This window comes from Cervus elaphus, chromosome 8, assembly GCF_910594005.1.
Source record: "Cervus elaphus chromosome 8, mCerEla1.1, whole genome shotgun sequence".
Lineage (NCBI taxonomy): Eukaryota > Metazoa > Chordata > Mammalia > Artiodactyla > Cervidae > Cervus > Cervus elaphus.
This window is the reverse complement of record NC_057822.1, coordinates 10,918,502-11,157,444: the sequence shown is the minus strand read 5'-3', so window position 1 is coordinate 11,157,444 and position 238,943 is coordinate 10,918,502. Positions and strand designations below refer to the sequence as shown.

The window sequence follows — 238,943 nt, the reverse complement described above, 5'->3', positions numbered from 1 at the left end:
TTTACAAATAAAATACAGGAGGCTAAGAGAAATTAATGAACCCCTCAAGGTCACCAAACTTGTAAGTAGTATAACCAGGATGCAAACTCAGGCCCTTCTTTCTGCAGAGAGTATAGTTATAAGCACTTAGATGGTTGCTACCTTTATTAAGAATGAATGAGGTGGTGGTATGCAGGCACTTTTTTGAGTGGGGGAGAGAGAGTTGCTTCCCCATCTTGCCTGCTCTTATGACTCACATCTCTGTCCTCTGTCCCCTCTGTCGTGAGGAAGTAACAGGAAGTTTTACAGCCTCTTGATTCAAGAACAGGTGAGGCAGCCCAGGAGTCAAACAATAGAAAAGGATTTGGGGGCCAGACAACCTGGATTCTATGCTTGGTTATCAAAGCTCATCACTGCATTGGTGACTGCAGCCATGAAATTAAAAGACGCTTACTCCTTGGAAGAGAAGTTATGACCAATCTAGACAGCATATTAAAAAGCAGAGACATTACCTTGCCAAAAACAGTCCATCCAGTCAAGACTATGGTTTTTCCAGTAGTCATGTATGGATGTGAGAGTTGGACTTATAAAGAAAGCTGGGCGCCAAAGAATTGATGCTTTTGAACTGTGGTGGAGAAGACTCTTGAGAGTCCCTTGGACAGCAAGGAGATTCAACCAGTCCATCCTAAAGGAAATCAGTCCTGAATATTCACTGGAAGGACTGATGCTGAAGCTGAAACTCCAATACTTTGGCCACCTGATGTGAAGAACTGACTCATTTGAGAAGACCCTGATGCTGGGAAAGATTGAAGGCAGGAGGAGACGGGGATGACAGAGGATGAGATGACAGGACGGCATCACTGACTCAAGGGACAGGAGTTTGAGTAAACTCCGGGAGTTGGTGATGGACAGGAAGGCCTGGCGTGCTGCAGTCCATGGAGTCACAAAAGAGTCGGACACGCGTGAGCGACTGAACTGAACTGATCAAAGCTCAGGGATCTTGGCCAAGTCACATCTCCTTTATGCCTTGATTTCCTCATCTGTAAAACTGAGATAGTTTTCTCACTGTGTCCATCTCTCAGGGCTGTTTTCAGGATCAAATGAGGAGGTTTAGTATCCACCTTCATATCCATTCTTATGATCAAGAATTTACACATTAGCAGATGATTCTGAGTATAATAGGGACTGGTCATGACTGGACTCTTGACCTTTGTAAACTATTTCATAGTGATACCATCTATATATTTTTTTCATCTATATCTTTTGATTATGCATCGTGCACTCATGGAACATTTACCAAAACCCTGTCCCTGTCTTCCAGAAGCTCTCGGTCTACCTTCTTCAGGGACAGAATTGTAAACATGCAAGGCGTACGGTGTGATAGGTGTTATGGTAGAGATAGAAACAAAGCACTGAAAAGGTGCAAAGGACTCTCCCTGCAGGATTCCTGAAAGGCTTCACAGATGAGGGGGCAATTGCACCTGGTCTTAAAGGATGACAAGTTCATCCTTTAAGGGAAAACTGGGGCAGAGCATTCCAAAAAGAACAAGTGGGTGTGAAGAGGGAGGCTCGGAACCAGATGGTCCTCATAAAGAGTGAAGAGGTATTCTACAAGGAGTGGGGACCCACTGGAGGTTTAAGTCCTCTCTGGCTGTACTGCTAACACCCAGTCCCAGCCCGCAGGACTTACCTGGACCACTGAAGTAATTCCTAGTACTCAGCAACCCTGTCCACCCACCTTCTAAATGACATCTACCCTAGGGACCTAGAGGGAGTAATCTTTTAAAGAAACAAAGTAGGTGATTTCTCTGTTTAAAAACCCTTCAGTAGCTTCGCATTGCACTTAGACTAAAACCTAGACCCCTTGCTAGGACCACCACGTGTGATCTTCCTGCTCTCCTCTGACCTCACTCCCTATGCTCCAGACAACCTATGTGTGCCTGGAACCCCCGCTCAGGCCCTTGTCGTGGCTCTTCCGTCTCCCTGGGCAGCTCTTCCCTCAGGTTTTCAGGGTTCACTCATCTTTCATTCCTCACAGGCCTTCCCTGGCTCCCAACCTTAAAGCGGGGTCCCCAGCCACATTCTGCTCTATCACTGTTGCTCCCCTTTCCATCAGGGCGCTGGTCAGTATCATTTGGAGGACTCTTCACGGCACCACATTTGAGAGAACTCCTATATCCATGTCCTAGTTATTGTCTCCCAACCTCCAGCTAATTTTCATAGCAGTCTCCACAATGTGAAATCCTCCAGATTATTTCTTGACCTATTTTGTGTCAGTCTATGAAGTATGGTGCGTGGCAAATGTTTTTTGATTGAATGACTGAATAATCAGAAAAAAATGCTAAGATATGGACTGGAGAGGAGAAAGACCAGGACAAGGAAACTTATGTGAGGGAGACTAGGATCATCTTACTAGGATCCTCCCCTCAAGAGAGAAAGATAGGCTTCATGCAGGGCAGAGTTCATGGCTCTGGACACAGTTCCAATCGAAACAACAAGTCTTAGTGACCAAGTGAATGTGATGAATGAGAGAAAGGGACGAGGATATTCCCCAAGTAAAAGAATGAAGCAGGAAGAGTTGGGATTGAGAGAAAGTGGAAATGATGAGTCCACTTGAGCTTCTTCAGTCTGTGATATTTGAGGGGCATCTAAATGAAAGCCTCCAGGAGGAAGTTGGATTGACTTGTCCTCGGGCAGAATCCAGGGCTAGATTTGAGGACTTGTCAGTTAGATGGACCATAGAGGCCAAGAGTGAATGGGTCATCCAGGGAGAGCGTGCAGGGAAGGAGGGAGGAACCTAGAAGCCCAAACCTGGGGAACAGTAAGCCCTGAGGAAACTAAAGGAACCAACTGAAAGTGGTCAGAGTGATTAGCTCCCTGGACAGAGGAGAGCGAAGCCCAGAGAGCAGGCAGGGAGCTTCCAGAAGAAGGGGATGGCACCAGCCATGCCAGATATTGCAGAGAGCTCAGGCAAGGGAAAAAAAGATCACTGGATGTGGCAACTAAGAGGTCATTGCTGATCCTTCAAGGATGGGGTCACCTCTGAGGTTAGGAAGGAGGCCAGATTCTAGTGGCTCAAATGGGAAATGGGAGGAGAATTAACAGAAACAGTGAGTAGAGACAATATTTTTTGACCAAAAAATATTTTTTTGACTCATGTTGTTTTTTTTTACTGTAGTAAGAACACTTAACTTAAGATCTACTCTCCTAACAGGTTTTTAGGTGTGCAGTACAATATTGTTATCTGTAGGCACAATATTGTATGGCATATCTCTAGCATTTATTCATCTTTTTTTCATCTGTTCTATATGTATACTTTTTTCTTTATTATTTTTTATTGGAGTATGATTGGTTTATAATGTAGTGTTTGTTTCTGCTGTACAACAACAACAACAAAATTTTTTAACAAAAAGGAGAAGCTAAAATATAGAGCACCAAGATGATTATTTTAGGAGAAGGACTTCCCTGGTGGTCCAGTGGTTAGGATTCTGCACTTCCACTGCAGGGGGCCCAGGTTCCACCTCTGGTCAAGGAACTAAGATCCTGCAAGTCTCTGCAGGGCCAAGATATAAAATTAATAATAATGACAAATTAACAGGAGAAAAAGTCATGCGAAGGTCTTCCTTCTTTATTTTTTCACTTATTTTTCCTGGAATCCCTTTTCACTGCAGAAAATTGTAAAATACATAAAAGGATAGAGAGGGACTTCCCTGGTGGTTCAGTGGTTAAGAATTCGCCTACTAGGTTTGATCCCTGATCTGGAAAGATTCCCATATGCCTTGGGGCAACTAAGCCCAAGCACCACAACTACTGAGCCCACACACCTAGACTACTGAAGCCTGTGTACTCTGGAGCCAGTGCTCTGCAAGAAGAGAAGCCACTGCAATGAGAAGCCCAAGCTCTGAAACTAAAGAGTAGCCCCCACTTGCTGCAACTAGAGAAAGGCTGAGCTCAGCAAAAAAAGACCCAGTATGATCAAAATAAATAAAGAAATAAAAATAAAAGGATGGAGAAGCAAGGGAAAAAAACTGCTTATTTAACATGGAATATATTTCCTTCCCATCTTTTTTCTATGCATTTTTTCCTTATCTTGAAGAACTGTCTTGAACATGCAATCCATGTTATACTTCTTTTTCCCTTAAACACTGTTTCCTAAACATTGAAGAGAATAATTTTTCTTCTCCTCCACCCCTCCCCCTCCACTCCATCTCCTTTCCTTCCTTTCTTCTTTAAAATATGAGACATACTTGAATGACCCGTTTGGCTCTATCCTTCCCTATAGCATTCTCGGGTCTCTCTGATTTCTAAGCAGACAATTTTGTTTGGGAGGTAATTCTGTTCATTTTGATTGAATAAAAAAGCCAAACATTGGAAGGGCCAAACATAACTTTGGGGGAAGCTGGCAAGGTGAGGAGAGGACCCCATCTGGGATGTTCAAGGCACTTAGGCCCCCCTGGTTAGATTGTGGGTGTGAGCTAGACATAGGCCCACCATGGCTGCATGGTTTGAAAACAAAAGGGAACCTGAGGGGTAGTGGTAGCAGACCTGCTGAGAGCTTGCTCTAACTATGTTAGATCTATATCGCCTCCAAGGTCCTGTTATTAACCCAGTGTAATGTGAGAGGTTAAGAACTTTCCCACATTCAGGGAATTCTCTGATGGTCCAATCATTAGGACTCTTAAGTTTTCACTGCCGAGGGCCCAGGTTCAATCCCTAGTTCAAACTAAGATTCTATGCAAGCTACACAGCAAAAAAAAGGAGGAAAAAAAAAAACTTTCTCACATTCATACATCTATTTGTTGGCTGGCTTGTATTTGAACTTAGGTGGTTGACTCCAGGGCCCATGCTCCTATTTATCCACCTTTGTGGAACTTCTATCCCTGGTCGCACATAAAATCACTCAGGGTGGTCTTATAAAATACCCATACCAGAGCCCCATCCCAGATGAATTCGACTGGAATCTGTGAGGGTGGAGTCTAGCCATGAATATTTTCTAAAATGGCCTTCAATGACTCTAGGGGACAGCCAGGGGGAAAAACCACAGCTCTGCTGGCTCTTGACTATGTCTATTCCAAGCCCAGTAACAACAGCAGCAGCATGAATAACAACAGCTAAAGTTTACTAAGTACCAGCCCATTTTAAACACTTGGTATTAATGTACTTGGAAGGTACTAGTAGTGTCCCCGTTTTATAGATAGGAAAACCAAGGTCACATAGTTGGTATGCAGTAGAACCAGAATCTGGGCTCTTGACTTCAGTCTATGCTATGGCCTAACCAAGATGATTTCCTGAGACTAGCTGCTGACAGGATTGAAGGGAAAAGAAATTAACATTTATTGAACCCTTCCTCTGTGTCTGCAGTGTACTAGAAGTTTTTCCATAGATAAAATTCCAGGCAGAGAATTTCCTTTCCAGGTAGGGAGTGATATCCCCTTTTCTCAGAAGAGGCAAAACAGGATCAGTGAAATTAAGGGGCACAACCTCAGGTTACAAGTCCAAGAACTTGCAGAGCTGCCACTCCCAGTGGGTCTGTCCAAAGTCCAAACTCTATTCACTTATTTGGAGTAACCAAAATCATCAAATTCATAGAGACAGAAAATAGAATAGTGGTTGCCAGGGACTGGGGTAAAGGGAGTATTTGAGAAGCTAGTGTATATAATGGGTACAGAATTTCAGTTGAGGATGGTGCAAAAGTTCTAGGAATGGTTGTTGCTGATGATAAACAATGATATGAATGTACTTAATGCCTCTGAACTGTACACTTAAACATGGCAAATTTTATGTTAAGTATATTTTTATAATAATTTTAAAAATGAAAATGAATAAATAAAATTAAATAATTAAATAAAAGACAGTGAAGAGCAAGGTTTGGGGCATGCCTATGATGTCCCTGGCCCTAGGCAGGAAGCTGGTTGCCAGCTGAGGGAATTTAGACTCTACTAGGCATAACAGTGCATATGCCAAGTGCCTGGTAGAGAGCACATGCTCATAAGTGTAGCTCCTGGGACTTACCTGGTGGCCCAGTGGTTAAGACTCCAAGCTTCTATTGCAGGAGGCACAGGTTCAATCCCTGGTTGGGGAACTAAGATCCTGCATGCCACACAGCATAGCCCAAAATAATAATAATAAGTGTAGCTACAGATGGGGAGACTTAGGTGCAGAGAGGGTCTTAACTACAGCTATTCATTGGAAGGACTGATGCTGAAGCTGAAGCTCCAATGCTTTGGCCACCTGATTCAAAGAGCCAACTCATTGGAAAAGACCCTGATGCTGGGAAAGATTGAAGGCAGGAGGAGAAGGGGATGACAGAGGATGAGATGGTTGGATGGCATCACCAACTCGATGGACAGGAGTTTGAGCAAGCTCCAGGAGATGGTGAAGGGCAGGGAAGCCTGGTGTGCTGCAGTCCATGGGATCACAAAGAGTCAGATACGACTGAACAACTGCTGGACAACGACTGGGCTGTGTTCTGAAAGGCAGGTGGGTGGTGCCAGTTGGAGTATTAAAAATAATACCAGCTGGCACTTCTTGAGTGCTTATTACATTCCAGACATGATTCCCAGTCCCTCTGTGAGTGTGGATTACCTCATGTACTCTTCACAACCCCCGCTGTGAGGAGGGTACCATTATTGTGTTCCTTTTACAGATGAGGAGACCGAGGCTGAGACAGAGATTGATTCAAGGTCACAGAGCCAGCAGGACTTGAATCTTGTCTTCTCTGACTCCAAAACCATCAAGTTAGCCTTTTGCTTGTGTGGCCATGGTGGACATTAGGGGTGGGTGGGGCTGGTGTGGGGGAGGAGGTGATTCACTTGACTGTATCTGGATTCATCACAGAGTTGTTTTTTTTTCTTTTGCACCCACGGGAAGAACTTCCTCTTTTTCTGATTCAGTCCCCGTATCAGCTTCTAAGAATGTGATGCAGAGGGTGGAGTGAGCTGCAAGGGGTGGGGAGTTAGAAGCAAAAGTACAGGCAGTCTTTAGTAAACAAAGATTTTTTGAGTGCTCTCTATGTAGCAGGCAATGGTCCAGGGGCTAGGAGTCCTGCAGTGAATAAAATAGATTTTGTCTTTGTTCTCATAGAGATTCTATTGTGTAGTGCATATGTTGGGGGTAGGTGGGTAGAAAGATAGGGGCCATGGGGGAGAAGGGAGGGAAGTGGATATAGACAAAGGGCAGGATATGCCAGGTATGGTAGGGCTATGAAGGAGATGTGCCAGAGAGAGATTGAGCGAGAATATGACTGAGGAGGGGACCTAAGTAGACATAGTTAAGTGAACAGGGAAGGCTGGCTCAGGAGCTAAGGCCTGGAGGATGAGAAGATCCCAGCTAAAGATCCGGAAGTAGAGTGTTTCAGGATTCTGTGGGGAAACAGCAGAGGCAAAGGCCATGAAATCCTCCCATGTTGGAGGAACTTGGAGAAGGCCAGTCAAGCTGCAGCAGAGTAACAGAAATCAAGAGAAGATCCCAGTGCCAACGCATGTAGGGTCTTGTAGACCCCAATAAGGAGTTAAAGGTTAATTCTAAGGGACAGGAAGCCCATTGGAGGAGTTAAGAATGAAGACTAGAAGTTAGTATGACAGGAAGTCAAAAGACCACTTAGGAGGTTCTGGTTGTAATAGAACAGGTGATGATGGTGGTTCAGACCAAGTGGGGATTCAGAGAGGAGGTGGTCTTAGAGGGGTCTCTGGGAAGTGACTCAGTGATGGAGGTGCCATTCGCAGAGGTGGAAGAGACAAGAGAAGAAGCAGGCTTGATGGGGGGATGGGAATCTAAGGGGAAGTGGGGATAGAAATTATGAAATAATTGCAGAGTTAGTAGCTGTCCATGCAGCTGGAGACAGTGTTCTGGGCTGGAAATAGACACCAGAGGGGAGGGACCAGAGGCTATCCTTCTAGGGACCTACCTAGGTCATACCTCTTCACAGATGGATAACATAGGGTCCAGAGGATATCTGAAGTTTTTCTTTTAAATTGTTTATCAACATTTACAAATCCAGAGATATCAAATAAAAGGTTTTCTGCCTCCTTTTCCAAATTGGTTGCTCTGGTCACACTGGGCCCTACCCCATGTACTAGGAAGGCCATAGCAGGCTGGTAGGGGAGCCCACTGCTCCTCCAGATTGAACATAAACTCTTCAACTAATCCCACCACTGCAGGCCTGCTGCAGATTCCACTCAAAGTCTGGTCCTGGCAGTCCTAGAGTTTTAATTTCTGGTATGGGCAGGAGGTGGCACCATAGAAGAGGAAAAAGTTGGTCTGGGACACAGTATATATTTTCTCCCATTCTGTAGTGGTTATTGATAGTGGTTGTGTGTGTGTTAGTCACTCAGTTGTATCCAACTCTACAACCCCATGGACTGTAGCCCACCAGGCTCCTCTGTTCCATGGAATTCTTCAGGCAAGAATACAGGAGTGGGTAGCCATTCCTTTCTCCAGGGGATCGTCTTGATCCAGGGATCTAAGCCCACTCTCCTGCAGTTCAGGCAGATTTTTTACCGGGTGAACCACCAGGAAAGCCCATCGATAGCGATTATTGATGCACAAAGGTTGTAAATTCTAATGAAGTCCAATTTACTTATGCTTTCTTGTGTCGCCTGTACTTTTGATGTCATATTTAAGAAATCGGTTACCAAACCCAATATCATAAAACTTTACTATTTTCTTTTAAGCACTTTTTAGTTTTAGCTCTTAAATTTAGATCTTTGATCTATTTTTTGTATGTGGTTTAAGGTAAGAGTTCAGTTTCATTCTTTTGCATGTGGCTATCCAGTTTTCCCAACGCTACTTGCTGAAAAGATCGTCATTTCACTATTGAATGGTCTTGGCATTCTTATCAAAAATCATTTGAGGCCATGATTTATTTCTGCACTCTCTATTCTATTCCATTGGCCTACATGTGTGCTTTTACACCAGTACCACAATATTTTTAACTTACTTTGCTTTGTAGTAAGTTTTGAAATCAGGAAGTGTAGTCCTCCAACTTTGTTCTTTTTCTTTTTTTTTTTTCACTCATCCACAAAACTTTATTAGAGATGACTCTCTGTGTGAATCCAAATGTGATGGTTCCCACATCCCTGAAGAGGGCTCTGCCCCTTGTCCTAGGGAGTGACTCCTAGGGGTGGCTCAAGGAGTACATACACAAGCATTTTCAAAACTGGCTTTAAATACTCATCAGAGTGCCATGCAAAGGGATTGGGGTGAGAGCATGTTACATATATGAGTGGGGGTTGGGGTGCCCTGAGAGAAAAGGGACCCATCCATCAGGGCAGCTGGGGTGCCCCACCGCCAACCTGGGATAAGAGAACAGATAGAGACCCTCTTAAGGGTCCCATAGGCCAACTGGGAGCCAGCCCTCCCTTCGAGGTAGATCATCGGGGAGGGGACCGAGGAGGAGCTCCCACAGTGGCGGTGACAGGCGGTCACTTCCTCAGTGGTGCTGCTGATAGCTGGGGTGGCCTGGGCCCGGGGTCCCCTCCTTAGGGGGCAGCTGGCCAGGGTCCTCCAGGAACGGGGGTGCATTGCGGAACTGCTGGGCAGTATAGCGAGTGAGAAGGATGCCAACACCCTCGATGAGGGCCAACAGGATGCCCCCCATCATTGCCGAGCCCACCATGGCCAATGGGCCACTGCGGGCAGCCAGCACAGCCCCGGTCAGTGCGCCACTGGTGATGGAGTTCCAGGGATCTTCCTTGCCCCAAAGCCGCACCAGACCACAGTCGATGGTGGAAAACAGGCCCCCCCACGCAGCGAAGCTACCTCCAATCTGGGGGGCTCTGATCCTTACAGCGTTGACACTGCCTCTCAATCGGTGCCGAATTCCGACAGGGGCATTGCAGAAGCCCTTAATGGCCTGGAAGACTCCACCGCAGATAACACCCATAGTGAAGGCTCCACCGCAATCATCCACAATTCGCCATGGGCAAGGTTCCCGAGCATACTCCTCCATGGCACCCAACTTTGTTCCTTTTCAAGAATGTTTTTGGTAGAGTCCTTTGAGATTCCAAACGAATTTTAGGAAGGGTTTTTCTATTTCTGCAAAAAATGTCATTAGGATTTTTACAGGATTTTTTGCATTGAATCCACAGATTACTTTGGATAGTATTGGCATCTTAATAAGATAGTGAACATGACGACCTTTCCATTTGTTTCTGCCTTCTTGAATTTCTTTCAACAATGTTTTGTAGTTTTCATGTACAAGTTACACTCCTCCTTGGTTAAGTTTCTCCTCCTTGGTTAAATTTCCTAAGTAGCATATAAACATTCCTAAGTATTTTTTTCTTTTTAATATTCTTATAAATGGAATTATTTCTTAATTTTCTTTTCAGTTAGTGTATAGAATACAATTTTTGTGTGACCTTCATTTCTTATCAGTGGTCACTGATTGCAACATTGGAGATATAGACCAATAGAGGAGCTCGGGAATCAGATTTGGTTGGTTTCAAGAGAGAAGCCATGCTGGCATTCGCCTACCTGAAGAATGGAAACTTCCTCCTCTCTTCTGACAAACTACTTCCCTGGTGACTCAGATGGTAAAGAATCTGCCTGCAATGTTGGAGACTTGGGTTCTATCCCTGGTGTGGGAAGATCCCCTGGAACAGGGAAAGGCTACCCACTCCAGTATTCTGGCCTGGAGAATTCCATGGACTGTATGGGGTCGCACAAAGAGTCAGACATGACTGTGCAACTTTCACTTTCACTTCTCTGACAAACTGACACCCTCTTCCCCTCCATCCTTCAAAATACCAAAGCTTCATAGCCTCTCAAAATCCATCTCCCTGAACCACCTCCCCTCCCATCACCCACCTGCAGTAAACTGCTGTGAGTCTATGATATGATTAGAAGTAAGTCTATTGGGGGTGGGTCAAGGAGGGCCTCCCTGAGGAAGTGACATTTGGACTGACACAAAGAATGAGGAGGAATTAGTCACTTTGGGAAAATGCGAGAGGAAGACAGGCTGCTGAAAAAGAGAAAATTTACAGTTTTATTAAAATACAATTTACATATCATAAAACTTATCCATTTAAGTGTACAATTTAATGATTTTAGGAAACTCATAGAGTTATGCAACTTAATTTACTTGTAGAACATTTCCTTCACCGCAGAAAGATACCTCATGCCCATTTGTAGACAACCCCCGCTCTCAACTCCAGTCCCAGGCAATCACTAACCTACTTTCTGTCTCTATAGCTTTGCTTCTTCTGGACATCTTGTGTAAAAGGAATCATATAATATATGGTCTTTACTGACTGGCTTCTTTGTGAGTCTGATTTTATTTTTCATCATTTGTATTCCAGTGACTGTGCATCCTCATCATTTCTCTAATCTTTTCATCTACCCCATATTTTCTTAGAACTAACTGGAAAATATAGAGAAATAAAAGAAAAAAAGCTTCACTGTCCCAGTAAATCTTCCTTCTGTAATAGATTCCATTCTGGTTGACATTTTTCTTGGATATTACTCTGTGCAGTCACAGCAAGTTTCCTTTCAGAAAATCTGGACTCATCTCCTGACTTGCTACTTTCTAGGTCTGTGTTGGGGGCCTTTCAGAGCTTCTGTTTTCTCATTAAGTGAGCAAAATAATACAACCAGCCCTCTGTATCCCTGGGTTTTGCATCCACATATTCAACCAACCACCGATTAAAAAAACAGAAGAAACCCAAAAAGTTCCGAAAGGCGAAATTTGATTTTGCTGCCTGCCTGCAGCTATTTTACAAGCATTTACCTTGTTCTAGATATTATAAGTAATCTAGGCTGATTCATGTCAATGTATGACAAAACCCACTGAAATGTTGTGAAGTAATTAGCCTCCAACTAATAAAGAAATATATATATATATAAATGAAAAAAAAAAAAAGTAATCTAGAAGTGATTTTAAATATACCTGGAGGATGTGCAGAGGTTATATGCAAGTAGGGTAAAGAATCAGCCTGCCAAGGCAGGAGACACAGATTCCATCCCTGGCTGGGGAAGATCCCCTGGAGGAGAAAATAGCAATCCACTCCAGTCTTCTTGCCTGGAGAATTCCATGGATAGGAGAGCCTGGGGGACTACAGTGCGTGAGGTTGCAAAGAGTTGGAGACGACTGAGCACGCAGGCACACACACTATGCCATTTTATATAAGGTACTTGAACATCTGTGGATTTTTTGTATCCAAGGGGGGATCCTGGATCCAACTATCCCACTCCCCGACCTGTGTGCTGATTTGGAGTGCGCTACAGTGTGCTTAGCGGCTCGTATCCGACTCTTTGAGACCCCATGAACTGAAGCCCACCAGGCTCCTGTGTCCATGGGGATTCTCCAGGCAAGAATACTGGAGTGGGTTGCCATGCCCTCCTCCAGGAGATCTTCCCAACTCGGGGGTCGAACCCAGGTCTCCGGCATTGTAGGCAGATTCTTTACCGTCTGGGCCTCCAGGGGTTTGGAGGGACCATCCTATACTGCAAAACACTTACACATTTGTTGTTAGAATGAAGGGGATGAATCCTTGTAGCAAAATCTCTTTTTTTTTTTTTGTCGCACAAGGCAGCATACAGGATCCTAGTTCCTGGACCACCTGCGCCCCCTGCAGCGGCAGCTCTGCTAATAAAAGACGCCAGGGAATTCTCTAAATTTCCTCTTAAACATAATTTTACATATGAGATAAAATTTTTTTGAAGGTTTTAGACTTTTGTTTCTCTTAATGAGCTGCTCTCCGAAAACGTTGTTAACAACAGTAAGAGTGCTACTTACCTGGTGTTTTAAAGTAGTGACTGTTTTTACAAGACAGAAGTTACAGGAAGAATAGCAACACAAATTTAGAAACTGATAATGTATACATGCTTGGTTCCCTGGTAGCTCAGGGGCTTCAGTTTCCAATGCGGGAGACCTGGTTTGATCCCTGGGTTGGGAAGAGCCCCTGGAGAAGGAAATGTCAACCCACTCCAGTATTCTTGCCTGGAGAATCCTATGGACGGAGGAGCGTGGTAGACCCCAGACTATGGTGTCGCAAAGAGTCGGACACGACTGATCGACTTCAGTATCTATCACTAATGTATACGTGTAAGAAAAGGATTGTTTACATAAAGCAAACCACCAGATTAAAGCATGGACATGTCTTCTGGCTGCGTGGCCGAGGGACAAAATACGCTACTTCTCCTAACTCACGAAAGGGTTAAAAAAAAAAAATCATAACTTGGGTCCTAAGAACAAACTACTTCACTCTACGAAAAACATTAACACAAGCAAAAATAAAAGCAAAGCCGCGCTACGGCAATATAACACAACGACTACTTCAAATTCTGCTCTAAGAACATCATTAGTGGGGGCGCCAGGACCAACGATCACCAGCTGCCCCATTAGCAAAAATTATGCTTCCGAAATCTCTTGATGTCGATTCCGCACGTAGAGCAAACGAGCTGCCCTACGTGTGCCACTCACGACAGAAGCCCTTTTTGCTTCGCCGGTTACCAAAGCAGGGTGGCAGTGTCGGCAAATCCCTGTTTTGATAAAGGTGAAAATTAACGTCTATGCAATTTTCCACGCAGAGTTCCCAAAGTTGACGATGTAACGGCAGACCCTTCTGAAAAGGAGAGAAGTCTTCATAAGGAGACTCTTATCATCTGTCTTTGGATTTTTATTTAAAATAAAAGCGGAGACTTGAGTTGTATGCAAATATGCGCGGTGCTTGCTGGGAAGGTGCCTGCCGGTGCTTAGGGAGGCGTAGGGGAGGGGACTGTAGGAAGGAGCGTGATTCTCTACTGCGTGCGAGCTGCGCTGCGAGATCGACTTTCCGGTAGATTTAGGTACCTATCGGGGGAAGACTCAAATCTCACCCTATTAAAATTGAAAACGCACAACTTGTGCTACTCCTAGGCGTCCACCCCGAAGCGGCCACACGAGCACTGGAGGCGTCGGATCACTGTAAGATCAAAACACTGGGAGCAATTTAACCTTCACCTGCACAGCAACGGAAGAGCAGAATGTGGTGGGTTCATAAAGTGGAATGCCATCTGCTGCAGTTCCAAGGAGTGAATTGGACATCAAAATACAGAGATTGATAAAAGCAGTAGAATAAGGTACAGCGTGATACCATTAACGTAAGCAAACAAAAAATACTGTGCTTTATCAACAAATATTTAAAAATTAAGTGAAAAATGTGTTGAATAGGGTACCGCATATCATTGACGTAATAAAAAGCACACGTGTGCATACAAAACCCAGTGCTTTATTTTTTATGGCTACATATTTGTATTAATATATATAAATGATTAACGCTGGAAAGGAGGGAAGGAGTCTGGGCACAGACACACGAAACTTTAGACTTATTTTGTTAAAAACCATAACGACTATTTTATTATGTATTTTGTTACTTGTGCAATTAAGACTATTTTAAAAATATAGTCCTTGCTTTCTGTAATTTCTCTGACATTTCTTAAAGTCAAGTTTGCGTGCTAAGTTGCTTCAGTCTTTCTGACTCTGCGACCCCATAAACTGCAGCCCGGCAGGCTCCTCTGTCCGTGGGATTCTCCAGGCAAGGATACTGAAGTGGGTTGCCGTGCAGTCCTCCAGGGTATCTTCCCCACCCAGGGATCGAACCCGGGTCTTCTGTGTCTCCTGTGTCTCCTGCACTGCAGGCATATTCTTTACCCCTGAGCCACAGAGGGGGAGCCCTAGGATTGGGTTCATTGAGGTATAATTTATATACAGTAATTTCACCTTTTTTTAATCATACAGTTCTATGCGTTTTAACAAACTCATATAGACATGAATCTGTAATCACAATCAGTATTTCTATCACCCCAAAAAGTTCCTTTGTCCCTTTTTCTAGTCAGCCCCTCCTCCCATCCCCAATCCTGGCAACCTCTTTTCTGGCCCTGTAGTTTTGTGTTTTCCAGAAAGGCATAAAATTGGAATCATTCATGTATATTTCATTTTTAATATAAAAAAAGAAATTGGAAAGAAATTGACATAGTACCAACAAGTGAGAATTGATACTGTACGGAAATGTGAGAATGGTTTTCCCAAACTACTATTAACAGTTTTGTGTTTATCTTGCCTCCTACCCGGAGTGGTGCAGTCACTGTGGAAAACAGTATAGAGGTTTCTCAAAAAACTAAAAATAGAACTATCATAAAACCCAGCAATTCCATTCCTGGGTATGTATCCGAAAAAAACAAGAATAATTTGAAAAGATACATGCACCAAGATGTTCATAGCAGCATTATTTGCAATAGCCAAGATATGGAAGCAACTTAAGTGTCCATTAACAGATTAATGGATAATATATATATAATATATATATGTAGTATATATATGTAATATATATATATATACTACCCATTCATTAAAAAAAGAATGAAATTTTGCCATTTGCAGCAACTTGGATGAACTTGGAGGGCATTATGCTAAGTGAAATAAGTCAGAGAAAGACAAATATTGTATGATTTCACTTATATGGGGAATCTAAAAGATACAACAAACTAATGAATATAACAAAAAAGAAGCAGGTTCATAGATTTAGAGAACAAACTAGTGGTTACCAATGGGGAGAGGGGAGGGTCGGTATAGGGGTGAGGAAGTGGGAAGTACAAACTACTAGGTGTAAGAGGCTACGAGAATGTATTGCACAACATGGGGGATATATAGCCAATATTTTATAATAACTAAATGGAGTGTAACCTTTAAAACTGTTTAAAAAATAAAATTAAAAAGAATAATTAAGACCCACAAAAAAAGGAAACTGGGTCTTAAAAGGACACAGTGCAAAAACAAAATGGAATGCCAGAGCCTTAGGAGAATGAAGAGAGCAGTCGCAGAGAAATTAGACTAGTACCATAGCTTGGAGCCTAATGCTGAAGCAGCCTGAAATCTGTGAATCTAGATCTGTGGCAGGGTTACCGGTGCATTGGGAATTTGGTGGGATGAGGATGGCAACATATAAAGACAGGGAGAGCAAGTTGCTGTACCATTCCTGGTGGGAGGCAGCTTTTCCTGCTGACAGTACTGCTGCTCACTAAGCTATCACAGCGCTTTGTACGCTACTTTTTGTCTGTGGATTCTCGTCCATCTTAGTTTGGGGACCTGGGCTCTAGGAGGGACTCGGGCTGGAAGGCACTCAGGCTGGAATAAGGTCTTCTTTACAACTCTAGCATCTAGCAGGAATTCAGCAGTTCTCACCAAGCATTTGACATTTGATGAAGTAACCGAAAGCATCAGTTCTAATGGTTAGACAGTTGAGGCTTAAAAGTGAGAATTCTGAGTTCCAGTTGTGCCTCTGCACTTATTAGTTAGAATTTGGTTAATCTCTCACAGGTTTCCTTTACTTTCTTCTGGATGCATTCCGCTGCACGCGAGATCTTACTTCCCCTACCAGGGATAGTACCCGCGCCCCCTGCAGTGGGAGCGCGGAGTCTTACCCACTGGACCACAAGGTAAGTCCCTCTCACAGGTTTCTTTAAATCGTTAAATGACTTAGCGACAGTAAGGTGTTTATAAAAAGTTCCTGGTGGATAGTAAGCGCTCAGTTGTTATTAACTGCCAAACCACAGCCATAAACCGTTCTTTCTTGTCCCCAAGTTTCTCAGGTTGACGTCCAATAATTAGGTATCTATGGAGTGTTGGTCCCAGGAGATATTACTGTCCTCAGTTCAGTTTCAGTTCAGTCGCTCAGTCGTGTCCGACTCTTTGCGACTCCATGGACTGCAGCACGCCAGGCCTCCCTGTCCATCACCAACTCCCGGAGTTTACTCAAACTCCAGTCCATTGAGTCGGTGATGCAACCATCTCATCCTCTGTCGTCCCCTTCTCCTCCCGCCTTCATTTACTGTCCTCACAGCACGACAAAGACACCAACCAAAAATGCCGACTTCTAAGCCATCCAACGGCGTCAATTACCGGTCTTGCTAGTAGTATATACAACAAGCTATTTGGGGGAGAAACAACCAGGTCAGGGTTAGTAACGCCGGGATAGAAGGCGCAGAGCTCGCTCACACTACCAGTCAGTCACAAGCAGGAAAAACCCCAACCGCCACAGCCGAGCTAACCGGCAAGATCACCACCACGTGTCTGAAGGCAGTCCGCGCCTGCGCAACCACGCGCGCGCCCGCCGGCCGGAAGAGCCGCGCGTTTCCGGGTTGGAGGCGGGGAGCGGTGCCGGAAGTACTCGGGGAGGGCCGAGCAGTCGGACAGGCTGCTGAGACGAACGCTTCACTGGGGCAGTCTCCGCATATCATGGGGAGATAGACGCTGCTGCCTGTGAGTCTTGGGCCCTGGCAGTTGAGGAAGAAGAGCGGGAGGAAGGAGTCAGGACCCAGACCCACAGTGGTCAGTATTTGAAGAGCCAGGTTGTGGAGGAGACGGGGCTGTGTGAGGAATCAGGCTCTTGGGACGGGACTGAGGGGCTCGGGGCTCGAAGATACGGCTGTGGGGACCTGGGCTCCAGACGGGACATAAGGAAAGGGGACGGATGTGAGTTATCCGGCATCCTAGGGAAAGCGGGCTGAGAGGGCCAGACAGGATTGTGAGGACCCACGCTCCTAAGAGGAGAGGGTTGGAAGAGAACGGGGCGTGAAGACACGGTCTCCTAAGAGGTAAAAGCCGAGCTGTAAGGACTTGGGCTGCTAAACGATAGAAGCAGGACAGTGAAGACCCATGCTTCTAAGGAAGGATTCAGAAAGGGAGCAGCGAAGACTTCGGTTCCTGAGAGGCAGGAGTAGTAAGAGGACACGGGTTTGGGAAGAACAGGAGCGGGCAATGAAGACGGACTTCTGTGGGGACGGGATCGGGGCTTGGAGACTCCGAAGTATCTGAGGGAACAGGGCTGTAAGGACCCGAACTCCTAAAAGCAAAGAGGATTAGGGGCCATGGGTGTGAGGAAATGAGCCTCTTAGTAAAAGGGAGAGAGTTCGGAAAAGATACAGGGATCCACTTTTTCTCCTCGTAGTCTCTGAACCGAGGGTGGTAAATGATGTATTCAGGGGAAGACAACGACTCCTTCGCGCTGCCTGCTTGACCTTTTGGCAGGCTTATCTTGTGTCGGATGCAATCTAGGAAGCCCACTTGCAAGCATCTTCTTTTTCAGCTTCGTTCTGGTAAAGCACCTGGTGTAAAGTTGAAGCAGTTATATACTTAGTAAGTGCTTCAAATCCCATTCTACTCAACCGAGCGTAGATCTCTGCATCTCAAAAAATGAGGATGGTGGAGATGAAAGGACCAGGAAAGATAATCTTTTTTAAACTCATATTTTACATGTAAGGAAGCTAAAATCCAAAGAAGATTAAGATTACAGTGAGGCCATGACTGATTAGATCATGATTTTGATACAGTACCCTGCTCTGCATAGCAGGTAGGAGATGCTTGGTTAATAGTCCTTGAAAATATATTCCTAGAATCTTTGCTCTAACTTCAAACTCAAGAGAGAAGTTTTTACAGATTCTCGTATTTTATTTTGAGTCTTCTTACTGTATTGACATTGATAAAATGAGTGTCACAAGTTAGGAAACCTTTACATGAAGCCCCTCCCCCCTCAAAAATATAGTAAGTCATTTAGAAAGTCAGGGATAAGTAAATTGTGTCCTTTATTTTTAACATAAATATTTAGTGAAGATGGCTACTTTTAGATAAGGATGGTGGGGATACTAGAACCAGTTACTTTCATTCTTCAGTAATACCTTTTGCTGAAACTTAGAGTAAGTTTACAGTCCCACAAGTTAAATATTGTTAATTCCATTGTACAGATGTATGAAATCAGTGCAGGGAAGTGAAGTTCCTCGCCTGAAATCACTTGCTACTAAGTGACCCAGCCCCAGTCAAATCCAGTTATGTGTTTGACTAAAATTTTTTTCTGTTTTTCTGAGTGGATTCTTCACCATGTCTCAGTTTGCTCTTCAGCAAAATAGAGGGAATAGTTATACAAAGCCTAGCACTGAATAAAAGCTCTCCCTTCTCCTCCTCCAGACTCCTCTTAATATTAAGTACTGTAACTTATTAGGGTATTTAAGCAGTGTGCTTTTGAGGGGAACTAAATTCATGTGTTTTAAAGAAGCACAGATATTCAAGATAGAAAAATGGGACTTGAATAGAACTTTCCTCACAGTGGAGTAAGACATATTAATTTTAAATTTAGGAGGCTAAGAAAGACCAATGTGAAGAACAAGGACTTAAATTGGAGTAACTTTACAGTTATTGTAATACGAATTAGATGATTAGGGAAACCGGAATAACTTAGTTCCCAGTGGGATTGCCTATACTGTTTTCAAATGCGTATACTGAATGCAAGTGATCAAAACTTACACCAAATTATTAGGTAAAGCATGACCATACTGCCATTTCAAAATACCTGATGATTTAATTCATGGTAGTTTACTCCTGAGTTATCATTCTCATCAGTTCGCAAATTGTATTACTTATTTCACTCATTTGTGGCTCTAGCATTGACTGAGTTATTAGAATAGGATTTCTAAGTAAGTCTCTGATCAGAAAATCATTGTGTTAGAGCAGATATGAACATAGAACATATTACTTTTGACCCAAAGTACTTGAGAGGCAACATATTGGCAGTGTTTACAGCCTGCTCTGTGAAACAAGTGTGTTGAAGACAAACTTTTAAATCTATACATATGGACTTAATTTTAAATCTTATACTAATTGTTAGAACTGGAGGGGACTTTAGATTTTGCCTGGTCCTTTTCTAATTATAGGAGTAGAAGCTCTGGGCAAAGACAGCTCACATAACTCAGTGACAGAACTATGGTGGCACCTAGCCCAACTGATTTGCATCTTCCCTGTGTCACAGTACCTTTCATCAGCCTCCTGCTGACCATTTGCCGCAACTTTTTTTTTTAAATCCACTTTTCTTTTTTAAATGTCTGTAGTAATAAGAATAATTATAGGATGCTGCTAATACATAACAGGATGAGTGAAACATTTTAGGCTTAATATACTGACTTTTATAATTAAAATTGAAAAGAGGAGAGCATATATAAAACACTAGCAAACATTTTTAATTGTACTTACCAGTGCCACACATTCTTCTAAGTGCTTTAGAGTACATAAACTAAGTGAATGGTCACATCAATCCCATGGGGTATATACCTTATGATTAACTCCATTTTCTAGATGAGGAAATTGAGACATAAAGAGATTAGGTAACTTGCTCAAGGACATAAAGCTAATAAGTGGCAGAATAGGTGCTTGAACCCAGCAACTGCCACCAGAGCCCATCCCTTGACTGCTGTACTGTACTGCTTTTCTGCTAATTCAAAATTGCCTAAAAAAAAAATGCCTGAACAGGATCAAACCTGGCAAAAAACGAGTTGAAAAAAACCCCACATTTCTGTTGCTCTCAGATCTCACAGGCTGCAGTAAAATGGATTCTTTGTGGTTTATTTAGGCTGGAAACCATGAGCTTGTTTAGATGCATTTAGAAACCAGTGAGAAGAGAAACAGCCAGGTAGAAAACCCAAAGCATTAAGTCATGTACCACAGTGATAAGGCTTTTATGCCATCAGGCTGGTAGTCCCCTTTCAGTTTGGGGTTTTTCGTTTGTTTGGATCTTCGTTCTCTGACCAGGGATTAAACCTGTGTTCCCTGCAATGGAAGCATGGAGTTCTAATCACTGGACTGCCAAGGAATTTCCTACTTAGTATTTGTTTAAATAATAAATTCCTAAACATTTCAGAGGTGAAAGGGTTTTAAAGCCAATCCAGGCACAGGATTTCCACATAGTAGGGGCTAGTAAAGAGTTTGCTATTATAATTGTTCTCTCAAACTATCCTACAGTTAATACCTCTGTTTTTAATCCATAGTACATTCCTACCTCTTGGCATGCTAAGAAAATGAGTTGGAGATTTGAGTAACCCAAAAGCAACCATAGTACCTTACATAATGGAATTCAGGTTATTTACGGTCACTTCATTCCATTGTGCTTGACCAGCGTCATCTACAATTGAGCTAATGAAAGTTGTTAGTAAACAGATAATTTGGACCATTTTTATCACATCGTGATTTTTTGAAATTTTAAAATTTACACATAGTAAAACTCACTTTTCAGGTTATAGTTCTGTGAGTTGAAACAAGTGTGTACTGTCATGTAAGCACTATAACACTCAAGTTACATAACAGGTCCAGCCCCCTCCAGATTTCCTTCATGTTGCTCTTCTGTAGTCAGACTTTCCCCAGTGTCAAACCCCTGGCAATCACTGATCTGTTCTCCATCCATGTGTAGCTTTGCCTTTTCCAGACCCTTACAGGAAGTAGCCTGGAATCTTGCTTGGAATCTTGCTTCTTTCATTTAGCTTAGTGCCCTGGAGATTATCCATGTTCCTTGTATTAGTTCTTCCTTTCTGTTGCTAAATTGTATTCCATTGTATGGATATACATAGTTCATTTATCCATTCTCCAGTTGAAAGATTGTTTTCAGTTTTTGGCAATTATGGATAATGTTGCTGTAAACATTCACATACTGATTTTTGTGTGACTAAGTTTTCATTTGTCTAGGGTAGATAGCTAGCAGTGGATTGCTGGGTCATATAGTAAGTATCTAATTTTATAATAAACTGCCAAACCATTTACTAAAGAGACACTACCATTTTACAGTCACGCCATAAATGTATGAGGGTTTCAGTTGCTCCAAATCCTCTCTAGCACTTGTCTATTTTTAATTTTAATTATTTTAGTAGGTGCTTGCTACTGCTGCTGCTGCTAAGTCACTTTAGTTATGTCTGACTCTGTGCGACCCCATAGATGACAGCCCACCAGCCTCCTCTGTCCCTGGGATTCTCCAGACAAGAATACTGGAGTGGGTTGCCATTTCCTTCTCCAAATAGGTGTTTTCTGGCATCTCATAGTGGCTTTGGAGCTTCCCAGGTGGCGCAGGTGCAAAGAATCCGCCTGCCAATACAGGAGACACAAAAAACACAGGTTCGATCCCTGGGTTGAGAAGATCCCCTAGAGTAAGAAATCGCTACCCACTCCAGTATTCTTACCTGGAAAGTTCCACGGACAGAGGAGCCTGGTGGCCTATATAGTCCATGGGGTCACAATGAGTTGGACATAACTGAGCACATAGTGGCTTTATTTTGCATTTCCCTAATGAGTAATGATACTGAGTATTTTTTCATGTGTTTATTTGCCATCTGCTTGTCTTTGGTGAAGGATCTGTTCAGATCTTTTGCCCATTTTTTAATTGAGTTGTTTTCTTATTGAATCTTGAGAGTCCTTTGTATATCCTGGATACAAATTATTTGCAGATACATGATTTGTAAATATTTTCTGTTAGTCTGAAACTTGTCTTTATTTTCATTTGCAGAGCAGAGATTTTACATTGTGATTAAGCCCACTTTATCAATTTTTTCCTTTGTGGATTGTGCTTTTGGTGTTTTATCTAAGAACTCTGCTTGACCCAAAGTTAGGGAGATTTTCTCCTATGTTTTCTAGAAGTTTTATAGTTTTACATTTTTACTTTTAACTCTATGACCACTTTTAAATGTATTTTGTATAAGGTATGAGATAGAGGTCAAGATTTATTTTTGTTGCTACTGCTGTATTTTTTGTTAGGTTTTAAAAACAGGGGTCAATATTACCTATTTCTTCTGAGGAAACAAACCAAACGGTAGTTTATTTTTTTATAGGTTATGTATGCACATATTACAGAATTTAGGATATATAATGAGAGATAAGTCTCACATCTTGGTTCCATGGCTATCCAGATATTACTATTCCCCTATCCTCCTGAAGACAGCCATCACTATCAGTTTCTTATGTATCTTTCCAGGAATAATTTATACATTTATAATTAGGTGTCTTTTAAAACAAGTGATAACAAATTATCCTCACTGTTCTGTACCTTGCATTTTCAATGTACAGTGTATCTTGCAGGTCATTTCATGAACTTCCTTGCTTTTTAGAAACAAGTTTATTGAGACAGTCACATATTATACAATTCACCAATTTAAAGTATACAATTCAGGGACTTCCCTGGTGGTCCAGTGGCTAAGACTCCATGTTCCCAGTTCAGGGGGCGGGAGTTCAACACCTGGTTGGGAAACTAAGATTCCACATACCATGAGGCACAGCCAAAAAAAGAAAAAGTATACAATTCAGTGTTTTGGTTTCTTTGTTTATTTGGTTGTACTGGGTCTTAGTTGTAGCACCTGGATCTTTGATCTTCATTGTGGCATTCAAGATCTTTAGTTGAGGTAGGGGGGATTTTTTTTTTTTTTTAAGTTGTGGCATGTGGAATCTAATTTCCTGAGCAGGGATTGAACCTGAGCCCTGGAGTCTCAGCCACTGGAGCACCAGGGAAGTCCCTAGTCCAGTGTTCTATGGTACATAGAGGGCTGTGCAACCATCACCACAATCTGCTCTAGATTATTTTTGTCACTCCTAAAAGAAACTGCATAAACATTAGAAGTCAGTCCCTGTCCGTCTCCCCACTCCTCAGCTATAGCAACCACTACAGTATAGATTGATCTATTCTGGACATTTCATATAAATGGAATCATACAATATATAATCTTTTGTGACTGGTTTCTTTCACTTAGATAATATTTTCATGTCTCATTTTTTTTCAGTGTATTCCATTATATAGTTATATTCTAGTATGTTTAACTATCATTTTGATAGACATTTAGGTTGTAATTGCTTGTATGTATAGTATTTTAGTCACATACAAGTTCAGCTGTAATATAAATTGCTAAAAATAGAAACATGGGATCAAAACAATATATACTTCTCTTATTTTGATAGATATGGCCAAGTAGCTCTTTATAGAGACCTCTAACTAATTTTCATTCCCGCCTCTCCAGCAACTTATGAAATGATTATTTCTCCATTAAAATTTTCAAACACAGTATATATACTAAAATTTTATCATCATTGCCAAATGGCAAATAAATAGTACCTTGTAGTTTTAATTTGTATTTTTATTATAAATGAGAATAAGGCTCATTTCATTGTTTTAGAAACCATTTGAATTTCTCTTGTACTGTCATGTTTCTTCATAGTATTTATCTTGGGTAGTTAGTTCTTACTGATTTGCAGTTATTTTTTATATATAAAAGAAATTAGTTCTTTGATGCATCTTGCATATATTTTTGCTAGTTTGTCTTTTGTCCTTTAACTTCATTTGTTACATTTGTTGCCATGCAGACATATTTATTTTTGTGTAATTGAACATATTAGTCTCTTTTATGGCTCCTGAGCTATAGCTCCTGAGCTTTCATTTCTTTAAAAGGATATTATTTACTCTTGAAAATATTGTTTTTCCAATTTTTAAAAATTGAGATAACTTAGATTTGTATAACATTATAAAAGATAATACAGAGCACCCTTTGCACCACTAGTTTTCTCTACCGATAACGTTTTGCAAAACTGTTGAGTAATATGACAATCAGGATGTCAACATGGATACAACCAAGCAATCTTATTCAGATTTCCCCAGTTTTACCTGCACTTGTTTGCTTATATGTATATATGTACTAGGTGCTACACAATTTCATCACTTTTTATAGGTTAATTTATCCATCATCACTATCAAGATATTGAACAGTTCCATCACAAGGGCTCTTCATTGCCCCTTTATAACCACATTTCCCTCCCTCCCACCCAGTCCCTGACAACCTCACTAATCTGTCCTCTGTTTGTAAAATTTTGTTATTTCAAAGATGTTATATAAATGAAATTATACAATGTGTACTCTTTGAATTGGCTTTTGCTCAGCATAATTCTCTGGAAGTTCATCCAAGTTGTGCATATCTGTAGTTAATTCCTTTTTCTCGCTGAGTAGTATTCTTTGGTGTGAATATACTACAGTTTGTTTAATGATTCCCCTATTAAAGGACATCTGAATTGGCTGCAGTTTTTGATTATTGCATGTAAGTCTACTATGAGCATTCATGTACAGGTTTTGGTGTAAACATAAGTTTTCATTTCTCTAGGATAAATGCCTAGGATTGCAGTTGCTGGGTCATATAGTAGTTGTGTGGTTTTTTGTTTTTGTTTCTTCAGATTCACTTTATTGAGGTATAATTTTTATTCAATAAAATGTATACCTTGTAAGCATATAGTTCTGTGAGTTTTGATAAATGTAGCAGCTGTGTAATCATTCCCCCCACTTCAGATATAGAACGTTTGCATCACCTCGAAAATTTCCACCCTGCCCTGCTGCAGTCTCTGCCTCATCTATCATTAGAGACTTGTGTTTACATAATTAGATATTAAAATTTCACATAAATGGGATCATAGTATGTATTATTTTGAGACTGGCTTTTTTTTCCACCAAAATATTTTGATTCATTCCTGTTGTTTTCTGTATTAGTGATTTTTTTCTTTTTCCATTTTTTAATAAACTCTTAGAGCAGTTTTATTTATTTATCTAGGAGGTCCTACCCGGATAGCAATTTTAGATTTATAGAAAAATGGAGGAGATAATACAGACCTCCCATATACCCTGCACCCAGTTACTATAATAATGCACTTCATTATTAACATCTTACATTAGTATAGTATATTCATTACAACTAATCAACCAATTTTGATACATCATTATTAGCTGAAGTCCATGGTTTATTCAGTTCTTAGTTTTTACATTCAATCTTCATTTTTTTTAGGCTCCTCTGTGACAGTATATATTTAGATTTTTAAGAAATTGTTTTACAGAATGGCTATACCATTTATATTCCCACTAGCTATATGTGAGTGATCCAGTTTCTCTGCATCCTCATTAGCACTTGGTGTCACTATTTTTTATTTTAGTTATTCTGATAATTGTGTAGTTATGTCTCATTATAGTTTTAATTTGCCTTTCTTTAATGACTAATGTTGATTGGATGACTTTCAATTTGCTTATTTGCTCTCTGCTTATCCTCCTTGGTGAAATGTCTGGTGTGACTTTTGTCCATTTTCAAATTGAATTACTTTTTTTTTAAACTATTGAGTTTTGAGAGTTTATTTAATGCATTCTAGATACTAGTCTTTTGTTGGTTCTATAGTTTGTAAATATTTTCTCCTAGTCTGTAGTTTGTCTTTCCGTCTTTTCTACATGGGCTTTCACCGAGGAAACTTTTAGTATTTGATGAGGGCCAATTTACCAGTTTTCCCTTTTATTGATCATGCTTTTGGTGTCATGTCTGAGAATGCTTTGCCTAGCTAGAACCCTGCAATTTTCTTTTTTTTTTTTTTAATTTTGTAGGTATGCATCTTACATATATGTGATCCACTTTGAGTTAATTTCTGTATAAAGTGTAAAGTTTAGGTTTCAGAATATTCTTTAAAGATATTCTGTATTTTATCTGTGATTTGATATTTAAAATTTAAATATGTCATCCATCTGGAATGGAAGAATGTATGAAAGGGAAAATGTATAACACCCCCCAGTGCAAATTGATCAACTATTTAAATTTTAAATATGAAACTAGATGTTTTCCAGATATATTCAGTCATACACCACATTTATTCAATAATCTGTCTTTTCTCTATTGATACATGCTATGAACATTAGTATATAGTTTGTGTGAGAACATAAGTTTTCAGTTTTCTGAGATAAATGCCTAGGAGTGTAATCTTTTACCTGTTTGGGCGGGGGGGGGGGGGGCGGGGGGAGGTTGGTTTATTGTCCCTAATTGTGGCATAATTTAAAATGCACAAATCTTAAATATTCAGTGTGATGAGCTTGACAGGTGTATAAGCCCATATAATCATCAGCCACCCAAGTATGTTCTGGTGCTTTAAATTCAACCAAATAAAGGAACGGTCTCGGAAACTTAGAGCAGTGCCAGTCTGGAAATGGGTGTCTGGTTATCATCTGCTTTGTTTGTTTTGTTTTAATGGAAGAAGTAGCTCACTGACCCAGAATTTTTGAAAAGTTAGAAGTATCTTTTGTTTCTCAACAGAATCAGTGGGAACGGTAAATTTCAGTCCTGTTTTAGAAACTTTGATTTTTCTTATGTTATACAGGTTCCACTTATTTCATTAAGGCAGTTTATTTTATTAGTAGCCATCAGAGCTATTCCTTAAGATTAATTCCTGTATGATTATTCATATTAGGTACTATGTAGATAGCTATTTTTTTTTTAATCTACAGGTTCTTTTTTTTTTTAATATTTATTTGGCTGCACCAGTTCTTAATTGTGGCATGTACAATCTCATTTCCCAGCCAGGGTTCAAACCCGTGCCCCTTGCATTGGAGCATGGAATCTTAGCCACTGGACCACCAGGGAAGTCCCTATCTCCAAGTTCTTAATAGGGAAATTCCCATTATTCAGAAATACAAAAAAGTTCTTCCACTTACTTTGAGCAATACTCAGTGTTATTTGAGAAGTAAATCTGTCGAATGTTGTGGGAATATTATTTGAGGACAGAGTATGTTCATACTGATAATCTTCAGTAAAGCTTTATCATAGAACTTGCTCTGGGAAAATTGTTTTTTATAACATTAGAACAGTTATTACCGTTTAACGACCTTTTCTTTTTCTGATTCTTTGGTAACATTTGTGAGTAAGGGAGAAGGAAGCATGGACTATGTGTTTTTTTAAAAAAAGTAATCTGAATGTTATGCTACCCCCCTCAGCCAACTCTTGGCCAACAAAGTTTCTCTTGACCATTTAACTAGTTGCTTTTATTAAGAGTAAACCAGCAGAAGATGATTTCTCCCATTAGAGAGTTAGACAATTTGTTGGAGAGGAACTCAGCAATAGGAGCAAGAGTAGAATAGATGAAGATACTCATTTAGGTTGCTAAGCTTTATCAAGTTCTGAAAACTTTGCCATGATTCTTGCAGGTTCAAATTCTGTACTTTTGGCCAATAAAGTGTTTCATATGCTGCTAGTTTATCCCTAACAGTAGAGGATTCATTTTTTTGGAAGAGAGTCTTAGTGTTACTATTGTTGTCATTAATTAGTTTTAAAAGTTATATATGAAAGAGATGGAGATGTTTTTCTTGGTGCACAGTAGGAATAAGGAAATGTTTCTCTGCATGCAATTTGCCTGCATCCTGGTCTTTGAAGACATGCAGGCCATGCAGCTGAAATGGTTCTGTGACAAGGGTGGTGCTTGACGCCAGTTATTCATTTACAGGTAGCTTTTGAAAATGGCTGCCTCTCATTTCACCGGGCTCACAGCTGTTGCTGATGTAATTAAAGATCTAGACACTCAGATAGCTGTAAGTAAGCTCCTTGAGGTCACTGTGGACAGAACTTCTTGAATGTGCTTCTGATCTTGATGACACCAAAGCTGAGGTCCACCGAGTCAATTTCATGGCTCTAAAACTTAGAAGTCTTGGCTATTCCAGGCTAGGGACTCTGCATGTATTTAAAGATTGCTAACACTCAGAGAAAATTTGCCCTTGATGACAGAGAAGAGCTTACTTTTAACAGTTGCTAAATTTATTGTGTTTATCAGGCCCTGGCATAGATTTAAGCATGTTTGAAATGCTGAAATGAACTAATCTGTTTTTTGAAGTTTTGTGACTAGGTTTCAAGTATGTGATTGTGCCATGATTTGTTTGAATTTAGCGTTATTTGATGTTCAAAAATAATGCATGTACTACTTAACCAAGTATTCTGTTTTTACAAAATCTTCAAAAATGTCTTGCTCATTCTAGTTTATTTATGTACATAAGATTCCTCATTTCTTTTAATTTCTTATTTCACTTGTGTGGACTATTTAGCTTTTTGGAAAGAGATGGTTTCTAAATATCAGGTGAGAGCAGTGAACATTCTTCATTCCATTTTGAATGTGCAAGTGTCAAATGAAGACCCTTCAAAGTCCGACAGACCTCATAGAATTTTACTTTTAAAACTCATCCTTTATTACATGTCTTTCCTGAATTAATTCTTTTGTTTTTCTTCTACAGTTGATTGGCCTTGGTCCTCATAGCTCCAAAAAGAAACAAGATCTCGATAAGCTCTATGAGCTGAAGTCCAAAGCAAGACAGATTATGAACCAGTTTGGTCCCTCAGCCCTAATCAACCTGTCCAATTTCTCATCAATAAAACCGGAACCAGCTAGCACCCCTCCACAAGGCTCCATGGCCAATAGCACTGCAGTGGTAAAGATCCCAGGCACTCCTGGGACAGGAGGGCGTCTCAGCCCTGAAAACAATCAGGTATCATCCTCTTTTTGTTCTCTGTGAGCACTTCTTATCTTTTTTTTAAATCACTGATACTTTGAGAGATGTCCATATCAGATGCTGCCTCTTCCTCTCTTCTCAAGTTCTTTATCGGTATATCATGTACATTTATCAATTTTTACTTTGTAGAATATATGTGTGTATACATATATATGTGTATATGTGTATATATATACACATACATGCATTAATACAATACCTTGCCTATGACAGGTTTTTATATATTTATATATAAATATATGCTATATAATTGTTAAGCAAAATAAAATAGGTAAATAATTAATGGATTCATTATTCATTATTCCTATAATAAAAGTACTCTTGCGTCCAGTCTTTTTTCCTTCTAGTTCATCTAGCTGCTACCATTATTCATTTTCTGCAATGATTCTATAATCTGACCTTCTCTTTTTACCCATGATCCTGATTCTGTCCTCCAGAGCCATAAAAAATAAGTATAATATCTGATTTGGGCCTTGTAGGCTGAGTAGAACAGGATGAGGAGACAATAGTTCAAGAGAATGGGGGGGGGAAAAAAAAAGAGAGAGAATAGGGGAGGGACTAGCAATGGTGAATGGGAAGGGTTAGGCAGATAGTCAGGAGATTGATTACCATGCTGAGTGTGGAGTTGGAGGAGAGCAGGAATTAAAGTTGTATAGGTGGGATTATGGCAGAACATACTGAGCCTATGTTAGTTTACATTGGAACTTTTAGTCAATAAACAATCTTTGCAAATATTCAATGAGGCATTAAAATAACATAATAAAGTATCTTAGGAGGATTAACTTGATAGTAAGGGGACAAGAAAGCTAAGAAAGGGGGCAGACTGAGAGGAAGACCAAGTCTGAGACTCTTGCAGTAAGTCACGATATGTGGTAAAGACTTGAATTAAGCAATAATGGTAGAATGGATAGATCTGAAACATTATTAACAAATATTTATTTTTAAAATTATATTCTTTTTTTCTATTTCCAATGTTAGACAGGCTTTTCATGAAATTTTAGAAAAAGAGAGAGAGTAAATAGTCCGTAATTCTACTACCACCCCAAAGTAACTGTGGTTAACATTTTAGTGTGTGTCTTTTGATTCTTCTTTAGTGGCGTATACATGTGATATAATTTTCCCTTTATGAAAGAGGAGATCATAGTTGTACATACTTATACAAATATTCAGTTAAACAGAGAGGAACACATGTTCCCAGCTATCGAGGAGCTTTTAGGCTATTAAGTCAGAAAACAAGGAAAGAAACCCAATGATGGAAGGGTACACAGGGCACAACAGAGGCCAAAGGAGGAGGTGGTTGCTTTTACCTGGGTAGCCTAGGAAAGCACAGAAAGGAGGCTCTGTGAGCTGAGCAGGTGGGAAGAAGCGTAGAAGAGCTTGTCCACAGGCAGCAGAGGAGTTACACGACTTGTGGTCAGAAAATTGCAAATTAATACAGAGTTTCCTAAAACTGTTTGACAGACGTTGGCCTCTCCTCCATGCTGCTCTTTCTGCCTTTTCCTAGGTTATTCTTCTCTCTAGAATATAGTCTTCCAGTAATAGCTCCAGGTAGGCCAGACTGATACTTCTTTGGAAAGTAGAAATCAAACCCAGTAAATTGGCTGAAAACTGTTCTCCCAATTAACTTTAGGTATTGACCAAGAAGAAATTACAGGACTTAGTAAGAGAAGTGGATCCTAATGAGCAATTGGATGAAGATGTGGAGGAGGTAAGGTGGGACTGGGTACTCCAGAGACTGTGTCCCTGAAAAGTATAGAATAGCCATCAACAGCACAGACTTTAGATGCAGACATGTCTGAATTTGAGACTTGGTGCTGTGGGTGTGTTAGTGAAGCTTTCTGAAACTCAGCTTCCTTCTGTGTTAGTGAGGTATGACATTATTTATCTACAGGGTTATTCAGGGTTTTTGTGAGGTTCCGGTAGAATAACTTACACAAATCACCTCAGAGAATGCTTAGTACTTATTCCTAACAACACTGCTATTTTTGCCTGTCAAAAAGGGTGTAGTCTACTGCTCATAGGCAGCCACTTTCAACAATTTAAATTGTTTCCTCTGTGTTTCTTTTCTAATTAATTTTTTTTTTTGGCCACACTGTTGGTGCCTGTGGGATTTTAGTTCCCCGACCAGGGATTGAATCCATGCCCCCTGCACTGGAAGTGCCGAGCCTTAACCACTGGACCATCAGGGAAGTCCCCATTCCACCGAATTTCTGAGTAATATACTTAAACAGATATTCTTTGATTCATTAATTTTATAATAGTTGTAAACTTACTGTTATGGTAGATGAGAATTTGTTAAACCATTCACATACATGCCATACATGCTTTTCTTTCTCTCATTTTTTCAGTATCATTTTGTCACAATTTTTGCATAGCTCAGAAATCAATATTTACATTATTCTGGCTATTTAATTATTTACTCTTCACCAGTGAGCCAAGTCATGCCTATGATTACCTTTCCTTTTTGGTATAACTTATCTTCTTGAAGTAGATAATTGACCCTTTTTAGTTACTTAGTTTTCTTTGTACCTTTTTTATTCAGCTTCCACTCTTAGCTATCTTATACCCCATCAACATTATTTTCCAAATGGAAAAATACTTGATTTGGGTATTCCCCCTCCTGGAGATTAGACTCTCAGAAACCTCCATCCTCTTCTGGTTTGATTTATTTTAATCCACTTAGACAGACCCCTCCCTTTCCTTTTGCTCTTTTTCTGTTTGGATGTCTTGTCTCCTAAATCCCACATCCCCTTACTTCACTCCCTCATTTTGTTAGACTAGATTTTTTTTTGTTACTTCCTACGAAAGGCTAGATAGTAGGTAAAATGTTTGAAAATATCTGCAGTCTAACCTCACACTTAATTTTTAGTTTGGCTGAGTTTAGAATTCTATTTGGAAATCATTTTTTTTCCTGTTAGTGATGAAGGCATTGCTTCATTGTCTTCTGAAATCTAAGAAACCTTAGGCTATTCTGGTCCCAGCTCTTCTGGGGTCTAAATTTTTTCCTGTTCTGAATTTTCATATGAGCCTTATATGTATCTTTTTTCTTTTATTGTGCTAAGCTTTCAGAGGCTTCTGTTAGACACTTGTGCGCCTTGGTTCAAAGATGATATTTTTTTTTTTTCCTTTTCTGAGGAATATGTAATAATAGAGAAAGAAATGCAGGTTGCAAAAACAGTATAATTCCACTGTTATGTTTTTTTTTTTTAATCTGAAGGGAAAATATTTGTCCTCACTATGTGAGTTTGGTTTTTTAGATAGCAGCTTTATTGAAATAAAATTCATGTAACACACAATTCATGCCTTTGAAATATACACAGTTCATTAGTTTTTAGTATATTCACAGAATTGTACAGCTATCAACATAATCTTAGAACATTTCCATCACCCCTAAAAGGATCGCATACCCCTTAGCAGTCACTTCATTTTCCCCCAACCTCCACAACCCTTGGCAACCACTAACCTACTTTCTGTCTCTGTAGATTTGTTTATTTTGGACATTTCAAATAATTGGATTCATATAATAATTGGTCTTATATGATTAGTATCTTTCACTTAACATAATGTTTTTTAAATTCATCCTGTTGTAGCAGGTGTCAATACTTCATTTCTTTTTATGACTGAATAATAATAATAGTCCATTGTATGGGTATGCCACATTTTGTTTTTTCATTTATCAGTTGATGGACATTTGGATTATTTCCACTTTCTGGCTATTATCACTAATATTGCCATGAACATTCATGTACAGGTTTTTTGTTTTTTTCTTTCCTTTCTTTCTTTTTTTGAAATCATGTACAATTATTTCTGTGGGCATAGGTTTTCATTTCTTTTGGATATATACCTAAGATTGGAATTGATGAGTCATATGGTAACTGTGTTTTTCCTTTGAGGAATTTCCTGTTTTTATAAAGTGTTCCATCCTTTGACATTTCCACCAGCTGTTATGAGGGTTCCATTTTTTAATCTTAGTTTTTTGATAATTTCTTTTCTATTATTGTTCTTTCTTTCTGGAATGACAGTTGTCCATGTAACTTAGTAGTTCCATGGCTATGAACAAGTTAGTCTCCATGAATCTTAGCATCTTCCTCTATAAAATTAGGATAAAATCCATGCCCCATTTTTCTTTCCCACAGGATTATTATAACAGTAACAGTTGGAGGTTGGATCTTCTGCATTGATCCTCTTAGTTTTTTGGTTTTTTAATCTTTTCTATTGTTCATTTCTTTGCAATTCTAAGTTTTGCTTGCTGGAGAGATTTTCCTCAGTTTATCTTCTAAATTTTAACTTTTTTTTAAATAAAAATTTTAATTTCCATGAACTTTTTCTTGTTGACTGTTTTTTTTCCCTTTAAGCCATTCTGTTCTTATTTTATGATTGTTAGGGTCTTCTATTTTTCTCTCTGAAGATATTAATTATGTTGTTTGACATTTTCTTCTTTTCCTTGTATTGTCTGTTTCCTCTGGGTCCCCTTATCCCCCTTTGGTTTGTTTATTTTCTTTTTAGTGTTGGAGATTTTCTTCAGATATCTAGTAATCCTGGTATGTGTGGGGAAAAGTCGCTTGGCTGCTTTTGAAGATGAGGATTGGAACCTCATCTTCATCTTCTATATACATGTTGTATATAGACATGTAACAATTCTTCAGTTTTTAGTTCCATATCTCAGTCAAGTGTTCTGTGGTTAATGATAGCTCCAAATCCTGGATCTGGCAAATCAATTCTGTTCTCATTGGTGTCCCCTCTACAGGCATTTGTGTTATACCTTCTGTCTGCTAGGTCAGTTCCCACTCTTTCTTTGTTACCTCTTTTCCAAAAATTTGCTGTAAAAGTTTATTGGAATCTCTTGCCTGTGAAGGTTTTCTCTCCTTTTCTTGTTGTCTTTGTAGATTTATATGTCTTCCCCCCTCTCCTCACCTTTTTTCTTGTTGTTTTATTGGGTTAGGGAAGGAGAGGTCATTTTTGAAGTTGACTTGCCATATTTAATCATTTGAAATCTTTCTTTTAGATAGTTTGGTTCCATGGGAAAGATAGCAATGTATTAATGGTCTAGCAGAAAAAGGAATGTTTATTACTATGGTTGTAATTTTATTTAATTTTTTTCCAGAGGAAGACATGAGGAAGGTATTCACTAATCAAAATTTCAGTTTTTCTTAATTGTAGATTTTTCACTTCAGAATTCTAATTTTGCTCTTTACATAGTCTACGAATAATGGATAATGAAGTGGAAAGAATCCAGGATTTGGACTCAGAACCTGGAGCTCGAATCCTGCTTCCACTGCTTAGTAGATATATGGCTATGAACAAGTTAGTCTCCATGAATCTTAGCATCCTCCTCTATAGAATTAGGATAAAATCTATGCCCTATTTCCCCCCCCCCCCCACTGGATTGTTATAAGGACTCGGTGAGATAATGGAAATAAAAATGTTTAAGAGAAGATAAAGGATTTAATGAGAAAATGAGGATTTAATGATTCACTTTTATGTTCCTACCTAATTCAGAAGAATATATAGAGAGGGTATGGTTTGGGCTGGTTGACCGGTGCTAGGTAAAAAGTACAGAAAATGCATCCTCAGAAAGGTGTGAGTTTCTCTCAACCTGGTTAACAAGTTGGTATGTTTCTCTTGTCCTCACTCCTCCTCCTTACCTTCACTCAAATGCTGATTCCAGGCCTTGTAATAGAAAGCCTGACTAGATAGGTGATTCAAGCAAATACAGGTGTCTCAGCAACAGGAGCCTACCCTGCCATGTCATGGTTATTCTCCCTCACTGTTTTTGCCCCAGATGCTGCTGCAGATTGCTGATGATTTTATTGAGAGTGTGGTGACGGCTGCCTGCCAGCTTGCTCGGCATCGCAAGTCCAGCACCCTGGAGGTGAAAGATGTCCAGCTACATCTAGGTATGTGCTCTCTTTTCTCCTGAGGTAACCACACTATTGCTCCTTCAGGAACCTTCCTGCCAGAATCAGACTTTAGGGCTCTGGAATTTATATATTCATTCAATAGTAACATTAAACAGGAAAGAGAAATCCATCCATGGTAGGGGGCATGAGCCCTTCTTTGGGTTTGCCACTTTCTAACTGTACCACCTTATCCTTTCCACTTACTTTCTCTTAAAGTTGATTTCCTCATTTGTAAAGTGGGGATCATAATATCCTCCTTACAGGGTCATTGTGAGGATTATAGATAATGTTTGTAAAGTGACTGGCACAAAATAATGATCTTAGTAAATGTAGCTATTATATGTCCACCATTCATATAATGGTATTTTCCTTCCAGTTTTTAGTTTATTGATGTATTTTTCCCAAGAACATTATATCCCTAATGCACATATAATTTTGTATTCTGCTTTTCTACTTAATAGACACTAAATTTGAGCTTGGATTTTTCTGGGAGATACTCATCTAGCATTGATAATCATAATCACTTGGAAATGAATAAGCCACCCCCACCCCCATCCCCTACTGCGTTGGTTGCAGTATGATCAAAAGGAAGGGAACAGTCTGTGACACAAAGTCAGGCCACAAGAATGAGGCACAGTTATTAAGGGATTCAGTGCAGATCAGCCCATGACTGAGAGGCTTCCTTCTTGGTATTAGGGAGCTACTGCTCAGAAGGTACTGGTACTGGGGGTGGAATAAATGACACACTTCTGGTTAACATTGCTGGTATTATTAGCAGAAGACTTTGCATCATACTTTCGCATCATACTTTGGCCACCTGATGCAAAGAACTGACTCATTGGAAAAGACCCTGATGCTGGGAAAGATTGAAGGCGGGAAGAGTAGGGGATGACAGAGGATGAGGTGGTTGGATGACATCACCAACTTGATGGACATGAGTTTGAGCAAGCTCCAGGAGTTGGTGATGGACAGGGAAGACTGGCATGCTGCAGTGCATGGGGTCACAAAGAGTCAGACACGACTAACTGAACTGAATAGCAGAAGACAGATATTTCAGTTACCTATTATAGTATAACAAATGTGGCCGAAACAGCATGGCTTTTGTTAACTAGTCTCTGAAGACACACTGCATTGCATGTGCATGTGCTAAGTCGCTTCAGTTGTGTCCAATTCTTTGTGACCCCATGGACTATAACCTGCCAGGCTCCTCTGTCCATGGGATTCTCCAGACATGAATACTGGAGTGGGTTGCCATTTCCTTTTCCAGGTGATCTTCCCGACCCAGGGATCAAACCAGCATCTCGTACATCTCCTGCATTAGCAGGCAGGTTCTTTACCACTAGTGCCACCTGGGAAGCTGAATTCTCTTCTATGAGGCGATCACAAAGACCTGTCCAGGTTCAAGGGGAGGGATCACAAACTCCAGTTCTTGATAGAAGACATACTTTAAAACCACCACAACACAAATGCATAGAGACCAAAGGCTAGGTGGTTACCAGAGGCTAGGAGGCTAGAGCAATGGAAGTTACTGTTTAATGTGTACAGAGTTTTGGTTTGGATGGATGAAAAAGTTTTAGAGGTGGAGAGTGGTAATGGTTGTGTGAATGAGCTTACTGCCACTGAGCCGTACACTTAAAAATGGTTAATTTTATGTATATTTTATCATACCGTCCCCAAAACAATCCCACACAGTTTCTGTTACTTTCAGAGTTTAACATTCCTGTTTGTAAAAGTATTTTATATTTTGATTGTTGAAAATAAAATTGGAATGTCAGTTTCTTCATTAAGGGTAAGAAATAATTATCACAGATGTGAATACTTGAAATTCTGTATGACCAGAATAGCTTCTTGTCAGGGGGCCTAATGGAACCTGAATTATAAGGAAGATTGCTGGGAGGCATGGGATCAGAGCATGGGAAGTTAGGGAACCTGGTGTTAACCATCTAGGTCAGCTGCACACACCCTCCCTCCTCCTAGCCCTAGCAAGGATAAGTTTGCCAGTGGAGCTGTAAACCTTGATGGCTTTCTTTTGGACAGGCTGAGATGGATACTGCCAGTGTTTGCTTCTCACTCAGCTGTTTCCTATACTTGAATAGTTAAATAACCTCACCTTCTGATTGACATGGTCTTCATTTCTTTTTTTTTGCATTAAATAGATTTATTTGTAGAGTATACATTCATACTAATTCATTATCTTTAGATTTAAATGAATGTAAATATTCCAGGTTACTAAACTCCTTAACTTAGGTATCTTCTAACAAGTTGTACTTGAATATATGTTAAATATGTACTCCTTTTGAGTAGAGATTTATTTCCTAAATAATCTTATATGTGTGATTTTTTTACATTTGATGTACTTAAAGTGCAGTACACTTTTATTTGTGGATTGAAGGGTCCATGCCAGTTTCTGACAAAGCAGAATAACCAAATGTCTGCCCTCTGGTAACTTGGAGTGGCAGTCTTACATGTAGGATCATCCGGTGGCACAAGGAAATGGAGCTGTGGCGTGGACATAGCTGTGTCAGTATCTGTATTTCTGTGTGTTTATCTCAGGCTCTGGGATTGCATTATGCCACTGAGGGCTCTCAACCACCCTATCAGGTGTTATTTCTGTTGTTGTTGTTCAGTCGCCAAGTCGTGTCCAACTCTTTGCTTCCCTATGGATTGCAGCACACGAGGCTTCCCTGTCCTCCACCATCTCCTGGAGTCTGCCTAATTTCATGTCCATTGAATCAGTAATGTCAACCAACCATCTCATCTTCTGTCGCCCTCTTCTCTTTCTGCCTTCAGTCTTTCCCAGCATCAGGGTCTTTTCCGATGAGTAGGCTCTTCGCCTCAGGTGGCCAAAGTATTGGAGCTTCAGCTTCAGCATCAGTCCTTCCAATGAGTATTTCTGTTGTTATAACCTTATAAAAGGTCAAGAAACCAAGACCCAACATTATATTGCTCCACAGTGAAGCAACAGAGCTAGGACCTTGCTCTTCACTCCAGATTGCTAAGAGTGCCTTTTGTATTCCTACTCCTTTAGGTTTGAGAGCGGTTGCCTTGAGCATAAGGGTAAGATGGTTGAAGAAACAAATAACTTTCCTGAAAAGCTACATAGAAAACCTTAGGGCTTCACACTCAAAAATTTGACTCATTTACCTCCTTCTTCCTTGCAAGAAGGTCAAACTTTCCTCTAAAACCTTGAAGGCACCATATGCAGTTACCTTTTTGGGTCCCATAGAGCCACTCTTCAGAGTTGCTGTTTATTAGTACAGTGGATTGCCCAGGTTAGTCCTCCCTGACCCTTGTCTGAGAGTCACACTGCACCCGGACACTCTTTTCCTCGTCCCCTTATCTCTGTTTGGGCTTCTTCTTTACAGAACGCCAGTGGAACATGTGGATCCCAGGGTTTGGCTCTGAAGAAATCCGACCCTACAAAAAAGCTTGCACCACAGAAGCTCACAAACAGGTGAGAAGCCTTCAGAGCCCCAAGACTGCCACAGCTGATTCCTTGAGTTGTGTCTCAGAGAGAAGGCACACAGCTACCATCTGTAGCTGGGAAATGACTGCAGTGCCATTTTCCCCAAATGTCAGAGAGGGCAGGAGGCAGCAAGGCTCCATGGCACATCAGCCAGGTTTTTCCTTGGTACTTTGCTGTTCTCACGTGGGGTCTGTTTTTTCTGTCAACCCTGATGAGAGAAAAAACTGAGTGTCTGTGGGTGTTGCTTAAAGTTGTTGATTCTAGGTTCTTTTAACATGGATGGAACTCACTCCTACCACATCTCTTTAATGAAATCTTTCATTGTTGCTGATTTGAACATCATCTAGGACCCTCTGACTAAATGGCAGTTTAAGGAAAGAAGTATGCTATACTTGTGCCAGGAGGTAGCACCCAGGCTGTTCTGCCAGGCATTCTGGCCTCTGCCCCAGCTTAACCTTTGTTCTCTGTCCCTCTTACTGCAGAACTGAGGGGCCAGTAAGAGAATCTGTCTCCACTTCTGCTGGAGAACAAGCTGTCCCTGTCATTAGTCTCATAGCAATGTTGGCCTCCGTTTGACAAGTCTTAATTTAACTGGCTACTCTGATTTGAAAGTGTGCTTTTTGCAAGCTTTAGCTGGCCACAGTTGGACAGTTCTGACTGACTGTACCTTGCTTTTCCATAACTTAGGATCGCTGGATGGGTGTGTTTACAAAGCTCACAAAGGAAGCTCTATAAGAAGACTGCCAGTAGCCTAAGTGCAGTGTTGTTCGGAAGGGAGTCCCTCAAGGCAATGGACAGTCAATTTGGTTCTGCTACCAAATTGTCCACTTTTAGCCCTATTTATTTATCAGCCAGCAAATATAATGTTAAAGCAATCTCTTAGTCAAAAAGAGTGAGCAAAGCAAGTTGTTAATTTGGCCAGTGGCTGGTAATAGGAAGATTTGAAACCCATGATCTGAATGTTGCCCTGATGGGTTATGGTGGAAATTATTAGAGTCAGTTTCCTCCATTGCAGGTCATCAAGTGACATCAAATGTCAGCTCCCTTTGTGTGTTGGCAACAGGCTCAAAACAGAGGCCTCGTCTCTATTTTCTCCATCATCAGGAAGAGATTGGTGAGGGGGAGTAAGGCTAGAAAACACATATTTTGATGGCCAGTCCCTTAAATCCCTGAAAGGCAAGAGATGTCAGCTTCTGCTTTAACCTTTTTTTTTTGCCATCCTGCTAGCATAGGGCTCTTTGAGTCTTTCAGTCAATGAAATGGGTCTACTGGCCCATGTAAACATCTCTTAGGGCCCCACAGACTGTAGTTAGAAGGAGTCTGCTGAGCTGCCCTGTGCCTGTAAGTTACTGAGGACTCCAGCCTCAGGAGTGGCGTAGACCATGCTGCCTGGTAACCACACATGGATTTCCTGGAAAGTTCCTCACTCTAACCTGTATAACCGCTTATTTTTCTCTCCTTTCAGAGAATGGCGTTGATCCGGAAAACAACCAAGAAATAACGCAGGGAAAGGTCAGGGGATGGACAGCAATGTATTCGGAGATACTTGAGCTGAGACCTCAGCCATCTCATCCTTGGATTTTTTTTTTTTTTTTAATGCTTTACAGAGAAGCATATATTTTTTATTAACAGTGCAGCAATATCTATAATGACTGAGAGGATCTGCCAAAAGAATAAAGCCTCCTACCCCAACTTCCAGTCCCTGTTCCCTGCCATCTCAAAGAAGAGCAGTGTATCTTCCAGAGAAGATTTTATTTGTGGTTTATTATATAAGTGATTGAACAGGGGACAAAGCATTATGGTCTTGTTTGGTGAGAGAGTATTAATATTAGCAGGATTTGTAGAGGTTTCTGTTCCCTTCTCCCTGCCCCTTCTCCCTGTACTTTGTAATGTCAGTGTTTATATGAATATGACTTTCATTTGCTTTTCCAGAATAAAGAAGTTATTAATCGAAAGAAACAGGGTACATGGCTTACAGCCTTTAAAAATGCCAGAGGAGGATAAGCAAGGCTGAATGTAGGCCTCTAGTCAGCAGATGGCAGCACTATATTCATTTCTATGATGGAGGAAAAAACCCAGGGATTTTTCCATTATTTTACTCCAAGGAAGACCATACCATCAGCAGGACTGTCAGTCCAGTCTCTCTGCCATAACAATCGAGCAGGGTGACCTTTTCTTATCAGCCCCAAACTGAAGAGGCATCCTGATTTGGGAAAATTGTTTTTGATCTGCTTTTCTGGAACTGCTGGAGTTCATCCTTGATGCCGAGAAAAGATGGCAACAGACTTGGGGGAAGGCCTTTCCATGCAGGCTTCCGTCTGTCTGTCGTTGTGGAGATCCTAGTATTTTCACCATCGTACAGAGGAAACCAGCTGCTTTGAAACCTCAGGGTCATGACCTTCAGTGGCACCTAGCATCATCCTGTCCTGTGCCTGGCAGAGACCTTTGTGGATCCTAAAGGTTCCAGGAGCTTCAGGGAGCGTGGCTGCCCACCCAGGGGCCACCAGCATGGACACATCCCCCTTGCCCCGCGTTGGGTCTCTGCCTCCTGAGACTTGGTCTGTGGTGGGACCCTGCTGTTCACTCCCTCCCACCCTGAGTTTGGCCCCATGACCCCTCTCTTCACAGCTCATAGATCTCCTGAGTGAGCAGCTTAAAGTCTGTGCTGGATGTCACCATTGCTTTTGGCTGAGGTCTCAACATAATAAGCACCCAAAGAGGCAGCCCGCTTCTCGCCTTCTCTCCGGCATCACCTGTCGCTCAGTCATCACTCTTGTGGCCTCCCACCAGGCAGAGGATGTTGAAGGGTTGTGCTTTCTCTAGAACCTCCTGATGCTGCTGGGGGACTCAAAGGATGTTCTGTTGGTGATTACCAAGCTGCAAAAAGCCTCCCACCGAGTTCCTGCAGTAGGAGCTAGTCATTGGCTTCGGCAGCCAAGAAGGAATCCAGAGTTAGTTTTGAATCTTCCATTGAGGACAGAAGGGGGCAGGGAATCTGGGCAGTTTAATGGCAAGAGCTGGGTTGAGTCAAAAGACCTCAGTTCTTGATCAGCTGCGTGACAGGTGAGTGCATTCCTCCAGCTGAGACATCTTGTCCTGTGTGCTCCCTGAGAGGCTTGTTCATCCAGCGAGTGTTTATAAGCTGTGCCCCTGCCCATGCCAGGCATGGCCAGCGATGATGAATGAACACAGGGAGCGTTCCTTCCACCGAGGGAAAGGGAACCTGCCTCCGTGACAAGAACTTCAAAGCAGAGACTCCCAGGGTCAGGGGAGAGCGTCTGAGCAGTTGAGCTGTAATTTAAGGGCTCCAAGGGAAGGCAGGGTCACTTTAAAGAAGAGAGAGCTGCATGTTTGCCAACTGCAGTGCAGTGTGGTGAAGTGAGACGGGCCAGGTCATGCAGTGTCTTGTAGGCCTCAGAAGAGTGGGCTTTACCCAGAAAGCAGGAACCATTGAAGGATTTTAGGCAGAAATGTGACATGGTTAGATTGGTGTTTTGAAAAGATCACTCTGGCCAGACAGTGGAGGGGATAAGAAAACATTTGGAGAAGCAGAGGTTCATAAGAAGGTTGTTGCCTGGACTGAGGTGGCCGTAACGAAGTGGAGAGAAGGGAGATTTGACAGCTGTTTAAGTGGTGCACGCGTGGGCCTTGGTGACTGGATGTGGGGGGAGAGGTGTCACCGAGTATCTATAAGGGATCTCCTAACTTGGTGTCTGGGGTAGCTTAGCCTGGGTGTAAGGCCTTCTGCCTCACCAGTTAAGTAACCGGGCCCATCTGATTCCCAGAGCCCCGCACACTGAGCACGCAGACGACCTAACACATGCTGAGCAGCCCAGGGAGTGGGGAGCAGGGCTGATGAGTTCGTGTGCTCCGGAGAGAACTTAATAGGTGCCACGTGCTGTGCCGAGCACCTTCTGTGAATAAGCTTGTTTCCCCAACAAGCCTGAAGCAAAAGTGTCAAGCACTTTGCAGTAATCTCATTTAACCCCATTTTTCAGTGAGGCAACTGAACTTTAGAGAGTTTAAGTAATCTACTCAGATCACACAGGTGGTAGTGATGGTGCTAAGGTTTCAACCAGGTCCCTCTGACTCCAGAACCTGCTCCCCTGGCTGTGCCCTAAACTCTCCCCAAGTCCTGGGGGGACAGAGAGGGGAGCGGCAGTGCATGCAAAGGCCTGGAGGTGTGAGGAAGTCACCTCACCAATGTGGCTGAAGCATAAGGTGCTACGTCAGGAGAGAATGGGCAGAGGTGAGCAAGGTAAGCCTGGGGGTGGACAGCCCTCAGGCCTAGTGGTGGGGTCTATTGCCCGTGTTTGGAGTCTGCCATGTGTGCGTCTTGCAGGGGGTTGGGAGGGTGTGGGGAGCCCAGCTGGCTGACCCTGGGCTTCCCACCCCTCTTCAGCCTGAGCATTACCCTTCTCAGCTCTGGAGCATTTTAGGGCTGTGGGAAAGATCCCATCTGACAAGATTCTGATGCTAGTGAAAGTCGCTCAGTCGTGTCCGATTCTTTGCGACCCCATGGACTGTGTCCATGGAATTCTCCAGGCCAGAATACTGGAGAATACCGTTCCCTTCTCCAGGGGATCTTCCCGACCCAGGGATTGAACCCAGGTCTCCCACATTACAGGCAGATTCTTCACCAGCTGAGCCATCAGGGAAGCCCTCTGATGCTAACAGCAGGCATGTAAACAAAAAGTTTGAATCAACCAAAAGGCAGCTGTAGGGGGTGGTCACAAAAACAGGGGTGAATTTTGAGGACCTAGAAGGCGCCATCTGGGATCAAGAAGCCATCCTGGAGGGGGTCCCTCCTGCATGGGGTAAAGCAGGGAGGAGGAGGGTCGCGCTGGACTGAGGTCTCATAGTTCCCTGTAGTTGGGAAGGTTTTCCACAGTCCCACAGTGTAGTCCTTTATTTTCCAGGTAAAGGCCCCTTCCCTTCCTCTTTGTTTAAAAAAATTTGGCTGTGCTGGGTCTTTGTTGAGGCACATGGGCTTCTCTAGATGCGCCACGCGGGCTTAGTTGCCCGTGGCCTGTGGGATCTTAGTTCCCTAGCCAGGGATCAAATCCTGCATTGGAAGGCAGATTCTTAATCACTGGACCACCAGGGGAGTCCCACTCCTTCCCTTTCTGATGGGTGGACTCTCCCTCAAGGGTGGGTGGTTTAGAAGGCTGGGCAGGGGCTGAGCCCAGGACCTCTCCTGGCCAGCTAGACCCCTAGGCTCTACCTCCACAAAACTCCCGAAGGCCACCTCTACTGCCCGGGTGACGCCCTCGGCAAAGATGCCCTCCCTGCAGGCCCCGTGTGCTGACCCCTTTCTTCCCTCTGCTGCCCTGAGTCCCAGAGCGCGGGCTATGCAGTGTGAAGCTTACCTCTCCCAACACTGGGACTCCTGCGGGACATGTCCCAGCCAGGGGTCCTAGAGAGATGCTCCCACATCTGTCACCCACTAGGGCCAGGATCTAAGAATAACTTTCATAAAGAAAAGGGAGAGGAAAACACAATGGGCCTGCTGCTATTTGTTGAAGCTGAGTTATGAGTACAAGAGGTTCTTCACAATCCTTTATACTCGTTTCTTTATTCTTGGTTATGTTTCAGATTTTCCCTAATGGTCTTAGAAAGCCCAGTGTTCCCCTGCCGGAGAGCCTCCTCAAGGGAATCGGCCCGATCTTAAAGAGCTGCCCTCTAGTGGGGCAAAAAGACACAGCAGAACCTGAAATCTGCAAAGAGGAGAGGCGTTCCAATAAACGCCCTGAAGGCTCAGGGAAAGAAATAGGTTAGGTTGGACTAAGCTTTGATGGGTGAACAGAGTTTTGACAGAGATGGAGGAGGGACATTCCAGGCAAGGGAGTCACACACAAAAGGCCCAGAGGAGGCTTGTTGGCAGAAGTAACCTAACATTTATTAAGTGTTAAGTAACCTAACACTTAATCCACATCATAATTAATCCTCTAACAAAACTGTGAGGTAGGAATCATTCTCATTTTACCATGAGGAAAGGCTTGGAGGCCAAGTAGTCTGTGGGGAGCCCAACCCATATCTCTGCAAGGGGTTAGGACCTTTAAGAACTTTGTTAGCATTTGGAATTCTTATTTCCCTAAAGTATATACTTTAGTAGCCTCTGTTCCCTAACAGTCATAAGAGCAAAACCCTCAGGGGAAGAAGTAGACATCCACCTTCTGAACTCCTAGAGCCTAGTGAGGAGTACTGCCTTTGATTTGTCATTTGATCCTTTCTAAAACTTGTGAGTTAGGAAGCATTATCCCCATCTTACAGATGAGTCCACTGAGGCTTAGATGAAATGAGTTCCCCAGGGTCCCACAATTGTATATAGCAGAGTTGAGATTCAAACCCAGGTTTAATCCTATTTTTGGCAGCTGGGATAATGCAGTGGTTAAGAGGAGGCCATATTATTCTGGGTGTTGCAGGCTGATCAGGTAACAGGGAGGGAGTAATGTGCTAGGGTCTTCCAGGCAAAGGGAACAGCGTGTGCAAAGCCCAGGGCTAGGTGGTTGGGAACCTGGGCGAAGCAGGCGGAGATGCCATAGGACCAGATCAGACTGGACTTGGGGGGAAAGGGTTTGGATTTTACCCTGCAGGCAATGGGGAGCCAGGGAGGGATTCTAGGAGTGGAGCAGCCAGGTCAAATCTGTATTTTAAAAAGATCCCCTGGAAAAAAAAAAAAAAAGATCCCCTGGGGCAATGTGGGTGCTAAATCACACCCAGCAGGCCTGAGACCCTCAAGATGGGTGATACAATCTACACTAAAGATTGGAGGCCAGGAGTGGGGGGCGGGGGTGCTGCACTGAGACAGCAATGGCAAACTGGTTGGCAAATGGTACCTAAGAAGTGCCCAATCAGAGCTGGACACCGTTCCTTCTGCCCAGATCTCTGCTCTTAGCTTGGTTCTTCCTCCTCATCTAGGTTCTCAAATCAAAGGCCATCTCCTGAGAGAGGCCCTCCTTGACCATCTGCTCTAAACGAGCCCCCATCACCCTCAGGCCCATCTCCCAGATCTGTGGCCTTTATAGCACTTACAGCTAAGACTCATTTAGTCCCACTTACTAGTTTTTTTCTCTTCCACTGGAATGTCAGCCCTAGGACTGCTTTTCTGTCCTGTTCACTGCTGTATTCCTGGAGCCCAGATCAGAACAGATGCTCATTTTAAGACATTTTTGATGAAGGAATGATAATAACTCTAAAGCAAATTATTTCCCTCTCTTGTCTACACTTTCTCATCAACGAAATGAAGACAGTCATGCCAACCTTGCAGGATGGTCAGAAGAATGAGTGATGTTTTGAAAAGAGAAGGCAGGGAGGAAGTCAAGCACACAGAGGTTGCTCCCGGCCCAGGTGCCAAGGTGAGGAAGCTAAAAATCACCTGAGTGAAACTTCCCAAGACCCCTAGGAAGGAGAGGTTTTCAGTGACAGCTTACTGAGGAGGAATCTGAGACTCAACCAGGTTGAGTAACTGGCCCCAGGTCACAAAGTGAGTAAAGGGGCTGTGCTATTTTTGCTATGGCAACTGCCCTGCCCTGCCCGTGCCCACTGGCACGATGAGACCGCCCAGATATCCCCTTGACACCTGCTGTGTTGCTGTTCAGTCATCAGGTCCAACTCACTGCGACCCCATGGACCGCAGCATGCCAGGCTTCCCGGTCCGTCAGTCTCCCGGAGCTTGCCCACATTCGTGTCCATTGAGTCAGTGATACCATCCAGCCATCTCACCCTCTGTCACCCTCTTCTGCCTTCAGTGAAGTGTAAAGATCCCTCTCTCCATAAAGCCTTCCTGCATTGCCACTGGATATTTTGTGCCTAGCAGTTTCTGTTGCAGGTTAAGTTCCCCAGCAGCCAGATTTTGAGAATAAAATCAGTGTGCAGACTTATTTTTTTAGTATTTACTTGTTTGACTGCACCGGGTCTTAGTTGCAGCAGGCAGGATCTTCAGTCGTCATTGTGGCATGTGAGATCTTTAGTTCCAACATGTGGGTAACTGTTCCCTGAGCAGGGATCGAACCCGGGGCCCCCTGCATTGGGCACTCAGAGTCTTAGCCCCTGGACCACGAAGGAAGTCCCCTAGACTTTTATATATAATTTTTTTTTTCCACGCCATGCAGACTGTGGGATCTCCAGTTCCCCAACCAGGGACTGAACCTGGGCTCTTGGCTTTGAGATCACAGAATGCTAACCACGGGACCGCCAGGGAATTCCAAGGGTGCAGACGTGTTTTCCCCCTTGTATTTTTGTGCAGACTTTTATTACGAAATTCTTTCTTAAAAAAAATATTTACTTGACTGCACCAAGTCTTAATTGTGGCACTTAGGATCTTCGATCTTTTTGGCAGCATATGGGATCTAGTTTCCTGAGCAGGGATCGAAACCAGGCCCCCTGCATCAGAAGCTCAGGCGCTTAGCCACTGAACCACCAGGGAAGTCCCTATTAGGAGATTCTTGACATCAATACCTGCTGGGTGGGGGAGGAAGGGACGAAAGCAGGATTGAGCAGGAGAATGTAGCTGTGATGCTGTCCTAATAGTGGCCTCAATGGACCCCATGGAGAGTGATGAAGATGGGTGTTTCTGTCAGAGTTGTCTAGAGTTGAGGCAAGAAGGCCAGGCCTTTGAACACTCCCCCTGCGCCCAACAGATCTGATATATTGATGCTGGACTGGGCTGCCCCAGATGAGCAGGCAGTTCCCAGAGAGCAACCTGGGCTCCACCACCACATAGCACTCCCAGCAGCTAGGCGCTCTGGTGGGGAGGGGGCCATGGGTTTTTCAGCCCTGGGGGCAGATTTTGGTGGCTAACCAACAGTGTCCACCATGCACCCAGCCAGAGAGCTATTCATATTCATCCCTGCCTCTCCGGCCCGTGGCCTTGGAGTAGGAGCACTGGGCAGCAATCCGGGTTTGAAGGCACACTTTCTCATCCAAGCCTGAAGACCTGGCTCAGCCTGAAAGCCCCTGCCCCCCTCCTCGCCTGTAGCAGCGTCCACACGCTGAGCGGCTCGGCGTCCGAGCCCAGGGACGCTGCCTGAAATGGCCACATCCTGGCCAAGAGAGGAAAGAGCAGCAGCGATGACAGTTCTTGCTATTCGATTCTCACTGTGTGGGAGGCTCTGGCTCTGGCTGAGCATAGCGCATCCATGATCTCAGTCATGCCCACAACCCCCCGTGAGTGGGGTCTGTTACGAGCTCCTCTGACCACAGAGGAGACAGGCTCCAGGCTGCACACCTGGCCTCTTAGACCTTTCTGGTGGAAAAGGGGCTGAGCTCCAAGACCCCAAAATCCAGGAGGCGTGACTGTGCCAGGATATGGTTTGTAATAACTGTCTGAATAGATTCTGCCATTTGGCCTCCAGAGAGATACTAACACTCCCCATCCCACCAGCACTGCTTTAACCCTTTCCCTCCTAGAGTCAACACCTGCATGGGCCTGGGTGCTGTATCCTGCTGGGCAGTCTGGAGATCTGGGTGTTCTGGATGAGACGCACACCCCCCCAGTCCTCCTCCAATTTGATGTCCCCCTGCCACAAGGCCTGCTGGATGGTGTTGGCAAGGGTGTCGAAGGCCAGGTCCACATTGCAGTTACTTTTGGTGGAGGTCTCCATAAAGCCCGTGCCCAAGGAGGCAGCGAGCTCCTCCGCCTCCTGGGTTGAGACACAACGGGCACTCTGCAGGTCACTCTTGTGGCCAATCAGCAGGAAGATCGCCTTGTCGGGGCCCTGAGTGGCCATGACCTCCTGATGCCAGTCTCGAATGTGCTCAAAGGACTTCCTGTTTGTCACATCAAAGACCAGCAGGACACCCACCACATTCCGGTAAAAGGACCTGGTGATGCACCTGATGGTGAAGGGAGTATGGTGAGAGAGGGTTACGCCTTCAACACGCCGGGGCCTGCGTCCCCCTCCATCCAGTGACTGCCTCACACCCCCATTTCAGCTCATTTCACACCACCCTCTGCTTCCCTTTTCCCCCGGTCTGTGTCTCTCCCAAGTTACTGTGTGTTCCTCAGTCAGGGAGCAGTTTGATTCCCATACTCTCCTGACCATTTCTGGAGAAAACCTGATGTTTTCCTGATCGCAGGTTTCCCAGTTCTCTCCCTGGCAAACTCCTACGCATCCTTCACAGCCAACACAAATATCTCTTCTTTCCACCTCTCCCTGACACCTCCCTCTCTGGGCTTCTGTGGGCCCTCTCAGCACCCAGGTCATTCATCCCTCTAGGTTTCAATGTCGAATATTCCACTGGGGCCCGCCGGGCCAGGTCTCAAGCATCAAGCTCAGGGGCTCAGCCCACCAGCTGTTATTTGTAGGATGAATGACTCAAGCGTGATGAACCCGGGCCCAGGGCAAGGACCCACCCAGATCTCTACTTAGGCCACTGAGGGCGGCGACTCTGAGGGATCCCCATGGTCACCCCGCCCCAACCAGAAACCCCTCACCCCAAACCCTTCTCGTCCCTCCCCGGCCCACCTCCCACCCACCGCGCACCTGAAGCGCTCCTGGCCCGCCGTGTCCCAGAGCTGCAGCTTGACGCGCGGCCCGGCCTGAAGCTGCACAGTGCGGGTATAGAACTCGACGCCCACCGTGGGCGCCGACTCGAGCTGTAGCTCGGGCTCGGAGATCCCGGGTGCACCCCTCATGTAGCACCGCAGCAGCGACGTCTTGCCCACGGCCGCGTCCCCCAGCAGCGCGATCCGAAACTGGTAGCGACAGCCCCCTGCCTCCATGGCCAGCGTCTCGCCTCCGGAGGCCAGACTGCCAACTGTGCGCCCCCGCCCCCGCCCCGCAGCCACGCCCACGCCCCGTCTCTGGGCCCCGCCCCCAGTCTCCGGGAGGCTCCAGAGACACCCACACCCGGGCCTGGAGAACCTGGGGCGTCTTCAGCAACGCCGAACCGTTCGCCGAGGAAGCCACCCAGCCCGGTGGAAACACCTGGACAGGTCACTTCCTCGCTCCGGGCCTCAGTTTTCTCCTCTGTAAAGTGGAGATAATCTCTACTTCAAAGAAGAAGAGATTAAACTAGATAATGTGGGGAGGAGGACTACAGAGGACCGATCACCACATCCAACGTGCCCTGGCCTGAGACTAACAGCCCCAGAGCGACCACTGCATTCATTCTTTGGGGCGGTTTCCCTCTGCAGCCCCAACTCTCTGTTAGTCCTCTTGTTCTGCCCCTGCTGCTGGACCTGGAGAAAGTTGATGGTTTATAGATGCACTTTTCTCACCCAGATGCCCCTCCTGGAGGCCTACTGGCCCTGGTCAGTGTTCAGTTTCAACAGTTCAGCAGGCCCCACTGCTTCCACCCTGCCTGCCTGCGCTGGGCCCCAGGGTGGAGAGAGAGACTTGGACACAGTCAGGTAGAGGGGGCAGGGTAGACAACTGCAATTCCAGAGAGTACAGTTGGCTTGTGGACTGGACAGCTAAGGTTTATGAGGTGAGATGGTCAGTTTCTTATGCTTTGGGACAGCAACCCTCTGAGAAGGCTGTCGTGTGCCCATTTTAGAGCTCAGGAGACTGAGGCTCAGATGTGTGGCTTCTCACACATCTGACATGTGTGGCTCACCCTTGATACCGCAGAAGGGGACTGGAAAGCAAGTTCCCAAAGGACAAGGACAAAGTGGGTCAAGGGCACGGTAAGGCAGATGCACCGGCATTCAAGATCTCCACTCTTTCCAGGCTGGTCTTCTGAACACCCAGAACATCAAGGCTCGAGGTTGGTCCCAAACAGCTTGTCTGCTGGTTTAATCTCACTAACCCACAGTGGGTAGATGCTGCAGTTTAATAGGTTGGCAGTGGGAAGCAGTTCTCACTAAGAAAAAACCATCATATCATCACATTTCCTCCGTACACAACCTTGTGAGTAGCTGTTAGTCTGCCCGGCTCTTTACAGATGAGAAAACTGAGGTTCACAGAAATTAAGTAACCAGCCCAAGATCACTCAGCACAGAAGACAGAGTGGTGGCCAAATTTGTTTCTGGCTGGACAGTTTGAGGACCTGGGAAGGCCCAGATTTCCTAAATAAATCAGTGAGAAGCCATTTTGTTAAGCCTTCTAGTAATTCTGCCCTTCGGTCACTGCACTAGCCTGAAGGGGCCCAAGTCTCGGCTCACCCCCACTCCAGGAGAGAAAGGAATATCAGGTAGGGTGTATGTGTTGAGGATCCTCCCTGCCAGTTCTGTCCAAACCAGGAGAGTCTGCCTCATTCCCACCTGCCCCTCTGAGGCTTCCATCAGGATGCTCTCATCACCTTGCTCTGTTCAGCTGGAAAAACAGTTTTTGCATCAGGCCTGTGCAGAACCGTTTCCCCTCATTCCACCCTCTCCCGTCTTTACCCACCACTGGTGCTCCAGCCGTGCTGAGCATCTTTCCTCTTATCAGCCCAATGCCAAGAACACTCCCCTTCTGCTCTTCAAAGGGTAACTAACCCCAATTTTAGGCCTCAGGTTAGATCTATGTCTTCAAGAAGCCCCTCACTGACTGGCTAGTGAGGTCACAGGCCCTTTTGTCCTTTGTGATGTCTGTCTCCCTTCTAGGCTCAGGCCCCTTGAGGCCAAGGACCAGTGGCTGTATCCTCAGTGCTTGGCTCAGTAAATATTTCTGGTTGAATGAATGAATAAAAGTGGATGTGCTATTCATTTATTCATTCACTCATTAATCATTCAAATACCACAACAGAGTTGCACTCAGGGAGCCACGGGGTTAGAAAAGACCTCTTGGAGAAGCTGAAGCTGAAGCTGGGTCTCCAAGGACAGTGGGAGCTGGGGAGGTGAGCGAGGAAGGGCACTCGGGCAGGGGCAGTGGGTGAAGGCAGAGAGGCATGAACAGCTTGAAAGGAGTTTGAACCCAGACATCCCAGAAGCCCTTGTGGTCAGCATGTGGGCAGAGTGCACTGTCAGCATCAGATTCCTTGAACTTCCTCTCCTAGATGTTCCTGCTGTGGGCTGGAGTCATGTGTCTGCCCCTGACTGCACCTGGCACTGGAATCCAGTTGTCAGCTGACTTTGTCATAGACTGCCTATGTGACTCCCCAAGGGGCGAGTCACTTCTCCTCCCCAGCCCTGCTCCCCTTCTGCGAAGTGAGACAGATCATGGCAGCCACCACACGGGGCAGTTCTGGGGTAACTGTGTGTCATAGAAGGTGCACGTTGGCATTAGACAGATCCTAGTTTTTTGTTTTTTTCCTTTATTTTGTAATGAATGAATTTTATTATTGGAATATAATTGCTTGACAATGTTGTGTTTCTGCTGGACAGCAAAGTGTATCAGCTCTATGTACACATCTCTCCCCTCCCGCCCCCATGTCACCCTCTAGGTCATCACAAAGCCACCAGCTGAGCTCCCTGTGCGACCCAGCAGCTTCCCACCGGCTACCAGATCTTAGTTCTATTTTACTTCTTAAATTTAATTGTTAAAATTTATTTATTTATTGGCTGCTCTGGGTCTTTGTTGCTGCTTGGGCTTTCTCTAGCTTCGGCGAGCAGTGGCTACTCTTCATTGCAGTGTGTGGGCTTCTCATTGCAGTGGCTTCTCTTGTTGCACCACATGGGTTCTGAGGCGTGTAGACTTCAGCGGTTGTGCCACGGGGGCCTAGCTGCTCTGCCGCATGTGGGATCCTCCTAGACCAGGGATCAGGTAATGAAAGCAAAGAGGAGGAGCTGCCAAATCATCTGTGGCTTCAGAGGCCATCGAGGGTACTGAGCTTTATTTCAAATGTCTTGAGAAGTCAGTGATTGTGGGGCAGGTGAATTACATGATCTGAATTTTCCCTTGCTTACTTTTTTGTTTTTAGCATTTTTATTAAAATGTAATTGATACATAGTAAACTGCACATATTAAAAATGTACAGTATGCATTTTGACATAAGTGTACACCCACAAAGCCACCACAGTTGAGATAATGAACATCTCTATTAGTCTCAAAAGTTTCTCCATGTCCTTCTTTTTTCCGTGTCCTTCTTTAATTCTTCATTCCTGACCTCCTCTCCCAGACAACCACCAATCTGCTTTCTGCCACTAAAGATTAGTTTGCATTTTCTAGAATATTTATCATATAGTATATAGTCTGGCTTCTTTCACGCAACATGATAGTATTTCACTGTGTTAATATACCACAATTTGTTTATCCAATCCCTGTTGAAGGACATTTGTGTCATATTCAGTCTTTGGCTATTACAAATACAACTGCTATGAACATTCATATTCAAGTCTTTGTGTGGAGGTATGCTTTTCATTTCTCTTGGAAAATACCTAGTACTGCAACAGCTGGGTTGGATAGTACGTGCATTTTTACTTATTTAAAAACCGCAAAATCATTTTCCAAAGTGGTTGCACCATTTTACAGTCCTGAATATTGTATGAAATTTCCACGTGCTCTACTTTTCCTTCGTTGTTCGATATTGTCAGTCTTTTTAACTTTTAGCCCTTCCACTGTGTTTGTAGTGTTATGATATTGAGCGTCATTCATCTGTTTATTTGCCATCTGTTTATCTTCTTTGGTGAGGTGTCTTTCAAATTTTGTCACCCCCCTTCTTTTCCCCCTTTTTAAAAATGGAGTGATTTTACTTTTTACTATTGAGTTTTAAGAGCCATTTATTTACTTATAGGTTTCTCGTTGCGGTGGCTTCTCTTGTTGCAGAGCACAGGTTCCAGCTCAGGCTTCAGTAGCTGCAGCACACGGGTTCCACAGTGCGGCTCACGCAGGTTTCAGAGCGCAGGCTCTGTAGTTGTGGCCCACAGGCCGAGCTGTTCAGCATCATGGGGGGGTCCTCGTGGACCAGGGATGGAATCCCTGTTCCCCGCACTGGCAGGCAGATTCCTAACCACTGCACCACCAGGGTAGTTCCTTAAGAGTTATGTTCTAAAACAAAAACAAAAACAAACAAAAAAAGAGTTCTTTATGTTCTAGATGCAAGGCCCCTATTCAGTGCATGTTTTCAACTATTCTCTCCCAATTTGTCTCATTAAAATATATAATGGAAATAAAAAAATTATTTATTTGGCTGCCTGAATCTTGGGCTTCTCAGGTGCCTCAGTGTTTTGTAAAGAACCCATTTGCCAATGCAGGAGATGCAGGAGACAGGGGTTCAACCCTGGAGGAGGAAATAACAACACACTCTAGTATTCTTGCCTGGAAAAGCCCATGGACAGAGGAGCCTGGGTCAGAGCTGGCTGAGCATGGACGCCTGGGTATTAGTTGCCACTGGTGGGATCTTTAGTTGCAGCATGTGGGATCTAGTTCCCTGACCAGGGATGGAACCTGGGGCCCCTGCATTGAGACCTCAGAGTCTCACTACTTTAAAAAAAAAAAAAATATATATATATATATATATATAGATGCTTATTCATTCTATGGATAAAGCTTGTACATGGCACAGTGATTATATGAGTGTGGCGTATGAGGTGAACTTCCGCATTTCAGGTCTTAACTCGCTATCTGTGTAAGCCATTTCTGTTTCCTTATCTGCAAAAGAGGCATAATTGTAATTCGCATACACAGGGTTATTTTGAAAACTAGCTGAGATAATCGAGCATAATGTACTTAGTAAGCACTCAGTAGTTTTTTTATCTATTAGCTGAAGAGATAAGCCCGAACAAAGAATGCATTCTTCTAATGAGTTCTGTAATCAGTCACCTCTTCCTTTTGGAAAGGAAGCCCGCCCCCAGATCCCTCCGCCGAAATCCTGCCCAGTCTTGCTCCTCGACGTGCTCTCAGGCGGTTTGAACCAAAATCCCTGGCTAAGCTCACTGGGTTAAAGGTTAACTTCCCGATTTTGAAAGTCGGTGATATTTATGAGCTCCGTCCTGGGTTACTGGACGTTCACTGAGTGCTAAATGATGGCGGAGTAATCTCTTCGGATCCTGAAGAAATCACTTACACAAGTTTCCTCCAACCGAGTGAAAAGGGTCCCACACGACACGCGATTGGGACTGCGAGTCAGACAGTCGGTTGTTCGCCAGAGGCGAACGAACTACAACTCCCATCATTCCGCGCAGTACGCTGCTCCAATCGTCAGGCACAGCTGCGAGGGGCGGGGCCTATATAAACCCCTTCCCGGCTGACAAACGTCCTTTTTCCCGGCACCCGCGCGTAGGTTGTCTTGTGTGTCTTGGGTTCTCTGTCTGCAGTGGTCCACGCCCATCCTCCGCCATTCCCGGTCTTATCCTGGTTGCCACGGGCGCCGCACCTGCCAGGGCTGCCTCTAGAGGCGGCGGGATGTTGAGCGCGGCACGGAGGATCCAGGCCTACTGGCCTAGTCGGACCGAGATCCGGAAGGCCACGTGGTTCTCAGGCGCAGTGGAAGAAGCCGGACGCTGTGTGGGCCACGCCCTGCTCCCGCCGCGGCCCTCGCGGCCCTGTGCTCCGGTGTGACGGGTGAGTAACATGGGCAGGCGGTCGGGTGTGCGGCGTTTTTGGGACTGAAGTGGCTTAAGTTAGGGGAGACCACGTGGTGGGGTCAGCCAGACCTTGAATACGCCTGTGACAGTTGCTCCGTGACCTTGGGCATGTTAACTTGCCTACCTTCTCCAAAATTATCTGGCTGCACGACACATGATAAGGAAGTCACCCTGGTGGGTATAAGGACAAGGTTTTCTGGAGGACGGGCTATAGACATTCAGATCCTATTTTGAATCCCAAGGTTGTCACTTTCTCCATTGATAGGGGACTTTGGCAAGTAACAAGTCTAAATCTGGTGTAAGACGGGGTTGATAAAACGATCCTGTGGCGATAAAATGAGACACACCACTGGCACATAGTAAAAGAAGGTGGTGATCAGAATTTATAGGATGTGTGTTTTCTTTTAGTTTCCAAAATGTCCCAGCAGATGAGTCCTGACATCTCACAGGATTTAGGTGAGTCTGAGGGCTGCAGTGTTGGGTCTGCACTGTGACCTAGATCCCCGTCCCCCCGTGGCCCTTATCGAAGCTGCAGCTGCTTCCATATAGCTGCTGTGGTCAAAAAGGAGCCCAAAGTGACAGTTTTCCTTGACGGTCGCCGTTCTGTTTGCTGTAACTGATCTGCAACATTTCAGGAAAAGACAGTTCCCATTGTACTTGCCATTTCTCAGGTACAACCAGAGACCTTTATTAGAACTGACAACGTTTTCAGAGGCCACCAGAAATGTTCCATTGGTGGGGTCTTACATGCAAGAATAAGGCTTTTGAGAAGTGGCTTGCAGAGGCCAAGAACCAGTATGGAGATGCACATATGGATGGGTTAGATACCTGGGCTGGGGAAATCAGGGGCAAGTGGTGCAGATTGTGGCCATGCTGTGGGTCTTTGCCCTGAAGAGCTTAAGGCGTCAGTCTAAAGGCGAGTCAAAAACCTTGATTCTGAAAACCAGATGAATGGAACGAGTAGGTCATTCAGGACAATGCTGTTCTCATTTTAGTTGTGCCAGAAGATTCCAGGATGACTGGAGTTGACCTTTCTGGTGAGTGAAGAGGACATGACAGTGATGGACACAAGCCTCAGGGCCTGGTAGGTTCTCTGAAGATGTAACTTGGGAGCCACCTCGTGGCTCAGTGTGGCATGTTTCCAAGGGCTGTGGCCTGTTGTGGCCATGGGATCTCCAACTGCATGCGAGAGCAACGTGGAGAGACTTTGACAGCACAGGTCAGCATAATACCTGCAGCTGCCACTCGCCTTTCCTATAATCTCTCAGGATTTGGGCTGGAAGTCTTCCACTTGAATCCGTTTCCATCAAAATCACATTCTGTGTAGATTAGGTTTTTTGTTAGCGCTTCCACACTCTTTTTTGCAGGTTGCCCTGTTGTTTAACTGGCAGCGCCTGATACTGAAGTAACTGCAAACACCAGCTTGTCGCTGGAGCCATGCTTTCAGAATAAGGTAACGTCGGGTACTGGAGACAGCCTGACCCTCCAGTTCCCTTTCCCATCGGATCTAAACCCTGGTCTCGGTGGTCGTAAGAGGAGGAATAGCAGTACTGACACTGTGCTCGTCGTGTGTGCTGTAGAGCATGCGGGCTAGTTTCAGACAAGGCTGAATTCTCTTGGAACTTGTTTTCTCTGCCCCTTACAATGGGATAATCTTAGGCTTAAAGGGAAACTATATATGAAACTGGCAGTTGGTACAGTAATTGCTGGCTGAGATTTTTGTATTTGGGAGGGATATACCAATAGTTTTCTTGCCTCCTGATTGATATTTTTCTCCCCCTAAGACCTGTTGCCAGTAAAGCTGCCTTCATCTGTGTGGATCTACAGAGTTGGGTGAGTTGAAGGTCTAGCTGAAGCTTTATCACAACTTCCATTTGTACTTAGCTTGTTAAGACTCAGTAGTGTAGCCAATAGATAAAGATACCCAGTGTGTAAAAGTCCTGTATTTACAGTGTATCACTTACATCTGGCTTTCCTTGGAAGCTGCATTTATTGGCTGTTCATAACCAGATGACAAAAACACGTTTACTTTGTGACGTGGTCTGCTAGGTTTTGCCTGCACTGAGGCCAAGAGCACACGCAGAGAGTGGAATGTAGCAGCTGTTCCGTCTTCACCTTGAGGACTGAGGGCCGACTGCTGCTCGCGCTCAGTGGCTTTGGGTAGCCATGGAGCCGCCCACCCCTCCTTTGAGAGTGGGAGACGACTGGGTAGAAACAGGTAGTTCTGTCTAGCTTGGTATTTTTCACGCTGTGACTGGTCTAGGATGAAACCTAATCTGAGTGGACATCTGTGGATGATAAATGCGGATATGGGACTGAGACCAGCTCTTGGGAAAACCTGGAGGGGCACGGATAAATTGGGGCGTTACTGACACACTGGCTTCTACTTCCTTTTCAGGAGAGAAACAAAAAGGCAAATGAAGAGACGGGGCGCTTTCAGGTGGAAACAGCTGTTTTGGTTTTGGTGATGTTGCTACCCGGCATATAAATGACCAATAAAAGGTTGTATGTTTGTCAGTTTCTTGATGTTTTCAATTTATTGCTTGCTTATTCTCCATAAGAGCCAGGATGAATTAAGAGTCTCAATCTCTGAAGATTTTTCTCAGAAAGTGATAAAATGGATCGCTTCTATAATTGCAATTACATTACTCTTGCTGAGTGAGAATTCAGGCTGAGCCCAAGACTGGTGCTTAATGATCTTTGAAGGGTACATACTCTGCCACTCCTCAGGTCTACACAAAACTAGGGAAGCAATCTTTGGCATAATTTCAGGAGGGCCCTGGTCAATGGGATTTCCTATTTGGAAAACAGCAGAGATGTGACAGTCATCAAGATGTGGTTTGGTGATGACTGATCTGAATTACCATTTCCTATGTTAATAAGACTCATGCATTTAGTTTAATATAATGTATGTACTTTAGTTTTAACATTTTCTTAAGAGGTGGGATTGGTACATACATGGCACCATCTTGTACCTCAAACAGTCTAGGCATTTTTGGTCTAAAATAAGCTGGTTCCAACACTTCTACCTTCCCAGGTGGCACAGTGGTAAGAGAATCTGCCTGCCAATACTGGAGGTGATTTGATGTCTGGGAGGGGGAAATACCCTGAAAGAGGAAATGGCAATCTGCTCCAGTACTGCCTGAAAAATTTCATGGCCAGAGAAGCCTGAACACTTGACCATTCAAATTGAAATTTTAAGTAGCTCTTGGACTGTAGCCTTCCAGGCCCCTCTGTCCATGGGACCTCCCAGGCTTGGGCTGCCATTTCCTTCTCCAGGGGATCTTCCTGACCCAGGAATCGAACCAGGGTCTCTGGCGTTGCAGACAGATGCTTTACCGTCTGAGTCACCATTCAACCATTCAATGGGCCCTGCAATTTCACTCCCAAGTTCAAATAATGAATTCCTAGCCACCAGATTTGAAGCAAATTTGTAGGGGGAAAGGAAACCTGAAAACAAGTAACTGCCCACCATTTGACACTATCCCAGCAGGTAATCACAACCTTAAATGTGAACTTTCCTAAGAAGTTGGCTTAGTAACTTATGACCCACCTTGGTTAATCATTATGTCCAGGAGTGTAGGTGACATCATCTGGATAAATGAGATTACTGTTCAAAGATAAACCTCATTCAACCCTCTTCCAACTGGTCCCTGGGTTTTCAAACTCAAATGAAGGCAGCAGTGTTAAGAGGAAAAATATAATTGCAGGAACGGTTGATTACTAAAATCTTTATGAAACATTTAAAAAAAAAGTCTTGCAGTAACTTTAAAAAAGGAGTCTCTTCTCTCCCTCACAAGTCCATTCTGGCTTGTCCTTTGTCCTGGCTATATCATGGCAGGGATCTCTGAAGACACTGTGTCTAGAGGCTGCCAGTGACAGTCCATCAGCGCATCATACAGCTCCTCGCTCTGCTCCATGAACTCCTTGTTGGCCTCTGTCACATCCAGCTGCGGCATGGGGTCTGGAAGAGAAGCAAGGGTGGGTTCAGGGGGTGCAGAGGGGAGCAGCACTCAGCAGCCACAGAAGACTCAGTTCCCTGCTCCCTCCTACCTCACCCGGGCTGCCAGCTCTGCTGCCTCTGTAGGGTTTGTGAGGAAGAGAACAGGGTGGTGAACAGTTCACCCTCAAACAGGACAGGATCCACTTGCATGTGGAGGTTTTCAAGAGTAAATGCTACAGTACTACACGATTCAACCCACGGCTGGCTGAATCCAAGAATGTGGAGGAATGGAGGAGGCTGACTACAGGTTACATGTGGATTTATGATTGAGGCTGGCAGGAGCCCCCCTAAGCCCTAGTTAATCAAGAAAAGAAAGTAGAAAGTGAAGTTGCTCAGTCGTGTCTGACTCTGTGACCCCATGGACTGTAGCCTGCCAGGCTCCTCCGTGGGATTCCCCAGGCAAGGACACTGGAGTGGGTTGCCATTTCCTTCTCCAGGGGATCTTCCTGACCCAGGGATTGAACCAGGGTCTCCCGCATTGCAGGCAGACTCTTTACTATGGGCTTACTTGGTAGCTCCGACGGTAAAGTTAATCAAGGGTCTAACTCTAATTTTACAGAATGTAACACGTAATTAGTACTCAAGTAGTTTTGGCTGTCATTCCATGTTTATTAAACACTACACACACCTGTAGCTGTCACATGTCTCAGATTTTCTGGTGTGGTCCTTTTTTGAAATTTGGGTTTGGAAAACCTGATCAACATTACTAAATCAAGAACAATGAATGTCTAATGAAAGTGCCAGAGTCAAATACACAAGCTGAAACACCAAATTCTGTATTTTTATATATTTTTTTTCTTGATTTCAATAGTGGTATTTGTTCACCAGAAACCATGACAAAATACCAAACAGCTTCCTTTTAAACCTCTAACAAGAAAACTATTCTTAGAAGGGAATATTACTGAGCACTAAAAATGAACCTCCGTTGCATCCAACTTGGACGAATCTCACAAATAAAATACTGAATGAAAGAAGCAAGACAGTATATACAGCACAGCATTTAAATTCAAAAACAGGCAAAACTAAACCCTGTTATTTAGGGGTGTATATCTGTGTGATACAACTATAAAGAGAAGGAAGTTCTGTCACTACAAAACTCAGTACAGTAGGGACTTCCCTGGTGGTCCAGTGGCTGAGACTCTGCATTCCCAAGCCTTTGACTGTGTGGATCACAACAAACTGTGGGAAATTCTTCAAGAGATGGGAACACCAGACCAGTATGCAGGTCAAGAAGCAACAGTTAGAACCGGACATGAAACAACAGATTGGTTCCAAATTGGTAAAGAAGTACGTCAAGGCTGTATACTGTCACCCTGCTTATTTAACTTATATGCAGAGTACATCATGCGAAATGCCGGGCTGGATGAAGCACAAGCTGGAATCAAGATTGCTGGGAGAAATATCAATAACCTCAGATACGCAGATGACACCACCCTTATGGCAGAAGGTGAAGAGGAACTGCCTCTTGATGAAAGTGAAAGAGTAGAGTGAAAAAGTTGGCTTAAAGCTCAACATTCAGAAAACTAAGATCATGGCATCTGGTCCCATCACTCCATGGCAAATAGATGGGGAAACAATGGAAACAGTGACAAACTTTCTTGGCTTGGGCTCCAAAATCACTGCAGATGGTGACTACAGCCATGAAATCAAAAGACGCTTGCTCCTTGGAAGAAAAGCTATGACCAACCTACACAGCCTATTAAAAAGCAAAGACATTACTTTGCCAACAAAGGCCTGTCTAGTCAAATGCATGGTTTTTCCAATAGTTACGAATGGATGTGAGAGTTGGACTGTGAAGAAAGCTGAGCACCAAAGATTTGATGCTTTTAAACTGTGGTGCTGGAGAAGACTCTTGAGAGTCCCTTGGACTTCAAGGAGATCCAACCAGTCAGTCCTAAAGGAAATCAGTCCTGAATACTCTTTGGAAGGACTGATGCTGGAGCTCCAATGCTTTAGCCACCCGATGCAAAGAACTGACTCATTGGAAAAGACCCTGATGCTGGGAAAGATTGAAGGCAGGAGGAGAAGGGGATGAGAGGATGAGACAGTTGGATGGCATCACCAACTCAATGGAAATGAGTCTGAGCAAGCTCTGGGAGTAGGTGATGGATAGGGAAGACTGGTGTGCTGCAGTCCATGGGGTCGCAGAGTTGGGCACAACTGAGCGACTGAACTCCCAATGCAGGGGACCCTGGTTCAATCCCTGGTCAGGGAACTAGATTCCATATGCCACAGCTAAACATCGTGCATGCTGCAACTGCCGCCAAGACCTGGTGCAGCCACATAAATAAGACCCCATGAACTGCAGCACCCTAGGCTTTCCTGGCCTTCACCATTTCCCTGAGTTTGCTCAAACTCACGTCCATTGAGTCAGTGATGCCAACCAACCATCTCATCCTCTGCTGCCCACTTCTGCTCTCAATATTTCCCAGCATCAGGGTCTTTTCCAATGTGTTGGCTCTTACCAGGTGGTTAAAGTATTGGAGCTTCAGCATCAGTCCTTCCAATGAGTATTCATGGTTGATTTCCTTTAGGACTGAGTGGTTTGCTTTCCTGGCTGTCTCAGGGACTCTCAAGAGTCTTGTCCAGCACCACAGTTTGAAAGTATCAATTCTTTGGCATTCTGCCTTCTTTATGGTCCAAGTCTCACATTCGTACATGACTACAGGAAAAACCATGGCTTTGACCATATAGACCTTTGTCAGCAAAGTGACATCTTTGCTTTTTTAACACACTGCCTAGGTTTGTCATAGCTTTCCTTCCAAGAAGCAATCTTCTAATTCCATGGCTGCAGTCACCATCCACAGTGATTTTAGAGCTCAAGAAGAGGAAATCTGTCACTGATTCCACATTTTCCCCTTCTATTTGCCATGAAGTGGCAATCTGACATCAAAGCTACTATGATAGCCAAAATGAAAAATAGTAACTGTTGGTGAGAATGTGGAGAAACGGAAATGCTCCAAGCCTTTTTGGACAGGTCTGGCCATTTCTCAAATGGTTAAACAGAGTTTACTGTATGATCCAGCAATACACTCCCAGGTATACACTGAAAAGTACTGAAAACTTTTCCCTGAAAACCTCTCTATGTCCACACAAAAACTTATACACGTATGTTCATAACAATATTATTTACAACAATGAAAATGGACACAATCCAAATGTCCATCAACTAAATGGATATCCACAGAATGGAATATTATTCAACCATAAAAAGAAAGGAATGACACATGCTATAACACAGAGAAATCAGAAGCTAAATCAGAGAGGCCATTCACAAAGGACCACATATCATACATGACTCCATTTATTTAGAATGTTTAGGACAGTAAATCCAAAGTAGGTGAGTGGTTGCCAGGGACAGGATATTGGAGTGACTGCTAGTGGTTTCACAGGATTCTTCACTGGAATTAAACAGTGGTAATGGCTGCACAACTTTGTGGCTATTTTTATAAACTACTGCACACTTTAAAAGGGTGAATTTTATGTTATGTGAGTTACACCCTCCAAATAAAAACCAAAGAACCTGAGTTCTTACTGTATATCCTATTATATTTCAGGACTTGTTTCATTGAGAACATTTCTCTACATCAATATTCTTAGAAAAAGACATAATTTATTATTTTTCTTTAAGAAAAAGACATAATTTAATAAAATTTTACCAGTATTTAATAAATCTCCTATTATTAGATATTTATCTGTATTGATATCATTGTGGGATAAAATCTTTCAGGTAAAATTAATTTCATGCATATGAACATTTTAAGAATTCTTTGTAGAAAGATAGTATATTTTAATTTGTATTTAAGTACTAGTATTAGCAGTGTGATGGTTACATTTTGTGTCAGCTTGGTCAGGGTAGTGGTGACCAGTTGTTTGGTGAAACACCAGTCTAGATAAAGATATTCTGTAGATGTGATTCACATCTACAATCAGCTGACTTTAAGTAAAGGTGATTATTCTCAATAATGTGGGTGGGCCTTAGCCAACCAATTAAAGGCCTTAAACTGAGGATTCCCAAGGTAGGAATTCTACCTCTAGGTGCTAATATAGAAATCCTGCCTGAGCCTCCAGCTTGCTGAAGCACAGCACAGATTATAAATACATATATCCTTTCGGCTCTATTTCTCTGGAGAATCTTGACTAACACAAATGGTGTATGCTTAAATTCTTTTCTCTTGTGGTTTATAGGCCATTTGCGCTTCTTTTGTAAGCTGTTTCCAACTTTCTCAGGCACTTGTAAGAATCAGTCAGTCAGTGCTGAAGCAACCAATCAGTGGTGAATCTTTTCACCCATTGCAGGTGCCCATTCCTGCAACCAGAGGAATCCCTTTTGTAATTCTAATCTAAATTATGAGTTGAAATTTTGAGCATGTACAGCGAGCAGCTCCATACGCGAACTCCAGGAAAGCAGAGCATGACCAGTCTGGCCACTCCACTCAGTGCTGGTAATGGCATATGGCAACAGATTAGCAAAAGCCTCCAGCAAGGGCAAGCATCTTTGCTGCTGCTGTGTCTCCTCTTGGGTGTTTCTGGCCGAGCCACGCAGCTCTAGGGGTCTCAGTTCCTTGACCAGGGAGTGAACCCAGGCCATGGTGGTGAAAGCACCCGGCACTGGACCGCCAGCAAATTCCCAAGGACACATGTTTGGGTGTGCAGACGTCTACGGACACACGGACAGTATAGCACCCTTCCTCACTTGGGTGACAGGGCCTGGAAGATGGCCTGCTGAACCCAAGGCACAGAAGAAGGACGACACACCCTCCTGGGCCCTGTTTCTGTGTGGCTATTAGGTTAAAATGGGAGGTGTTAGGGACTTCCCTGGTAGTCCAGTGGTTAGGGCTCCATGCTTTCACTGCCAAAGGTGTGGGCTCAATCCCCGATTGGGGAACTAAGATCCGGCCACCAAAAAAAAAAAAAAAAAAAAAGAGAGAGGCATTATAACTGTGGTAAAGAGCCTGAAGTCTGGGGCAAGACTGCAGGGTTCCAAGACAGTCTACCTCTTGCTACGATGTTGCAACTATGCTGACCTTGAACATGAAATCTAATTTGCTTTCTCTTCTGTAAAATCAAGATAATTAAGGTACTTACCTCAAAACCATTGTGAATGTCAAATGAGTTAATACCTGTAAAAGTGCTTAGAACAGTGCCCTGTACATAGTAAAACCTGTCAGTTATTAACTATTTAAGCTTCAGTTTTCTTTTCTGTAGAATGGGATTTATAAAGGAACCTATTCATCAAAGTGTTGATAGGTAGCAGTGCCTGCAAAACTACTGTAGTAGTGTTGGCTATAATAATGGATGATGAAGAAATAGAAAAACTCTAAGGAGTTACACACAAATATTGTTATAATCAGGATAATTTCTCTAAAAAGGAGGCAGTGCTTCCTGCAAGAAAAGGCAAGAGATTAAGGACAGAAAGATAGGGACTCCAGGCTGAACCTTGCTCCTAACTCACTGGGTGACCCTGAGAAGACCACGTGGCACTCCAGCTCACCATCCCTCTACTGGAGCTCCGGGTCTGCCCAGCCCACCCCTATGGTCGCTGCTGCCAGAATCAGATGACAACATGTTCAGTGAAGTGCTTTAAAATGCTATGATATTTGTTTTATGCCTACAGATGATGTTTCCTTTAAAGGATATTTTGCTTACAGATCACATTTTCCCTATGACCTTCTCTTGAAGAATAATTCTTAAAACAGACTTAAGATTTTAAACCTGGAGTCTTTTTGTACCTTAAAATAAAGGTTTATGCACTTAGAAATTGATGTCTGATTTTATTTTACTTCTTTAAACCTTAAACCTAACATTTTGTTCGGAAATACGTTGAAAAAAATCTAAAAAAAAAAAAATTTTTTTTAAAATAATTTCCTCAAACCTTAGACTCCTCTAAAAGTATGAATATCTCATTTGAAAAAATATTTGTCTCAAGGTCGGCAATTACTTTGGTTTTACTTTTTATTCTGTTAAATTCAGTAAAAAATCACAACAAACACTTTTAATTTTAAATAAGCAATAATGGCTATTACCATGTAGTGAAACTGGGGGGTGATTTTTAGTTTCTTCCTTATACTTTACTGTATTTTCCAAACTTTCAATCATAACTATTACTTGAAAGTGAGGAAAATATGTAATTTAAGATATATGGGGGGGAGTTCCTTGGTGGTCCAGTGGTTAAGAATCTGCCTTCCAATGTAGGGGTCTCCAGTTCAATCCCTGGTCAGGCAGCTAAGATTCCACATGCTGCAGGGGAGCTAAGCCCACATGACAACTAAAGAGTCCGCACGCTCTAGAGCCTGTGCTCTGCAACTACAGAAAGACTGCTGGGATAGGCAACAAGGACTCAGCATAGCTTAAAAAAAAGTGTGGAAAAAAATCAAAGCGTGAAATTAAAAAAATTATTTTACATGAATCTGACAAACTGTGAAACAAATATAAGGCAACGGAGTTTTTGGTTCAGACCTACATCCTAGGGTAGAACACCACGTGTCCAAGGAACCTTGGGCTCCCTCCTCTGTTGCTCCCCAGGGAGATCTGGGATCCGTACTTCCCACTCAGGTGACATTCACATCTCACACAGAGTGAAGGGAGTCCTTTCTTACCTTCCAATGCATCATCTCCGACTTCTTCATACGTCTGCCAAGAGACCAGAGAGGTGGGTGAGAAGCACGGTGAAAGCCTAGCCCATGACTAGGATGGCTTCTTTTTAATAAGAGGAATTAAGCTGCTTCATCTTTCCCTCTGTCTTTCTGAAGCGCAAGCTCCTGTCCTTAACCACCCCATCCTGGAGAATCACCCAGGTCTCTGGAGGATGCGGGGCCAGACCGGCCACATCACGGTTACCTGCATGGTGCTCTGGGTGTAGCCATACTGGGGGTAACTATAGCTGTAGCTGCCGGTGTTCTGGTCATAGCCCCACTGGGCGTAGTAGTTCTGGTACTGCTGGTAATACTGGTTGTAGCTGTAACTGTACATTTGACTATACTCCACTGGCTTCACACGGCTCCTTAAAGGAAGAAAGAAAAATAAACAAGCAAATGAGCAAACATTTCCATAATACGATATGACCGGGACTGTTCTGAGCGCTTTACACAGACTAACTTGTTTAATCCCCACAATGGTGCTATACAGTAAATATATAATTAATCCTATTTCACAGATGAGAAAACAGAGGTACAGAGAGATTACATCATTTGTCTGAAGTCACACAGTGAATAAGAGATTCAAACCCAGGCAGTCTGGTCCCAGAACCCAGCTTTAAAGATAAGAGCTTTTGGAACTTCCCAGGTGGTCCAATGGTTGGGACTCTGCACTTTAAGTTCCATGGGCCCAGGTTTAATCCCTGATCGGGGTACTGGGATCCTGTGGGCCAGACAGCGTGGCCAAATTAAAAAAAAAAAAAAGGCGCTTTCAGTGGTTAGGTTTGTCTCCCTTACAAACTCTATTAGTACTGACTTTTCCCCTTCTCAAGATCTTGGGGGGCTGTTTTTCTGCCAGCCACAAAGGCTCAGTCAGGTAAACATGGCCTGGATAATCTGGATATAGAATGATCCAAGGAGCATTTTCAAATTACAAAATATCTTATCACCTTTTCCCTGTAAATCATAAAGTAAGTGTTTCAGGAGCCTGGAACTGTAGTCAGAGATACCATTTGTGGAGTAGGTACTTGGGATTTGTGCCCATTCTTTTTCACATATGGTCTCCTACTTTAAGTCCGGCACAGCTCTACAACAAAGCTATTATTTATTATTCCCTTTGTAAATATGAGAACAGAGCTTCTGAACCGTTAAGTGATTTACCCAAGACTACACAGAGGACTGGAGCCAAATTTTAACTCCAAGGCTTGCACCCCTACCACAACACGGTTCATACAGCACCTGCCCTGCAGATTCAAGTCTCCCGTCCATCTCCCCTTCCCTGCATTCACCAATCAGGGCTGAGGCCCAAAGTCAACAGAAAGCCACCTTCTCTGATTCCACAGCTACCCCAGGCACTGCTAACCAAAGAAAATGTCAAGCCTGCAAAAGATCTACTGCTTTCGAAATCGTAAAAAACCACAGGTGATGAGCTCTTCCCAAGTTCCCCGTGTGCTCAATGTGGCTTGGTGAGCTCTCAGCCAGAGCAGTTAGGCTGCATGTGACTGCCTTAGCATCACCTCCTGATGGGGCGGCTCGATGAAGTCTGATGGCAGAGATCTCCTCTCCCTGCCCACTGCCAGGCTGAAAACTGCTAATGTTTGTCTCCATGGCCCTACCCCGCTGACCCATGTGTCCAAGGAGTCTACCACCCCCATGACAAGTTCAGATCACTGAAGGTACAGGGCCTGGGTCTACACATTTCTGTTTCTCCACACTCAGCTCTTACAAGTCTGACTCTCAAAGGAAACTCTTATCACTCAATTCTTAGTGCATGAAGGCACCTCCCCAGAGGCAGGCATCAAGTGCTGACAACAATGCTCAATGAAGAAACAGATGTAACAGAATATAACAGCTCTGCAGAAGGGACTTTGTTTTTCTTGTTTATAACTACAACTTCAAAGTCTAGGGTGGGGCTGCGGTTGCAGGGACTCAGTTATCATTGACTGAATAAATGATGACACAGCAGAAAACACCAAAATAGTAAACATCAGAGGAACTGCTAGACAGAATATGTGATCAAAAGAATATTCCACAGCTATTAAAAATGTTGTAATGATGACAACTATGCAACTCTATGGCAAAGTGAGTGTGTATACTGAGTAAACTGGGGAAGCAAAAGAGTGAGCATTGTTATTGTATTAAAAATGAATAAAGCAATGAATCTACCACATGTAAACTGACCCATATGCATGCAGTGTGTGTGTATCTACATCAATATCTACATTTATACAGAACAGAAGCTTATGGAAAAGCCTGAAAAGGAACCCAGAAATTATAAGCAGTCATTTAGAGTAATGAGGAACTTTCTTTCTTTTCAATGTTTTCTTTAACGTTTTTACATATACAGTAGAGTTTACAACAAATAACATTTGGAGGGGAGAACTGCTGCGGCTAAACTGCAGAGAGCCTCCAAATCTTTTGCTGTCTTAAAAAACATGGCCACCTGAAAGTTCTGCCCGAAGAGTATAACCACCTGTATACTTTAACATGAAGTTTCTCAGCCTTAGTAAAATTGACTTTTGGGGGGCAGAGGAGACCATTCTTTGCTCCGGGAGCTGACCTGTGCACTATAGGATGTTTAGTAGCATACCTGGCCTGTACTCATTAGATTCCAAAGGCTGCCCTCTCCCAGTATGGGATGTGACAATCAAATTTATCTTCAGGTGTTGCCAATGTCCTCAAGTTGAGAACCACTGTTTGGGCCAAAGGATGGAAGATTCTATGCAGAGAAATACTGTCTTAGATATATCTGAGTATAAAACATGCTTGGATATGCATGGGAAGAAGGGTTTTCTGCCCAGAGTGACAGGTACAATAGTGATGTATATAATATTCTATCCTGCTTGTATCATTATTTTTCTTTAGGCCACAAGGCGTGGCTTGTGGCAATTTCCTATATCATATTCCCTATATCATTAATTCTTAGCCACTCCCATAGCAAGGGGGACTCATACGAGGTTTGTATGTTTCAACAGCAGCTCTACTGGGCAAACAGCACACAAACTAAGTTTGCAGAGCCCAGCTGCTTTTCCAGCATTGCTGTGGCGATTCTGAATGTGCCTGCCTCCCCCAGTCAGAGCTCTCTCCTCAGCCGTAAGCTTCTGCAGGGGCACAGTGATGCTGGCTCATCTCCAGCACCCAGCCTGGCAAATACCAGGCACTCATTATTTGTGGCCTGCACTGAGTCTCCTGGCAGCCTCCCAATCAGCAAGCGGATGCCCTGATTATCAGCAACCGACAAGGCATGTCTCGGTTCCCACGCCAGCGCAGGACTCACGCTTTGGGGATGGCCACGCTCAGCCGCACTGGTTTAGACCCCAGTCCTATGGCTCCCTGGCACTCTGTCAGGGCTCGCTTCTGTTCCAGCTCATCTGTGAATTTCACAAAACCATAACCCCTGCGGGAAAAAGACACACACATACACACGCACGATTTAGATCACAAACGTGATGCAGGTAAAAGCAAAGAACGGAAAAGAAGCCGAGACGGGAGAGCGCGTCCATCAAACCACGTGGGCAGGCCTGAGCGCCCCATGAAACAGGGGTGTCACAGAGCAGCGTGAGACCCCAGCACTGGAGGATCCCACTTCCAGTTCACCCATCTCCTACATGCCATCCTGATGGGGCTTCTCCCCAGACAGGAGCTTCCCTCCCAATCTACTGTGAAGTATTATTATTATTACTGCAGTAGAAGCAGTAGTAATAACAGTCACAGAAGGCCAAGTATTTATAGAGCCTGCCCTGCATGCCAGGTGCGACCCAAGGCACTGGGACTCAGCAGTCACAAGCAGACAAGGTTCCTGATCTCCTGAACTCATATCCCACTTGAGGCTAAATGAATGACAGTTAACATTTAATGACCACTTTTTATTTCCCAGGCACTATGCTGAGTATTTTCCCAGAGTTATCTCAATAACTGTCCAACAACTTGATGAAGGGAGTATCTACATCTTATTGAAGGCAAAAAACCAAACTTCAAAGATGTTTAATGACTTGCCCAAAGTCATGCCAGAAACAGAATTCAAAGTCCAAGCTCTTAACTACTACTTAGATCAAAAAGGAATCTTTCCCGACATATATCATATGATCTCACTTATGCGTGGAATCTAAAATATGATATAAATGAACTTACTTACAAAACAGAAAGAGACTCACAGACACAGAAAACAAATTTATGGTTATCAAAGGTGCAAGAGGGTAGAAAAGGGATAAACTAGGAGGAGTTTGAGACTAGCCGATATAAACTACTACAGATAAACAAGGTCCTACTGTATAGCACAGGGGAACTATATATATTCAATATTCTGTAATAAAAAAAAAATTCTGTAATAAACCAGAATGGAGAAAAAATACATATATATATATAAACCCTTCTTGAGATGTTTCTACTTTTTTCTTTTTTTAAAAAATTTATTTATTTTTTTGATGTTTCTACTTTTAAAGTAACAATAATAAAAAAGGAAATACCTATAAAGCATTTTCTATTGATTTATTTACATTACATCATTTCATCCTTATACTAACCCCCATGAGATGCACATACTATTAATCAGTCCCATTTCACAGATGAGGAAACAGGGCCAGAGGTTCAGTAACTTTGTTGCATAATCCCTGGGCACTACTGAGGCTGGGATTTGCACCAGGCGGTTTGGCTCCAGCGCCTGAGCTCTTCACCACCATTCACCATGGCCTCCTTATCACACCTTCAGCTATGAGATACATGCTGCAACCAACAGGGTAGGCATCAATAAAAGTAAGGCCTTACTTAGACACGCCTGTCTGGTCCAAAACCACCTTGCCTCCCCGACAGGAGGGGTAGACTTTGACGAAGAACTCATACAGCATGCCATCATCCACATCTGGGGTCAGATCCCCCACAAAGAGGGAGTATTCAGGGCTGAGAAGAGAGAACGAGATTCAGACACAAAGAAGAAAACTTCTGCTCTTGTGAGCTCTCTTGGCCCATTCTAGATAAACCTCTTCTGTGCCATGTCAGAGAACAACACATCTGATGGGTTCTTAACCTAGTCCTAATTTGTTTCATTTGGCAGTCCTGGCAGAAGAGTTACGGAAGGAGTGTCCTGCCCCAAGTCCCTCACCCACTGAACAAAGCCTGTCTGGCTTCAGTGCAGACCAGGGGACAAGTCAGAGATGCTCAAAAGATAAAGCCAGAGATTCTGCATTCATTGCATACTTTTAATCCAAATGGTGAAAGTACAGGGAGCATGAGAACTGAACCTTCTCTCCTAGAGATGGGCTAACATGAAATCCCTCAGCTTTCAGGACAGGGTCAGCAAAATTTTCTGTGAAGGCCATACAGTAACTACTGTAGGCTCTCTGGGGGCACCTCTGATTTCTGTTGTCTTCTGTGTGTTGACACACACAATCCTTTAAAAATGAAAGGGGGGCCAGGGGGCCTTCCCTGGTGGCACAGTAGTTAAGTTACTTAAGTAGTTAAGGTGGTCCACTTTCATTGCAGGGGGCGTAGAATTGATTCCTGGTCAGGGAGCTAAGACCCCACAAGCAGAGCAGCACGGCCAAAAAAATAAATAAATAATTTAAAATATAGAGGGAATTTCCTGGTGGTCCAGTGGTTATGACTCTGTGCTCTCACTGCCGACGGCCCAGGTTTAATCCCTGGTTGGGTTAACTAGGATCCTGCAAACTGTGAGGCACCGCCAAAAAAAAAAAAAAAAGTAAAAACCATTTTTAGCTTTCAGGTAATAACAAAATTAGGCCACAGTTTGCCAACCCCTGTAATAGAACAATAAACTCATTATTATTTTATTTCAAGTACACCTTGTATAAGATCAGAATATATAAAAGGACAAAGAAAAAGAAAACACCACTAACCCAACTCAAAGGAAATCACCATGAACACCTTGATATGCATTTTTGTCGTTTTGCTTTAGCTTCTTCCTTTGAATTTATAAAAACTGGATACAACTCATTTGTTTCTAGCATTTTTTTCACTTACAGCATCTCACCAACATCTTGACATGTGAGTATTCTGCTACAACATGACACGTTAATGGATACACAATATTCCAAAAAATGAACATATTGTAACTTACACCATTTCCTATTATTAGATTACTTGGATTTTCCCCCAATTTTGCCCATTATATGTAGTAGCTCAATGAACATTTTCTGTTTTTTAAAAAAAACTTTTGCTGTAGTTGATATACAATGCTGTTCTAACTTTAGGTGTACAGCAAAGTGAATCTGTTTATACATATACACATATCCATTCTTTTTTTATATTCTTTTCCCATATAAGCCATTACAGGGTATCGAGTAGAGCTCCCTATGCTATACAGTAGGTCTAATTAGCTGCCTGTTTTATATACACTAGTGTGTACAAGTCAGTCCCAACCTCCCAATTTCTTCACTGCGTCCCCTTATCCTCCAGTAATCGTAAGTTTGTTTTTTACATCTGTGGCTCTGTTTCATAAGTAAGTTCTTTTTTAAGATTCCACATATAAGTGATATTACATGATATCAACGAACATTTTCAAGGCTAATCTTTACACACGTGTACTAAGTCACTTCAGTCATGTCCAACTCTTTGTGATTCTATGGACTGTGTAGCCCACCAGGCTTCTCTGTCCATGGGATTCTCCAGGCAAGAATACTGGAGTGGGTTGCCACACCCTCCTCCAGATCTTCCCAACCCAGGGATCAAACCTGCATCTCTTATGTCTCCTGCATTGGCAGGCGGGTTCCTTACCACTAGTGCCACCTAGGAATAATCTTTACACATATCCATGAATAAATTCTGAAAAGCAGAATTATGGGTTCAAAGGGTATAAATCTATCTAAAGCTTTTGATACAATGTTCTCCAGCTTTCAAACAGCAATCTGAAATGCTTGATACATTTATGTTGCTACAGCAATTCTTACTGAATAAAATGTCATTACCGTGGGCAGTCAAGGGACTAGAAGAGGGAGCAAATACAGAGAAGATAAGGGCCTTGACATAAGCAAACTGGGGTCAAACTCAGCTCCCCATCCTCCTCTCCGGAAGTGACTAGCGCAGTGAATACATCTTGTCTCTAGCTAGACATTTCCCAGGACTTGAAGCTACCTTGTGGCTACTTACCTGTTATCTGGCTGTTTCCCATAAGTGGCGTAATTCAGTTTAAAACGCTTTGCCTGAAAATTTAAAAACAAACAAACTAAAACAGAGAAAGGTGTTTCAAGAATCAACAATTTTTGGAAAAAAACTGAAATAAATTACCTTGGCCAAAACATCTCCCCCTCTCTAAGCCTCAGCCTTTTCTCCTGTTTAAAAGGAGGGGGATGCACGGATGACCGCTAAGGGCACTGCCAGCTCCATGGTTCTATGAGCCCAGGTGTGCCAGCGTGGTGCAGCTGTAAGCTAAGTAACTGTAGGAAGAGCAGAATGCAACTCTCTTGAAACGTGTCCTCACAGCTGCCAGCCTGTTCTACTTTGTCAATCAAGCAAGAGGTCTAGAGGTTCAAGTCTTCTGTGAAGGGAGGCAGCAGTGCGGAGTGGATAGGGCATGGGTTTTAGAGGCAACCAATCTTCCATCTGCATCCTGGCTCTGCCACTTACTACCTGTGTTGCCTTGGGCAAGTTATTCCATCTCCCTGAGCTTCAGTTTCCTGGTCTGTCAAAGATAACAATGCCTACTGTTTACAGTTGTTATAGGATTAAATAAAAGATATGGTAGGGATTCAATAAACGACAGTTATCCATGGTAACAAAAATGGCAACATTATCATTATCTAAGTGTCCTTACAGGTGTGGCTCCTGGAAGGGGCTTCCCATTGATTTTATGCAAACACTTCTCAGCTGTGGCCAAATCTGCGAATTCTACAAAGCAGTAGCCAGCCGGGATCCTGCATGCAGAGAAAACAGAAAAAGTGAACGGTTAAAGATCTGACACCCAGGGACTTTGATAGGGATTGTGTGGCTAAGGCTCCAAGCTCCCAATGCAGGGGGCCTGGGTTCCATCCCTGGTCAGAGAACTATGGCTGATTCAAGTTGTTGTATAGCAGAAACCAACAAAACACTGTAAAGCAATTTTCCTCCAATTTAAAAAAAAAGAGTAATTCAAGCTTTCACACACACACACACACACACACACACACACACACACACACACACACACACACACACACACACACACACACACACACACACACACACACACACACACACACACACACACACAAGATGTGATACCTAGATGAGAGACTAAGTCTGGGATAGAGGGCAGGAAAAAATGTTTTTCCCATGACAGCCCATATTATTTTTGTTCCATGCTGTACTCCAGTTCAGAATTTATAGACCTGAGTATATAAGTACTGCCAATCCAGTCCAGTACCAGATTTATGTAGTAAATCATTTATATGATTGTAAAATCATTCAATATTGTAATATTGAATATATAATATATTCATAGGTGTTTTATTTATATTTTGTATATTTATATATTGTAATACCTATGAATAACTCTTGTCAAAAATGTTTCCTGGGACTTCCCTAGTGGTCCACTGGCTAAACTCCAAGCTCTGAAGCCAGAGAGCATGGGTTCCATCCCTGGTCAGGGAACCAGATCCTGCTTGCTGCAACTAAGAGTTTGTATGCCACAACTAAAGATCCTGCACAACTGAAGACTGAAGATCTCGTGTGTCCTATAAGACCTGGCACAGCCGAAAAAAAAAATATTTTCTATGCAACCCAAGTAAACCTTCAGATCTAATGTCTAGGAACTATTAGGAACAGAACAAGTAAAACACTACAACAAGGAAACAAATAAATCCAGAATGGAGGACAAGAATCCAGAATGTAGAACCTAATGTAAGACAATCTTACCTCTTCAAAAAGTCATTATTCTGAGAAAAGAAAGAAGTGGGCATTTCTACATTAAAAAGAGACAAATGCAATATAGGATCTGATCTCTGACTGGATCCTAATTCATTAAAAAACAATACTCAAATATTTAGAAATGTCATGATGCCTATAATTTACTTTCTTGTGGTTTGGCAAAAATAAAACATCTACCTACCTAAATCTCTACAGACACGTAGATAAGGAGAATATAGCAACATATTAACAATTTTTGAAATGAGGTGGTGGTTATATGAGTGTACATTGCACTCTTTGTAAATTTAAATTTTTCATGATTTAAAAAGTTTTTTTGATCACCTACCACCATCCAGGCAGATACAGAGTTGAAGAACATGGTACCTGACCTTAAGAGACTTAAAATCTAGTTGAACAAAGTAAATCCACAGACCAGGCCTAATTGGGGGGATATCTGTAAGATTCCTGGTGGTCTATTTTTAAAGCATCACTAAGGGACATAAGTAGGTAGATGTGGCTAGATCCTCTGATATTCCTTCTTCCTAAGAGATTTATACTGAAAAGTTTTCCTTAACAGCATTCTTAAAATCTATCACCAGTGAAATAAATCAGACTTTTCTGGAACTAAGATACTCAGTTGAAATAACCTTATGGACACCAAGCCAAAAGGTATGGGCAAGGGAAGTACCGGAGCCCAGGGATCTAAGAACACAGTCTGCTGCTGCTGCTGCTAAGTCACTTCAGTCGTGTCCGACCCTGTGCGACCCCAGAGACAGCAGCCCACCGGGCTCCTCCGTCCCTGGGATTCTCCAGGCAAGAGCACTGGAGTGGGTTGCCACTGCCTTCTCCGAACACAGTCTATGAGCTTCATAAATGTCAATGCTTAGAAGAACGGTGGGGCAAACCTGTGTCTTCTATCTTGTGTGTGCTAGAATCTTAAGCCGAGGTAAAGACCACCACCAGTAAGAGCTGACTGTTACTGAGCACTCACCATAGGCCAAGCACTGTGCGCGCCACTTCACACACAGCATCTCATCTTAGCCTCACAGAACAACTCCATGAGGGAAGCAAACTACTGCTCCCATTTAGATGTGGAGACTGAGACTCAGGATTACATAATACGCCTTAAACCACACAGCTGGTACCTGCCAAAGGCTGGACTTGAGTTCAGGTTAATCTGACTATATTCTTTCTGCAGCAATTTATTAGGAAAATTCCAAACATAAAAATTGAAAGAGCTGCCAAACACTCATATATATATATATATATATATATATATATATATATATATATATATATATGTATATACCCACTTTTTTTTTTAATATTTACTTTACCAAGTGACAATCCATCCATCCACATCCTTACTTATTAATCACCCTTTATTTTCTTTTTTTTTGTTGATTTTTCTTTTTAAATAATGAAAGTATGACAACACATTTATAGGAGACTTGGAAAATACAGATATCATCCTCATTTTCTGACACATTTCAAAGTAAGTTGCAGATATTGGTACACTTTTCTCAATTATTTTAACATGCTTATTATTAACTAGAGTTCATTTATTGTGTACAGTTTTGTCCTTCTAAGTTACATACAATGAAATGCACAAATTCTTCTAGATGCTAAGTTATTTCCACCACAGATTAATTTTGTGTATTTTAGAACTGACTCAGTGAAAAAGATCCTGATGCTGGGAAAGACTGAAGACAAAAGGAAAAGAGGGTGTCAGAGGATAAGATGGCTAGATAGCATCACCAACTCAAAGGACATGAACTTAAGCAAACTCCAGAAATTGTATGTCATATACTGTATACGTATACCATACATATACATAAACTGTATGTGTACACCAGTCATATACTGTATGACTATACCAGTATTTATATATTTACCTATTCATGGATACCTGGACTGCAGTTTGGGGACATTGTCCAATGTGCTATGGGGCTTCCCAGGTGGCACAGTGGTAAAGAATCCGCCTGCCAATGCAGGAGATGCAAGAGATACAGGTTCAATCCTGGACCTGGAAGATCCCCTGGAGTAGGAAATGGCAACCCACTCCTGTATTCTTGTTGTGAAAATTCAGTAGGCAGAGAAGCCACCAAGAGTCGGACACAACTGAGCGACTGAGTTCACACGCATGCATGCACGCGCGCATGCACACACACACACAAAATGTGGTATACATATTCAAGTTCTTTTCATAGTAGTTACACGTTTTCATTTCTCTTGAGTAAACACCTAGGACTAGACTTGCTAAGGCAGATATATTGAAGATGTATGGACTTTCCTGGTGGTTCAGTGGTTAAGAATCCACCTACCGATGCAGGGGACATGGGTTCCATCCCTAGTCAGGGAAGATCCTACATGCCTCAGAGCAATTAAGCCGGTGTGCCACAACTACTGAAGACCACTTGAGTAGAGCCCCTGCTCTGCAATGAGAAGCCTACGCACTACAGAGTAGCCCCAACTCACAGCAACTAGAGAAAGCCCGTGCTCAGCAATGAACACTCAGTGCAGCCAAAAATTAAAGTTTTGTTTTTTTTTAAAAAAGGAAAAAAATTTAAAAAGATACTGCCAGATACTTGTCCCCAGGGTTGTAACATTTTCTAGTCCCACCAGTGATGGAAGAGATGTGGTTACTCCAATGTAACTGTATTCTTTTTTTTTTCTTTGCTGAATTTTAAAAATTGTCATTAAGGATATGGCAACTCACTCTACTATTCTCTGAAAATCCCATAGACAGAGGAGCCTGGTCTGGGCTACAGCCCATGGGGTTGCAGAGTCAGGCACAACTGAGCACACACACAATTACATAAAATGTTATCATTTTAACCACTTTGTAACTGTATAGCTCTGTGGTATTAAGCATTTTACAACCAATCACTATATTCTTAAGCAATATGCTTTATTGTGCATTACTTTTCCTTGGGTCTGATCTTTTCCCCATATTTTCTGTTCCTTGTTTTTAATTTACATTTATTTATTTTACAGTATTCTCACAAGGCACTTCAAAGTCTTTGTCATATGAGGCAGAGTGCACATGTAACATGTATGATGGTGCCACCATAAAAAACACCGAGGATTTAGTAATCAATGGTTGTTATTTCTTGTTTAGTCGATAAGTCATATCCTGCTCTTTTGCAACCCCATGGATTATAGCCGGCCAGGCTCCTCTGTTCATGGGATTTCCCAGGCAATAATACGGGAATTGGTTGCCATTTCCTATTCCAGGGGATATTCCTGACCCAGGGATTGAACCTAAGTCTCCTGCATTGGCAGGAAGATTCTTTACCACTCAGTCACTAGGGAAGTCCAATGGCAGGAAAGGATGAGTCCAATTCTTAATAAAGATTAAAATGTGAGAACCTATGTCAGTGTTTTGGAAAGTATTACAGAATGTATCTTCATGCCAGTAGCTGATTTATCAGGGTTTTCTGTCTGTAAGAACAATAAGAAAGTACCTGTTTACCAAACAGCCAAAGTCTAGGCAGCACTTCATATCTCCCATCATTTTTCAACTAACTGATGCTTTAGCAAGCTGCTTTAGTACTCGGCACAGAGTAGATACTCACTGAACAGTCTTTTTTTTTTTGGCTATGTGAAAGTATTCTTCACATTTTTGTTTTGTGTAGGTATTAACTGTCTCATTCCCCTATTAGAATGTAGTAAACTCCACGAGAGGAGGGACTGTTTCTGGCTTATTTCAGTCATGTGTCCAGGAAATCTAGAACAGTAGCACATAGGTAGTGTTTCACGTGAGAGTTAAGGGTACATGAACTTCGAGAACACAGCTGAATTAGTGTCCTGGCTTCTCATTTAAAAGCTGTGTAAATTTAAGACCGCTATTAAGCTTCTCTAATAACAGTACTTAGCTCAGAGGTTTTTGTGATTTTAAAGTGCTTATTACCTAGCAGATCATAATCTATTTATATTTACCAAGCATATACCATATGCCAGACATTGTGGTAAACCTTGACCGTGAATTAATGGCACTTAATCCTCACCAGGACTCTATGAGGTAGGCGCTTTCATTATGTCTATTTTTACAGTCAAGAGGGAGAATTTAAGTCACTTGCTCAAAGTCACACACAGCAGACAAGAGCTTTCAAATCCAGACTGGCTCAAGTCAGCTGTACGCCCCCAAATGTTAACATCATTATGACAACTATTACTAGGGGTCAGAAACCCTGACCCTCCGCGATGTTACCCTTCTCCTGAATGACACGCAGAGCGATCTATAAAGTAGAACCGAGAAGACTGAAATAAGAGGACAAACCCAGTGAGGCGGTTTCGGATAATTTTGACGCTCATCACTGTCTCCCCCATGGTAGCAAAGGCTCTGGAGATGAAGTTCTCGTCCATGTAGGGCTCCAGCTGCGTAAACACAAGAGCAGAGCGGGTTGGGCCAGCAACCAGACTCCTCGTTTCCCGGATCCGGAGCCCTTCCCCCTCAGCCCGGGGTGGGCTGCACGCTGCTGGCGGGCGGGAGTGGGGTTGGGGGGTAGGGGGGAAGAGGTTTCCTTGCGCAGAATGATCTGAACCCCTGCGTTCCCGGTCCCTCGCTTTCTTTCCCTTTAAATGTGCTCCTTTGTAGAAGCCGCCCCCGCACTGGGATGGAATCCATCCCTCCAGTCCAGAACCAGGGGCGCTCTTCCACCTTTAGGATTCCTCCCATTCTATCCGCCCCCCTCCAACCCTCCTTTTCGCTTCCGTGAACCCAGGCGGGGCCCCTAAGACCCCTCCCCCTCCGAGTCAGCCCCCTTCCCCTACACGCTGGGACTCACTTGGGCGTCACCTAAGAGAACTGCCCTTCTCCAAGCACTTCCACCTTTTGAGGATCCGAGGAGGACCCTTCCCTTCAGTCTCGGCCCCCACCACCCCTACCCTGGCACCTAAATACTGGGACTCGCGCCGGCGTCGCCTAGAAGAACTCCCCTCCCCATTCACGTCCACCCTTTTAGGGATTCGAGGACCCTCCCCCCTCGGCCCCTTTCTTCCTCGCGACGCTAAGATCCCTGCACCACAGACCCGGGAGGCCGCCCTCACTCACGTCGCCCATCCACAGGCTGGCCGCCATGCCCGCGGCCCCGCCGGGACTCTGTGGGGCCCCCGGGCTGGCGCAGACGCGGGGGCCGCCGGGCCGGGACCTCCACGGAGCATGCGCCTCGGCCGCCTTCTGCGCATGCTCCGCAGGTCGGCGCCCAGGACCGCGCCCGCGCGCCGCTCCGGGTCTTTCCGGCTCCCGGCGAGCGGGTCCCAAGACTGGAGCCCGCGGGAGGCGGCGGGGCAGAGCCCGCCCAGCGCCGGGCTGTGGGTAGAGCGGGTGACTGGCTTTCTCGGGTTTCTATTTAAACACACACATACAGATAAAATTACAGAATTTTACGCTCCTTGTAAAAAAAAATTGCAAATGTAAGCACTTTTTTTTCCCCCCCAGGTTTAAGATGTCCTTTGGGAGTCTGGACGATTCAGTTCCACTCACTTAGGCAAATTACTGACTGGCCCGCTCCAGCCACCCCTTCACACTGCATTTCCCAGTTTGCAAATTGGGGCAACTGTGTCATCTCAAACGAATCAGTCCCCAAGTCTTGTCACTTTCTGGCGTCCCACATCTACACTAATCCAAAGCGCCAGTTCTAACCTGTCCCAAAACAGTGACCTGCCACAGAAGGCACTCAGTAAACTCGGTTTCTAGAGAATCCTGACAATTTGACTTCTAATATGGGAGAGTCCCAAGCCTTCACCTCAGTTTACTACCCATTTCCCAAAATGTGAAACTTCTATGAGAATTGTCATCTCCAACAGTGAAAGTCATTCCAAGTGCTTGAGGATCCATTTCTGAGGCTCCTTCTGGGCTGATGGCCACTTCAGCCCTTCCTTGACAGTATATACATCCCAAACTTGGGGTGTTTGGCCCAAAAGTCAAGCACACTGGTGGATCCAGTCTTAGATCCAACCACAAGCTGCCAAATTTCCAGTTTTATTCTATTCACTTCCGCAGTAGTGTAGTGTTTAGGTGCTTTGACTATAGATTTGAACAAATTGAGCCCTCCTCACTATTTTGGGTAATAGTAACACTTGGTTTCCTGACTGGCTCGTTGGCAGATGGTAAAGAATCCATCTGCCAACTCAGGAGACACAGGTTCCATCCCCATACGGAGATAATCCCCTGGAGAAGGAAACGGCAACCCTCTCCGGTGATCTTGCCTGGGAAGGAGGAACCTGGCAGGCTACAGTCCACAGGGTTGAAGAGTCGAACTCAAGTTAGCAACTAACCAACAAATAGCAGTGTTTACCTCATGCCATGTTTTGTTTGGCCAAGCAGTGTGACATGTGGGATATCAATTTCCAGACCAGGGATCAAACCCATGCCCCCTGCACTGGAATTGTCTTCACCACTTGCCCTCCAGCAAAGTCCCAAACCATGTTTGTTGTGAGGACAAAATGAGAAGTTGGAAAAACATTTGGCCTAATGCCTGGCATCTAATAAGCGCTCCAAAGTGGCAGTTGGAGGCCTTTGAATTATAACTGATAAATATTTACCACTATCTGCCAACCCCTCTGCTTTTTGCATACTATTTTTAAATTTTATTTTACATGTGGAAGATTTTTACATACTTAACTTAGAATGTAAGTTTTATCAGATAGGATTCCTTGTTTGCTGTTTCTAATCAAATTCCCACAAGAATGTCAGGGATGTGTTAGACATTTTTGTCAGCAAAGTAATGTCTTTGCTTTTTAATATGCTGTCTAGATTGGTCATGGCTTTTCTTCCAAGGAGCAAGTGTCTTTAATTTCACTGACAAAGGTCTGTATAGTCAAAGCTCTGGTTTTTCCAGTAGTCATGTATGGATGTGAGAGTTGGGCCATAAAGAAGGCTGAGTGCCAAAGAATCGATGTTTTTGAACTGTGTTGAACAGGACTCTCCTCAGTCCTTTGGACTGCAAGATCAAACCAGGCAGTCCTAAAGGAAATCAGTCCTGAATATTCATTGCAAGGACTCATGCACCTGATGTGAAGAACTGACTCATTGGAAAAGACCCTGATGCTAGGAAAAGTTGAAGGCGGAAGGGGACGACAGAGAACGAGATGGTTGGATGGCATCACCGACCCGATGGAGATGAATTTGAGCAAGCTCCAGAGGTTGGTAATAGACAAGGAAGCCTGGTGTGCTGCAGTCCATGGGGTTGCAGAGTCAGACACAACTGAGAGACTGAACCAAGACACTGGAAAAAAAAACTGATTTTATGTCAAACAATAAACAGCTGTCCCTTACCCCACCTATTCCTTATCCCAACTCCCAGCTCCTTGAGGCAACCACTTCCAAACCTTTTCCCTAAAATATGCATATTTCTAAATAATATACTTTAAAAGATAGTTTTATTTAATTTTTGACTGTCCTGGGTCTTTGTCGCCGTGCTGGCTTTTCTCTAGTGGGGAGTGGAGGTGGCTACGCTCTCGTTGTAGCGCACAGGCTCCTCACTGCGGTAGCTCCTCTTGCTGTGGAGCGCAGGCCCTAGGTCACGAGGGCTTCAGGAGTTGGGGCCACAGGACTCCAGAGCACAGGCTCCATAGTTGTGGTGGGGGCTTAGTTGCTCTGCAGTATGTGGGATCTTCCAGAATCAGGGATCAAACTGGTGTCTCCTGCATTGGCAGGCAGGTTCTTTACCACTGAGCCACCAGGGAAGCCCTCAATAATATAATTTCTATTCATTTGTAGTTTCAGATATTTTAGGGATGTCCCCTCAGACATACACACCTTTCCGTCTTCTGATTATAATTTGTTAAACCATTGAACAGCGACATTATAATGACTGTAAACAGTAGTTACAGCTGAGCCATACGTGGTGATTACATTTGTTTTGGGGTAACCAATCCAGGTTGGAGGAGGATAGGGAAAAGGTAAAACTTAAGAGTACTTGACACTTTTGAACGTAAAAAAGTAGATTTATACTTCCGATAGACTCTGACACTGAATTACTGCACAATACTTATACCAAAAAAGTAAGCATGGGAAAAACAAGGCAATTATGAACCACAGGGAATTCTGAAATGTGCAACGGTTGTAATAGCAAAGGCTTGTGGAGCCTCTACTTTGTACCTGATACCTTTCTAATATACGTAATTACCTACAGAGAGCGATATAACTGTTACATATAGTACATATCAGCGCTTCCCTGATGGCTCAGTTGGTAAAGAATCCGCCTGCAATGCAGGAGACCCCAGCTCGATTCCTGGGTTGGGAAGATGCACTGGAGAAGGGACAGGCTACCCACTCCAGTATTCTTGGGCTTCCCTCGTGGCTCAGCTGGTAAAGAATCCGCCTGCAATGTGGGAGACCTGGGTTCGATCCCTGGGTTGGGAAGATACCCTGGAGAAGGGAAAGGCCACCCACTCCAGTATTCTGGCCTGGCGAATTCCATAGACTGTATAGCCTATGGGGTCCCAAAGAATTGGACACGACTGAGTGACTTTCACTACAATACAAGGAAAAGAAAGGCAGCTTGATCTCAAGTTAGTCACTTGAACTCCCAGGGACATTTTCCTGAGGGACAGCAATTCCAACTTCACAAGGTTGATGTGAGGATGAAATGAGCTATTATTGTATGCAAAGTGCTCAGTACAGTGCCTGGCCCATTTAAATCCCAATTCACAAGAGTTGTTTTTAAGGAGAGGGTACTTTCAATCAGCTGGATGTCAAAAGGGAAAGCTTCAATAAATCTAATCCAAATGAACTTTTTTTGGGGGGCGGGGAGGGAAGAGCAGACACACAGTGCCTCTTTTACAATGAAAATATTAAAGTCGAAAGTTGTGATTTTTTCCCTTCTAACAAGTCAATTTCTAACCAGGACAGGACCTGCATTGAAACTAAAAGTTCAAGGAAAAAAACAATCACAGAATACATTTTAAGTTATTTTACATCATATTCATTTTTCCAAGAGTAGCTGACATCAAGAATCCTCCTGGTGCTAATAAAACTTCCCTGCTGTACATATATAGATCCCCCATATTAGCACTGTCCACTGTAACTTTCTGCAATTATAAAAAAGTTCTATAAATTTCTGAATTTGCATAGCCCCCAAGCCATAGGCACTAGCTGCTTTTGACTACTGAGGACTTGCAATGTGGCTAGTAAAATTGAGGAAGTTCATTTTACATTTTTACAAATTTAAATTAAATCTAAATAGCCACAAGTAGCTACTGACCACCATACTGGACAGGTCAGCTCTATGTGATTTGGTTGCTCAAATGCCTGTGAAAATCTACATCATTATGCGCAAGTTGTTATTGTGCAGTTAATCATGTTTAATCAGTTACACTAGCTTTTGAAATGATACATCGTTAAACTTAGTGTAAGTATCTCTAGAGCTGTATTGTACTCAAAAATCTTGGTTTCAAATTAGGATATTAAAAGATCCATCCCATGTCTCACATACTGTACAATATAATTTTTTAAAAATCCAGTGATTCTTGAAACATAAATACCTAACAAAAACCAATCAACTCTTTTTGATTTGTCTAGAACAGCCACTGTTCCATACAAAAAACAAAAACAAAACAACAAAAAATGAACAGCTGGCACATACCAGGACTTCTTGACATCACTGAAGTCCTAGTCTTCCCCAGGTCTACAGGCATGGGGTCATTTTGCCCTTCCCAACACAGCAGGTGCTCCCTTTTAAAAAAGCAGGGAGTGCGTAGAAAATAAGTGGCCTGTTTTATAAAACTCTAAATTTATTCAAAGTGTTAAAAGACTTCACTCTCCCCTCCAAAATACTTTACATTTAAAAAAAAGAAAATCAAAACCCTTTCCTGTTTTTTCAGCCACTGTACAAGCTGCTGTTGTCCTTTCTGGGGACCAGCCTCCACCCCTCCAACCCTCTTCCCCTTCCCTCCCTTCACTCTCAATATTGCTGTAGGTTTGTTTATAAAGCCCTCCTTCCCCTCTCCCCGCAAGTCTTGCCCTGTGGGCACAGCTACCTTTCCAGATTTCAGGCCCTTGGCTGCAGGTGAGGCAGCTGGATGGGGGAGACTGCAGACAAGGCCTAAAGGACAGAATGCTTTGTGCTTCTGGGAGAAAGGCTAATTGGCTTTTTTCTTGATCAAGCGGAGGAGCCCTGTTTTTGTTTTTGCCCCATGGGCACCTGTTCAGGGCCAAATATTTGGCTTGGGGTTGCCCGTGGCTGGGTAGCCCTGCCCCTTCTCCAGTTTCCCCCAGGCATAGGTCCATGACAGCTGGGTCTGACTGTACATTGTGTCCGCCTGTGGGTCGGGAAGGACGGGAAGAGTGGCAGAGGACTAGAGCAGGGCTCAATGGAGCCCGACTTCTCAGCGTATATGGGCACCCAACACGCAGGGGAGGAAGTTTTGGTTTTGGAGAAGCAAACCCAGGGTCAGCCAGGACCATGGGAAGATCTTTTAAGACCATGGGATGAGGGGGAAGGTCTGACCGCATGGCTGTGGGGTGAGCAATGTTCCTTCTGATAAAAACCCCTCTCCTCTCTTCCATCTATCCCACCCTCATCCTGTAGGTCCCAGGATGATTCCAGAAAAGAGGGGGGCACAAAGGGGAGAAGGGTTCTGTTCTGCTGATGAGGAAAAGGCAGGAGGTGACAGAGTACTTGGGGCTGGGAGAGGCCTGCTGGAGCACGCAGTCGTCACGGCTTCCCTGTTCCAAGAGGGAGGTTGTGGGGGCCGGGAACCAGGCCCTCAGAGGCTTCACCAGCTCTGCTCCTTGTCCTTGACTAGTAAGACTGTGTGCTGGCCCCCGCTGGACACAGTTAAGACCACACGGTTCTCCAGCTGTTTGCCTGTCATCTCCACGGGGCTCCAGGCATCTTCATCCTGTCCCGTGCCCAGCTGGTAGTTGGTGCCCATGCCCCAGGCAAAAACACGACCTACAGGGGAGAGAAACAGGGGCAGCTGTCTCGAGGATCCCCAGCCCCAGCTTTCTGCAGGGTGAGAAGCCTGGGACATGAGGGTGCCTTCTGGGGTTGGTCTGAGGCAGCCTGGCAATGTCCCAGCCTCAGAGAAGCTGGGAGGAGGCAAGGAGACGATGGACAAAAAAGAGCTTTGTCAACCAGAGACCACAGCTGTTATGCATCGACAGAGACTTCTCCCTGCTCCCAGGCAGAGGGTTCAAGGCCTCACAATGACTGGTCATTCCCCAAACCCTTACATCACCTCCATTCCCTGAACCACCTGCCTTTGAGACTATTCTAGACGTTCTCCTTTTCTCACCATTAAGGACTAAACCTTCAAGGTGCAGGAAAAGCCCCACTTCCTCAGGAACTCTTTCCAGATAGTCCCAGATCAAGCACCTCTGCCAGCCTGCTTTCTCAAGACCTCCAAGTCTGTTCCCCCAGGCTTTGGTGACCACTTGTCCACACCCTCCTCTGCTGTGCTTGCCAGGACCCCAACTACTAAGCTTTCTTTCTCCTAATGATATTGTAAGTACAACTCCCTGGGAAGCTGGCAGTTACTAGGTTGTATATAAAAAGGGTCACCAAGGTATAAAACGTGAAGGCATGCCTGTGTTAGGAGTCTGGAGACCTGGGTTCCAGTCCTTCTGCCTGTCCTTGCCTGTGTGTTCAGTTGTATCTGACTCTTCCTGACTCCATGGACTGTGACCCACCAGGCTCCTCTGTCCATGGACTTTCCAGGCAAGAATACTGGAGTGCATTGCCATTTCCTCCTCCAGGGGATCTTCCCCACCCAGGGATCAAACCTACGACTCCTGTATCTCCTGCGTTGGCAGGTAGAATCTTTACCACTGAGCCACCTGGGAAGCCTTGCCTATCTGGGCCTCAGTAATTAATATATCCCCTTGGCTACAACACATTAAAATAATTTTAATAATGTGTTTACCCACTTTACGTCATCGAAGCCTGAGCTTCTAACAACCAGGACAAGAATAACGTCATCACAAATACTGCTCTCCACATCTCAGTTCCATCGAATGGTGGGCAACGGAGCCTGCCAGGCACTGTGGTAAGAATCATGACCCCCAGGCCCCAACCAGACCGACTGTGGGCGGTCCCACTCACCATCCTTGGTCACAGCATACCCCACAGAGGCGCCACAAGCCACTGAGGAGACCGTGGGCAGCCTGGAGATGAGGGTGGGTACGCTCTTCTCCTCAGCACCTTCCCCAAGGCCCAGCCGCCCGTACTCAGCCCGGCCCAGGCTGTATGCTTTTCCTGTGGGAGGAGGGAGAGGGACGAATAGCAGAGGGCATGCTCCAGGTAGGCCAGGTGAGCACCCATATTCATGGGAGTGGGTCCCTCAATCCCAAGGTGGTGAGGAGATCTGCAGTGTCTCTCTCAGTGTGGAGGGAGGCCTGGGAGAACCTCCATAGGTCCCCACTGAACTCCCAGGTGGAAGACTCACCAGGATGCTGGCGAGTGGGGTGACCCTCATGGACCCACAATTAGCCCAATCCATGGAGCAGGCCCAGGTTCCAAGCACCGCTGTTAACAGAGTGGGGCCAGGCCTGTGCCCAGGGAACACCCCACCCCCACCCAGAGATGGATCGAGACCCCCCTACCTTCTGAATCCATGCAGACTGTATGGTGCTGGCCCCCAGAGAAGCCCACCCAGGACTTGGTGGAGTTCTTGAAGGATGTTAGGTTCTGAGGTATAAAACAAGATTCTGTGCCTTGGGTTCCTGGGGAGGGAAGGCCAGGATGGGGGTGTCAGGGGTGACACTGTCCAAGGAATTGCCTTCTTCATCCCCTCCCTCATCACATCCGCTCATCACAACTAGAAAAAGCCACAGTGCAGCAACGAAGACCCAGCACAACCAAAAATAAATAAATAAATAAATATTAAAAACAACAACAACTGAGGCTCTGAGAGGTTAGGTGACCCCCACACGGAGGGGGCACAATGAATGAGTGGTGGAGGCCAGACTGCAACCCAAGTCACTCTGGGCTACGCTGGATGATGGGCTTGGGACTCACCAAGTTGATGGTAGTTGGAGAGGCCGAAGCCATATACGTGGCCCTCAGAGGAGATGGCGAAGGTGAAGTAGGCACCGCAGAAGGCATCCTGGAATCTGACATGGCCCCGGCTTCCCCTGGATTTCAGCATCACACACTTGGGGACCAGGAGTCGTTCTGCAGGCAGAGAGGTCAGGGTCAGCAGCACACACACAGCCTCTCCTCTCTGCCCCATTGTGTCTCCTTCACTGCTGAAGCCCTCGCAGGGAGCCCAAGCAAGGACTCTTCTCCATAGAATACAGAAGAGGAAACTGAGGCCAACAGAGGCCAGGTGCCTCACTCAGACTCCCACAGCCATAGAGGTAACATTTACATGGAACTTACTGTGTGTCAGACAGCCTTCTATATGAACTCGGTTCACTTCACAACAACCCAGTGAGGCAGGTAGTTTAGAGATGAGGAAACTGTGTCTGGGGGCCCACGGCCAGTAAGGGGTAGAGCCAAGATTCAACTCTGAGGTAGTCTGGGGATTCCATAACTATCACTGCAGGTCCACCTGATGCAAGCCTGAACACAAGAGAATCCCTTCTGCCTTTGACCTTCAGCAGGGGGTGGCTTGCCAACTGGCCCCACCAGAGGAACCTAAGCTACCTACTGTTAGGGAAATTAAAATGGAGGTAGTCTTGTTCAGGCTTCAGAAGTAGGGAGCGGGCCTCTGACCGACATCTGACCTTGCCTGGACCCTGCTTGTACTACATGCCTACTTGTGAACACACCAATTGTTACCAGTAAGTCAAGTGGCACTTAAGAAAGGGAGTGGGTCCTGGAATTTCTTAAGCCCCTGGAGGTCTGGCCAACGCCCTGAGGTCAGACGAAATCTTATGATGCACAGGTGAAACCAACAGCATTTTGTTTGTGTGTGATGAGTGGTTTCTTTTGTTAACGAATCCTTTGAACCTAAACTGAAACTAAATCAGCAAAACACCTACCAAAGGGCTTCCCTGGTGGCTCAGTGGTAAAGAATCTGCCTGCCAGTGCAGGAAGCTTGGGCTCAATCCTTGATCCCAGAAGATCCCACATGCGGTAAGCTCACGAGCCACAACTACTGAGCCTGTGCTCTAGAGCTTGGGAGCCACAACTACTGAGCCCATGAGCTATGACTACTGAAGCCTGCGTGCCCTTGAGCCTGTGCTCTGCAACAAGAGAAGCCACTGTAATGAGAAGTTGAGTACCACGACTAGAGAGTAGCCCCCGCTTGCCACAACTAGAGAAAAGCACATGCAGCAATGAAGACCTAGCACAGACAAAAATAAATTAAAAACAAACAAACACCTACCAAGGCCCTGACGGCCACCACGATTGGCAAATAATTCAGGTACGCGGCCCAGTTGGCCCTGCTCCCCGGAGCCCAAAGTATAGAGGTCGCCATCAACTGTCAGCATCACCAAGTGGTCGTTTCCTAAGGGTGAGAAGAACGCAGGGGATGCCGGGCTTGGATATAAGGCCCAAGGCTGGGCCAGACCCAGAAGAAGGTTCTCCAACTCCTGCCCAGAGCGAGAACCCAGACTCACCTGAGGCCACCTTCACCACGGGCATACTCAGCTGCACCTGCAGAGGCACCATGCTCTTTTTCATGGGCTCCAAGAGCCCGATCACACCATTATTGTCCTGGAAGGGAGGGCGGGTCAGTTTTCAGCCAGCCCTGCCTGTCTCATACCAGCCAGATCCAGCTTTGCAGGCACCCCCAGAGCTGTGTGGTGAAGGGCACTGGTGCCAGGTGAGGATGGAGAGGGGGGCAGGAGCTAGGCCACATAGTGAAATACTCATGAGTGAAATCATGTGGTCTGTGATTTGCATTAAAATATCACAAAGGAGTTGGGGAATGGAAGGGAGTGAAAATCAAACAAGTTTGGTCATAAGCTGATAATTGTTCAGGCAAGTAAATAAGAGTTCAAAATAGCATTCTGATTACTCTTAGATGTTTGAAATTCTCCATTAAAAAGTGTTAAAAGAGCTCCAATGAGGAAATATCAGATTCCTTTATTTCTGACATTTCAAAATAAACTGAATAACAAAGTACCAAAACAATTTTAATGCTGATCTGCTGTTTAAACCACACTCTCCTGTCTTGAAAATTCTGAGATATGCCTCTGAGAAGTGTGGAAGGAGACTGGGAAGGGGACGGGGGAGGTTAAAAGGGAGGAGATGGGTCAGCAGGCTTCTTGGCTCAGCCAAAGACCAAAGGTATCCCTGACGCACCCCTTTTCCGTGACACAACATCATAACATCAGATTCATAGGAACAGTCAGTAGTGTGTACAGGCCTGGATGAAGAACCAGAAACCTGGGTCTGGGTCCAAGCTCTTCCCAAGGTCTCAATCTCTCCACAAGTACAACAAGGGCATGGAGATGGGGCCCCACCAGCTATATTTAATTCTGCTTACCAGCTCCACAGCCATCCTCCAGACCCAGTCTTACCCGGAAGGAGCCCCAGAGGAAGACACGGCCATCCTCGGTGAGGGCTGCTGTGTGACTGTCTCCTGCTGACACCTGTACCACCTTCTCTTGCAGGTCCACTTTCCCAGGGACCATCTCTGAGCCCTCCACTGACGTATCCCTTCCCAGAGCACCCTCGTCATTGCAGCCGAAGGAGTAGACCTGTGCAGAGGATGCCCCCATTAGTGCGAGGTCTGGCCTCTCAGTATCTTCATGTCTAGGCCACACCCTGCTTATCTAGCCAGCTCCATCTCTACAGAGTAATGCATATGGTTCAGAGCTCCTTCCCCAGGCCCCCCAGTCCCAGGTCCTGTCCCATCTGGTGCCACCCTGACCTACCTGGCCACTTTTGCTTAGGCACACAGTGTGCATGCCCCCAGCCTCAGCCTGCACGATGTCTTCTGGAATGGACACTAGGGCTGGCTTCTTCCTCTCCATCACATTCTCGCCCAGCCCCAGCTGGCCCACGTCGCCCTGGCCCAGTGTCAGCACCATACCTGGTTCTGTGCCGTGGGACCTATGGGAGACTGAGGGGTAAAGAAGATAGCCCCTAAGTGTGCACTATGACAAGAGAGAGGAGAGGCTGCTGCACAGGCTGTGGGATAACACAGACCTGGGTTCAAATCCGTGCCCTGCCACAGAACATTAGTCAGACTTCTCCAAGCCTAAGCGTCCTCATCTGTGAAACGATGGTAAGAAAAGTACCTATCTCACAGAATGTTTGTGAAGATTAAAAATTGAGCACATTAGAGACTTCCCTGGCAGTCCAGTGGTTAAGACCCTTCCAATAGAGGGGTGCGTAGGTTCAATCCCTGGTGGGGGAACTAAGATCCAACATGCCTCATACCCAAAAAAACAAAACAAAAAACAAGCAATACTGAAACAAATTCAATGAAGACTTTAAAATATGACTCACATAAAAAAAATTTTAATTTTAAATTAAAAACCAAAAAACCCCAGCACATTTTTTTTCCCTTTAAATCTGTATTTATTTATTTGGCTATGCTCGGTCCCAGTGCAACATGCAGGGTCCTTAGCTGTGGCCTGTGGGATATACTTCCCTGATGAGGAATGGAACCCTGGCTTCCTTCACTGGGAGCACAGAGTCTTAGCCACTGGACTACCAGGAAAGTGCCCACCCAAGCACATTATTAATGTGAGTGGAAGGAAATGGCAATAATATACTTGATACAGAGAAAAAAATCCAGGTGGGGAGGGGAAGCGGGGGCACAAGATAGCTTTTCTGATTGTCTGTTCTTGGTCAGGAACCAACTAATAGGGCATAATAACATCTAACAGTGCTTACTCTATGAATGTTAAATTGATTTGCAGCCCCACACATTATGCTATAGGCCTTCCATTTCAGGCTCCCATTTTATAGAAAAGGAGAACAGAGCCTCAGAGAGTGTCATAAGAGCTAATAAGAGTAGAGTTTGCAGTGAAACCAAACCGAGGAGGCCTACATGGTCAGAGCACAGTCCTTAGTCTCCATCCTCAGGCTGTGACTTAACCACTGGACATAGGCACACTGACCCCCACTCCACTTCTATTGGAGAGCAGACATGCAGAAGAGGAAAGGGAGGAGCAAGAGACCATACAGGCTTTTGCAAAGAGGTACGCGCCAATCAGCGTGCGGCGCTGGGCCATCCGCCGGCCAACGGGGGGCGGGGCCACCAGCACCCCGGACAGCCAATGGCGTCCAGCCCCTCCCCCTGGGGGTGTGGCCACGGCTGCCAGGTCGGCTGCAGCTGCGCAGAGGGCGCTCTGGGCAGGCAGCCACCTGGTCGGGCCTTCTGGTCAGGAGGGCACAGCCCGCAGGCACCTGGGGAGGAGCGGGCGCCTGGAACACGGCGGGAGGCAACGGCCCTCACTGCCTGGTTACGAGGGTCTGCAAAAGACAGACACTGTCTGAGTGTGGGTCCACACTCTCCCCACCCTCCCAGACTCGGGGTGGCTCTCCTCCCTGACTCCCTCCAGGGTCCCCGCAGAGAGGAGCCCAAAGGCACGTCTCTCGAATGCTAACCAGGACACGAGCTCATTTTCCTCATGGCAGCCCGGTGAGGTTGCCCGTTTTGAATGGGGTATTCTAAGTTCAGTAAGGTTAGTGATTTGCCAGTTATACAGCTAGAAAGTGGCAGAGCCAGGAGTGAACCCAGTCTGGAGGTCAGTGGTCTTAACTAGGCATTACTGCCTAGGGCAAAGCCTTAGGGTCTAGTTTTTCACCGGTACCTGAGGGCTTTTAAGCAAGTCTCTGCCCCTTTATCATTCCCAGAGGGTGGGAATCAGTGAGCTACAGGAGACCCTCATGGTGGGTGGAGTTCCTGGACTTTCTGGCCCCTCGGCTTCAAATCTCAGGGAGGAAGGAGCCCAGTACCAGATTCTGGGGATGCCAAGAGGCCACCCACACTAAGGGCCAACTTACCCTTCACCTTCTTGCTTTTGGGGAGGGCATCTTCTGGGGGAGACCTTCTCTTAGCTACACGCTTGGGTGGCATCTTCTTGTCCTGAAAAACCCAGGCAAAGACTCCATGTCAGGAATGGCTCTATTCAGGCAATATTTATCAAAAACCCTTAAAAAAGTGAAAAGAAATGCCTAGCAATTCCACTTCTCGGAATTTACCTGAGAAGAACCAAATAATAAATAAACCCAAATATTAAGTCCCACCTCTACTGTATTCTTCGTAACATTAAAAAAACAAAAACAACAAAAAATGGAACAACCCATGTACTTAGGAGTAGGGGATTGGCTAAATATGTGGCATACTGATGATAAAACAGTATGAAGCCATTAAAAGTGATGTTTTCAGAGATTTATTTACTGAATCATTGTCAAGTAACATAAGCAGACTAAAAAACAGGCTACCATCCTACTTGTGGAAAAGAAAAAGCATACACAGATAAAAATATGTGGAAGGAAATACATTCAATGTTAATAATGGTAACCTCTGGAAAATGGGATTATGGACAACTTTTACTTTTTTCTTTATATCTTAATCTAAGATACAAACAGCATGACATGTATTTTTAAATTTTATTATTAAAAAATTAAAACACTGAAGAACATTCAGTGAACATCACAACTCCACCCAACCCCAACATAACCACTAGTAAGTCTGGTGATACATTACTGTTATAATCAGACCACACAAACACACACTCACAGCTATATTTTCATTAAATAAAACCAAACCAGACGACTTTCTCAACCGCAGTCCAGTCATTAGGAACCTACCTGCCAATGCAGGGGACAGAGGTTCGATCCCTGGTGCAGGAAGACTCCACATGCTGTGGCAACTAAGCCCATGCACCACAACTACTCTGCCTGCATGCCCAAGAGCCCACGCTCACAACGAGAAACCACTGCAATAAGAAGCCCGTGCACAGCAACAGAGTAGCCCAGACTCACTGCAACTAGAGAAAGTCCGTAGGCAGTAATGAAAACCCAGCATAGCCAAAATTCAAATACATTTAAAAAACAAAACCATCTGTGCCCTTTGATCCAAAATGCCACCACTCCTAGGAGGAACCTGGCTTTCCTTTAAACCCATCCAACAAGAGAAAAACACTGCATATACACTCACACTATCATACAAACACCTGGTGTTACAAAAGGGGGAAAGGAAATCACCTCTGGGTGACATGAAGGGCTGTGGCAGCTCGCAGGATCCAGGGCAGCTGAGCCGTCGGTGCTGACTGCCTCCTTGCTTCAACTAACTGCTGTTGCCTTCTCACGGCCGCTGAGAACAGACACTCTGCCCTATTGTCTCAATTTCAACCCAGCCCAAATTGGGTCAAAAGCCCTTTTTCCTCCACATAAGCAGTTTCTGAAAGAAATCTTTACTGAGCCCTGGTTTTTAAGGTTATGAAAGACGGCTGTCTAAGCCTTAAGGCTCCCAAACTCTGTGATCCCTCTGAAACTGATAGCAGGGCCCAGGCAATTTGCAGCTATCCAGATGCAAAAGCGGTAGAGCAAGTGGTGGTTAAGAGGAGCCAGGCTATCTATGTACTCAGCTACTTTCTGGCTGTTTGACCTTGGACAAAGTTACTTAAGTCTCTTCACCATTCAGTTTCCTCCTCAGTAAAATGGGGATAGTAATTACTCAAAATCACTGTGGATGGTGAGTGCTGCCATGAAATGAAAGACCCTGATGCTGGAAAAGATTGAAGGCAAAAGGAGAAGGGGGCGGGAGAAGATGAGATGGTTAGATAGCATCACTGACTCAGTTCAGTTCAGTTGTTCAGTCATGTCCATCCCTTTGCAACACCATGGACTGCAGCACACCAGGCCTCCCTGTCCATCACCAACTCCTGGAGCTTACTCAAACTCATGTCCACTGAGTCAGTGATGCCATCCAACCAACCATCTCATCCTCTGTCGTCCCCTTCTCCTCCCGCCTACAATCTTTCCCAGTGTCAGGGTCTTTTCAAATGAGTCAGCTCTTCACATCAGGTGGCCAAAGTATTGGAGTTTCAGCTTCAACATCACTCCTCCCAATGAATATTCAGGACTGATTTCTTTTAGGATGGACTGGCTGGATCTCCTTGCAATCCAAGGGACTCTCAAGAGTCTTCTCCAACACCACAGTTCAAAAGCATCAATTCTTTGGCACTCAGCTTTCTTTATAGTCCAACTCTCACGTCCGTACACGACTACTGGAAAAACCATAGCCTTGACTAGACAGACCTTTGTTGGCAAAGTAATGTCTCTGCTTTTTAATATGCTGTCTAGGTTGGTCATAACTTTTCTTCCAAGGAGTAAACGTCTTTTAACTTCATGGCTGCAGTCACCATCTGCAGTGATTTTGGAGCCCCCAAAATAAAGTCTGCCACTGTTTTCACATCTATTTGCCATGAAGTGATGGGACCAGAAGCCATGATCTTAGTTTTCTGAATGTTGAGCTTTAAGCCAACTTTTTCACTCTCCTCTTTCACTTTCATCAAGAGGCTCTTTAGTTCTTCTTCGCTTTCTGCCGTAAGGGTGGTGTCACTGACTCAATGGACATAAATTTCAGCAAACTCCGAGAGAGAGTGGAGGACAGAGGAGCCGGGCGTGCTGCAGTCCATGAGGCTGCAAAGAGACATGACTGAGCAACTGAACAACAATAGTACCTACACCTTGTTATGACTATGACTAAATGAGCTAATACTGTAAAAGTAATTACAGGGTGGTTCGATCTCTGGGTCGGGAAGATCAACTGGAGGAGGGCATGGCAACTCACTCCAGTATTCTTGCCTGGAGAATCCCATGGACAAAGGCGCCTGGTGGGCTACAGTCCATGGAGTCGCAAAGAATCAGACATGACTGAAGCGACTTAGCATGCACACATACAATTACAGGGGAGGGGAGGGGCTCAATAATCAATGCTGGTGTTTAAACATCTAGGGTCTGTTTCAGGTGATGCTTGGGCACAGCTAATCTAATCTTACCACCTCCCCTCCATTTTATAGAAAAGGGATGGAGACTTTAACCAAGGCTATAAATGGCAAGAGAATTCTAAGAACCCTTCTTAGGCTCTACTGTGGGCCTAAATAGCACCTCATCCTTCCTTCCTTCCAGTAGGTCCTAGAGCCTCAGCCTCTCTAGCTCCCCGTTCCATGGTGTATGAACATGAGGTCAACAGCCTGGAACCTCCAGGCACATTTCTGCTGGCTACCCTGGGGGAGGACAACAAAGTGCCGAAGACAAGGAAGTAGCCAAAGGCCTGGAATGCCCCAAGGCTGTGTGGGCTGAGCCTCTGCAGGTTGAGCTTCTGCAGGCTGAGACTGGCCCAGTTTTGACTTTGTTGAGGTGGCAGTTCTGTGTTTCACGCAACTTTCATTCTCCGAGGGCAGCACTCCTCGCCTCCAACCGGCCTCTTTGAGACCTGTCTTCCCACACTAGAAATGCACCTTCACTGGGATCAGTTCAGTTGTGCAGTGTGGTGTGATGAATAGGCAAGGTGATATAGTAGGAATATTCCAGGGACACAACAATGTAAATGTATTTAATGCCACTGAACCATGTACTGTTAAAAATGGCTACAATGGTAAATTTTATGTTATGTATAGTTTATCACAATAAAAAAAAAAAAGAGAGTAACTGGGATAGGGGAGGAGATATAGGTCAGATAGGTGACATCTGGGCTAAGACTTGAAATACTAGGCAGAGAAAGCCAGCAGGGGAAGGCCTGGACAAAAGCATGTGATGTGCTCAGGAACCTGGGGAGGCCAGCAGGGCTGCAGCTGGACAGTGATGGATCAGAGGCACACGGGGAGCAGGGAACAGGTTGTACAAGGCCTAGTAGGGAAAACAGACAAGCGTTAAGAAGACTGTCTCATTAACAATTGTTCTGGAAGGGACTGGAAGAGGAGGCGATTGCAGGCATCCAAATGAGAGAAGTTGGTGACATGATTTGGTCTGAGGCAACAAAGGAAAATACACAATTTAGGAGACAAGCTTGCTTTGCCAGTGGATTAGATGTAGGGAATGAGGGTGGGGGAGGAACTCAGAATGACTTTTTCATCCTAAAATATCCAGGGGATCCTGGGCAGGGCCCCCTTGATCCCCCTATGAACTTGGCCCAACACAAGGACTCCCAGGCTTTGGCTTAAGTAACTAGGTAGATGGTAGACTTCAGTTACTGAGAAGACTGGGGGACAGACTGACAGGAGAGACCAGGAGGCCCACCTCGCCAGGCGTTTTTGTCAAGTGTGAAGTGTGCGGGAGCTGACCGAGAAGGGATCTTAAGGTGGCAAAGCTGGATGGGTTAAGGAGTGTGGGATACACCAGGGACCCACTCTTTCCAGTAAACAGCTCCTAACCCTTGGCCAGGTTGGCCGCGGTTCACTGGGTCTGGGGCCCTGTTCCGCCAAAGGCATATTGGCCCCGTCAGCTCATCAGAATGACCTGCAGCCGTCAGCTCTGCTGGGGAGGGAGACTGAGAAGGAGCTTGGAAAAGTACTCACAAGAAGTTAAGTGAAAAAACAAAACAAAACAGGAAACAGAATGGTATCAGCACATCAGTGCTGCTGTTGGGTTGACCTATGGGAAAGGCCTGGAGTGGAGACAGAAAAACAAAGATTATAGGAGGTATTCGGTGTCATGGATCATTAACCAAAAAAAAAACAAACATGTTATTCTGCTAGACACTCATGATCTTTTTTAAAAGACCTCCAGGGTCTGGTACTGACACAACTTCTGGCCTCACCTTATCTGTCACACCCTCCCTTCTCATAATCTTAGACTGCTTACTCTTCTCTCCATACCAAGTGCATCTCCATCTCACTCCAGCCCTATCCTACTGCAAGAACTTCTACTCAAAGTTGCCTCCATTGGTACACTACCTCAGATCCCTCTCTCAATCCTAAAGGAATCATAATCATTTAACCAATCTGCTTCTTCAGATGAGTCTCTTTGGGGCACTGGCCACACCTACCCTCTAACAACCTTTAACTTCTTGCAACAACCTGAAGAGGGCTCTGTCACTCTTATTTAACAGCTGAGGGAACCGAGGCGCAGAGAAGTAGGTTTACTTGTTTAAGCTGGCACAGCCAGAAAAGAAAGCCAGGAATGGAATCCAGGTATATCTGATAATTAAAAGAAAAAGAACGGTTGGCTAAAGGCAGGTCATGATCCAGGCAGTGATCGAGGCAGCCTGGACAAGGCTCCCCAGGATTCCCTATGAACCTGGCCAAAGGCAAGGAGCAGAGGGTGGGAGCCTGCTGAAAGGGACAAGACGGTGGATGAGAGCAAAGGGGAGACACGGAAGCAGTGAGGGCCTGGGAGAGTGGGCCAGGTGGGCAACAGATCTGCTGAAGCACATGTGGAAGGACTGACCACAAGCACAGCTCCATGCCGCGGTGCAGAGCGCACTGGCTCTCAAGTCCAGCCCACCTGAGTCCCCTTTGGGACTCCTCAAAGGGAGGACTCCAGGCACTGCAGTGTCTATGAGCAATCCCAGAGGCAACTCGGGGGATGAGGGGGCACCTTCTAAAAGGTGGAGCCCTGTACCCATGACCCACATGCATGTTTTCTACCGCACAAGTCAGTCCTTTGGACAGACTTCCTCTCTAACCACTCTGGGTGTGTTTTATTTATTTATTTATTTTATTTTTCTTAGTTCCTTGACCAGGGATTGAACCTGTGCCCTCTACAATGGAAATGTGGCGTCTTAACCACTGGACCACCAGGGAAGTCCCTGGGTGTGTTTTCTTAACTAGACATCGAGAGTCTGGGCTGGGTATAAGTCCTAGTCTTGTCCCCACCCGTCACTCCCCAACAGACAAACACAGCTTCCATCTTCAAGGAGTTCACAGTCTGGAAGAAGCGTGTGATACAATCTCAATAAGTCAAATACAGAGTTAACTTCCACTAACAGACTCCTAAGGTGAAGAACTGATGCTTTCCAATTATGGTGCTGAAGACGACCCTCAAGAGTCCTGTGGACTACAAGGAGATCAAACCAGTCCATCCTAAAGGAGATCAACCCTGAATATTCATTGGAAGGACTGATGCTGACGCTGAAGCTCCAATACTTTGGGCACCCAATGCAAAGAGCTGGCTCACTGGAAAAGACATTGATGTTGGGAAAGATTGAAGGCAGGAGGAGAAGAGGGCAGCAGAGGATGAGATGGTTAGACAGCAACACAGACACAATGGAAATGAATGTGAGCAAACTCTGGGAGATGGCGGAGGACAGAAGGGCCTGGTGTGCTGCAATCCATGGGGTTACCGAGTCGGACATGACTTAGCGACTGAACAATAACGTGTGCCAGTCAATCCTGGAATACTCACACTCTGCCCTCAGAGGTGTGTGATCATCCTGGCTTTACAGACATGAAAGTGAAGGCTCAGGGGATGACAGCCCAGGTCTGCCGACCACTCCCCACCAGGACCAGAGCATCCCCCCATCCCCACTTCTCCCTGGGCCTGTTTCTTCATTTGGTAGACTAGACAGTCTACCAGGGCCCTTGTGTTCCTGCTGTGACCCCCTGTGACCTCATCTCTGCAAAGGGAGACAGTGATCTCTCCAACCACAGCAGCTGTCCCCACCCAGTCACCCCAATGTCAGGAGGCAGACACTTGCCAGACGCAAGGGCTGAAGAATCTCTTTGTGAGGAAAGTCCCCTGGGAGGGAAGGGAGGAGAGAGGTTCTGTTTGTCTGTCAACAAACACTGGGGGAGCAACTCCTTCCTGCCTGATGTCAGGCACAGAGCTGGTAGACCTCACCCAAGAGATCCTTATCACGATCCCCCTTCAATACAGAGGGGCTTGTGGTGGTTTAAGCTGCTAAGCTGTATCCGATTCTTGGTGATCCCATGGACTGTAGCCTGCCAGACTCCTCCGTCCATGGGATTTTCCAGGCAGGAATACTGGAGTGGGCTGCTATTTCCTTCTCCAGGGGATCTTGCCCATCCAGGGATCAAACCTGGGTCTCCTCCATCACAGGCAGATTCTCAACCAACGGAGCTACCAGGGAAGTCCAAAAATACAGAGGGGAGCCTAGGCTTATGTGCATTCATTTATTCCAGCAGAATGAGGCTACACCTTACCCCTGGTTTTAGAACCACAGCTTTACAGGACACTAGTAACTCTCTTACCTTCATCTTACAGGTAAGGACAAGGCCCAGGGGGATTAGGTGGATGGCCCAGGGGTTAGTTGGATGGCCCAGGGGTAGCCAGCTAGGAAGTTGCAAAGCTGAACAGGATTCCTGCTCTTGGGATGGCTTCCCAACAAAAGCATGGAGAACTCCTAGTTTACCTTTCCAGACTCCACTCTGATGTCCTTCGGTAAAACCGTCGCTGCCTTCTCCGCCCCCAGCACTAGCACTCCAGACCTTCGGAGACCCAGCCCCTGCTCGATCATCTTGCTCTTCTTTTCCTGGTACCCTGTGCGCCAGTCAGACTTAAACACCGTGGTACCTCTGATGACAACACTCAACCACGCCTTCCTGTGTTTGCACGTGCTGTGTTCCCAGCCTGGATCACCAGAAACCCTCCACCCTCCGTCCGCCTGAATAATTCCTCTGTTCCTTCAAAACCGTGGCCAAGAGTCACCTCGGCTGGAAAGCCATCCCTCATCCTCCTGCCCAGGCTTGGGTGAACGTCCGAGTTCCCCATCCACACTCCCTACACTCGACTTCTGCTATAGGCACTCAAGTAACACTTGGAGCACCTTGGTTAATAACGGCCAGGAGCAGCGAGCGCCCCGGCTCCATGGGCACACCTTGGGGATCATCCTGGACAGTAACTGTGGCCCCACATGGGCCTCCCCAGGGGAGGCAGGGAGCTCGATCACGGCCACCCGGGGCCCTTTCACCATTTTCCCCAGCTCTGCACGCGCGACACGGAGGAGACCGCCAGCGACTAAATCTGCTGACAGATGAGTTGATGCGGAGTTCCCGGCACACCTCTGCCACCGGTCAACAGTCGTGGCGGTGCCTGTTGACGCTGAGATTTCGCTCCCTATGCAGACCCTCGGCAGCCTACCCTCGAGCTCCTCGAGCCGACCCTCGCCGGGCGGGATTCCCACCCCGCTCCGCAAACCGCATTCTTCAAACCAGTGCTGGACTTTTAAAAATCACTTTCCCACTCCGGAAACGCCGCACCGCCGGGGCGCTCACCCCGGCCCGGGAGGCGCGCGGCTTTACGCACCGCGGGCGCCGAGGTCACTGAGGCCGCGCGCAAAACCCCGGCCGGCCGCGCTCGGGCCGTTTGAATCTCCCGCCCCCGCTGGCGGCGCGGGCCGGGCGTGCGAGGCGCGGCGGCGGAGGGGCCGCGCGGCCCTCGCTCGGGCGAGGCGGGGCCCGGGCGGGCGGGCTGGCTCCAGGGCGCCCCGCGGGGCCGCAGACCGGCTCGCCCGCACCCGCGCCTCCCAGCCGCGCTGGCTTCACGTGGGGCCGGCACCGCGCCACACGGACGCGCGCGGGCAACGGCCCCGGCCGGTCGCCGCCAGCCGGCGCCCCCGGGCTGTGCCCGCCCCGCGCGCCGCCCCCCGCCCCGACCCTCCGTGCGTGACTAGCGCGACCTACCTCGCTGCAGGTCCGCCACAAGGAACTCCTCCGCTCGCCGGCCCGGCCGCGAACTGCCCCAGAGCATGCGCTCTGCGGGCCTCCGGCCCCGACCCCGGGCCAGAAAAGAAAACAAAGAGCCCGGCGCCCCCTGGCGGCCGCCCCGGGAGGTGCCGGTGGCGCGATCCGGCTGAGGCGCTCGCCACCAGGCTCTTTCCGCCCTGGCCCGGGGTTACAGAGCGGGTGTGTGTTTTGAAGACCCTAAACTGGAACCAGTGGACTGACAACCAGAAAGACTGCTTGAAATCAGGGTTTGTCTGGGAAAAAATATGGTATGGGAGGGACGGTACGGATAAAAGAGACACTGATCGTCCCTGCTCTCAAGGGGCTTTCCGTCAGAGAAAGATGAGAAGTCATAGACTATCGACAGCTACTCAGGGCCGTGACAAGGGCTGTTGTGACAAGGGTACGCACAGGGCTACCCAGCTCAGCTGGAACTCAAGGAAGGCTGTCCAGGTTAAGCCCAAGAGGGCGGGGCATCCCAGGAGAAGCATCCTTGCGAGGACAGGGAGCGATGAGAGCCTCCGGTGGGTGGGGGAAACTGCCCACGTCTGACTGGGGCAGAAGATGCCATGGGAGGGACTTAGCGGTTTTGTCTAAGGAGACCGCCTCTATCCTGGGGAAACGGGGAACTCTGGAAGGGATCTGAGCACATGAGTGACGGGAGCAGATTTTTGTTTTGGAACAAAATGGAAAACGGGCTTGGGCAGAGGGGAAACCAAGAGTGAGGCAGGGAGGCCAGATAAGAAAGAGGAGGGTGTGAACTGAGGTTGCGAATTAGTGACGGAAAACAGGCCAAGCTGCCTACCCTTCTCTTGTTAACATGCTCCTTCTTCAGGATGGATTCAAACAGTTCTTCAGGATTTCAAGTTCCCTGTGGTCACCTTTCAGGCCTTTTCACTGTGTCTGGGGGTTTCCCAGGTCAAAGGAGTGACCTCTGCAGAAGGATGTTTTCTCCATTTCATGTAGACTCTTGACTCTGAAAGTCATGCTATCATTCCTGAACTCTAGATGGACACTTTTGATGAGTGTTTGAAGTGAAAGTGTTAGTCGCTCAGTCCTGTCTGACTCTGTGACCCCATGAACTGTAGCCCACCAGGCTCCTCTGTCCCTGGGATTTCTCAGGCAAGAGTACTGGAGTGGGTTGCCATTTCCTCCTCCAGGGGACCTTCCCATCCCAGGGATTGAACCCAGGTCTCCTACGTTGCAGGCAGATGATTAAAAAAAATTTTTTTTTTAGTACCATCTGGGCCACCAGGGAAGCTCCTGATGAGTATTTACCAGCTGGATTTCTTCCATACAGAGCCCACCCCAAAGCACTCCCCATTTTCAAGGTTTCTTACCTTCTCAAGTTTACTTCTGCCTCCATCACGGACTCCCTTTTTGGATGATATGTTGTGAAATTCCTCAAAGTTTTAACCCTGGGATCTCTGTCTCTGCTGTCTTCCTCCAAGATCTTATTCATTCACATGGCTTGATGTAATTATAAAAATAAGTATCATTACCTATTTTGTAAAACCTCTAACTTGAACTTCAGACACACATCCGTCCATTAGTACATTTGTTCTTCACAAAACTCTTGACAATTGGAAAATGAAAAAAATGCGGTTCAAAGAGGTTAAGCAAGTTGTCTGGGGTCATGGTACAAGTGATAGAAGGAGTTCAGAAATCTTGTTCAGGGCTGAGCTACCACCTTTTAACTGAGATGACAGCCCATCTGGTCTGGTACTGACCTCTATGCTAGGTTTTAGACTTATGGCTCTATGCAGAAGACTCAATACACCAAATAAAAACTCATTTTCCATGGATGAAGACTCCCCACTCTCACCCTTCATCCTTCAAGCCAAGGTTAGAAGTTTCTCATTTAAACTTCAACATCTTTCCTGGTTCTTCCCTCTCCTCTCCATGTTTTATTTCTGCCCCTCTGGCCTTCATTTCATTCCATCAAGATCCCCAAGTTAGTCTCCCTAAATCGTGACTATGAGACTTTGACTTGCTTAAAAATCTGTAAAGATTCACATATTTCTTTTTTTTTTTTTAACTTTTGATTTTGTATTGGGATATAGCTGATTAACAATGTTTGACAGTTTCAGGGTAATAGTGAGGGGACTCAGCCATATGTACACGTGTCCATTCTCCCCCAAACTCCCCTCCCATCCAGGCTGCCACATAACACTGAGCAGAATTCCCTGTGCTATACCGTAGGACCTTGTTGGTTACCCATCTTAAACATAGCAGTGTGTGCATGTTCATCCCAAACTCCCTAGCTATCCTTTCCCCCCACCCTTCTCCCCAGCATCCATAAGCTCATTTTCTAGGTCTGAAGACTTACATATTTCTTCAGTGCTGTTAGGAGCACCAAATGCCCCAAGCTGCTGTTTTCCCGTCTCCCCCGGGGCCTCCGCACTGTCCTCTCACCGTGCCCATGCTCATTCCTGCTTCCTCACCTTCCTCACCTTTCCCACCAGTGCCTTCTTTCCTGTCTAGCTGAATTCCTGATATATATATATATATATATATATTTGATTTTTACATATATATCAAATGTATATATTTAAGGCTAAATTTTATTTGCCATCTCCATGAAGCCTTCTTTGGCCTCATTTATCTTATCTTCTTTGAACATAAATATTAATTTTTCACTCTATTATTGTTGCATTTTATTTACTGAACATAAACATAAGGAGGACAGTCAGTTGAATCTGACCTAGGAATGACACAGATGATAGAATTAGAAGTGAATGATATTAAAAGTTATTCTAACTATATTCCATATGTCCAAAAGTTAAGTAGAGACATGGAAAATAGAAAAAGATCCAAAGTGAACTTCTTGATAATATCTAAGAGGACAAATTTAGTGGATGGGATTAATAATAGATTAGATATTGGAAAAGCAGTGATTAGTGAACCTCATGCATAGCAGAAGAAACTATCCAAAATGAAACATAGAAAAAATTTTTAAGTGAAAAGAGTATGAGTGAACCATGGAATAACTTTATTTATTTATTTATTTATTTTATTTTATTATTATTTTTTTAATTTTTATTTATTTTTTTGTCATACATTGATATGAATCAGCCATAGATTTACACGTATTCCCCATCCTGATCACCCCTCCCACCTCCCTCTCCACCCGATTCCTCTGGGTCTTCCCAGTGCACCAGGCCCGAGCATTTGTCTCATGCATCCCACCTGGGCTGGTGATCTGTTTCACCATAAATAGTATACATGCTGTTCTTTTGAAATATCCCACCCTCACATTCTCCCACAGAGTTCAAAAGTCTGTTCTGTATTTCTGTGTCTCTTTTTCCTGGAATAACTTTAATAAGTGGCCTACTCTACAGGTAACTGGAGACCCTGAAAATAGGAGAACTGGGAATAAACATATATGAAGAGGGGACTTCCCTGGTGGTCCAGTGGCTGGAATTCCATGCTCCCAATGCAGGAGGCCAGGGTTCAATCCCTGGTCAGGGAACTAAGATCCCTCATGCCACAACTAAGACCCCGCACAGCCAAATAAATAAATAAAATGCTTTTTGTTTTTTAAAATATATGAAGAAATAATGGCTAAAAAATGTTTGAACTATAAACCTATAAACTATAAGCCAACAGATGTGTGATAAAAAATAAACGTGGTCTGGAGGCTTCCCTGGTGGTCCAGTGGTTAAGAATCCACCTTGCAATGCAAGGGATGGCGGTTTGATCCCTGGTCCGGGAAGATCCCACGCGCAGTGGAGCAACTTAGCCTGCATACCACAGCTACTGGGCCTGTGCTCTAGAGCCCGCGAGCCTCGACTACTGAAGCCTATGTGCCCTAGAGCCTGTGCTCCACAACAAGAGAAGCCACTGCAATGAGAAGCCCTCAAGCTGCAACAAGAAGTAGCCCCCGCGTGCTGCAACTAGAGAAGCCCTGAGTGCAGCAATGAAGAGCCACCACAGACAAAAATAATAAAAGAAAAAATAAAAATAAATGTGGTTTGAACACTCGAAATAAAAGACAGAGATTGTCATAATAAATAGAAAAAGCAAGACCAAACCACACACTGCCTACAAGAAATAAACATTGAACATAAACAAACACAGCTGACCCTTGAACAACAGTTGTGAACTGCACAGGTCCAGTTATACTCAGATTTTTTTCAATAAATATGAACTATGTACTACAGTACCACACAAGCCGAGGTTAGTTAAACCGGAAGTTGCAGAATCACAGATATGGAGGGCCAATACAGTCGCACCCCTTTGTTGTTCAAGGGTCAACTCTACACAAATAGATTAAAAGTAAAAAGACAGAAAAAGAGACTCTGGTAACACTAGTCAAAAGAAAGCCGGAGCAGCTATATTAATAACAAAGTAAATTTTAGAGCAGAGTATTATAGAAATAAAGAAGGTCTTTGAGTCAGTTGGTGTGAGGTGGATGAACCTAGAGTCTGTTACACAGAATGAAGTAAGTCAGAGGAAAACAAATATCGTATATTAATGCATATGTATGGAATCTGGAAAAGTGATACGGATGAACCTATTTGCAGGGCAGGAACAGAGCTGCAGACAGAGAATAGACTTGTGGACACAGCCGGGGAGGGAGAGGGAGGAACTGAGAGAGGAGGGTTGAAACTTATACATTGTTGTTTAGTTGCCAGGTCTTTTGCAACCCCATGGACTGTAGCCCTCCAGGCTCCTCTGTCCATGGGATTTCCCAGGCAAGAATACTAGAGTGGGTTGCCATTTCCTCCTCCAGGGGATCTTCCCAACCCAGGGATCCAACAAGCATCTCTTGCTTCTCCTGCATTGGCAGGAGGATTCTTTATCATTTCCATTACCTGGGAATTACCATATGTAAAATAGATAGCTAGTGGGAAGTTGCTGAATAATAAAGGAAGCTTAACCTGGTTCTCTGTGACAACTTAGAGGGGTGGGTTTGGGTGGGTGGGGCGTGAGAGGGAGGTTCAAGAGAGCGGGGACATGTGTATACTTATGGCTGATTCACGTTGTTGTATGACAAACCAACTCAATGTTGTAAAGCAATTATCCTCCAATCAAAAACGTAAAAAAAGAAGGTACTTTTACTATGGTAAAGGAGAAAATCAAAATGCACAATCCTAAATATATGCAGCTAATAACAGAGGTCCCAAATACATATAGCAAAAACTGATAGAACTTCTAGAGGAAATAGACAAATCCACAAAGATAGGTGGACATTTCAATACCTTACTCTCAATGTTACTGATAGGTAGGAAGAAAACCAGTCAGGATAGACTTGAACACCACTTTCAATCGATTTGAACTGATTGACATTTACGGAATACTTCATCTTCCTTCACATTCCACCTCGATTTTTTCAGACAGTAACACACTCATGCCTCCTGAGTGCACATGAAACAATTCCCAATATAGGCTGTACTGGGTTATAGAAAAAGTCTTGTTAAATTTAAAACGATTCAATCAAACAAAGAATATAGTTAGGCCACAATGGAAAGTAGAAACAAATAACTGAAAGATCTTTGGAAAACTCCCAATTATTCAAAAATACACTTTTGGAATTCCCTGGGGGTCTAGTGGTTCAGTTCAGTTCAGTTGCTCAGTCGTGTCCGATTCTTTGCGACCCCAAGAATCACAGCACGCCAGACCTCCCTGTCCATCACCAACTCCCGGACTTTACTCAAACTCATGGCCATCGAGTCGGTGATGCCATCTAGTCATCTCGTCCTCTCTTGTCCCCTTCTCCTCCTGCCCCCAATCCCTTCCAGCATCAGGGTCTTTTCCAATGAGTCAGCTCTTCGTATGAGGTGGCCAAAGTATTGGAGTTTCAGCTTCAGCATCAGTCCTTCCAATGAACACCCAGGACTGATCTCCTTTAGGATGGACTGGCTGGATCTCCTTGCAGTCCAAGGGACTCTCAAGAGTCTTCTCCAATGCCACAATTCAAAAGCATCAATTTTTCGGCACTCAGCTTTCTTCACAGTCCAACTCTCACATCCATACATGACCACTGGAAAAACCATAGCCTTGACTAGATGGACCTTTGTTGGCAAAGCAATGTCTCTGCTTTTTAATATGCTATCTAGGTTGGTCATAACTTTCCTTCCAAGGAGTAAATGTCTTTTAATTTCATGGCTGCAATCACCATCTGCAGTGATTTTGGAGCACAAAAAAATAAAGTCTGACACTGTTTCCACTGTTTCCCCATCTATTTCCCATGAAGTGATGGGACCAGATGCCATGATCTTAGTTTTCTGAGTGTTGAGCTTTAGGCCAACTTTTTCACTCTCCTCTTTCACTTTCATTAAGAGGCTTTTTAGTTCTTCTTCACTTTCTGCCATAAGGGTGGTGTCATCTGCATATCTGAGGTTATTGATATTTCTCCCGGCCATCTTGATTCCAGCTTGTGCTTCTTCCAGCCCAGCATTTCTCATGATGTACTCTGCATGTAAGTTAAACAAGAAGGGTAACAATATATAGCCTTGATGTTCTCCTTTTCCTATTTGGAACCAGTCTGTTGTTCCATGTCCAGTTCTAACTGTTGCTTCCTGACCTGCATGCAGGTTTCTCAAGAGGCAGGTCATGTGGTCTGGTATTCCCTTTTCTTTCAGAATTTTCCACAGTTTATTGTGATCCACACAGTCAAAGGCTTTGGCGGAGTCAATAAAGCAGAAATAGATGTTTTCCCAAGACCGGGAACTGACTGTGGCTCAGATCATGAGCTCCTTATTGCCAAATTCAGACTGAAATTGAAGAAAGTAGGGAAAACCACTAGACCATTCAGGTATGACCTAAATCAAATCCCTTATGATTATACAGTGGAAGTGAGAAATAGATTTAAGAGACTAGATCTGATAGACACAGAGTGCCTGATAAAACTATGGATGGAGGTTTGTGACATTGTACAGGAGACAGGGATCAAGACCATCCATCCCCAAGGAAAAGAAATGTGAAAAGGCAAAATGGTTGTCTGAGGAGGCCTTACAAATAGCTGTGAAAAGAAGAGAAACTAAAGGCAAAGGATAAAAGGAAAGATATACCCATTTGAATGCAGAGTTCCAAAGAATAGCAAGGAGAGATAAGAAAGCTTTCCTCAGCGATCAATAGAGGAAAACAACAGAATGGGAAAGACTAGAGATCTCTTCAAGAATATTAGAGATACCAAGGGAACATTCCATGCAAAGTTGGGTTCGATAAAGGACAGAAATGGTATGGACCTAACAGAAGCAGAAGATATTAAGAAGAGGTGGCAAGAATACACAGAACTGTACAAAAAAGATCTTCACGACCCAAATAATCACGATGGTGTGGTCACTCACCTAGAGCCAGACATCCTGGAATGTGAAGTCAAGTGGGCCTTAGGAAGCATCACTATGAACAAAGCTAGTGGAGGTGATGGAATTCCAGTTGAGCTACTTCAAATCCTGAAAGGTGATGCTGTGAAAGTGCTGCACTCAATATGCCAGCAAATTTGGAAAACTCAGCAGTGGCCACAGGACTGGAAAAGGTCAGTTTTCATTCCAATCCCAAAGAAAGGCAATGCCAAAGAATGCTCAAACTACCGCACAGTTGCACTCATCTCACACACTAGTAAAGTAATGCTCAAAATTCTCCAAGCCAGGCTTTAGCAATACGTGAACCGTGAACTTCCAGATTGTTCAAGCTGGTTTTAGAAAAGGCAGAGGAACCAGAGATCAAATTGGCAACATCCGCTGGATCATCAAAAAAGCAAAAGAGTTCCAGAAAAACGTGTATTTCTGCTTTATTGACTATGCCAAAGCCTTTGACTGTGTGGTCTAGTGGTTAGGACTCAGCATTTTCACTGCCATGGCCTGGGTTCAGTCCCTGGTGGGAAACTGCAAGCCCTGTGGAGTGGCCTAAACAAACAAAAATATAAACAATTAACATGTACTTTTAAGTAGCCCACAGATCAAAGAAGAAATCACAGCAGAATTTGAGAGTATTTTGAACTGAATTAAATGGAAAGAGAACATAGCAGAACTTGTGGAATATTGTCGGAGCAGTACTTAGGGGAAACTCATAGCACTAAGTGCCTGTACTAGAAAAAAAGGAAAGGTCTTAAATTAATCACCTCAGCTTCTACATTAGGAAACTAGGAAACAGAAGAAGGAACATCACAAAGATCAACACAGAAACCTGTGAAACAGAACACAGAAAAACAAAGTCATCAACCAGTGTTTGCTATGTGCCAAGCAGCCCATTCTTTGAGGATAACTCATCCAGTAGGTTAGACGGACATCAAGTAAAAAATACTCACAGTAGAATGATACTAACGTTACCATGAGGCAATGCTCCAGGTGCCCACCCTCCTTTCAAGACAAGCCGTTCTGGGTCCTTAGGGGAAAGGGAGGTAAGGATGGTGATTGAGTTCAGACTCTAAAGATGTTGTGTGACTTTGGGCAACTAATCTAACCTTGATTGTCTTTTCTATAACAAGGATATAAAAAAAAGTCCTTGCACATATAGTGCTGTTTTAAGGCTTAAAGAATGCCTAGCATATGGCAAATCATCAAATGTCAGATATCTTCATAAAGATACAAGTTCTGGGACTTCCTTGGCAGTACACTGGTTAAGACTCCACTCTTCCACTGCATGGGGGGCCTGGATTTGATCCCTGCTTGGGGAACTAAGATCCCATCCATCAGAGGGAAAGATGTACACAAAGACAGAAAGTGCTGAAAGACAGAGGTTAACAGCCAGGAAGGGCTCTCACTCCCTAGGAAACTGCACTCACGTCTATCTCAGTTCAGTTGCTCAGTTGTGTCCGACTCTTTGCAATCCCGTGGACTGCAGCACACCAGGCCTCCCTGTCCATCGCCAACTCCCAGAGTTTACTCAAACTCATGTCAATTGAGTCGGTGATGCCATCCAACCATCTCATCCTGTCATCTGCTTCTCCTCCCAGCTTCAATCTTTCCCAGCATCAGGGTCTTTTCCAATGAGTCAGTTCTTCCCATCAGGTGGCCAAAGTATTGGAGTTTCAGCTTCAGCATCAGTTCTTCCAATGAATATTCAGGACTGATTTCCTTTAGGATGGACTAGTTGGATCTCCTTGACGCCCAAGGATACTCTCAAGTCTTCTCCAACACCACAGTTCAAAAGCATCAATTCTTTGGTGCTCAGCTTTCTTTATAGTCCAATTCTCACATCCACACATGACTGCTGGAAAAACCATAGCTTTGACTAGATGGACCTTTGTTGGCAAAGTAACATCTATCTAAGTATTGACATTTTCGAGTCAAGTAGACCCAGGTACAATAGCAGATTTATAATTCGTTACAACTGAGACAGATTTTATGGTGTAATGGGTACTAATTAGCTGAATATAAAAGGTGAAAACAGCTAACATTTCCCAAGGCATGGTATGATGTAGTTTACAGGTTCTGCAGTCAACTTTCTTGCTCAGATACATGCTTTGCCACTTACTGGCTATATAACTTGGGCATGTTCCTCAATACCAAGTTCAGTCCCCACTGCAAAATGTGCAAACACTGTACCTACTTTACAGGGGTGCATGAAGTATTAGATGAAGGAATGTACATACCTTACCACACCACCTTGTTCAAAGTTAGTAGTATATCTTGATACAGGTTTGATACTCAAATCCTTGCTCTATTTCCTAGTTAGCTGATCTTGGAGGGTACTACTCCTTGCATCTCCCCCTTTCTCTCCTGGATAGGTAGGGTTCTGAGTGAAATAGAGCTTGATTTAGTATCTAATTTACCTTTGGTGCCAAGACTTTATTCAATAAAACTGAATCAATCAATTGGTGTGGTCACTCACATAGAGCCAGACATCCTGCAGTGTCAAGTTGGGCCTTAGGAAGCATTACTATGAACAAAGCTAGAGGAGGTGATGGAATTCCAGCTGAGCTATTTCAACTCCCTAAAGATAATGCTGTTAAAGTGCTGCACGCAATCAGCACTTTATGAAGTCCCTTGTTTGCTTTTAAGTCAGAGAATCTTCCTACAGGTTCATTGTACTTAGCAGACTTTTAAGTTTTCTACAAACATTAACACTACCTCTCCTTACAAATCCAAAAAGTAGGTACTTTTAATGTCCCCATGATTCCCAGGTGGCACAGTTGGTACAGAATCTGCCTGTCAATGTAGGAGACATGGGTTTGATCTATGGGTTGGGAAGATCCCCTGGAGAAGGAAATGGCAACCCACTTCAGTATTCTTGCTTGGGAAATCTCACAGAGGAGCTTGCTTGGCGGGCTACAGCCCATGGGGTCAGTCAGACACAACTGAGCATGTATGCATATATTCTATGCAAGAGCACATGGACTGAGGCAGAAATAAGTTACGCAGCTTGCCCAAGATCACAGGGACTACAAGTGGTATTAGGATTCCAAAGCAGTCTCAGTGTAGCAACAACTGATATGACTATCAAGGCCTATATGCAGAAAAAAGCCAGAAGAACCTGTTTTAGTTTACTGGTAGGTGTGTTGCAACCTGAAGTTTAGCAGAAAGGTTGTGACCTAAATACTTCCTGACAGGTTTGCTTCAGCAAAAAGCCCCTCATGTTGGCAAAGATTGAAGAAGGGGAAGACAGAGGGTGAGATGGTTGGATGGCATCACTTGGACTTGACGGAGTTTGAGCGAGCGGCAGGGCTTGGTGACAGACAGGGTAGCCTGGCATGCTGCAGTCCATGGGGTCACAGTCGGACACGACTGGACGACTGTATTGACACTCGGATACTGGAAGAAATCCCACCTAGAACCCTGCCCTACCCTGAGAATTTATACTAAAAACACTATTCAGATTTATTGTGCATCTACCACCCAAAAGCATTTATGTGGGAATGAGGCCAAAATGTGAACTGGACACAGGGCCAACCCTGGGGATACAAAAAGTGCCAGTTCACTTCCTAGTTGTAGATTTGGGCAATTATTTCTTTCTGGGTTCCCCCGTAAAAGCAGTCAGATTAATACCGTTGTGATTAACATATGCCAAGCACTTTGAATCTGAATCTGGCACAGGTAAGCAGTAGAAGTGTTGCTATTTGTGTAGGTAATGACTTGTATAGTGAGCCATACTTAATGGACAAGAACTTGAGCCAATGGAAGATAGTGGAGGACGGAGGAATCTAGGGAGGCAGTCCAAGACATGACCTATCCTTTATCCTCTTGGCATTGAATCTTAACATTCCTGTTTGTACCACAACCCAAGTTAAAAAATTCCCTTATACCTGGACCCCAGTGGCTTCTAAACAAGGTATTCCACCTGCCCATCTTGTAAAATTCCCTTTATGGCCACAATGAAGATCTAGACTCTACCTTCTAGATGGCTCCCCACTAGTCCCCATCCTTCTCTGGTCTCTTTCCCATAATGCTGCAGCCTGTAAAAAGGCTTGACAAAGTTCTATTGTGACACAAGCACATCCCTTTGATGGAGGAGCAGAGTATGACCTCTCAACACCTGTAAGTTTAAAAGAGTATAATCCCTTACACAGGTGGGTTTCCCAGGTGGCATAATGGTAAACAATGTGCTTGCCAATGTAGGAGACATGAGACGTGGCTTCTATCTCTGGGTTAAGATCCACTGCAGTAGGAAATGGGCAGAGGGGCCCAGCAGGTTTATTGTCCATAGGGTGTTGAAGAGTCCAAAACTTGGTGTTAGACCACCACCTTTGAATTCCCAACCCAGCAAAAAAAAAAAAAAAGACCAACTCAAGCTTTTAACAAGGTCCACATTGTCAAAGCTAGTTTTTCCAGTATTCACGTAAACCATAAAAAAGGTTGATACCTTCAAACTAACGTGCTGGACATGAGATGAAGAGTCCCGTGGCCAGCAAGATCAAACCAGTCAATGTTACAGGAAATCAACCCTGAATATTCATTTGAAAGACTGAGGGCAGAGGAATGGGGCAACAGAGGATCAAATGGTTAGATAGCATCACTGACACAATGGATAAGTTTGAGCAAACTCTGGGAAACAGTGGAAGACAGAGGAAGCCTCGTGTGCTGCAGTCCATGGGGGTCACAAAGAATTGGACAGGACTTGCTAACTGAACAATGAATGCATTTCCCAATAGTAATAGTACACAAATGCCAGTAATTTAACACAAGAGCTCAAGACTTTCAGTTACAGCAAAACCTACCAGGTATTCACAGCTGGAACAGAAGTTTGATTCACAGAACACTCACACAGAATTCCCTGGCTGCTTTCACTGCAGCAAATCTGAGTTTGATCCTAAATTAGGGGACTAAGACTCTACCAGCAGAATGTCACAAAAAAAAACCACCCCAAAAACCACACAAATACATATACAGTCATCTTTATTAAAGTTCACAATTACATTAGAAATTGATGGATTTCTTTAAGACAGCAGATTCTCATGGGCACCTACTTTCCACTTTTAAGACTGATAGATAGAGGTCAATATCTTAGTGTCATTACATCAAGTTTTCACCCGATAGGAAACCTGAAAAGGTCTCTTGAGCCTTCCAGGTCACTATACTCTCTAAGACCTGCCCACATGGTCTCTGGCATTTCTTGTAAATTTCAGTAAATGCCTGGGCAACAGAACACTAACTCTGCTGGGTTTTAAGGTACAGTTCCAGGGGTTAAATATTATACCTATACACTTCCAAATCTCCTAGGCTTATCTTCAATTAATGTATTACTCACTTTACTTGGTGTTTCAGAAGGTAAAGAATCTACCTGCAATGCAGTAGCATCTAGGTTCAATCCCTGGGTCAGGAAGATCCCCATGGAGAAAGGAATGGGTTCCACTCCAGTATTCTTGGCTGGAGAATTAAGTTTTATTTTACTAATCTCCCTGTTAAAGAAAGACTCCAAAGCTTTGCTAACTGAGAAATTGGTGAGGCTCCTCTTCTCTCCTGAAAATGACATAAAAAGAAAAAAGGATTAGATTCATTTGTACAGACTTAGTTCGCTTTAAAAACTTTTGTATACTGGATGTTTCCTGCATGGTTTGTCTCCTCAGTCATTGTCCACAGGACTCTGAGAAGCTGTAGGAATATGCAGGTGCAGACTCAAGGCCCAGCTTCATCTCCAACGTTGTGGAAAGGGACTGTACATCACGGGGCTGAGCCCTATGCTCCCCTACGCCACCTGGACAGAGCCCAGGGAGAGTGACCTCCTGGGGTATCCACGTTGGAATATCTGAACAGCATCAAAATATTAAACTGAAGTTAGCCTAGGCACTCGGCTAAAACAATGGGCTATACAGTACTGTAAGCTCCATGGAATCGGCTATATTGTAGCGCGGTGTAACAAGTCTACAACGCTTTTCACAGAAAGGTTGGAATGTAGCAGAATTACTGTACCACTACTGAAGACATTACATTTCCCTTCATCTCATGCACCACCTATACTTGAACCAAGTCAAACTCCACAAGATTATCAACTGCTTCTCACAAATTTCAAGTTCTTGTTAGCTGTTGACTATTTTAGGCTTTATCTATTAGTTACTTTCCTAAGTATGCTGGAACATATGCCCAATTTCACTTCTAATATCACAGACCCGAATCCTTAGTTCTCCCGGACTGAGCAGATACACCCATTACACAGCTCACGCACGAAACTTTGCTGACTTTGGTTAAATCATTTTGTCAAAATTATCCCATTTGCAATATAAAAATTTTCTCCATCATGAGATGTGAAAATCAATTTCGTGGAACCAAAAAAAAAAGCAAACACCGACAGGCCAAAAGCAATTCGTAGATCCACTCACCTCAAATCCAGCTGTATTTGGAATCCCAAACGAAATGCTGCAAAAGAGGGAAAACTTAACCCAACTGCACAGCAAAACAGGATAAAACAATAAAAAAAATTCACTTCGGAGCAAACCAGATCCGGATAGATTGCTCCAGAGAGCTGTTTCCTGCATGGTTTTTCTCCCCAGTCATTGTCCACAGGACTCTGAGAAGACGTAGGAATATGCAGGCGCAGACTCAAGGCCCGGCTTCATCTCCAACGTTGTGGAAAGGGACTGTACATCACCGGGCAGAGCCCTATGCTCCCGTACGCCACCTGGACAGAGCCCGGGGAGAGTGACCTCCCGGGTTATCCACGTTGGTCACAGTACTTTAAGTAGCAAATGCAAGCGGTTAAGGCGATTATACAGTTAAGGACCCAAAAGTCTATCATCCAAAATTAAACATTACCCCCAAAGAAAAACTAAGTGGCAGCTGAGCCGTTTCTAAATCAAAATGCCCTGTCTGCAACTCAACTTAAGACAGTAACACGCCAGGAGGCGGCATAATGGCGCATAAGGAAATGAGGGCGCTGCGCACTTAAGCTTTTCGGCGTGGAGGGCGGCAGTCCTGCTGGCCCTCGAGTTCCGTCGCCAGTACCGCTTAGCTACGGCCAAGACCGGCGGCGCGCGAGGCCTCTCCGACCCACGCCCGACCACCCCACCCCACCCCACCCCACCCCACCCCGTTTTTTGCGAGTAGCTGTAGTTGGCAGGAACGCCGAAGACTCGGAATCATTCTAAACAGTACGGTTCCTACAGAAAACGCATACTGGCCGATCCCATAGCAGATGAAGCGCCCGCGAAGCGGTCAGTTGGTACCACTCACCTAGATACAAGGGCGTAGGACGAGAGTCTCTCCCGAAAAGACCCTAGAATCGCACGGAATCGGTATTTATAGCCCCTGGAGCCAGCGGAAGTCAAGAAAAATCAATTGCGCCTGCGCCGCGACATGCGCAGTTAGGGAATTAGAATTTCGCTAAGGGTTCTGGGAACCCACTGCAGGTTAACGCCCCTAACTAGTCTCAGCGGCATCTCGCGATACTAGAGTTTTCCCGTATACCTTGAAGGAGCGTGCTCCTGCTCCACTGGAGTGGTTTGCCATTTCCGTGCAGGTTACAGCCAATGCGTGTAGGACTGTAGGACACAAGGCTTCCCTGTCCATCACGAACTCCCGGAGCTTACTCACTGTTATGTCCATCGCGTCGATGATGCCATCTAACCATCTCATCCTCTATCGTCCCCTTCTCCTCCTGCCTTCAGTCTTTTCCAGCATCAGGGTTTTTTCCTAATGAGTCAGTTCTTCATATCAGGTGGCCAAAGTATTGGAACTTCATCTTCAGCTTCAGTCCTTCCAATGGATATTCAGGGTTGATTTCCTTTAGGATTGACGGGTTTGATCTCCTTGCAGTCCAAGGGACTCTCCAGAGTCTTCTCCACCACCACAGTTCAAAAAGCATCAATTCTTCAGCGGTCACATTTCTTTATGGCCCAACTCTCACATCTATACATGATTACTGGAAAAAGCATAGCTTTGACTGGAGGGGTCTTTGTCTGCAAAGTAATGTCTCTGCTTTTTAATTTGCTGTCTATGTTTGTCATAGCTTTTCTTACAAGGAGCAAGCATCTTTTAATTTCATGACTGCAGTCACCATCCGCAGTGATTTTGGAGCCCAAGAAAATAAAGTCTGTCACTGTTTCCATTGTTTACTCATCTGTTTACCATGAAGTGATGGGACTGGATGTCATGATCTTCGTTTTTTGAATGTCGAGTTTTAAGCCACCTTTTTCCACACTCCTCTTTCACTTTCATCAAGAGGCTATTAGTTCCTCTGCTTTCTGCCATAAGGGTGGTGTCATCTGCATATCTGAGGTTATTGATATTTCTCCTGGCAATCTTGGTTTCAGCTTGCGCTTCATCCAGCCTGGCATTTCTCATGGTGTACTCTGCATGTAAGTTAAAGAAGCAGGGTGACAATATGCATCCTTGACGTACTCCTTTCTCAATTTGGAACCAGTGCATTGTTCCCTGTCTGGTTTTAACTGTTGCTTCTTGACCTGCATACAGATTTCTCAGGAGGCAGGTAAGTGAGTGAAAATTGCTCAGCTGTGTCCGACTCTTTGTGATCCCATGGACTGTACAGTCCATGGAATTCTCCAGGCCAGAATACTGGAGTGGGTACCCTTTCCCTTCTCCAGGGGATCTTCCCAACCCAGGGATCAAACCCAGGCCTCTCACATTGCAGGCAGATTCTTTAGCAGCTGAGCTACCAGGGAAGCCCACTCTTGAAGAATTTTCCACAGTTTGTTGTGATCCACACAGTTAAAGGTTTAGTATAGTCAGCGAAGCAAAATTAGATGTTTTTTCTGGAATTCTCTAGCTTTTTCTATAATCCAGTGGATGTTGGCTATTTGATTTCTGGTTCATCTGCCTTTTCTAAATACAGCTTGAACATCTGGAAGTTCTCAGTTCATGTACTGTTGAAGCTTAGCTTGGAAAATTTTGAGCAAAACAATGCCACTCTTCTCTGTTTTTAAAAATAGTTATTTTAATACAAATATATTATCAATGTAATGGATTATTATTTTGAAATGTATCATAAATATTTTTAAATTTTCTCAGTTTTTAGTACAGTAAATATCAATAGATATCACCTACAGATACAACAGTTCTTTGGGGTTTTGAGTAATGTTTTAAATTATGAAGGACTTTCCTGGTGGCTCAGACAGTAAAGCGTCTGCCTACAATGCGGGAGACCTGGGTTCGATCCCTGGGTGGGGAAGATCCTCTGGAGAAGGAAATGGCAACCCACTCCAGTACTCTTGCCTGGAAAATCCCATGGATGGAAGAGCCTGGTAGGCTACAGTCCGTGGGGTCACAAAGAGTCAGACACGATTGAGTGACTTCACCTTAAATTATGAAGGAGTCATGAAACGAAAAGGTTTAGAGGAAGAAAGACAAATAATTCTGCTACTTTTCTGGTGATATGAGTATTCAGTTGCCTTTCAATCACTTGTTCAGTATTTCGATAGTGAATATGACAATTCGCTAAACGTTGTGCTAGACACTGGAAATTGATGAACTACTTTTTCTGTCCTTGAGAACTCACAGCGAAGGAAATAGACATGACAGCAAATTATCCTACTACTTGATAAGTGATGTATGGCATAAATACGGTATTCTGAGGATAGAGCAATTGAAAAATTGGCTAAAGGCTGAGAGGGTTTTCCTGGGGAGTTAAAATTTGAGCTAAAACTTGAAGGACTAGTAGAAGAAAGTGTTAAGTCGCTCAGTCATGTTCAACTCTTTGAGACCCCATGGACTGTAGCCCGCCAGGCTCCTCAGTCCATGGAATTCTCCAGGCAAGAATACTGGAATGGGTTGCCATTCCCTTCTCTGGGGGATCTTCCCGACCCAGGGACTGAACCCAGGTCTCCTGCATTGCAGGCTCAGATTCTTTACCATCTGAGCCATTCTTTACCAGCTGAGGGCTTCCCTTGTGGTTCAGCTGCTCAAGAATCTGCCTGCAATGTGAGAGACCTGGGTCCGATCCCTGGGTTGGGAAGATCCTCTGAAGAAGGGAAAGGCTACCCACTCCAGTATTCTGGCCTGGAGAATTCCATGGATGGTATAGTCCATGGGGTTGCAAAGAGTCAGACATGACTGAGCGATTTTCACATCACTTCACTTCACTTACCAGCTGAGCCACAAGGGAAGCCCAAGAATACTGGAGTGGGTAGCCTATCCCTTCTCCAGCAGATCTTCCCTTCCCAAGAATCGAACTGGGGTCTCCTGCATTGTAGGCAGATTCTTAGTAGAAGAATAGCAGAAGGTTGTAGAAGAATAGTAGAAGGGTGAAGTGCAAATGACAACAGCATTCCCGGCTGGGGAACTGGCGGGTCTGTGGTCTCCCAGGAAGGGTAAGCGGTCAGCTTGATTAGGAACATCAAAGGGAGACTGCCTGGACTTCTCATGAGCATGAGAAGTAGTCAAGAGCTGAATACAAAATATCTTGTAGTCCAGGCAAAAGCTTAAATTTTATCCTATATGTATCTAAGGGGCAGTAAGGTTTTTCTTTTTTTTTTTTTTAATTTACAAAAATTTTTTGACTGTGCTGGGTCTTCACTGTTGGGCTCAGGCTTTCTCTACTTGGGTGAGCAGGGGCTACTCCCTAGTTGTGGTGCACAGGTTCTAGGGTGCTCAGGCTTCCGTAGCTGTGGCACACGGGCTGAGTTGTTCCAAGGTATGCAGAATCTTCCTGGACCAGGGATTGAACCCATATCCCTTGCACTGGCAGGCTGATTCTTAACCACTGGACCGTCAGGGAAGTCCTAGGGGCTAGTAAGTTTTGAAATAAAAGGATTGCTATGAGTGTCTTTGCCTTTTAGAAAGGTAACTCTAGTGGCAATATTGGAGGATGGATTGGAGGTTATAAAGTCCTGTTAAATTATGCTGGCTTCCAACTTGAGTGGTAAATAAGGCACAAGGAGATAAAGGAACTAAGACTTTTCTGGGGTAGAGAATTCTGAACCTGCAAGGGAAGAGAGGAACTTGCAAATATAGCAATACTAAAGTTTCAGATTTGGAATGCTGAACATAGTAATATCAAAGTTTCACATTTGGGATGCCAAACATATTACAATCTCCAATTCTGATAATTGATAAAGTAGGTGGTAGAGGTAGTAAGGTCCACAAATGAGGTGCGTATTTTTGTTGTTGTTGTTAACCTCATTTTTTATTGAGTTGTGAACTGCTGCAAACACTTCTAGAGACAACACATGACCTCAAGAAGGTAATGGCAGTTTGAGGTCTCTTTGGAGGGCTAGTAGAAGGAAGATATGGGAGCAGGTGGAGCCCAATGACTCGAGCAGTTCTGACTCATGGTTTCTCTTAACCCTAGGTAAAGGGTGGTATGCTAATCAAGACTAGCCTCTGAAGTGAGAAGTAGAAAGTGAGTCATAGGTGGGGCCACCTGGATTGAAACTGGGCTGCTTGCCAGAGTGGAATGCATGAGCTACAAAATGTCCTATTTTTGTGATGTCAGCCTAAGGCCTAATTATATCTGGTCCATATACAGTAAGTCTCTTTAGGGACAATTGGTCAGGATGCACTTGCTTTTTCTTGAATATATGTAAAGGATGATTACATAATTTGCTTTGACTTTGGGGAGGTAACTTTACCTCTAAAGTTCTTCACTGGTTAAATGAGTGTATTTTTACTTACCTCCCAAACTAGGTGGGATTAATAAAATCTAGAGCTATACAGTGTGGGGTTCACAGTTGGCTTTCAACTCTGAAGCTTATTCCTTTTCTACATTTCTGCTTTATTGACTATGCCAAAGCCTTTGACAGTGTGGATCACAATAAACTGTGGAAAATTCTGAAAGAGATGGGAATACCAGACCACCTGACCTGCCTCTTGAGAAATCTGTATGCAGGCCAGGAAGCAATAGTTAGAACTGGACAAGGAACAAGACTGGTTCCAAATAGGAAAAGGAGTACATCAAGGCTGTATATTGTCACCCTGCTTATTTAACTTACATGCAGAGTACATCATGAGAAATGCTGGGCTAGAAGAAGCACAAGCTAGAATCAAGACTGCTGGGAGAAATATCAATAACCTCAGGTAGGCAGATGACACCACCCTTATGGCAGAAAGTGAAGAACTAAAAAGCCTCTTGAAAAAAAAAAAAGCCTCTTGATGAAAGTGAAAGAGGAGAGTGAAAAAGTTGGCTTAAAGCTCAACATTCAGAAAACTAAGATCATGGCATCTGGTCCCATCACTTCATGACAAATAGATAGGGAAACAGTGGCTGACTTTTGTTTTTCTGGGCTCCAAAATCACTGCAGATGGTGATTGCAGCCATGAAATTAAAAGACGCTTACTCTTTGGAGGAAAGTTATGACCAACCTAGATAGCATATTAAAAAGCAGAGACATTGCTTTGCCAACAAAGGTCCATCTAGTCAAGGCTATGGTTTTTCCAGTGGTCATGTATGGATGTGAGAGTTGGACTATAAAGAAAGCTGAGCGCCGAAGAATTGATGCTTTTGAACTGTGGTGTTGGAGAAGACTCTTGAGAGTCCCTTGGACTGCAAGGAGATCCAACCAGTCCATCCTAAAGGAGATCAGTCCTGGGTGTTCATTGGAATGACTGATGTTGAAGCTGAAACTCCAATACTTTGGCCACCTGATGAGAAGAGCTGACTCACTGGAAAAGATCCTGATGCTGGGAAAGACTGAGGGCAGAAGGGGACGACAGAGGATGAGATGGTTGGATGGCATCACCAACTCGACGGATATGGCTTTGGGTGGACTCCGGGAGTTGGTGATGGCCACGGAGGCCTGGCATGCTGCGGTTCATGGGGTTGCAGAGTCGGACACAACTGAGCAACTGAACTGAACTGAACAATTTATACAGACAGACACAAACATTACTGACCTTCATCTCTGGCTACGTTTAATGTTCTTACTATAACTTTTCTCCCTCATTTACTTCTCATTTAGGATGTTTAGCAGTATTTTAGGGACTTCCCCTCCCCCCCTTTTCAGCTGTGCTGTGGAGCATGCAGGATCTTAGTTCCTTGAGCAGGATCAAACCTGTGCCCCTGCATTGGGAGCATGGACGTCTATACCATTAGACTGCCAGGGAAGTCTCTGAGGAATCATTTTTAACCTACCTTAAAACTTCTGGAATGAGGTAGAATATAAAAAGGAAATACTTCATACCAAAATAATATAATTTGTCCTTTTTAATTCTAAAATACATTAATAATTAATATTGATAGGAAGACTAATATACAATGCAATTATTTATTTTACAAGGAGATTCTGTACATCAGGGAAGCATTTTGAAGTACAATACAACAGATTTCTATTTCTTCTTTACATCATGATTGTGAATTATTACTTACATGGAAGGAGAACACAAAATCCACTTTTTATATATATATATATATATATATTTATATAAACACCTGAAAGGACTTGACTCCCAAAGTATCTTGTTTCCATAGAACATGAGTGAGATGAAAGATGAATTAGATTCCTTGGTGGCACATAGGAAGCGAACAAGTAGCTCAGGAAATCAAATCCTGTTTCAAGCTTGGCACATTAAGGGAAAGGAAGGGAGCGAATGGGATGTGAAAAATGTCATCTGAAGCCACAGAGGATGCTGGCAAAAGCCAAGTAGTCTCCAAACCAACAAGATAGAAAGGTTAGAAGAAGTTAACACTTAATGTGTGTTCCAACAACTTTGTAGAATCATCTCTTTATCTTCCTCAGTCATCCCGAACGTCAGTGAGCTTGCAGGGGATGTAAGCCCAGTGTATCTCCATAGCCATAAAGCACTTAACAGTTACTGAAAAATCCAAACACCTCCCTATTCCCCATATGGAGAGAACATACTACCTTTTAAGGTCACTTTAGCTTTGTTTTGACCTGATATTCTGATTTTCAGCAAACCTTACATGACGCAAAAGGAGGAACAGAGAAAAATCTACTGGAAGAGCACATACAGGACAAGGACTGGCAGAAGAAGTCAGAAGAAATCTATAAAATAGCCACAATTTTCTGAACATTCAGGGGAAAAAGCCACATTCATCAGTTTAATAGAAACTTTTTTCCCCTTCCACTTAGAGTGGATAGGAATTAGAGGGACACAGTAAGGCATATGGTTTTCAACAAAAATTCAAAGAAAGCAACTGAATCGTCTGTTTCAGGAAATCATATTAATATATATTACACATATAAAAGGGTGTGTGGGCTGAGCCAATGCCCAGGCACCAACTGCACTGGCTGCAGCTTGGAAGAGGAGGGCTGAGTGAGGTGGAAGCTGCCAGACAGGGCGAGCAGGAGGGTCAGTGTTGGGAGGTAAGAGGAAGAGGGCAGCAGGCGAGGGTGGACAGGATTGAGGAACAGACAGGAGCGGTGGGTCATGATCTCACCCCTCCCAACTGCTTCTCCAAGGACCTTTTTCTGTCTAGTCCCCACACCCCCAGGACCTTGCTGTGATTCTGGCTGGAATTGTGGGGGCTGACAGCACACGAGTGCTCCCGCAGAGTTGCAACTCTGCTTTAGGGGAGAGAATGCATCTGTTGGTTAGAATGATTTAGAGTTATCATCTGGTACAACAAAAATACAACAATCTGAACAACTCGAGCCATGAGTCAGTTTTCTGCCAAGTTGGCCTTAACGTAAAGGCCCTTTTTTGGTTTTGTTTTTATACATAGAAAACATATATGCTGTCTCATTTTTCCAACTTGGAATCTAGTTGCAGCTCAAGACTGTTTAACAGATAGGAAAAATGTTAAGCTCCCATCATTTCTTCAAGATTTTTTAAAAACATACAAATCAGAATGACTTGTGCCGAAAGAAGAAAATGTCAGGTCCCGAGCTTCTCCCAGGCTGGGTTGCCTGAAGAGGACTGTATTGCCGTGTTACAAAAGTACAGTGCAGTGCTTTCGGCTGACGTGCTTCTCCCTGGAGACGGCCCCTTTTCCCGGAAGCTTGGGGGCCTCCAGCAGGTTTCCCCCATCACCAACGGGATGTGATGGCTAGAATTTAGCATCTATACAAGTGGGTCTCAAACAGGACAGGGCTGGTAAGGCCAATGGTGCAAACTGTGCCTTTAGCACAGGCAGTCATCGTGGGTGAGGTTCAACCAATAAAACTTGGAACCTGCAAGTGACCCAGAACATTGAGGCTGTTGAGGGAAGACCCCTCAGGTATGCTGCAATATTACAAGGTTCAAAAGCACTGACAAAATGTTCAGTTTTGCCCAAGGCAGCACATGAGAACCCATTCCAGTGAAAAGCTACATTCATCGAAGTGCTGTTCACCCCAGAACTGTAGCCTAGGGGACTCAATTCTGGCTGTGCTGGGAAGTGCTGAAGTCCCCTCCGTGTCTCTCTGCACACTGAAGCAGCCCTGTGTTGGGGGGGGTTGTTTAGATTCTCTCTCAAACTTCAGCATCACGGACGGTGGTAGCTAAAACAAATGATCAGAAAGAGCCAAGTTACCAGATGTTGTAGACTGCTTTGCTATGACAGTTGACTCTTGAACAACAGGGTCCAACAACTGCACAAGTCCAATTTTATGTAGATTTTTTTCAGTAGTAAATACCACAGAACTATATGATCGAATAGGATGTATAGGAAATGGAACAATGGATACAGAGGAGCCACATATAGGGAGGACAGTTATAAATCATATGTGGATTTTCAACTGAACTGCTTAGAGGGTTGTGGGCACCCCAACTTTTGCATTGTTCACAGGTCAACTGTATTATCTTAAAAGTAATGAAATGTTATGTTCTAATAATAATAATTAAAAAAAACTGCCTCTTCTCCACTCTAACCCTACTGACATTTCTGTAGCATCTGATACTCCTGACCATCTTCTTTTCTTCTTGAAACTTCTTTTGACTTCTGTAACACTATGTTTGCCCTAGATTTCCTTCTTTTTCAATTGCTTTTCCTCAATCTGCTTTCCTGATTCATTTTATTTTGTCCATCATTTAAATATAAAGCACTTTTCTCCTTAAGAACCACTATCTTTTCTCGTAGACTTGAATCTTTATATCTTCTTTTTCTCCCTGGACTCTAGGCTGAATAGCCAACTGTTTTCTAGGCAACTCCCTTCAACGTGTCATAGGCTCAACATATATAACTGACTTTCTAGTTGTTCACTGTCTGTCTTCTTCTTTGAGAATAAAAGCTCCTTAAGGACAGGGACTTTACCTTATTCTCTGCTATATCCCAAGCACCTAGCACTGTATCTATCATGTAGTGGGTGCTGAATAAATATTTACTGAATAAATGTCCTAAACTTCACTGAACTCCTTATAGACTAATCAGTCCTCAAAAATCACGTTAGAAATTGAAGAGTCATTTCAATTACTTCCTTTAATTTGTCCCTGGAATCAAGAGATTACCAAATCTGGTTGATTCTATGCATGAAATGTCTTTCAAATTTATCTTCCCTGGTTTGCACCAGTAGCATGCTCACTCTATTTCAGTTGCTTCCTAACTGGTCTCCTTGCTGCTGGTCTCTTCATTCTTCCAAATCCCCTTCCAAACTTCCACCAGGGTTTGTTCCCAAATACACGAACTCCAGAGATTCCAACATCTTCACATCAGAGTGAAAGCTCTCCAGGACCTGACCATAACCCATCTTGCTAGTCTCACTTTACCATGCTGCTCCTGTCCGTCCTCTGCCCCAGCTCCATGTTCTGTTACAAAGAGCACAGTTTCCTGCCTCTCAAAGTCCCACGAAAAGTTGGCACGTTTGCTTACAATCTTCCTTCCTTTCTTCTTCTTCTTTTTTTTTTCCTTTCTTCTTTTTAATAAAACATTTATGGTGGTTATGGTGGGGCTAGGACTTCACTGCTGTGCATGGGCTTTCTCTAGTTGTGGCGAGCCGGGGGCTTCTCACTGCGGTGGCTTCTATTATTGCAGAACACAGGCTCTAGAGCTTGGGCTTAGTGGCTGCGGCCCCAGGCTTGGTTGCCCTGGTGGCACAAAGAATCTTCCCAGACCGGGGATCAAACCTGTATCCCCTACATTGGCAGGTGGATCCTTAACAACTGGACCGCCAGGGAAGCCCCCTTCCTTCCTTCTTAGGCAAATGAATTCTTTTACATAATGTAACATGTAGCCTAAACGTCACCTTCTTTATGACTTTCTTGTACTGTTGCTCACTATGGTACTTTACTACTACTACTAATAAAAATAGCTAATACTGACACAGGCAGGAAATGGTGGAGTTGGGACATGAAACCCAACAGACTCAGCCCTCAGTATGACTGAGGCATTTATCATATTGACTGTACACAGTGGTACACAGATCACTTCCCAGCTTAGACTATAATCTCCTTACTGACAAGTATGGCTTGTTATTTGAGGTCATGCCCAGAATGACATAACTGTTGTTCAAAGAAACTGCCTTCTCTAATTCTGTCATAGTTCAGTACAAAAAAATTCTGTAGTTAAAATAACCATTTGTTCTGTATTTTGATTGAAAAATGTTTAATATTTTGTCTTCCAACTTTGCCTGTTCCTTCTTTTTATAGCAAACTGTAATTGTCATCATACCTTCTTTCATTGAGTCTCTTCTAATCATTGTTTTGAGAGTCACCTAGACACTTCTACTGATTCCATTTGTGGCTACCTGAGTCTTTATGTATGGGCTGGGGCCTTAATCACAACAGCAATTCCAAATCAAAATGCTTCTTGGCTGCTTCGTGGCTTTTTTCATGATGTTTATACAGTAAACTGGTAAGATCAACTGTGCTAGAAAGGGCTGAAACCAGAGCGGGCAGCTTCCTTTCCAGCTTAGCAACCATCCCGCATCTGTAACCTGGGACAGTCAGGTGCAGAAAAGAGAGCACCCAACTGCTTTTAGTCACTCATTCCTTTTCCCACATCCTGGTCATGCAAGTCAAGCATATTACTTAACCCTTTTGAGTCTATTTCCTCATTAGTAAAATGGGGATATGAACACACCTGGTATGTTTACTGCAAGTAATAAGATATAAAATACATAAAATGCCATACTCTGTAAGGCACGAACTATGCCTCTTAGTTCTCATCTCTTTCTCTTCATACAGTCTTTGTGCAATTAACACCAAGTGTTCTTTTAACTATGTCTTTAGAATCCTTTCAAGCTGAACAACTCTGCCTCATTTGCTTTTTGGTGGAGTTCTACTTAGCTTCCAGTATTTAGGTCTTACCGTGTAAAATGTTTACTCTCCTCATGAACTTCCATCTCTGAGCTTTTAAACTCATTTAACTCTTTCCTTATGGCAGCCTGTAGAGTAGAAACAAGAACATCTCAGATCTTCTGTCCTCTACAACAGCAGGAGTGTGCTCTGTCATCTGGCCTCCACTGTGCTGAACTCTGCCCAGGCAACCCAGAGGGAGGGAGGAGGTCCCGTGAACACAGAGATCTGCGTGCGGCTCTGAGCCTGACGCACGTCGCCTTCCTGACAACCTCTGTCTCATAATAAACCTGAGATCTCCAGTTAAATCAAAACCCTTGAAGAGCTCAAAAGAGAGACTGTAGCTTTTACAGTCTCCACCGCATGTAAAAATGCTTTCCCTGTTACAAAAGTGAAATATGGGTAATTACTAAAATATACCTCAAACTCCCTCCAATGAAACATAACTCCTGTTAAAAAATATGCTTTATTTCCTTGCAGCTTTTTGTACCCTGCAATACAGCAGGGATTTTCTTTTCTGTAAGTTTTGGTGAAGAAGTCCTTAGTATAAGTTTTAGTTTGTACCTCTTGGTATTTTGTATCTTAGACAGTTAACATTATACAAGAAGTAGAAATTTTATGGTTCCCCCTTCTAGTTGATGTCTTGTATCTTTCAAATAAAGAGAGACAGACAAATGACAGATACCTTGTCAGCAGGGGTCAGTTTGGTCCAAGGTTTGTCAGCTCGCCGGTCATAATCGTGAGCATCTGTTACTTCCACGTATTCATTAAACCTCAGAATCTTCCTAGCAAGTAGTTCAGCCACAGTTGGCCTTTGACTGAGCTGAAAGAAATGGAGGCTGTCAGTTCACTATGCCAGGCGTTAGGCATCAGTCATGCATTCAAACTGCCTCTAATCCGAGCTTCAACCTTTTACTGCACAACGGAATCACCTTGGGACCTTTAAACACTACCAATCCCTGGGTCCATCCTCAGAGATTCTGGGTATTAGGGTATCAGAATTTGTTTGTTTTTTTAAACTCCATGATGCACAGTCAAGATTGAGAACCAAGAATTGCTATTAAACCAGTATCACCAGTGCTTCTCAAACTTTAACAGGCACACAAACCATTTGGGGATGTGGTTAAAGTGTAGATTCTGACTAAGCAGATTTGGGGTGGGGCCTGAGATTCTGTAGCTCTTACAAATCCCAGGTGATGCCAATGCTGCTGGTCCGTGGATCACATGTTGGGTAGCAAAAGGGTCCAGGCTACAAATTCATATCTAATACACTAGAAGGTGAATACACTGATTATGAAAGCAATATCTATTAATGAGTGATATTAAGGGTGAATTTCCTTTCAACATGAGTAATGCACAAGATACCAGATTCTGTAACAAATTAAGATTTAAGGTTTAACAATCAGTTAACCTGCTCAATCTGAAGACTTTAAGTCCTGTGATAGGCTTTTAGCCACCCCCAATCTATCAAGGATAATTCCTCTTGTCCTGGGGAAGAGAAGTAGGAAAAATCAGGAGGAGAATGTCGTGTTTTCTCGCTTTCCTGGGAATTCCTGTACATTTTAAAAAATATCTACAGAACTCAGACCAATTCTAAGAATCTACAGGAGGTAATTACCAACTAATAATAATAATGAGGGGCAAAAGAACAATGGCTTACTCCCAGAGTTTAAGGGCTAAAACAAGCCTGCGACAGAAATGATTCTACCCTAACTGATTTGGGACCAATGAGAAAATCTTACTTGGTTTTTCACACTTTTCAGGTGTAACTAAGGATCAATTCAGTTGTTTCTCTCATTAGAATATGACCGGTTTGCCTGGCAAAATCAAACACTACACACACTTCCTGTTACTGTTTCCATACTTCCGCAGGTTTTAGTTGATACCAAAATTCCAGGTCTACTAAAGAAAGGGTCAAAACTTGTGCAAATATTTACTGAACACCTTCCTGTGCCAAGCTTTCTTTAAGTAGTTAAAATGGAAAAAAAAAAGTTCTTATAATGCTGTATTGTTTTCTATATTTTCATCATGTGTTCTATTTTCACAGAAATCTATGGCAATTCAAGTCTTCCAGTCAAACAGGTCATTCACATACCAGATACAGACTGAGACTGAATATTTGCGGAGCATACCTTTCTGGTGAGCCGACGTTTAATCTCTCGTTTTTCTGCCTGACGATCAGCTTCATTTTTAGCTACATTTGATAGTCAGAAACAAGGAATATTACTTCAGAATGGCAATCGGCATATCTAACTTTTCAGTGATTACACACAGATAATTTTTACAGGCTCCAAGTCAGAATAAATACCAACTCTGGGGCTCAAGACAATTTTCTTGTCAACTGGTGTAGTCAAACATTGGGTTGGCCAAATGCCCAAGGTAGGTGCAGGATACTATGAGACTATTAAAATACAATTTTCTGGAGCATTCCAGTACACAGAACAATATCATAATGATTTTCTGTAAAGGACGCTTGGGGAACTATGTTCCTTCAGGGGGAAAAATTATGAATACTCCTTCCTTGGCTGGAATACTCTCTGCTCGGCCCTTGTTGAAAAATGCTTCTCTTTTCTGTTACGTATATTAAAGTCAGAAATACACAAAGAAAATCTACACAACTTCATTTCCATGTGTGGACTCACGTTGTAGTATGTTCCGTTGTTCTAGTTCTTCTGGTGTCGGTCTCTGACTCAGTCGTCTACAAAGGAGATAAATAAGAGTTTTGTCTATGTTAAATCACCCAATCCTGTTTATACAGATCTGTTTTTGGTCTTAGTTTATGTTAGCCCCTACACTAGAAAGAAATAAAAAGATTTTCAAAGTTTTGATATTTCATTTGCTTAACTGATTGTTTATGAAACATTTTTCACACTGAAAGTGTTAATACATATATTACAATGTAAAAAGGGACTGTGCCAGTAAACAGGAGACTAGCTTTGATGCCAACAAGTTCTGTCACCACAAAAAAGCTTAGTTGAACTCTGTAAAATGAACATTTGGGACTGCTTTTGTGACTCCCAAACAGATCTGCTCCTTCAGCATATGGGTTAACACAGATCCTCAAAGATATTAATAAAGATTCTGATTTTGAGGACTGAGATTTTATATGGGTATGTGTGTACATATACATATATAAATATTTGTAATGCTTCCCATATGACTCTGATTCCCCTCTTCTTACTTATTTATTTATTTAAACTTTTACTTTTTGGCCATGCCTTGTAGCACATGGGATTTTAGTTTCCCTAACCAGGGCTCAAACCTGTATCCCTTGCATTGGAAGCATGGAGTCTTAACCACTGGGTCACCAGGGAAGCCCCTCTCTTTTTTTACTTTGAAGCACTACTTTTTATATTTATTTATTTTTGCCTGTGCTGGGTCTTCATTGCTGCGAACAGGCTTTCTCTAGCTGCGGTGGGCAGGGGCTTCTCACTGCGGTGGTTTCTCTTGTTGTGGAGTATGGGCTCTAGGACGCAAAGGCTCAGTAGATGTGGCCCATGGGCTTAGTTGCCCTGAGGCATGTGAGACCTCAATTCTCTGACTGGGGTCTGAACCTGTGTACTCCAGGGAAGTCTTTCTTTTGATTTTAAACCAGTGGTTTAGGAACCACTGGAATTTGAAGTTGTCTCTTTTGGAGTTACATTCTGTAAAACCTATGATTTCAATTTTGGTCCTTTAGGAAATATTGATGAAGTTTCTTATCTCATTCCCAGATCTGAGATGTTATTCACCAATGAAAACTTGTCACTTCTAGAATCAGAAAGTTCTCCAATTGTTACTCCAATTCTTACTCTTAATTATACATGAGGATTATATATCCTCAACAGTATCTAATTATATGCTAGTAGCTCTTTAGTTAGGGCTTCCCTGGTGGCTCAGAGGTTAAAGCGTCTGCCTGTAATGTGGGAGACCGGGGTTCGATCCCTGGATTGGGAAGATCCCCTGGAGAAGGAAATGGCAACCCACTCCAGTATTCTTGCCTGGAGAATCCCATGGACGGAGGAGCCTGGTGGGCTACAGTCCACGGGATCACAAAGAGTCGGACATGACTGAGCGACTTTAACTAACTAACTCTTTAGTTGCATGGAAAATTCCCAGGCCCATTTTATATACAATTTACAATTATATGTATTTCAAAGTTTTTCTTGTCTCACTGAATAAGACCATCTTTTTTCAACATTCATTAAAAAACATAACACCACAGGTTTACTAAGGTATAAATGATATACAATAAATTGCATGATTTGATATTCTGACATATGTATGTACCTGTAAAATCATCACTACAATCATGGGAAGGAACACATCCATCATCCTTGGAATGATTTCCAGGGCTGCTGTAATAAGTTACCACAAACTGGATGGCTTATAACAAATATTTATTCTCTCACAGTTCTGGAGGCCAGAGTCCAGAATCCAGGTGTTGGTAAGGCTCGTTCCTTCTGAAGGTTCTGAGGGAAAATTTGTTCCCTGCCTCTCTCCTGGCTTCTGGTGGTTGCCAGCAGTCCTTGGTGTTCTTTGGCTTTTAGATGCGTCACGCTAGTTTCTGCCTTAGTCACCTGACATTCGCCCTCTGTGTGTCTGAGTCTCTGCGTCCCAGTTTCCCTCCCCTTATGAGGACACCAGTCACTGGACTGGAGCCTCCCCTGACTGACCAAGCATGTTGTTGTTCCTTGTCACTCGCTAGGTCAGGCCCAGCTGTTTGCAGCCCCACGGACCGCAGCCCGCCAGGTTCTGCCGCATTTCACTTTCCTCCCGGAGTTTGCTCAAATTCATGTCCACTGAGTTGGTGATGCTATCTATCCATCTCATCCTCTGTCACCCCCTTTTCCGGTCTTCAATCTTTCCCAGCATCAGGGTCTTTTCCAGTGAGTTGGCTCTTTGCATCAGATGGCCAACGTACTGAAGCTTCAGCTTCAGCATCAGTCCTTCCAATGAATATTCAGGGTTGATTTCCTTTAGGATTGACCTGGTTTGATCTTGCAGCCCAAGAGACTCTCAAGAGTCTTCTCCGGCACTACAATTCAAAAGCATCCATTTTTCAGCGCTCAGCCTTCTTTATGGTTGCACTCTTATATAGGTACATGATTACTGGAAAAACCATAGCTTTGACTATATGGACCATTGTCGGCAAAGTGATGTCTCTGCTTTTTAATGTGCTGTCTAGGTTTGTCATAGCTTTCCTTCCAAAGAGCAACCATCTTTTAATTTCATGGATGCAGTCACCATCCACAGTGATTTTGGAGCCCAAGAAAATCTAGTATGACTTCATCTTAAATTGATTGTATCTACACAGACCCCCTATCCAAATAAGGTCACATTCATAGGCACCATCTTTCCAGGCGGTACAGTGGTAAAGAATTCACCTGCAATGCAGGAGTTGGGGGAGACACAGGTTTGATCTCTGGGTTGGGAAGATCCTCTAGAGGAGGTAATGGCAACCCACTCCAGTACTCTTGCTTGGAAAATCCCATGGACAGGGGAGCCTGGTGGGCTACAGTCCCTGCGGTTGCAAAGAGTCGGACACAAAAGAGCACGTATCATAGGTACCAGAGATCAGGATTCATTTTGGGAGGTACAACTCTATCTACTATGACCTTCATGACAAAGTCTCATTTCCTTTGTAATCACTACCTCCCTGCCTCCAGGCAAACACTCATCTGCTCCATTTACTCTCCACCCTCCTGCCCCCAGGCAAACAATGACTTGTTTTATGCATAGTTTCCATTTTCTAAAATTTTATATAAAACCATACAGCATGCACTCTTTTTGTCTAGTTTTTTTTTTCACTCAGGATAATTACTGAGATCCATATAAGCAGAGGCATTATTAGTAGTTCATTCCTATTTACTGCTCTATAGTATTCCATCCATTCCTTTCCATTTCACATTATGCTCAAAATCCTTCAAGCTAGGCTTCAGCAGTATGTGAACCTGGATTTAGAAAAGGCAGAAGAACCAGAGATCAAACTGCCAGCATTTGCTGGATCATAGAAAAAGCAAGGGAGTTCCAGAAAAACATCCACTTCTTCACAGGGGCTTCCCTGGTGGCTCAGACGGTAAAGACTTTGCCTCAAATGCTGGGAGACCCAGGTTCAATCACTGGGTTGGGAAGATCCCCTGGGAAAGAAAATGGCAACCCATTCCAGTATTCTTGCCTAGAGAATCCCATGGATAGAGGAGCCTGGCGGGCTACAGTCCACGCGGTCGCACAGAGTCGAACACGACTGAGTGACACTCACTTTTCTACTTCATTGACTAGGCTAAAGCCTTTGACTGTGTGGATCACAACAAACTGGGAAATTCTTAGAGATGGGAATACCAGACTACCTTACCTATCTCTTGAGAAACCAGTATGTGAGTTAAAAAGCAACAGAACCAGACATGGAACAACTGACTGGTTCAAAATTGGGAAAGGAGTACGTTAAGGCTGTATATTATTATCACCCTGCTTATATAACTTACATGCAGAATACATCATGTGAAATGCCAGACTTGATGAATCATAAGCTGGAATCAATACTGCTGGGAGAAATACCAACAACTTCAGATATGCAGATGATACAATTCTAATGGCAGAAAGAGGCACTAAACAGTCTCTTGATAAGGGTGAAAGAGGAGAGTGAAAAAGCTGGTTTAAAACTCAACATTCAAAAAACTAAGATCAAGGCATCCAGTCCCATCACTTCACACCAAATAGAAGGGGAAAAAGTGGAAGCAGTGACAGATTTTATTTTCTTAGGCTCCAAAATCACTGTGGATGGTGACTGCAGCCATGCAATTAAAAGATGCTTGCTCCTTGGAAGGAAATCTATGAGAAACCTAGAGACTGTATTAAAAAGCAGAGACATTACATTGCTGACTAAGATCCATCTAGTCAAAGCTATGGTTTTTCCAGTAATCATGTATGGGTGTGAGAGCTGGACCATAAAGAAGGCTGAGCACTGAAGAATTGATGCTTTTGAATTGTGGTGCTGTAGAAGACATTTTTTTTTTTTTAAGTATTTTTATTTATTTGGCTGCACTTGGTCTTAATTGTGGCATGTGGGATCTAGTTCCCTGACCAGGGATCAAACCCAGGCCCCCTGCTCTGGGAGCATAAAGTTTTAGTGACTGGAACACCAGGGAGGTCCCTGGAGCAGACTCTTGAGAGTCCCTTGGGCTGCAAGGAGATCAGTCTAGTCCATCCTAAAGGAAATCAACCCTGAATATTCACTGGAAGGAGTAATGCTAAAGCTGAAGCTCCAATACTTTGGCCACCTGATAGGAAGAGCTGACTCACTGAAAAAGACCCTGATGCTGGGAAAGAGTGCGGGCAGGAGGAGCAGGGGGTGACAGAGGATGGGATGGTTGGAGAGCATCACTGACTCAATGGATGTGAGTTTGAGCAAAGTCCAGGAGATAGTGGAGGACAGGGAAGCCTGGTGTGCTGCAGTCCATGGGGTTGCAAAGAGTTGGACAGGACTGAGTGACCAAACAACAACAAATGATTAATGATGTTGAGCTTCTTTCCATATGCTTACTTGTCATCTGTGTATCTTTTTTCATGATGTGTCTTTTAAAGTCTTCTGCTTCTTCCACCTTTATTTCTATGTTTCTAAATTTTTTTTAAAAAATTATTTTTTAAATTTCTTTTTGGCTAAGCTGGGTCTTTGTTGCTGCATGTGGGCTTTCTCTAGTTGTGGTGAGTGGGGACTACTCTCTAGTTGTGGTGTGCAGACTTCTCATTGCTGTGGCTTCTCTTGTTGTGGAGCACGGGCTCCAGGGTTTGTGGGCTCTGTAGTTGTATCGCACTGGCTTAGCTGCCCTGAAGCATGTGGAAAAAGTATCTTTCACAGAAAAAATTTTGACGAAGTGCAATTTATCAATGTTTTTCTCTTAAGAATCATGCTTTGAGATCATATCTAAAAAAATTTTGTCTGACCCATATTCTTCTAGAAATTCTACAGTTTCAGCTCTCATATTCAAGTCTAAAATAAAACTTAATTTTTAAATGATACATAGCATGAATTGAAGTTACTTTTGTACCAGGTCCATCTGTTGAAAAGATCTTCCTTTCTCAGCGAAACTATCCTTGTATCTTTGTCATAAATGAGTTGTACATATATGAGTGAGTCTCTTCCTGCTCTCTTTCTTCTGTTCCATTGATTTCTTTGTTCATCCTCCTTTATGTCAATTTCATAGTGTTTAGGTAACTTTAGCTTTATAGTATATCTTAAAATAAAGACAGTGTTAGTCCTCCAATCCTGTTCTTTTGCATAGTTGCTTTATATTTCTGACAACTGTAGAATCAGTTTGTCAGTTAAAGTCCACTAAGGGGCATTTTGATTGGAACTGCATTAAATCTGATGTCTTGATAATACTGAGACTTTTGATCCATGGAAATGCTATTTCTCTCCATATATTTAGGTTTTCTTTACTTTCTTTACCATTATTTTGTATTTTACAATGCACAGGTCTTACATAATCTTTCGTCAGGTTTATCCACAATATTTAAAGATTTTTTTATGGTATTGTAAATTGTTATTATAAATGTTAATCTCTCCTATTTCTGTATTTCAATTTCAGACTACTCACGGCCAATGTTCAACAAGCTCTTCTAAGACTCTTATGACCTGGGAAAAAACACTCAACGATGAGCAACTGTCTATGTAATAAAGCAAAAAGGGATCTATTATCAACGATTGCCATTTTTGGATAAAATGTACAATGTGTCAGGAATATACTCAATAATAATGTAATATCTTTGTATCAAGACAGATGGTAACTAGATTCACTGTGGTGAGCATTTTGCAATGTACAGAAATATTAGACCACTATGCTGTGTACCAGGAACTAACAGTATTGTAGGTCAACTATACTCCAAAAACCAAACAAATTCATGGAAAAAGAGATCAGATTTGTGATCACCAGAGGCAGGGGGTGGGAGAGAGGGAACTGGATGAAGGTGGTCAAAAGGTGTAAACTTCCAGTTATAAAATAAATACTAGAGAGGTAATATACAACATGATTAATATAATTAATATATATGTTATCTATATCAGTCATTAAGAGAATAAGTCCTAAGAGTTCTCATCACAAGGAAAAATTATTTTTCCTGTTTCTTTTATTGTGTATCTATAGGAGATGATGGATGTTCATTAAATGTATTGTGATAATCATTTTATGATGTATGTAAGTCAAACCATTATGCTCTATGTGTTAAACTTGTACCGGGCTGCCAAATATATCTCAATAAAATTAACAAGAAAAAAATCCCCATTTTAAACTAATTCCTAATCCTGATGACCTCCTGGTAATACTCAGAGAGCCACAGGTCTGCATTAAGACTGCCATCCTGGCCAACAGCGGAGCCTGGTGTCTAAGGTAGGAGAGGAGAATACATTTTAATGAACAGGCATCCTTACTTAACTATTTTTAAGGACTATGCCAAGAGTTCCACCTTCTTTTCCTCACTCTACCTAGAGAAACATCTGAGGTGGGCAAACACTTGTCTGTATGCCTGGGCTCTACTTGTAGTACATATGCGGGAAGCTGGCTTACATTCAGCTTCTCTATGCTTTTGGTTCCAGCGACTTGAAAAATATATTAATACTAACACTTTGAAAGGACGCAGTTATGTGGAACATGTGAAATAGATACAATGGAAATTGTGGGTGTGATATTTAACTGGGCTGGGACCTCAGGGCTGAGCAACAGGATAAATGCCAGAAAAGCCTTGCTGTCCTAGGAACCACCTGAATTCTTAGAAACTAAAAAAAAACAAAACATACTTATGTCTATCTTGGGGCTTCCCTGGTGGCTGAGTGGTAAAGAATCCACCTGTCAATGCAGAAGATGTGGATTTCATTCCTGAGTCAGGAAGATCCGTTGGAGAAGGAAACGGCAACCCACTCCAGTATTCTTGCCTGGGAAATCCCATGGACGGAGGAGTCTGGCGGGCTACAATCCACAAGGTCACAAAAGAGTCGGACATGACTCAGTGACTAAACAACACAACAGCAGCATGTCTATCTTATGGTATAAAGCTATGAGAGCCGTCTAGCTCCTTAAGTCCCAAATTCTTTGAAGATACCCATCTGTGTACAACATGTATTTTTTTTAACTATGCTATTTCTAAAATTAAAAAAAAAAAAAAAAAGGATATGTGAATGCTCCACCACCAGCTAAGTCTCTAATACATTCTCCAGGCCAGAATACTGGATTGGTTAGCCTTTCCTTTCTCCAGGGGATCTTCTCAACCCAGGGATCGAACCCAGGTCTCCCACAGTGCAGGCGGATTCTTTACCAGCTGAGCCACAAAGGAAGTCCAAGAATACCATAGAGGGTAGCCTAGTCCTCCAGGGGATCTTCCCCACCCAGGAATCGAATCTGGGTCTCCTGCATTGCCGGCAGATTTTTTACCAACTGAGCTATCAGGGAAGCCCACATATACTGGCATAATCAAATCAAATCTATATATTCTAAGAAAAGGCCTACCTGATCAGTGTGTTCCCAATCTGGTGCCGGATTTCATTCCACTCCTCTTTGCTTTTTCGAGGCCAAGAATTCATGTTCATTTCTGGTTCACTAGGTTTGTGGTTCAACTTCATTGCCAGCGTGTCTTTCCTCTTCACTTTGTTGGCCAGAGCACCTTTGCACGAGAGAAAGAAAAACATGTAGAAGCTTCAGGCTCAACCTTACCTGGAGCCAGGTAAGACTCTGAACAAACATTATCAGAATCCCAGCTTTCTAGTTGGTCTCCAATGAGTCACCTAACATAGAGGTGAGGGTAAGGCTGACAGTATCTAAAAATCTTTGCAGCAGATGAACTCAGATGGGTTAAATATACCTTTTCCCTTCTACCAGTTCTCTCTCTACATTTTCTTCTTAGTAAGAGTTGCTTGAGGAGGGATCATTTAAGTAGGGGACAGTCTCTGAATTACAACACAGAGACATTCAAACTAACACACCTCAGAAGGTTCCTACTCCTAAAACTGCTTTCCATTTTCAGGAATCAGGATTCTATTATTCGCAGATGTGTATATATAAACATATATATTTTTTTTCCTTTGCCCCATGAACATAGTCAAGTTTATCAGGCTGAAGAGAGTATCACTTTTGTCTTTTCCACAAAGCCCAAACACCAACTTTCCTTTATTCCACATTCTTTAATACCATCAAGATAAACATTTTAAAATCAAAACTAAACACATAAAAACCTGATTGACTCAATCTACTGGGCTCCCTCTCACTGGCTTGTATGACGGGAACAGCAGGGACAAGCGTCTTTCCCAGAGGCTTCCAACAGCAGTCAGCCAGACGACTCGGTGAGAGAGAGTGCCTGCATGCATGCATCTACACTTGCTAACACCACACACAGCTGTATCTGTAAGACAGCCTTCTCCTTCTCTCCCTTTCTTACTGTGATGGCTTTCATCTTCGTCCTCTTCATCTCGGTATTGAATGGGACCTTCTGAATCAGAGTCACTCTCCTTCCCTTCTTCCTCCTCCTGCAGACACTGCGGCAGTTTAGGAACGACTGAGGTAGGTGCTACATCTTCATCGAATGCAAATATGTGGCTTTGCTCCTCCTCTTCTTCATCGTCTGGACTAACAAATCAACACAGTTACATTTCCCTTTCAGAGACATAAAGAGTAACTGAGTTGCAAGTCAAAGTATTAAATAACTGAAAAAGTTCATGAATGAAATATTTATAGTTCTTTTCCTTATTTTTTACAATCTTGCTAAGAAACTTTTTAGCAGCCGTTAATCTGAAGGGCTCTGGGTTCAAATCCCAGAGCTACAACTTATTTACTAGATTTTAAGTGATCTAATTTTTCTGTAAATGGGGATGATACCTACCTTGTTGGCTTGTTGTGAGAATGAAATAGACAAATTCTAGAATGCACTAGTGTTGGGCACACAGGGGCTTGATGATCTATATAAAAGATGCAAGTCTGCTTTGGTCCGATTAAATGAGAAGACTACACAGCATCTAACACAGTACTTGGCTCAAGGAAGATACTCAATAAAAATATTGAACCCATTTCTTAAACCAAGGAAGCAAACAGAAGTAAAGATGAAACTTTACTTTTTCCCTTTACATTCTGGAGGCATAAAACTATGACTTAACCTACTTCAAATTCCTAAACTGTATCTTTCCAGGATATGAAATAAATAAGACCAGAAAGTACAAGAAATTATGGCAGAACAAATAAAAAGGAGGACACTGCAACAACTCTACAACAATTCTTTTAGTAAGACAAATTTCCAGCTTGCCAAGAAATGTTATTCTTCAGTCACATTTGTCTGAATTTTAAAAAGACAGACAAAGTAGGAATAAGTATCAATGCTACTCTGAACAGACTGAGTGGGGACAGATGAACTAGAGAAAAGATTAGCAGTTTCAGTCTACAGGGCTGGAATATTGAGCCATCTTTCAGAGCTCCCTTCTTTTTCTTTAGGTTTCTCTCTGCTTTCTCTACCAAGATCATATGCCAGGCACTAGGGCTTTCAGATTTGTCTAACTGCATTCTCACAAGCTTATGAGGTCAGTATTACTCCTGTTTACAGGCTGGACAACTGAAGAGCAGGCAGGTAAAGTAACACACACTACTGTAAGTTAGTGAATAAGAGGCAGGGCTGGGATGTGAACCCAGAGCTATCTTACTCCAAGGTCAATGTTCTTAAGCACCATGTTACACTGCTTCCTCTATGTAACATAAAAATGCACAGTGGTTTTAATTTTGAAGTAGAGAAGTTTGTAAGTTCTGTATCATGGAAACTTCTGCCATGGAAACAATGTTATAGAAATCAGGAGGGTAAAAGTCCAAATTTAAGAACGTGTCTTATTTGTTGAGTACGCTTCTTAATTTAAGTTTATTCACATTTTCTCTATAAGTACTTTTTTCCAAGAAAGGCTAGCTAAAGAGGGAACAAGAAGCAAACGTGAAAGGCACTCACACTTTTAGCATTTCAATAGTGATGGGAAGTGACCTGGTCCGACCCAGGGTACTGCTGTCCTCAGAAAAGCTGTCACTGTTCTCGAAGAGCAGCGAATGAGCTCTATGAGAGCCCTCCAAGGGAGGAGTCATGGGAAGTGGGCTGGTCAGGGCCTGCTGGATTCGGATGTGCAGCGGGACTGGGGGCAGCCTAGGGGGCACCTGGGGCTCCCCGAAGCTGTGGTCCAACATCCTCTTGGGTACTTCCCTTTTCTGACTTTCCTGCTGGGGAATCTCCTGGGGTAGGTCTAAGGAAGGTGGAAACTCAATTTCTGGCACAACTTGAAAAGTCTTAGCAGGCAATGGAGGGGACCGAGGGGGTTCTGGAGGTATGTGAGTAGGCAGTGGGGAGGAGGGGGAGGGGGTCAGCAGGGGTTCGGAGCCCACAGAGCATGTGCTCTTCTCTCTCTGATCACTTGGTGCTTTTGTGGCGGTGGTGGCAGCAGCAGCAGACTCTGAGGTGGGTACCAAGGCTGATGGAGTGCCTCTCTTCGGTGGTAAAGGTGGGGATGGCTTTGATAACAACGTACCACTGTTTATTGCTTGGGACAGTTCAGCTGGAAAAGAGAAAGCAGTACCTCAATTTAAGATGGTTTTGCAGTGCTTTGAGGGGTCAGCCCAGAACCTAGAATTAGAGCTGAGTTCAGTCTTCCTCTTCCATGCTAATTGTATCATTTTATGGCTTTGCCATTCTCTACGCCATTGTGAAACAAAAAATTAATATTTAAATATGTAGAAGGTCCAACAGACATATAGAGGTGTAAGAAGACCACTACCTTAATACTCTAATGAGAAATTTGTTACTTCTTTAATAACAGACATGACAACTTTTTATGACTTGATCTTGGTGTAGATAAAGCTAATACAAAAAGAAACAACAAAAAAATGTGGCTAATAAGTTCTTTTGTCTAACAACACTCCATATTCTTATACAACAGATCATCTTTATCATCTCACAGAAGGAAAAACTGTGGCCCTAAAAGTTAGGTGGCTTGCCCAAGATCATACTACAAACTGGTTAGGACTCAGCTAGTTCCCAGGGCTCATTCTTATGAGGTTCCAACCTCTGGATTCCCCTGACTTTGTTTTTAACTAGTACCCACACCTCTTCCTGTTCTTTACGTCCAATCTGCCATCTCCACTTTTCAGTACACTATGGGCTCCTTGATGAAAGGGCATCCCTTGTCTCCATCAGCTCTTCAGAGGGTGGGGCACAGTGCCTGGCACACAGTGGTCCTCAACACATGTTTATTAGGTGAGAGGCCCCTCCCCTGTACCATGACAGTATATATCCTTATGTGATTCCCCCCCCAAGCCCACACATCTCAGGTGTTGATTGAGCAAAGTCCCTTTTAGAACTCCAAATGGCTTTTAAGTGGACCATCATATCACAAAAGGTCAACCTGGCAAAATAATTAAATAGTAGTTCTCTCTCTCTTTTAACTTTCTAAACAGTGGTTCTCTTGGTCACCAACCTCCGACCCTTGACTCAAACCCCTCACTTTGGTCCCACCAATTGTTTACAAAGGTTTTATATGCCTTACCTAGACAGCAACACCTCAAGTTTCCCTAAAATAAAAAAATTTAATTGCTCTAAATCCCATTCAAAATAAAAGTCTTCAAAATAAAAATAAAAGCATTCAAAAAATAAAAAGCATTCAAAATAAAAGTCTAGCTAATATGATAATGTTTTAATGTCACTCTTCATAAGTAAAATTTTAAAAGGTATTTCTAGAAAAATACTGCATATTCTTATAAAAAAAGGATTCAAAAATGGAAATTTTAGGATCAGTGAAAGAGATATATTCTGGTAGATTGGATTTTTGCTGGCTGGCTAAAAATTGTTGCTATTCACTTGCTGGAAATGGCTAAAAACAGTGGTTAGCTATTCCAGCTACAACAAAATCCAACCCTGACAAGATCAAATCTGAGTATTTTAACAACTGAATTGGTAAAGTAAGTTAGCTTTAGGGATTTAAGGGAAACATTTACCTGAAAAGGAAAGGACCCCTGGCACACACACTGTGATAATGGCATTTGGCATGGGGAAGATGCAGAATGTTCACTGGAGGGCTTACAATTCCCTTCATCAGTTATTCATGGAGGTCTTCCTTAGTCCCAATACTCCTAATTAATTAGTCCTTAGTCCTAATTCCATCATGCCTGTTAGTAGACACAGCAATGTCTAAATATTGGTTTCTAAATGTTTGTGTTTCATGGACCAACATTATCAAAAAGACATTCTCAACCAATCTCAGGTTGTTAATCTTTACTTTTAATTATTTTCAACTAAGGGTTTTTTGGCCATGCTGCATGGCTTTTGGGATCTTAGTTCCCTGACCAGGGATTGAACCCAGGTCCCCAGCGGTGGAAGCATGGAGCCCTAATCACTAGACCACAAAGGAATTCCCTCAACTAAGCCTTGATATTCAGTAAACCACTCAATAGCATAACCCGTTCATGAAAGAAATGGTCTTTTAACACCAAAGAATCAAGAAGGTCCATAATTTCGGAATAAAGGATAATTTTCTTTTTTTTTTGGCTGTGCCCTGTAGTCTGTGGGATCTCAGTTCCTTGACCATGAATTGAACCCAGACCATAGCAGTGAAAGCCTGGAATCTTAACCATTAGGCCACCAGGGAACTCCCTAAAGAATAGTTCTTTAAATCTGTCTCACTTTAATAAAAACTCCATGACTATCCTATTTTTCTCTTTCAGCTGAGGACTGCTCAATCCCTTGTCACAGGGCCTATTGCTTTGGGCTATTCACCTGAGGCCAAGGGCGGCCTCTATAGTTTAGCCCAGGATATAGTCAGACAGCAGTGGCTCCTGATGTGTGGTTTCTATATACAGAGCATCAGCATCGTCTGGGAACTCATCAGAAATGCAAATTCTCAGGCACTACTCCAGACTTACTGAATCAGAAACTCTAAGGGCAGAGCCCAGCACTCTGTGTTTTAACAAGCCCTCCAGGTGACCACAAATGAGAACCCCTATGTAAACAATTTGAAAACACAAATGTACAGACAGAGGCCTGCACTCCAGAGTTGAAAGAGCTGTATTTGGTTTCTGTCTCTCACTAACTGCAACCTTGAGTCAATCACAACCTCTTCACTTTCTTATTGCCCTAACTATACACTAGATAAAATAGATAAAACTTCAAATGGAGGTTTTGAAAATGAGTATATGAAAGTTCCTTGATCCTCAGAGGTAAGTCAACATGTCACTATCCATCCAAGGTGCTGATAATAGTAATAACCTGCATCCTGCTTCTCTCAAGCTACTCCAGGTTCTAGTTGCTCCACCTAATTTGTTTAATCAGCCATTTAATGAGCACACTTTTTATTTCTTCATTCAATCATTAACAAAAACTTTAAGCAGTACTAAACCTAATATCATTTTTCTTGAGGAACTACTTTTTTCTTCTCCTCCCTTTCTTGAAAATTCCTCTAAAATTATATAAGGAAAACCAATCTAAATATAATTCCTGTACATATAAAAAACTTACTAAACCAATAAAAAGTTACTATCTTCCCTGCTTTACTTCTTCTACCACTCACTTTATTAAGAGTAGCATCTTTAACTCTCCCAAGACAAAACACGGTTTGATCAGAACAGTCTAAGTAGCTCGGCAGCTCCCCATGAACATACTACGCTAGGTGCTGAACCACAAGTTACACGGGCACCGCTACACTCATCACTTCGTCTACTGGGTTTATGCTGAAGGAAGGCATGCATTGGCAGTTTAAAGTAGATTAAAAAAAAAACCCTTTCACCATGTAGGTCAAACCCACTGTGGTCTGTTCATATGTCTAGTCCCCCAACTATAAACAGCAATTCAGAAACATTGCTTCAGGAAAAATAAATATTAATCTCCTAAACCTTGAACCTAATTTCAGTGATATCTGATCCCACTCTTTCCATTCATAGCCATCTGTCTCATTTTCAAGACTTTTTTCTATACTGAAGGCATTCAAAGGGACAAGCTATGGAGAACTCTCTCACAGATCAAATCAATATTGTACCAATTATCCAATAAAACAACCATCTAAAACCAAACCAAACCCCAAACAATGGAAAGCTAAAGACTTACGTACCAATGACAGGGTTGCTGTTTCTGTGAGTTGGTTTTGGGGGCGGGATAGGGGGCTGCTTGGCAGGGCCTGTGTGAGAAAGGCTCAGGGCAGCAGCGGTGTTAGTGCTGGCAGGAGCAGCAGGCAGGGTCCTGGGTGCCTGGGAAGGGGGGCCAGAGGAAAGGACAGGTTTTGCCGGGTTCGTGGCAGCCACGGTAGCAGCAGGTGCTGTGGTGGCGGCAGTGGTGGAGGCAGACGAGCTGGGTCTTGCCGAGTTGCCAGAGGAAGTGGCATCCTTTGCTTGCCCTTCATTTGCTTCGTGAGAAGAGGACAAGTGTCTTTTAGGGGGAAGTAAAGGCTGTTTGGGTACACTCTCAGGGACGAATTCTGCTTCAGAATGAGGCTGGCTTCCAGTGGAGCCTGTGAAATAACAGATGGGATTTCAAAGGAAAGAGAGTTACAAGACAGGCTGAAAAAGGTAACAGACCTACCACTTACAGTCAAGTCCATCTTTTAATGTACAGGCTGGTTTACAGACAAAGTTTCCCAACCTCACACACTTTTAGGTATATGACACTTCCTCAATCAGTAAGAGAGGCTTGTTATGATAGTGATTTTTCACACAAGAGCCAGGCAACTGGACACAGAGTCCCTTGGGTGAAGGAGAAGGGATGTTTAGCTTGAAAAAATCCTACACACATCGATATTTAATAGCTTCTTCCCAGTTGGCTCATACAGAAAAAAATCTGCCTGCAATACGGAGACCTGGGTTTGATCTCTGGGTCAGGAAGATCCTCTGGAGAAGAAAATGGCAACTCATTCCAGTATTCTTGCCTGGGAAATCCCATGGACAGAGGAGCCTGGTGGGCTACAGACCATGGGGTCGCAAAGAGTTTGACATGACTGAGCAACTAACACACCTCAGTCCTTGAGAATCACAAATTTAGGTATTTTGTGAACATAAGAACGAAGGGAGAAATTCTATTTCAAGCGGCAACTAGTTGAAGAACTGCTGGAGGGAAACAGAAGTCCCTCTGGATTTTACTTCTCCCCTGGCTCCTGCAATCCCCTGAGATAAATGAGAATGACTGGTCCATGGCTCCTAGACTAAAAAATTCAGAGTTAATTACCTAGTCGCTTCTTCGGCTCCTCTTCTGGAACAGGCTTCCTGAGACTTGCTATTCTTCCCGACTCCTCCTCTACCTGGACTGGACTAGAAGGTCTGGCGCTCCCTATGAGGGCGGTGTGGCCATTCTTTAACGTGGCATGGTTCAGCTTCCCTGGATCCTCACCACCTGCAAGGTCCAAAAGAAAGCAAACTGGTGGACTGGCGTTGTCAGGTAGGGAGAAGAGCTGGCAATTTCTAACCTTTCTTATCCCCTTTATCCAACCCTCTTCCTGTTTTAGCTTATTATTGAGATCTAAATTATTTGGATTTATAGTAGTAATGAAAATAATTAATTCCTTTCTCAATAAACATTTGATTGTCTATTATATGCTTTGTTACATGAATAAGATTCATTAAACATAGGTAATCACTACACTAAATGTTAAGAGCTATAACGAGTAAAGTGCTATGGTAGGAATGAAGAAACAATTCTCCTGGGGGTGGCAATGGAGTGAGAAAAGCTGCACAGAAAGTGGTAGCTAAACTGGGTCTTACAGGGGGAGCAGGAGCCTACCACTTGATGACGAGATAAGGAAAGCCACGCAGAAAGAAGAACGGCACGTATGAGGTGTGAGATTATCTGACACATTTGGGAACTGACAACTAGTTTGGCCTGGTAGGAGAACAGATGCCCAGAAGAAAGCATTAAGAGGAATGAAAACAAGCAAGAGCAGGGAATGGAAAGGTAAGCAAGAGCCAGGCTATGAAGGGTACCAAATACCACGTAAAGGAGTCTGGACTGAATCCTGTAGGTAACAGGAAGCCAAAGAATTCACGGAGAGAGAGAGAGAGAGATGATCTGCTCTGTCTTCTAGAAGATTAACTCTGAGAAGGATGCATTAGGCAGTGACTGGAACGGGAAAGCTAACAATGAGCAGAAGGCAGGTGAGAAATAGCAGAGGTGCCTGACGGCATCAGGAGAGGACAGCAAGGGGGAGAACTGATAGATCAAAGGTAAACAGAACACACATGACGGGTTCCTATAAGCTAAATGGCAGGAATGACCACCGGGCTGCTGGCTTTGGGATGACCACTCACCACTATCACACTTGTAGGTTAAGAACTTTTCATGGAACAATTAGACAAATGTTCCCGGTTACTGCTGAGGTTACCCAGACTCCTCTGGAGGAGAGAACTGAAAAACAGGTTAAAGTCTGGAAACTGTCTCACCTCCTAGTGTCATGGGAACTGGAACTAGTTACTCTCTTTGTTTTCATAGGGAGATACTCCTTGTACACTCCTGCACCCCAACCCGGCATTTCCTACTAAGAAATTAGACGGTGTCATTCTTTACACAGTCTCAGTAAGAGGTGGAGCTTGGGTTAAAGGTGGTGGAAAAAAAGTCTAAGGCAATGAGCCCTGAATGAAAGTGTACTTCTAAAATATACTTCTAATGCTCTGACAAGTATTTCTTCTTAAATTTAAAAACAGAGGAGGGGGCAAAATGACAACAGTGATGCAAATGTTGTAAGTTACTACTCATGTTAATACAGCACAGCTGTAACAAAAAACAGGACTTTCTAGAATATAAAGCAGTGAATCATTTCAAAGCCAACAAAGACCCCTACTTTCGAAAAACATGTAGTGAAAGTTTAAGACACATTATTAACTAGTTTCTACTCAGCACATACCAGCAAAAGTGATCAGTCATTTTTAAGTTATTTAATCAGGACTGTCAGGACTGTAAAATTTCTTATATTTAATGCAAACGTTTTGTGCTAAATGCTAATGGGAGTAGAACAGAAATACTAACAGAATGTGGCCTGAACATCTATGAGTGCTTTGCAACCCCCAACTCAGAAAGTCCATGATATATTTTATAATACAGTCAAGTCAGCACCATAATCAAGCCAAAGCCGTTTCTGAGTATGAAAAGAACTGCAAAGTTCAAATACTGCTTTTAACCTAAACTGGAGATCCATAAGCAGGCCATAAGCCCATCTCAGTTTTTTCTTACAGAATAAAGCTTGGGTCAGTTCTCTGGTTAGCATACGGGCATCTTGTCCAATGGTTACAATTCCCTTATCAAGTAGACCTTCAAGCTTGCTTCTAGGCTAAAAATAACTTGGATCAAAAGTCGGTAGGAAGCATATAGCAAAACTGACTGAATGAAGATGAAAAACAAGAAGGAAGCAATGTACAGGGTTTGGTGAGCGAGCCAGAAAGGTGAGCAGCAGAAGAGGGCATGGGGTAAGGAACAGCTGTTATCAAAACACCAACGGCCAAAGGTGCTGCAAAAGAGGCATTATAATTGTGGTCACCCACCTAAATACCTAGAAGATTTTGTGTCCTACTGTAAAAAACAAACAGACTCATGAAAAAACAAGTTATACCTGCTCATTACTAACCATGCAGAAAATTTAGAAAAATAGAAAAAATCCTTTATACTCCCATTCCAACATCCAGAAATAACTAATGCTAATAATATTTTAGTATATTTCCTTCAAGTTTGTTTTCTCTGCTTAGTTTTTATATAGTTGAGATAATACATAATTTCATTAAAATTTGCAAATAAGCAACACAATCACATGGTTCAAAACCTAGAGTATAATATTCCATCAGTTTGGTTCCTTTCTCCCACCAACCAAAGAATACATTTTTAAAACTTCGCTTTCAGATTTTGTCTTACGCAAAGTAGCTCTAACGAAGAGAAATGAAATGCAACCAGTGTACTACAGTCTTACTCTTCTGATAAGCTGCTTCATATAAGTCACACATTGGAGAAAGTTCTGATATTGTTAAACCAGCAGTGAGTGTTGAAATACCAAAGCATGATCTTCATGACAGACTAACAAGAAAGACTAGGGCAGCAATATGGGCATGGAGATGTATTTGATAAAAAAAGAAAAGAAAATGACACAGTACTATAGCTAGCACAAAGCTGAGGATGTACAAAGAGAAGGAGAATGTTTGCCCCAAGGATCCTTCGCCAACCACTAAACTGCAACTCCAGAGTTAAAGCCCACAGCCAGATAAGGAAGGCACTTTGGAGGGAAGGTTGAAGGAAGTTTTTCTTATTCCCCTCAGAAGAAAATGGACTTTAAAATAGAAAATTAGGAGGCAAATATTGGAAGAAATAAAATCATTTTATGTTTACCCCTTAAGTTGAGATTCTTAAAAAAAAAAATCAATTATCCTCACTTTTTATGTTTTATTTAATATTTTTTCTTCATTAGATGTTTTCATTCCCACAAAAAATATATGCCCACTTATATGCAATAAAGGGGTGGGGAGTGGGAGGTACAAATTGTGGGGTATAAGATAAGCTCAAGGATGTATTGTACAGCAAGGGGAATATAGCTAATATTTTGTAATAACTCTAAATGGAAAGTAACCTTTAAAATTATATTCAAAAGGCTTTCTTTAAATAAATAAAACATAGATGGTATGGCATTGAATTTTATAGAAATATCTTAATCATTATTTAGTATTTTTCATTGTCAAGTTTAACACCAGTAGAGAAAACTGTATAAAATAGAAATGTAAATTTTAAAAACATAAGGAAAACACCTGACTGAGCATCATGGACATTAAGAAATATTATAAAAATGTTCCCAGACCTTGGAAACCTCCCTCTCTCCCTAGTAACATACTTCTCCTTCCCCCACAAAGCAATCACTCTTCTAACCCTTATAATCCTTTCTTTGTGTTTTTATTATAGTTTAACCACATAATCATGTATTTCCAAACACTGTTCTTTCTTTCTACTTATAGAAATGATACCATATATATTCTTTCATGACTGACTTCAATTTCTCAGTATTACTGATGAAATTCACATTAAAGGAAATAGGTATAGTTAGCATTGTCATATAATATTTCATTTTATCAATGTATATCCCAAGTTACTTATTATATATTTTACTACTGAGGACATCTGGGTTGTTTCTAGTTTTGCTCTACTGTTTAAACATTGCGGCTATGAGCATATTTATAATGTATCTCCTGATACACATGTATACACGTTTTTGTTCCGTATATACCAAAGTCTGTACAAAGGTTTACATATTTCCAGCTTTTGTAGATTAGGTTAAACTATTTTTCAACGTGATCATTCCACTTTAACACTTATAACAATAGTTGTATGTAAATTCCACTTATTTCATACCCTCATAATTTTTGTTCTTGGTCATTTGGTTAATTTTAGATTTTCTAGTTTATGCCTAGAGCTCTTTTATTTTGGTTTTAATTTGCATCTCTTAATTACTAATGAAGTAAGAAACCCACCTTTTTCTTTGTTTGTTGGGCATCTGTATGTACTCGTCAGTGAACTGTCTGTTCAGTGCTTTTGCTCACGTTTCTACTGACTGCCTTTTCTTTTTAAATGAAAATTTTAAAAATACGTATGCTAGATGGTGAAAGCTTTTTAAAGTCCCCTCCCCTCTCAACAACAGCAATAATAAAGAAAGAAAATTCAAATACCTAGTCAAAACCAAAGACCAAGTGTACAGAGACAGACATATGTTGTTTGAGTGTATGCATACTCACCCTGCTCAGAGTCTTCCAACAGAACCCCTCTTTTAACCAGCTCTTCTCTCGGTTTTCGCATAGATATTTTTCTCTCTAAAACTAACATTAAATTAGAAAACAATACTCAGAAATGTGGCAGACAAAAGTCAACACCTTAGGTAAAAGAATAAAGTGGTTCAATTTTCTATTCTTAGGAAAGAAAAGAATACAAAACCAAACTTCAAATTTTAAAACTTAATTTCTCTGGCATCCTGTGCTATTGGGAAAGCATCATTTCCAAAAGGAACTACACAAGTTCAGCTTTACCCCCCCCCCCTTTTTCTTGGCCACGCCATGAGGCTTATGGAACCTTAGTTCCCTGACCAAGGATTGAACTCTGGCCTCTGGTAGTGAGGGGGAGGAATCCTAACCACTGGACTGCCAGGGAATTCCTTTCTTTTTTTTAGAATTATTTGTTTATTTGCCTAGACAGGGCTTAGATGCTCTGTGGCAAGTGGGATCTTAATTCCCCAACCAGGGATGGAGCCTCTGCATTCCAAGGTCCCTCCTTCCTTTTTTATGGAAATTTCAATAATGAGATATTTATGGATGAACTTTTTCTGGGAGGAAGTAGCCAGAATGGGAAAAAAGAAGCATCTTAGGGCTTCCCTGGTGGTCCAGTGGTTAAGAATCTGTCTGCCAATGCAGGAAACATGGGTTTGATTCCTGGTCTGGGAAGATCCCACACGCCACAAGGCAACTAAGTGCGTGTGCCACCACAATTGAGACCAGGCTCTGGAGACTGGAGACTGCTCCCAGCAGGAGAAGCCACTGCAATGAGAAGCCTGCGCACCACAATCAGAGAAAGCCCATACACGGCAGTGAAGACCCAGTGCAGCTAAAAAAAAAAAAAAGCATCTTAGACTTGCTGTAGTTCAGGAGCTCCATTCACCACTCAACTGATAAACATTAATTCCATCAAAATACTTAGTGAGTGACCACTTGGTTTTTTAACTCTAATAGATTCAATTTCCTCTTCAAATAGGGGGTTATAGAAAATTGCGAAGAGAATGAAAAAGTTAGGTACTTCCAATGGGGAACTCTTTGACTCAGAATATATACATAAATTTTAACATCTCACCTTCTGATGTCTCTTTGAACTTATCACTTTTTTTTTTCCGCCATTTCCAGGGCTTGAAGATCTTGCCAAAGCCTGAGAACTTGCTCTTCCTTTTGGTAGGAGGCGTTATGTCTCCTGCTTCCACACAGTCCATGACCATGCCTAGGTCTGCAGTGGGCTGACCTATTTCTTCTGTTGCATGAGAGGGAAAGAGGGAAGAGAACAGCTAATTTATTATTTCAACATAATCTTGAAAATGTCCCTTCCCCTCTCTTCCTGTGGTAGTTGGAAAGGATCAGAGCAATGATGAATAATCATGCAGACAGACTCCTTGACATCACATGGACACCAGACATCAAAATCCATAACAGATAAATTACTAAGGGGAAAAAGAAACAAATGGAGCTGACACATCATTTTAGAACAAAAATTCAATGAGATGATCATAATCAGCTCAAATCTCTTAAAGGCACATGCACACACAAATGTGGATCTCTTCCCAATATGCAGGAGATCTTGCCTCAATGTAGGCTTCTTGGCATGGGGGAAGGTCAGTTAACAATACTATCTCTTGTGTCACTGAAGCAGAGAATTCCACCATCGGGTGACTGAGTAATTTTCTCTGTTAAAACACTGCCCTCTCCCTGTTCTCCTTTCTCAGGACATAAACAGTCAGGGAGGGGATAACACTTACTTGTGTATGTTATCAGATTATTTTCTCCCTTTGCAAAAAAGACCTTAGGTAATTTGGGAGTACTGGAAGGGACTTGGGGGGTGGGACAGGGGTGTTAGAGATGCTTCAAAACAAAGGAAAAATGTAAAGTAGAGATGAGATTTCAGCTTGCTTATCACAAGATTGCTTTAGGGACAATACTGATTCTAAAGATTTGACAAGAAACATATCTGACATGATAAATGTGCAGGACTGAAATGAAAGGCCATGAGTCCCTCATAATGACCACACATGCAGGGTTTAGTGAGTGAGCTTTAGTGGCAGAAAAAGAAGCAGCCAAGACTGGGCCAAGAATAATAATAATAATAAAAAGCAGGAAGGCAACAACAAAAAAAAAAGCAGGAAGGCAACACAATACAACTTTGCACTCCACCTACTGTCCCAGGGCTCTTTGGAGAAGTCTAGAGGAGAAGAAAAAAAAAGAGTCATGTGGAATAACAATCCTGGAATTAAAGTGAGGCCTTTACTTTGTAGAAATACATCAAGGGTCACATACTATATAGTCATGCGTAATAAGTTAACATATTTATTGTAAATAACTTCACATTTGAAGCAAATAATGCATTTGGAGGTGGGGAGAAACAAAGGAGCATAATATAGGCACTAAAAAAACCCTCTTAATAGACATTTTTTCACAAGAGAAAACATACAATCAATAAGCATTAATTTTTTAAAGAAACACATGCCCAGTTCAATCTTTTTTCAGTTGATAGGTGTTGAGTCTAGAGAAGTCTGTTGATAAAGGTCAGATTTACACAATCGTAATTAGAGTGACTGCAGCGATGGCTGCTGATACATTACTTTGCCTAAAATGACAAGGGCAAGACAGGGGCCCGGTTCCTGAAGTGCAAGAGACGAAAAAGACACCATTGATGTCTTTACTTGAGGGCATCTTGGGACTCGACTATTCTAATTCTTTACATGAAATGCAATAAAATATAACACTGGATCATATTTTTTCAGGTTGGTTGCTCCTGTCCTGGGACAGACAACCAAGAGTAGCACTAGCGTGAACAGGTGATACTGCTTTTAAGAGTGAGTGCTTTAACTAAGACAGTATTCTACCAATTATGGAATGTCAGTGAGACCTGAAGACATTGCAGAGCATTCATTATATAATATTTAACATATGTTAATGATAACACTTTCAGGAATGGAGCTAAGTAACATAAGCTGTTCTTTCTCAAATATCAGCCTTCCTTACTGAGGCAGAGATAGACTGAGACTTTAAATCTCTTGCTAACCCAACCAATGACTGAACTTCACTCAGTTCCAAAAGACACACAGGAAAATGCCTGTTTGGTTAAAAGTAACAGAGAAGATAATATAAAAAACCAAAAACCAAGCCAAGACAAACAAAAAACCCTCAAACTAACAATGCGAAAGTAAAAATTCTAAGTGCTATGTGATGCTTTTACAAAGAAAAATAGCCAAAAAGCTTTATAGAAAGGCAGTTAACAAAATCACAGAAAGTTGCTGTCTGTAAAGTCTTAAAATGAAAATACATCCGATCTAGCCTGCTTCCACTATCTTTTTGATACCTAATCACCTTTTTGGCAAATAGATGGGAAAAGTGGAAACTGGTAGATTTTATTTTCTTGGGCTCCAAAATCACTGCAGATGGTGACTGCAATCATGAAATGAAGATGCTTACTCCTTGGAAGAAAGGCTGTGACAAACCTTGACAGCATATTAAAAAGCAGAGACATCACTTTGTGACAAAGGTCAGTATAGTCAAAGCTAAGGTTTTTCCAGTAGTCATATATGGGTATGAGAGTTGGACCATAAAGAAGGCTGAGTAACAAAGAATTGATGTTTTTGAACTGTGGTGTTGGAGAACACTCTTGAGAGTCCCTTGGACTGCAAGGAGAGCCAACCAGTCAATCCTGAAGGAAATCAACCCTGAATATTACTGCAAGGACTGATGCTGAAGCTCCAATACTTTGAACACCTGATGCAAAGAGTCAACACAATGGAAAAGACCCTGATGCTGGGAAAGATTGAGGGCAGGAAGAGAAGGAGGTGACAGAGGATGAGATGGTGGGATGGCCATGAGTTTGAGCAAACTCTAGGAGATAAAGGAGGACAGGGAAACCTGGCGTGCTGCAGTCCATGGGGTCACAAAGAGTTGGATACAACAACTGAACAAGAATTCACCTTGTAAAGTAGGACTTAGTTTATCCATTTTAGTTCTTCATTATATTGAACAACACATTCATGTATCCCCTTTTTCTTATACATTCAAAGCAACAAAATCATGATATCCTTTCAAACATATTTATGCCTGCTAACATATGAGCTCAAAATAAGTTCAGTTTATATTAAGTCACAGTGTATCTGCAAAATACCAACAGCTAATGATAAAAAGGAATGCATCTGCCATCCAGTCACTAACACAAAAAGCAAAGACAGCAGTTTTTTTCTTTGATGCTTTATGCAAATATGCTTAATCTTCACATCCATAAAACTTTTAGAAGCGGGTATGCCTCTTGCATCATGCAGTGAGGCTCAGCCACACCCAGTGCTAACCCAGTTACTATTATCCCCAATTCATTCATATTCTCACATTCTCCTTTCCATATTTTCACATTCTCCCTTCTCTCCTCCTCATTTTCATGACAAACAGAACATTATTTTCGTGACTCCCAAATCTGTTCAAATACTTGCAATCAGTTCAGCTGCCTTTTCAAAACATGGAATCTGCAGGAGGTGGGCCCTAGAAATCTGTTTTCAAAAAATTTCCCGGGTGATTCTTATAATCAGTCAGGATGCTAAATTCAAATTCAGATACTATCTGGAAAGCTTTTGCATGTCAAGAGAGACAGAGACAGACATTATCTGCATGTAACCTAATTCTTTGTTGAAGAAAAATAAACCAGAAAATCATGGCACCATTCCAGAGTTTCCGACTCAGGTAAATTATTCCTACAGAAGAATTGGGAGGATCTTCCCTGTGTTTCCTAGACTCAGACAAAATTTAAATTATAAATAAATAAAAAGTTTAATTTTTTCCCTAGATTTTAAAGAGAATTAGTCATTTATTAATTTTTTTAGAGACTAGCCACTTATTATTAATTTTTTTTCTTTTTCTTCTCTAGATTTATAACATACCATGTTCCATGTGTACTTGGGAATATAGCGTGTTGTTCAGTTAGTGAGTGTAGTGGTCTATATATAAGCCAGTTATGTCAGGTTGGTTAATCATGTTATACAAATCATTAATAAATATTCTTTTTGATATGTTGTCAGCTTGTTCTATCAGTTACTGAGAGAGGTATGTTGATATTTCTACCTATGAAAGTAGATCTCCTTACTTCTATTAATTCTAGCTTTATATACTTTAAAACTGTATCTTCCTGTTGAATTGACCCTTTTATCATTATGAAATTCTCTACATTGCTTTAATAACATCTTTACTTTGTTTTTCTCTCTAGTTTGAAACTGTTGTCTTTTAGAATGTTCAGTTCATTTATACCTAATGCTTTTACACACAGCTGGTCTGCCATTTTGCTGTTTATTTTCCATTTGCCTCATTTGTTCTGTGCATCCTCGACTTACAGTCTACATTTAAGGTAGTACTTCCACAATATATAAAACAATGCAAGAACCTTACATTTCAACTCCATTATTCATGTTGTCATATTTTACTTATACATACATATAACAATAAACCATAGAAAACATTATTGTGGTTTTAACAAATACTATTCTTTTGTATTTCCTGCATACTTGCTTTTTCAGATATTCTTCATTTCTTCCTGCAATTCTCCACTTCCAAGTAAAATAATTTTATTCCATCTTTTTTGAAGGATATTTTCACTGGGTACAGTAGTTTCAGTTGGGGATTGAGTTTTTAAATTTATTTATACATGTCATTTCATTGGTTTTCTCGTCCCCCTCCTCCCTACCATTGGACTGCTTTTTGTTTTATGTTTCATTCTTTGGATACTTTCTATCAAAATATATAAAGGGTACAGATAATAAAGCTAGGTATCTTATTAAAGCTTCCTTATAAACTAATTTGGGCTTCCCAGGTGGCTCAGTGGTAAAGAATCCGCCTGCTAATGCAGGAGATGCAGGAGACTTTGGTTTGATCCCTGGGTTGGGAAGATCCCCTGGAGGAGGAAATGGCAACCCACTCCAGTATTCCTGCTGGGATAATCTCATGGACAGAGGAGGCTGGTGGGCTACAGTCCATGGGGTTACAAGGAATTGGACACAACTGAGAGACAGCACATAAACTAATTTGTCACCCACTTATAATGACTTCAAATTTCAACAGGTACTTTATCAATCATTTGTTCATTTCTGTTAGAAGTCATGACTTTGGCAGCATTATTTACAATAGCCAGGACATGAAAGCAACCTAGATGTCCATCAACATGATGGATAAAGAACATGATGAATGGATAAAGAAAAACAAGAATGGATAAAGAAAAACAAGTATTGTATATTAATGCGTATATATGGAATCTAGAAAAATGGTACTGATGAAACTATCTGCAGGGAAGGAATTAAGATGCACGCGTAGAGAACAGACTTGTGGACACAGAGAAGGAGACGGTGGGACAAACTGAGAAAGTTGCATTGACATAGAAATATATGTAAAACAGATAGCTAGGGGAGAAGTTGCTATGTAACACAGGGAAACCAGCCTGGTGCTCTGTGATGACCTAGAGGGGTGGGATGGTTGGAAGAGAGGGAGGTTCAAGAGGGAGGGAATATATATAATATATATATATATATATAAAACTGATCTGCATTAGTTTTATGGCAAAAACCAACACAACACTGTAAAGCAATTTTCCTCCAATTAAAAAATAAATTTTAAAAATGAACTTATTGAAAAAAAAGGGAAAAAAAGAACAGGAAAAAAATGGACTTATTACTTTGGATATAGCAATCAATTTTTATGATTCAGATCATTATTGTACACTATTTCTACACTGGATTATAGATTTCTCTTTCTTATTCATGAATCATCTCCTGCATTTGGAGTCTTTCTTCACTGACTGTTGTGCATCTTATTTCTCTACATCTTGTTTCAGGACTTTCCTGGCAGTCCAGTAGTTAAGACTCTGTACTCCCAGGGAAGCGGGCGTGGGTTTGAACCCTGGTAGGGGAACTAAGATCCCACATGCCACTGTGGCACAGCTTAAAACAAAAAAAGATTCTGCTTCAAGTTGAAACAGATTCTTCACGTTGTTGATAAGACACGTGGGAGAGAGGACTCTGAAGCCACACTCTTAGGCATTTCTAGAGGAGACTAGTTTAAGAGTGCTCTAGAAACAACCTTCAGCCATTATTCAAAAGTAACACCTATAGCTGATTAAAATGAAGTGTTGATAAAGTTATTCCCATGTACTCTTTGCTTAGGTGCCTGCTGAAAGAAAGAAATTCTGAATCAAGGGAGTGTTCTCATGCATGAAAAATTTCAGAAAAAGAAGAAAGAGAAGCAGATTAATCATTCTTATTGAAAAGGGAAAGGGGTAAATCACCTCTTTTCCCCCCAAAATCAACTATACTGATACCAGAGGGAATTCACAAAAACTTGATTCCATCACATGTCCTACATATGAAGAGTAGGATCTTTAAGGAATTAAATGGTAGTAAGAGGTAGCCAGTCAAGCCTTCCCTACTTACATTCAAGAATACTCACTCCCAAGAAGGGAAGGTAGCTGACTGAAAGTGACTTACAATAACATTCTTTGGCTTTCCTACTCAGCATCCGCCTAAATCCAACTCTGCAGAGTATGAAACAGGTATTAGCCTCCCATTATCAAACTCCACTTGGGCATATATTCTTCTTTAAAAACAAAAACAAAAACTAACGAAGTATTATTTAGAACTAGAGGGGCCAGGATCAAAAAGCTTAAGTTCTCATTAACATTCACACAAAAATCTAGTAGACTCAGCTTTGGAAGATGGAAGCTGCCTAAAGATATTATTTCTGACAGTGTTATTTATTTATTTATTTATTTTTTTCTTTTCTTGCGACCCCATGGACTGTAGCCTACTAGGCTTCTCTGTCTATGGGATTTCCCAGGCAAGAATGCTGGAATGGGTTGCCATTTCCTTCTCCATGACAGTTTTAGAGCAGTATATAATCGTGAGTATCGTAATGTATAACGATGGGTATATAAATAAACTGAAAATCTTATATAAAACAATATATAATTATTAAAACTAGGTTTCTAGAGTAATTAATAATCCAAGGTTAAAAACAGGGTATACACTTACACATATTACATTATCTAAACTATACCATACGTTAAAAAGGAGAATGGAAGGAAGTCTAAAATGTAAACATAATTTGATGGTAGGATTACAGGATATTTGCTTTTCTCCTTTCTAGCTTCTTATATTTTGTGTGTGTGTGTTTTTCCTTTACAATGAACATGGATGGCTTTTATAATTGGAACAAAAACAAATTCACTTTGAAAGTGGGAGCCCATGACAGTTAATAAAGTTCAGCATATACATAAATACACAATGGAAAACAACTCTTCCTAAACATTAGGTTCCTATAAAAATAAATTATTTACCACATAAAAATCACAGTCTGAAGTATTAAGCAAATTAAACCATTCAAGGCCATTTTTTTTGGCATCTGGAATAGTGATACATGAAGCTAGAGAACAAAGTTAACGGTAATCTAAATTCACCAGGTGTAAGCTTTTCAGCTGTGGAATGAAGGGTTTTAAAGTATGCACAAATCCTTGATAGGGGTGGCTGATTAGATCTAATTGAAGTCACTAATCTCCGTAGCATTCTTGAAAGCTTTAAAACTGTTCAGGTTTCTTACTACGAATTTTTGTCTGACATGAAGAAAATTCAATTGCACCACTTAGAAAATTGCAGTAGAAAGAAAGAAAACCGATGGATGAATAAATGATACAACAAAAAGTATAATTCAGATGTCTAGAAACCATTTCTAAAAATTTTAATGATACAATTACACCTCAAATATTGTCTCTGTACTCCTAAATAAAGAACTGAGAGCATGAGTTTGAAACCACTCATAAGTGAATTTGCACATCAATCAAACATTTGTTCTCAACAACTCTGATTTTACGACCATCTCCCTCCTATTATCAATTTCACAGAAGAAATACAGGAGTCACATTTGGGTCTCATTGTTTCTGTTTAAATTAATTACGGAACTTAAAATGTGTTTATGGTCCCATTCTGTTTTCCATGAGAGCCAAAAGAAGGTGGTTTCCCTCATGTTTCCCTTTGTTTGCCAGAAAACAGGGTGTAGAATGCTGCTTATAGTTTTATGGTTGTGTGTTCCAAAGAAGTCACGTAGCTGCAGGCCACTAGGAAAGCTGTGGAGGTCCTGGTGCTTTCTGGAGGGGGTGGAGGTTAGGAGTGCAAGATACCTAACTAAATTAGAGTCTGGAGTTTGAAGCTTCAATAGTATCTTGAAACTGTGCCCCAGTGCTTAAACTGCTTACTCCCTCCTTCAAGTTGTAGCACCTCACATTTCATTGACTTGTTTCTTTTTGTAAATGTAACTAATTAAACTATGTATTACTTTTGGCTGTGCTGGGTCCTTGTTGCAGTGCTGGCTTTCTCTAGGTGCGTGAGTGGGGCCTGCTCTCTGGTTGCTGCACACTGGGGGCTTTCGCATTGCCGTGGCTTCTCCGCTGTGGAGCACAGGCTCCAGGTGCATGGGCTTCAGGAGCTGCAGCCCACGGGCTCAGCAGTTGAGGTTCATGGGCCCTGGAGTATGAAGGCTTCAGTAGTTGTGGCACACAGGCTTAGCTGCTCTATAGCACGTGGGATCCTCTCGGACCAGGGATTGAATGTGTGTCCCCTACACCGCAAAGCAGATTCTTAACCCCTGGGCCACAAGGGAAGTCCTAGACTTATTTCTTATGTATTATGTAGAGTTCTAGCAGTTCGCTCTTCAACCCTCAGTTTTTTCCTGGTCAGTATTTAACTCAATGTTTTTAGCTCAGGCTCAGCTGATCCAGATGAATTTCTGAGGTGATTTGTAAATAAACGTATAGTATTATTAAAAAATTACTTAGCACTTTTCATCTTCAGATAAAGTATCCATTAACTAGTTGCTTGGATACATATTATACCTACATTACTTGCTAGAGATAAAGGATAAAACAGGGTTAAACAGTAAGCCTAGTTCATCTTAGAATCTGATGTACAGCCAATTCTTAGTCATCCAAGTTGGAAGGCAAGTTAAGGCACAGGCAACTGTAGTTGACCGATAACTTAGTTTTCAAGACAGTCTTAGTTACCCACTGCCCTTCACTAGGTTTAGTAATAAGCAACAAACTTACTGGGACTGTCTTTTAGTTTGAGATCTATTTCTTATACCTTATTGAGTTTTTAAAAATATATAGAATTTGAAGTGTAGAAAATTCTCCTTTTACCCACAAAGCTTTTAATAATCAGTTATTGTGCAAAACTTAAAAATACATAGCTTTAAAAAAAAAACAACATAGCTTTGTGCAATGAGATACACATATTCCATTATCAAGAGGCACCAATCATCTTTTTTAAGTTCAAGGAATACAGCATAATGATCTGATTTACACATATATTGTGACCAATTACTTTTATAATCTCATGATTCTGTTTAATTTCCTTTTATGCCCATCTAACTTGAAACAGATCTTGCTTTTATACAAGCATTTTAACAGCATTAGAACTCTGTAAATGGAGAACACTAATTTATGGTACTTACACTTTTGTACTTATACTTGCTTTTGCCTTCAAAAAGAGGATTATTATTGGATTTAAAAAACTGTTTTAGAAAACTGCAACAAAATTACAGAAAGCAAAACCTGCCACTAATGAACAAAGCAGGCTTTGTCTGCAACAGGCCCATAACTTCCCTTGGAAATACTGCATCGTTCTGACCTTTGCGAAATAGAATTGGGAAAGCACTCAAGAAGACAGCTCTCTTCTGTACCTCTCTCTGTACCTGCAGGTACAATTAGGTCTGAGATTCCAACTCTAGGAAAACAGTTCTTTTACCATAATTGCACCAAGAAATTATGGTGCTTTACTCTGGCAAATTGGATGTGTGTAATTTTTTGATAAAAGTTGCAAGTTGAAAGTTTTTATAGTGAGGTGCCAGATAATATATTCTCTCATGGAAAAAAACTTTAAACCTCTCAAAATTAATCAGCAAGTAGAAAGAAGGAATACATTATTGTGACAATCGGCTATTCAGAAAATAATTTTTGATTGGTATTCTACATTCAATAACAACAGAAACTCCTTTAAGGCATTCATGACAGACCCCTATCACTTTCTCCTGAGTCTTGCATCACGTGAAGAAAGTAATCCTTTCCCTTCTTTCTTAGAAGCATTTATTTTTAGGTCTAGATAGGTATGAGAAACGTCTGATAATTCTGATGACCAAGTAGTGCCAAGTGTTCTTTCAAGTGAAGAAGTTTATTTTTAATTAGTCCATCTATTATTCATTTCCATGTTAATATTGTTATATAACTATATTAAAATTTGTTCATCCGCCAATCCCTTTACTGACATTGCTTCCAAATAACAGTATTATTTCTAAAGCACCTTTCCCCAAACCACTCCTATTTTCATGTCTAAGAACCCACAACAACAAATTTCAGAGCAAAATAAATCAAATACTGATGGAAACAGAATGAAGGAAAGAGAAAATATGAAAGTACAATATCTTTTGATGCAGCAGATCCTTATACAAAGGAAAAGTGGCAGGGGGAAGAGGGCGATTAGTGAGTGAGAGGTACACGATGGGGCCAAACAAAAAAGAGCTAGACGGGGGAATGGAAAGGCAGAAAGAGAAGGAAATTCTAGACTAAATGGTTGGGTAGAATTTATTAAAATTCTTTGTTCCTAATTTAGGGACATGTGATAATTTGCTGTTTGTTTTAATATGATAACATAGTAAAGGATTCCAGTGAACACAGAAACAGCTTTTACATTGAGAATTACAGAGTATTATTTGAAAGTTTTATCTCAGTAATTTTTATTTTTGGTCAGAGCATGGCTTACAGGATCTTAGTTCCTCAATCAGTGATCGAATCTGTGCCTCCCACTGTGGGAACATGGAGTTTTAACCACTGGACTGCCAGGGAAGTCCCTATCTCAGTAAACCTACAGACCTCTCCTATAGATATATTTCATTTTAGGATTTTTTTAATAGAAACTGCTGAGGAAAACTATTTCCTTTATGTCCTTGAATGGACACCACAGCATAAAGTCTTATTCTGCATTTAAATTCTCTATTGGCTCACCTGTTAGAAAGAACCTACAGTAAAAATACTTATTTTTACTTTACATAACATCTCATAAATTTGCATATGAGTTCTCCTGCAAAGATTATTTATTTGAAAGCAGACGCTTCTTGGTTAACACCTTGATACTTCCATTATAAGCCATGGGTGTCTAATAACCTTAAAAAATGGAATACGTCTTATACAAATTTTAAAATACGTAAAAATTTTAATATTTTACATTCTTTAAAAATGTATTTATTTGTTTGTTTTTGGGTGTGCTGGGTCTTTGTTTCTGCGCAGGCTTTTCTCTAGTTGCGGCAAGCAGGGGCTACTCTCGTTGTGGTACTTGAGGTACTCGGGCTTCTCACTGCGGTGGCTTTTCTTGTTGGGGAGCACGGGGGCTCCAGGCGCTCCAGCTTCAGAAGCTGCAGCTCCTGGGCTCTGCAGCACAGGCTCACCAGATGTGGTGCACGGGCTTGGCTGCTCCGCGGAATGTGGGATCTTCCTGGATCAGGGACTGAAGCTGTGTTTCCTGCATTGGCAGGCAGATTCTTTACCACTGAGCCACCAGGGAAGCCCCAGTATTATAAATTCTTAACTAGAAAGTGAACTTCTGAAAGGCACAGACAGGAATTATACCCATAGAGTCTGCCACATTCACAGTGCCTTGAAAATAATAAGAAATCAATACATTCATTCATTTATTTTTGCATCACTTGGCTTGCCAAACCCAGTACCATCAAGTTTGAAGCTCAAAACTAACTTCTATATTACAGGCCGAGAACTTTGAACGAACGACTTAGGTCTTAATTTACTTTCTACATTTATCTTTTCAAAGAATCTGGTAAAATATTCTTACCAGACACCTACCCATTGAAATGCTTTTAAAATTTCATGAAGAAACTGTTATATTTGGTAAAAGACTTTATAGTAATGGTATAGTTCTCAAAGTCATCAATGTTGAGCCGTCAACACCTGGTCCTGATTTGCTCAAATTTAATACATCCCAAATTATAAATGATAAAATGAAGTCTGTCCATGAAAATAGCTTATTGTTACCTTTGAACTGCATAGATAATAGGAAATAAAATCCAAAAATTAAACTCAGAATATAAAAGCCTTAGTTAGGTAACGAGTGATCTCTATTTCTTCTTCATAGGTCTTTTTTTTCCCGGCTACACTGTGCGTCTTGTAGGATCTCAGTTCAAGAACCAGGAATTAAACCCAGATCATAGCAGTGAAAACCCAGAATTGTAACCACTAGGCCATCAGGGAAATCTCTACTTCAGAAATCTTTTATTAGGGTTGTTGGTAGGCAGAAAAACTGATGAATGATGAGTGATGAGTCCTACTTTTCTTATAGGCAGAAAAGATTACAAATTTTATCTATTGAGATGAAATTTTTTGTTTAGTAGTAGATGTTAAATGGGCATTCTGCATAAATATCACCACTCATTAGTAAGTTGCATCTGCTTACCCATTTCTTGCTTTTCAAAGACTTTTCATTTCCATCTCATAGATAAATGCCTAGCATGATTTATATCCTGACTTATTAACAAAGAACTATCTTTGTAGTAGAAACCACAGGAAAATTTAGAGGCCCAAAAGGGAATTGACTAAATTCTGGTGAGTGGTTACCTCTGGGAGCAAAGAAGCAAAATGCTATCATAAGGGAATGTGGGCATAGAAGAGGGGATGGGAGGGAAATATCTCCATTTTTAATTTCATCTCTTAAGATAAGTAGAAGCCCCAGAGGGTCCTTTATATTTTCCTCTATACCCTTTTCTACCTATAAAATATTTCTTTAAGAAAAAAAAGTGAGCTACTGAATTGATATGGACTCAGCCCTGGTGAGCAAAGTAAAGTCAGTCAAGTTCTGATTTCAGTTCTAAAAATCTGTGGCTGAATGGCTTACTTTGCAATTGACATGCCCAAGTTTCAATAAAACATGAAAATTACTTTGTAGGAATTTCGTCTGGCAAGTTCTCAGGGGAAAATACACCTCTACAAATGAAATTACATTAAATCACACGACACATTTGGGACTGTTACCTGTGTTCCCACACTTCATGGCTTTCTTTAAAATCACTAACATTTTTTATTTCTGGGGAAAAAAAAAGTAGTCTGGGACTGAACATATTTTATGGTGCTTCATAAATCAAAGAGAAGGTATAAGAAGGTATAAACCTTTTTTAAAAAAAGTATAATGTCAAGAAATGATTCACAGGTTTTTCCCCACTCTGTTTATATTTAACAACCCTTTAATGAATATCCACTTAAATCTATCTTTTCCACCTTTCCATCTTCATCTTATACAAAACCCCACAATGTTAGGAATATGAGTCTCAGTGACACTGAACTTCCATTTCACTTATATTCTTTGAAACTCTGGCTATACTTACAATAATCAGCCTGGTCTCCAGCTATTTCTGAGACAATAACACTTCAAATGCATAGCACTGACTTCAGAAATGTTTACACCAAGTGTTGCCTTATGAGAAACGGAAACACCAGCACAATGGAAGAAGCCTGAGACTTATTTGAAAATGTACAACTGAGTCTAAAAAATTAACTCAAATCTTAAAAATTGTCCTGTTGGGAATTCCCCGGCAGCCCAGTGGTTAGGATTCTGTGCTTCCACTGTAGGGGGCATAGTGGAACTGGTTCGGGAACTAAGATCCCTCATGCCACGGCCAAAAAAACAAATCAAACCAAAACAAAACATGTCCTGTTTATAGAAGTCAACAATTCTAGTTCTATACCACATGTATATATCAACAGTTCAAGTCCTGTAAAACAGCAGTAAAACACCACTGACTTCTAAACACCACGAGTTCCTGGAGCACTTATTTTCTGCAAGGGTAAGAAATTAACAGATGGTTTACTAGCAATATTATCTTAAAAGTCCAAAAGGATCCAGTAAAACAAAACTATGACTTGTAAATTAATATAACTGAATGAAAAATTAACTTATATTTCTTCATTTACTCTTCACAAAGTGATTAAACATCCTAAAGTTAAAAACATCAAAATCCTCACATTCAAATTCCTATAAAATATTCAACTTCACCTGTAAATCTGCCTTGCCTCTGTCAAGATTTTGTTTCGTTGCCTTCTATTACTCACCAGCTCCATCTGGATTTACCGGTCTGGAGATGTCAGCTTGCCCCATGATTATGTTGTCTGATGTGTCTCACAACAGCAAATTGTCCCGGACCGAAGCAAACTTTTCTTAAATGATAAATCCACATAAGGAGGGGTCGTGCACTCCTCTCGCAGTGTCACCGCCAGACATCAGGACACGGACACGCCACCAGGGCAGTTAATCTGTGGGAGTTTCTGGTTCCCTGTATCCCGCCCGGGCCAGGCACTGGTGGTTCTCACAAATATGCCTTCGCGCTGGCTCTCTCCACGCAGGAATGCCTGTCATTCCAGAGTGCACACTGTGAAGAGCTCCAGGGCAGGAAGGGGCGGAGACTGCCAACCACATTCTGGTTGCGGAGAGGCACAGCCCTGAAAGTCCACACCTACTTTTCCTGACACTGAGCTGGCTTACAACGTCCCAGACTCCCAGTAACAAAGCGAGACTACCAAAGACTTTAATTTAATTTTAATTTAATCACACAAAAAACATCAGGGTTATGCATAAGCAGGCTGATGGGAGCAGAAGTCCACTCAAAGGTGTGTTCTAGACACAGGCTTGCCTCAAAATCAGACCATTCTGACTCTTCACTGCTTGCCCTAAAACTGTATTTCCTACCTGTGAGAGCATACTCAGAGAAGAATGAGATTTGTGTACTGGGAATTAATAACATTAGGAACAATACTTTAGAACTAAATAGACTTTTTCTAAAAATAAAAAGAAATATATCTGAAAAATCTGGCTTACTAAAATAGTCAAATTGAAATAAACATTTCTAAGATATTACATAATACTTCAGGTTTCCCTAGTGACTCAATGGTAAAGAATCCACCTGTCAATGCAGAAGATGTGGGTTTGATCTCTGGGTTGAGAAGATCTCTTGGAGAAGGCAACTCACTCCAGTATTCTTGCCTGGGAAATCCTACGGATAGAGGAGCCTGGAGGGCTTAAAGTCCATGGGGTCACAAAAGAGTCAGACATGACTTAGCAATGGAACAACAACAACTTGTAGTACTTCTCTTTCTGCTTAAGTTCAATAATAATCTTGAGGAATCAAGCTTGCTGGGAGAAATACCAATAACCTCAGATATGCAGATGTCACCACCCTTAAGGCAGAAAGTGAAGAAGAACTAAAGAGCCTCTTGATGAAAGTGAAAGAGGAGAGTGAAAAAGCTGGCTTATAACTCAACATTCAGAAAACTAAGATCATGGCATCCAGCCCCATCGCTTCATGACAAATAGATGGGGAAACAATGGAAACAGTGACAGACTTTACTTTCCTGGGCTCCAAAATTACTGTGGATGGTGACTGCAGCCATGAAATTAAAAGATGCTTTGCTCTTTGGGAAAAAAGCTATGAAAAACCTAGACAGCATAGGAAAAGGCAGAAACATTACTTTGCCAACAAAGGTCTGTCTAGTCAAAACTATGGTTTTTCCAGTTGTCATGTATGGATGTGAGCACTGGACTATAAAGAAAGCTGAGTGCCGAAGAATTGATGCTTTTGAACTGTGGTGTTGGAGAAGACTCTTGAGAGTCCCTTGGACTGCAAGGAGATCCAACCAGTCCATGGGAAAGGAAATCAGTCCTGGGTGTTCATTGGAAGGACTGATGCTGAAGCTGAAACTCCAATACTTTGGCCATCTGGTGCGAAGAACTGACTCATTTGAAAAGACCCTGATGCTGGGAAAGAGTGAAGGTGGGAGGAGAAGGGGACGACAGAGGACGAGATGGTTGGATGGCATCACTGACTCGATGGACGTGAGTTTGAGTAAGCTCTGGAAGTCAGTGATGGACAGGGATGCCTGGCGAGCTGCAGTCCATGGAGTTGCAAAGAGTCAGACATGACTGAGTGACTGAACTGAACTGAACTGAGCCCTGCATGCTGCGACAATCACCATAGGCAGCAATGGAAGGGTCAGCCTGCATGCTGATTTTTCTTTTATTCAGATATAACTAATTTATATACAGCCAAATACATAAATATTAAGGATACAACTTAATGAATTTAACATCTGATGGTAAAGGGGGAACTAATAATTTTGAGCACTATATTAAGGAGCTTTACACTGTCTATATTGTTTAATTATCACCAAAACTAAACAGGAATTGTGAAGAATATATTATTTACCTTATTATCAGATAAGAATACTAAAGCTAGTGAGGTCGAATCCTGTGTTTGTCAAAGCCCTAATATTCCTTTAACAAAAGACAGCGACCCCTGAAACTGAGCTTTTAGTTTAAATCTTTGTTCTGCAAACTCAGATTCCAGGAAGATTTCTAGTATCTGGATTTTCCCCTTGCCTTTCACTAGCACTGCTCTTCTTTCCCCATTATCTTATCTCTATTATCTGTGTGTGTTTTTTTTTTTTTAAATTTTGTGGCCATGCTTCGCAGCATGAGGATCTTAGTCCCCCCACCAGGGATTGAACCTGTGCCCCCTGTAGTGGAAATGCGGTGTCTAAACCACTGGACCTTGAAGAAATTCCTTCCATTATCTGCTTTTGATTAAATAGCAAAGGTAAGGAATAAGAGGCTGCCTTCGTAGCTCAATCAGTAAAAGAATCTGCCTGCAATGCCGGAGACCTGGGTTTGATTCCTGGGTTAGAGAAGATCTCCTGGAGGATATGACAACCCACTCCAGTATTCTTGCCTGGATAATCCCATGAATAGAGGAGTCTGGCAGACTACAGTCCCTGGGGCTGCAAGAGTTGGACACAACTCAGTGACTACACCACCACCAAGGAATAAGAAAATGACAGTGCTAAGGCACCAGTAAGAAAAAATGTGTACACTTGGACAAAAATCAGTTGTTAGTAATAGTAGTAAAAAAATTATGATATTGACCATTAAAACTGGAAAGAATAAAAGGAAAAATACATTGTAATTTTACATTGAAAGAATGCTCCAACATAAGAATGTCAAATACCTTCAAAGCTGGCCCTTACATTTATTAGCCTAAAAGCACACCATGTGCAATAGCACCTCTGACTATCACAAAATACGGAAGCAAAGGTGGGAAAAACATTCCCCAGCACCTAGCAGACGCTCAACGTATCATAGTTACCATCATCATCATGAAGACAACACAGCATATAGTTTAAGAAGATGAGCTTTGGAGGCAGATTAACATTTTAATTCCAGCTCTATTACTAGCTGTGAACACTAGGCAAGTTACTTCATCTCCCTGGGCCTCAGTTACCTAATCTGTAAAGTGGGCATAACAATACTTAGCAGTACAAGGCAGTAATGAGGATTATATGACATAAACAGAAATAAAGCACTTTATAATGTGCCTGGCTCATGGAAAGCTCTCAATAAATGCAAGCAATACTCATCATTGTTGTTATAGTGAAAAAACAAGCCAAAAAGGAGAGCTTAGGTCAGGAAGAGCCAGCCAAAGTACAAGTCAGAAAACCCAGCCATTACCAAAAGGTTAGTCAGAAACGGAAGAGGATGACATTTCTGTACCATGAATCCAGAGAGCAAACTGGAAGAAGCAGGCCAAGGAGGAAATCTGAACACAAGCAGGGTTGGTGCACAGAAACATTAAGCAGATGGAATAACCCAGATGCGTGGATTATCATGAATTAGTTCAAACCAGGCACATGAAACACACACACACACACACACACACACACACACAGCCCGGAAACTCTACTACAGAATCCAGTTCATGCTGACAGAACCATACACGAATAGAACAGACAGGGAGTTTCCAAATGGTCCAGTGATTAAGAATCTGCCTGCAACGCAGGGGACATGGGTTCAATCCCTGGGTCAGGGAAGATCTCACATGCCACAGGCTGCAAATACTGAGCTTGCGCTCTAGGGCTCCACAAGAGAAGCTGCCCCAGTGAGGAGCCACGCACTCAGGAAGAGTAGCCCTCACCCACCCCAACTAGAGAAAGCCTGTATGCAGCAATGAAAACCCAGCATAGCCAAAAATAAATTTTTTAAAAAAGAGTAAAACAGATAGATTTAAGGATCCTCACCTCATATGGCTACTGTTTACCATCTGCCAAATTTAAATGCCCAGCTTGACTTGGCTCACTGCTAATCTTGGGTATTTGAAAATAGTAATAAACCCAAGGCCTCCAAGATGGCTCAGAGATCAAGAATCTGCCTGCCAGTGCTGGAGCTGCAGGAGACTTGGATTCGATTCCTGGGTTGGGAAGATCTTCTAGAGGAGGAAATGGCAACCCACTCCAGTATTCTTGCCAGGATAACCCCATGGATAGAGGAGACTGGAGGGCTACAGTCCATGGGGTCGCCGAGGGTCAGACATGACTGAGTGACTGAGCATACATGCACAGTAAACTCAAAGATTCAATAAAGAATCTTAGTGATCATCTGGCTCAGTCTCCTACTCTTTATAAAAGAAGGACTGAAGTTTCAGGAGGTTAAACGCTTTGCTCGGAGACAGCACTAAAACCCAAGTCTCCTGATTCTAACTCCAGGACTCACTTTGGTTCTTGTAAAAATGGCTAAGGATATATTTCCTAAAGATAGAATCATTTCCCAAGGAAGTCCATACTCTACAACAATGACAAATCTCTCAGAAATTCTAATTCTGTCACCTATGTACCAAACCAGACTGGGAAAGGAGTACGTCAAAGCTGTATATTGTCACCCTGCTTATTTAACTTATATGCAGAGTACATCATGTGAAATGCTGGGCTGGATGAAGCACAAAGTGGAATCAAGATTGCTGGGAGAAATATCAATAACCTCAGATATGCAGATGATACCACCCTTAAGGCAGAAAGCAAAGAAGAACTAAAGAGCCTATCGATGAAAGTGAAAGAGGAGAGTGAAAAAGCTGGCTTAAAACTCAACATTCAGAAAGTAAAGATCATGACATCTGGTCCCATTATTTCATGGCAAATAGATGGGCAAACAACGGAAGCAGTGACAGACTTTTATTTTCTTGGTCTCCAAAATCATTGTGGATGGTGACTGCAGCCATGAAATTAAAAGACGCTTGCTCCTTGGGAGGAAAGCTATGAAAAACCTAGACAGCATATTAAAAAGCAGAGACATTACTTTGCCGACAAAGGTCCGTCTAGTCAAAGCTACGGTATGGTTTTTCCAGTAGTTACGTATGGATATGAGAGTTGGACCATAAAGAAAGCTGAGCACCAAAGAATTGATGTTTTTGAACTGTGGTGTTGGAGAACACTCTTGAGAGTCCCTTGGACTGCAAGATCAAACCAGTCAATCCTAAAGGAAATCAACCCTGAATATTCATTGGCAGGACTGATGCTATAGCTGAAACTCCAATACTTTGGCCACCTGATGGGAAGAACTGACTCACTAGAAAAGATCCTGATTCTGGGAAAGATTGAAGGCAGGAGGAGAAGGGGACCACAGAGGATGAGATGGTTGGATGGCATCACTGACTCAATGGACATGAGTTTGAGCAAGCTCCAGGAGTTGGTGATGGACAGGGAAGCCTGGCCTGCTGCAGTCCGTGGTGTTGCAAAGAATTGGACACAACTGAGCGACTGTACTGAACTGATATACCAAACCAACAAATGTTCCCTAACCAGCATGTCTCAGTTTCATTCTAACAATCAATATTTATGTTCTTTTTTTAAGATTTTTTTTTGATGTAGACCATTTTTAAAGTCTTTATTGAATTTGTTACAATATTTTATGCTTTGGTTTTGTGGTGGTGAGGCATGTGGGATCCCAGCTCCCTGACCAGGGATCAAACCTGTACCCCCTGCATTGGAAAGCAAAGTCTTAATCCCTAGATAGCTAGAGAGTCTTCAATATTTACTCTGTAACAACAGAAGTAGACAAGTGGGGAAAGGGGAAGATATTGGCCCCCTGATGGCTTTAAAATTTAACAATTAGGCCTGGAGTTCATTCTAGTTTTCCATGGGTTATATTTTAGATATGCAAAGGCAACTCTCACTTCAACTTTGTAAGAAGTAGACAACTCTCTCTTAAGAGTCACCTAATAAGCTTCCCTTGTAGCTCAGTTGGTAAAGAATCTGCCTGCAGTGCAGGAGACCTGGGTTCGATCCCTGGGTTGGGAAGATCCCCTGGAGAAGGAAATAGCAACCCACTCCAGTATCCTTGCATGGAAAATCTCATGGACAGAGGAGCCTGGAGCGCTGCAGTCCACGGGGTCCCAAAGAGTCGGGTACGACTGAGCGACTAACAGTTACTTACTTAATAGGATACTTTCTTTTAGAATACTTTTCTTCCACAGATTATTGCCTCAAGGAATGGGGCAAGTGGTTGATTTAAATTTGTGAATCTCTTCCGATTTTATTTAGGGAAAGAGCAAAAGAGGCCTTATGAAGTTTAATATGCAAAGGAATCTAAGCTGCAGTTTAGATTTGTGTGTGTGTGTGTGTGTGTGTGTGTGTGTGTGTGTGCGTGCGTGCGGTCACTCAGTCGTGTCCAAGTCTTTGCAGCCCCATGGTCTGTCGCCCTCAGTCCCTCTGCCCATGGGATTTCCCAGGCAAGAATACGGGAGTGGGGTGCCATTTCCTCCTCCAGGGGATCTTCCTGACCCGGAAATAGAACCTGTGTCTCCTGCATTGTCAGGCAGATTCTTTACCACTGAGCCACCTGGGAAACCCCACAGCTTAGATTTAGAGAGAAACTGAAGCCCTCTAACCAGTCTCACTTTATTGAAGAACTGTTTCTAAGCAAACAAGGGTGAGCACTCAAAACCTTCAGTGACGTTTACAACAGGTTCGATTCCTGTTGGCTAGCACATCAGACAATAATGTGACGACATGCTTTATATTTTCAACAGTTTACAAGATCAATCAAAAAAGTGTAATGCTTCCATATAAATGTACTTTTATGCTGAAGTATCAGTATAAACTAGATTACCTAGGAGAGTGAGCTCTTCACTATTTCAATCACATTTCCCTCAGCTTAATTCAGCATACCACTTAAGTTTGAGATGTCTTTTTTTTTTTTTTAAACATTTATTTTTATTTATTTGGCTGCATAGAGTCTTAGTTGTGGCATGTGGGATCTAGCTCCCTAACCAGGGATCGAACCCAGCCCCCCTGTATCAGGAGCACAGAGTCTTAGCCACTGGACCACAAGGGAATTCCCTTGAGATGTCTTAAGAAGGAACTTTAGTGAGAGGTTGGGAAGAAAATCACTTTCTTCTGAGAAAGGTCCACGAAGAGAAATTATCGGCTCAAACAGACACATATTCAAATCAAAGACTAATTTTCAACTTCTGGGTATATAATTGAGGGAGGGAGCAGCTTTCTATTCTTTTTTTTTTTTTTTTTAATTTATTTTTTCTAAATGTCCATTTCCTTCACGATGCTCCCAGTGCCTAGCACAGATCTGTGGACTGTGTTAGTAGCTCAGTCGTGTCCGACTCTGTGCACCCGTAGACTGTCCATGGAATTCTCCCGGCAAGAATACTGGAGTGGATTGCCATTCCCTTCTCCAAGCTTTCTATTCTTTATTCCACCACCTAACTCTATCTACTCTGGCTGGCTCTGAACAGGAGATCAGTTCAGTTCAGTTGCTCAGTCATGCCCGACTCTTCGAAACCCCATGAACCACAGCACACCAGGCCTCCCTGTCCATCACCAGCTCCCAGAGTTTACCCAAACCCATGCCCATTGAGTCAGTGATACCATCCAACCACGTTATCCTCTGTCGTCCCCTTCTCCTCCCTCCTTCGATCTTTCCCAGCATCAGGGTCTTTTCAAATGAGTCAGCTCTTCACATCAGGTGGCCAAAGTATTGGAGTTTCAGCTTCAGACATCAGTCTGAACAGGAGATAACATCCTACAATAACATATATCTCAAATTCCATGTGAAATTAGAAAGCCCTGCGAGTTACTTGTAAACACTTCATTGTCTCATCTATTTGTATAAACCTCTCCCTTAGTTTGGAATTTCTTTTCCTTATCCACTTAGGGAACTCCTACTCATCCTTTAAGAATTGGTGCAAATGTTGCTTCCACTATTACAAGTCTCTTCTTAGTTACTCAAGCAGAATTCAAACAAAGATTTACCGATCACTGATTATGTGCCCAGAAATGTGTCGGAACTAAAAACAACAGTTTTTGTCCTTAAGTGCTTACAGTTCAAAGAAATAGGATCTACAATAGAGCATGATAAGTACTTAGGTGCTACACAAACACATACTAGTGGGCGTGGAGGTATCTACTTTCTCCTGAGTGATCAGAGAAAATATTGTGAGTTAAATGACTTCTAAAATCTGAGTTAGTCATAGAAGAAATAACAGAGGTGAGAAAAATATCAAGGCAGCAAGAGATAACACTGGAAGAGTAAAGAGACAACCATGACTGATCATGCCAGATATATCACCCTAAATTTGCCAACAAAGGTCTGTATAGTCAAAGCTATGGTTTTTCCAGTAGTCATGTATGGATGTGAGAATTAGACCATAAAGAAGGCTGAGTGCCAAAGAATTGATGCTTTCTAAGTGTGGTGCTGAAGAAGACTATTGAGAGTCCCTTGGATAGCAGGGAGATCAAACCAGTCAATCCTAAAGGAAATCAACCCTGAATATTCATTGGAAGGACTGATGCTGAAGCTGACTCCAATACTTTGGCCACCTGACGTGAAGAGCTGACTCAATGGAAAAGACCCTGATGCTGGGAAAGACTGAGGGCCGGAGGAAAAGGGGTTGACAGAGGATGAGATGGCTGGATGGTTTTACCAACTCAATGGACATAGTTTGAGCAAAAAATTCCAGGAGGTAGTGAAGGACAGGGAAGCCTGGCACACTGCAGTCCATGAGGCTGCAAAGAACGAGAAACAATTTAGCAAATGAACAACTACAACAAAAAACAAACTGCAACGATCTTCAGACTTCTCTACTGAGCAGGAACCATGATGTATTTATACTGAAACCCTCAGTGCTTGGCACAACTTAGCGCACAGTGGATATGCAAAAGGTATTCATTAACCTTCAGTACAATGGAGGAAACAGCATTCCTCAACTTTAAGCTTTGTTCATAGCACCTAAGTTGAACAAAAAGTTCATTAGGTCTTCTCCGTAAGATGGCTGTAGTAGCACTCAATTGTCTTTAACTTCATTCGAAACAATTTTGTTGGCTTGTACTGTGACAGCTGTTAAATCAGTATGCATTAAAAAAAATCAGAATTGGTGAATTTTTGTGTAGCCATTTTAATATTAAAGATGGAATAAAAAACAATATTTTAACATATTATGCTTAATTATTTCAAGAAAGGTAAAAATGCAACTGAAACGCAAAAAGAGATTTGTGCAGCCTATGTAGAAAGTGCTGTGACTGACTGAATGTGTCAAAAGTGGTTTGGGAAGTTTTGTGCTGGAGATTTCTCCTTGGACGATGCTCCAAGGTCAGGTAGACGAGTTAAGTTGACAGAAATCCAATTGAGATGTGACTTGAGAACAATCAATGCTACACCAGGTGGAAGACACCTGACATATTCAAAATATCCAAATTAAGCATTGAAAAGTCATTTGCACCAGCTTGATTATGTCAATCAATTTGACACGTGGGTTCCACAGAAGTTAAACAAACAAACCAAAAAACCTTCTTGATTGTATTTCGGCATGTGATTATCCACTTAAATGTAATGAAAATGTTCCCTTTTTAAAAATGAGGAGGGGTGATGAAAAGTGAATACTGCACAATAATGTAGAATGGAAGAGATCGTGGGGCAAGTGAAATGAACCACCAGTAACCACACTGAAGGCTGGTCTTTTTCCAAAGAAGGTGATGCTGCGTATATAATGAGATTGACAGGGAGTCCTCTATTATGAGCTCCTTCCAGAAAACCAAATGATTAACTATGACATACTGCTCCCAATCAGATCAAATGAAAGTAGCACTCGATGAAAAGCATCTGGAATTAAATCAACAGAAGACGCACAATCTTCCATCAGAATAACGCAAGACCATGTTTCTTTGATGACTAGGCAAAAACTGTTACAGCTTAGCTGGGAAGTTCTGATTTATCTAGACATTGCACCTTCCGGACGTCCATTTATACCAGTCTTTACAAAATTCTCTAAATGGAAAAAAATTTCAATTCCCTGGAAGTCTGTAAAAGGCACTTGGAAAAGTTCTTTGCTCTGAAAGATAAAAAGTTTTGAGAAGATGGAATTATGAGGTTGCCTGAAAAATAGCAGAAGGCAGTGGAACAAAATGGTGAGTGTATTGTTCAATAAAGTTCTCCGTGAAAATGAGAAATGTGTCTTTCAGTTTCACTGAAAAACTGAAGGAGCTTTTTGGCCAACCCCATAGTGACCAAAGGCAGTTAAGGTGAAAAGTATCACAGATGAAGGATGGAATAAATATAAAGACCACAGACTAATCCATCATTCTAAACAATCTTGAGAATTGCTGTGAAACTCTCAATTCCATGGGGAAAAAAATGGCATCTTACGATGGTTTTTGGGAATTTACAGCTTTGCAAGTGGTAACAACTTTCAAAGAAGACAAACATGTCAGGTAAATGTTTACATAGATCCTCATATAATCACAACTGCTAGCTAGGCTCAAGTAGAAAGCACATCTACCTCAAGTAAACTAACTGGAAGAACAGGCTGAAAGACAGAGGCTAAAGTTAAGGGGGAGCCACTGGTACTGCCACCCCTGACTCCCAGTAACACCGCTTTCTTTCTGTGGCTTGCTCATTGGAGGCAAAAAATGAATACCCTGCCACCTATTCTACATCAAATACGGCAACTCTTGTCCCTTGCCTGCCCCCACTCCCAGAAGGCTGCATGGTTTACCAGAGAGAAAAGCAAGGTTTTGGAATTATGTATATGTAACTATGTAAAATTTCAGCTTTTCCATTTACTGATTAAGAGAGTTTGAACAAGTTACTTAACTTTTATGATATAGAGATAATTACACAGAGTTTTTGTGAGGATTAAATAAGAGAAATCTCTAAATTATTAGTCTGATGATTGAAGGTGCTTAATGTATTTGGCTTCTTCTTGCCCCACTTATGATTCTTTACATATTTAAATGACCCCACAATGTTTACATTTAAGCATCACAGTTTCTTAAAAAATGGGAGAGCTTCTGATGTGCTTCTACATCACCAAGGCTATATATATGACAGGCATGAAGCAATGTAATGTTTACAAGCCTACAATATGTTGGACTGTGTTTATGGGAGAAAGAAACTGAAATTATGCCAGCAGGACTGCTTTCAGATCCATGGAATAAAAGACCTCAGGCTAGGGAATTCAAGCTATTGAAATTCTTTTTGTTTTCTCTTAAAGTTTTTTTTTTTCCCCAAAGACAGTAAGTACTTAAGGGTGCCCTAGTGGTCAGGAGATGTTTCTAGATTTGAGGAGTTAGTAATAAAAATTAGAGTGAACAGAAAAGTTTCAGTTAAGAAAGAAAAAGGGTCTCTCTGCCTGGGTTAAGGGACTAGGTAGGTCTTCACAGTACAGTAGAGTCAGTGGGAAAGGTAAGCCTAGAGGAAAATGAGAATTAGCTGAATGCAGATGAGCGGATGTGGAAAAAAATAGTTGAGCAAAAAGATTCACAAGTTGTGTGGATGAGGGAAAAAGGGAAATAAGAAGAGGATATAAATGACACTGATGAAACTTTAACCCACTATGTGACATCAGGTATTTGGATCAAATTAATGCCAAGCTTCCTAAGAGTTCTGAAAATTCTACAGCAAAGTCAAACTAATGACTTAACCAATTCAGTGTTCTGTTTCAAATAATGGTCCCAAGAAATGCTTTATTACAGAGAACAGCAGCCATGGTGCACTTAACATAGCTAATCCAACTCATTGCTTGCCACAGAATGCAAAATAAGTGCTTAATGAATTGGGGTATTATCATTGGGAAGCTACAATCCTCATTTATTCATCCCACAAATACTTCCTGAGCACCTCTAAAGCATTAGGTATTGTTCTAGGTGTTGGAAACACTGCACTAGATACAAAGAGGGAAAAACCTATGGCTTCTCACTAGTGTGTTAGATGGTGATAACTGCTATAAAAAAAATTATTCCGGGAAAGGAAATAGGACGGGCTGAGAGAGAGGGAATAAATTATAAACTGTGCAAGCAGAAGGGCCTCATTGGGAAGATGATATGTAGAGGCCTTTGCAACACATTCTTCAATTAATGTATTAAAAATAAATATTAATTGCAACTATAATTGCAGCTATGGTTTTTCCAGTAGTCATGTATGGATGTGAGAGTTGGACTATAAAGAAAGCTGAGCACTGAAGAATTGATGCTTTTGAACTATAGTGTTGGAGAAGACTCTTGAGAGTCCCTTGGACTGCAAGGAGATCCAACCAGTCCATCCTAAAGGAGATCAGTCCTGGGTGTTCACTGGAAGTACTGACGTTGAAGCTGAAACTCCAAAACTTTGGCCACCTGATGCAAAGACCTGACTCACTGGAAAAGACCCTGATGCTGGGAAAGATTGAGGGCAGGAGGAGAAGGGGACGAAAGAGGATGACATGGTTGGATGGCATCACCGACTTGATGGACTTGGGTTTGGGTGAACTCCGGGAGTTGGTGATGGACAGGGAGGCCTGGAGTGCTGTGGTTCATGGGGCTGCAAAGAGTCGGACACGACTGAGAGACTGAACTGAACTGAACTGAATGACTGGTCAGTGAAGTAAGGGTTATCAAATGGGCTGGTCAGTTCTCAAATACTTAAAAGACGTGCTAACGCTGTGGTGCCTCTTACACATGATTATTTATCTACATTAATATTAATACATTTAAACACAATATGCAGTTCAGTTTCTCAATTGTATTAGCCACATTTCACACATGGCTACCACACTGGCCAGTGCAGATCTAGAACATTTCCATCACTGCACAAAGTTCTATCAGACAGGGCGAACCCAAAGGATTTTTAAAGCACACTTACAAGTCTTCCACTAACAGCAAAACAGAGTATTTCATCAGCATGTGGTATCTATTCTCCATGCCACCAACTACTAAACATCAACTACTAAAGGCAGTATACTCCGAAGAAACACTGACAGTTTAAAAAAGTTTCCTTTTGTTCAGTTACAAGCTATTGAGCTATTTATACTCACAATCTTTGATACTCTTCCTTTAACAGCTGAATTACGATTTCCCTTCCTAGTAACACATAAGTAAAGCCTTTGACTATTAATAACAACTTAAAGCCTAAAGAAGGATGGTTTTATCTCAGTGTAAAGATCTATGTAGAATTAGATCCACTTGTTATTGCTTGAAAATCAACAACCTCCATCTTACTGAACATCCATTTAATATTCTTTCTACTCCAAATAGTACTTTTTTCATGTAGTTATAGTGAAAGTGATTGAGAAATCTTATCTTAAAGACAAAAATATTTTATAAAACCACATAACATCCATAAAAACGAAGTCCCAAATGGCCTCTACTAAGGAACCTGGAGGTATCAATGCTGTGTAGAAACGAACCAGTCAGAAATGAAGGAGCTGCCCATCACAGGGCCTTGGACACACAGGGTGTTCTCCAGTAAAGCGGCATTCATTGCTGATGACTCAGAGAGATGACTCTGAGCCAGGATCACGTCTCTCCTTCCTTCTCTCTCTTTCATAACTCTCATTTCTTTGGCCCTCAGTTTCCTTTTAAGACAGTAAGAAAGAAATCTAATTACCAATACTCAGCCACATATCCAGTGGAAATACAATTCATGCCCGATGATAGCTGTAACATTTGTAACAGTTACTCAGAAATTTCCAACAGGAAATCTCCTTAAACATTCTTTTCCAGTACATGTGCAGGAGAATACATACTTCATCTTCTACTAAATAAAAATTCTGAGTAATGAACACCTGGTTACACCATGAGTCAACAGTAATTCCGCAAAAGAACCAAGGGTGACTATACAAATGGTGTTTCTATCAAACTTGCTCCATCCAGTAATTCAATGTACTTTACTCTGTTTTCTATGTAAGAAATATCCATCTCTTTTATACCATTATCTTCCCTCAAAACTCTCAAACTTTAACAACCACAGAACATAGGAGGTGAGGCACTAAAGGAATAATTGGTTTAATCTATAATTCTAAATTCAAAGAGAAGTGTTTTGGATTACACATACCTTTGCTTCTAAATCTTATTTTTAAAAAAGTTTAATGGTGAAACATATTAACACTTTAGGGAAACAATGCATGAGGTCAGAGGAAATAGGAACAAACTGTCTCTTTGCTCATCTGACAAAGCAATGAGACCAATCCTAGATTTTTAGTTGTTAAGTCGCTAACTCATGTCCGACTCCCTGCAGACCCCATGGACTACAGCACGCCAGGCTTCCCTAGCCTTCACCATCTCCTGCAAGTTTGCTCAAACTCATGTCCATTGAGTTGGTGATGCCATCCAACCATCTCATCCTCTGTCGCCTCCTTCTCCTGCTCTGGATCTTTCCCAGCATCAGGGTCTTTCCCAGTGAGTCAGCTCTTCATATCAGGTGGCCAAAGTACTGAAGCTTCAGCTTCAGCATCAGTCCTTCTAATGAATATTCAGGGTTGATTTCCTTCAGGATTGACTGGTTTGATCTCTTCGTTGTCCGAGAGACTCTCAAGATAATTCTTCAGCACCACACTTCAAAACCATCAGTTCTTCAGCACTCAGCCTTCTTTATGGTCCAACTCTCACATCCATACATGACTACTGGAAAAACCACAGCTTTGACTATATGGACCTTTGTCAGCAAAGTGATGTCTCTCTGCTTTTTAATATCCTGTCTAGGTTTGTCATAGCTTTTCTCCCAAGGAGCAAGTGTCTTTTAATTTAATGGCTGCAGTTACTGTCCACGGTGATTTTGGAGCCCAAGAAAACAAAATCTGCCACTGTTTCCACTTTTCCCTCATCTATTTGCCATGAACTGATATGACTGGATGCCATGATCTTCATCTTTTGAATGTTGAATTTTAAGCCAGTTTTTTCACTCTCCTCTTTCACCCTCATCAAAAAGGCTCTTTAGTTTCTCTTTGCTTTCTCTCTTTAGAGCGGTATCATCTGCATATCTGAGGCTGTTCATATTTTTCTTATCAATCTTAATTCCAGCTTGTGATTCATCTAGCCTGGCATTTCTCACAATGTATTCTGCATATAAGTTAAATAAGCAGGATAACAATATACAGCCTTGTCCTACTCCTTTTCCAATTTTGAACCAGTCTGTTGTTCCATGTCCAGTTCTAACTGGTGTTTCTTGTCCTGCATACAGGTTTCTCAGGAGTCAGGTAAGGTGGTCTGGTATTCCCATTTCTTTAAGAATTGTCCACAGTTTGTTGTAACCCACACAGTCAAAGGCTTCAGCATAGTCAATGAAGCAGATATCTTTCTTTAGAATGCCCTTGCTTTTCTATGATCCAAAAGATGTTGGCAATTTGATCTCTGGTTCCTCTGCCTTTTCTAAATCCAACTTGTACATCTGGAAGTTCTCAGTTCACGTACTGTTGAAGCCTAGCCTGAAGGATTTTGAACATTACCTTGCTAGCGTGTGAAATGAGCACAACTGTACAGTAGTCTGAACATTCTTTAGCACTGCCGTTCTTCGGGACTGGAATGAAAACTGACCTTTTGCAGTCCTGTAGCCACTGCTGAGTTTTTCAAATTTGTTGGCATACTGAGTACAGCACTTGAACAGCACCATCTTTCAGGATTTAAAATACCTCAGCTGGAATTCCATCGCCTGCACTAGCTTTGTTTGCAGTAGTGCTTCCTAAGGCCCACTTGACTTCACACTCCAGGATGTCTGGCTCTAGGTGAGTGACCACACCATTGTGGTTATCTGGGTCATAAAGACCTTTTCTGCACAGTTCTTCTGTGTATTCTTGCCACCTTTTCTTAATCTCTTCTGGTTCTGTTAGGTCCTTGCCATTTCTGTCCTTTATCGAGCCCATCTTTGCATGAAATGTTCCCTTGGTATCTCTAATTTTCTTGAGGAGATCTCTAGTCTTTCCCATTCTTTTGTTCTCCTCTATTTCTTTGCATTGCTCACTTAAGAAGGCTTTCTTACCTCTCCTTGCTATTCTCTGGAGCTTTCTTATCTCTCCTTGCTATTCTCTTGAACTTTCACTTCTCTTCTTTTCTCAGCTATTTGCAAGGTCTCCTCAGACAACCATTTTGCCTTCTTGTTTAACCTTTCCTAGTTTAACCTTTCTGAAAAGCTAATCTTTATTAGGGTTACAGAGTCTATAAAAATGGAGCCACCAAATAAAATCTTTCAAGAGGCAAATTTGATTATTGTTTTTTCATCCTAAAAATAAAATAATGTCTTTTGTTGAAAAAGCCCTATATCAAACAAGATCCAATTAGCTATTAAGTATTTTACCCATTTTCATCTTGTTCCCAGACCTAGGCACCAAGAGCCTTCAGAATACCACCTATCCTAAAACCCAATTGCCAATAACCAAATTTGCTGTGTTAATTTGTAGTGAATGAAAAAGAAAAAAGATAAAATGATTCTTCTGGGATTTATTCAGTTGGGCCAAAAATCTTCTATATCCAAAAAAAAAATCTATAAATCTTCCCAGTCTGACAGAATTTGTGAATCACAGCGTTCTAAAGTGACATCTTTTATGTGTGTTTGGGACACTAATAATTTCCTTCTTACCCGCCTCAGTTTTGTCCCTTTCTGATCTAGTCTCAACAGCGGTGCCACTATGACCTTTATAAAAACACAAATCTGACAGGGTTCTTCACAGTTTATAAAAAATACTCCGCCACCGGGCCCAATGCCTTTCCTTTCAGACTGTATATTTGTCTTTCTCTCACTTCCCTCAGGATGACAGTCTCTAGGTGCATCCACGTTGCTGCACCAGCACCTCATCTTTCCACCTAAACTTTTCTCTCACCACTCTCCCATGGCTGCTGTCGTTAGTCCTATTCCAAACCACGTGGAATTCCTAAACTATGACATATTTGCCCAGGTCTTCCTACTGGTGCATTTGCTGTTCTAGCTGCCTAAAATGTCCTTTCCATCTATTTCTTAATCTGGCTAACTCCCACTCCTACAAAATTCAGTTTATGTACCATTTCTTCTAGGAAGCCTTCCATGAACATCTACCTTTCTGTACTTTAGATTGAATTATGCACCATTCTTCTGTGCTTCAAAGTCACTTTGTTTTTTTTGTTTGTTTGTTTTTTTCAAAGTCACTTTGTATATACCTCTACATACAGGGGTATAAATCATTTTTGTTATAATTACCCACACATTTGTCTCTCTTACATTCTCTGAAAGCAGAAATTGTCTATATATTTCTCAGCAAGTAACATACTTTTCAGGACACAGCAGGCATTTTTTTAAATACTTTTTTAAATGGAGGGGGACAAAGGGAAAAGTAAGATCTTTCATTAGTTTAGCCTCTAAGTGTCCCTTTCAGGTTATGGAGTATTTGTGTTGGGAAACATGCCAGGCCTGTGGGTACTGAACATATAATAATCACTGAACAGTTTTGACAAATGATAAACAGGAAAGAAAAAGACATAATTGAGATTATCTCACTAGCTTGCATTACATGTTATTATAAATTCACTTCCATAGACACAGCAACACAATCTTTTCATTATCGTTGCTTTTAGATTCATAAAAAACATTAAAAAAAAAAAAAAGCTCAGCTTTTCTTCTGGTTCCTAAGAGAAACACAAGGAGTAACGTAGCGCCATGCCATGCCAGGCTAAGTCGCTTCAGTCATGTGGCCCTGTGGACTGCAGCCTGCCAGGTTCCTCTGTCCATGGGATTCTCCAGGCAAGGATACTGGAGTGGGCTGAAAGGAGCAATACCAGTTTCTAATCACTCAAAGCTCATTTCTGGTCTTTGCTTCTCCTCCCCCTCATTCCTGTTTCCTGGTTTCTGATCATTTCACTAAATGGGGCTTCCCAGGTGGTACCAGTGGTAGAGAACCTGCCCGAGAAGGCAGGAGATGCAAGAGACACGGGTTTGACTCCTGGGCGGGGAACAAACAGCAGCCCACGGAGTGCCTCTGGCTTCCTGACCTCTGTGCTTCTCTGCTGCGCTCACTGCTGCTGCTCAGATGGTAAAAGTCTCCATCAAAAAAAATCAAACATAAATTACACTACCGAAAGTGGTTTACTGCTACACATGAACATCTCTAACAAAAGATTTGATGAAAAAGAAAGCTAAAACTCAGGGAAGATAAATTAAGTTCAACTTCTTTGCATTCCTTCTCCCCATTCTCTCCGAATAACAACAACTAGCATTAATTGAGCATGTATTATAATGCCAGGGACTATTCTAAGCATTGAGTTTTGTCTAACACTCACAACAAGCCCCTAAGAAGGATACCATTTATTATCCCCATTTAATAGCTGAGGAAACTGAGTCACCCAGGGGTAAACTTGTCCAAGGAGTTCATAGCTAATAAATGGCAAAGCTAGGCTTCATATCTAAGTAATCTTCATATCTAAACAGTAAGCATATCTAAAAGGGTGTAAATTTCCACTCCCAACTACTACTAAACAGACTGAATTCACACAATACCTCCTCGGTGTCAGATAAGAACATTTATTTTTTTACCACCATGTACCATCTACCCATACTACCTAAGGTACTTAGGAAGTCCCTAGTTGTTCCTATTTTGTCATGTTCACCAATTTTTCCTGTTAGATTCAAGACAAAAATAATAAGACAAACTCTCCTTAAAGTCATCAATTCTAAAGTGTTCAAAGAACACAGGTATAGAAAAGGCAATGTTAATGCTATAAAGCAAGTTTTGTTTTCACAATTTCCTTAAGCACAAGTCACGTTGAAATATGTGGCATGAAAAAAAATAAAAAAAAAAGAAAAATGTGGCATGAAATTCCAATAACACAATTATTTTTATCTACATAAAAAATTTAAAAAAAATTAATTCATTCTGTGTAGCATTAATAGTTTTTAATCTCCTCTTTGAGTGCTGAAACTGTATTTTATTGTTTCTTTTCCCCCCTTCATGGCAGCTAGGGTAAGGTGCCTAAGAAAATTTATTAAATGAATTAATGAATCATTCAGCCAGCCAATCAACCCATCCATCTACTTTTTCTCCTTTTGATTGGTTAGGGTATGTTTTAAGTATGACAATAAATCATCAAGCAAAACTAAGTGGACTTCATTGTTAAATGTTAAGCTACTGGCCCTGGATGCATTATGAGATTATAACCAGAAGTAACAAGCACACCCCAAAGTGCTTCACCCCAGCCAAGAATGTCTTTCCTTTGCTGCCACTTTTCGCTTTTACTATTAAGACATAATTCTTACGGGTTCTTGCTACTCGAGCGCTTTGATTATTAAGCTCTGGACTGAAAAGGGAAAGGATGGGGGTGGGGATTGAGGGTGCGGCAAAATGGACAAAACAAAGCAGGCAGATCTATGTGCTTTACAGCACTTAAGTTCTTTTAAGAGATCAAAGAAGAAAAACAAAATATACAATCATCAAAAGAAACCTGAATATGAAGTTTTAAGATGTTTAAACAGTCAAGTAAAATGTAGTATTTATTTAATCTTATGCAGTGAAATAAAGGAAAGCTATAGCTACAGACTACAATCTGATATGATGTCACTCTGGCCAGCAATGGATACACACTAGTATGACGAGGAAAAAACAAAACACCAGTCTTCAACGAGGAACTGAAGGCCATTAACACCATCCACAAAATAGTCCATTATACCACTGTCCTCTTCTTTTAATGGAAGCCTCCGTTAGGGGGTGTATATGTGTGCACACGTGTGTGTTCTCGACTCCAATGATGTTTCAACTTGCAATCTTGTAAAACCTATCCTGTCTTTGAGTCAAGTCAAAGCTCTATCATGAAAGGCCATTTTTAATATGATAGAACTCTAGAGGCCCAAGAAGCCAACCATTGAGGTTGTTTTGAAGCTAATGGTCCCCTGCCTAATGTGAAATGTTCATACTAGTTTTACTTTCAATTTTTAAATCTCACTGATCATATGTAATATGAATTTGAAGTTGAGATTTTTTTTTTTGCCATGCCACGTGGCTTGTGGAATCTTAGTATCCAACCATGGATTAAACCCATGCCCCCTGTGGTGGAAGCATGGAGTCTTAACCACCAGACCCCCAAGAAAGTCCCACTTATCACTGACTATTAAACCATAAAAATTTCAAGAACTTTAAAGGTTTCTTTAATAAAAGTAATACACACTTTTAAATGGGAATACACAAATACACTGGCTGTGCACACTGCTCTTTATCAAGGTAAACAGTTAAGGAGAATGAGGAATATTCTCTTAGATCTTGAAATGACCATGATAATAAATACAATGTAGAACTGGTGCAAAAACTGACAGTTCAACAGAACAGACTATATAATCCAAAAAATACACTTGAGACCTTTTAAAACTTAGCTTGAGCAAAATGGCATCATAAATCAATAAAAAAGGGCAGACACTATTTCTTATTAAGATCATTCATAGGTATTTTATAATTTTAGTTGTAAATACTTTCAAATCCCCTTGGTTTTTAAGATATTTATTCTACATATATAAAAAAATTTTAATGATTCATTTTTGAACATTTAATTTGCATTTAGTCAGCCATTTTACTGAACTCTTTTTCAGTTGATTCTTTGGGGACTATTTTTCTAAAGAGAGAATAATATTAGCCAATAAGTATATACTTATTCTGTTCATTACCAGAACATATCTCTAATGATTGCTCATCTTACTGTACCAAGAACTCTCAAAATAATGTTAAGTAAAAGTAACAGTGGGTGTTCTTTTCTTGTTCTTGCTCTAGCAGATATTTCTTCAGTATTTCATGGTAACTGCTGTAGTGTCTCTTGGTTTCACATAGCTGTTCTTTATTAAAGGGTTATATAAGAACATTATAAAAGAAAAGAATGAACTAAAAGGATATATACAACATTCATGTTATGGGTTGTCACTGAACTGTAGTGGTAAAAGGAGATTAGATCTAATTTTTATAAAACATGTCCTAATGTTACCAATTTTAAAATCAATTGAGTAAAAAAGAAGAAAAAGAAGAAGAAAATTGAGTAAAAAATGTGCTTGCTATTTTTTTTTTTAAATTATTTATTTATTCATTTAGCTGTGCCAGGTCTTAGCGGCCATGTGTGGGAGTTTCACTGTAGCATGTGGGATCTAGTTCCCCAACCAGGAATAGAACCTGTGCCCCCTGCATTGGGAGCATGGAGTCTTAACCACTGGGCCACCAGCAAAGTCCCTAAATAGGTATAAGATCTATCTTTTTCTCTACTGTGGTTGATATAGCATTATAACTATCTGTTTCTTCAAAATATGAGTGAAATATTTTGTGTTTTACCTTTTTTATCATGCCTATTAGTCTACATAGGATTTTCATATATTGAGTCACTCTGGCAAATTGTATTTCCCTAAAAAATTACCTATTTCATCAGGAATTTATTAATAAAGGTGTCAAAGTATTCAGGGGACAATGAAGAGTATTTTCAACTTCACACCATATCCAAAAGTTAACTCAAAAAGAACCATTGACCTAAATGTAAAACCCAAAACTATAAAACATTTTGAAGGAAAAACAAAAATACCTTTCTAATCTTGAGTTAAATAAAGATTTCTTAGAAGACAAGGAACAGTAATCTTAAAAAAAAAAAAACTGGACTTCATCAAAGTAAAAAATCTGCTAATAAGAGAAACCACAGGCTGGGAAAAAACATTTGTAATAACACTTATAAAGAATTTATATGTGGGCCATGTAAAAAACATTCACAACTCAAAAAAATAAGCCAATTTTTAAAAAGAAGATTTGAACAGATATTACATCAAAGAAAAGATATGAATGGCAAAAAAACATGAAAAGTTACTCAATATTATTACTCAAGGGAACTGCATATTAAAACCACAGTGAGATGCCGCTGTACACCTATTAATTATTAGACTGGCCAAAATCCATAACACCGACAGCACCAGATGCTGGAGAAGGTATGGAGCAACAGGAACTCTGCTTCACTGCTGATGGGAATGCCAAATGGTACAGCCACTCAGGAAGACAATATGGGGTATCATATTGATTTATTTTGGTTGTGCTGGATCTCTGTTGCTGTGCACAGGCTCTCTCTAGTTTCGGCGAGGACAGGCTACTCTCTAATTGCAGTGCACAGGCTTCTCATGGTGCTGGCTTCTCTTACTGAGGAACACAGGCTTTAGGGTGTGGGGGCTTCAGCAGTCGTGACACACCAGTTTAGTTACTCCACGGCGCATAGAATCTTCCCGGACCAGGGATTGAACCCATGCCCCCTGCATTGGCAGGTGGATTCTTTACCACTGGCCCACCACGGAAGTCCTGGGAGTTTCTCTAAAAAACTAAACATACCTTTATACTTTCTAAATATGGCACCCCTTGGTATTTACCCAAATAACTGAAAACTAGTGTCCATACAAAACCTACACACAGATGTTTATACCAACTTTATTCATAACTGTCATAACTTAGAAGCAAACTGATGCTCTTCAGTAGGTAAAAGGATAAATAAGTCACAATACAGCCAAACAAAGGAATATTTTTTAGTGCTCAAAAGGAAAGAGCTATCAAGTCACAAAGACATTGGAGGAGCCACAAATGGATACCACTAAATGAGAGAAGTCAATCTGAAAAAAGTATGTATGGAAAAAGCTACTGTATGATCCCAGTTTTATTACATTCTGGAAAAGGCATGAAAGGAATGAACTACGGATACATGCAACAACATCTATGAATCTTGACAGCTTTATGCTAAGCGGAAATACCAGACAAAGGCTACATATTGTATAATTCTGATTATAAAAGGTAAGCAGGGGACTTTTGGCAGTGAAGGAAATACTCTACATCTTGATTGTGATGGTAGTCACACAATTTTATGTTTGTCAAACAGCACTATTACATACTTTACAAGGTAATTTTACTGTATATAAAATTTATTCTCTTTGTTTTATATATCTTAATTTTTAACAGAAATATAAAGAAGGAACTAAAATGTCAATAACCCTTCAATCCAGATAAAATCTTTTTCTGTGTTAAAAAACAAAATACATTTGCAAACCATACAGGAATATACAAAATGTTAAATGAAAACCATCCATCCTTCCTATCCTCTCCACGCCCCCCCCCCACCTTTTTTTGCCATGCTGTGCAGTCTGGGGGATCTTAGTGCCCTGATCAGGGATTGAACCCCAGCCCACAGTAGTGAACGCTCTGAGTCTTAACCACTGGGGATGCTGGGGAATTCCCACTATCCCTCCCTTTTAAATTTCATTCTTATAATCATTGCCTATGTTGTGTCTAAGACACACTGATAAAGTGCTCAGTATGCAGAACTGAATTCAGATGGAAAATCATCTACACATTTAGTCTACCTATTACACTTTCTATAATTTTCTAGGGAGTAAGCAGCAGCCAGAAGTGATGAAAAGTGGTGAGAGGACATGGGAGATGGTCCAGAAAGTCAGCATCACTACTTTTCAGCTGGCACCACTACAGAGATGGCTCATCTTTTTCTACTGACAGAAAAAACAGGGCATCTGTGTTATTAACATCCATAGTGCTCTACTACAAACTGGGGTTCTATATACTCTATTTCCCTTAAGATCGTCAATTCTATTTCATGCTGAAAATTTAAAACCACTATAAGAAATACAGATGAATACTATTGAGCAGTGGGATAGAACAGTAAAAAGATCCTGCCCTCCATAAGTTTATACTCTTATCAGGAAATAATCTGACAGAAGATATTTAATTTTATAATAAAGCTATATTAAATTTCTACTGAACACCACAGGAGGAAAAAAATAGAACTAACGTCATTTTTGGCATTGTTTAATTCCAGAGGCATTTACCTCCTACACCTTAAGAATCTCAAAACTAATTAAGTTCGTATTTTGTCCTTCATTCTCAAAGAGAAGGGAGGAAAGGACTGTGTTATTAGCACATTTTGAGCTTCAAGCGGTAACAACATGATAATATCACAAAAAATTTTCCCATGAACTTAAGTGAAATGCATTAGTCTTGAGCATGGCTCCTCAACAAATGTCCCTGAAAGGTTAGGAAAAACCCCCTTTAAAACATAGTAATAATTTACAAATTCAGATTTAGAATAGGAATAATTGACTTTAAGTTTGTTTAGGATATGGCTTCTGTTTTCTGCTTCAACAAACTGATTCTCAGATTTCCTATACGATACAAATTCTAATCTAAAGGAACTATTACCTTGTAAATCTGTTCAATCTGTTACCTGAATACCATGCATATGAATTAAAGCTTTTGCAGCTAGCCTTAAACTCAGGCTTTACACCAACAATCTTTCTCATTAAATAATTATTTCATCAAACACAACCAAAAACTTTTTTCAATGAACTGTGCTCACTTCTGTGGAAGGGAGGGTATACAGAAACTTAACGAAGTTGTTAGAAAATTTAAAACATTTTGAGAAGTCAATTTAGCATACACAGATCCTCTCCTCCTCCTGGGTCTGCTATTAGAAGAATGACTGCTAACCCATAAATATTTGTGAAGAGAGGAGGAAAGAAAGCAGAAGCAGGAATAAGCCATTTTTAAAAAGCAGTGGGGTAAAGAAGCATCACAGTAGCTTAAACTATACACATATCTTCTCTGGACCCTTCCTTCCCCCAGCACTTACGTACAGTGTAGCCCTTACTTTAAAAAAAAAAAAAAAACACTAGTAGCTTAAACCAATATAAGTTGACAGTATATACTTTCACTGTATTCTACCACAGGTCCCTTTGAAAGAAAAGGGAATAAAATAAGCAGATTGAGGATAAAACCTGTTTGATTCCTTTATCACCTTCCCCATTCCACGATCCTGAATGTTTGTCCCATATGAATCCTGGCAGAACTCTGGAGACTTGTTTTCTGGAAGGGATAAAACTAAACAGTCTCTGGACTAGGGGACTCAAAAGGTGGTTGATGATGGGAACAGAGCATGGAAAACTGAGGGCAATTGAGTGAACATAATGAATACTGATCGCAGCAACCCTCCCAGTCACCCCTCACCATACAGTGCTGAGAAGACTCCACCCCCTGAATCCTTTTACTGATAAAAAGAGATATTCCTCAATAATCAACTGAGCTAGATCGATGGTAAAGAATCTGCCTGCAATGCCGGAGATCCCGGTTGGATTCCTGGGTAGGGAAGATCCCCTGGAGAAGGGAAAGGATACCCACTCCAGTATTCTGGCCTGGAGAATTCCATGGATTGTATAGTCCATGGGGTTGCAAAAAGTTGGACACGACTGAGTGACTTTCATTTTCATTTTCACTTTCCCCAACAATAGGGACATGAAGCTCACCCTACAGTAAGGCCCAAGGGCGACCAGCCTATGCACTTAAAGCTAATTTAAAGCTCACTCACCACTCTTAATCACAAGCATACAGCTAATTATTACTAGACTTCAGAAGAAAACTCCTACATGAGATCAAAACAAAGGAAAGGAACTTTGGAGGAAAAGAGCCTAGGCAGGGCAAAGTAAATCTGTTGAAAACAATAAAGAATATTATGACAGAAATATTCAGAGCATAAAAGAAACCTCCTAGAAATTAAAAACACAATAATATAAAAGAAAAATTTAATAGAATATAAAGATGAAGAAATCTTTCAAGAGCTAGAGAAAAAAAGACATGAAAATTAGAGAACTATTTCATGAGGTCCATCACTGAGAAGTTATTGGCAATCAAGAAAGAGGAAGACATGGGATTTAGGGAAAAAAAGAATCAACAGAGGAGAGAAACAGAGTTCCCAGGTGAATAAGGATACCCCAGATGACAGCTGTGTACACACACAGGGACACATGTCCATAATGGACGAGTGTGACCCAAGAGACATACTGAAAGCTGTCATACCAAGATCTCTGCTGCCATTTCTTCTCTTTTTTTAAGGAAGATAATGCTCAGGTGAGCTGGTCTTGATTAAATGCTGGTGAATTTCTTCTCAAAATACTGAGCTTCCTGATGAGATCAGAAGACTCATTTCACCCTATAGAAGTGTTCTTTAACCTATTCCCAAAAGCTGCAGGTCGGAGAAGGAAATGGCAACCCACTCCAGTATTCTTGCTTGGAGAATCCCAGGGACAGAGGAGCCTGGTGGGCTGCTGTCTATGGGGTCGCACAGAATCGGACATGACTGAAGCGACTTAGCAGCAGCAGCACCAAAAGCGGCAGGCAGGTCATGATCAACTTAGGAAAGACCACAGAGTTGCTCACTCCCTCTGACCATTCTTGTGCCAAGTGTCCAAGACTGAAGCCCTGCCCAAAGCAATTTCCAGGACTAAGTCTTGACTCTGTCCATGACTTCCACAAAAGGGACTCAGTGAAAATTAGGAATCTGAAGCAAGTGTGGTCCACTGATGCCTGGGGGTCCCCAAGATCCTTTTAGGACTCAAGAGGTACAACGATCTACTTAATAATACTAAAGAATTAGTTGCATTTTTCACTGTGCTGACACTTGTACTGAGGGTACAAAAGCAAGCAAAACTGCTGGTACCTTCACACAAATCAAGGCAGTGGCACCAAACTGTAGTAGGACGCATAATCTTCACCACTGTATAATTATAGTTAAAAATAATGAAAATTTAAGAAATAAAATCCTCGATAATTTATAAAAACTATTATTAGTTTTAATAAATCTCAAGCCTTCTATATGTCTTTTTACTGCTTTGCATGATGAAGTGATGATAAATAACAATGGTCACCTTCACAAAAGGCACTTGTATAATTGAGTTGCAAGCCTAACTAGTCATTTTTTTCATGAAATACCATTTTTATTGAAAAGATTGAATGAAAAACTATGTTGTTCAAGCTTAGATGTTGCACAGATATTTTCTTAAAAATGAATGGAATTTGTCACTCTAAGTAAAACTGACAGTACTTGTTGCCAGCGAGATACATCAAACTTTCAAGAGAAAATTTGAATTTTGGAAAACTTACCTACCAGAGTGAGCTGGCCAACTTCCCAACACCTAAAGACTTTGCACTGAGACCAGTGGGGGTATTAACAAATGTAATTTTAAAATATAACAAACTGTGTAAACATCTGTCCATGTAAGTAAGAAATGTCCTAAAGGTCTTAGATCTGTCCCACTAAATCTCTCACTTTAATTTTCAGAATACAACAAATTCTTTTTCAATGTATCTACATAACTGTCAGTTAATCTAACTGTAACAAAATTCTCAACCATCTTTTAAAGGCTCCATCTTCTTAGAAACAAACTCATTTTGCATTCAGAATTCTTATTCTTTATCAATGGCACTGAGTAGACGGTAACCAGTAAACCAAATTCTTATCATACGTACATTTTGTGAGCACGTAAAAAAACCCTACAAATTATTCTATAAAAATAAGCTCAAGGATATACTGTACAATGCAGGGAATATAACCAAATTAAATTTAAAAAATAAAAAAATAGAAGGGGAAAAAATCCTCACTAGCACAGAAGACAAACCTTTTCTCGTATTAGTGATCAAAAGCACATATTAATTTATATTTCAACTGACTACTAGCCAACTATAACTTTCATAGCAACTTCCCCTTTGGAATTCTCTAGTAAATTTAAGTTATTGTTGTTTAGTCGCTAAGCCATGTCTGACTCTTTTGTGACCTCCAAGGACTATAGGCTCCTCTCTCCATGGGATTTCCCAGGCAAGAATACTGGAGTGGATTGCCATTTCCTTCACCAGGGGATCTTCCCGACCCAGGGATCGAACCTGTGTCCCCTGCATTGGCAGGCGGAGTCTTTATTGCTAAGACACCAAGGGAGCCCAAATTTAAGTTACATTTAATTTTAAGTTGAATTTAATTAGTTTAATAGTAAGTTTAATTGATTAAAGTCCATTTACGATATGCTTAAATTTAGGTGAGGTAAAGAGGTCATTCAAAGGGAAAAAAAATTTTCCTATAAAATCCTTTGGAATTGTCATATGTTACATTAGTTTATCATATGGACATGTTCTTTAGGATTTGTCACCAGGCAATTATTAATATATCAACTCAATTTACCAAATTGTTCATAAAAAATGCCCCAGAAGCTACAAATTTATGAATAAAGTACTGACTGCCCTCTAGTGCTCAAACTAAGAATTTCACTGATAAGCTACATGTAATGTACACCTCAGAGTGGAAAAAAGCCAAAGTCCTAAGAAGCCATTTAGGGTCATTAAAACCAGAGGAGAAATTCTGATCTGACAAGGTGTAAAACAGCAGTCTTTTCAAAGAAAGACAACAGCTATTAACCTGAGCGGTCTGATTACTTAATTGTACCAGGAGCCCAAAGAACCTAAGCTCCCCTGGTGGCTCAGAGGTTCAAGCATCCGCCTCCAATGCAGGAGACCTGGGTTCGATCCCTGGGTTGGGAAGATCCCTTGGAGAAGGAAATGGTAACCCACTCCAGTATTCTTGCCTGGAGAATCCCATGGACGGAGGAGCCTACAGCCCATGGGGCAAAGAGTCGGACATGACTTCAGTTTCAATTTATGGTAACTGTGGGCTTCCCTGGTGGCCCAGCGGTAAAGAATCCACCTGCCAGGGTCGGGAAGAGCCCCTGGAGAACGAAATGGGAACCCACTCCAGTATTCTTGCCAGGGAAATCCCATGAACAGAGGCGTCTACAGTCCATGGGGTTACAAAAGAGTCAGACACAACAGTAAAGTTTTGCCTCACTGTGCATGAACAGAATAGAAACTTGGAACACTACCTATACTACTTCAAGTTATGGGCTTCCCAGGTGGTGCGAGTGGCAAAGAATCCACCTGCCAATGCAGGAGACGTAAGAGATGCAGGTTCAATCCCTGGGTTGGGAAGATCCCCTGGAGAAGGGCATGGCATCCCATTCTGGTATTCCTGCCTGGAGAATTCCCATGGCAGGGGAGCCTGCTGGGTTACGGTCCATGGGTCGAAACGAGTCAGACACAACTGAGTAACTGAACACGCACTTCAAAAGTTACACTGCCATAAAACGAAATTCAGATTTTCCCATTTGGTGAAGAATCACAAAATGTTCAAATCAAAACCTGCCTCTAGCAGGCTAAGGCTAATCAAGGAAAACTGTCTCTGCTTGCTTTTTTTTTTTTGCTGGTGCGTATTTTATTTATTTTTCATTATTTATCTTTGGGTGTACTGGCTCTTAGTTGCAGCTCTCGGGCTCTTGGTTGCGGTGGGCAGGCTCCTCTCCAGTTGTGGCCTGTGGGCCCCAGAGCGCGAGGACTCAGTAGTTGCAGTGTGCAGGCTTAGCTGTAAGCTTCCAGGCATGCGGGATCTTAGTTCCCCAAGGACCAGGGATCCAATCCAAGTCCCCTGCATTGGAAGCCGGATTCTTAACCACTGGACTACCAGTGGTGCATATTTTAAGTGGAAAGTACTTCCCAACTAGTCTTCCCAGTATACAGTTTGGGTTTGTTTTTTTTTCTTTTTTGGCTGTTATACTTTTAATGGAGGGAGGTATAATATTCATCAGTGTGCAAGAATGTTTTACATACTCATTAATGTAAATTTAGGGATACACAATGTGTTAAACCCAAAAAACTGTATCCGCACTCTGTAACTACTGAGCCTGTGCGCCATAGCCAAGACCCCACTTGCTCACTGTAACTAAGACCCAATGCAGGCAAACAAATAAATAAAACTACAAAGTTGCCTGCAACCTAAGACAATGGAAAGGCTCCTTTTAAAGCTTTTACCCATCATCTTTACTTTTAAAGTTCTCAATGGTATCTGGGAGAACTAAAAAATAATAGAAGGCTCATTTCAGCTATGCCTCAAGAATTCTAATGAAGCTGTATGGCAATGACACTGGAACTATGACGTTTCCCCCAAAGGGCTTTCTAGATGACCACATCACAAACTTTTAAAAGTATTTCCAGTAACATGTAGGCAAGTCGAGTGGCTTAATATTTAAAAGCCTGGAAAACAGCTAAGGTGTCTCATCCTAGAGAATTATAAAATATGGTAGTAATACCATTTCTCTTCTACAGAGACACTTTTTAAAGCATGGAGGTAAACTTAAGGATACTAAAGAGACATCAATAGTTTTCATAATCAATAAACACCCCAAGCCATAAATGTTCAAAATGGTCCAGACAGTACCTCTCTTTGTTTTCAATAGGAAAACAGAGTTGAGTACACAGTGACTGACTTTTTAGTCAAAAAGGTAAATATAAAACCTTTCTGTATCTAGATTTATACTCTCTTAGGTGGTGCTAATGGTAAAGAACCCACCTTGCAATGCAGGAAACTTAAAAGACATGGGTTCAATTCCTGGGTGGGGAAGATCCCCTGCAGGAGGGCATGGCAACCCACTCCAGGATTCTTGCCTAGAGAATCCTATGGACAGAGGAACCTGGCGGGCTACAGCCCACAGAGTTGCAAAAAGTTGGATTCGACTGAAGTGACTTGGCTAGTCACTAGTATCTAGTTACAGAATTTAAAACATATTTTAACTTGTCAAATGGTTCTTTGCTTTATTTGAAGTAACTAACATTCTAGGGCACCTGGATCTCAAAGTGTGAGTGCCTCATAGCAATGTCAGAATTATTTTTTATAATACAAAAATGTTATATGTCTTTTCACTCTCATTAGCTCCAAACTGTACAGTCAGTTCTCCAAAGTCTGCTGGGTATGTGACAACAAAATAGATTAAATGCAGGAAGCGCATACATGAATTCAGCTGTCTTCTATTAAACTAGACACTAAAGAGATTTGCAAAGATATAAAACAATGCCACTCTTCTTGTTAATCTATTTGGGGAGCTATTTTTCATTAAAATTTTTTATTTATGTAACATATGAATGGTTTATTAATGTTATTTGTAAATGAATTAATATTCTAAAAATGTCTCTATTTTAATTTTTAATATAGTAAATATCAATAGATATATGTCATACAAACAAAGCTCTTTGGGGCCCTCAATTATACATAAGAGTATAAAGGGATGCTGAGGTCAGAAAGTTTGAGAACTGATAGAGAGTTTAGCAATAAACATGAAAAAAAATCAATTTACTCTCAAAGCTTTAATGGAGCTAAGGATAAAACACAAATATCATTTACTAAGAAAAATGCAGGTGATACTTACCAAATGGATCTTCCATGCCACTATTAACCAGTTTAGGAAGGTGACAGTTTCTAAAGAGAGAAAAGGGCAAATGATATACTTAAAACATAAAATCCATCACCTTTTATATTACTTAAAAAATAAACCCAATTAAGTAACATTGATTATAGTTTAAACTGGGATTTAGTTTAAGGGAGTTGATACATATAATATAAAAATATCATAAAACATTCAAGGCTAATTTTCATTTAAAAATATACATCATCCTCAGTTTCCTCAAATAAGTTCCTTTTCCAATCTTCATCCTGAATATTACCAGAGCGTCAAGAAAAAAATTTTTAGGAAGGGGGACAAGGAGAAAAAGGGAGCGGTGAGGAGGGGGAGAAGGAAGAAGAGAGGAGGAATAGAGAGCAGCGGGAAAAGGCCAAGTTTCTTTTTTAAAATTATTTATGTATTTAATTTTTGGCTGCTTGATGGGCTTCTCTTTAGTTGCGGTGCGCAGGCTTCTCGCTGCGGTGGCGTCTCTTGCAGCAGAGCACAGGCTCTAGTGTGGGCTCGGTAGTTGGGGCACACAGGCTCAGCAGCCTCGCGGCATGTGGAATCCTCCCGGACCAGGGATCAAAGCCAAGGCCCCTGCACTTGCAGGCAGACCCTTCACCACTCCACAACCAGGGAAGTCCAAAAGTTAAGCGTTTATGCAGAAAACAAACAAACAAACAAACCCCACAAAACTCACATAAATATCTGGGAAAGAATATGAGGATATCATAGAATGAAGGAATTGGTTTTGCCTGAAGAAAGTAGAAAGTAGTTTAGTAAGTTAAGAATGCTCAAACGAAAAAAAAAAAAAAAAAAAAAGAATGCTCAAACGTGAAAACAAAACAAAAAAAGTTTTGAAAAAAGTCAAGTAAGTATAGATATTGAACATCCCTCACACTTAATCAAAACAGGGACCAAATCGGCTCAATCTTGCTTTTTATCTCTTTCATAGCTTTGATCCCAAGAGTACTTATTGTGCTCGCTTCGGCAGCACATATACCAAGAGTACTTATTAGTTAACAATTTGAATACTAAACTCCAATTTACAGTCTGCTTTTAAGTGAATACAACTAACAGTTGGGGCCAGCAGTGATCTGAGAAAATTAGGAGTGTGACAGGGTTTTGGAGTTGAATCACTCACAGACTAGCTGGCCCTGAGGACCCACTCAGTGGTAGGTGTAACAGAAATAATCCCTTGCACAAGGTGCTGGTCCAGTTAAACTTTCACTGATGGTGAAGAGTGATGATCTATCTGTGGATAGAATGCTCTAGTTGACTGGATTTATAAGGCACCTGAAGAGTAAGGGGGAAATAATAATTATGATGATAATGTAATTGAATTGCCGACAAAGGTCCGTCTAGTCAAAGCTACGGTTTTTCCAACAGTCATGTACAGATGTGAGAGTTGGACCATAAAGAAAGCTGAACACTGAAGAATTGATGCTTCTGAACTGTGGTGTTGGAGAAGACTCTTGAGAGTCCCTTGGACTGCAAGGAGATTAAACCAGTCAATCCTAAAGGAAATCAATCCCGAATATTCATTGGAAGGACTGATGCTGAAGCTCCAATACTTCAGCCACCTGATGCAAAGAACTGACTCATTGGAAAAGACCCTGATCCTGGGAAAGACTGAAAGCAGGAGGAGAAGGGGATGACAGAGGATGAGGTGGTTGGATGGCATCACCAATTTGATGCACATGAGCTTAAGCAAGCTGGGGAGTTGGTGATGGACAGGGAGGCCTGGTGTGCTGCAGGACGTGGGGTCGCAAAGAGTGGGACATGACTAAGCGACTAACTGCACTGAACTAAACTGAATGGCTATCGCTAAACTCTAGTGATGCTCCAGAAAAAGACAAGAAAAAGCTAAGAGTGATTAACAGTCAACTCAAAGTCAAATATGGGGAATTCCCTGGTGGTCTAGCTCAGCCAATAAAGAATTTGCCCACAATGCAGGTCACCTGCGTTCATTCCCTGGGTTGGGAAGATCCCTGGAGAAAAGAATGACTAACCATTCCAGTGTTCTGGCCTGAGAATTCCACGGACAGAGGAGCCTGACAGGTCCATGGGGTCACAAAGAGTCGGACATGACTGAGCAACTTTCACTTTCCAGCACGGACTTGGTTCAATTCCTGGTTGGGGAGCTAAACTCCCGTAAGTCCTGTGGTGTTGCCTAAATAAATAAATAAGTAAGTAAAAAGAAAGAAAGAAAATAAAATATGAAGGCCACAGGATCTTTTACAAAGAAGCTCTTTAATTTACAAATAAGCTTTTTTCTGTGGCGGCAGGAGGAGAGAAGAAGCTAGAAACCAGGCCCAGGAGTTAATCAACAGTGTAGCCCAGCACCAAAGAAGGTTAACCTTCAGCCAAGGGAGGTATGCTATGCCAACGTCAGGGTCCTGATTGGGAAAGAACGAGACTCTGACACATGAGATGCAGACAACTGAGTTGATGCCCCTCCAAAATTCTGAATGTGAAAGTACCCCCTGAAAGGACAGAAGGGGCCTATCATCCCTATATGATCTGGCACTCTCCCCTCACCTGAAGATAATGAAGAGGCCTTCTCACACTGCCCAGTAAACAATGTCTCCTCAAGGACCTGCCACCTCCATGCCTCCTAGGTGGGAGGCCTTTAACTTGTAGTAAGTCATAACGTAACCCAGTCCAGATGTGCTGTGCCTGATAAGGTCTGGAAGGAACTATAACCCAAGGGTGATGCAAGACTTAGCCAGCATGTACCCAACAGTGGCCAGGTGAGAGTGAATGTAATTCGGAGGGGCCTTGAACATGAGAACCAGAACATAAGGTTCCTGATCGCTCTCTGAAGACAGAGGATATAACACCCTGGCAAAAACCTCAGAATATGGTATGACTTACCACTAGGATGGCTCCTAAAAGCTGGAAAAGTCATGGCCCATGATAAATAGCAATGCCAAAACTGCACAGGCAGACAGGGGAGGAAGGCATCAAAAGGCTCACGGAGTGAAGCTGGCTTGCTGAAATGGTCAGAAAATCCATCCATTATGTTACTTGAAGTTTTCAAAGCTGTTCTCCATAAGAGTTTGTTAAAAAAACTAATGCCACAGATAGCAATGGTGACGACAGGATCCTAAAACAAAGGAGACCAGGCTATGGTACTTAATGTTTGAAGCCAGACGGACACGGTTACTATAAAGATCAGCGGAGTCAGGGTGGCAGTCAAAGGGATCTGACTCACAGATTTATGGAGAGAGATAGTAAAGCCTGATGTCATTAGAAGCAAACTAGACTAGCAGCTAAAAAGAGCACTTCTCTATCTGTCACATCAAAAGGAATCAGGGATGGAAGATCAGGATGCTGAGGGCAGTCACCTCAATTAAAAAAAAAAAAAACAGAATCCATGCCCAATTGCTGAACCTAAGCCGGTTTCAGATTCTGACCCCTTTGACTGAAGGAGGCCAGGTACTCAGAAGAGGAGACCTTGTAACACCCAAAGCAAGTATAACAATTCCCTGGGTAGTGTTAGTCACTCAGTCGTATCCAACTCTTTGCGACCCCACAGACTGTAGCCCGCCAGGCTCCTCTGCCCATAGGGTTCTCCAGGCAAGAATAACTGGAGTGGGTTACCATTCCCTTCTCCAATGGCCTAAGAGACTCATATGCTATAGGTCTTATGGACTCCACTCAGAAGGTTCCTGCACTTGAAGTTTAATGCTCTGAGTCACTGTATTGGCTTCCCTGATGGCTCAGTTGGAAAAGAATCTGCCTGCAATGTGGGAGATGCTGGTTCGATTCCTGGGTTGGGAAGATCCACTGGAGAAGGGACAAGCTACCCACTCCAGTATTCTTGGGCTACCCTTGTGGCTCAGCTAGTAAAGAATCCACCCACAATGCAGGAGACCTCGGCTCGATTTCTGGGTTGGGAAGATCTTCTGGAGAAGGAAAAGGCTACCCACTCCAGTATTGTAGCCTGGAGAATTCCATAGACTGTATAATCCATGGGGTTGCAAAGAGTCAGACATGACTGACAGACTTTGGATCTTCCCTGTCGCTCAGATGGTAAAGAATCCGCCTGCAATGCAGGAGACCCGGGTTTGATCCCTGGGTTGGGAAGATCCTTTGGAGAAGGGAATGGGAATCCACTCCAGTATTCTTGCCTGGAGAATCTCATGAACAGAGCAGCCTGCTGGGCTACAGTCCGTGGGGTCGCAAACAGTCAGACACAACTGAGTGACTAACACACTTTGTCACTGTCTTAAAATCCTTAGTAATTTTATCTATGAATTTTGGTTCCATAGTGAAATCTGATAGGGAAAATGAAGTATGTGCTTGGAGCCTCAGTTCACATACAGTCCACCTCTTCCTGTCTTTCCAGGAGGGGTCTCTTGGCCCCTCCCTCTGGCCCCACCTGGCCATCCTTTCCCTGCTCAGGTTAGGAGCGCTATGGCACTTCTGATGGGCAGTTTCTCTTGACCATTCTCAATCTAGGAGGACGGAGCACACAAATAATGTTGTCAGCTCTGTCTATGGTGATCTACTCAGGCAACTGTAAACTGTATAAACAGGAATGCTAACTTTCTAAGGGAAGGTTGACATCAACATCTGGAGTCTGGAAGTGTCATCATGACTTACAAGGACCAGGAAATAAATGATCCAGCTCACAACGGGCCCGCTGGGTGTGTGGACCTCTTGGTGGGCATTTCCCTGGACCCTGAATGTATACCGAAATAGATACAGTTGGAAATTAGTTAGTCCTTGGCCTAGGGGGTGAGAGTTATTACACTGGAAAAGGCCAAGTGGAAGAAAGCCTCTAAAAGTGGGTGCCCTGTCCCACTTTCCAAGATAATACATAAAAAAGAAGACAATGTTGTATTCTGGGGGCAAGGGAGGGGAGGTGACAGAAGTTAGTGCTCCACTCCTACAGGATGCAGGATTCACCATGTGGGTCCTGCAGGAAGGCAGGAGGTTATCACAGAACCTAACAGTGGCCACAACTGCAGCTGCCAGGCCAGATGCGGCATCATCGCTAAAGCCGGTTAACACAGCCAGAGGAGCACAGTGAGCGAACATGGAAGGACTGACTCTTCTTCTCTTACTCCTCCCAGAAAAGGAGGATCAAAAACAACTCACATGGAATGCATTACACCATACTTTCACAGGACTATGTCAACTTTGCCACCATATCAGCCCGGAATGAGCTCTCAGTGCATGAGAAGCTCTGTCCAGGCTGGGTGAGGTGGGGGCAGGGAAAGCTGCAGGCCCAGCCCTGCCTTCAGAATCCAGTTGTTCTGCAGGAGAGTTTATTAATCAGCAGATATAGAACACCTGATGATGTGATACCAAGTTGACCATTCATCCAGAATCATCCACCATGACCTAGATTCTACATACCAAGTCATAAGGTTGGTTGGGTCCAGCAATAATCCAGCCTTTACATGAAGGTGATACATCTAGTATCAAGCACAAGTAGGACCAGGAGTCATGAGCGTGAGCAGACAGCTCAGACCCTCATACCATCTACCACTGCTGCAAAGTGCCTCTGCCTTGGCATACACCTTTGGCCACTGGGGGGTCCTTATAGGCAGCTGACAAAGGAAAAGGTCTCACCTTCTTCACAGATGGCTGTAGCAGAATCTGAGTCAAAACTGGACAGTGGCTGCACTAGAGTCTCATCAGGAGGTGGCACTGAAGGACAGTGCCCAATGGGCAGAGCTTTAGACAGCAGCTTTGCCAACACAGGTCCGTCTGGTCAAGGCTATGGTTTTTCCAGTGGTCATGTATGGATGTGAGAGTTGGACTATAAAGAAAGCTGAGTGCTAAATAATTGATGCTTTTGAACTGTGGTGTTGGAGAAGACTCTTGAGAGTCCCTTGGACAGCAAGGAGATCCAACCAGTCCATCCTAAAGGAAATCAGTCCTGGGTGTTCATTGGAAGGACTGATGTTGAAGCTAAAGCTCCAATGCTTTGGCCACCTAATGTGAAGAGCTGACACATTTGAAAAGACCCTGATGCTGGGAAAGACTGAGGGCAAGAGGAGAAGGGGACGACAAAGGATGAGATGGTTGGATGGCATCACCAACTCGATGGACATGAGTTAGCGTAGGCTCCGGGAATTGGTGATGGACAGGGAGGCCTGAAGTGCTGCGGTCCATGGGGTTGCAAAGAGTTGGACACTACTGAGTGACTGAACTGATACTGACTGATACTGATTAGACAGCAGCTATAGACAGACTCTCTACTCTATGTAGGCAAAGAATTGGTTTGAGTTAGAATATATGTGGATTCACAGGTAAATGTCCTGACATGCTGGGCACAGAGCATAAAAGGAGAACAATTAGAAAATGAGGGGAAAGAGGTCTTAGGGTAAAGGCATGTGGGAGGATACAAGAACAGACACATCTGAAGATCTTTCTATCACATGTTAACAGTCATCAGAGAATATCTACTCTGAAAGAGGCACAGAAACAACTAATGACTCAATCCGTTTACATCAGCCATCTTTTTTTCATGGCCTCCCCCGTGCTGGAAAACTGAGCACCTCCAAGAAGGCAGTCATGCGGCAGATACACTCTACGCACAGACAACAGGATGAACTCCTACTTACCGAGGATGCCCTAGCTACTGATGACAGCAAAAGCCCCAGTGGTCAGTAACAGAGACAAACATGAATCTTCCAATAAGACGTCTCTTAAGGAAACAAACCAGCTTCTGGAGGGCAAGCTGACTGTATTTGGCCCCTTCTACTCTGGAAGAAACGGGGCTATTTTCTGGGTGTACATTTGCCTTTCCTCCAGTGAACAGTACCAGAAATGTTTAATGTACCAGTAAGCATCATCCCCAGGCTTCCTAGGTGGCTCAGTGGTAAAGAAGCCACCTGCCAAGACAGGAGACGTGGGTTTGATCCCTCGCTGGGGAAGATCCCGAGGAGTAGGAAACGGCAACCCACTCCAGTATTCCTGCCTGGGAAATCCTAAGGACAGAGGAGCCTGGCAGGCTAGAGTCCATGGGATCGTAAAGAGTTGGACACAAATGAATGAATGCGCAAAGAAGCATCAGCTCACATAATACCAGTTCATGACGAGGGGCCCACTCTGCAGTAGAGTAAGTGCAAGAAGGGATGGGATCTACTGGTTTATCACATACAACATCTAGAAGCTGCTAACCTAAAAGAGTATTGGAATGGCCTGATGAAGGCACAGCTGAAGCACCAACTCAATGAAATATTTTATGACGGAAGAATATAATCTTCCAGGATATAATATATACACCAAATCAAAGACCTTCATATGTTACTATGTCTTCAAAACAGGAAAAATAGATGGATATGGGAAATGGTGGGGGGTGGGGTGGGGTGAGGAGGGAGGTGGTTGAAATACCCTGTTTATTATCAATCCCCAAGACCCACCTGGGATCCCTGCAACTCTGAATTCTGAAGAATTAAAGATCAAGGTCATCAAAAAAAGGACTACTTCCACAGGAGACAAAGAGAGTCCTAAGAGGCTATAAACTATGGCTCTTGCCTGGGCATTGTGGAGTCTTTGCATCCAGGACTCACTAGGCAAAAAGAGGAACTACCATCTTGGCAGGGGTAACTAAACCTCCTTACCAGAAAGAAGGTTGCTATTCCATGCCACAAAGGAGACAGTGAAAATGTATGTAGAATCCAGATGACCCACTTGGGTGCTTACTGGTATTCCTTTCCCAATTCTGATAGTATGATAAACAGACAAGCTGGAAAACTCATCTGAGAAAAGCATGTATGTAACCAGTGGTTCAGATTCCTCAGGAATGAGGGTTTGGGTCCTACCACCAAGCAAAGTCATTGAGACTAGCAGAGATGACAGCAGAGGGCAAGGGGAATCCGAAATGAAGAGTGGAAGGAAGTAAAAAGTAGCAGTTGTAACCCTGAGACAGTAGCAGCAGCAGGAGATAAAGTACTAACCTTTCTATTCTAGTATTCCCCAGGAAGAGAGGCCCTCCAGCTACACTCCCAACATATACAAAGTAGATGAGATGGATGAAAATGAAAACACAAAATACCGAAACTTACGGGATACAGCTAAAGCAGTGCTTGTGTCTGTGTGCTCAGGTGCTCAGTGCTTAGAGGGAAATTTCTAGCTGTAGGAAGAAAAACAAAATAAACCAAAATGAAGGCAATTACAGTGGAAATCAGTGAAATAGAAAACACAAAAACTAACTCAAAATAGGACTTCCTTGGTGGTCCAGTGGCTAAGACTCCAATCTCCCAAAGCAGGGAACCTGGCTTCGATTCCTGACCAGGGAACTAGATCCCACATGCCACAACTAAAGATCGCACATACTGCAACAGAGATCAAAGGTCACACATGACACAACTAAGACTGGGCACAGCCAATAAGTAAACAAAATAAAACAGTAAAAATGGAGCTGTGCCTATGTATAGTAGGTACTTAATAACTGTTGAGCTAAGCAAGGGACTATTCAGAGCCAATTACATGGTAAGTATCACGCCAGATAGTACACAAAGAAGAGTAAGTTTATGGTCCTTAACCTTAAAAGCAATTACCAGTAGAGAAAAACAGATGGTCAGATTAAAGAGAAGGTATTAACACAATATATGTGTAATAATGGAAATACAGGTAGCGAAGAAGAGAGTCTTCCCTTACTAATCAGATGAGAAATAGGGATGTACTTCTACATAATGCTAAAGCTGACCTCACTCCTTGATTTTAGTTCCAAAACAAAACTCAAGGCAGATTTTAGCTGGCAAGAGGTCAAACTGGATCAAAATGAGCAGTATCTAAAAATATTATCAAGATGATGAAACCACTACACATTAGCAGAGAAGGGACAATTTAAAACATTATTTCCATTTATTTCTTGGACTATACTGAAAAGCAAACCATTAGAGGAATAAACAAGATTAAGAAACAGTGGCCTTTTCATGAAGATGGCGCCGAAGCCAAAGCAAAGGCTTTGAAGGCCAAAAGAGCAATGTCAAAAGGCATCCACAGCCACACACACACACACAAAAGATCCAGACCAAAACACTGCGGCTCAGGAGGCTGCCCAAACATCCTCGGAAGAGCGCCCCTAGGAGAAACAAACTTGACCACTATGCCATCATCAAAGTCCCCCTCACCACCCAGTCAGCCATGAAGAAAACAGAAGACAACACCACACTGGTGTTCACTGTGGATGTCGGGGCCAAAAAGCACCAAACTAAACAGGCTGGAAAGAAGCTCTATGACGTTGACGTGGCTAAGGTCAATACCCTGATCAGGCCTGATGGAGAGAAGAAGGCCTATGTTCAACTGGCTCCTGACTATGATGCTTTGGATGTTGCCAACGAAACTAGGCTCATCTAAACTGAGTCCAGCTGGCTAATTCCAAATATAAAAGTTTTTGCTAAAAAAAAAAAAAAAAGAAACAGTGTATCAGCTGCTCTTCTAGAGTGATCTATAATTGTTCAAACAGTTGCTACTGCTTAACACAAGGAGTTAACACTGTAATCTACATGTACCTTTATTATCTGTCACCACAGAATCTAACCTTTTGATTGGAAAACTTTTGGTTTCTTAAAATAACTTTATTTGCTATTTCTCAACTATTTTTGTTAATACTACATAGAAATTTGGTAGCTACAAATAGTCAGTCCATAAGAACTTCATTTCTTTTTGCTTTTTTGGGGAAGTGGAACACTATAAAGAGATATATAGATAAATTTAAAATGTAAATGGGATTTTTCAGAAATAAAAAATATTGAAAGTTTTAAAATAGAGATTAACAATCACACTCTCAGCAAAACAGTTTCACAAATGTCTTTTAAAAGGTCTGTTCAGGGACCTCCCTGGTAGCCCAGTGGTTGAGAATCTGCCTTACAACACAGGGGGCTGAGGTTCGATCCCTGGTCGGGGAACTGCCACATGTCCCATGGTGTGGCCAAGAAAAAAAAAGATCCTACAAGCCTTGGAGCAAATAAGCTTGCACGCCACTAGAGAGTCCATGAGCCACAACTAAAGATTCCCCTTGCTGCAACTAAGACCCAATGCAGCCAAATAAAATAAATATTTAAAAAAAAATCAGAAGGTCTGTTTAGTAAAAGTTACACTTGCAAAAAGATTACTTAATTTTAAACACATATAATGAACATCTAACATTCAGTTCAGTTCAGTTCAGTTCAGTCACTCAGTCATGTCCAACTCTTTGCGACCCCAGGAATCACAGCACGCCAAGCTTCCCTGTCCATCACTAGCTCCCAGAGTTTACTCAAACTCATGCCCATCGAGTCGATGATGCCATCTGGCCATCTCATCCTCTGTCGTCCCCTTCTCCTCCTGCCCCCAGTCCCTCCCAGCATCAGGGTCTTTTCCAATGAGTCAACTCTTCACATGAGGTGGCCAAAGTACTGGAGTTTCAGCTTCAGCATCAATCCTTCCAATGAACACCCAGCACTGATCTCCTTTAGGATGGACTGGTTGGATCTCCTTGATGTCCAAGGGACTCTCAAGAGTCTTCTCCAACACCACAGTTCAAAAGCATCAATTTTTCGGCACTCAGCTTTCTTCACAGTCCAACTCTCACATCCACATGTGACCACTGGAAAAACCATAGCCTTGACCAGACGGACCTTTGTTGGCAAAGTAATGTCTCTGCTTTTTAATATGCTATCTAGGTTGGTCATAACTTTCCTTCCAAGGAGTAAACGTCTTTTAATTTCATGGTTGCAGTCACCATCTGCAGTGATTCTGGAGCCCAAAAAATAAAGTCTGACAGTTTCCACTGTCTCCCCATCTATTTCCCATGAGATGATGGGACCAGATGCCATGATCTTAGTTTTCTGAATGTTAAGCTTTAAGCCAACTTTTTCACTCTCCACTTTCACTTTCATCAAGAGGCTTTTTAGTTCCTCTTCACTTTCTGCCATAAGCGTGGTGTCATCTGCATATCTGAGGTTATTGATATTTCTCCTGGCAATCTTGATTCCAGCTTGTGTTTCTTCTAGCCCAGCGTTTCTCATGATGTACTCTGCACGTAAGTTAAATAAGCAGTTAAATATACTGACAATATACAGCCTTAACATACTCCTTTCCCTATTTGGAACCAGTCTGTTGGTCCATGCCCAGTTCTAACTGTTGCTTCCTGACCTGCATACAGGTTTCTCAAGAGGCAGGTCAGGTGGTCTGGTTTTCCCATCTCTTTCAGAATTTTCCACAGTTTATTGTGATCCACACAGTCGAAGGCTTTGGTGTAGTCAATAAAGCAGAAATATATGTTTTTCTGGAACTCTCTTTCTTTTTCGATGATCCAGTGGATAGTGACAATTTGATCTCTGGTTCCTCTGCCTTTTGTAAAACCAGCTTGAACATCTGGAAGTTCACGGTTCACATATTGCTAAAGCCTAGCTTGGAGAATTTTGAGCATTACTTTACTAGTGTGTGAGATGAGTGCAATTGTGTGGTAGTTTGAGCCTTCTTTGGGATTGCCTTTCTTAGAGATTGGAATGAAAATTGACCTTTTCCAGTCCTGTGGCCACTGCTGAGTTTTCCAAATTTGCTGGCACTTTCACAGCATCATCTTTCAGGATTTGAAATAGCTCAACTGGAATTCCAGAATCACATCCACTTGCTTTGTTCGTAGTAATGCTTTCTAACGCCCACTTGACTTCACTTTCCAGGATGTCTGGTTCTAGGTCAGTGATCACACCATTGTGATTATCTGGGCCATGAAGATCTTTTTTGTACATCTAACATCAGTTAAGGGTAAAGACAAAAATGAAACTGATTTTCCATTTCAAGAAAAACTGTGCTCTTTGAGGAAGACGCTGTCGCCACTGCAGCGGAGCTCAGTGCCGCCCGCTCTTGCTCCTGACTCACCGCTGTTCGCTCTCGCCAAGGAACAAGTTGGTCAGGAAGCCGCGCCGCAGTCATGGCCTTTAAAGACACCGGCAAGACTCCCGTGGAGCCAGAGGTGGCCATTCACCGGATTAGGATCACCCTCACCAGCCGCAACTTGAAGTCTCTGGAGAAGGTGTGTGCTGACTTGATCAGAGGCGCGAAGGAAAGGAATCTCAAAGTGAAAGGACCAGTTCGGATGCCTACCAAGACTCTGAGAATAACTACAAGGAAAACTCCTTGTGGTGAAGGTTCTAAGACTTGGGATCGATTCCAAATGAGGATCCATAAGCGACTCATTGACCTGCACAGCCCTTCTGAAATTGTCAAGCAGATCACCTCCATCAGTATTGAGCCAGGAGTCGAGGTGGAAGTCACCATTGCTGATGCCTAAATCAATCTTTTTAATAAATCGATAATCAGTTGTTAAAAAAAAAAAAAGAAAAACTGTGACCTTCTTCTCCTGGTTAAACAGTCCTCTGTCACACTAAGCAGCATGAATCAGCTTTGAAATAGAGGTGCGGCCTACTGATAAGCAATAGTACTCTCAGGAAATGTATCAGTGAGTTATAAAGGGCAGGCCTCAGCAAAGGCAATTCAACATCATTGACCATGACAAAATGTACACCTAGAAAAACGTAGCATGGTTTCTTCCTGGCATTATATATATATATATCACATTATAAGAAAATCCCCCAGAACAAAACATTTTCTTTAAAACTACAGTATTCAAATAAATAAATAAAACTACAGTCTTCAGTGACATGTCAAATCTTTCCAAAAAACAATTTTGGCAGTAAACATTAACTCTGTTGAAAATACTATTTATACAATCTCCAAAAATAATTTAACCCAAAACTAAACATGTAAGAAAATTAAATTTCATATCTGTTGTCAAGTTAACCTTTTAAAATAGGTATGTAATTGACACACATGAACAGATAAATGGGAATGATGAGAAGGAATTTACTGAAGAACTACGAACAGTTAATACAAATGAAAATATGTTCAACCTGATTGCTAATAATGAAAATGCCAATGTAAAGTGAGTTTTATTTTGATTTTTCTTGCCTATCAGAATGGCTAAAAATTTGAGACTTCCCTGCTGGTACAGTGGGTAAGAATCCACCTACCAATGCAGGGGACATGGGTTCAACCCCTAGTCAGGAAGATTCTATGCACCGAGGAGCGACTAAGCCCACATGCCACAATTACTGAAGCCTGCACACTCCACGGCCCGAGGGCCACAATCAATGAGCCCCTGTGCTGCAACTACCGAAGCCCAAGTGCCTAGAGCCTGTGTACCGCAACCAGAGAAAGCCCGCACAGAGCAACGAAGACCCAGCGCAGCCAAAAATAAATAAATGAATAAAAAACAGAATAAAATATTTAGTTTGGGGGGAAGAGAAAGGAGAAGAGGAAAGGCACTGATAAAAGGGTCTAAGATGAGTAAGTTCTGGAGACCTAAAGTACAGCATGATGACTATAGTTAATAATAAAGTATTGCATACCTGAAATTTGCTCAGAGTGTGAAGCACTCCATATTTTTAAATATCATATATTAATGGATATATAGAGAATTCAGAAAAATGGTACCGATGATACTATGTGCAGGGCAGCAGAGGAGACAGAGACATAAAGAACAGACTTTTGGACTCAGTGGGAGAAGGAGAAGGCAGAATGATTTAAGAGAACAGCACTGAAACATATACACTACCATACATAAAACAGACAGCCAGTGAGAGTTTTACATATGATGCAGGGAACCCAGAGTCGGTGCTCCGTGACAACCTGCGGGGATGTGGCAGGGAGGGAGGTGAGAGGAGGTTTCAGGAGGGAGGGGACACATGTATGCCTATGGCCGATTCACGTTGCTATATGGCAAAAACCATCACAATATTGTAATTATCCTCCAATTAAAAGAAAGAAAGAAAGAAAATTAAGGAGTTCCCTGCTGGCCCAGTGGTTAGAATTCCAGGCTTTCACTGCTGTGGCCTGGTTTCAATCCCTGGTGGGAAAACCACCACAAACTGTGCAGCACGGCCAAAAAAAAAAGAAATGAAAAAATAATTTAAACAACGAAGCTCTATATAAATGTTCATATCTGCTGATCCAGTGATTTCATTCTTTCTCTACATTTCTTTTCATTGCGGTATAGCTGAATTACAATGCTGTATTACTGCTATACGGCAAAGTGACTCAGCTATATACACATACACACACACACACACACATTATTTTTCATATTCTCTTCCACTATGGTTTATCATAGGATATTGAAAGTAGCAGTCATTTCATTTTAAAAGAAGAAAGTAACACATGCAAAACCTGTGTGGCAGCATTAAGCCTAATGGTTAAATAATTTGAAACCAACAACAAAGGAATCCTTAGCTCAGTTGTTAACTTTTCTGGGTGGGCCATGACACGTGGCTTGCAGGACCTTCCCCACCAGGGATAGAACCTGGGCTGATGGCAGTGAAAGTGCCAAGTCCTAACCACAAGACCACCAGGGAATCCCCCTTAGTTCAGTTTATTTTCATAAACAGGCACTGTTTAGTGGGGAGAATAAAGAGGTAAATAAGCTACAGAGGGGAAAAGTGCCCTGAAGAGACATGGACAAAGTGCTTTGGGATCACTCAAGGTAAGGATGAATCATTAACCTTTTCTGCCAATTTCTGACCTTTTCTGCCAATTTCTGACCTTTCTGCCAATTTCTGTATTTCCAACCTAAATACAAAGAAGAGCGTAAGCAGCTGGGTAGACAGAATCAAGTATTTTGGTTATCTGCTAGATGAGACTTGCAGGGTCATGGTGGGCTAAGACAGTTCTTTATAAGAGATGATGTTGAGTTCCATCAGAATCAGCCATCCACAAAGGAAACAAACAAACTAAGCAATGTAATTAAGTTCTGTCAGATAATCATAAAATTGCTATTTACCCTTAAAACAGTCAAGAGCTATTTTAAAAATACTCCTGGAAATGTGGCTAACAAGTTCACATTTGAGAGAATAAATACAGAGAATATTTAACAATGGAGGCTGTTTTATTAAGTCACAGATTTGACTCAAGATAAAATCTGATTTTAAATGTACACTTGAAAAAAATCCATTAGCATCACATACTACAAATAAATTTCTAAATTCAATGCACTGACAATATGTACCCTGAGAGGTTTGTCTTACCACTCAGTACCCTGGAACTGAAGGATGCACTTTAAACCAGAGTTCACTCCCTTGTACTGATCACAGTATTAATCCATTTCCTTGCCAGGTATAATCATATCTTTTCTCATATTTACTAAACACTCTACAGTTTTACAAAGACCTCTCACATACATTATCCTGATACTTTTGAAGAAATGGTTACTAGCTCCATTTTATAAATGAGGAAACTAAAGGTCAGCTGACTTGGATATTCACCTCTAGGAAGTGATGGAGCTGAAATTAGGATCCAGGTTTTCAGATTCCAAAGGTAGTAAATACACTACTTTGAATAAATGTCAGAACTTTCAGACTGTAAAAACAAACATCTGGTACTTTAAATATAATAGAGAAGTTAAACTGAAAACTAAGCTTGAATCTGAAAGCTGTGTGGTTTCAACCACCTCTTCCCTTAAAAAATCAATCACTTATTTTTATTAGTTGGAGGCTAATTACTTTACAATATTGCAGTGGTTTTTGTCATACAGTGACATGAATCAGCCATGGATTTACATGTATTCCCCATCCCGATCCCCCCTCCCACCTCCCTCTCCACCTGATTCCTCTGGGTCTTCCCAGTGCACCAGGCCCGAGCACTTGTCTCATTCATCCAGCCTGGGCTGGTGATCTGTTTCACCCTAGATAGTATACATGTTTCGATGCTGTTCTCTCTAAACATCCCACCCTCGCCTTCTCCCACTAATAAAAATAACTGAAAAAAAAAAAAAAAGAAAGTAATTGGGAAACTTCGTACAAATTTTAAAAAAAAATACCAAAATACTTATTAATTTCCATAGTTCATCCAAATGGAATTTCATTAGGAAATGATAAACAAGAAGGAAAAATGTAATTTTACCAGGTTTTTATCCAAATAAAAAGTTTCTTTTCAATAAGAAAAAAAAAAAAAATCAATCACTAGACACACTTCCTCTCTTAAAACTCCTCGGAATACCACAGAAGTCCTAGAATTTGAGAAAGCAACTAATCCAGACCCTTAAAGAGATGAGAAAATTGAAGCACAAGATACGTGACTTGCTCTGAGTCTCCCATTACAACATAGTGTGTCTTCTCAGGCCCACATCAACAGAATTCAAAAACGTCTGAGAACTGGTGGAGACAGAATGGATAGCTGACTGGGTAATCTGTCCAACCTCAGTAGAGTCCTGAGGTTCGACAGCCCTTTTTGCTCATCTGCTCATCTCTGGTGGCCCTCTTACTTTTTCCATGACTGCTACTCCAAACTTTTAACACTCTTTGGAGTGGCTTGCTTCAGGGCCGGAGGCACTGAGGACAGCAATGCATGCATGGGACCTCTTGAAGGAGGTCGCCATTCTCTTCATTCCCTCCACCATTGTTTGGCCTCAGGTCAAGCAACAGAGAAACAACACAGCTCCGCCCATCAACAGAAAATTGGATTAAAGATTTACTGAAGCATGGCCAAGCCCATCAGAACAAGACCCAGTTTCCCTCTCAGTCAGTCTTTCCCATCAGGAAGGTTCCATAAGCCTCTTATCCTTATCCATCAGAGGGAAGACAGAATGAAAACCACAATCACAGAAAACTAACCAAACTGATCACATGGACCACAGCCTTGTCTAGCTCAATGAAACTATGAGCCATGCTGTGTAGGGCCACCCAAGACGGACAGGTCATAGCAGAGAGTTCTGACAAAACGTGGTCCACTGGAGAAGGGAATGGCAAATCACTTCAGTATTCTTGCCTTGAGAACCCCATGAACAGTATGAAAAGGCAAAAAGGTATGACACTGAAAGATGAACTCCCCAGGTTGGTAGGTGCCCAGTATGATCCTGGAGAAGAGTGGAGAAATAACTCCAGAAAGAATGAAGAGACAGAGCCAAAGCAAAAACAACACCCAGTTGTGGATGTGATGGGTGATGGAAGTTAAGCCTGATGTTGTAAAAAGCAATATTGCATAGGTACCTGGAATTTTAGGTCCATGAATCAAGGCAAATTGGAAATGGTCAAACAGTAGATGGCAAGAGTGAACATCGACATTCCAGGAATCAGTGAACTAAAATGGACTGGAGTGGGTGAATTTAACTCAGATACCATTATATCTACTACTGTGGGTAGCAATCCCTTAGAAGAAATGGAGTAGCCATCATAGTCAACGAAGAGTCCAAAATGCAGTACTTGGATGCAGTCTCAAAAACAACAGAATGATCTCTGTTCATTTCCAAGGCAAACCATTCAATATCACAGTGATCCAAGTCTATGCCCCGACCAGTAATGCTGAAGAAGCTGAAGCTAAATGGTTCTATGAAGACCCACAAGACCTTCCAGAACTAACATCCAAAAAAGATGTCCTCTTCATTATAGGGGACTGGAATGCAAAAGTAGGAAGTCAAGAGCTACCTGGAGTAACAGGTAAATTTGGCCCTGGAGTACAAGATGAAGCAGGTCAAAGGCTAACAGAGTTTTGCCAAGAGAACACACTGGTCATAGCAAACACTTTCTTCCAACAACATAAGAGAAGACTCTACACATGGACATCACCAGATGGTCAATACCAAATCAGATTGCTTATACTGTTTGCAGCCAAAGATGGAGAAGCTCTATACAGTTAGGAAAAAAAAAGACCAGGAACTGATTGTGGCTCAGATCATGCACTCCTTATTGCCAAATTCAGACTTAAATTGAAGAAAGTAGGGAAAATCACTAGACCATTCAAGTATGACCTAAATCAAATCCCTTACAATTATACAGTGGAAGTGACAAATAGATTCAAGGGATTAGATCTGATAGACAGAGTGCCCGAAGAACTATGGATGGAGGTTCGTTACACCGTACAGGAGGCAGTGATCAAGACCATTCCCAAGAAAAAGAAATGCAAAACGGCAAAAGGGTTGTCTGACAAGACCTTACAAATAGCTGAGAAAAGAAGAGAAGCTAAAGGCAAAGGAGAAAAGGAAAGATATACCTATTTGAATGCAGAGTTCAAAAGAATATCAAGGAGAGATAAGAAAGCCCTTCTCAGTGATCAATGCAAAGAAATAGAGGAAAACAACAGAATGGGAAAGACTAGAGATCTCTTCAAGAAAATCAGAGACACCAAGGGAACAGTTCACGCAAAGATGAGCACAATAAAGGACAGAAATGGTGTGGACCTAACAGAAGCAGAAGATATTAAGAAGATGTGGCAAGTATACATAGAAGAACTATCCAAAAACAACTTCACGACCCAGATAACCACGATGGTGTGATCACTCACCTAGAGCCAGACATCCTGGAATGTGAAGTCAAGTGGGCCTTAGGAAGCATCACTACAAACAAAGCTAGTGGATGTGATGGAATCCCAGTTGAGCTATTTCAAATCCTAAAAGATGATGCTATTAAAGTGCTGCACTCAATATGCCAGCAAATCTGGAAAACTCAGCAGTGGCCACAGAACTGGAAAAGGTCAGTTTTCATTCCAATCCCAAAGAAAGACAATGCCAAAGAATGCTCAAGCTACCACACAATTGCACTCATCTCACATGCTAGCAATGCTCATAATTCTCCAAGTCAGGCTTCAAGTGTGAACCGTGAACTTCCAGCAGTACGTGAACTATGAACTTCCAGATTTTCAAGCTGGATTTAGAAAAGGCAGATGAACCAGAGATCAAACTCCTAACATCCGCTGGATCATAGAAACAGCAAGAGAGTTCCAGAAAAACATCTACTTTTGCTTTATTGACTATACCAAAGCCTTAGACTGTGTGGATCACAACAAACTGGAAAATTCTTAAAGAGAAGGGAATACCAGACCACCTGACCTGCCTCCTGAGAAATCTGTATGCAGGTCAAGACCCAACAGTTAGAACTGGACATGGAACAACAGACTGGTTCCAAATCAGGAAAGGAGTACGTCAAAGCTGTTTATTGTCACCCTGCTTATTTAACTTATATGCAGAGTATATCATGTGAAATGCCAGGCTGGATGAAGCACAAGCTGGAATCAAGATTGCCAGAAGAATTATCAATAACCTCAGATATGTAGATGACACTACCCTTATGGCAGAAAGCAAAGAACTAAAGAGCTTCTTGATGAAAGTGCTGTGAAACAGCTGGCTTAAAACTCAACATTCAGAAAACTAACATCATGACATCCATTCCCATCACTTCATGGCAAACAGATGGGGAAACAATGGAAACAGTGACAGACTTTATTTTTTGGGCTCCAAAATCACTGCAGATGGTGAATGCAGCCATGAAATTAAAAGACGCTTGCTCCTTGGAAGAAAAGCTATGACCAACCTAGACAACATATTAAAAATAAGAGACATTAGCTTGCCAACAAAGGTCCATCTAGTCAAAGCTATAATTTTTCCAGTAGTCATGTATGGATATGAGAGTTGGACTATAAAGAAAGCTGAGTGCTGAAGAATTGATGCTTTTGAACTGTGGTGTTGGAGAAGACTCTTGAGAGTCCCTTGGACTGCAAGGAGACCAACCAGTCAATCCTAAAGGAAATCAATCCTGAATATTCATTGGAAGGGCTGATGCTGAAGCTGAAACTCCAATACTTTGGCCACCTGATGCAAAGAAAAGACTCTGATGCTGGGAAGATTGAAGGTGGGAGAAGGGGACGACAGAGGATGAGATAGTTGGATGGCATCACCAACTCGATGGACATGAGTTTGAGTAGGCTCCAGGAGTTGGTGACTGACAGGGAAGCCTGGCGTGCTGTAGTCCATGGGGTCACAAAGAGTCAGACACAACTGAGTGACTGAACTGAACTGGAGTCCTCTAGCCCACTCTATCCTTTGATCATTCTGCAGATAACTCATTCATTCAGAAAGGAAAATATTCTTTTTTTTAGAAAGGAAAATATTAAAAAAGAAGAAATCATAAAGCATTAACAGACCCTATAGGTAGAAATTATTAAACTTTGAAGTCAATATATATCTGGGTTCCAGATTTCTTCAGTTCCATAAAGGTGTCTTTTGGAAATTTAATCTCTCTGAGCCATACCTCCCTTCAGCTGTCAAATGGGAATATCTAACCAAGCTATGGGCTTCCCAGGTGGCGCTAGTAGGAAAGAACCCGCCTGCCAATGCAGGAGACACAAGAGACATGGGCTTGATCTCTGAGTCAGGAAGATCCCTGCAGGAGAGCATAACAACCTACTGTAGTATTCTTGCCTGGAGAATCCCATGGATAGAGGAGCCTGGAGGGCTACAGTCCACAGGGTCACAAAGAGTCAGACGTGACTTAGCAAGCACGCACGCACCCAAGTTATAGAATTTTTGTAAAATTAAATGAAACAGCACACAGAAAAGTGCCTAGATCAGTGGGTACAAAATAGGCTGATGGGAAGACTTCTCTGGCAGTCCAGTGGTTGACTTTTTCTTCCAGTGTAGGGACTCCAGGGTCAATCCCTGGTTGGGAAGATGAAATCCTAGGTGTCTCTCAGCCAAAAAAAAAAAAAAGAACCAAAAACAGAAACAATATTGTAACAAACTAAAAATCAGCTGTTGGTAACTTACTCCAAATTCAACTTTCACTTTGATCATTTCCAAATATATCTTCTTCTATCCCTTCTTCATGTTTCCTTTTCAAGGATCACCTCTCTATGAGCTTTGATTTTATCTCCTCCCAAGGTTTCTCTATTATCTTCCTTTTCTTTTGTGTAGATCTTCAGTACCTGCTCCTCCACTGGCTCCTTTTCTTTTCTTTAAACATGTCAAGTCTCTCTCATCTTTTAAAATCAAAACAAAACCAAAAAAAAAAGGCTCTCAATCCTACCTCCTATTTAGCACTTATGCTAAATATGCTCCTAAACCCTCTAATCTATCCTGAAAATAGCAAACAATTAGCTGTCAAAACAGATCAGATTATATCAATTTCCTACTAAAAAACTTTTGATGGTTTAGCAATTCCTTAATCATAAAAGCTAACGTCATTTTTTTCTTTTTTTGCGGGGTGGGGGGGTGGGGCGGGCAGACCTTTGCACAGTTTGCAGGATCTTAGTTCCCCAACCAGAGGATGAATTCAGGTCACAGCAGTAAAAGTGCTAAACCCTAACCACAGAGCCAGCAGGGAGCTCCCGCAGCCTGAAGTCTTCAACAAGCACCCAGAATCTTTCTCAGCATGTAGCCATCAATTGCTCCTTTCACCAGACACTGCACTTTTCAACTTCTCAGTCCCACTGGTCCAGAGACCCCTAAGAACTGCACAACTTTCTAGAATGATGTGCATATGCTTGCTCATATGCACTTTTCCGGGAAGAAAAATCTATTGCTATTCTCAAATTTTCTAGAGGAGGAGGGGTACCTGAACCAAAAAAAAAAAAAAAAAATGTAAAAACCAACTGTAATTACCTTTAGCCGTATCAGACACATACCTTATACTTTAGCATCTCCATTCCTATACTCAAACTGCCCCCTCTGGCTGGAATAACTTTAACTGTTCTTATTAATCCCTCCAGAACAAGCTCAAAAAAAAAAAAAAAAAATTAACTTCCTCTCTAATGCCTTCTTTCACTGTCTACCAGAACAGAATCATTCAGTCCCTTATCGTATCAATATAGCACACCCCTATTTAACACTCACTAGCCTATTAGGTGTTGTAATGTTATAAGCTTTAAGGCAGAAGCTATATACCTTCATACCTTTGTACCGCTGGAACATAGCCCAGGTACCAAGCACATGATGGGCAAAACAAAAATATCTGCTGAGTAAAAGATCCATTTTAGCACTCAACTGTTGTCTATTTTTGTTACTCATTCACTCAATCACCAAACATTTTTGAAGTTCCAATGCAATACCTGAAGCTGTGTGCTAAGCAGTAAGGATGTAGATTAGGGCATGGCACCTGACATTAAGACAGTTATTAATAACCTGTGACAATATAGAATAAGAATGGTCTTATTTGATAGGTTTGATAGGTTTAAAAAGGCCTACATGAAGGGTTATGGTAGCCCTGTAAAGATGTGTCTAATAGTCACAGAAGGTTTACCAATGGGACATCAGGTTCTCTCAGAACAGAGAATCCAGCCATTCTGTCTTTTCTTTACAAACAACTTTCCCCCAATGTTCCTTTTCCTTTTCTAATAGTAGTAACAGTAACTTACCACAGGAATGTGGAAAGGTACAATGCAACCAAATTTTTATCCTACTTGATTCTGGAAACAATTCAAACTAGGTAGAATAGGAATCATTACACCTATGGTAAAGATGAGAAAACTAAAGATCAAAGAGCTTACTGCTGAAAACTGCACACTACATAAGAGAGGATTTATTTAATATTTATTTACAGTCTTACTACTACATTCTCACCACCACCACCACCACACCCCCGCCCAATCCACCCCTAATCACTTTGTAAGCCCCAAAGAAAAAAGATTTTTGTTCTCATTGCTTTCTTCTCAGGCACTGCAAAAAAGCTTAAAACACAACAGGCTCTCAATAAATATTCATTGACTGAATTGATCTGAAACAGAGTAGACCAACAGCAAAAACACAAGTTAAAAAAACTCCTTTCCATTATGATGGTTTAATAAAAGATTTAAAACAGGCTTCTACTAGTTAGAAAGGCTAGACTAATTGTATTGACTCAATTCCACTGGCATGTAATGCATTTTATCTAAGAAGAATTTAAGGAGGTGAAGTAGGTTTCTATTTCTGATGTCACATTCATGGCATGTACTGACATAAACCCAAGGCTTACACTGCAAGTCTGAGACTGATCAAAGGTTTTCTTAAGAGCAACAACTAAGAAAGTACTTTCTTGTGTCTTGACTCTTTGACTAGAAAAATATATGAATGTCAGTCTTTCTTCAATAGCCAAAGCTGCTGTAAATATGGTCTCCAACATACTTCTTAATGTCTTTAAGCAAATATTAGTCAAAACCGTTTAGTAAATAAAACTTTGAATAACCATTAGTCAAAACCACAGCTCAATAACTCATCATCCTTCCCCACCTCCGGGGCCCCATAAAACTGCCATTCTGCCTAGGCACAAGGATCCCGGCAGACCATAAGACAAGGCGATGGAAGCAATGTTCAGCATGTCTTTTCGAAATGACATTGTTTGTGGTTCTAGAAACTCTTAAAAATCAGGTGCTGCAATTGAAAATATTTCCATTATTTTTCTCCGATATTTAAATTTCAGCAAATCACAAGCTGTTGCCGGTGTTATGATAAATAACTGCAATAGGTGTGAGGTAATGTATGATAGAGTACTGGATCTGGAGTAAGGTTCACTTGACTGTATCCTACCCAGGTTAGCTTTGTGACCTCCAGCAAGTCACTTAACATTTCAGAGGCTGTAAACATAACACTTTATAGCTGTAAAATGAGAGAACCACCATCTCGAAGTGAGAATTCAATCATATAATGTAGGATTTTCCTGGTGGTACAGTCGGTAAGAATCTGCCTGCCAATGCAAGGGACACGGGTTCAATCCCTGGTCCGGGAAGATTCTATGTAACTCGGAGCAACAAAGCCTACAGCCCATGCTCTGCAACAAAAAAGCCACTGCAATGAGAAACCCTCACACTGTAACGAAGAATAGCCCCCACTCACTGCAACTAGAGAAAGCCTGCATGCAGCACAGCCAAAAAAAAAAAAAAAAATTATATAATGTATATGAACTACTTTTAAAAAACAGCACTGTATGAATTCCCTGGCAATCCAGTAGTTAGGACTCTGCACTTCCACTGCAGGGGGGCATGGGTTTGAGCCCTGGTAGGGGAGCTAAGGAGAAGGCAATGGCAACCTACTCCAGTACTCTCGCCTGGAAAATCCCATGGACGAAGGAGCCTGGTAGGCTACAGTCCATGGGGTTGCTAAGAGTTTCAGACAGGACTGAGCGACTTCACTTTCACTTTTCCTTTCATGCATTGGAGAAGGAAATGGCAACCCACTCCGATGTTCTTGCCTGGAGAATCCCAGTGATGGGGGAGCCTGGTGGGCTGCCGTCTATGGGGTCGCACAGAGTCGGACACGACTGAAGCGACTTAGCAGCAGCAGCAGAGGAACTAAATCTTGCAAGCCAGGTGGCGAGGCCCCCCAAAAAGGCACTGATAGCACTGTCATGTTTGAACAAATAATTAACAGTCAAGTTCTAGAGTAATTCTGTGGTTGCTTCTTCAAAGCAGAGTCAGAAAAACACAATCCCCACTCATTAACAGATTACGAATCGAACATTTCCTATTTCCAGTAGTCAGATATGGATGTGAGAGTTGGGCCATAAAGAAGGTTGAGCTCGGAACAACTGATGCTTTCAAACTGGGGTGCTGGAAGAGACTATTGACAGTCCCTTGGACAGCAAGGAAATCAAACCAGTCAATCTTAAAGGAAATCAACCCTGAATATTCATTGGAAGGACTGATGCTGAAGCTGAAGATGCAATACTCTGGCCACCTGATGCGAAGAGCCAACTCATTGGAAAAGACCCTGATGCTGGGAAAGACTGAAGGCAGGAGAAGGGGAAGACAGAGGACGAGATCGTTGGATAACATCAGAAACTCAATGAACATGAATTTGAGCAAACTCCGGAAGATAGTAAAGGACAGGAAAGCCTGGCGTGCTGCAGTCCAAGGGGTCGCAGAGAGTCCGACCAACTGGATTTAGCAACTGAAGAACAACAAACCCCTACACAGTATCAGTAACACAATTTGGGAGTCTCAGCGGTAAATCACTTCTATTAAAAGAGTTAGCTTTCTAGAAGCCACTAGGTTTCTGGTTTCTCTATAAAGCAGGTCCTTCTATTAATGGACGTCTGCTTTCAACTTTTGTTTTAAGCAGAAGTAAAACGTGGGATTTGCGGGGAATAGGGGGCGGTTGGATGAACTACTGTAGACTTTTTCTGCGTGCTGTGATGAAGAGGCTGCTCGCTGCCCCAGAAATCACTTTCTCTTCTCCGAGATTCTAAAGGTATGTGAACTACCATTCTGGCCATTCGCATAGGTTCTGTGATTTCCTCGATCACAGCCGTGACCCATACAGGCAGAGCAGCAAATCCGATTCTTTCCCGGTTTCTCTGGGAGCGGGACTCGCTTCTTTCCCATAGGCCCATCCCCCTATCGAGAAAAATGCCTGGAGGAGATTAGTGTCGTGAGGCCACCCGGGGCTGACATTTAAGAGTTGGACAATAAACTCGAGGTTTTCGGCAGAAACTCCGTCTGCCTCGCCTGTGCTCCGAAGCCTTCGAGCTGCCCAGCTGGGATGCAGAGGTATGAGGGAGGGCAGGTTTGAAAAATGGACTTCGACCCGATCTGGTTACAGTGACCGGATTCCCAGGGACCGGCCCCCCATCAAGGAATGGCCCGGCGAGCTCCCCCGAGGAGGTGACTCCATGCCCGGGCACAAAGGGGCGAAAAGCTGCCGAGACAAAAGGGCCCCGCCAAGTCGGTGGGCGGAGAGGGCAAGCCCGCGCGGGGCGCGCCGCAGGCGGGGAAGCCACGGGAGACGGTTGTGGGAGGGCGGAGGAGGCGGCGGCGGCCATCGCCCGCCCCGCCCTGGCTCGAAGCGACCCCGGCCCGGCCGTTACCCTCGCCCGCACCGCAAGCCCCTCGCGGAGCCGAGAGCGCGGCCCGAGCCTACCCGGCACCCGCAGGCCGACCCTGTGCACTTCCCGCTCACTTTCCTTTACTCGCCAAACTCACCCGGGGCTCCGCCGCCGCCGCCTCAGCCTCCACAGCAGTTTCCCCCGGAAATCCTACCTGGCCTGCCGGCCGCCAGGCTAGCCACAGGCTTCGGCCCCCAGGAGGGGGGAAAGGCAGCGGGAGGGACAGCGAGGGGTAGGAAGTGCCGCCGCGGGGGCTCATGGGACTTGTAGTCTCTGAGAGGAGCCGGCTACGGCGGGGGCCGGACAAAATGGCGGGAACCTGTCTCTCAGCTCTGGGCTGGTCGTTCCCATACGGCGTCTCTCAGCATGCGCCGCCCGCTGCATGTAAGAGAGGCTGGGGGCACTTTTCCTGGTCCGGGGGAGGACAAAGGCATTTGGACTTGGAAGGAGAGAGTTCAGTACTGGGCTTCAGGGGGTGCTCAGGGTGCAGGTGTGCTCTTATAGAAATCTGTGTCCAACCCCTGTCCGGCTGAATTTCTATTATGAAGTGAAGTGAAGCCGCTCAGTCGTGTCCGGCTCTGTGCGACCCCATGGACTGTAGCCTACCAGGTTCCTCCTTCCATGGGATTTTCCAGATAGCAATAATCTTACCAAAGTGGTGGCGTGTGGGGGTGGGGTGAGGGGGTGTGAAACAAGACTATTGAGGGTCAGTTTGAAATGCAGTACACTTAAAAGCAAGTTCTCCTCGATTTTTGTGCATAAGGAAGAAACCCAGGATTCCTTTTTATTATCTCCTTCAGCCGCTTAAGTCCAGTCATCCCTGTTCCTTATCAGTTTTCCCACTACTATCTAGGGGAACACACCATCACCTTTCCAAATTTCTTTAGTTTCAGGCCTCTAGGCAGTCCACACCCTTCAAACACCTTCCTTCCCACTGCCAGAGGATCTTTCTAAATGCCAAACCCATTGTGTCTCAAATAAGTTAGACCTAAATGTAAAACTTTGAGCTACAAAACTTCTAGAGTAAAATACAGGAGAAAATTCGTGTGACTTTCAAACACACAATAAAGGAGACAAACTGATAAAACTGCACATCATCAGACTTAACATTTCTGCTCTTTAAAACACGGTTATGAAAATGAAAAGGCAAGCCAAAGACCTGGGTGAAATGGTAGCAAAACCTATAGCCAACAAAGGACTAGTATCTACAACACACAAAGAACTCTTTCAACTCAAGACAAACAGCCTAGTTAAAAAAGAAAAAAAGATTTGAACAGAGACACTTTATCAAAGATGATAAATGGATGGCAAATAAATGCATAAAAGATATTAAGGAAATGCAAATTAAAACCACAGTAAGATAACATTACACACCCACTGAGATGGCAAACATTAAAAAGACTGGCAGTTATCAAGTGTTAGCAAGACTGTAGTGCAACGGGAATTCTCATTCATTGCTGGTGGGATTGTAAGATGATACAGCCACTCTGAGAAACAGTCTGGCAGTTTCTTTAAAAATTAAATATACATCTACCATATGGCCCAACCATTTACCTACATTAGGTATTTACGCAAGAAAATGAAAGTGTACATCTGCAGAAAGACTTGAAGGTGAATGTTCACAGCAGCTTTATTTGTAACTAGCCAAAGACTGGAAACGACTCAAATGTGCTCCAAAAGGTAAATGGAAGGACTTCCCTGGTGGTCCAGTGGCTAAGACTCCATGCACCCAATGCAGAGGGTCCAGGTTCAATCCCTGGTCAGGGAACTAGATCTGACATGTTACAACTAAGTTCTCATCTGCAACTGAAAGATCCTGAGTGCCACAAGTAAGACGAGGCACAGCCAAGTAAATATATGTATATCTTAAAGTAAATGGGCATTTCCCTGATGGTACAGTGAATAAGAATCTCCCTGCCAATGCACGGGACACGGGTTCGATCCCTGGTCTGGGAAGATTCCACATGCTGCGGAGCAACTAAACCTGGATGCCACAGCTACTGAGCCTACGTCCTGCAGCTACTGAAGTCTGTGTGCCTAGAGCCTGCACTCAGCAGCAAGAGAAGGCCTTGTAATGCGAAGCCCTCGCACCGTAACTGAAGAGTACCCCACTTCTCTGAAACAGAGAAAAGCCAGCACAGTAACAATGACTCAGCCCAACCAAAACATAAATAAATAAATTTATAATAAAAAAGTAAATGAATATTTATACAATGGAATACTCTTCAGTAATAAAAAGGAATGAGCTACTAATACATATGACTTAATGATGAATCTTAATTACTGAGTGAAAGAAGTCAGACATAAAAGAGTATATCTGATCTGGTTACATTTACATAAATTCTAGGAATTATCCTGAAAAAAAAAACAGAATAAGTGGTTGCCTGGGGCCAAAGAAGCGGAAGCACAACAGTGTGGGATAATAAAGGAATTGAGGTAACTTTTGGGGTGACAGGTGTTGACTGAAAAAAAAATGCACAACATAAAAGTTGACGTTAATGTTTTATTTGGTTGATAAACCTGAGGACTTCACCCTGGGACACAATATCTCAGATAACTCTGAGAGACTGTTCTGAAGAGGCAAGGAGGGAGCCAGGATATGCAGGAGTTTTTGCAACAAAGACTAAGTAGTGGGAACATCAAAAGATTCAGTTCAGTTCGATTCAGTTCAGTTCAATTCAGTTCAGTCGCTCAGTCGTGCCCAACTCTTTGCAACCCCATGGGCTGCAGCACCCCAGGCTTCCCTGTCCATCACCAACTCCCAGAGCTTGCTTAAACTCGTGTCCATTGAGTCAGTGATGCCATCCAGCCATCTAATTATCTGTTGTGCCCTTCTCCTCCTGCCTTCAATCTTTTCCAGCATCAAGGTCTTTTCTAATAGGTCAGTTCTTTGCATCAGGTGGTCAAAGTATTGGAGCTTCAGTTTCAGCCCTTCCAATGAATATTCAGGACTGATTTCCTTTAGGATTGACTGGTTTGATCTCCTTGCTGTCCAAAGGACTCTCAAGAGTCTTTGCAACCCCACAGTTCAAAAGCATCAGTTCTTCCATGCTCTGCTTTCTTTACGGTTCAAATCTCACATCCATATATGACTACTGGAAAAAACATAGCTTTGACTAGATGAACCTTTATCGGCAGAGTAATGTCTCTGCTTTTTAGTATGCTACCTAGGTTGGTCATAACTTTTCTTCCAAGGAGCAAGCGTCTTTTAATTTCATGGCAGCAGTCACCATCTGCAGTGATTTTGGAGCCCAAGGAAAGAAAGTCTCTCACTGTTTCCATTGTTTCCCCATCTATTTGCCATGAAGTGATGGGGATGGATGCCATGATCTTAGTTTTCTAAATGTTGAGTTTTAAGCAAACTTTTTCACTCTCCTCTTTCACTTTCATCAAAGGGCTCTTTAGTTCCTCTTCGCTTTCTGCCATAAGGGTGGTTTCATCTGCATATCTGAGGTTATTGATATTTCTCCTGGCAATCTTGATTCCAGCTTGTGCTTCATCCAGTCCGGCATTTAGCATGATTTACTCTGCATATCATGCATACCCACGCCCGAGGTGAGGGGTGGCAGCCGAGAGGAGCAACCCCACGTCCAAGGAGCGGCTGCTGCGAGGGCATAGGAGGGCCGAGAGGAGCTACTCCACATTTGAGGTCAGGAGGGGGAGCCATGAGGAGATACCCCTCATCCAAGGTAAGGAGCAGCGGCTGCGCTTTGCTGGAGCAGCCGTGAACAGATACCCCACGTCCAAGGTAAGAGAAACCCAAGTAAAACGGTAGGTGTTGCGAGAGGGCATCAGAGGGCAGGCACACTGAAACCATAATCACAGAAAACCAGCCAATCTGATCACAGGACCACAGCCTTGTCTAACTCAACGAGACTGAGCCATGCCGTGGGGGGCCACCCAAGACGGACGGGTCATGGTGGAGAGGTCTGACAGAATGTGGTCCACTGGAGAAGGGAATGGCAAACCACTTCAGCGTTCTTGCCTTGAGAACACCATGAACAGTATGGAAAGGCAAAATGATAGGATACTGAAAGAGGAACTCCCCAGGTCGATAGGTGCCCAGTATGCTACTGGACATCAGTGGAGAAATAACTCCAGAAAGAATGAAGGGATGGACACAGCAAGATCCTCTATGACCCACCTCCCATAATATTGGAAATAAAAGCAAAAATAAACAAATGGGACCTAATGAAACTTAAAAGCTTTTGCACAACAAAGGAAACTATAAGCAAGGTGAAAAGACAGCCTTCAGAATGGGAGAGAATAATGGCAAACGAAGTAACAGACAAAGGATTAATCTCAAAAATATACAAGCAACTCCTGCAGCTCAATTCCAGAAAAATAAATGACCCAATCAAAAAATGGGCCAAAGATCTAAACAGACATTTCTCCAAAGAAGACATACAGATGGCTAACAAACACATGAGAAGATGCTCAACATCACTCATTATCAGAGAAATGAAAATCAAAACCACAGTGAGGTACCATTACACGCCAGTCAGAATGGCTGCTATCCAAAAGTCTACAAGCAATAAATGCTGGAGAGGGTGTGGAGAAAAGGGAACCCTCTTACACTGTTGGTGGGAATGCAAACTAGTACAGCCGCTATGGAGAACAGTGTGGAGATTCCTTAAAAAACTGGAAATAGAACTGTCATATGACCCAGCAATCCCACTCCTGGGCATACACACTGAGGAAACCAGAACTGAAAGTGACACGTGTACCCCAATGTTCATCACAGCACTGTTTATAATAGCCAGGACATGGAAGCAACCTAGATGCCCATCAGCAGACGAATGGATAAGGAAGCTGTGGTACATATACACCATGGAATATTACTCAGCCTTTAAAAAGAATTCATTTGAATCAGTTCTAATGAGGTGGATGAAACTGGAGCCCATTATACAGAGTGAAGTAACCCAGAAAGATAAACACCAATACAGTATACTAATGCATATATATGGAATTTAGAAAGATGGTAACAATAACCCTATATGTAAGACAGAAAAAGAGACACAGATGTATAGAACAGACTTTTGGACTCTATGGGAGAAGGCGAGGGTGGGATGATCTGAGAGAATAGCAATGAACCATGCATATTATCAAGTGTGAAACAGATCGCCAGTCCAGGTTGGATGCATGAGACAAGTGCTCAGGGCTGGTGCACTGGGATGACACAGAGGGATAGGATGGGGAGGGAGGGGGGAGGGGGGTTCAGGATGAGGAACACATGTAAATCCATGGCTGATTCATGTGAATGTATGGCAAAAACCACTACAATATTGTAAAGTAATTAGCCTCCAACTAATAAAAATACAGGGAAAAAAAAAAAACAAGAATGAAGGGATGGAGCCAAAGCAAAAACAATACCCAGTTGTGGATGTGACTGGTGATAGGAGCAAGGTCTGATACTGTAAAGAGCAATATTGCATAGGAACCTGGAATTTTAGGTCCATGAATCAAGGCAAATTGGAAGCGGTCAAACAGGAGATGGCAAGAGTGAGCGTCTACATTCGAGGAATCAGTGAACTAAAATGGACTGGAATGGGTGAATTTAACTCAGATGACCATTATATCTACTACTGTGGGCAGGAATCCCTTAGAAGAAATGGAGTAGCCATCATGGTCAACAAAAGAGTCCGAAATGCAGTACTTGGATGCAATCTCAGAAATGACAGAATGATCTCTGTTCATTTCCAAGGCAAACCATTCAATATCACGGCAATCCAAGCTATGCCCCAACCAGTAACGCTGATGAAGCTGAAGTTGAACGGTTCTATGAAGACCTACAAGACGTTTTAGAACTAACACCGAAAAAAGATGTCCTTTTCATTATAGGGGACTCGAATGCAAAAGTAAGAAGTCAAGAAGTATCTGGAGTAACAGGCAAGTTTGGCCTTGGAGTACAGAATGAAGCAGGGCAAAGGCTAGTTTCCCAAGAGAACTCATTGGTCATAACAAACACTTTCTTCCAACAACGTAAGAGAAGACTCTACACATGGACATCACCAGATGGTCAACACCAAAATCAGACTGATTATATTCTTTGCAGCCAAAGATGGAGAAGCTCTATACAGTCAGCAAAAACAAGACCGGGAGCTGACTGTGGCTCAGATCATGAACTCCTGATTGCCAAATTCAGACTTAAATTGAAGAAAGTAGGGAAAACTACTAGACCATTCAAGTATGACCTAAATCAAATCCCTTATGATTATACAGTGGAAGTGAGAAATAGATTTAAGGGACTAGATATGATAGACAGAGTGCCTGATGAACTATGGACGGAGGTTCATGACATTGTACAGGAGACAGGGATCAAGACCATCCCCATGGAAAAGAAATGCAAAAAAGCAAAATGGCTGTCTGAGGAGGACTTACAAATAGCTGTGAAAAGAAGAGAAGTGAAAAGCAAAGGAGAAAAGGAAAGATATTCCCATTTGAATGCAGAGTTCCAAAGAATAGCAAGGAGAGATAAGAAACCTTCCTCAGTGATCAATGCAAAGAAATAGAGGAAAACAACAGAATGGGAAAGACTAGAGATCTCTTCAAGAAAATTAGAGATACCAAGGGAATATTTCATGCAAAAATGGGCTCGATAAAGAACAGAAATGATATGGACCTAACAGAAGCAGAAGATCTTAAGAAGAGGTGGCAAGAATATACAGAAGAACTGTACAAAAAGGATCTTCACAACCCAGATAATCACGATGGTGTGATCACTCACCTAAAGCCAGACATCCTGGAATGTGAAGTCAAGTGGGCCTTAGGAATCATCACTACGAACAAAGCTAGTGGAGGTGATAGAATTCCAGTTGAGCTATTTCAAATCCTGAAACTTGATGCTGTGAAAGTGCTGCACTCAATATGCCAGCAAATTTGGAAAACTCAGCAGTGGCCACAGGACTGGAAAAGGTCAGTTTTCATTCCAATCCCAAAGAAAGGCAGTGCCAAAGAATGCTCAAACTACCGCACAATTGCACTCATCTCACACGCTAGTAAAGTAAAGCTCAAAATTCTCCAAGCCAAACTTTTGCAATACATGGACTGTGAACTTCCAGATGTTCAAGTTGGATTTAGAAAAGACAGAAGAACCAGAGATCAAATTGCCAACATCCGCTGGATCATAAAGCAAGAGAGTTCCAGAAAAACATCTATTTCTGCTTTATTGACTACACTAACATCTTTGACTGTGTGGATCACAATAAACTGTGGAAAATTCTGAAAGAGATGGGAATACCAGACCACCTGACTTGCCTCTTGAGAAACCTATATGCAGGTCAGGAAGCAGCAGTTAGAACTGGACATGGAACAACAGACTGGTTCCAAATAGGAAAAGGAGAACTTCAAGGCTGTATATTGTCACCCTGCTTATTTAACTTATATGCAGAGTACATCATGAGAAACACTGGGCTGGAAGAAGCACAAGCTGAAATCAAGATTGCCGGGAGAAATATCAATAACCTCAGATATGCAGATGACATCACCCTTATGGAAGAAAGTGAAGAGGAACTAAAAAGCCTCTTGATGAAAGTGAAAGAGGAGAGTGAAAAAGTTGGCTTAAAGCTCAACATTCAGAAAACTAAGATCATGGCATCTGGTCCCATCACCTCATGGGAAATAGATGGGGAAACAGTGGAAACAGTGTCAGACTTTATTTTTTGTGCTCCAAAATCACTGCAGATGGTGATTGCACTCATGAAATTAAAAGATGCTTACTCCTTGGAAGGAAAGTTATGACCAACCTAGATAGCATATTAAAAAGCAGAGACAAAAAAAAAAAAAAAAGCAGAGACATTAGTTTGCCAACAAAGGTCCGTCTGGTCAAGGCTATGGTTTTTCCAGTGGTCATGTATGGATGTGAGAGTTGGACTGTGAAGAAAGCTGAGTGCTGAAAAATTGATGCTTTTGAACTGTGGTGTTGGAGAAGACTCTTGAGAGTCCCTTGGACTGCAAGGAGATCCAGCCAGTCCATCCTAAAGGAGATCAGTGCTGGGTGTTCAGTGCTGGGAAGGACTGATGCTGAAGCTGAAACTCCAGTACTTTGGCCACCTCATGTGAAGAGTTGACTCATTGGAAAAGACCCTGATGCTGGGAGGGATTGGGGGCAGGAGGAGAAGAGGACGACAGAGGATGAGATGGCTGGATGGCATCACCAACTCCATGGACATGAGTTTGAGTAAACTCCGGGAGTTGGTGATGGACAGGGAGGACTGGCGTGCTGCAATTCATGGGGTCGCAAAGAGTCGGACAGGACTGAGCAACTGAACTGAACTGACTCTGCATATAAATTAAATAATTTTAAAAAAATGAAAAATAAGCTGATTCATATCAATGTATGACAAAACCCACTGAAATGTTGTGAAGTAATTAGCCTCCAACTAATAAAAAAATTAAAAAAAAAAAAAGAAAATATAGGAGAATATTTTTGCTTTGGGGGTAAGAAAGGTATACTTAAATAGGATCCCAAAGTTTTAATCATAGAATAAAATATTAATACATTCAAAAAAAGAAAAATAATAAAAAAAAATAATTAAGGTGACAATATACAGCCTTGACGTACTCCTTTCCCAATTTGCAACCAGTCCATTATTCCATGTCCAGTTCTGTTGCTTCTTGACCTGCATGCAGATTTCTCAGGAGGCAGGTAAGGTGGTCTGGTATTCCCATCTCTTTAAAAAATTTCACAGTTTGTGGTGATCCACACAGTCAATGGCTTTATCGTAGTCAGTGAAATAATCAAGATTATTGTTAATTAAAGAAAACCAGATGCCCCAAGGAATTTAGTGGTTTTCTACATATGGGAAGATGAAAGAGTTTGGGCCCACTGAAATCATTACTTTGATCAGCACTTCAGGTTTCTAGGGCTAGCATCCTGTGCTTTCTCATCCCGAGTTGCCTCAAGGTGCTAGATGGCTGGCGGGCATCTTGTCTCTATCCTGCGTTCCCTCGGGGCTTACCATCTAGGAAACTTGATGGCAGCAACATCCTTTGTTTACTGATATGACAGGCAATAGTTTTCATTCACACAGGTGTGTTAACTTTCTTGATTATGGTTATGGTTTCAAAGGTATATGATGAATTTTAAATAAACCATAACTGAGAATTCTGACTCTGGGGCTCTCACTGTCGAGGGTGCAGGTGCAATCACTGGTGGAGGAGCTGAGTTCCCACAAGCCTCACAGGGTTGGCGGGGTGGGGGTGGGGGGGCGGTGATAAGACATAATTCATCAAACTGCATACTTTAAATATATGCTGTTTATTGTTTGCCAATTGTATGCCATCAAACCTGAAAAATAATATAATAAAAAATTGTTTTAAGAAAAGGAAAACTTCTTCAGTGGCTTCCCAGTACCCTAGGACAAAAGCAAAAGTGAGGAGATGTGGATTCACTCCCTGGGTTGGGAAGATCCCCGGGAGAAGGAAATGGCAACCCACTCCAGTATTCTTGCCTGGGAAATCCCATGGACATGGGGTCACAAAGAGTCGGACGTGACTGACCGACTAATCGTACACAATAATGGTGGTAACGGTAGTAGTAATAGTAATAATGAAACTACTACTTTTTCTTAAACATCTGCCAAGAACCAGCTATTTTACATGTGTCTTAATTAGAATTTCCCCAGAAAATCGAACCCAAGACAACGGCTGCTGCTGCTGCTGCTAAGTTGCTGATAATTTACTTGGAACTTGAGCTCAAGGATTTAATGTAAAAATAAAGAGTAAAATAGGGAAAGAAGAAAAGTCAACACAAAAATTCATCACCAAGATGTTTACTGCTGCGGGTGCCTGGGGCTAGATCCTACCAGTGTCATCTGAGGATTTCCTAGAATGCTTCTCAGGGTAGTCAACCTGAGCACTGTCACAAAGAAGCATTTACCCACTGACTCCCATCCCCCATTGGTTAGGATGGCCCGAGGGCATCAGCTCCCCTCCCACTTCCAGGTAGGCTCCCACCAATGTCTTACATCCTGGTTTAGGGAAAGTTCCAGAACAGACTGCAGAAGGAGCCAGGAGAGTTGAAGCCCCCACCCAACTGTTTTCTGCAGTTTCAACTAGAATCTAAGGTCAGACTGAGATGACAGGAGGCAAAAGAGGTCCCACACCATCTGTTCCAAGACAGATTTGCCCATTCTGTACATTCGAATCCATTCTATCATCTCATCTTCAGTCATAGCTGGCTACAATCTCATTGATGCTTATAATTCTTTGCAAAATGTACATTGTCCCATATGCCTTTTGTGCCCTTTAACACACTATACTAAACTATTTGGATGATTCTCACAAATAATATTAAATGAAAGAAGCCAGACCAAGTAGTGTATACTTGTATAATTTCACATAAATAAAAAACAAAGCAGGCAAAAATAGTCTGTTGAAAGCTGGGATAGCAGCTACCTTTCCAAGTGGAAAAGCAGTGTCTGGAAGAGGGTGAGAGGAGATTTTCTAAATGCTGATGGTATTCTGGGTTTTGATCTGTATGCTGGTTACATGTGTATATTCAGTTCGTCAGAATTAATCAATAGGATGTGTATGCTTTTCTGCACACATATACTTCTGATAAAAGTTTTAAGTGGGAGGTGGCCCAAGCAAGTCCTCTCTTGTCTTCTGAGTGATGAATTAACAGTAAAGACTATTTCCAACTATTAGCATTTCTGGATTGGGGGCTTTGGGACACTATTGGAGCATAATATTAATTTAACAGCACAAGCTTTGGCAACAGAGAGCTGTTGGGTCACTTTCTATTTAGGTGCCATTGGCCAACTTATTTAAACCTATAAAGATTCAGTCTCTACACTCCTGTTTCTATTCAGATCAAATAAAGTTTTTTAAAAGAATTCAGTTTCCTCATTTTACAATAGGAAACATTATACTAACAGTACCTAATATATAGGTTGGTGTGAGAATTAAAGTAACATATATAAGGTACCCAGCATAATACCTGGTTAAAATAATAATATTTATTTATTATTACACAGTACCAGCTCAAAAAAAAATAGTAACTGTTATGATGAGTAATATTAGCTTTCATCTTTCTATTTTTTTTAAGCTTCCAATTTTTCAGCGGGGAACACTGACACAGGCTGTGGGTGCAAGCATGATCACTGTAGCACTGTTAGAAATAAAGAAGAAAAAGGAGACAATCTGAGTATCCATCTACCTGTAGAATGGGCACGGTAATTGTGACCTATTTGTAATCCAGAATACATCAAAACAGCTAAAATGAATAATCTAAAGCCAGTGGTTATCAATATGGATAAAACAAAATATTGAGGGGGGAAAAAAGCTGTAGAAGGATAGATACATCTTGATACCTTGTGTATAAAATTTTAAAGTGTGCCAAGCGACACTATGTACTGTTTGTGTTCACATATACATTGTAAAAATACAAAATCATATGTACAAATAAAATATTCAGGTAAGTGATTATTTTTTTTAAACCCTGTTCTAACACCTTAAAATTTTATTTATATATTTTTGGCTGTGCTGGGTCTTCATTGATTGAATGGGCTTTCTCTAGTTTCGGAGAGCAGGGGCTACTCTCTAGTTGCAGTACTCAAGTCTCTCTCTCTCTTGTTTCAGAGGATGGGCGGTAGAGCACGTAGCCATTAGTAGTTTCAGCACATGGGCTCAGTAGTTGTGATGTGTGGGCTTAGCAGCCCTGAGGCATGTGGGATCTTCCCAGACCAGGGACTGAACCTATGTCCCCTGCATTGGCAGGCAGATTCTTAACCACTGGACCACCAGAGAAGCCCTGGAAAGTGATTACTTCTTGATGAGAAAGGAAAGGGATAGGTGAAAGGAAGGATACTTTGGGGCTTAAAACATGTCTCTGATTTTTTTTTTCCTTTAAAAAAACTGCAAGGAAATAAGGCAAAACGCTAAAATTTAACAAAGTTGGTGAAGGGTACTTGAGTGTTACACAAAAAGGCTGAAATATTTCAGCCTGCCTGAAATATTTCTCTATTAAAAAAAAAAGCAAGCATAACCATTCAGAAGAATGAAATAATGGCATTTGCAGCAACATGGATGGATCCAGAGATTCTTATCTTGAGTGAAGTAAGTCAGACAGTCACAGTACCATGTGATGTTGCTTATGTATGGAATCTTAAAAAAAAAACACAACAACAGAAACAGACTCAGAGGCTTAAGAGAACGAATTTATGGTTACCAGACGGGAAGGACGGCAGAGAGGGATAGATTAGGAGTTTAGGCTTGACATGTCACACACTGCTGTTTTTAAAATAGGTAACCGGGGAATTCCCTGGTGTCCAGTGAACTCCAAGCTCCCACTGCAGGAGGTGCAGGTTCAATCCTTGGTTGGGGAACTAAGCTCCTGCAAACTCCCACAAAGGCTCAGTCAAAAATAATAAATAAATACTATATACATATAGAGAGACACACACACACACATACATATATACCTGTTGTTGTTCAGTCACCAAGTCGTGTCTGACTCTTTGTGACCCCATGGACTGCAGCATGCCAGGTTTCCCTATGCCTCACCATCTCTCAGAGTTTGCCCAAGTTCATGTCCATTAAATCGGTGGTGCCATCCAACCATTTCATCCTGTTGCTCTCTTCTCCTCCTGCCTTCAGTCTTTCTCAGCATCATGAATCGGCTCTTTGCATCGGGTGGCCAAAGTATTGGAGTTTCAACCTCAGCATCAGTCCTTCCGATTAGTATTCAAGGTTGATTTCCTTTAGGATTGACTGATTTGATCTCCTTGCTGTCCAAGGAGATCCATATATACATACATACATAAAATAGATAACCAACAAAGACCGACAGTATAGCTATTTACAAAAAAGCTGTTAATTAAAACAAAAACAAAAAAACATGGACTCCCTGGGTGGTTCAGTGGAAGACTGTGCTTTCAATGCAGAGGGCCCGGGTTCAATTCCTGGTTGGGGAACTAGATCCCACATGCTGCAACTAAGACCAAGTGCAATCAAATAAAAATAAATAAATTTAATTATTTTTTAGAAAAGCAAGATGGGAGCAGATGAGTGTGCAAAATATTAAAAAAAAACATTTCTGGTAAGGAAAAACTATTTGTATCAATAAGTGCTGTTATGCCAACTTGAAATCAATGACTTTGGTGAGGAGGTGAAGTTCGAGGTTTTGTCTTATTTTGTTCTTTAAAAACATACAATAAATTTCATGTACTTTGGTGTTCAGCTGTATGTGTCAAACACATATTCCTGTGTTTGCACTACCATAATAATCTAATTAAAAACTGTCCATCACCCCAAAATTTTCCTTTGTGCTGTCTTTTGTGGTCAACACCTTCTTCTCACCGAGCCTGTGGCATCTACTGATTTGTTTTCTGTTCCTGTGATTTGGGTTTTCCAGAAAGGATTCTCTGCGGTGGGAAAACTGTGATTTGAATGTGATAGAGAAACTGACTCTATCTCTAATGTGTACTCCCTTGTGCTATTGAATTTTTCCTTAAATGTACACATTACTCTGCCTTAAAAATAACAACAAAATAAGATTTTTGTAAAAGAAAAAGCGAAGATCTCAGAAGGGGATGACAGAGGATGAGATGGTTGGATGGCATCACCGACTCAATGTGATGTGAGTTTAAGTAAGCTCCGGGAGTTGGTGATGGACAGGGGAGCCTGGCCTGCTGCAGTCTGTGGGGTCGCAAAGAGTTGGACACGACTGAGTGACTGAACTGAACTGAACTGAAGATCTCAGAAAGTTTTGGGGACCACTGAAAACCAGTTCCACCTAACAGTTTAAACTCCCCACCGGGCGGAATGACTTCACCTTAGTTTCAGATCCTGAGATCTTTTCTTTCACAAACTGTGAAAGGCTCCCAAAGCCTGGTAGTCCTTTATGGGCTGAGAACCAAGTCCAATTAATTGGCAAAGAATTTACTGGGCCAGTCAGAGAACAATATGCAAATACACGAAGACTGTAAAACTTCCTCACCGTTGCTTTGGACATTGCAGAATTGAGGCTGTGGATGTTGCTGCCCCCTGCCGGCCACATCTCTCAACAGCAGGTTCATGGAAATAACTCATAGGATCCCACTTCAATTAAGACCTCGGTGAGGCTCTGGATTAGAGAAATGGGACTTATAATGAATTTTACTCTTTGCTGGTCAGACCACTATTCTGCCACAGATATAAGCTGGTAATTATTGTTGTTCAGTCCTTAAATCTTGTCCGACTCTTTGCGACCCACTGGCATGCCAGGCTTCCTTGTCCTTTTTCACTGTCTCCCAGAGTTTTCTCAAACTCATGTCCATTGAGTTGGTGATGCCATCTAATTGTCTCATTCTCTGTTGTCCCATTCTCCTGCTTCCCTCAATCTTTCAAAGTATCAGGGTCTTTTCCAATGAGTCAGCTCTTCGGATCAGGTGGCCAAATTTATAGGAGCTTCAGCTTCAGCATCAGTCCTTCCATGAATATTCAGGGTTGATTTCCTTTAGGACTGACTGATTTGATCTCCCTACTGTCCATTATATCTACTACTGTGGGCAAGAATCCATTAGAAGAAATGGAGTAGCCCTCATAGTCAACAAAAGCATCTGAAATGTAGTACTTGGGTACAATCTCAAAGATGACAGAATGATCTCGGTTCGTTTCCAAGGCAAACCATTCAATATCTCAGTAACCGAAGTCTATGCCCCAATCACTAATGTTGAAGAAGTTGAAGTTGAAAGATTCTATGAAGACCTACAAGATCTTTAGGAACTGACACCAAAAATAAAGATGTCCTTTTCATCACAGGGGACTGGAATGCAAAAGTAGGAAGTCAAGAGCTACCTGGAGTAACAGGCAAGTTTGACCTTGGAGTACAAAATGAAGCAGGGCAAAGACTAACAAGAGTTTTGCCAAGAGAATGTACTGGCCATAGAAAACACCCTCTTCCGACAACACAAGAGATGACTCTACTCATGGACATCCTCAGATGGTCAATACCAAAATCAGATTGATTATATTCTTTGCAGCCAAAGAGAGAGCAGCTCTATACAGTCAGCAAAAACAAGACTAGGAGCTGACTGTGGCTCAGATCATAAACTCCTTATTGCCATATCAGACTTATATTGAAGAAAGTAGGGAAAACAACTAGACCATTCAGGTATGACCTAAATCAAATCCCTTATGATTATACAGTGGAAGTGAGAAATAGATTCAAGGGATTAGATCTGATAGACAGAGTGCCTGAAGAACTTTGGAGGTTTGTTACATTGTTCAGGAGGTGGTGATCAAAACCATCCCCAAGAAAAAGAAATGCAAAAGGCAAAAGGGTTGTCTGAGGAGGCCTTAAAAATAGCTGAGAAAAGAAGACAAGCTAAAGGCAAAGGAAAAAAGGAAAGATATACCCATCTGAGTGCAGAGTTCCAAAGAATAGCAAGGAGAGATGAGAAAGCCTTCCTCAGTGATCAATGCAAAGAAATAGAGGAAAACAACAGAATGGGAAAGACTAGAGATCTCTTCAAGAAAATCAGAGATACCAAGGGAACAGTTCATGCAAAGATAGGCACAATAAAGGACAGAAATGGTATGGACCTAACAGAAGCAGAAGATCTTAAGAAGAGGTGGCAAGAATACACAGAAGAACTATACAAAAAAGATCTTCATGACCCAGATAACAATGATGGTGTTATTGCTATTGTCACCTAGAGCCAGACATCTGACTTCTTGGATTGCAAAGTCAAATGGGCCTTAGCAAGCATAACTGCAAGCAAAGCTAGGGGAGGTGATGGAATTCCAGCTGAGCTATTTCAAATCCTAAGCGATGATGCTGTTAAAGTGCTGCACTCAATATGCCAGCAAATTTGAAAAACTCAGCAGTGGCCACAGGACTGGAAAATGTCAGTTTTCATTCCAATCCCAAAGAATGTTCAAACTGTCACACAGTTGCACTCATTTCACGTGCTAACTAAGTAATGCTCAAAATTCTCCAAGCTGGGCTTCAACATTATGTGAACTGAGAACTTCTAGATGTTCAAGCTAGATTTAGAAAAAGCAAGAGGAAACAGAGATCAAATTGCTAACATCTGTTGGATCATTGAAAAAGGAAGAGAATTCCAGAAAAATATCTACTTCTGCTTTATTGACTACACTAACGTCTTTGACTGTGTGGATCACAACAAACTGTGGAAAATTCTTAAAGAGATGGGAATACCAGACCACCTGATCTGCCTCCTGAGAAACCTGTATGCAGGTCAGGAAGCAGCAGTTAGAACTGGATGTGGAACAACAGGTTGGTTCAAAATTGGGAAAGGAGTACGTCAAGGCTGTATATTGTCACCTTGCTTATTTAACTTAGATGCGGAGTACCTCATGTGAAATGCCAGGTTGGATGAAGCACAGGCTGGAATCAAGATTGCCAGGAGAAGTATCAATAACCTCAGATATGCAGATGACACCACCCTTATGGCAGAAAGTGAAGAGGAACTAAGGAGCCTCCTGATGAAAGTGAAAGAGGAGAGTGAAAAAGCTGGCTTAAAACTCAACAGTCAAAAAATGAATATCATGGCATCCATTCCCATCACTTTATGGCAAATAGACGGGGAAACAATGGAAACAGTGAGAGACTTTCTTTTCTTGAGCTCTAAAATCACTGTAGATGGTGACTGCAGCCATGAAATTAAAAGACACTTTCTCCTTAGAAGAAAAGCTATGACCAACCTAAACAGAGTATTAAAAAGCAGAGACATCTCTTTGCCGACAAAGGTCCATCTAGTCAAAACTATCATTTTTCCAGTAGTCATGTATGGATGTGAGAGTTGAACCATAAAGAAGGTTGAGCATTGAAGAATTGATGCTCTTGAACTGTGGTATTGGAGAAGACTCTTGAGAGTCCTTTGGACAGCAAGGAGATCAAACCTGTCAATCCTAAAGGAAATCAACCCTGAATATTCATTGGAAGGACTGATGCTGAAACTGAAGCTCCAATACTTTGGCCACCTGATGTGAAGAGCCGGCTCATGAGAAAAGACCCTGATGCTGGGAAAGATTGAAGGCGGGAGGAGAAGGGGATGACAGAGGATGAGATGGTTGGATGGCATCAGTGACTCAATGGACATGAGTTTGAGTAAGCTCTGGGAAATGGTGAAGGATAGGGAAGCCTGGCGTGCTGCAGTCCATGGGGATGCAAATAGTCGGACACGACTGGGCAACTGAACAACAACAACAAAGTACAATGCCTGGCACATAGCACGCAACCAATATTAGTAGTTGTTAGGCAGATCTTCAGGCTTCCCACGTGGTATTAGTGGTAAAGAACATGCCTGCCAATGCACAAGACACCAGAAACCGGGGTTCGATCCCTTGGTCAGGAAGATCTTGTGGAGGAGGGCATGGCAAGCCCACTCCATTGGGCTACAGTCCAGGGGTCACAAAGAGTCAGACATGACTGAAGCAGCCAAGCACACATGCAGGCCAGCCTTCGGAAGCCTCTCCCGTTCTAAACTGACAGATCGTCTTTGACACACAGCAGTGCAGTGAAAAGACTTCTAACACTTGGCTCCGCCGCTTATGATCTTGAGCAAAAGTATCTTAACCTCTTTGAACTCTTATTGATCTCACAAGTGGTTTCGGATGTTACATGACATCATCTATGCAAAGCACCAACCACAGTGCCTGGCATGCAGTGAACACTTAATAAACAGAGTGATAATTAACACAGGAAGAGTTACCAAGTACAGCCAAAGGTTGAACAGCTCTTGTTGCAAACAGGCAGATCACAGGCCGTCACTATCCTGTATATACTTGGGGCTGGCCCTCAGTGTTTTACAATTTTTAAGTTACTTGCCAGCATTAGAAACAGAAATTTCACATATAAGTCCAGATTCTTCTATTTTTTAATGTGAAGCTCTGACTAGGTGTCACACCAGATCTAGAAGGAAGATAGCATATAGCAGTTGTTGTTTGGTTGTTCGGTCATGTTCGACTCTTTGCAACCCCATGGACTTCCTGTCTTCCAGTCTTCCCTGTCCTTCACCATCTCCATATAGCATATAGCAGAGAAACCTAATTTCTTGCAAAGGAGCCAAGTAATCCTTGAAGTAAATGTTAGTTGCCCAGTTGTGTCTGACTCCGAGACCCCATGGACTGTAGCCTGCCAGGCTCCTCTGTCCATGGAAACCCTGAAGAAGTGATGTTAAAGCTGAGACATGAAAGTTGAGTAGGGGTTA

At 42.5% G+C, this 238,943-nt stretch overlaps 7 protein-coding genes, 3 long non-coding RNA genes, 8 other non-coding genes and 1 pseudogene across 37 annotated transcripts; 8 read left to right on the top strand and 11 right to left on the bottom strand.

Annotated features, from left to right (window-relative positions):
* Positions 1 to 9,127: 9,127 nt before the first annotated feature.
* On the bottom strand, positions 9,128 to 9,930 carry LOC122698454 (mitochondrial import inner membrane translocase subunit Tim17-B-like). The gene has a single exon (XM_043909480.1). The coding sequence runs from the start codon at positions 9,926 to 9,928 to the stop codon at positions 9,410 to 9,412; it is 519 nt and encodes a 172-aa protein (XP_043765415.1). The 5' UTR covers positions 9,929 to 9,930; the 3' UTR covers positions 9,128 to 9,409.
* Positions 9,931 to 13,282: 3,352 nt separating this feature from the next.
* On the bottom strand, positions 13,283 to 13,415 carry LOC122699007. Its single transcript, XR_006342501.1, has one exon. It is a non-coding gene; the product is annotated as a U11 spliceosomal RNA (small nuclear RNA).
* A 328-nt stretch (positions 13,416 to 13,743) lies between these two features.
* TAF12 (TATA-box binding protein associated factor 12) lies at positions 13,744 to 40,416 on the top strand. Of its 5 annotated transcripts, none has more exons than XM_043909468.1 (7): positions 17,109 to 17,284; positions 28,034 to 28,118; positions 28,812 to 29,063; positions 30,718 to 30,795; positions 34,870 to 34,984; positions 38,353 to 38,441; positions 39,919 to 40,416. In XM_043909468.1, exons 2-7 carry the CDS (start codon positions 28,047 to 28,049, stop codon positions 39,952 to 39,954), a joined length of 642 nt encoding a protein of 213 aa, XP_043765403.1. In that variant the 5' UTR covers positions 17,109 to 17,284; positions 28,034 to 28,046; the 3' UTR covers positions 39,955 to 40,416. The 5 variants fall into 5 exon arrangements, with proteins under 5 accessions (XP_043765408.1, XP_043765407.1, XP_043765403.1 ...); XM_043909470.1 differs by having other exon boundaries at positions 17,112 to 17,215; XM_043909473.1 differs by lacking the exons at positions 17,109 to 17,284; positions 28,034 to 28,118 and adding an exon at positions 13,744 to 14,037.
* Positions 40,417 to 42,052: 1,636 nt separating this feature from the next.
* On the bottom strand, positions 42,053 to 49,213 carry RAB42 (RAB42, member RAS oncogene family). The gene is made up of 2 exons (XM_043909467.1): positions 48,941 to 49,213; positions 42,053 to 48,290 (listed from the first exon to the last, which is right to left on the bottom strand). Exons 1-2 carry the CDS (start codon positions 49,177 to 49,179, stop codon positions 47,867 to 47,869), a joined length of 663 nt encoding a protein of 220 aa, XP_043765402.1. The 5' UTR covers positions 49,180 to 49,213; the 3' UTR covers positions 42,053 to 47,866.
* A 3,809-nt stretch (positions 49,214 to 53,022) lies between these two features.
* Positions 53,023 to 54,481, bottom strand: LOC122698450. The gene is made up of 2 exons (XR_006342340.1): positions 54,327 to 54,481; positions 53,023 to 53,308 (listed from the first exon to the last, which is right to left on the bottom strand). It is a non-coding gene; the product is annotated as an uncharacterized LOC122698450 (long non-coding RNA).
* Positions 54,482 to 54,516: 35 nt separating this feature from the next.
* LOC122698448 lies at positions 54,517 to 57,363 on the top strand. 4 transcript variants are annotated; one of them, XR_006342338.1, is made up of 6 exons: positions 54,517 to 54,823; positions 55,255 to 55,302; positions 55,842 to 55,930; positions 56,214 to 56,299; positions 56,631 to 57,064; positions 57,245 to 57,363. It is a non-coding gene; the product is annotated as an uncharacterized LOC122698448 (long non-coding RNA). The 4 variants fall into 4 exon arrangements; XR_006342337.1 differs by having other exon boundaries at positions 54,519 to 54,823; positions 56,631 to 56,679; positions 56,896 to 57,363; XR_006342335.1 differs by having other exon boundaries at positions 54,580 to 54,823; positions 56,631 to 56,679.
* Positions 55,359 to 55,493, top strand: LOC122698998. Its single transcript, XR_006342493.1, has one exon. It is a non-coding gene; the product is annotated as a small nucleolar RNA SNORA16B/SNORA16A family (small nucleolar RNA).
* LOC122699003 lies at positions 55,978 to 56,108 on the top strand. The gene has a single exon (XR_006342497.1). It is a non-coding gene; the product is annotated as a small nucleolar RNA SNORA44 (small nucleolar RNA).
* On the top strand, positions 56,327 to 56,452 carry LOC122699006. Its single transcript, XR_006342500.1, has one exon. It is a non-coding gene; the product is annotated as a small nucleolar RNA SNORA61 (small nucleolar RNA).
* On the top strand, positions 57,100 to 57,173 carry LOC122699018. The gene has a single exon (XR_006342510.1). It is a non-coding gene; the product is annotated as a small nucleolar RNA SNORD99 (small nucleolar RNA).
* Positions 57,364 to 58,532: 1,169 nt separating the features above from the next.
* LOC122698446 (tRNA selenocysteine 1 associated protein 1) lies at positions 58,533 to 79,522 on the bottom strand. Of its 3 annotated transcripts, XM_043909462.1 has the most exons (9): positions 79,376 to 79,522; positions 78,602 to 78,699; positions 73,250 to 73,349; positions 72,586 to 72,638; positions 70,249 to 70,380; positions 68,762 to 68,881; positions 65,690 to 65,852; positions 65,449 to 65,482; positions 58,533 to 58,810 (listed from the first exon to the last, which is right to left on the bottom strand). In XM_043909462.1, exons 1-9 carry the CDS (start codon positions 79,400 to 79,402, stop codon positions 58,674 to 58,676), a joined length of 864 nt encoding a protein of 287 aa, XP_043765397.1. In that variant the 5' UTR covers positions 79,403 to 79,522; the 3' UTR covers positions 58,533 to 58,673. The 3 variants fall into 3 exon arrangements, with proteins under 3 accessions (XP_043765397.1, XP_043765398.1, XP_043765400.1); XM_043909463.1 differs by lacking the exon at positions 68,762 to 68,881; XM_043909465.1 differs by lacking the exon at positions 70,249 to 70,380.
* Positions 79,523 to 81,560: 2,038 nt separating this feature from the next.
* On the bottom strand, positions 81,561 to 100,896 carry RCC1 (regulator of chromosome condensation 1). 6 transcript variants are annotated; one of them, XM_043909458.1, is made up of 11 exons: positions 100,772 to 100,896; positions 92,184 to 92,265; positions 91,584 to 91,649; positions 90,101 to 90,288; positions 89,744 to 89,923; positions 88,838 to 88,934; positions 88,603 to 88,725; positions 87,288 to 87,443; positions 86,873 to 86,992; positions 86,373 to 86,525; positions 81,561 to 85,223 (listed from the first exon to the last, which is right to left on the bottom strand). In XM_043909458.1, exons 2-11 carry the CDS (start codon positions 92,254 to 92,256, stop codon positions 85,045 to 85,047), a joined length of 1,335 nt encoding a protein of 444 aa, XP_043765393.1. In that variant the 5' UTR covers positions 92,257 to 92,265; positions 100,772 to 100,896; the 3' UTR covers positions 81,561 to 85,044. The 6 variants fall into 6 exon arrangements, with proteins under 6 accessions (XP_043765393.1, XP_043765391.1, XP_043765394.1 ...); XM_043909456.1 differs by lacking the exon at positions 100,772 to 100,896 and adding an exon at positions 99,502 to 99,616; XM_043909459.1 differs by lacking the exon at positions 100,772 to 100,896 and adding an exon at positions 93,390 to 93,408.
* Positions 97,861 to 97,933, bottom strand: TRNAG-UCC. Its single transcript has one exon. It is a non-coding gene; the product is annotated as a tRNA-Gly (tRNA).
* Positions 100,897 to 113,558: 12,662 nt separating the features above from the next.
* On the bottom strand, positions 113,559 to 115,494 carry LOC122698449. The gene is made up of 2 exons (XR_006342339.1): positions 115,366 to 115,494; positions 113,559 to 114,552 (listed from the first exon to the last, which is right to left on the bottom strand). It is a non-coding gene; the product is annotated as an uncharacterized LOC122698449 (long non-coding RNA).
* LOC122698981 lies at positions 113,736 to 113,939 on the bottom strand. The gene has a single exon (XR_006342480.1). It is a non-coding gene; the product is annotated as a small nucleolar RNA SNORA73 family (small nucleolar RNA).
* Positions 114,657 to 114,860, bottom strand: LOC122698982. The gene has a single exon (XR_006342481.1). It is a non-coding gene; the product is annotated as a small nucleolar RNA SNORA73 family (small nucleolar RNA).
* A 5,776-nt stretch (positions 115,495 to 121,270) lies between the features above and the next one.
* On the bottom strand, positions 121,271 to 221,007 carry PHACTR4 (phosphatase and actin regulator 4). Of its 6 annotated transcripts, none has more exons than XM_043909450.1 (15): positions 220,880 to 221,007; positions 195,200 to 195,249; positions 151,159 to 151,182; positions 150,070 to 150,240; positions 148,968 to 149,048; positions 144,442 to 144,606; positions 143,336 to 143,731; positions 139,201 to 139,795; positions 137,659 to 137,846; positions 136,734 to 136,887; positions 128,898 to 128,953; positions 128,388 to 128,449; positions 126,941 to 127,078; positions 126,268 to 126,344; positions 121,271 to 123,524 (listed from the first exon to the last, which is right to left on the bottom strand). In XM_043909450.1, the coding sequence occupies exons 2-15, from the start codon at positions 195,213 to 195,215 to the stop codon at positions 123,509 to 123,511; spliced, it is 2,139 nt and encodes a 712-aa protein (XP_043765385.1). In that variant the 5' UTR covers positions 195,216 to 195,249; positions 220,880 to 221,007; the 3' UTR covers positions 121,271 to 123,508. The 6 variants fall into 6 exon arrangements, with proteins under 6 accessions (XP_043765385.1, XP_043765388.1, XP_043765390.1 ...); XM_043909453.1 differs by having other exon boundaries at positions 151,155 to 151,182; positions 220,880 to 220,958; XM_043909455.1 differs by lacking the exon at positions 220,880 to 221,007 and adding an exon at positions 197,227 to 197,245 and having other exon boundaries at positions 151,155 to 151,182.
* On the top strand, positions 195,858 to 207,514 carry LOC122698447 (40S ribosomal protein S20-like). The gene is made up of 2 exons (XM_043909466.1): positions 195,858 to 195,862; positions 207,089 to 207,514. The coding sequence occupies exon 2, from the start codon at positions 207,102 to 207,104 to the stop codon at positions 207,459 to 207,461; it is 360 nt and encodes a 119-aa protein (XP_043765401.1). The 5' UTR covers positions 195,858 to 195,862; positions 207,089 to 207,101; the 3' UTR covers positions 207,462 to 207,514.
* LOC122698890 lies at positions 201,749 to 204,541 on the top strand (annotated as a pseudogene).
* Positions 221,008 to 238,943: the final 17,936 nt, after the last annotated feature.

Coding starts and splice junctions, on each gene's coding strand:
- LOC122698454 (XM_043909480.1), bottom strand. CDS start 9,928: ATGGAGGAGTATGCTCGGGAACCTTGCCCATGGCGAATTGTGGATGAT.
- TAF12 (XM_043909468.1), top strand. CDS start 28,047: ATGGCTGCCTCTCATTTCACCGGGCTCACAGCTGTTGCTGATGTAATT. Junction 28,119..28,811: donor ATCTAGACACTCAGATAGCT/GTAAGTAAGCTC, acceptor TTTCTTCTACAG/TTGATTGGCCTTGGTCCTCA. Junction 29,064..30,717: donor TCAGCCCTGAAAACAATCAG/GTATCATCCTCT, acceptor AATTAACTTTAG/GTATTGACCAAGAAGAAATT.
- RAB42 (XM_043909467.1), bottom strand. CDS start 49,179: ATGGAGGCAGGGGGCTGTCGCTACCAGTTTCGGATCGCGCTGCTGGGG. Junction 48,291..48,940: donor GCGGGCCAGGAGCGCTTCAG/GTGCGCGGTGGG, acceptor CTTCACCATCAG/GTGCATCACCAGGTCCTTTT.
- LOC122698446 (XM_043909462.1), bottom strand. CDS start 79,402: ATGGCGGCCAGCCTGTGGATGGGCGAC. Junction 73,350..78,601: donor ATCCGAAACCGCCTCACTGG/GTTTGTCCTCTT, acceptor CTCTGCATGCAG/GATCCCGGCTGGCTACTGCT. Junction 65,483..65,689: donor ACACCCAGAGCACCATGCAG/GTAACCGTGATG, acceptor GTCTCTTGGCAG/ACGTATGAAGAAGTCGGAGA.
- RCC1 (XM_043909456.1), bottom strand. CDS start 99,606: ATGATCGAGCAGGGGCTGGGTCTCCGAAGGTCTGGAGTGCTAGTGCTG. Junction 90,289..91,583: donor AGGCGCCCGCTCCTCCCCAG/GTGCCTGCGGGC, acceptor TTTACCCCTCAG/TCTCCCATAGGTCCCACGGC. Junction 85,224..86,372: donor GTATGCTGTGACCAAGGATG/GTGAGTGGGACC, acceptor TCTCCCCTGTAG/GTCGTGTTTTTGCCTGGGGC.
- PHACTR4 (XM_043909449.1), bottom strand. CDS start 164,191: ATGGGGCAAGCTGACATCTCCAGACCGGTAAATCCAGATGGAGCTG. Junction 149,049..150,069: donor GTTCAAAGAGACATCAGAAG/GTGAGATGTTAA, acceptor ATTTAATGTTAG/TTTTAGAGAGAAAAATATCT. Junction 143,732..144,441: donor GGAGCCGAAGAAGCGACTAG/GTAATTAACTCT, acceptor GTTATTTCACAG/GCTCCACTGGAAGCCAGCCT.
- LOC122698447 (XM_043909466.1), top strand. CDS start 207,102: ATGGCCTTTAAAGACACCGGCAAGACTCCCGTGGAGCCAGAGGTGGCC.